Below are 288358 nucleotides of genomic sequence, written 5' to 3'. Positions count from 1 at the left end.
CCTTTCAGCCACAATCACATTTATAAATGTGTTTGTAAGACCTACTATAATGTGTTAGCATGAACTCTATTCATTTTCACACTTTTACAATAAACTTTATTAAAAATTCTACACACAATAAGCATCACCTCCCATTGTCAACCCACATTCTATCTCCTAGAAACCTATATGCTTGAGAGTTTAACTCCGTGAGTTTATTCATTGCATTTAGTTCATATTTGTGAGACCGTACAGTCTTTGTCCTTTTGTATTGGGCTTATTTAACTCAACATAATAACCTCTAGGTTCATCCGTGCTGTAATATGCATCCCAATTTCATTTCTTCTTACAGCTAAATAGTGTTCCATTGTTTGTACATACCATATTTTGTTTACCCATTCATCAGTCGATGGACACTTGGGCTGTTCCATATTTTAGCAATTGTGAATAATTCTGCTGTGATCATCAGTGTGCAAATGTCAGTCTGCATTCTTGCTTTCAGTTCTTAATATATTTCTAGTAACGACAGTTCTGTATTCAGCTTCTTGAGGTACTGCCCATCTGTCTTCTATAGAGGCCACACCATTCTACATTCCCACCAAGAGTGAAGGAGTGTTCCTATTTCTCCACATCCTCCCCAGCACTTGTAGCTTTCTGTTTTTCAAATAATGACCATTCGATAAGGTGTGAAGTGGTATCTTACTATAGTTTTGTTTTTTTAGAGGAAAGCTTCTAAATGTTTATTTGTTTGTCTTAAAGAATCTTTAGATTATATAAATGTTACATAAAAAATATGGGGGATTCCCATATGCCCCACCCCCTTCCCCTCCCACATTTTAACAATATCCTTCATTGGTGTGGTACATTTGTTACAATTGATGACCACGTATTGAAGAATTGCCACTAGCCATGGATTATACACATTCTGTCATTGTAGTTTTGATCTGCATTTCCCTAATAGCTAGTGATAATGATCTTTTTTCATGTGCTTTTTGGCCATTTCTATTTCCTCTTTGGAAAAATATCTATTCAAGTCTTTTGCCCATTTTTAAATTTGTTTACTTGCCTTTTTTGTCATTGAGTTGTGTGATATCTTTATATAACATGGATATCAAACCCTTATCAGATATGTATTTTCCAAATATTTTCTTCCATTGAGTAGGCTGCTTTTTTCCTTTTCAACAAAGTCATATGAAGAACAAATGTTTGATTTTGAGGAGGTTCCATTTATCTATTTTTTCTTTCATTGTTTGTGCTTTGGATGTAAGATTGAAGAAACTACCGCTAATCACAATACCTTGAAAATGTTTCCCTATATTTTCTTCTAGGAGTTTTATGGTTCCTGCTTTTATATCTATGTCCTTGATACATTTTTATTTAATTTTTGTATAAGGTGTGCGATAGGGATCCTCCTTTTTTTTGATATGGATATCCAGTTCTCCCAGTACCATCTTTTGAATAGACTGTTCTGGCCCACAGCTGGGTGGCTTGACAGCCTTGCCAAAAATCAGATAATTATAGATGTACCTATTTCTGAGTTCGCAATTCATTCCATTGGTCAGTATGCTTATCTTTATAATAGTACCATGCTGTTTTTACTACTGCATCTAAGTAACAGGATTTAAAGTCAAAAAGTAAGAGTCTCCAATTTTATTTTTCTTTTTAAAGTTATTTTTGGCTATTGGGGGCCCCTTACATTTCCAAATAAAGTTGATAATTGGCTTTTCCATTTCTGCAACAAAGACATCGGGATTTTTTTTTAAAGATTTGTTTATGTTTATTTATTTCTCTCGCCTTCCTCCCAGTTGTCTGCTTTCTGTGTCCATTTGCTGCGCGTTCTTCTGTGACCACTTCTGTCCTCACCGGCAATCTGTGTTTCTTTTTGTTGCATGTCAGCTCTCCATGTGTGTGGCGCCGTTCTTGGGCAGGCTGCAATTTCTTTCACGCTGGGCGGCTCTCCTTACGGGGCACACTCCTTGTGTGGGGGGCTCCCCTATACGGGGGACACCACTGTGTGGCACAGCACTCCTTGCATGCATCAGCACTGTGCACGGACCAGCTCCACTCAGGTCAAGGAGGCCTGGGGTTTGAACCGTGGACCTCCCATGTGGTAGGCGGTGGCCCTATCCATTGAACCAAGTCTGCTTCCTGACATTGGGATTTTTACTGGGATTTCCTTGAATCCATAAATCAGTTTGGGTAGAATTGACATCTTTAGGACATTTAGTCTTCCAATCCATGAATATGGAATATCCTTCAATTTATTTAGGTGTTCTTTGGTTTCTTTTAGCTATGTCTTGTAGTTTTCTGAATGCAGGTCCTTTATGTTTGGTGAAGTTTATTCATAAATGTTTCATTTTTTATAAATAGAATTTTTTTCTAATTTCCTCCTGAGATTGCCTATTAGTAGTGTATAGAAATGCTACTGATTTGAGTGTATTAATCTTGTATCTCATCACTTTGCTAAACATCTCTATTAGTTCTAGTAGCTTTGTTGTGGATTTTTCAGTATTTTCTAGATAGAGGGTCATTTCATCAGGAAATAATGAAATTTTACTTTTTCCTTTTCTACGTGGGCACTTTTTGTCTTTTTCTTACCTAATTGCTCTAGCTAGAACTTTTAGTACAATATTGAATAACAGTGGTGATAGTAGGAATCCTTGTCTTGTTCCTGATCTCGTGGGAAAGCTTTCAGTCTTTCACTGTTGAGTACAATGCTAGCTGTAAGTTTTTCTTTCATATACTTTACCATGTTGAGAAAGCTTCCATCTATTCTTATCTTTTGGAGTGTTTTTATCAAGAATGGATGCTGTATTTTGTCAAATACCTTTCTACATCAATCAAGACGATCATGTAATTTTTCTTCTTCAATTTATCAATGTGGCTTATTACACTAATTGATTTTCTCGTGTTAAACCACCCTTACATACTTGGGATAAAACCCACTTGATTATGGTGTATAATTCTTTTAATGTGTTTTTTGACTCAGTTTGTAAGTATTTTGTTAAGGATTTTTTCATCTGTATTAATTAGAGAAATTGATCTGTAATTTTCTTTTTTTGTAGTATCTTTATCTGGTTTTGTTATTAGAGTGATGTTGACTTCATGGAATGAGGTTAGTAGCATTTCTTCCTGTTCTATTTTTTGGAAGACCTTGAGTAAGATTGGTATTAGATCATCTTTGAATGATTGGTAGAATTCACCTGTGAAGACCATCTGGTCCTGGGGTTTTCATTTGGGGGGGGAGGTGTTGATGACTGTTTCAATCTCTTTATTTGTGATTGCTTTGTTTAGGTACTCTGTTTCTTCTAGGGCAGGGGTTCTTAACCAAGGGTCTGTGAAGTTGAATTGAAATTCAAAAAAACATTATTCTTGTGGGGACATGTTGGTGCGGATGTGACCTTTTATTAAATAATACACAGTGTAGTGTGGACTTAGTAAGGGGTCTGTGGTTTTACCTGACTGGCAAAGGGGTCCGTGGAACAAAAAAAGTTAAGAACCTCTGTTCTAGGGACAGTGTAGGTTGTTTATGTGTTTCTAGGAATTTGTCCATTTCATCTACATAGTCTAGTTCACTGGTGTACTGTTGTTCATAGTATCCTCTTATGATCTGTCTTATTTCTGCAGGGCCAGTAGTGATGACACCCCTTTCATTTATGATTTTATTTATTTGCATCTTTTCTCTTTTTTTCTTTTTCAGTCTAGTTAAGGGTTTGTTGATTTTGTTTTTCTTCTCGAAGAACCAGCTTTTGGTTTTGTTGATTCTCTCTTCTGTTTTTTTCTTCTTCTCAATTACATTTATTTCTGCTTTACTCTTCATTACTTCATTTGTTCTGTTTGCTTTGGTAATCATTCGCTTTTTTTTCTAGTTCCTCCATATGTCCAGTTAAGTCTTCTATTTGAGCTCTTTCTTCACTTTTAATGTAAGCATTGAGGGCTATAAATTTCCCTCTCAGCATGGCCTTTGCTGTATCCCATGGGTTTTATATGTTGTGTTCTCACTTTCATTCATTTCAAGGTATTTACAGATTTCTCATGCAATTTCTTCTTTAACCCACTGATTATTTGTGTTGTTTAATCTCCATATATTTGTGAATTTCCCTTTTTCTATTCATTATTGATTTCTAGCTTCATTCCATTATGACCAGAGAAGGTGCTGTGAATGTATAATTTCAATCTTTTAAAATTTATTGAGATCTGTCTTTGACCCAACATATGGTCTATCCTGGAGAAGGATCCATGAGCACTTGAAAAGAATACATATCCTGTTTTGGTGTGTAATGCTTTATAAATGTCTGTTAGGTCTAGTTCATTTATCATACTATTCAAACTCTCTGTTTCCTTTTTAATCCTTTGTCCAGATGTTCTATTCAGTGCTGAGAATGATGTATTGAAGTCTCTAAGTATTACTGTAGAGATGTCTATTTCTTCCTTCAGTTTTGCCAGTGTATGCCTCATGTATCTTGGGGCACCCAGGTTAGGTGAATAATTATTTATTATAGTTATTTCTTCCTGGTGAATTGCCCCTTTTATTAATATGTAATGACCTTCTTCGTCTCCCATAACATTTTGCTTTTGAATCTGAGCCTCCTCTTGACATAGAGGTGCAATGGACACAACCAATCCAATGTCCACATAGAAGAGGTGGCATTGGATTGGGAAAAGTGGACATGGTGGACGATGGGTATGGGGAAAGGCAGGAAGAGATGAGAGGTGGAGGCGTCTTTGGGACATGGAGCTGCCCTGGATGGTGCTTCAGAGGTAATCACCGGACATTGTAAATCCTCACAGGGCCCACTGGATGGAATGGAGGAGAGTATGGGCCATGATGTGAACCATTGTCTATGAGGTGCAGAGGTGACCAAAGATGTACTTACCAAATCCAATGGATGTGTCATGATGATGGGAACGAGTGTTGTTGGGGGGGGAGAGGGGGGGTGGGGGGGGTGGGGTTGAATGGGACCTCACATATATATTTTTAATGTAATATTATTACAAAGTCAATAAAAAAAAAAGAGTACATATAATTAAAAAAAAAACATTTTGCATTTAAAGTCTGTTTTGACTGATGTTAGTATCACTATTCCAGATGTTTTTTGTTTACTGTTTATGTGGAATATCTTTCTCCAATCTTTCACTTTTAACCTGGTTGTGTCCTTACATGAGGTGAGTCTCTTGTAGACCACATATAGATGGCTCATATTTTTAAAATCCATTCTGTCAGTCTGTGTCCTTTGATTGAGGTATTCAATCCATTAACATTCAATGTTATTGTTGTAATGGCATTACTTACTTCGTCCATTTTATTTTCTGGTTTTCCATTGTCATATTTTATATCGTCTGTCTTTTTACACTGTTATCCTTCCTAATAATTTTAATTTCTATACTCTTCTCTAAGCCTCTCATCCTTGTTTTTTCTTCCCTTTCTGTCTATAGCACTCTCTTTAGAATCTCCTGTAAATACGGTCTTTTGGTAACATACACTCTCAGTTTTTGTTTGTCTGTGAAGACTTTAAATTCACCCTCATTTTTGAAGGACAGTTTTGCTGGATAAAAAAATTCTTGGCTGGCAGTTTTTCTCTTTCGGTACCTTAAATACATCATACCAGTTTTTGTCACCTTCTTGGTTTTTGATGAGGGATCAGCAATTAGTAGTTTTGAGGTTCCCTTGTATGTGATGTTTTGCTTTTCTCTTGCTGCTTTCAGAATCTTCTCTTTATCTCTGGCATTTGTTATTCTGAATAGTAGGTGTCTCAGAGTAGATTTATTTGGATTTATTCTGTTTGGGTTGCATTATCCTTCTAGGTACTAATATTAAGTTTTTCATAAGTGTTGGGAAGTTTTCAATCATTACTTCCTCAAATATTCTGTTCTGTTATCCTTCTGCGACACCAATAATTCATATATATGCATTTTATGTTGTCATTCAATTCCCTGAGATCCTGTTCAATTTTTTTTCCATTCTTTTTTCTGTCCTCCTATCTTCGCAAATTCAGATTCTGTCTTTGTTTCACTTATTTGTTCTGCCATTTCAAATCTGCTGTTATATGACTTTAATGTATTTTTAATCATATCCATTGTGTCTTTCATTCCCATAAGTTCTGTTAATTTTCTTTGCAGGCCTTCAAACTGTTCTTTATGCTCACCCAGTATCGTCTTAATATCCTTTATCTCTTTCGTCATATTTTCCTTCAAACTCCTTGAATTGATCTAGATTTGTGTAGTTATCACTGATTGTCTTAAATCTTCTGTCTCTTCAGGATTTACAGTTTGCTCCTTTGGCTGCAGATCTGTTCCTGTTCCTTAATATGGCTTGTAATTTTTTACTGATGTCTAGTCACCTGAATATGTTGACGAATTTATTCTGACAGTTTCTCTCTCTCTTACCTTGTGGCTTTGTTTCTTCTTTGATTTTTTTGGTTCAGCTTCTAAGTCTTAAACATTCCCAGCTTAATTTATCAAAATAGGGACAGAGACTCACTAATGAAGCGCAGATTCCCTCTAAGGGTTCTGGAAAATGGAGACTCCTAAAAGCAGTTTCTCTCCTTGCAGTTTCCTGCTTAGCCAGCAGATGGTGCTAGTCAGCAAATCTTTCCATGGCGTTGTCTCTTTCACCCTCCACTTGCTGGTGATTCTGGTCTGGTGAGAGCTGACATCCAAAGTGGGCTCTGCTGGCCAAATTCACTGAACAGAAACTGCTCTGCCCTCTGCTGCATCCTCCCTCTTCTCAGGGATGAAGGCATCTGTTCCCATCTCAGCTGGCTGCAGTGAGCCACAGGTTTTATCTAGGCTGTTTACCTTGCCGCAAGGGATGGGAACCATTCTTGGCCGCAGGGTTAGTAGCTCACGGTTTTCATTTCAACTTCTTCATCTCTGTCCCTTGCCCTCCTGGAGGATGTGGAGCACTCTCCTGGTCTGCAGCTCCTCCAGGCAGCTCCCTCAGACAGCTTTTTGTCCGTCCATTGTTTTTGTGAGAGTTAAACCATGCCTACCTGCTCCAATGCAATCTTCCCAGAAGTCAATTTGGCATAATGTTGATACAGAATTGCATTTAAATGACCTGTTCTTGGGGTTGAGTCTTTCAACTCCTGTAGAATACCCCTCACATTCTCCCAGAGTGATATTCTCACTGCTCTGAGGCCTGCTTTTCTGAGCACTGAAGGAAATTCTCTGTACTCAATAGGAAGAGTGGGGCCGATGGAAACCTGAACCCAGTGAGGCAGAAATGCAGATGATGCGGTGACATTCTGGAGTTGCTTGAGTCATATCCTCAGAAGAGAGAAACCTGGACACTTCAAGAAATACAAGGAAAGTTTGTTTGAACATTTATCTTTGCTAGGTCCTGGCAGAGGTCTGCCCTCAAGTCACTGTCAGGGACAATTCCCTTTTCTTCTTTTTCTGCCTGCATGTTGGAGATGTCCATTACGTGGAGAAAGGGTTGGCTTGCACTGACTGTCAAATCTTGCTGAGTTTTGTCCCTTTGCCAAAACATTGAACCATCTCCTATGGATAGTTGAAATCCAAATAGAACCAACTACCCAATAGCTTTGTTTGCTTTTTATTAATTAGTTAAAACCGCTAAAATTTTACCTTGTCAAGCTTTCCACTGAAAGCAGTGGGAAATCTTAGGATAGTTTGTTACTGAGAAATAAGTAAGTAGTGATCCTAAAGCCAAATTCAATAATAACAACAATAATAAAAGTGATTGTGTCCCACAAGCCCAAAGAGTTTCCATTATAATGGTCCAGCTGCTTGGCAGCAGACCACATTAATACTTCTTAAGAGATCTTTCTGCTTGAATTTGCTGATTTCTTTTAATAAATAGAAAAATAGGTACTTCTTTTGTTTAACTTTATGTCAAATGATATTCAAATGTGGTTTCTTGTGACAAGTAAACATTTTTATTTTTCTTTTCAGAAATATCCAGAAAGGAAATATGATAGCGAAGAAGTCAGGGTAGTGGTTCGAACCATAGAAAATGTTTGGTTTTAGTCATTGCAAAAGAGAATGGTTTCTACCTAGAGTTTTTTTTTTTAATTTAATTTTTTGGCACTGAAAAGCCACAAAGACAAAAAAGTAATTAAAGATATTTTAACCAGACTCCTCAAAAAAGGAGGCCTCTGGTTGAAAGGAAAAATGTTTTGCAAGACAAGTGTTCACATCACTGCAAACATGTTTAATGTGAAATGTAATATATGATATGCATGTATAATCTGAAAATATCCAGTTTCTATCCATTTGTACATACATACAAAGACAATGAGCATCAATTTCCCAATCCCTCTGCTTGGTAGACTTTTCGTGCACAACTGTACAGCACGAGGCCCCAGCAAGGTTCTTGCCTAGGGGCGACCCACATCCTCCAGAGGGCACTGTGCCCTCTCACCCCTGGGCCACGTGCCTTGTCCTCTGGTCAACAGCCAGGTTGAGTAGACATCCCTCTCTCCTGCCTTGGCTTGTCATATCCTCATGGCATGTCCTCCTGGTTGTTGTCTTCTGAAATAGCCTAAAGCCTCACCACTTGCAAATACTAAAACACAAAACCTCAATGTATAAACCATTGCTGTGTTCCCTTTAATCCTTACTCACTCTGGGTCACACTGTGTCTTTATTGAAGTGGGATTGACTGTTATTTGAGTTTCACTTCCAGCCTAGACCCAAGCCCTGTTTCTTGTGCTCTGGAATCCACAAAATCTCTTGTGTAAACAGCCTTTTCATTTTTGCGTTGAGAATTGTTTCCTCTTAAAGACTCAAAAACTAGCCTGTATAGGACCAGATGTCCTCACATCCCCCATACACCCTCATCCTGTTTCCAAGTAATAAATCAACGCCTGCAATTAGACCCTAATGTGTCGCCCCAGTAACAATAAAATAGCTTCCTCCTACATATCTGAAAGGACTGCGCTTCCTTTAGTCCCAGCCAGGGCCACTCATCAATATAGAGGAAAACCATCTCTATCATAAAGACAGGACAACCTTTAAGCTCTGTAGAACTCACACACCCGAATTCATTTCCACGCAGGATGGAAGCTTTCAGTCCATTCCCCTTTCTTTACTCAGTCTAAACAATGTCTCCCTGGAATCCCAGAAAGTAAAAACAACAAGAAAACAAAAGAATCTATCACTCATCCAAATGAGCACATAATATAGTAATCTGAAATTTCTGAGTGACAAAGGACAAAGCTTGTGAAACTGTGGGAGAAATGCAATCAATATTGGAGGCTGGGAAAGTTAATTTATACTTCATCCATTTAATTTCTCTGATTTAAAGTAAGAGAGAAACTAATATTCTTAGTTCTCTTTAAATTGCTCCAGAGAAGTATAGAAGCCAGAGGACAATTGAAATCCAGTTATCCTCCTTAGAATTTAGGAGACTTCAGAAAAATGACTTCATTCACCAGGAGCCTATACTAACTAATAACAGGCTTCTAAGCTTGATGGAATTTCTCTTACTTATTGATTACTAAATCTGCCAGAAAATAAAGCCCAAAACATAGTGCACTTTCTTCCTTGCCTAAAGTGAAAAAAAATCATATCTGTCTGGTATATATCACTTAAGTGACAATATCATGTCACAACTAAAAGTTTACAGTATGGACAAAATCTTAACATTCTGACCATTATTCTAGAGGGAATTTAAGGAACTTTCTAGGGAATGTTAAAGTACAAGTCTTTTTTTAGTCATCTAATTTGGCTTACTGTAGTTTCTTTGCCAAACAAATGGGATGGATGAAGGTGTAAGAAGTCACAAATTAGTGGTTTGGGGAAGGACTAGCACTTTACTGTTGGGGAAGCGGTTCTCAGATTAACTTTGTAGGGCAAAGTTGCCCTTACAAAGGATGTAGGAATTGCAGATTTTGGAATATTTTTGCAGATGCACAGATAGGCTATTTCAGTGACCTCTTAATAAGGTCTTTTTAGAGATAGAACATACTCTTGTTATGGTAGGCTTTAAACATACCATTTTAATTACACACAAGCATCCAAAGAACCAAAGGTGTGTAGGTTTACTAAGGTACAAATTTGATTCAAAACTGCTTCAAGAATGAATGAAGCAAGGTATTTCTTAGTTATATGGGTAGTGTAGCAAGCACTCACCTAGAGGAAAAGAAGGGGCTCAAAGGAGAAACGCTCCTTCCCCCATAAGCTGGTGCTTGGGCCTCTGAGGAGAGCACATTACCTGAAGGTGCTTGGATCTTTGAGGGGAAGTATGTATCAGGAGATATGCAGTGTGACCGGTGCTGATACTTCGGGAGCCCATGCTGACTGGTGCTTGGATCATTGGGGTAGAGCAGCTGGCTGGTATCTGAAGGGGCTTAGTACAGCCAGTGCTGAGAGCATTGAGAGAAGCTGGTAGATGGAATTGGTGCTAGAGCTGTCACCTGCAACTGCTACAGGAGGGATGCTGAGAGAATCTGGAAAGTTTCATTCATCAGTCAGTGACTCCCTTTGACAAAATTTAAGTGGAATTCAGCTGGCAAGAGAATCTTGGAAATTTAGTTTCAAAAGTCCCAGACTCAGGATCTCAGAGTAGAATCCAGGAGAGAGGATTAGCCCTGAGAGACAACCTGCAATCCCTACTGTAACCCTAACCCATCATCAGAAAGGTTGGCTAACTTGCCCAAAGTCACAGCTGGGAAGTAGGAAGGTGGGATTCTTAACTGGCTATGTGAAGATGGAAAAAATCCATTTCCTTTTTGTGATACCAAAGCTGTTTCCAAACAAAGTGTTCCACTTTTAATTTATTCTTTAAAAGAAACATCAATCAACCACATTAAAAATGCATACTATCACCCATGTGGTGAGCTGGCCCATGGGCAATGCTGATGCGTGCAAGGAGTGCCGTGCCATGTAGGGGTGTCTCCCGCGTAGGAGAGCCCCAAGTACAAGGAGTGCACCCCGCAAGGAGAGCCACCCCACGCAAAAAAAGCGCACCTGCCCAGGAGTGGGACCACACACACGGAGACCTGACACAGGAAGATGATGCAACAAAAAGAGACACAGATTCTCAGTGCCGATGACAAGAAAGCAAGCAGACACAGGGGAACACACAGCGAATAGACATAGAAAGCAGACGGGGCGGGGAGGGGAAGGGGAGAGAAATTTAAAAAATGCATACTATCACAATGATGGCCCAAATTACTATTAATAGTGTACTTTATTGTTGGAATTGAGTGGGGAGGAATTTTTCAAGGAGGTTGTGTAACGTATCCTATTGAAAGAACCGTGATTCACTTCATGTTTCTTTCATATTTGAAATGGCATTTTATGATTGTAGGGATAATATTTGAAAAAAAAACCCAGAAAATAATAGAAGAGTTTAAAGAATATCAAAATCCCCTAATAGTCTAGCCCATCTACCAGGGGTTACCTCTATTAACAATTTTGTATCGATCACTTCAGTATAATATGCTGTAATATGAAAACATCGCTATATTTAGAACTCTTAAAGTGTGATCATTGCTAAGGAAATTCTTCATAAGGTCTTAGAATTGTAAATACAGATGTGAAAACCAAGAAACAGTAAGTGGCAGAGGCAGGATGAGAGCACTGGTATTGGGTTTCACAGTCATGGTGCTCTCAGCAGGTCCCCCTGCAACTCTGGTTTACATGTCATTGTTTTTTTGCTGAAAGAAATTTTTGTATTTCAAGAAAATAAAAATGTTATTCAAAAGTTTTAATTTTTATAATAAACTGAATTCCTTTATTCTTGTCTTTTTGAAGACAGCAAGAGAGTTGGCTGGTCACTTCAGACTCTAAATTAAAAATGCCAGATCCTCAATTTCTCCAACAGTTAAGCAGGTAGACTTCATGGTGCAGTACCACGATGTAGCCACTAGTAGGCACTCAAATATTTGTCAGACTCAATAAGACTTGCCTTAAGTACTTCACCGACTGAAATTACCATCTGTAAAATGTTTCCTCGTTATAGAACAGTATGAAGTTAAATTTATTCTTTAAAGTTGTGTCAACTAGTAATTAATGTAAGTAAAATAGGAAGTTTTTGTGGAATCAAAATTGCTTTTAGTTGGATTGTTGTTCAGGAAGAACAATTTCAAAACATCTGGATTCTGTTTTCTTGGCTTTCAGTTCTGGTTTATTACAGGGTTTTTTTTCCTCTTGGAGGTGGTAACACAGTGATTCAAAGAATAGGATAAAATATAAATGTGACTTCCCTTTTTTAGGTCCTTACTAATGGAAATGATGACTCTATTCTGGGCTGAATTATTTAAAAACTTTGTAAATATTTAGGATTCAGTACTACTTAATTTGGGTTTGGTTATATACTCGAATTTGTCATTTTTGACATTGCATTCTTTTTAAGGCTAATGTGATGGGGGTATGTTTGATTCATGAGCACTCAAAAATTAGCAAATAGATTAATAATTAGGACAGAATTTCAAGCATGAAGTGTTTCTATTAATAAGAATTTTGCCTTCATTAAATGAAATATGACTCGGGTTTACCCTATACAGAATCTGTTGAAGGCTCAGAATTTGAACAACATTTTGTTCATTCTTTCTTTTTCCCACATTCCTTTTGGGAAAAATCATTGAACTATAATTAAAAGAAAGTGAGGGACAGGCTGGTCTTCTTTGAAGATTTCAGTCCTGATTAGGTTTCCTTCCATTTAGTTGATTTTCAAAATCTTAACTGGAAATGAGGAAGAGCTACTCCTACCTAGTTAATGGCACTAAATGTGACATTGAGCAATAAGTGAGCCTGCTGTGCCTTCATTTTATGATCTATAAAATGGAAATATCTTCCTGATATGGTTTTTGAGGGGATTAAATGAAAAGGTATATGTAATTCACTAAGCAAACTGTGTGACTGAAGTAAAATCTCATGGAAACAACTATCCTGATTTGCCAGACGATACTGTGTTCTTCCTTCCCTTTATAAAACATATTAGCAAACTGAATACTCATGGCCAGAAATTACTCTAGAAGGTGTGGTTTGAGACCAGGAAACAGCATCACATCCCCTGGAAGCTTGTAAGAAATACAGATTTTTAGGACCCACCCCAGACCTGCTGATAGGAACCTACATTTTAACAATCCCCAGCCAATTCCTAAATGCACTGAAGTTTAAGAAGTACTATGACAATTATACATGCGTGCTTAACAAGTGTTCGTTTCCAAATCACTTGAATCAGTTGCTGTAGCTTCTGTATTTACAGAATTTAACTATTGCATAAAGCGAAACGAGTGTGAAAAGAGAGTTATTTGGTAGAAAACTTAGTTAAATGAATTAAGTGTGGGTGAGACAACTGTAAAGATTGAAAAAGTGGTAAAAATCTATAACTATTTTTCTGAGTACTTCAGTTGCATCTTTTAGCGTCTGAACTTGACTTTAAAGAAATGTAATACCTCTTAGCCATGGGTGGTGCTATGCTGGGAGGAGTGTATTCTCAGTGCAAAAGTGAGACCTTCTCCCACACTTCTCCCAGAATCCTGTAGTCAGTCATTTCTTAAAGCGGGATAAGAATGGCACATCTCCATGTGTGCCACACTCCCAGTCTGTTTTTTTAAGAAACTGTGAACCTATGGATAGATGAATAGTGAAATAAATAAGCTGAGGAGGTCAATGTCTTTTTTACCATGTGGGAGGAAGTCCTCATTGGGGTATTTGTCATTATACCCTCCATATTAGACCTCAACAAATGTGAAGACTTTGTATTATCCTGGGTGCAAAAATAATTTATAAATTTAAATGATAGTGTTTGTAACTTGACAAACACTCAATCATCAGTCGTGCTTTCTGTGCACCAGTCTCTATAAATATAGTCATCAGCAGCCATCCCCAGAACTGACTTTCAAATTATCATGAATTTGCTAACTAATCAAAATTCTGAACACAAATGGGCTCATTCAAGATACATGATGCATATCTAAACCACCAGCATCTGAGTGGGATTAATTATGCATCTTCTACCATCTCTACTAAATTTTATAAACTAGGAATAGCCAATGGAGAAGATCATGTTCACCTGAACCATCTATTCACGATCTTAAGCTTTTGCACATAAAGGCAAGCTGATATGTTAAAAAGATTGAGATGTGGGGGGAGAAGGCCCGCATTTGAGTCTGGCCCCTGCCACTTGGTTCCTGACTCAGTGTCATTAGGAAATGATCAACGACAGGCTCAATCTCACAGAAATTTAGGGAGGAATAAAGAAATCCCAACTTGTTGACTGCTTACAGTGTTGTTGTATTTACATATCATCTAAATTAATTCTCAAAACGCTATGATAATTTTTTACATTCGACAGATGAGAATCTGATACGAGTTTCTTTGTGACAGAGATAAAATTTAAACCAAATTCTAACACTAGAATGTATTTTTTTCTATTATACTGCCTCTAAGATGTTTGTAAAATTCAGATATGTTAATATTATAAACAGAATGTCAAAACAGTCCTCTTGATGCATCCATTTTGACTGAGAGTACAACAGCTAAGAACAATATGACAGGTGCCAAATATCACTAAAGAACATCCTAAGGTAAGCTGTTAGCCCATAGGGGGTCCCAAGTGATTGTAAATCAGGTTTTTCAACATGGTTCTGTCATGTCCTTTGAGGGTATAAAAGATTTGAGGCAAAAAGACCTGAAGAAAAAGGATTTCTTGGAGAGATGTAAATATTCAAGAATGCCTAGCTTCTCCCATTCCCACCTACGGCAGAAGGAATGTGTTTGCGTTCATCCAGTTATAAATCAAATTAGAAGAGTAAAAGGTGGACATTTCTGAAAAAAAAAAACACCTTCATATGCTAAATAAGCTTAAAAAAGAGAAGATGTCTGACTTCTACGAAGAAGCTTATAATTGGGAAGCTGGTGGAAGCTGCCCCTGTCTGGTGGCAAAGTGGAGAGTAGGGCAAAAGTTCATGTTCTCCAGTGAGCAGGTGTGGACCTATGGGAAGGGCGCCAGCCTGGAGTTAAGAGGCGGCCCTTCCAAAGGCGGTGCACTGTGGGAGTCCCAGGTTGCAAAGCAGCAAGGGCAGCCGCCTCCATGCGGCCATCGAGGGAGCTTCAGGCAGTGGGAAGGAGCTCTGGGGAAGGACCTATGAAGAACCTGAGCTAGATACAGCCAAAAAATGTTACGTCCTACACTTTCAGAGGGAATGAAGTCAGATCACCCTGTGGCCACCATGTAAGGTGCCATTTTTCCTCCTAATCCTTCTTTCCTCTGGGTACAACCATGGAGGGGTCAGAAACATCAGTTGGACTGTGGGGAGAGAGGAAAACTAGCCATCACCCTCCATCCTGCTGCTGCAGACTTCTTTGCCAGATACCAGGACTGAAGGACCTAGGGAGAGACGAGGTTTTAAATAAGAAGTTATGTGATTATTACACTGACATGGGCATTTCAATTCCTGAACTGAGATTGTTCTTGTGACTGAAAAGGACTAGAAAATCAACAGTACCTTCCCAAAACATCACCTAGCAGTGGGGCAGTTTACAGACTGAATTTGAAGGATATGGTGAGAAAGAATGAAAGTTCTTTGTGATTTTCCTTCGAGAGGGAAGTTCATTCACACACCGTTTCTATTTTTATTGTCTGAAGTGTGGGCCTAGCGCTAGTCTTCATTCCGTTCAGCAGGTTGTGAGGGATATAAAACGCCATACCCCAGGGGCTGGCATTTTGCAAACAGCATACATTCAATAAATATCTCTTGATTGTATGTGGTCTAAGATCCTCATTTTAGAGGTGCAGAAAGTGATGTCCAGAGAGGTAAAAATGTCTTGACCCAGGTCAGATAACTAGGTAGGAATACAATGGAGACTGTGTATCAGACATGGCCTTTTAAAGGGGTAAATTGCATAAAAAACCCAGTTATGAGTCCAGATAGGTTAGATTAGGTTGTTATAATAAATTAGGCTTCAAAATTTGGATTTCAGTGGGATTAACAGAATCAAGGTTTATTTCTTGCATGTCCTACATGGACAATGAGGATTAGGTGGAGTTTCTGCTATGGGTAATTTGTTGTCAGAGACTCCACTGGCCTATGTTGCTGATATCAACATGACACTTGTAGGGTCCCAGCAGCAGAGGAAGAGGACAAAGGGGAGGGCATACTTCCTTGATCTGGAGGGACATTCATTACATCCACTCTCAATCCATTTGCCAGAATTAGTACATGGTCCCATTTCCCTGAAATCTTTCCTTGTACTCCTATCAGGGGAGGAGAACTGCATATGATAATCCTAGTAACCTCTACCTCATCCAGAAATAGAAACTCAGTGTAAACTTTTGTTCTATCTATACCCAAAACTTAGAAATGGTCTCCATTGATTGCTAGGCCACACAGTAGAACTGTGGCTGGATGGTTAAGTAAAAATATCCCTAAGAAGCTGTCTGTATGCTGTGTGCAAACTCATACCTGTTTAAGAAATTGCTGCAAAAGAGACATTATAGCCACAAATCAGAGCAACCTATTAGAACAATTTGTAGGGCTGATTTCATAAAAGAAAGTCCTGTGAAGGCATGTTTTGTTGACAAGTGTTGTCTAATTTTGGCATGGAGACTTTCCAACAAAAAATAGACCCAGTATTCTTGATAGCTGAATTATCTCCCAGTAGGAAGATGACACTGATTTCACAAATATGCCCCAGAATGAATGGCTCATCATTTATCGCAACAATTTAAAAACGTGGATTTTATTTATTTTTCTAAGGAAGAAACTTTCCCTATAAAACAAAGTACTACTTACTTCAATTACAATGACTAAACACAATTGTTGCTAAGTCTGACAAGGCCAAAATTAATTTAGGTACTTGTCTGGAAGCCATACAGAGACATGAGATAATAAATTACAAGCTAAACAGAAACGTGATCTGGATAAAATGGGAATAAGTATGGGTTTGCCCTTGTAGTCGCTTTGAATTATAAACACAAATGATTATTTTTATCAGCAAACATCTGTTGGTGCTTATAAATATTTATGATAAAGTGAATTATAGAAACTTATCAAAAGCATTTTTATGATTTTATGAAAAGACACCTATCACTGCTGAAAAAGTGTATAGTTGTAGGTGATTCAGTCCTCCCTGTATCACACCACCTATTGATAGACTCCTCGCCAGGTACATTGTCTTTGGACCACTTAGTGGGCCAGCAGTGTTAGCATCACCTGAGAGATTTTAGAAATGTAGAATCTCTACTACTACTCCAGACCTATTGAATGAAAATCTGCATGTTAGCCAGAATTTGGAGTGGTTCACATGCACACTAGCCTTCAAGAAGCACTGCTTTAGATGATAATGCCTTGCTGAATTTCAGGGTGAAGAAAGGAAATTGTGTCCCAAGTTCTCACCTCCCAACTGGGTTGATTGTATTTGTATGGGCATTTTGGGGCCACAGCGTTTTTACGGAGGTTTCTGAGACTGGAGTCACTTGATATTTCTTAATATTGGGCTCTTAATTGTTTCAGGAGCAGACTTAGAGAGAAAGTGATACTGGATGTATTTTAGGGATGGGCTTTGTGCTTGGGAAAATTTTAACTTGGCATCTGCTCAGGGAGATTGTTGCCAAACTTGAATATTTAGTTCTTAGCTGTAAGAGTGGGTATGTATGTGCGTGGGCTTGTGTTTGTGTGTGTTTATCTTTAACGACTGAACTTGGAGATAGTTGGGATGAACTTCAAATAGACGACTGCCTTTTCTTGTCCACTTGGAAAAGGTGACTCAGCTACATCTTCATGATTTATATCTGGCATACCATTGTAAGGCCAATTTGTTTGACTACTGCAGTTTTCCCTCCTTTGTGTCCCCTAACCATGTGGCATTCAGTACCAAATGCTACCAGACACAATCCAATCCACAGTTACTGTTTTATAAATCAGGGACTATATAATTTATAGTCTAAACTAGAACAATTTTGAGAGAAGGCTCTCTTAATAATGTTGCCAGGGCAATAGGCATAAATGGCAATAGTTTTGGACAAACAGAAATGTGATCACACTATTCATAAAGGAGGAGTTGCTTTAGCCTCACTAATTGCCAAGTGGGACCACCATGCTCTTGGTGAAGTTCAAGTCTAGGGAAGAAAGTGGAGAGTGGTAGCATGTGTTGGTCACATTGTTTCTCAAACCAGTCCTTATAATCCAGGTTTTGTATGCCACTCCTAGATATTCTCATGTTAGAGACCTGGGATGGGCAACCAGAACCTGCATATTTAGCAAGCACATCAGCAACTGTGTTGCAACTGGTCCTCAGTGCACATCGAGAAATTCTGGAATAAAGAGCGTGGATTTTGTAGTCAGACTTTGAATTCAAGCTCTGCCACTTATTCCTTATGTGACCTCACTTTCCATATGTGTAAATGGAGGTTAAAGTATTTTTTTCATAGGCTGCTAGATGGAGTAAATGAGTAATATATGTACAATACTTGGCACATAATGAGTGGTCAGTAAATGCAAATTCTCTCAAACTTTGGAAAGTGAGAGTTATTAAATGACAAGTAAAACTGTGCCTGTGAAACTCTTGGCTTGGAAAATTTTATTAAACGTTCTTTCAAATTTCTACCACCAATTCTAAACAATGCTTCTTGATAGTCAACGTTTTTTACAAAATGGTTTTATATTTTTTTCAATCTCAGTAACTATGTGTGAGAATAGGTTCAAATGCAAATTACATTAGTAGAGAATTTGCCTTTTAGATCTAGTGATGGAGTATATCAGTGAACACAGTATTAAAAAGTCATTATATTTGAGGAAGTATCAGTCACTGTAATGATTACTTCTTATCTTGTAAGATAGTTTATTGCCAATTTATTGAAATAATAGGATAAATGTTGAATTGAATTTATTTTCATTGGAAAGGCAAGGTTGCTGTGATTAATTTAAATATATATATCAGCTCGTGTCTGAGAGAATGATTATGCTGTATCTGAACACTGTGAAAAATTCAGCCCTGTCTAAAAAACTGCATAGATCTTTTGTGACTGGGTTATGTTTTTCTACAAAAATCTTTGTGTGGAAACTACTAACTTCTATCTCTGCCAAATTTACTAGAAACTGGAAATAAATTCTTTTAAAATCAAAATATGTTTTATACTCCCTCAAAGTATAGGGTCAATTTCTAGCCAGCATGGATCACTTATTAATATTAACTTTGATTAGACTGTTTGCTCCACAAAAATATTGTATGGAAGGCTTTTGGTAATTTCAAGGGTCATTTTTTGGTATTGAAAATACTATTTGGAAGTTTATTTGATTTTTAAAACTAATAGTTCATTAAAGTTATAAATTTAAAAGTCCAGTTCTTCATTGTGCATTTAGGTTCAGCTTTAAAGTTTATTCTATTCTTAAGTTTAGCAAATTTTAAAATCCAATTTGGGGAGTGGATGTAGCTTAAATGGTTGAACACCTGCTTCCCATGTACAAGGTCCTGAGTTTAATCCCCAGTAACTCCTAAAAACAAACAAACAAATGAAAAATACAACATTCATTGGGGAGTGGATATAGCTCAGTGGTTGAACGCCTGCTTCCCATGTACGAGGTCCTGAGTTCAGTCCCTGGTACCTACTAAAAAAACAAAATGAAACAATTTTAAAGGGGCTTGAAATATTGTTTTGTCTTATTTACAAACTTAAATATCCTCAGCATCTTAGACTCTATTTATAAATTAAATATATTTCACTTTACCTCTTATCTGACTCATCTAATCAAATCTATTGAGTACTTAAATAGCTCTGATAAATCTCATAACTTAACTTGTAAATATAGTGACTTTAAATTTCTCCTAAATGTTTCCACACTATGTCAATCTAGTAAGTTTTTTACTTACAGTCTAAATCAATTGTTTTATTACATATCTTAAATTGAAATCACAAGGTTGACCTGTCATTCTGATAAGGCATACTTTCTTAGAAATTACGAATTCTTAAAATGCCAAGTATATATAGACTCACATATATATACATTTTAATACAAGTTTGATTCTCTTTAACATTTTTTTAAAGATTTCTAGATTTATTTCTGCCCTCCCCCCCCATTGTCTGCTCTCTATGTCCATTTGCTGTTTGTTCTTCTGTATCTGATTGTATTCTTATTAGGTGGCTCTGGGAACTGATCCTGGGACCTTCCAGAGTGGGAGAGAGGCAATCATTCTCTTTTGCCACCTCAGCTCCCTGGTCTGCTGCACTGCTTATTGTCTCTCCTCTGTGTCTCTTTTTGTTGCGTCTTCAGCTCTCTGTGTGGGCCAGCACTCCTGCGCGGGACAGCACTCCATGTGGACTGGCTCGCCACACAGGCCAGCTTGTGTTCGCCAGGAGGCTCTGGGTATTGAACCCTGGACCTCCTATATGGTATAGAGGAGCCCAACTGCTTGAGCCACATTCGCTTCCCATCACTTTAACATTTATAAACTTAATTCTAAATCTCCCTTCAAATTAAAGATTTAAGTAAATTGTTATTACATATTTTATATATTTACCCCACAGAAATTTTTTTTAAAAAGATGCATAGATCACACAAAATGTTACTTTAAAAAATATAAGAGGTTTCCATATAACCTTACTCCTCACCCCACCGCCCACTCCTCCCACCAAAACAACCTCTTTCATCAGTGTGGCACATTCATTGCATTTGATGAATACATTTTGGAGCACTGCTACACAGCATGGATTATAGTTTACACTGTAGTTTTCACACTCTTCCAGTCCATTCAGTGGGTTATGGCAGGATATATAATGTCCTGCATTTGTCCCTGTAATATCATTCAGGACAACTCCAAGTCCCAAAAATGCCCCCAAATCACACTCTTCTTCCCTCTCCCTGCCCTCAGCAACTCTGGTGACCACTGTCTCCACATCATGATAGTTTCTTCTATTGGTAGAGTCACAATAGTTTTATAGTAGAATACCAGTAAGTCCACTCTAATCCACATTTTATTCCTTCATCCTGCGAACCCTGGGATGGTGATGTCCACTCCACCTCTAAATCAAGATGGGGCTTAGATCCCACATGGCTGATGGATGGGATTCTCTGCTTACAGTTGTAGACTCTCTCGATTCCCTGGTGTGGTTGACCATCCTCACCTCTCTGTTAGCTGATCTAGGTAAGTCCAACGAATCAGAGAGTAGGTGTTACAACTCTGCTAAGGCTCAGGGCCCAGCTGGCACATGGACAGTCCAGAGATTCAAGTCTCCTGAGTATACACCAACCCCGGACCAGCCACTTCAGTAAAAGTGACCGAAGAGGCATGTGTAGAGAGGTCACATCTGAGTCCAACTCCATCACACTCAGGAGCACATATTCCAGACTAAGGCCCACTGGCGAGGCACTGAACTCCAGAACCATCTGTCACGACCGTAGAACCTGGGTGTCTCTGTAGCCCTCATGAGAACCACTACCTGGGGTAATATCTATTGTATTGTGATCACTGTGCATCCTCAAATAAGGTGAGAAGACAACTTAAAAAGTTGTGTGGGTTGTATCAGCCAAAGTAGATACAACCCACAGAACTTTTTAAGTTGTCTTCTCACCTTACTTGAGGATGCACAATGATCAGGATGCAGGCTAGTTTCTTCTTGGTGACTCTCACAAGACACACTAGAACCCCATTTATAGTTGCTATGTCACTGATGCCATAACTTCAAGTCCATGTTCCTGGACTCAATCTATACAAATTACCTAATTCTTTTATCTACTCCCACATACCCCCACTACTCCCAACAAGGAGGACTGCTTTGCTGGACTTCTCATTTTCTCATCTCTTAGACATGTAATTATATTTTCCTGCTAACACTAAAGACCCTGGATTTGAGGGCTTCCTTCATTCTTTCATATTCTTAGGGCTTCACAACTCTTATGGGTGTTAAAAAGATACCTGAAAAAAATTTAAAATGTATCATTTATGTAATTAAAAAAGAGGCAGGCTAGATTTTAAAAATGTCAACCTCACAGTCAACTTAAAGAATCTTCCCCTTTTTCTAGCATAGTCCTGAATTATGGCTTAAAGATTTCTGCAGTGGAGAAGGTGGAGCAGGGATTGCCCATCTCCTGTAGCACTTCTTTGTTTCCATCCTTTCTCAAGTGCTTTGGCAACCGTGAGGAGAAATGGAGAAAAAAAAATATCTCTTATATGATTGGTTCTGCAGTAAACTGGCATTCAAACACTGGCTGTCTTTCATGGGCCACAGGCGTGGCTGTCATGGAGGCTTCTATGGGGAAGTCCTTCCCTGCCTGTCAGGGCATTCATTGTCCAGGTGCCCTCTTTACCTGCTTTGGTTAGGAAAGGTGTTACTCCACAGCCCTCTACCACCTGCTTACTTGATTTCAGCCTGCAGCCCCTCTGGAAAGGGTGCTATTGAGTTTTCTGGATCCTGGCCACTTACCATGGAGTGTGCTAAACCCTTGGGGAAAATTCTGTACCTTTTCTTCACCAAAATAGTGTATAGCTCATCCAACTCTTGACTCCTTTTGTTTCCCCCTGCCTGGCAATCTTGATCAAATTAGAAGCAGGTGCCCATCCTATGTTAACATGTATCCTCAAACTACTGAGCAGACATACCCACTTCTCCCACGAGGAATTAGCTCCCTTCCATTGTCATCACTGAGATGAACCTATGATTGTCCATAGCTCCATATGCTGCTGTTCAAGGAAACAGATGCCAGCCTTCCTTCTCTCAGGTATTTCAGAGTTGATCTTTTACAAATTTCTTCACTTAGCTGTTGATTTGGCATGTTAATTTTTAGACTGCCCTTCTAAATATTGAACGGAAGTCCATTCTTGGGCCCTTGTTCTGCTCACTGAAGGATGATATGAAATGTTTTGTTCTCAATTTTGTTTTTTTCTTGCAGTGGTAGAAAAATCAGAAAGGGTAAAAGCTAGAGTGCTGTGCTCTCTGTATTTTTCCATTCCTCCTCTATTCCAAAAAAGCTCGAAGTCAGACTTTAGCTGGAAAACTGCAACATTCCTTGAGTGGTATTATTCTAGCTTTCCTAAGTGGTGTGGGAATAGTGGGAGAAATATTGAATGCCTTTAAAAGCTAAAGACAGAAGCAGTGGACAGAGAGAATGCTACCCCCTCCCCCCAACAAAAAACAAAACAAAACAAAACTTTGGTGGATATGGAGTTTGCCTACTCAAGATAGCAGACAATGCATCACTTCCTGGCTGTGCCCCAACTTGATCCTTCATTTCTTTTCCCAGGAAGGTACTTTGATCTGGGGCTAGTCAAGGGTGTTCCCAGCAAAAAAAAAAAAAAAAAAATCTCTGGCTCCAGTTGGAGCAAACTTCCATATTCTAGAGGTTCACATGGACTTGACAGAGGGCATCATGGAATATCAAATTTAGAGGAGGAATCAGAAAAGGTTTTTAAAAAATTTTTTTATTGTGATAATATGTACAATACAAAACTTCCCATTTTAATCACTATCATTTGTACAATTCAATATCAATTAAATTCACAATATTGTGCTAGCAATAACACCATCCATTACCAAAATATTTTCATCACCCCGAATGGAAACTCTATACCCATCAGACAATAACTCTCTGTTCCCAACCCCCTATTCTCAGCCCCTGGTTACCTGTAATTCACTCTATGTATCTGCTCACTCTAGGTATTTCATATAAGTGAAATCATGTAATATTTGTTTTCTTATGTCTGTTTTATTTCACTCAATATGATGTCTTCAAGTTTCATGTATATTGTAGTATGTATCAGATCTTCCTTTTTATGACTGAATAATATTCTATGTAGGAATATACCACATTTAAAAAATCTATTCATATGTTGATGGACACTTGGTTCCTTCCACTTGTCAGATATCGGGAACCAGGAAGGTTTTGCTCTGCATATAGCCTCAGACTTTTGCACAGCCCTAATGTGGAAGGGAGATTTATTTTCCTCCACTGTGAGGAGATGGAGCCTGACAATCAGATATAATTTAAGTGCAATACAAAAAGAAATGAGACATTTTTTGCTTACCTGAGTTAATGGTTTCCAATTCAAAATATGCTCCAGGAGTAAAGGAAAATCTCTTTTATGTGACAACTTCTAAGATATTTAAGGACAGCTGTTTTGCTCCTTTTCTCCACCCCATCCCCCCTTTTTGGGTACTATTCTTCCAGGAAATTCCTCATTTGGCTTGGTTTCCAGACCTCTCATCATCTTTGTTTCTGCACTGTTCATGCTCTACTTTGTCAATTTTCTTTCATTTTGTGGGAAGAAGACATGGGCTCTCAATACTTACTGTTGTGATACCAGTGTTAATTAAGCACAGTGGCTGTCAACTCTTTTGATCTGGACACGAATGCAGCCTGAGAATGCCTTAATTTTCTAAATCCTTTGCATCTCACAGAGCTTGTGGCTAGTGAAACCTGACAGATATTTTCCAAACAAACTGTAGGCAAGGTCTGTCACTTTAATTCTGCATGTGTTCTTTTGTTTGTTGTCAGATTGTCTGAACATTCACCATTGGATTACTAATTTGAAAAGCACAAAGGCTTTGGAATGGACAGTTTTAGTTTTGCATCCTACCTTGGCCGCTGACTTGCTATGTGACTTCACCCAAACTCGTCCAAAGCATTTGAGTCTTTTTTTCCTCCACTTGCATCATGCAGACATAAAGCCTACCTCAGATCATTTCTGTGAAGATTACATGAGATCCTTTAAGATATGTATATTTTTTGGTTGTTTGAGGTGTTAGCTTCATAATCATAAATTTAACTCTGCAATCCAGCTACACTTGGAAGGAAGGGAGGAGGATGTGGAACCCAAAGAACTGCAGCAACAGCACAAAGATAATAGGATCCTGAGAATAGACCAGAGGTGGCAGAGCCTCTTCTGAGCTCCAAAGGAAATGGTCTGGTGGTTAAGACAAAAGACAAATCAAATTTATTAGATCTGTCCACTGTTGGCAATGGTGATCTTGCTTGTCTTGCTGTTCCTGGACCCAAAGTGCTCCATGGCTTCCACAACATTCATGTGCTCTTTGACCTTGCCAAAGACCACGTGCTCGCCTTCCAACCACTCAGTCTTAGCAGTGCAGAAGGAAAACTAGGGACCATTTGTGTTGGTCCCAGCATTGGCTATGGACAAGAAGCCAGAACCCGTATGCTTCAGGATGAAGTTCACATAATCAAACTTCCCCCTGTATATGGACTTGCCACCAGTGCCATTGTGGAAGTCACCACCCTGGCACATAAACCTGGGAACAATTCTGTGAAAGCAGGAACCTTATAACCAAATCCTTTCTCCCAAGCGTCAGGGCAGGAAACTTTTCTGCTGTCTTTGGAACTTTGTCTGCAAACAGCTCAAGTAAGATGTGGCTCCCCACTGATGGCGAAGTGGAAGAACATGGTGGGATTGACCATGCCTGGGTGTGAGGAAATTCACTGGTGGATGGCAGCATCTGCAAGGCCTATTTTAAGATTTTAGCACAGTTTCTCAGAAGCAGGAAGCTGTAAGTTTGAGATCACTCATATTATCTCCACCATTTTGCTTTTTCCCTGGCAATCTACATTTCAAAGGAAACTACTCAGTAATCCTCTGTCTTGATTTCCTTCCTGATAATTTACCTAGTGATCTGCCTAAGAGTAACTCTGTGCTCAAACATAGGCATTCTAACTCTGAAATATTAAATTAAAAATTAATTAGAGAAGTTGTGGTTTATAGAAAAAACATCTAAAAAATACAGCATTCCCATATACCTCCAGTATTATTAACACTTTGCATTAGTGTGGTACCTTTGTTAGAATTGATGAAAGAATATTAAAATTGTACTATTAACTATAATACTTAGTTTACATTAGAGTGTATTTTTTTTCCATATACCACCTTATTACTAACACCTTGAATTAGTGTGGTACATTTGTTATAATTCATGAAACAACATTTTTATACGTGTACTATTAACTGTAGTTCTTTGTTTACAATGGGGTTCATGGTGTTGTAGAGTCCTGTTTTATCTCTTAATTTTTATGCAATATTGCATTTTTAATGTTTTTATGAGTGAAAAATTATACACACCAAAGAAGAGTTCACAAATATAAATTTACAGTTTAAGAAATTATTTATAAGTAAACACCTATATAAACACTGCCCAGGTCAAGAAATAGAATATTCATGAAACCCCAGATGCTCCTTACTTTCTCATTCCATATTATTCCCACTCCCAAACCCACGTGAGGGACTATGAACTAAATTTATGAGGTTATTGTTTTCTTACTTTTTTAAACAAGTAAACCTTTAACTATGCATCCCTGAAAAATGTAATTTAATTTTGTTTGTTTTTCAACTTTATGTAAATAGATACATTATATAGGTTCTCTTTTGTGCTTATTCTTTCTAAAGAACCAGTTTTTGGTTTCATTGATTTTTACTTGTTGTTTTATATTCTCAAATTCATTGATTTGTACTCTTATCTTTATTTTATTCTACCTGCTTGCTTTGGGCTCTAATTGCTTTTATTTTTCTATTTTCCTATTTTGGAAGATATGGGAGATGGGCACCTGTCGCCACTGAAAGGAGAGAGCAGTGTGGTGTTATTTACCATGATGTGTCAGCCTCTTCCTCCTGTTCTTCTCTGGATGCCATCTAGTGTTATTCTTGCCTCTGTAGTTTCAAAATAGCTGTTTCAGACAGTTGCTGCTTGTTTTAATAGTTATTCTAGTGGAAGGATGAAGTCCGGGAGCTTCCTATTCTACCATTTTCTCACAATCCTCCATTTAAAGTATTTTAAAACAATAGATCATTTAAGTTTACTTTTGTCAGGCACTTGGGCACAGAAATATTTCTGGAGAACCTGAATGAATTTCACAAATTGAAATTCTCTAGTTTACCCCAAGGAGTGAAATGGGCTAAAATTCTATAAGAGCTATTTCACTTCAACTCACCCTCATCCTGAAAATGTAGTCCTTTTGGGCCCATCTCATTAGAAAGAGGGAATTTTTGTGTGTGTTTGGTGTATATTCACCTTGTATGTCAAAATTAGATTGTAATTTTTCATATTGGCAAATACCTTCAGTGTGCAGTGGCTTCTAAGAACATTTATCTTTCTGGATTATTATTTTCCATTCTTTTTTTTGTATTTCTTTCCTTTCTTTTTTCAATTGTCTGCTTTTAGCTAGATAGTTTTAATATTTTATCAAGTTTTTAAGTTTTTTTCTGAGAAGGAATGAATCTGAACTACTTAATTAACCACTAACAGAAATAGGAATTCCAGCTGTGTATTTTTCTTTGTATATGTAGCATCTTGTTCAGAGAGCTCCAGGTTAGTCATGCTGACTTCTTTACATGTTCCGCTCCCTTCATCATTCATCATCAGGTTCACTTTTTATTGTACAGCCACCTCAAATGAGTTTCAATAAATTTGTAATATACTTTTCTGGTCTTCTATTCCATCAATAGTTGATTTTAAAAAATTAAAACACCATGGCTGTGGTGATTTGAAGCTGCGGGTACTCCAAAAAAACATGTTCTTAAATTTAATCCATTCCTGTGGGGGTGAACCCATTGTAAGTAGGGCCTTTTTTTGGTTACCTCAGTTAAGGTGTGAGTGGCCCAGTGCAGTCAGGATAGGTCTTAATCATATTACTGGAATCCTTTATAAATGGATTGAATTGAGAGAGAGAGAGAGAGAGAGAGACAGACAGACAGATAGAGAGACAGAGAGAGAGAGACAGAGCCTCAGATGGAGCAACCGGAAGCTGAAATCAATAGAACCAGAAGAGTAGGGAGAGACCTGGAGATGCTGCCATGTGTCTTGCCATGTGACTGAGGAAACAAGGATCCTCGGCAGCCAACCCCACAAGGTTAGTCTTTGGGAAGAAAGCATCACCTGGATGATGTCTTGATTTGGACATTTTACTGGCTTCAAAACCATGAGTGAATAAATTCCCATTGTTTAAGCTGAACCATTTCATAGTATTTGCTTCAGCAGCCTAGAAAACTAAAACAATGTCCTACTGTTGTTTCTTTCCAAGTCTTCAACATCCATGTGATGGAATTCCCCCATATGTGTTAAAATTTGTTGCTTCCACATTGTGTATTTTTATGTAATCTTTTTAGGATTTAATATTTCTGATGTTCTTCCTAGTTAACTTCCCATGTGCATGTATGTTCTTATCCTGTGGTTCTACTTTATCTGCCATGCTGGATTCCTCTACAGAAGAACATTTTAAGACTGTCCTGAGGCACTATAGTCCCTTTTCTCCTCATGTTTCAGTTCAGTTCCTTGATTTTACCAGTAGGTTTTTGATTTAATAGAATCTTCTCTGCTTTTAGTTCAAGCAGGCTAGCCCTCAGTAGGAACTCAATTTACAGTTGTTATAAGATTTAGAAAACCACATTTTGTTTTTAATTGATATGCTCCGATCAAACTCTTCTCATTCCATCTTTCTGTTACAAAGCTAGTACCTTCATTTGTAGTGAGGAAAACCATTTGTGCTCCCACAACCTTCAGCTTCGTATCTAAAACACTTTGTGGCAGGGAGTGTTTTTTCCTGATGTTGCCATTCATGGAAGTAAGAGGAGTCTATTGCATTTAATGATCCTTGGTAAACTTTTGTTCAGAGTGTAGATATATGCTCTAAGAAGCCAATTATCTTGGTTAGGACACATTTTGATGTTAAGATGGAAACCCACATAAACTATTTCAAAGAAAAGAGGAATTCAGTGTAAGACTACAGGGCAATCCTATGGAATCCAATTATTGAAAACACTGCCTGGCCACTTGAAAGATAGAAAGTAATCAGGCAATTTTTTTTTTCTTTTTTCATTTTTTTTTCACTGTCTTTCTCTTTCTAGAGAGAGTCATCATCTCATGTCTCTATTCTCTGGGTGTGTCTATTTTGTTCTCTATTTCATTTCTCGTTGTGCCCATGGCTGAGAATGGCTGCCACTGTTTGTGAACTTTATTTTTTCTTAGTACACTTTATTTTTAGAGAATTTTAAATGACAGAAAAGTTACATCAAAAGTGCTTCCCATATAACCAAACCCCTCCTTCTCCCACATTTCCTCCATTAATAACGTTTTACTTTAGTGTGTTACATTTGTTACAATTGATGAATCAATATTGAATCATTGCTACTAGCCAAGACCTATAGTTTATATTATGATTTCTATTTTGCACTATTCAGTTTAATAGGTTTTGACAAAATGTATAATGACCTGTATCCACCATTGCAATATCATGCAGAACAATTCTAATGCCCTAAACAATGGACTATTTTTCACCTATTCTTCCTTCCACCTTCCCTCAGAACCTCTGGTAACCACTATCTTTATATCAATATTATAAGTTCATCTGTTACTACAATAATAAAGAGTCTACTTTGGTCCATGGTTTTATTCCCCCATTATGTTTGTTCATTCCTCAGTTAAAGCTTTTGGGATGGTGATGCCTGCTCTGCTTCAGATTGGGAGGGAACCTAAATCTTATGGGGCAGATGGAAGTCACTGTTTTGCTTCCAGTTGTAGATACTCTGTTTTTTGGGGATGGGTCTTGGGTCCAAGATCATCATTTTGTTAGTTGTCCTGGGCAAGTCTAATTTACTGGAGAATAGGTATTGGTCATAGCTCTGCTGAGATTCATGGCTCAAACAGCATATGAACAGGTTGAAACTTCAGGTTTCCGGGACATATATTTAATGAGTATAGTGCTAACTATATGTTCAAGTAAAAGGGGCAGAAAAATCATGAGTAGGGAAATTATAAATGAGTCTAACTCTGTTATATTGGGGAAACAGATGATCTATATTCCATGATAAGGCCTACCAGCGGGGTGCTGATTTTATGAGGCTGTGTGCCTTGCCTATATATCTGGACATCTCTAGAGCCCTTGGGAGCACCCCTGTTTGAGGCTTCGTTTACTGCGGCAGTTAGTGAGATATGTGTATAAGCATAACCTGTGAAATTACCTCCTAATTTACTTTGAAATCTCTTAGCCATAAAAACTTTTTTGTATTTAATGTTTCCCCTTTTGGTCAAGGTCCTTTTCCAAATGTGTCATTAGTCAGCACTTGGTAGTAATCCCACGTTGCTAGAAAGGTTCATCCCCTGGACTCTTGTCCCATGTCAGGGGGAAGTATGGAGTTTATTTGCTGAGTTTGGCTTAGAGAGAGGCCACATTTGAGGAACAAGGAGGTTTTCATGAGGTAACTCATAGGCAATATATATTACTAGGCTAGGTTTCCTTTTATTAGATACTGGATATATACTCCAGAGATTTTTGCCACTCTAATTGAGAAAATTGCCAGACTCCCCAGGATGAGAGTTTAATATATTGTTATTTATTGTGTGGGTCTCCAACCCCTGAGAAAACACTCTATGACAACATGAACACATTCATTTTCCATGGAGGCAAGTCCCAGGTGCACCCCTCTCCATTCATACCCCTCCCCACTGACACCCTATCCCAGTGACTCTCCCCTGCCATAGATCCCAAGAGAATACTCCCACAATAGTATTGTCAGCCACAGTTTTTGGCCTCTCCAGAGTTCACCAAGCCACATTTTCACTTGTTCCTTTATCTAGCCCTCCCCCCAACTCTATGGATTTTCCAATCCACCCACCCTCACATTCTAAGATCATCTACCCCACTCACATCGCTGCCCAACTCTCACTCCTGACCACTCCCAAACTGCCACCTTCCACCTTACCCCAGATTATCCCAGATTGAGTATCGGCTCACTACTCTCTACTCCTTTTCTAACCCCTAGTATAAGGTCTTTGAGGTTCAACCATGTTGTCACATGTGTCAATACTTCATTCTTTCATGCAGCTGAGTAATATTACATTGTATATATATTCCACATTTGTCTTACCCACTCATCTGTTGAAGGTCACTTGGGTTGCTTCCAACTTTTGGAAATTGTGAATAATACCATGACCATATCAGTGTGCATATCTGTTCATGTCTCTGCTTTCAGTTCTTCTGGGCATATTTCTAGTAGTGGGATTGCCAGATGATACGGCAATTTCATACTTAGCCTTTTGAGGAACTGCCAAACCATCTTTCTCAGTGGCTTCACCATTCTACATTCCCACCAGCAGTGGATGAATGTTTCTATTTTTCCACATCTTCTCCAACACTGAGTTTTCTGTTTTTTAGCAGCAGACTAGTCAAGTAGATGTAAAATGACATCTCATTGTAGTTTTGATTTGCATTTCCTAATAGCTAGTGATGTTGAGCATCTTTTCATGTGTTCTTTTGGTCATTTGTTGTTTTCCTCTTTGAAAAAAGTGTCTGTTCAAATCTCTTGCTGATTTTTTTTGGCCTTACATTATTTTTATTTTTAAAGAAGCTTTAGATTACATAAATGTTACATCATAAGTATAGGGGATTCCCACATATCCTGCCCTCTGCCCCCTCACACTTTCCCCCATTAACAACAATTTTCATTAGTGTGGTACATTTGTTACAATTCTTTTTTTTTCCCCTCTCCCCTTTCCTCCCCAACCATCCCCCGCCAAGTTGTCTGTTCTCTGTGTCCACTCGCTGTGTGTTCTTCTGTGACTGCTTCTATCCTTATCAGCGGCACTGGGAATCTGTGTTTCTTTTTTGTTGGGTCATCTTGTTGTGTCAGCTCTCTGTGTATGAGGCGCCATTTTTCAGCAGGCTGCACTTTCCTTTGCGCTGGGCGGCTCTCCTTACAGGGTGCACTCCTTGCGTGTGGGACTCCCCTACATGGGAGGCACCCCTGCATGGCAGGGCACTCCTTGCATGTACCAGCACTGCGCATGGGCCAGCTCCACCCGGGTCGAGGAGGCCCGGGGTTTGAACCGTGGACCTCCCATGTGATAGGAGGATGCCCTATCCATTGGGCCAAGTCTGCTTCCTGTTACAATTCATGAATGTATATTGAATCATTGCTACTAGCTATGGTCTATAAATTACATTATAGTTTACACTTTGCACTGCACAAATTTATATTTTGACAAAATGGATTAATATAATGGCTGTATCTGTCCTTGCAGTGTCATGCAGGACAATTCCAATGTCCCAAAATGTCCTGTGTTACATCTATTCTTCATTCTGCCTCCGAACAGAGAGTAGCTACAATGGCAACCAAGACAGTTCTATCAATCTGTCCCATGGGATCTAAGCGTCCTCTCAATTTGAAACAGAATGGATATCACCATCACAAAATATTGAAGACTGAGGAATGAACAAACATAAGGCACAACTATGGACCAAAGTAGGCTTATTATTATTCTAGTAATGGAAGAACTTGTAACATTGATATAAAAATGATGGTCACCAGAGATTCTTGCCCAATTTTATATGGGTTGCTTGTTTTTTATTGTTGAGATGTAAGGTTTTCTTATATATGCTGCATATTATTAGAGCCTTTTTGGATAAGTGGTCCCCAAATATTTTCTCCTATTGAGTAGGCTGCCTTTTTACTTTCTTGACAAACTCCTTTAAAGCACTTTTTTTTTTTTTAATTTTGAGGAGGTTCCATTATCTATTTTTCCTTTCATTTCTGGTGCTTTGGATATAAAGTTTATGAAACCATTTCCTACTAAAAGGTCTCGTAGATGCTCCCTTACATTATCTTCTAGGAGCTTTGTGGTATTGGCTTTTATATTTAGGTCTTTGATCCATCTTGAACTAATTCTTGTATAGGGTATGAGATGGTAATCCTCTTTCATTCTTTTGGATATGGATATCTTGTTTGCCCAGCACCATTTGCTGAAGAGACTATTCTGCCCTAGGTAAGGGGGCTTGATGGCCTTGTCAAATAGTTGACCATCTATGCACATATGTATATCTGAACTCTCAATTCAGTTCCATTGTTCAGTATGTCTATCCTTGTGCCAATACCATGCAGTGTTGACCACTGTAATTTTGTAGCATGCTTTAAAGTCAGGTAGCACGATTCTTCCAATTTTGATTTTCTTTTTCAAGATGTTTTTGACTATTCAGGGCCCCTTCCAAATAAACTTAATAATTGGCTTTTCCAATAGTGTAAAAAATGCTGTTTGAACATTTAGTGGGATTGCGTTGAATCTGTAAATCAATTTGGGTAGGATAGACATCTTAATGATATTTAATCTTCTAATCCATGAATATAGAATAGCCTTTCATTTATTTATGTCTTCTTTGATTTCTTTTGGCAATGTTGTCTAGTTTTCTGTGTACAAGTCCTTTACATTCTTAGTTAAGTTTATTCCTAGACATTTGATTATTTTAGTTACTATTGTAAATAGAATGTTTTTCTTGATTTCCTCCTCAGATTGTTCATACTTAGTGTACAGAAATACTATTGACTTTTGTGTTTTGATCTTATATTCCACCAATATTTTGAACTCATTTTTCAGCTCTAGAAGCTTTGGTGTAGATTTTTTGAGAATTTCTAAATACAGGATCATGCCATCTGCAAATAGTGAAAGTTTTACTTCTTCTTTTCCAATTTGAATGTCTTTTATAACTTTTTCTTGCCTAAGTGCTCAAACAAGTACTTCTAATACAGTGTTAAATATGAGTGGTGACAGTGGGCAAGCTTTTCTTGTTCTAGATTAGAGGGGAAAGCATTTAGTCTTCCACTGATGAGCATGATGTTAACTGTGTTTTTTTCATACATACCCTTTACCATGTTGAGGAAATTTCCTTCTACTCTTTCAAAATGCTTTTATCAAAAAAGGATGCTGTATTACTGAATGCCTTTTCTGCATTGATAGAGAGGAGCATGTGTTTTTTTCCTCCTTTGATCTGTTAATGTGCTATATTACATTGATTGATAGTCTTATGTTGAACCATCCTTGCATATCAGGGATAAAACCCATTTGATCATGGTGTATAATTCATTTGATGTGTTTTTGGCTTCAATCAGCAAGTATTTTGTTGAGAATTTTTGCCTCTAAGTTAATTAAAAAGATTCATCTCTAGTTTTCTTTCCTTGCAGTGTCTTTATGTGGCTTTGGTATTAGGGTGATGTTGGCGTAATGGAATGAGTTAAGTAATGTTCCCTCCTATTTAATTTTTTGGAAGAGTTTGAGCAGGATTGGTACTAAGTCTTTCCAGAATGACTGGTAGAATTCACATGTGAAGCCATATGCTCCTCAGTTTTTCTTGGTTATAATGGTTTTTTTTGATAGGTTCATTTACATAATTATTTGTTTGGATGCCCTTACCACTGCATAATATTCTGTCATGTGTATATTTCACAATTTCTTTATCCATTCATCAGTTGATGGATACCTAGGTTGTTTATAACTTTTGGCTATTGTGAATAATGCTGCTATGAACATCGGTGTGCAGATGTCTCTTTGTTTCATTGTTGTCATTTCTTCTGGGTATATACCTAGCAATGGTATTGCCAGGTCCCATGACAAGTCTATATTCAACTTCCTTAGGAACCGGCAACAGTCCTCCACAGTGGATGTACCATTCTATATTCCCCCCAACAGTGAATAAGCATTTCTATCTCTCCACATCCTCTCTAACTTTGGTCAGCCTAAGGGGTGTGAAATGATATCTCATTGTAGTTTTGATATGCATTTCCATAATTGCTAGTGGTGTTGAACATTTTTTCATATGTTTCTTCACCATTCATATTTCTTCTCTGGACAGGTCTCTTTTCAAGTCTTTTGTCCATATTTTAATGAGATATTTTTTCTTTTTATTGTTGAGTTGTATAATCTCCTTATATATCATGGATATTAAATGCTTTATAAGATAGGTGATTGCCAAATATTTTCTCCCATTGAATTGGTTGTCTTTTCACCCTTTTGACAAAGTCCTTTGAAGTATAAAAGTGTTGAATTTTGAGGAGGTTGGTAGGGAGGTTTTTGATGACTGTTTCAATCTGGCTACTTGTTCTTGGTCTGTTTAGTTCTTCTATTTCTTCTTTTGTCAATGTAAGCCACTTCGTATTTCTAGAAATTCATCTATTTCATCTAAATTGTTCACCTTGTTGGCATATGATTTTTCAAAATATCCTCTTATGACACTCTATTTCTGTAGGGTCAGTGATGATATTCCCTCTCTCATTTCTGATTTTATTTATTTGAACCTTCTCTCTTTTATTGTTAGGCTAGCTAAGGGTTTGTCAATTTTATTAATCTTCTCAAAGAACCAGAGTCTGGTTTTGTTAATTCTTCCTAATGTTTTTTATTTTCAATTTCATTTAATTCTGCTCTAATCTTTGTTATTTCCTTCCTTCTGCTTGCTTTGGATTAGTTTGTTGTTCTATTTCTAATTCCTCCAGGTGTGCAATTAGGTCTTTGATTTTGTTCTTTCTTCTTCTTTTTTTTAATCCTCCCCTTGTGGCTTTTTTTTTTTTTTTTTTTGCATGCTGTCTGCTCTCTGTGTGCATTCACTGTGTGCTCTTCTGTATCTGTATTTATTTATTTAATTTCCCCTCCCCTGCTGTGGCTTGCTTGCAGTCTGCTCTCTGTGTCCATTTGCTGCATGCTCTTCTGTGTTGTTGCTTGTCTCCCTTTTTTTGTTGCATCACCTTGCTGAGTCAGCACTCCATGGCACTTGTGGGCCATGTGGCACTCTGCAGCATGCTGACAAGTCCACCTTCTAAAGGAGGCCCAGGATGTGAACCCAGGGCCTCTCATATGGTAGATGGGAGTACAAATGATTGAGCCACATCTGCTTCCCTCTTTCTTCTTTTTAAATGTAAACATAGAGGGCTATAAATTTCCCTCTCAGAACTGCTTTAGCTGCATCCCATAAGTTTTGGTATGTTGTGTTCTCATTTTCATTTCCTTTGAGGTAGTTACTAATTTCTCTGGCAGTTTTCTCCTTGACCCACTGATTGTCTAAGGGTGTGTTGTATATCTTTCATATATATGTGTTTATTCTGTTTCTCCACCCCTTATTAATTGGCAGCTTCACTCCATTGTGATTAGAGAAATTGCTTTGTGTAATTTCAATTTTTTAAAATTTATAGAAACTTATTCTCTGACCTATCTCCAAAATCAATCACCATGCAATAAATAGTTTCTACGTCTCTTAGTTAAAATTTCTGAGAACGAGAATGATGAACTCAGCTCAGCTTAGGTTAGGTGTCTTTGCATGGTCCAATGTGCCATGGTCAAAAAAAACATGGTATAAACAAGGATTAAAAAGCTTGTAAATAAAATAGAGTTTTTATGTCTAAGAGATTTCAAAGTGAGTTTGGAGGTCATCCTGGACTCATTTATGTGGTCTTGCCAGATTTCACAAATGGCCACAGAAAAGAAATCTCAAACAAAAGTGCTCTTGAGGGCCCTAGACACCATAGGCAAGCCACATGGTTTCATGAAAACACCCCCTTGGTAGGCCCTACCAGAGAACATATGAAAATCTATTTTCCCACTATAACATAGTTATACTCATTTATAATTCCCCTAATCATTATTCTTCAACTTCTTTTATTTGAACTTATAATTTTCAATTTACCTGCTGTGATGGTTTGGCTAATATGTCTTCTTGGCCAGGTAATTGTGCCCAGTTGTTTGGTCAAGGAAGCTCTGGGCTAATTGTAATAAAAGGACATTTATGGACTTTAGTCATCAGTGTGTTTACTGCATAGTGCCTGATTACATCTACAATCAACCAGAGAGATAGCTGTCAGCAATGAGTAACGTTTTATCCAATCAGTTGAATCCCTGAAAAGGGGAAGCCATTTCAGCATGCGGAGAGAATTTCCCAGCTCGTCTTTGGACAACCAACAACTCCTAGGAATGCATCAAGGATCTTCATTGGACTTTCGTTGGAGCCCCTGGTTTGCAGGCTGCCTACAGAATCTGGACTTGTGCATCCCCATGGTCACATGAGAGAATTTTATAAAATCTCATACTATTTACAGATATCTCCTGTTGATTCGATTTCCCTAGAGAACCCTGACTAAAAACCTGTGAACTATATTTCTCAGACACTTAAGTCTTTAGTTTGTTTATATGCCAGTTGAGCCTGAAGCCTAGTAAATATAGGACTCATTCCTCTTTCGTTCTTCAGGATTTCCCTAGACAACTAAGAAAATGATGATGATGGACCAGAGCCATTCAAAAAGCAAGGAGTATCTTCAACTGCAAGCAAAACATTTCCTTTCCTTTGCTCCATAATATCTACGTCCTGTCTCAGCCTTAAGCAGAGTGGACATCACCTCAAATCCCTCAAGATTGAGGAATGAACAAAAATAAGGGGAAAGTGTAGCCATTTGTATTAACTGTGTAAATTGTAACATTGGTATAAAAATAAAATTTTAAATTAAAGAAGTATGGTGGAAAACAAAGTCTCTTAGATGGTGATGGGCTTATCACTACCTGGACACAATTCCTGTTCTGGAATGGGGATACAATTTCTCCACTTTGTTAATTCATGAAATCCTGTCTTTTAAGTGTGAAGGAAGGCAAGTTATTTATTATTATTCACTAACTTATAAATTGCTGCTGTTTGTTGTTTAAATGCTTCATTATAATCCTCCATGATCACATAGCTGTTGCACAAATCAAATAGTTATCATTTTCTATTGCATGTTTTTCTGTTCATTAATTTCCATACTTTGACTTTGCCTCCTTTTTGATCTTTCAGAATTAATTTCTTCTTTCTATTTTCCCAAAAGACTGGAGGAGAGTTTCTTGCCCCAAATAGGGAAAGCCTGCTTGCTCCTAAAGCATATATCAACTATGATAACTTTTGAGTTCAGACAAACATGCCGTTTTGTGGCATATAATGTCCACAAGAGGAAGTATAGACCTTGGTGATTCTTCCTGGAAATAGTCCTATTCCTATGTGTAATAGGGACATTGTTGCTGTTGCTGTTGTTTTTATAATATTTGTTTAATTTATTTTAAAAAGATACTTAGATTACATAAAATGCTACATAAAAAAATATAAGAGATTCCTATATGCCCTACTCCCCACAACCCCACCCTTCCCCACATTAACACCTTCCTTCATTAGTGTGGTACATTCATTGCAATTGATGAACACATCCTGGAGCATTGCTACCAAGCATGGACTATAGTCTACCCAGTAGTTTACATTCTTTCCCACCCAAATCTGCAGGTTATGGCAGGATGTACAATGGCCTGTATCTGTAATTGCAATGTCACCCAGGTCAATTCCAAGTCCTGAAAATGCCCCCATAATATACCTCCTTTTCCCTCTCCCTGGCCCCAGCACCCTCAGTGGCCACTGTCTCCACATCAATGATACAATCTCTTCGATTGCTAGAATCACAATAAGTCTACAGTAGAATACCAGCAAGTCTACTTTACTCCACATTCCATTCCCCAGTCCTGAGGACCCTGGGAGGGCAATGCCCACTCCACCTCCAATTGAGAGGGGGCCTTCATCCCATATGGCCAATGGATGGGACTCCCTTTCTTGCATTCGTAGACTCTCTCGGTTCCTTGGTGTGGTGGTTGTCCATCCTCAACCCCTTGCTAGTTGTCCTGGATGAGTCCAACAAACTGGAGAGTAGGCATTGCAGCTCTGCTGAGGTCCAGGGCCCAGCTGGCACATGGACAGCCCAGAGATTCAAGTCTCCTGCATGTACACCCACCAACTCCAGCACCAAATATAGGTTCAAATAAAAGGGACAGAAGAGGCATGTGCAGAGAAGTCACATTTGAGTCCAACTCTGCCACACTCAGGTGCACAAACTCCAAAGTAGGGCCCACATTGTTGTTTTAATAAGCACTTCCCTGCTAAGTAATGATCCTGAGGAAATCCTCCCATGCTTGTTAATCTTTAAGATCATCTCTCCTGTAAACTGCCTGTTCATCTCTACTGTCCATACTTCTCTTGTTCATACACTAGAATTCCTTTTATGTTCTAGATATGAATTCCTTGTCAGTTTTATCTTTCATTCAATTTCATGCCCAGTAATTTTTAAAATAATGTCCCTTGTTGAACTATTTGGTTAGGAAATGTTTCCCCTGCCCTAAAGCTATTTCCTTATATATAATTGTTATAAATGCACATATTTTAAATTTACAATTAGATCTTAAATCCTCTGGAGTCTATTTTTTACATGGGATTAAAATGCCATTTTATTTTCCTTCATATTCTGAGCCAGTTTCTCCAGCACCTACTACATAACTGCTTCCCCCTCCCCCAATTTATGGTGCCACTTTCAAGATATTCTCTGGGTCATCTTGTGTAAAAAAAAAAAAATTTCAATGTAGAAGTTAACTATTTCTCAATAAATTTGGTAGAATTTATTTATAAAGCCATCTGAACCTGTGGTCTTTTACTACTAGTTTATTCAAGTTCATTTTTTGCATGAATTCTATATATGCATATATTTGCATATTAATTCTATATTCATAAATATATGAAATTTAGTTGTTTTATTTCAGTTTTCAAATTCATTAGTGTATTATTATGTATAATGATCTTATCATTTTCCAGAGGACTTTGTCTTTTAATAATGTTTTTCACAGAGTCAAATTTTGGTTTTGCTGGTATTTTTAATTTCTATTTTGTCGATTTCTGCCCATAATCTCATGTTCCTCTGCAATGTTTGTGGAGTTATTTGAGAACTTTTAATTCTGAGATAAAAATCCAGTGGAAGTATGGGCAATAAATGATCAGCAACTTGTGGGATACAGCAGACATAGAATAAATTAAGTAGAGCATGTTTGTGTTTAACATGGACTACACAATATGGAAGAGCCATGAGATACCACATATTCATGACATACTAAGGAGACCAAGGCATATGAAGCCCTTATATTCATGATGCTCTAAGCATACATGAGGCCTGTAGGATACTCAGTAGAAATGAGATCCTAAATCTGCTACCTGTGGTGCCTTCTCTTCTAATTCCTGTGTTCACTGCCCAAGAAATGTAGATAAAATCTCTGGTTGTTAATCAGGCTAGTTGGCAAGCTACAACCTTGGCTAGGAGAATGTGTCCCTGTGTCTCTCTGATAGAGCAAGTATGTCTTTTGGCTCAAGGCAACTCCCATCTGCTCTGCCTTATTACTCAAACTGCCAACTCTGGTCCTCAGAACCACATCTACAGCAGGGAAGGCTGATGTGGCCCTGAGGGAGAGAACATGTGAGGGCTGTTTATGGCAGGATTCAGGCAGTGTGATTAGTTCACTCTGCTTTCACTGTGCCATATGGGTGCTAACCTGCCCACATCTTTCCCCATGGTTCTAGGTGTGTGTAAAGATTGATTGAACACACCTCATGATTTGAGCATCTTAATTTGGTCTTGAGCCTTTCTGTGTCCTGACTCTAGGATAGCTTGTTGGCTTGGAGACTACCATTGCATTGAGGTTATTTCTCAGGTGAAATTATCCCTCTCGTGTTTTCACATTTAGTCTTTCCATAACTTATTATTTATTTTCGCCTTCTTGTTTAAAAATAAAGATGGTGCTTTTCAATCTTTCTTTTTTTTTTTTTGCTTTCATGTCTTTTATATTTGTTACTTATGAGAATTTAAATTTTAATACAATATGGAATTCTCTTTTAATTGGTGACTTTGATCACTTTATTGAAATTATTATTATATTAGAATATATTTCAATCTTATGACCTGTATGCATGGCTGTTTTTTTGTTTTTGTTTTGTTGTTGTTTTTAAATCCATCTTGCTTTCTTAATTATCTAAATCTTTATCATCCCACTGAAAGAGAAAAGCTTCAGCCATTCTCATGTCATATTTGATCTCTTCCTGCCCCAATCTTGTTGATTTAACAAGACTTTTAGCTTAAGGCAGTTATTTGGAGATTGTGGGGATTAGTTCCACCACCTTGGCAAGGGCATGGTTAAATGGCTTATTAAAGCTCATCTGTTCTTGTTTCAGAACAAAAATAGCTCTGTCCTTGCTATCTCTGCACAAGCTATCTCTTTTTGCTTCAAGTTTGAAGTGGCTTCTTCTTGCACTTTCTGATGCTATGTAGGATGTGAGCCTAGAGACAAGGTTTCTTGCTCCAAGACAAAACATCCTTGAGAAATTTAACTTTAACCACAGCCCTTGGCCCAATGTAAAAATACGTTATATATAAGAAAAAAAAATAAACCTGATGAAGCCTTCCCTGCAAATGAGTTTTGGTGTGTTAGTCTTTCATTCCCGTGGCAGGAAATCTTTGAATACTTTCTATCTGAGGTCTTTTACCTTTCTTCAATTCTGGAGGATTTTGTTCATTATTTCTTCAAATATTTTCCCTTCTCTTTTTTCATTTTTCGTATCCTACTAGACTCCTGTTATCCAGAGTGACACTGTTATCTCTGTATCTTTTAGTTTTATCTTTGCTTTTTATCTATCACTTTATCCTTTCCTGCTTCTTTTGGGAGAGCTTTCTAATCCCATCTTCCAACTCACTATTTTATTTTTTTAAAGGGAAATTTATTTATTTATTTAAGGAGATTCTGGAGATTGAACCCAGGACCTCATACACATGAAGCAGGCACTCAATCACTGAGCTACATTTACTCCCCTTATTTTTTTTTCATATCTAAGGATTTATTTAATTCACCTACATAACAGTTAAAGTCAATCTTACAGAAAAAGAAAAACATTTCCAATTTATCTGAGAGTTCAGATTACCCTGAACTCCTTAAGCTCCTTATTTATTTTTAACCTTTCTAATTAGCTGTCATTTGTTTCACCTAGTTCATATAGTGCTATTTATTTCAACGATTGCATTTTTCATAACCAGTGTTTCCACTTTTTATATTATTTCTTCTTCCTTTTCATATTGCTATAATATTTAAGCCCTTGAATATATGTTTTCAAGCTTATTTGGAATTCTTTATCAATGATACCCAATCACTCTGTGACAGTGTAGTTTGTTGGTTTTTCTTCTGGAGTAGTTGTGTCCTTCAGATGCTTAGTTCTTTTGGCCTTTGAGCTCCTGTTCCTGTAGTAACTGGTCTGATAACGTCTATTGAGGAATGGTCAAAAGCTAGTTCTTATTTTGTGGGTCTTGATGAATTTAAGGAGAATGGAGGGAGGGAGGTGTAAGGTAAAGACTCAGTCACCATAGAAACAGGCTTGTCTTTCCTTTCGCTGCTATTTTACCAGGAAAATTCAAATCTTGTCACTTTTAAAACTTGTGGAGGAAAAGCATTAGGGTGAGACAATCTACCCAGGTTATAATCCACCAGCCCTGTGGGTTTGGAAAGGAAGGAAGGGGAGGTGTGAATGCCCTAGATGGCTGCTAAGTACATGCTTCTTTGGTTTCATAAATTTTTTACTCCTTCAAGACTTCTGCGATGCCCTGTAAGTATCCTGTGGTTACTCATACCAGAAATCAAACTGGTTGCCACAAGCCATGTTCCCAGGCAACAGAAAAAGTCCAGAGCAGTGCCTAATATATGCTTTCCTCCATGTCTGTCTCTCCCTTTAGCTGCTCTACAGACAACTGTTGCCCCTCCATCTCTCCTTAACGTTTTCTCATTTTTGCTTGTTTTTTCTTTTTCCATTTTTTCATTACTAATTCTTTTTTTAAAAAGATTATTTATTTATTTACACTCCCCCACTACCACCACCATTGTCTGTGCTCCCTATCTGCTCTTTGTGTCCATTCACTGTTTGCTCTCTGTGTCTGCTCATCTTCTGTTTAAGAGTTCCTGGGAACTGAACCTGGGGCCTCACAAGGAAGAGTAAGGTGCCCAATTGCTTAAGCCACCTCAGTACCCTGCTTTGTTGTGCTTCTCATGGTCTTTCCCCTTTGTGTCTCCTTCTTGCATCATCTTGTTGTGTCAGCTTGCTGTGCCTGCCTGTCATGCCAGTTTGCTGTCTTGCTTGTCTTCTCCAGGAGGCACTTGGAACTGAACCCTGGACCTCCCATTTGGTAGGTGGAAGCTCAATCACTTGAGCCATATCCACTTTCCTAATCACTAATTCTTGAAATGTGTGTATCCCCCTGTTCTGCAGTTCCTTCAGGGTTGATATCAGGTTGCCATCTCGGCTGGCTTTGTGGTTCCTCAAGTCCTTATTCTTTCCTCCTCACTTCTCTTTACTTTAGATGCATAGTTGAATGGGTATTTGCCTATTCATGGCCCTGACCATCCTAACTATTCAGGTCCCAATTCTTGAAAACCACCACATGGAAGTCTTACTACAGGTGGTAGTAAGTACAGCCTTGCCTATTCTTACCCAGCTCTTTAGCAGACCTCAGAAGGCCTGGTGTTACCACCAAGAGTTCATGGAAAGTTGTCCAAAATGTGTTTTGTCTCCCAAGTATCTTCACAAAGACCACATTCCAAGTGGTGATGGTGGAAACCAGGACTGTGTGTGAAAACCCTCTGGTTAAAGAGAACGAAATCATCACTACAGAAAGAAACCCTTCTGACTACAGAAAGATGAATTTCACTGGAAGACCCATTATATTTAAAGGAATCTGTGGCCCACCAATTAAGTTCATTCTGGACCCAAAAGAATTCCTGTCCTTTTCAACCAGCAGGAGATAAGTAACTGGTATGCTTTAGAGTTAAGAGGGAAATAGCCATGCTTTGCATGTCAGGATAGTATGGTAGAGCCAGCCAACTTGGCAATTTAAAAAACAGGTGTTGGGTACTCTTGATTCAAATCCAATTACCTACTAACCATGTGATAGTGGACAAACGATTTAACTTCTCTTCCACTTAGATAACTTATCACTAAAATGCAGGGAGAGAGATGTTACAAAAAATAGATGAGTTAATATCTAAAGGTCTATATTGAGTATAGTGTTCGAATGATTGGTGTTTTTCTTTCTTTCTCTTTCTTAATCATTCCTATTTAAGGAACACTCTCCATAACTTTAGGTCCCACAGTATTCCTCTCCTGATGACAATGCACAAAAACATGGGTGTAGTGGGGAAGGCTTTACATCCAGCAAAATGTGCCCTAAGACTAACCACTCACCCCTGTTGTGCTAAGATTTCAGGACTTTGCAACTGAGTCTAAGTTTAGGTACAGGGCCTCTGCATGGAACAAGTGTGCTGGCTTTCATCAATCAGTCTAGCGGGGATGGATGGAGACAGATTTCCTGACCTATTCTGAAGGTTGTTTTTTCATTGAAGGCATCTCAACTGTTTTTTATTTTTAAATTTCTGTTCAATACTTCACCAGCAAAATTCTCAGATTTTATTTGGAAGCAGATTCCCCAAATTAAAATAAGATATTAGGTCTCAGGCAAAGGAGACTGCAGTGACCTGCTGTGGCATTGCTGGTCAATAGCCAAAGAGGGAGGGCACTGTTTTAGTTTCAGGGGAGGAGTTTCTAGGAAAGTTAGACAGAAGGCATTGGATTTCTGTTCATTTACATAGAAAATTGACATTGATCAGTGACCCAAGAAACTGACTGGCCAAAGCTTAAGATAATTGAAACTTTCTGAAAGATTTCAGAGATTGTTAATTCAGATGACGGGAGATAAGATATTAGAAAATCTTCTTGATCTGTATTAGCTGTATTTTAATGACTGTATTTTCTCCTCTTTAATACTTCGTGTTAGTCAGAGATACTAAACTGATGATAATTCCATATCCTGAAGAACAAATATCCTCAGGAATATAGTTAGTTATTAATTTTCAAATGTGGCTTTTCTACATTTGAAAATTACACTTTTTTAAGTTTCCAATTATTGCTTTCTCTCTTCTCTTTTGCCCTCCTCCCCTAGCCATCTATGGATTAGTTTTGTAAAATAAGTCTTAAATCAGCTAAAGTGAGGGGTAGATCCTCTGAACTCCTCTTTTTAAATAACAAATAGGGCTCTCTTCTGAGTTTCCTTGGTTGGCTATCTAAATATGGTTTCTGCTCTCCCTTTTCCATGAATAAACTTAGTTTAAACTCCAAACTGTTAATTCTAATGATAAACAATTGAATTGTAATCTACCCAGTGGAACAACTACTATTTTAGACCTTGTTATCCAGAAATTAGTCCTAAGTAAGACTTTGTCCAGAGATCTTCTTCCAAGAATGGTGTCTTATAACTTGAGCTCTCCTGCCCAGTGCAAATGAAGAAGAAAGTTGACACTCAGCTACCATTTCCAGACATTTGCATTACTTTCTTTTTCCATCTCAAAGATATCAGTTTTAGGGTAATAGTTCACTCAGCAGGTTTTGATTTTATCAATACTGACATAGGAAAGAAGCTGTCACCACTGCACAGAAACATTTACGTGGCTCTTACTATGAATACACATTTGTTGTACAGCTGAATGAGAGGTGTATGAAACATTTGTTGAACAAACGAGTGAATGAATGGAAAGGATGGAGCTGCATAATGATAGCACTTTTGTCCTATCTTTCCTATCATCCTGCCCTCCTTCAGGAACTGTGATATCCGTGTGCACAAGCCTATTTGGGGTCACTTAGTAGTAGGGATCAAAGCCGATGGACAGCTGATTTCCAGGTATGCTACTGGAGAATCTGAGCTTATGGTATGATGGGAAATTCTTCTTGTGTTTTCAAGATCGCAAGGATATTGACATCTACTGGTTCTGCCCTTCAGAACATGGAAGGATTTAATCCTCATATGTTCCATTTTAAGCTTTCAGATCTGAAAATTTTTCCAGCAATGGCCCTATGCATTCTAATGATATTTAATTAGCTGTCTTTTTAGCCAGTTTTAGTCTCACTCCCAAACTGTCTTAAAATCCGATGATTATAACAATTCTAATGATCTGATGTGATGTGGAAATGTTGGACAGTTCAAACCTTATCTCAGGATAATTTTTAAAAAGCACAAAACAATAAAAGCATGAAATATTCTCTTGCCTTAGATTTCTTTGCTGTGAAATCTAAGTTTTATCAAGGACATGGGAACTGTGACACTGAGTTTGTAGTCAAATTGAAGATTAAAGACTAATAAAGAAAATAAGCTTCATCTTTTTTACATACAGTTTCTAACTATACTTTGGGTTGTTTCTCCCTCTCTGGCAGTACTAGACAGGATGTCAGCAACCTGTAGCTGAAATGAACAAAAGAGCATGAAATGAGCAGGAGACAAGATGAATGAATGAAAAGGTGAAGATATATTTCTTTAGAAAAATATGCAAATATACATCTTTTTGCTTTTAACATACTCTGTATTAAATTTATACATATACATAACATAAGCATTTCACATAATTTTGGCATCATTTACAATTCTATGATAAGCTACTTAGTTTCCTTGAGCTCCTACTATAAAGCACAAAATACATCAACAATATTTCAGCAATATATTATTACATTTGTACGAGAGCTGCCTGGAATACTCTGTTTTCCATGTTTGTAAACAAAAATAGGAACAACAATACATAAACACTGTGAAAAATATATTCTTTTTGACTCCCTTATATTCAGTAAAGCAGACATAAGCTTCTATAGTATCCAAAATGCATTTTCATTGGAGGAATCTAATTTTCTTTGGGTGCATTAAATATGTAATCAGAACAAATCAGTTTATTGTCTCTCCATAGCTAAACCTTTTCTGGAAGGCAGTGGCATAAGATGACATAGATGAGACTTGAGATTTGGGGGGTTTCAATGTATCTTCTCATTTAGCATAATATTAAATAACAGTAACTGTCACTTGCAAATTTACTAATTAATTTCAGGTGTCAGTAATGATACTGGCTTATTTAGAGATTTTCAAAGATCTTATACTGCAGAGAGACATGGGAATATAATATTGGGTTTTAATGAGAAACCCTACTTTTATTTTAACATGAATTGTTATGTGGTTAAATTTGTTGCCATTACATTCTGCAACGCCCCCCCTCCCGTTTTTCTAATAGCAGCAAATAAGAGGTCAGATACAAAATCATTTCTAATTAGCCCTACTGAATCTTCCTAGAAAACACTGAGATCTTGTTAAGCTTTGCAGCTGCGTGGAAAGCAGTTAATGGACTTATATGGAGTCTTTTAATTACCAGTCTTAAACAAATTTATCTTTTACAGCTAGATAGCACCCAGGGGTAAGAGGTAATTTTCTTGATAAACCTTGGAGTAATTTGCTTTATAAATCCTGGAGCTTAGGAAAGTGGAAAACTGTCTTTAAAGAGCATATTCTCTTCCACTAGGAATTGTATTTTTGGCAGTTTTGTGAAAAATTTAGTAATGGATTCTTTGCAACCTCTGATTTATAAATGTCAGAGCCCAATATCAGTGCATATTCAACATTAAGGTCAATTCTGTACAGCGATGGGCAGGATTGCCCCAAACCAAGCTGGGTACACAATATTAATAAACCAATCAACAAATTGGTCCATGTAAAGTTTCAAGCTAATGGACTTTAAATTTCTCTTTCATTCCAAACATTCTATCTGCCTGCCAAATTCAGGTCTTCTCCCCCACATGCTTAGTCATCTTTCTTTTAGAAAGCCAGTCTGCCTTGCAGAGGTCCTGTTATTATCATTGGTGCAGCTGGCATTGTGTGGATGGTAAAACATCTGAGTAACATCAGCAGTGACTGAAATAAAAATAATTTAAAAGTCTGATCCATAGCCAAGTACAGAGATATTCTAATTCAAAGTCTAGAGTTAAAAAGAATATTGACAGTGATTTTAACTTTTCAAAGGTATAAATGGCTCAAGATTAACAAGGAGCACCCTGTATCTGAACTATGTTAATTTAATTGTGTTTTTCTTGGATACTCTGCTTGCACTCCTATGACATCCACATCTCAATCCTGGCTGAATGATGCAGTTCACAAATGTTGCAGTGGGAGACTCCATTCCTAGACTGTCTCCCAGAGCAATAGTACCAAATATAACTTTCCTCAGATTCACGATGGACAAATTCACTTAATTATTCTTCACAAATGATATGTTCTGCTCCTGGGAGGATGGGGTCACTTTAAATGCATGGTCTATCTTTCTCCCAGGAAGTGAAGGCTCAGTGATCACAATGCTGTTTTGCTTCACATTCAAGCAGATGATTCTTGTTCTATGATTTTCAAAGCGATGACTTCCATTCCCTCCTCACCCTTATCGCTGGCCGCTTCGTTTCTCAGCTCCTGGTGGCAGATGTAGACAGGAGGATCGTTGGCAGACATTGCGGCATTGAAAGTGGAGCGGTTGGAGCTGCGGCTTCTCCAGCGCTGGTTCCACTGGGTTTTAAACTGCGCCCACTGGCGCTTCACTGTCGTTTGGACCTGGAAGAGAACGGAGGAGGTTGGTGTGTTTGCATCTGATGGTCAGCAATGCCTCAAGCAAAGCGCATGAGCACAATTCAAGGATATCGGCACGTAAATCAGATCTGGAGCCTGTGGAATATACCAGCTCAGAAGAACAAATCCAAACTGACACCTGCTTTATTTGTCTAAGCAACCACTGCCATGGTTAATTGCAATTTTGAGCAAAGATTTCTTCTTTAGCTCTTTTAGCCAATGAGTGAAACTTTATTTGGTTTCACATACTATATGAAATATTAGGGAGAGGGTTTAGAAACTTTTCATGGGCTACCACCACTGAGAAGGCAGAAATTCTTATCTAAATTTACACATTATTGATTATGAAAATACATATGCTGATCACTGCATAGTTTGGGATTTTATGAAAATGACATGGCTGTAGATGGATGTTCCAGATAAAATTCTATGTTCTGGTTAATGGAGTGATAATCTTTTAAGAATAAAATTTCATTCTCTCTTTACTGAAGGACTTCTAACATGTTAACAAACTAACCAAATTTGTGAATAAATTTCAAACAAATTAGAATATGATAAACCGTATACTGAAGACAAGAAGTGGAGGAAATGCTAAAGTCAGGAATCTCTAAATATGAAAACTACAGTAATGATAACTGAAAACAACATTGCAGGCAATAAATTTGCTCATCTAGATCTGGTTTTTGCAGAACTGAATTTGGTTTAAGAGTTAAGTTCAACCCCCTTTTCTCTTCAGACTTCTTGCTTTGGTCTATAGGTGAGCTGATCAAAAGTAAGTGAAAAAATACCATCTCTGCTTTGTATTTTCAGGAGCTTCTACACTCAGTACATAAGATGAGCATACAAACATAATATTTGCATCAATTTTATTAATACATCCTTAGTTCATTCCACTGCCATTAGACATTATGGAGCACTTAGAGAGAATCACAAGGGAATAATATAACATGAGCTAAAGCATGTAACACATTGATCATTGAGAGCTTTTTAAAATCCGCTTTGCATTTGTAAGAATCTGAAACAAGATTGAAACAGCTGTACCTATTAATGTTATAAAACTATATACATAACATAAGGTGGAGTGTTTCTGAAGAAAATAGGCATTTTCTATATATAGGAGAAAAACAATTTTTTCCAGGTGATTTTTAATATTTGCCAAAAAATTTTAAAGATTTTTACCTAAGTCATGGAAGAGCAACCAAAGGATTTATTGAAAACCAATTCAAGGTGGTCTGAGATTGTAGCTTGAGAGGTTAATCTTCACACAGCAGAGCAATGAGAGGTTCAAGATGACAATGGCAATCAAGATAATTTGGTAATCTCATAATTTGTACTAGTCTTTCCTAATTACTGAGACAACAAATTCTTTTTTAATGTTATTTTTCTGGAGAGGTGATGAGTGCTTGGTTACAAAGCACTTTAGATTTATTTTTATTTGAAAGACACAAAGACAAAAACTTTAAAGTGCTAAGGAGTGAGGTGTGCTATGCAGCTGAACTTTGCATTGACTAAAGCCATAAAGGGGAAAAACGGCGGCATAAAAAGTTTTTAGCTAATATCCATGGAGTGCTTATCACATGCCATGCACTACTCTGAGCGCTTGATTTTTATTTACTTATTTAATCCTCATCACAGCCCTGTAAGAAGGGCCCTGCTGTTATCTTTACCTCACACATCAGGGGGCTGAGGTTATATAACAGGCCTGGACAGGTGGAATGTGGCAGAGCCACAATCCCAAACCAAGCCTATGCCTCCCAACTATGCCACTCAGTGGCAGCATATGCTATAGAGAGCAGACCGTAAAGTTTAAGTACTAATTCACATTCACACTAGACTTGGGTAGCTCAGGGAAATCTCTGACAACAATAAAGTATTCACAACTACCATTGTCACAGCTACCTTTTCTTTATGCTACACCCTGGGCAGATATTATCCCATGCATTTGTTAACACATTCTCCTGTATTCACCTCCATTGGGTCATCTCTCTGCCAAGCTGGCCGTGGCCGCTTGTTGCCTTGAACTTTTTCCTCCAAAAATAGCAAATGCAAGTGTCTCTCCACCAGTTATACTGTTTCTTCCCTTCCAGTCTCTGTTCCCTCTGTTTCCACTGTTCAAAATGCCCCAGGCCACCTGCCATAAATTCTGACACTCTTTTTAGGACTAAGCACAGCAGTCATTCCTCCTGAGACAAGGAGACTCTTTTCCATGCTCTTGCTGTAGTTGTCCATATATTTATTATTGCTCTTACTATATTATTAATTTATTAGACTTATTTATTTCCCTCTATCCTCCTGTATAGTGAATCTTTAGGAGCAGGAACCATGTCTTATTCATCTTTGTATTCCTAGAAACTTCCATGGCATTTGGATATAGCAGTTACTCAATAAATGCTTGTTGACTGGTTGTCAGCAAGCATTCTAGAACCAATTTGTAACTTGTTCAGTCAAGAAAGTGCTTGCCCATGAGTTTATTATAATTAGTGCATTGGCATCCAGTAATAGTAGGGTGCGGGGTGCTGAAAATGTCTAGGGAGAACGTGATGAAGAAACCGAAGTTTTCTGTCATACAAATCTGAAACCCTAGGTTTTGCTGTAAGAATTAGAATCACTTGTTTTGGAGAAGGTGAAGTCCACACTGAGCTGTGTTGTAAACTACAGGACTTCGGATAATATATGAACTCTGTTATTGGCTCTTCTCTCATGCCACAGTAGTTTTTGGGAGTTGCCCTTGAGTTCCAATGTATTTCTACTTTTGGAAATTATCAGAAGCAAACATTTGTTATCTTGTACCAGTGGTGTTGGAGAACTCACCTGGGAGAAAAGTAACACCACAGCATCGTTTGCTTCTCTTTCTATCAATAGTAATAATTTCCATTGATTCATCATCTCTTAAAAAACCAAGATCATATTCATAGCTGAAACTTACAAGTTGTTTAGAGGTATTTGAAGAGACAGAATTTTAGAGAGTATTTGCAAGGTGCCTGGCAGAAAAAAATCAGTCTTGGTTTTCATCTCACCTGTCCTTTTAAAGTAATCCCTATCATTGTATCTATTTACATTAATGAAATATCCAGCCAAGCATGAGGACAAAAAATTTTATATCTATTCTAATTTTTAAAAATTATTATTACAGAAAGGTTCATAGCCTTCCTTAATTGTATTCTAAAATTATAACCTATCCTGTGGTGTGGAGATGACAATCTGTTTCAGTTTGTAAACTTCACATATAAAGACAGGCCCTTAGCAGGATGGAAAAGACAGTTCAATAATTAAAATTTAATAATAAAATTTAAAAAAATCTTACAATACCGCAGGTTGAACCTAATGCTGATTTGATTACAAGAATAATAGCATTGGCTCTGTTTGAAAAAAGAAAAAACCAGGAAGATTTTTGTGTTGCCAAAAAACATCAGAAGTATTAGGAGTTTCCAAAGGGATACGTATTACATAAGAAGTTTTGAATTATTAAAATTCATCACTCATCCTAAAAGCAATGAATACAAATCGCTTTCCTTTTTTTCCTGATTATATACATTTATTTATTGCCAGCTTTAGAAAACAGAGCTCTGGTCTGAGTGTTTGAAGACCTAAGTAGGCCATCTGGTTCTATTATTAACCAGCTGTGTAAACTTGCGGTAATTGAGTCTCCATTTTCACATTTGTAAAAATGAAAACTGGGTTGGAACCTTCATGGTTGGACTTGAATGTTTTTATCTGTTGAATTTCTTTTCCTGTAAAGTTCATAATAAGCACCTGGAGTTATTCACTGCTGGATGGAAGGTGGATTTTACCTTAGGAGATTTGAACCAATGAATGCAAAAATTTTAAGGCCAGCTCCTTTACTAACTGCTTTCTGCCATCACAAGGGAAGAGGGGAGTACAGAGCCCTACTGGTCATGAGAAGGAGAGAGAGATAAACAGAGATAAAAATAACCTTGCATCTCCCTTTTCATGTTGGAAATTCCTGGAGAAAAGGATAGAAAAGGAAAGCAAGGAATTAAAGAAACACCCTCCCTATAGCAGGTCTTTCTCTTTGGTTCTCAGAGCACAGTCCAGGTGATTGAAACTCTGTAGAGAAGTCCCACATTTGACCTGGCACCATGTCCAACCTGGTATCAAAGCATTGGTATGGCAGTGGCTTTGGCAGGAACTGAAGATAGCTTTGCAGACCCTACATACTGAGCTGCAGTGTGAAGAAAGGAGCTGGATTTCCCTGGATCCTTTGGCTTGGAGGAGACAGCCGGTGAATCAAAATTGGGCTGAGTCTTGGTCAAGGAGGCTATATAGCAAAGAGGACCTTAGGATCCTCAGAAGTAAGGGATGACAACATAATACTTGGTAAAAACAGCTGCACCTTTGAATAGTCTTCAACTGATTGAATACTTTCCACAAAGACACTGTTGTAAACCAGGAGGGGCTGGTGGTGGAGGCTCTTGAGAGCAAGATGAAATAAGTTACAGCATATAAAGTTTTAGTTAGTGTTCTTGCACTCCAAGTTGTGACTGTTAAACTGAGATATGTCTGATCATGCTACTTTGATCTAAAAACTCTCTTATCCACAAGGCATGTGAAATAGCAAGAAACATGTAAAAGGGAGGAAATCCAGTGTGCTGCGCATACTCTCTCAATATCTAAGCTAATTCTTGGTAACAAATTGGGCATCTGTATAGTTACAATCATTATCTGAATTCTCTTAGATATTGAATAATCTACTGAAATATTTGGATAGTCTGTGTATACACACTTGTAGGAATTGTAGGAAGTGGGGGAATGGATGTGGGTCAAGTGGTTGAGCGCCTGTTTCCCACATAGGAGGTCCCAGGTTTGGTTCAAATGAGGGAACCAACTCAGGGAAACTGATGTGGCTTAGTGGTTGAGCACTGGCTTCCCACTTACAAGGTCCTGGCTTCAAGCTCCAGCCCAGGTAGCTCCAAAAAAAAGAATTGTAAGAAATGCTGAGTACACACAGGTATGTTCTCATGATCATCTTCTGGTACCAATAACTTTAATTCTTCCCCAAATTCCTTCCAACTGATAACATACTTATAATAAATCAAACTGGAAACACCCATCTATTCATTATCACAGCTCCTGAGTTCTCTGCTAAAACTTAATACTGAGACAGACCAAGACCCCATCACAACCCTATGTCAGCTGTAGCTGGAAGTAACTTTCTGCATGTATGAGATCCCTGCCTGTGTTTGCAAGGCAAGCACAGTTTGCTTTGAGGCCAAAGCAAGGCAACAGGTTTACAGAATGCTAAGGCAAGACCCAGATGCCTAAAATCCATGTGGCTATTATATTATATTGGACATAATACATAATTTCCATATTATTAGAGATGTTACACTCGTACCTTTCTGCAGTAACAGGATCTTAATTAAAATGGAAATGGTTTTTCTTTACATTAAAAAGCAAAAATAACATTCTCAAATGAACTAGAACCATTCTATTTCTAGGGATACCAGAAAAAAAGGGTTTGCTTTCTGTTTGATGCTTCCAATGATGGCATCATAGTTACTAAATATTGCAGTATGTTTACAAAGGCATGTGATTCTTTCATGCTTTTCAAGGGGGTGTCCCTTCTGAATCTGGTTTTTAAATTAGCCTTATTTTGGTATTGTTGTAGATAAAAAGGATTATTTTGTATGCCACCTGAAACAACTTGAAAGCATGGATGTCCAATCACAGCAATTGATATAAACCATGGAATTAGGTAAGCCCTACTTATTAGTTTTTACTATTCTTGAATAAAAAAGGAAGAGACAGTTTAACAGTTGGAAACAAAAGCCTGTCTTTTGACCTCTATCCTGGAACCTCAGTCTAGCACCTAGAATTAGTGAATGAACAAGGTATTCCTGCTGAATGAAGGAAAGTGTTGACGATAGATGGGTGAAAGAAAGAGTGAGTAAAATGTACCAAAGGAAAGGAAGAACTTACTAACAGGGAAAATATATCAATCTCTTAACAAAATGTGATTTGCCATGGTGTAGAATCACTCCTAAGGGAATTAAATTTAAACACTGCCAAAGTTATGTGGTCCTAGGAAAAATAAATTAATAAAACTTCAGGGAGGAATCACAGATGGAAAATAGCGAAGTAAAGAGCATTCAGCTAATTGGGAATCAGGAAATCTGGGTTCTGGTCCTTGTTATAGCCACAACTGGGATTATGACATTGAGCTGGTCACACATGATTTTCCTGAAATTCAGGTTTCTCATCTGAAAAATAAGTGTTCTCCCAAATTATATTCCCTGAAAGCTGAAGTTATTTGGGAGAACTTGCGGGGGCTATAGGAGCTCCACTTTTGTCTGCTTTACAAATTGGGCTCCCAGAAAAGGTTTCATTGGAAGAAAGGGTACCCTAGCTAAAAATTGCTAGAAACACTGGCCATGTGGAGCTCTAGAGTCTACAAGTCTACATATTCAAATAACGGAATTTTTGTTCTGACTTCTTGTGTCTGAACTCCAGGGTGATTTTCAAAATATTGGCTAAGTGATGTAACACTGGCACCAACCAACTGGAAAAGCAGTACATACTGGCAGGGTATCAGCTCTGCCCTAGGGAGGAATGCTACCTTTCAAAGGGAATGGGGGCATGATTTCTTTTTCTAGGAGCATCTGGAATAGCTTTCACCATTGCTGCTGGGGCATTGACCAGCTCAAGCAGCACCCTAAGGATATTAGAACTTAGCTGCCTGTCCTGATAACAATTGTACCACATATACACAGGAAAGATTCAGCTTGGATTAGTGGGGAAAAATGTACACTGTGGAAGTGCGATCAAATTAAATATATATGAAATCCTTTTGGAAACTGTAAAGTGCTGACTTTAAATAAATGGGTGATACAGTATTATAGGAAATGTATGCTTACCTCATTGTTGCGGAAGCAGTAGATAGTTGCAACAAAAAATCCCTAAAAATAGAGGAGGAAAAATCGAGTTGAAATTATTTCTGGGTGCATTACGGTATTTAGTAATCAATAGAAATAGCCTTCATGGGGAGGAATATTTCACTTCTGGGAGAGCAAGTCAAGGCTGGATAAAGAAGCATAAAGGCAAGAAAAAGAATTGCTTACTCATATTCAGTGCTGCAGTACAAGAATTTCAATAAGTATTCTCTTTTTGTTGATAGGATTCTATCATTTGGCTAAAAGGACAGCTCTATAAATCTGGTTAGTATATGGCTATCTTCCCTTTAATATGGGATTTATAGCAGAATACACTGATTTTACAGTGGATTCACAGAGGTTGTGTGCTGAACCAAATTTAATCCTGAGATCTTGTGGAAATTCGTAGAGAAATCTTTGGCAAGTGTCACAGCTCATCGCAGTGAGCTTGGTCTTGTGCAGTGTCATCGTGATGGCTCCAGGACTGAACTCATGGCAAAGTTCATCCTCCAATAAAGATGTGGACTAAGTGACCTCTAAGGTATCAGTCCCTCCTCAGAAGGTTCCATGTACCTGTGCTTTGTCTATAGAAATGGCCTGAGCAACAGCACAGATAATTTACAACAATCCCTGCACCTTCTGTTGAGCCTATTAATTTTTTTATGAATAAACGTTACCTTTTATGAGTTCCATCATACAATTTTACACAGTACCATTATTTTAAGCAGTAATTAAGCGAATTGAATTAACATTTTTGAGCTCTACTTTTCAGCATATAGATTTACCTAAAAAATACGAGCCTATTAATTTTGATCTCCTTCTCACATTAAGCTTCTGTGGTAGAAAATGAAACTAATCAAAAATTTATAATGGCCTAAGAGCCTGTGGCAGAACACTGCCTTGGGGCCCTGATTTCCCACCTTGCCCTCTGAATAACCAGCACTATGCTTTCAATGGGGCTTGGACTCTGGGGCCAAGTGAATAGGAATAGGCAGCCATCCCCTTTCCCAGGTGGCAGATGCCGAGCGGCAAGAGGACAGCCCCTGAGGGCTCACTCCATTGGCTTTATAGCCAAACTGCTACAGATTCCTGACATCTCTCAGACCAATGGAAGATAGAGCAGGAGGCACAGACAGCTCTTTGCAAATTCATTACCACTCATGGAAAATGTGTCAACGTTTATATGAAAGAAAGTTCTGACAGTGACTGTGTGTGAGACCATGGAGAACATGCTCAGGTGGGACCAGCTGAGGGTGCTGGGAGAAATGGAAAGCAAGCACTGAAAGCAGAAGCAGGATGGTGCCTCAAAGACCTCGAAGTCCTTAAAACTTTTGGCCAGACCCACTGAACTGGATGTTATAATGTTGAAAATCTTGGGCTTTAGAGTTAGATAGATCTTCTGATTTGGCTAATAACCAGAAATTTCCACTTTTTAAAACTGTAAAACGGAGTTAAAACTTACATCACACATCATGTGCTTAATAAAGAGTAGCTATAATTGTCTTTATTTTTTATTAGACAATGTAAGAGTATCAGTCACATCTGCTCTCTAGGGTATGCCTTACTATTGTAGGAGTGGCTGTCCTGCTAAGTATCACGAGATCCTGTCCTCTCTAAGCAGGCATTAAAACTGGGGCCCAGTTTAACAGGGATAGAGTTTCCAGTTTTGGGGTGCAAGAGGAGATATTTTATACTATGATACAAATATCTGCATTCTTCTCTTGCATTTCCATGCATTAGAGGTTGTATATATAGTAATTCAAATTAGGAAACTGATAATTGGCACTGGTTATGTTGGCCTTCAAAATTCCCCCTAATGAAGCAAAATCAAATGTGACACTCAAAATACTGGGCAGAAGAGGAAAGGTCTAAAAGATTATGGGATTAAAGGCTCTGTCCTTAGCACCATATGGGCATATATTTATCCTCATAAAGATGTATTCTCAAAGTACACACAGTCTTCGTTTTTCATCTCCATTTTTTTCCTTCTTTATTTTCTTTTAAATGGTACATTCAAAAAATATGAGGTCTCCATATACCCCCTACCCCACCCCACCCCCCCCACATCAACAAACTCTTCCATCATTGTGGCACATCCATTGCGTCCGGCAAATACATTCTGGAGAATCGCTGTAGCACATGGACAGTGGTCCACATTGTAGTCCACACTGTCCCCTAGTCCACCCAGTGGGCTACGACAGGACACACAAGGTCCAGCATCCATCCCTGCAGTACCACCTAGGACAATTCCAAATTCTGAAAATGCTCCCACACCATATCTCTTCTTCCCTCTCCCAACCATCAGCAGCCACTGTGGCCACCCTCTCCACATCACTACTACAATTTCTTCCCTTACTAATCACAATATTTCCCCAGCAGAACACCAGTAAGTCCATTCTAATCCATACTTTATTCCTCTGTCTTGTGGACCTGGGATGGCTATGTCCAGTCCCCCTCTACATTAAGAGGGGGTTTAGATTCCACATGGATGATGGATGCAATTCTCCTGCTTGCAGCTGTAGGCACTCTTGGCTCCCTGGTGTAGTGGTTGACCCTCTTCACCTCCTTGTCAGCTGACCAGGGTAAGTCCAAGAAACCAGAGGGTAGAAGCTACAAGTCTGCTGAGGCCCAGGGCCTGGTCGTCACATGGACAGTTCAGAGTTTCAGGTCTCCTGAGTATACACCAACCCAATCACCAACCACAGGTCCAGTAAAAGTAACAGAAGAGGCATGTGTAGAAAGGTTATATCTGTGCCCAACTCCATCACTCAGGAACACAAACTCCAAAGTAGGACCAACTGACATGGCCCTGAACTCCAGAGCCATCTACCTTGACCATAGAACCCATGGGTTGCTGCAGTCCTCAGGAGAACCAGCACCTAGGTTTCCATCTGCCCTGGCTGTCTCTGGTACCCTGCTGAGGCATGCATAAACATCACCCCCTGATGATCTCCTGACTCTTTTTTGGAGACTCTTAGCCATATAAACTCATTTGTCCTTTCCATTTCCCCCTTTTTATCCAAAGTCAAAAAGCAGTTTTAACATCTGATATTACATGTAGGCTGAGATATTCTGCTGGTCTGAGTTGACCTCTTTGTTCATGATCTTTTTGTAGTTATATCATCAGCTGGTGCTTGGTAGTAATCCCTCGGTGCCTGGGAGGCTCATTCCCAGGAGTCATGTTCCATGCTGGGGGGAAGGCAATGCATCTACATGCTGAGTTTGGCTTAGAGAGTAGCCACATTTGAGCAACATGGGAGCTCTCAGGAGGTAACTCTTAGGCACCCCACAGCTATAGGCCTAGTTCATATTTCAGACCATAGGCTCATAATCAGAGCCATCAGTATCAAGGGCTCATGGTTGGACCTTCCATCTTTATTGGTCTTTGCCATTGCACTTGGGGGATTGTTGTTGTTTCATTGGGGAATGTGATAGGGCTCCCCTGGCCAGGAATTCAGCACTCTCTCATCTGTCGTTTCCAACTGAAACCACTATGAAAATATCCAAAACTTTCTATGTACCCTGTATACATGCCCTGGAGAACTCCCTCCCAACCATGTGCCCCCCACTAATGACACCCCACACAAGTGCTCCTCCCCTGCCATAGTTGAACCTCTCTGTAGTCCAAAACTTCTTTAAAGAGCAAGCCCAATATATTGCCAGGTTCCATTAATAGAAAAATGGAATATAGTGATGGGTTTAAAGGTTAGATATAGAATACATAGAAATTTACATCTCCATTTTAAGATTCCAAGAATGGGAAAGCATTCAGGGAGAAGACAGGGAGGTGTTCTGCTGCTTCTAGGTCAACACACATTCTCAAGTGTCCCTGTAATCACAGAGCAAGCCCCAGAAAATTGCTCTCCCTGCATCGAGTAGCTGAACAAGTAGTTGTATGAATACCCCATGAGCTTTCTTACCTGGAAATGAATCAGGGAGTGCATGAGGTAATCATAGATTTTCCCAAGCAGCTTGTTGGATGGTCTCCAGGGGAAGACAACAAACTGGATTCCCAACAGGGGCACCAGGATCAGGGTGGCCCTCACAGCCTTCAGGTACATGTGCGATTCTGGATGGTGGTCTTCCCTCATCTTGGTCACAAGCACACGGACAATGTTGAGCAAAAAGAAGAAATTGACCTGCCAAAATACCATGTTATGAGTAAATCAACTGGTTAAGTAGTGCTTAAGGGCCCTGACTTTCCTCAATTCTTTTATATCCAGTGTGGGGAACAGATGTCACCTGAACAGGATGCCTGACAGGAGGTACAATTCAGCTAGCAATCCTGGGCCACCAAACATCAGTATAGACAAAGGCCTTTTCAGATCTGTGTTAATATATATATTTTTAATAAATGAGAAAATAGTTTTTCTGTATGTGTAAATATTTTAAGTTCAACTCTAATGAGGATTTTTTTTTTTTTACATTAAAGCAGTTGTAGGTTTACAGAAAATCATGCAGAAAGTATAATATTCCCAAATATTCCCCTTACACATACAGTATTCCCTGTTATGAACACTGCATTAGTGTGGTAACTTTGTTACAACTGATGAGACATTATTATAATTATACTACTAACTAGAGTTGACAGGTTATATTAGAGTTCACTTTTTGTGTTATACAATTCTATATTTTGTTTTGATTTTAATTCTGGTTACTTTTATACAACCTGAAACTTCCCATTTTATCCACTTTCAAATACAGAATACAGTGGTGTCAATTACATTCACAAAGTTGTGCCTCCATCACCAGCATCCATTGCCAAAACGTTTCAAAGTGTTTACAACTTTATTTTAATCTTTATAACTTTTAAAAGGAAAGTCATAAATGATACTTTTATCTTGCTTTTTTCATTTTCAAAATTTCCACTTAGCCAGGACTACACAACTGAAAGTGAAGATAAGGACTGAAAAATTTATCTGTAAAGTTTATATAGTAGAGACAACTAATCCAGTTTATGTGTGTATATGTGTGTATAAATATATGTATATATATGCATGTATTTTTTTAGAAAACAGCTTTATTGAGGTATAATTTACATTCAATTAAATGCACAAATTTTAAGTGTACATTTGTTACATTTAGACAATTGTATCTAAATGTATAACAACCTCTTAAAAAAAGATAAAACAAATTCTATCACCCCAGAAAGTTCTCTCTTGCTGCTTTGCAGCCACTGAATTTCTACTACCATAAAAATGGGATGTAATATTGCCTGTACATTTCTTTGCCTGGCTTCTTTTACTTAACATAATATCTGTGAGATTCATCCATGTTCTTGTGTATGTTAGCATTTCATTCATTTTTATTGCTGAGTAGTATTTTGCTCTACGAATAATGCACTATAATTTCTTTATTCATTCTCCTTTTGATAGATATTTGAATTGTTTTCACCCTTTGCACATTAGACATAAAGATGCTATGAATATTTGTGGACAAGTCTTTCTGTGAACATAAGATTTTATTTCTCTTGAATAAGTCCCTAGGAGTAGAATTGCCTGTTCATATGGTAAGTGTATATTTAACTTTGTAAGAAACTGTTGAACCATTTTCCAAAAGGGTGGTACCATTTTATATTCTCTCCAACAGAAAAATTTATTTATAGAATATTAAAAAATAAACTACATTGCTGTTACGGCATGTATAGAAATGAACTTATAGTGTACTCCCCCACAAAATTGTATCAAATAAAAGACATTTTTTAAAACCTAAAAACAAGTTGCTCTTCATATTATAGAATAACATTAAGTTAGTTTCATCTTGAAGTTACAATACATATGCTACCAAAACCATATTTGCAGAAATCTTAACAAAAGCAATAACACTGTTAATAATAGATTTAAAAAGCAATTCTCACCACCAACGCTGCCATGACAGGGCCATGGATAATGTAAAGCAAATGAGTTTCTACACTTAGCCAGCAGCTGTAAAAAAAGGGGGAGAGACACATCAACACAAGTGCATTCTATTTATGAACATGTTAACTTAAAAACCATCATAATACTTACTTGTCATTGAAGTATAGAGCTCTAGTAATAGCATGGATAGTGGTTGGCACCAACGGGAAACCTAAAAATGTGAAAATGTACAAATCACACCTGGTTTCTTGGCCATGAACTATCACTAGAGATACATGGAAAATGGTACTTTTCACTTGCAAAATCGGTGTCAAATGTCGCAATATTTCCTTAATGTTTTAGTGCAAATTATTTTTGTAAAAAAAACAGGTAGAAATGCTCTCAGAGAACTCAGTTAAGACCATATTCCCGAAGTACCCAGAAAATTAGGTACATTATTACGTTCACTACCACTAAACTTCCATTGTTATGCCTGGGATCGTGATAATGACGATGACGACGACGACTACTGAAGGAGACCAGGGAGCCCTTGACTGCGCGGGAACTCCATTCTCTCGTGGAGAGGAGCTGGTCACAGGGCAGGAAAGTGACCTAGGACAGAGTCTGCAAGAGAAAGCCTGATTGTTCCTGAGGACTTAGGTGGTCTTCACACTCTTTTTTCTAGGCTTTTTGTTTTTCTGACTGTTCATATCACGTACGTCCATCCTATTTATAATTATTTTTTCTTTAAAAAAAAAACACTTCAGAGAAGTCAGTGTGCTCCCGGCATCAGGCACTCACTGTAAAGGCTTTAGAATCTTTATGAAGGCAGCTTAGTATCTACTTTGCTGACTAATCATGAAGTGCTGGTTAAAAACAACTTTGAATTTATAAACAGAATAATGGAGATGGTTACTAGCAATGCATCTTACCAGGTTACATATTTTTTAAACTAGTTTTCTTTCTGTAAATGTAATCTAGAGTAAAGTTGTGATTATTATTAAAAATATTGTCTTTTTTTCCTAAGATGTACCTATGCACAGTAGAATATTGTTTGATTTGATTTAGACATTTATAGATTTTAAAGATTATCATCAGATTAAGAACTGTGTCTCAGGAGTGAATTAGATCTATACATTTTCCCCATGAATTATACGCAAAAAGAGAATGCCTCAAAATACCGAGTTTTCACCTAAGAACAACCTCAGCTTCTAAACCCATGAAGCATATAATTCAAAAGGACCATTGATTAAATGTTTTACCCTGAAATAATTTTGAGTTTGACTATTAATACAAAATATAATTGAGTTTTATTCATAGAAATTCTAACATATTTCCTTGCTTCAGTGCAGACCAGAAACTCATTGTCTGGGTTTATTCTGAAATGCGTGTTTTAGAATTAGAAAGCAAGAGAGGCATGTGGAGATCCCAATCCCACTGCATCATTTTGTAAAAAGGCATCTGTCTTCCCTGCTTAATACAGAAGGCAGTATGACTTCCATCCCCGTCCCCCATGTATTCTAACTCCTAAGGTTCTTTGCTTTCTTCTAGCTGTGATGCCTTTTTTTAATGCAGTTAGGTTTTTCTTTCCTCTTTTTCTTTTCCCTTTTCTCTAGGCTCCCAGAGTCATAACAATTCTTCTATCCCATCAAAGATGGTGAATATTTTTTGCCTTTATTTATTTTTTTAAATGTTATATTAAAAAAATATGAGGTTCCTATATACTCCCCCACCCCCCTCACCCCACTCACCCCACTCCTCCCATACCAACAACCTCCTCCATCATCATGGGACATTCATTGCACTTGGTGAATACATCTCTGAGCACTGCTGTACCACATGGACAATGGTCCACATTATAGTTTACACTCTCCCCCAGTCCACCCAGTGGGCCATAGGAGGACATACAATGTCCAGTAACTGTCCCTACAGTACCACCCAGGACAACTCTAAGTCCTGAAAGTGCCCCCACATCACATCTCTTCTTCCCTCTTCCTACCAAAGATGGTGAATTTAAGACTAATCCTCCCTTTTCTAGGATTTTTAGTTCTAGGAAGGCTAGATAAATTCTCTTTGTTCAATGTAAAAGACCAATGGGGAATTTCTTTTGATATATAACAAGGGGGAAACTAGCAAGGAGCCTGAAAGTCACAAATTAAATGATTTCTCCAAGAACTAAATTTCAGTATTTGGACTTGCTTCAGATTGAAATTGACCAGAAAGTGGTCTTGTCTTGGAAGGGAGTAACTACTGAAAGAAGCATTCTTCCATTTTCTTCTGGAGAGAATTTCACCACCAGGTATTTGTTCACCCAAAGGGTGATATTCATAATGACTCATATAAATTCTTTGAGATAAGTTCTAGATCCTATAACAAGTAATATTATTCAGAGCTGAAAATGAATGGATAGCTACACATTAACTGCAAATAAAGTTGAGTCTTAAGACATGGGTTTTTTGGAGGCCAAATTTTTTGTTGGCACATATTAAAGAATCTTCTCAAAGTGCTATGTCTCTTTTTCTTTTTCACAATGTAAAATCTAGAAGCTATCATACTCTCTAAGTATGAAAATAATTTCAAAACGACAAAAACTATTGTCAAGTTGAAATTCTTCTTCTATGTTCCATTAAATTCTTTTAAGATTCTGTGAAGCTATTTTTCTTAAATAATTTTGATTGTAATTTTACTTTTTCCCCTCCCATCAGAATATACTGCTTGCTTAAAGTTCCAAGAGAGGTCTATTGCTTTAAAATAAGTCATCATAACTGTCTCTTTAGTTTGTTATTTTAATTGAGATTTGGTACTCTGATTTTTATTTTTTTATTTTTTAAAGATTTATTTATTTTATTTATTTCTCTCTCCTCCCCCCCCCCAGTTGTCTGCTCTCTATGTCTTTTTTTTTTTTAAAAATATTTATTTATTTATTTAATTCCCTCCCCTCCCCTGGCTGTCTGTTCCCTGTGTCCATTCGCTGCATCTTGTTTCTTTGTCCGCTTCTGTTGTCGTCAGCGGCATGGGAATCTGTGTTTTTTTTTGTTGTGTCATCTTGTTGTGTCAGTTCTCCGTGTGTGTGGTGCCACTCCTGGGCAGGCTGCACTTTCTTTCACGCTGGGCGGCTCTCCTTACGGGGAGCACTCCTTGTGTGTGGGGCTCCCTTACACGGGGACACCCTGCATGGCAGGGCACTCCTTGCGTGTGTCAGCACAGCACGTGGGCCAGCTCCACATGGGTCAAGGAGGCCTGGGGTTTGAACCACGGACCTCCCATGTGGTAGACGGATGCCCTAACCACTGGGCCAAGCTGCTTCCCTATTTTTAAATGGTAAGTAATCTGGTGGAATTTTGGTGTGCACTGTGTATGCATGTAGGAGTGGAGAAAAATATGTTTAGTTTGGGCATGTTAAAAATAATTACATTTTAGAACTATGTCAATTGACTGCCTTTCCAAGCAACTATCTATCAAAGTGTAAATCCCTCTCATTCTTTTAAATTGATTAGTCTATGCTTACATTACTGAATGCAACATTCTTTAAGATTGTGCTTAAATCACTTTGATAAATGTTAAGTTTTAAATGTTTGTTGATTAAAGAGATTTAAGGTATCACATATTTTATTTATCAGTATTACCTTATTTTTTATATAGTTGAACAGTGTGTTCTTATTTCCTTTGAGTTGTTTATTTGTGTTAAGCACATGTCTTCATCAAGCTGTCTATGATGATGCCAAAAAGTTTTATAACTAATTCACAATGCTTCAGCATGTAAGAGCAGTATAAATTGTTCCTTCCAGGGTGCCCTCATCTCTGCTGAATGTCACAGGCAAGAATAAATTTACAGCCCTTTTCTTCCAAGGAAAATTTTCTGTGTGGCAGATGTTTTTTGAACAGTCAAAACTGGTACAACAAATAGGCCATAGATTTTATTGCAATGGAAATAAGTGAAATGGATCCCATGGAAACAGCATGAGTGTGTATGTTTGTGTGCCTGGGGTGGGGTCGTATCATCTGGTGTTCTTTTGGAAGGCATCTGACTGGCATCAGGCATTACCATTGTGAGGATCACAATTGTTATTACTATTTAGAGGGGATAAAATTGTATCCATTTCATTCCTGGCCTGATCAGCTTTGGAGTCTAGAATTGTTAGGAGGAAAGATCAGCCTGTCACAGAGAGCTGGAGCTAAAAGAAAAAGAAAAACACTAAAAGACCATTTTGATGGCCTTCTGGCCTATTTTGAGGACAAGATGTGAACTTGTGGTGCGACCAGAAGGATAGTTACCAGTCTGATTTCTAACTGTGGTGGATGTTTAGGGAAACAGGATGTTGGGGCTGCCACTGCTGCTGCCACCCCCTCAACCGGAAGCAGTGCAAGCTGGTGAGGTGGTTTGGTACATACTCTAGATGGCCTGTCCAGTTCACAAAGACTCAGGTCCCATATTTTTGGATGGTCACCCCTCCACCATGTTTATACGTGTGATAACATCCCTTCAGTTTTCTTGGCCATGGCTGATACATTGGACCAGGGCAGGCCACCTGACTTCAGTTGGACCATCAGATTCTCTAGCCTTGCTATTAAGAATTGGGACTTAATGATGGACAATCTTAGTCTCTGTGTGAGGCTGGAACAGAGAAACATGAACTTGGAAAATTTAGGGGTAGGTTGTATTTAGCCATGAGGAGTGGGGAAGCAGAGATCATGTGGTACATGGTGTGTAGAGAAAGTGGAGGGTTAAAGTAGACGCCCAGAGATAAACAGAGAAAAAGGAGGAGAGTCCTTGCAGTATCTGGTACCATAGAAAAGCCCTTTTAGTGGCCTGGCTGCAGTTTTGTCTGTGACGTCCATGAGATACCCCAGATTCTGATAACTTCTCTTTGCTACTTGCAACCAAAGAATTGCAGCATAATCAGTCCAATTTTGAGGCACTCCCAATACTGTCCCATAGACTCACCATTACAGGAATATTCCATTGGATTTGGCAATTCCATTCCATTGGGTTTAGGTTTAAATACTTGCTTTAAAGTCCAAGTATCCAGTTAGGGAAGGGTGTGGAAGCAAATATTCATGGGATCAACTCTGTCATACAGACTGTGGAAAAGACTTTGGGATGCTCATGTTACTTCCTAGACGTAGTTCTATGCAGTTGGGAACAATGCATTTTGACAGGGTTTTAAATACAAAGGTTGATGTTCTTAGAAAAGCTTGGACTATCTCCCTCATCATTAAATCTTTCCTCTCTTATCAAAAGGTTTAGGGATGCTCCAACTTGCTGTACTAAAGAGCATGCTTAGTTGAAGGCAATCTACAGCTTTTGCTTCAAGAGGCACAGTCATCTATCTAGTGAGCGAACTTGGTGAGGGCAGCCCTGGGCTCCATCAACAGTGTGGGTGGTCCACAGTTCCTGCTTTGGTGTAGACATTTCAAAAGAAATGACTTTTTTTTTTTGACAAGGCAGTATGTTTTTGTCCCAGAGCTTCTTTCCACTTACTGCCTTACTGCCTCTCTGCTCCCCTTCTACCAGTGGGGGCTGGACTTTTAGCAGCCCTGGGGGAAGAGGAACCATTTCAGGAGAGTCCTGATGGAGTTCAGGACCCTGCCATAGTTAGTCTGTACAGAGGCAGCTGCAGCTTACAACGTCCAAGACAGGCTTTCTAAGCCATCACTCTGGGTTAGGCTGGCAGACCTGGCACTTCTTAGAGGCCCATGGTGCTAATGTCGATCCCTCAGTGGGACTACTTCCTGATTCACTGGAGGAGTCTAGGTTCTGGTCTAGCGGGAGGAAAACTTCCTGAGGAATGGAAGTGGGCCCAGGACAGAATTCAAACTGTGCAATCCTCTTTGGCACTGGAAGCGTGTGATGGATAAAAAAGGAGCCCTATTTAGATCCTTTCTCAGTTGGTGCACGCTTTGCTTCCATCATTTAGTTGGGTTCATTTCCTGAATACACTCTTATAATCACACCCCTCCTTATCTGTACTGGACACCACACTCATCACAGTCCAAGGGAACTTTTCTTAAGGGGAGGTTACCATTCTGCCAAACCCTCCAGGAGATGGAACTCCTGCCATCAGTTATGTCCCGTCATCCCTTTGAGGACCTGGGCCCTTGACTCTGTTCTCCAAGTTCAAGACCAGAAGAAAACTCTAAACATAAAGACAGAGGTGAAGGTAGCTCAAAACTCAGCTGGAGAAAATACATACCCCAGCCCAAGAGATAATACCACCGCAAGTGTTGCTCCTCCGTGAACACAGCCATGACGATAAGTGTGTGAAGATAGATCCCTTCGCAGAGCATCCAGAAATAATTGCATGCCATCATGTACTGGTGGAAAAAGTGCAAAATCTTGCAGCTCACCTGTCAGAAAGAAATGGAGATACTGAGTGGAAGATCTGGCAAGCGGCTGGCAGTGAACAGAGGACAAATGTGGCAATAAGCAGGAGTATCTGCATTCAGCTTGCAAGGCAGTTTCCCCACGCATCTGTCAACACATGCCACCATCTACACCCACCAATTGGAGTGATGGAGTTTAGATGGTGCATGTCAAGAACCAAATAGTCCAACAGAAGCCTAGCCCACAAAATGTTCTTTTCCTTGCTTTCTAGTGACTCATCCAGACTAGACAGTGTCATTTTCTTGCCAAGTGTTGGAGACCCATCATCTTAGATAGCATCCAAGGATCTGTCACATGACTTTATGGTACCTTTTCTATGGCCAATGAGGCAAATAACTAAAAAATTTTTTATGCTGCTCCTGAAATTCGCTGATCTGTTGATGATGTCTCCCTACTAGTAAAGAGGAGAGAATCAGGTATAAATGTCTCATGTATGCAGCTGGAGCTATGCTAAGCTCAGCTGATATGAGTGTTTTTGCTTTCACGTGGAAGCCCCAGTTTCTATATTGGGAAGCAAGTGTTTGTCAGGCCCACTATGGGCACAGAGAATAGGATGGCACCTCGCTGAGTGCTCAGGGCAAATGTAAGAACCACACCCCTGGGAGAACAGATGAACTACATAGCTTTGTGTGGGAATAACCACTGCTTAAACTGTATAATAGGATACCTTATACCATTCCCTGGACATCCCTAGGTCAGGGTTTCTCCACCCAGCTCTACTGAGATGCTCTATTGGGGATTGGAATGGGGGCTGTCTTGTTCATTTTTGAATGTTTAGCAGCATCTTAGTCTATTAACTAGATGCCAGTAGCACACCCCCCACACTTCCAATCATGACAATAAAAAATGTCAACCAGGCATTGCTAGATGTCCTCTGGGGAGCAACATCAGCCCAGGTGAGAACCACTGCCCAGGATATTTGGCTGTGCTTAGTTTCAGGAACTCTCTCTGGTAATGACAAGGATCAGCAGAGCTGGGACTTGAAAATGCGAGTGTTGGTCAAGTGAGGAAAGAGGAGATGCATTAGATGTAGCTTATTTCCCCGAGATAGGAAAGTGATACATATATTTTGCAAATTCTAATAGTACCCAGGTCAGTGCTAGAAGACACTCAGTGAATTTTTATTGAAAAAATGCATCACTTAATGCAGGGATCCTCAAGAAATTAAGATTGACTGAGGTGCTGTCATATTATTTATTAGATCTTGATGGCATATTTGTAAATTCCATGGAGAATATCAGCTGAGTTTTTATTGTAGTGAGTATAACTAACACTGCTGAATTATAAATGTGATAGTGACTGAAAGGGGAAGTTTAAGGGTGTAAATGTCAACTGAAACAAAGCTAGACAATAACTTAGGTTCTGTATAATATAATGAACTAGGTGGTAGATGAGGATTGTGGTTAACTGTACAAATTAAAGAATGTTCTGTGAACCAAAACAAATGTATGTCACTATTACACACTGATGTATGTGGGGAAAATACAATTAATGTAACTTATGGGCTATAGTTAACAGCAATATTGTAATATTTTTGCATCAATGTCAAAGAAGGTACTATATCAATGATAAGGGTCAATAATAGGGGTGTATGGGATTTTTTTCTATTGGACTAAGGTAAATGTTCTGAAATTTACTGAGGAGATGACAGGATAAATCTGCGATGAAAGTGAGAGAGCCACTGACTGTACACTTTTGATGGACTGTACAAGGCATGGGCTTGTGTAACATGGCCGTGTGGTGGATGATGGACTGAGAGCATTGGCTCATGAACTTTATCAAATATACAATAATAACACCTGGCATTAACAATGGGGGGGGGTTATGGAAAAATACACCAAATGTAAGCTATGGACCATAGTTAGTAGTAGTATTTTCATGATTTTCTTTCACAATCTGTAACAAATGTTCCTCAAAAATGCAGTGAGTTGGTGGAGGGGTTATGTATGGGAATTCTGCAAGCTGTTTGCTTGTTTTGTAAGCTCACAACTTCTCTAATTTAAAAATAAGGCATTGGTCCCTGGGGTCAGAGGAGACAAATGCCTTTTTAATTCCGTCTTTCTACCTCTGATTTTGTTGCTGTAAAAATGAGTTCCTAGGATAAATTAATTCTGTTTTCATCATGACAGAAAATTTCTAGCAATCTCAAATGGAAGAAGTCACTACTCTGAGATAGTCTTTGACGTGTCAACTTGAGGCTTTAGCCCTCATTTATTCAAATGAACACTAACCTACGTGTTGCTGTGAAGGTAGTTTATAGATGGGATTCAAGGCCATAATCTGTAGGGAAGGGAGATTATCTTAAACAAATGGGCTGAGTCTGATTCAATCAGTGACAAGACTTTAAGGGCAGAGCTGAGGCTTCCTTGAAATAGAAGAAATCCCAACTATGGATAGCAGCTTCCCCTTGTGGTCAAGAGTTGCAGATGGTTTGACCTGCAGATGTCAGACCTAGCCAGCCACCACAGCCACAAAAGCCAATTCCTTGCACAATGTCTCTTAACATAGCTTTTAATTGTTCTGAATACATGGTTTGAACCCTAATACATGGTCAGGGAACCCTAATACATGGTCAGGGAATTTGGCCACAGAGACCTACCCGTATATCCATTTCTACCACCCAATTTTACTTCTGTCTGCTGGATTTGGCTAACTGCATATCAGCAAAAAAGGGTAATTCTACAGTTAGACTTCAGAAGAGGGAGTTTGTGAATATAATCCTTAATTTATTCCACAAACACTTATTGCATTTCTGTGCTTGGTCCTGGGCTAGGTTCTATGGTTACAAAAATAAAGTTCATTGGGAATAGAAATGGTGTTTGTAACTAGCTGTGCTAGTGTATGGGTATGATAGTGGTCGAAAGGGAAAGTCTAAGGTCATGTATATTACTAGAAGGAAAGCTAAAAACTGTAACATGGGACTGTATAAGATAGTAAAACCTCATATAAAACACGAATATGAGGAATATTGCATATGTAATACTGTTTTTACAAAATATAAAAACAAATATACTAGAGAGAAAGAAAAAGAATAGCAGTCATGTATGGCAGGGAAAGCATTGAGAGATTGAGAAGTAATGAGTTTTGTTTGTTTTTTGTTTTTTATTATTCTTGGAATAATGAAAGTGCTCAGGGAATGAGTGGGGTGACAAATGCACAAATATGTGATTACACTGAATACCATTGATTGTATTCTTTGGGTGGATTTATGCTTTATTAATATTTAACAATAAAATTGAATTGCTAAAAAAATGTTCATTGCTTGCAATAAAGAAAATCACCTTCTGGTGGGGACAGACCTAGAAAAAAGTAATTGTAATGTATGATGACTTCTAAAAAAGGTAATTTTTCTAGCCAACTTCAAAGAATTAAAAAGTTCCTTTCTCAGGTACGTAGCAGGGTATGGCACCTAAATTAGAGGAAACAAATGAACCAAACTATTGGGATTTGCATTATTAGCATGAAATAATCCCCTTAATTTGTGTGAGTGGATTAGTAAATTCTGCTGAAGTTGAACATGTCAATAAGCACTAAGTCAAACATTCTGCTCTTCCTCCAGCTTTTGAATTATTTGGAGGCTGCACTATAGACTAACTTACAGTAAAGGAAGGGACTGGCAGTAAATTTACTTGTCAAATTTCATGGATAATATTGAAGCAAATGAAGAGCAGACAAGGAGTATTTCTCCTTCTCTTTAGTTACTGGGGTCTACAATGAGTATTTCTGGAAACTCAATGGCAAGTTAAAACCACACTCCCACTATACAATGTATTAATAAATAACTCAAATTATTACAAAATTAGTTTGAAATTGTCTAAATAATACTAAATCCATAACACTCTGGGCAGAATCAAACCTGCCAAGTTTATTTCTGTAGTCTTGTCTTAAAGCAGAAATAAACTTCGCTGTGGGCTCAGTGTTATCTCCAGTGGTTAGGCATGATTGTTTTACATTTTCCTGCAGCTTCTAAAAATGTTTTATCACCAGTTCACTTTAGCACAGTAGGAAAGGAATGAAGTTATGTTTACTTGAGCAAGGGAAGAAGAATCTATATGTCGATTTTCATTTATTTCATACGAAGTTAAATACATTTAAAAATACCCTGAATAAAAATGATTATTTGTAGACTATGTTGGCCAAATTGACCAGGTTAATTTGTCAAAAATTCACTTAAAAGTCACCTTTGATTACCTAATGAATAAATATGCAATTCCTGTTAAACATGTGTCTGCCTGATTTAACTTTATATCCTCTGCCACTTCTCGCATCTCCACCCTCAGGACTAAGCCCAATAAGAAGGTGTGCAGTGGACACTTAATAAATTTAAACAAATACGGTTTTGAGTGGTGTTTACAATGTTGTTCACAGAAAGTGTTGTAAATCTTAACTCTTAATTCAATGATCATTTCAAGTGCCCAAATAAGTGCTGGTTCCCCAAGTTCTGACAAATAAATTCCAGGGTCTTTCTACCTAACAGCACTACTATTCTTTCCAATCCCCTATATCAGGGCACATATGAAGGAGTCAGGCTGCTGGTCTGGGATCCCTGTGACTCAGCTCCAGTCTTTGTCATGGTATTTTAAGTTTCAGGAAGTGTATTTACAGGAGGTAGCAGTCCCAAAATCTGGTCATCTCTGCCCCTTGCAAAACAGTTATTTCCCTTTGTACAGTCATCTTCAACTGGGCATGCATATGTACACCTGGGTATGTGCAAAGATTTTACAAGGTGGATATGTGACTACTAAATTGTATGCACAATTTCCTAGTGTCCTCTGGGTTCTCCTTTTCCATCCACCCTTTTCACTTTGCAACATAAAAATACACTCCTCACCTGTCCCAAATTTTACTATGGTGCATTACCCAGGTATAAAGCAAACTTCAAGTGCAAACAATGGAATAATCTGAAATATTATTTTGGGGGAAACATCATTTAATGATTAGTCAAGATACCCTAAACTCTCCTTAGGGTGTTCTATTTTTCTGTGTGTGATGCAAATGTCTGTTAAGGTAAATACATTCAAAATGGGATGTTTTAGCTTGTTGGAATGTTCTGAAATTAGAGTGTGGGTGGTGGAAATTACGGCAATTTTCATTTAATGACCTCACTTCTTTATGTCAGAGAGGTCTTTGCTCTTGAGTTAAAGTCTGATGAGAACATAGAAAAGCTGACCAAATATGGGGTGCTTTTGGCATTTATTTGTTCAAAAAATATTTTCAGGTTTATTCTCTCACCTGTGTTTATGGGATTCAAAGTACAGGTATTTTAGGTGTTTCGATATTGTTCCATAACTTCTTTAGGCTCTTTTCATTTTTCCCAATATTTTATCTTTCTGATCTTCAGATTGGATAATTTATACTGATCTATCTTTAAATTAACTGACTTTCCTCTATCATCTCCACTCTGCTGATGGACCCATGCAGTGTATTTTTTTTTTAAATTTCAGATGCTGTATTTTTGAATTCTAGAGTTCCCAATTCTTTTTAAATAATTTTAAATTTTTAGTTGAAATTTCATATCTTTTCATTCATTCACATCCTTGAACATTATAGTTGCCTTGACATTTTTGGCTGCTAATCTTAATGTCTGAGTCATCTCAGGGTCAGTCTCAACTGTGCTTTTTCTTGAGAATGAGTCTTTTTTTTTCTTTCTTTTAATTTTTGGATTGTATTATGGATATTTTAAGTTTTAAGTTGTAGATTCTTAATTCTGTTATATTTCTTTGAAATTTTCTGAGTGTTGTTTGTTTTAGTTGGTACTTAACTTGGCTAAATTGAAAGTGCAAATAATAGTACATCTACATCTCAGGACTTACCTTTATTTTTTCAGTTTATTTACTTATGATTCTTACTTTTGAAAATACTTCCTGTATTCATGATTTGCAGTTTATTTTAATTCATTCCAGCCCTGAGGTAGTGATTAAATAAAATATTTAAGAATATAGCTGTCTGTAAATTTGGTAGTTTAATTTTGATAAGATACTTACTTTTCACTCTGTAGCAATGGTTCATGTTTATCTGGAGAATGTTCCAGAATTTTTTAAGGACCTTGAACTTATTACATACATAATCTATAAAAATCACATTTTTTCTTATAAAGGAGTGATGTAGAATGTATTTGCCAGCTGAACTCAGTATTCACATGACACTGAGATGGATGTTCTCCATCAAAGTGTTATTTATATATGCAATTAAAACATCTTTCTATGATGGCTTATTTTTATGAGATCTATTTATAGGCATGTCTTTTTTGCTACTTCCTTTATCATTATAATTTTTAAAACACTAGTTTTGTCCAAATCAAAAATGCTGTGTCTCTTGTCCCCACCCCACCATCCCAAACTAAGATTCCTCAGAAAACAGGTATTCTGTATTTCTCAAATACAGAAAAGATTCCTGTTCATGGAGTCATCGTTTAAACTTTTCTCTTCACTGATTTGCCTCTTGAAAAGATTTTTGTTTCAGGATAATTTAAAAGTAATATTATTGGAGAAGAGTTTCAGAAATGGCTTTTAGTTTAATAAGAAAGAAGTCTACAAATGCTTCCATTTTTTCCTGAGATGGTTAGTAGTGTGGCTTATTTTCCATTTAATATCAATATTAGTGAACCAATTGTAGGGCCAAAGCTAAATGGAAGATACCAGATCTGATGACATGTGGGATGTTAAGAAGAGTTTTCTTTCCCTTCTCTAATTATTTGAAGTTGTAAATTGTGCCTTCAGACATGGCATGAGAGAATGAGATATCTAGTATTTTTGGTATGTATTCAGAAAAAGGCGAATTATTTTACACTTTGTAGAGTCAAAGACTCTTCTCTTTTTTTTCTTTCATCTTTTCTGTTGCTCTCCTTTCTTTCTAAAATCATCTGTTTTTGCAAAGTTCCTTTTAAAATTTAGCAAACAAATCAATAATTTTATTTATCATTTCCATCTCTTCTCTCTTCTAAATGGTCTCTTATCATTCTGGAAGCTATTTAAAGCAAGGAAATAAGTGTTCCTACCAGAGAAAGATGCCCAGAAACACAACCCACAGGGTTTTCAGATGTTAGTGTGAAAAAAATTATTGTACAAAGATGTACATTGTGTTCAATGAAAGATTTAAGGGATTTTGGAGGCTGGGGATTTTGTTTTATAGGCTGTCTTTAATATTCAATAACCCTAAAATGATGTCATTTCACTGAAACACTTTTCCCTTTAAACCTTTACCTTAAAGAAAAATATTTGTAAATTTTCAAACAAAAGTTTATATTCTTCAAATTAAGTTTTTCATTAGGTGTTTGATTATTTCATACTCTTTGGAAAGCTGTCTGTTCCACTGACTTATTAAACCACTGAACTACATTCCAAATATGGAGCGTTTACAGGGGAGAAACAAGAATGATTCTCTAGGATGTGATATATTTGTTTCAAAGCTAACAAATATCAAACCTGGTCCTACGTGTCCTAAACTCTTCTAGATTTCAGTGGTTTTTTTTTTTTGCCTTATTATTTTATTCTCAGTTTTTCCGGCCTACAGTGTGTCTGTTTTTCAGACTGTTTATCGTGCTCTAGTGACAATAGCTTAAATTTTTTTTGAAGCACTTTTATTTCGAAACGATATTTCTAACTACTCGAAGTCTCTTCCTCTTCCCTGCAGAAAAGCCCTTGATTAAGAAGCAGCAGCTTCTGTTTAGAACTGTTTGGGGAGCAATAATTGTTCTACTCCAGAGAAGTGTTTTGTGTCACCTGAGTGTGTCTCAGGGTAGGATGTGTATCAAGAAGTACTAGAAAAGCCCTTCCCCAGTTTCTTCAGGGAACCATGCCATGCAGGGCCCAGAGGCAGAAGAAGAGTAATTTTATACTCTCAGAGACAGTGGGGGTTTTCCTATGGAAAATGGAGTCAGGACCCTAGAAGACTGCAGACTCCTTCAAATGATTGCCTGGGTTAGGACACTGCCCATGTCTTATTCACCTCTCCACAGAGCACCATCATCAAGCAGAGGTGAGAAGTGGGGCACTGTCTTAGAGCAGGCTAGACCAAAGTCATCCAGAAGAACTGGGAGACTGGAAGGCATGGCTGGTGAACACAGAGGGAGGAAAATTCTTGTGGGAGAGGGGCAGATTAATAATGACTAAAAGCTAAAGCCAAAAACAATCTGATCATCTAGTCAATTTTGTTGGAGTCTGGTAAGTCCTGGGTCAATCAAATATCTGTTTACATGTGACTGTTTCAGGTAGAGGCAGCCAACAAGGAAGATATTTTAGCAACCCTTCTCAGATGCCCAGTCTCTGACAAGGATAACTTTTATTGTTACAATTTCTAAGGACGTAGGAATGAGGCTAGAAGCCAGAGTGAAGACCCTTCATGCACGAGCCCTTGCTTTTGCCAGCCAGCGTTGTGTCTAGAATTTGTTCTGTCTCTGCTCTCTTAGTAGTGGTTGTGTCATTTTGCCTTAGGAGGCCACACACTTTTGAAGAATGGGGGTTGCATCTCTGTTATCTTCTCTAAAGTGTTTGGGACTAGAAATGGGTGTTACTGTGGAGAGAAATGAGTGGGTTTTTGTTTTGTTTTGTTTTGTTTTGTTTTTTGTCTATAAGGGAGGATGGATCATACGAGATGGACAATCAATTGCATAATTTTCCCAGCCCTGCTTCCTAGAAATGAGAAGTACAGTTTGATCCACCAGGAAATACCTTTTCTTCTCTATTTTTCTCTGTTTACCTTTTCTTCTCTATCCCTTCACGCATCTCACAAATTAGAAATTGTGCTTTAATCTACTTCTTGAAGTTAAGTTCTAGTGGGGGTGGGCATGGGCTGTTTATAGGATTATGCACTCCTGAAGGTAGTGACATAGTGAATCCAGTTCAAGTGTAAAAAATATAAGAGCCTATAGTGGTCTTCTCAAATGTTAGTATTCATCAGAACCATCAGGGGAGCTTGTTAGAGCACAGATTCTGGCACCTGGTCATACAGATTCTGCTTCAGTAGGTCTGAAGTGGAGCCTGAAATTCTGCATTTTTAATAAGTACCTGCATGATACTGGATGCTCTTGGTCCTCAGACTTTACTTTGAATAGATTTGGGGTACAGAGAGGTTTCCTCAGTACACTGACCCATTTGGTTATTTTCTGGCCTTCAAGTGCTAATTATCATAACCACCAGAGCACAAGCTCCCTATTCTTATGGACTCACGGTGCAGTGAGAAACATCCTGACTTTCATTCACGCCTAAAATCAAATCTTAAGAAGAATAATTATGGACCTTTTTTGTCAAGATGCGAGTGTGGTTGATAAACTGATGGGCAAAAAGTAACCTCATATCAACTTGAAAACTGTCAACTTATACAGTCTTTAAAGCAAGCTGAATAAAAGAGAAAAATCTCCCATTAAATAACTTTGAAGAAAAGTACTACATATTTTCACCAGAGGATTTTAAGGATGTAACATTTTCAATTAAACGTGAGTCTGTCATGCAATCCTGAGATGATTCCTGATAAAGTCACATTGAAAATGAGCTTGAATCTCTGGAACCATGATCGTGACTAGGTTTGTTAAAAAAAGAAAGAAAGAAAGAAAGAAAGAAAAAACCCTGGAGAGACACAAATCTCATCCAAGCCAAACACATGGGGAGATGATATAGAAATTGACAAAGGCGAATTCTGGAAGTGCTCAGAAAACAAAACCAGGACAAACAGAAGAGAAAACACATCCAATTCCAACTGGTAGGAAAGAAGTGTAGCAGGAGATCAAAAGTAACAATTTTCTAAATTTGAGGGTCTTTGTCTATATGGTGTAGTGAAGGTATTCTATCACTCGTCATTGGAATTCTCAAGCCAGGGATGATTTAGTTTGATATTTTCAAATGGCAGCCCTTTAGGTTATCTGTAATCTACAAACCTCTGAGTGTGTGCATTCTGCTTTTACACTTATTCTCTTTTGGATTTAAGCAGGGTTTTACAAATGCTCTGAGTTTCCACATCTGTGTACTGTGTTACACAGAGATGAACTGGGTAGAAATTGACAGGTGCTAAAAGTCTAATGATAATGCTAACAACAATAATGTAAATACTGTATGATTGCACTACTATGAGCCAAATACATTGTGTAATATATTGTATGAATCAAAAAATAATTTATAGGTATCCAGTGCATTTAATTGAGAAATGTGTGTTTTTATTCAATTGTGTTTTCTTTTTAGTTTTTAATTGTTTATATTTTCAATTATTAAATGTACAAAATAAGGTTAAAAAAATAATAATGTAAATTACAATAGCTAACATTTGAGAGTTATGTGCCAAACCCTGTTTTTTTTGACTTGAGATGCCCTGGTTCATCTAATCTTCACCAACAACTATGTGAGGAAGGTACTATCATTATCTCTGTTCAACACATGATTATCTCCATTCAGGCACAGTGAGGTAAAGTAACCTGCCCAAGATCACCGAGTAATCTGAAAAGAATAGAAGAGCTAGGATTTAAGATCTGGCAGTCCAGCAGGAATAATGCTATACTATTGGGAGCAGTCCAGGAAAGCATAGCAGGTATGGAATTGACCACAGCAATGAACAAACATGCCTCTAGTGAATGTGCAAAGCCTCTAGCATCTCAACTGGAAGTTCTTGTAGAATAAAAATGTGTCTGTAAGGGAAGCGGCTATGGTTCAATCAGTTGGGCTCCCATCTACCATGTGGGAGGCCCTGGGTTTGTGTCCTGGGGCCTCCTTGTGGAGGCAGGCTCACTTGCATGCTGCAGAGTGCCACCCGGCCCACAGACGCTGTGGAAAGCCAACTCAGCAAGGTGACACAACAAAAAAAAAGAAGGGAGACAAGTGAGAACACAGAAGAGCCTACAGTGAACGGACACAGAGAGCAGAAAGCAAGCAAGCCAGAAGGGGGGAGAGGAAATAAAATAAAAAATAAATACAGACACAGAAGATCATACAGTGAATGGACACAGAGAGCAGACAGCATGCAAAAAAAAAAAAAAAAAAAAAAAAAAAAGCCACAAAAGTGTGTGTGTGTGTGGGGGATTAAAAAAAAGAATCTGTAAGAGGTTCTGCACTAAACTAACCACAGTGTTCTCAAAGCAGGGGAAACCTGTGGCAAATGTTGAGATGAAGATTCTTTTGTAAACCATACCACAAGATACTGTTGGTCAATCACTGCTTTCATGCAGAGAGGTGCCACCCAACTTGTCTAGACAAGAACAGGATATTGGGTTGATGTTTATAACCACAACAGGTCTTATTTCTCCTTCAAATCCAAATGGGAGCATGGTCAAGTATAATTAATAAATTTAGAAGGAAAGTAATAAATCTTCTATAATTTTCTGCCCCACATGATCTTGGTTGAAAGACCATTTACTGGTTTTGACATGTAAGTAAAATGAAGTAGCATAAACAACCAGGGTAAGCTACATCATTCCATTGTCACAAATGGCATTACTGTTTTTGCATTGTCTCCTAAATACATTGTACTTTTTCATTCCTAATCTCATTTTTTCCATCGGGTACTGAAATAGATAATCCCAATCTGGTTTTATTGCCACTGATCTGTACTGTCAAAAACTCTGCTGTACCTCTGCTTTCCTTCACATTTACATGCCCTCCCCTGCACCAGGCTTTCACAGTTTTCACTGGGCTGCTGCAGTAAGAGATCAGCTACCACGCTGTGTGTCATCTTTCTCTAATGCCTCGGTTCTAAGCATCCATTCTAAACTGATCTTCCTGGGGCCTACGATGAAGCTCTGGCATCGCCTAGTGGCTCAACTGTCCTGAATAAATGAGGTTAGAAAAAATTCATTTTGTTTTTCAGAACTTGAGAATCATTTGATTTTGCTTATTTAAATGGTGATAGAAAATGAGATTCAATCATTTAGGCTTTTGAGGTACAAAGTGCTCAGGTCCTAGTACAAACTAATCTCCTTGTATTGTCCCTTTCAGACCCAGTTAAAAATTCAGAGAGACATTCCTTTCTAGAAAGTGACAAGCATGCTGCCAGTTTCCTTTAGACGCAGCAAGAACAATCCTTTTAATTCTACCTCCTGACTCTACATGAAGATCATGGAATGAGCAAAAAGAACAAGAAAATGAAAATTTTAGATATTATGGAAATGAAATGCTCAAATGACACAAATGACAATGGGCAATTTTCACATCACTCAATAAAGTGAGGAACTATTTCAGCCCTTATTTATGTCATGAGTTATTTTGAGTTCAATTTTTTTAAAGAATGTGAATGTGAATGTGAATGTGGTTGCACAGAAAAGAATTTGCCTAACCATAAACTTTCAAGACAGGAAACCGGCTACCTCTATGGAGCACTGTGCTTTCTTTCATGCTTTCTTTCACTCTCAACAAAATAAAATAAACTCTTACAGAAGCAGTACGACAGCATTTGGCAGGGGGGGAAGATGCAGCCTCCTTTTTCAAGACATAACTTCTTTTTAATAATTCCTTTGGATATTGGGAAGGAGAATCACGTTGCTTCTTAACTGCTAATTTGGTGACTTGAGAATTAGGTCAAAGTGACAAAAAAAAAAAAAAAAGTAACCCACAACTCTACCTTTAGTTCGCTTAAGGCAGAAGGAGTCTTTAAAGATTATGTACTCTGTTTTTATTTTAAAAGGACATATGTGCTAGAATCACAGATTTAAAAATGCTGATTAATGCGCTTTTATTTAATTTGTAACTATTGTTTTTTTCCCATTAGTTTCAATTTAATTAAATATTTGTAAATTGACAATGTCCAATATAACTTTCCCTTTCCAAAATTTTCTTCTGTTATTTTTTTGTTATCTCTTATCTCTTGTTTTTTTCTTTCATGTCTCTACTTTTATTGGCTAGGGAGGACCTTATTCTAATGTTTTCTGGACTCTTCATTTTTTCATTTATCAGGAAAATTTCAATCTTTCAAATAATTAATTTTAAGTAACATTAGCTATTAATGTTAAATGATTCTGTGTATAGCTCAGTAATAAGTTAATGATGTAGTACTCAGCCTTTGGATAACCTTTTGTCTGTGTCTTTAGAAGCAGAGAAACTTTACTCCTAGAAGATGGGGCTTGGAATGAACAGTTAAGCCTTCTTTCCTAGTTTTTGTTTTTCCCCTGTGTATTTAAATTTATGGTATTTTCTTCTTTCTTGATGCCTGAATTTATAATTTCAATGGCAATCCACTTTAGTAATCATTTTGGTGGGAAGAGATTCTCAAGATATTGGGCAGCCATGTATGCATTTATGACAATGTACGTTTTCAAGATGGAGCACAGTGCACATTTCTCAGCTTCGGTCTCTCTTATAGTTAGTAAATAGGCAATTTCAGGAATGAATAGCATATATGTCTACTTAAAAGTTTTTCCTGTCCTTTCTTGAACTAATTTTGTTTGCTTAGACATAACAGTCCTGTGTTGTCTGTATATGGAAGGTTAGATAAGAGATGTAACAAAAGTTTCATTGGAAACAAGGGCTATATTCAAATAGAGAAATTACTAAAAAACAAATGAGCTTGTTTCTTCTCTCTGGGTGAAGTGTATGCTTCACAGTTTAAAATAATGAATGATTTTGTTGTTGTTATAGTCTCTTTTAAGCCTATACTACTTATATATATTCGGTGAGACATACATGCTTCCAAATGTTATCTTGTGGAAGAAATGGACATTGGGGAATGTGGAAAAGGGCACGGTTTACTACTGGAGGTGGCTAGCTGTTGGTGCCTTGTTCTCATTTTGTCCATCCTCAGAGAAGGGCCCTCTCTTTTAGGCATATGGAAAAGAATACCCACATTTCTTGCTCCTTTTTGAAGTAGATGAACCTGTGAGTCAATCCCACATGTATGACTATAAGACATGGGATGCCATTTCCATGAGGTGCTTGCATGTTCCTAGGGATTGTGAAGGAAATGTCATAAATAGACATTTTTTTTCCATAATGTAGGAATTAAGTTCATCCTGAAGACTGAAACTTGAGTTTGGAGTGTTCAAGAGACAAAATTGACTAAACAAAATTCTACCTTTCCAGGGTTTTATAGATTTCTCTGGGAAGTTTGCTCTTTTGTTGCTAAAAAGAACAAATCTGGTAGTTTAAAATATATTTATTGGGGGAGTCAGTTGCTAATCATGCTATGAAGATAAGTTTCTTCTCTGTTTTTCAAACTTAGGTTGCTTGGAGAAAGCCTAATATGTGTGGAAGAGCAGCCCTCTCTCCTTTATACCCAGAAATATGTTTCCCATTAATTTCTCTGCTTCCCCAGAGCTCACACTCAGATTCCCCCAGAGAATCAGCTGAGCCAGGTCCCTAGATACCTGCTTACAAGTTTTATTAAAGGTTCCTTGGTAGTTTAGAAGCTGCAAGCAGATCAGGGCAAGCTTGTAGGGAGCTGGGAAACAGCTGGTGTGCTGAGACTAGAGGGGTGCCTGGGCATATCCGCCTCTAAAGTCTCCTATGAAAGTGAAAACATCCAGCTGTGATAACTCATGAGACTTAAACACAAAGAATAGAGGAACTAACTTGTTAGGAAAGCCAAGGACAGACACCTAGGGAGTTGACCACAGGGCAAGGACTAACAAGAACCCTATGAGTGTTAGCATTCAATGTATGCCCTTGGGAATTTTTTAAATACTTATGTTTCTTTGAGACTCCAGGACAATCCCTTAGTGGTAAGCAGGGGAGTTCTTATTCTCATAAGTATAAATGGTTTCTATAATTTAATAAAGAACTCAGAAAAATCCTGCATTTAGATTATATGAGAAAGATACTAGGTTAGTATGACCTCATAATGGGTGTACACCCTCTTCACACTAACAGCCAAGGAGCAGGCTGGAGGAGTGAGGTATAGGATGCAGACACCCAAAGAGTGATGACAAAAATTTAGAATACTTCATAATTTGACTGAGAGCTGTTCCCAAGTCAGTGAGTTTGATTATTTAATGACTGAAGTGCCATATTCTGGCTTCCTTGTACAGATTGTAACTTTCTCAGGGTCTCCACACTTAATGGGAAATGGGAAGCCAACAATTTGAGTCTTCTCTGCTGAGAGATGCTTAGTTAATTGCATCTACATCTGTTTTAAACTCAGTGGGGGTCAGTTTCTTAATTAGCTGTGGTGTGCATGTCCAATCATGGACAGAGTCATCACTTTGGAATGGCAGGCTCCGTTTCTTAAGAACTCATCTTCCTACGGCCATAAATACAGATGGTCAAGAACATGGTGTGGTGCAGAAGAAAGAGGATGAGAATCTGTGTGAGACAGGTCTGGGTTTGAATGCCAACTCTAACTATGCACAGTATCAAGGACACTTGCCTTTACTGAGCTTCAGTTTCCTCAGCTTTAAAAATGGGGAGAATATCTACCCTTTCCTCCACTGCAGTCTTGCATGAATATTAGAAAACTCATAGAGGTAAATCCATTTGGCCATATAATTCTACAGGTAAGATAGGACTTCATCTCAGATAATGGATGCATGGTTTAAAAAGATAAATTATAATGCCTTTCTGGATATATTTACCCTGCAACAATTATAAACACTGCTCTTCTACTAGAAGCCAAATGAAGCTGCTTTCCCATGTCATGCCACTGTCATGCAGGATGCAAACTCCAGGCAGATTTCACGCATTTTTGTCATTGGGTTGGCAAAGCTGTCAAATGCCAGTTTTGAAAGATGAGGCCATCTACAGACATTTGCAAAATGTAGTTCCAAGCAAAGAAATAAAATGAAAATATCCCCTGGCCATTTCTTGTGTGTTACATAGCTTCTGTTTGTTCTTCCAGATGTACTCTGTGCCCTGCTCCCCCTGCTCTGGGCCCAGGCAGGGTGATCTGTCTCAGCACTCTGGCTTCTGGCTGGGCTCATTCCAAAGGGATATCAGCAGACACTGAGAAATGAGAGAAGAGTGAGCCCAGAGTGCCTCACCTACTCTCTGCAGGGTGGCCACGGGCAGCCTTTGTCCCCAGGCAGAAGGTCAGAGTTTCTGTACAGCAGCCCCACCACACAGCCTCTCTACCTTTAGGATCCTATATGCTCCCTCCACTGGTTCATTCGGGCCTGGGGGTGGGAGGTAAGTGCCCTCACTGCTAACTAACCCACTGTGTACCAACCTAACTGTGGACTAATACCCAGGATTGAGCCCACACATTTGAGTTAGGATGAAATATATGAATTTGCCAATTCTGTAGACCAAAGTCCATCAAAGACTGGCCATTGCACATTCAACCAGTCACATCATTAAACTGTTTCAAATATGTTTAAATCGCACTAAAACATAGGCCATTACCAGATTTATAAAGGGAAAAGGTGTTAAAACTAAGGAAGGCAGATTTGCAAGAGATGCTAAAGAGACATTTGTGGTTTTTAAAAATAGAAATACTTACTGAGGGTAAAGTGACTATTAAATAATAGAAACCATGATTATACATTACTTAAACACTGGGCAGATAAATGGAAAATTCTGTAGAGTAAGTGGTTGCTTGTAACCATAGTGCCAAAGAGTGATTGATTTTAAAAATCAATCTGATAGATTTGGAAATTTAATTAACCACTTTGCTGTAAAGCCCTACCTGACTTATAATTAGAGACACAGCATGGCTATGCAAAGGAAAGAACAAAATCTGAGAGTAGAGAGACTGAACTTGAGTTCTTGCTCTCCCATCAAACAATTATGTAATTTGGGGCAAATTACTTTGCCTTTTTCATCCTCAGTTTCCTGATCTGCAAAATGAGGACTCAGGATTAAATAAACTCTAAAATCTAGTTTAGTTGAGATTTTTATTGTTTTTCATATCAGGAACTGATAACGAACCAGCCAAACCTCAGGGATAGTTTCTCTGCCAATAAGGATACTTTTTTTCCCACAGTTTGTTTCAGCCAACATTGATATATGATTTTCTAAATTGGCAGCACAGTGGAAATACCTGGGTGTATACCCTGGCCCCACCTCAAACCTACTGAAAACCTAGCATCGTGTAGACAGCAGCTGTCTAATATTTACAAACATTCCCCAGCTGATTCTGAAGTGTGAACAGGTTTGGAAACCACTGTGAAAAACAGTATATTGGAGAGAAAGAGGGAAGATAGAAGACAAATATCAATTTTTTTTTTGTCAACACTTCTTAGGACAATTCTGGTAGAAGGAATCCAAAGCTGTTGCCAGGAATGGAGTTAAATGATCCAACTCCCCTCTTCTCCAAAGTACTCAGAGAGATGGAGAACATTAACCAAATTTGCTTGCTAACAATGGTGCCTGTGGGCATGAGTTTCCTGTTGTCCCAAATTCTTTTGTCTTTCTTTATGTCAGAGTCATCTTTTTAAGTAATGCAGACAAAGACCATGAAAGTACTTGTATGGATTACTAACACATGCACAGCTGCTGCTAATGTGGTGACAGGCTCAATCCCAGCCTGGCACCCAAAAAGCTTGATGGGATCCATAGCAAAGCACATCTATGACCCATGAGACACATCTTGGGGCCACTGGAAATCACAACTTGAGTGCATCTAGTATCATCTAAGGCCACAATTCATGCTCAGTCAACTTCCCATAGATGTTAATAGTTATTGATTAGTCATGAATACTCATGATTTGCTATATGGTTCTTACTTGGTTACAATTCAGTTTATGATGGTCTACAACAATTCCTTTCAAGAGCTACACAGAAATGATATGCATTGCTTAATACAAAACTCAACTGTAAAAGCAAATCTGGTTATATATGTAAACAATTGCTTACATGAAATAGTAACACCATGTTCACTATTTGTAGATACTATATTCTTGAAAATAAACTTAAAACTAGAATCATGCTGTGCTTACAGGATCCCTTCTCACAAGCTCTCCGTTGGGCACCACTTCAACCAGGTGGATGATGATGATCATGGAGTTCAGAATGTAAGTAAGAAACATGTTCTTGTGCAGTGTTATCCTTTGGCAGCTGAGGCTTCTGGAAGAAAATGTAGCACAGAACATTAGCCAGTGCCTGAAAGGGGAAATATCTGGAGAAAAGAACATTTTGGCAGTATTTAAAAATATTTCCTTTGGCAACAGATGAGAGAAGATAAAAGCAGGTGAGGATTGTCCCATCTTTGACGCTTATTACTACTTTCCTGCTGTTTTTTTTTTTTTAAGTACTGGGGCTGGAAATTGAACCTGGGACCTTGCATGTGGACAGTGGGTTCTCAATTGCTGAGTCATATCGGCTCCCTTGAGTTGGCTTTTTCATTTTTTTGCTTGTTGTTGTTGTTGTTGTTGTTTTCAGGAAGCACCAGGAGCGGAACCTGGGATCCCCACGTGGGAGGTGGGTGCTCAGCCACTTGGGCCATATCTGCTCCTTCAAACAGTTTTTAAAACAGTATTCCACTCATGGTGCTCAAAGTTTTCAGTCCTCAGAGTGACTTCTTACAAGAATAAGTGGTAAAATCACTTTTAATTATAACAAATGCCATGAAATTCATTGAGAAGGCCTCTTATATGAGAAACCATTAGGTTTCAAAGTGTCTTTCAAATCAAAAGTCTACTATTTATTGATGTCACTGGGGGGAAACCGTGTAGGGAGATGGGGCAACAGAGTGTGAGGGCGGACCGAGGCTGCCTGGGAGTTGTGTCCTTTACCCGGTCATATAAGGAGGCTTTTGCTCTCCTAACATCTGATAATTGGAATCAACTTTGTGGTTTCTCTTCTCCACACCCTTCTCATAGCAGAGCTCAGCTACAGGTAAAGAATTTTCAAATTTGATTTCATGAGGCATTATTGTGGTTTGGATCCTACTAGACCAATCCCAATATTGCTGCTTCTCAGTGCCATCCTTTCCAATTTTTTGGGCCCTAAGCAATTTGTTGGATTTTTCATTCCTTTTTCCCCCATTTCATAAGCTTGAAAGTATCATATTTGTGTGGATGTTCATATCAATAAACTTGATTTTGAATACCCTGTTTCACTTTGAGAGTCTGCAGCATGGAATGATTATGCTAGAGGAATAAAACTCTTGAATCTAGCTATGTGACTAAGGAAATGTTTCGTATAAAGTACTTCATCCTGTGAAAGCTGAAGACATGCAATCTATGATGCCAATAACTCATCATAAAAACTATTCCTAAAATATCTTCATGAAATGAAGTGAGAATCTCCAGAATTTTGAAAAGGAAATTCCTGGAAAGATGAAATATGTGAGTGGTCTGTGTTTACCATACTTTCCTATATTTCCAAATCAAAGGAAAGGGGGTTGTCAATTATCTGTATTAAAAAGTAACTTTAAATGCTAAGTAATGAGGGCATCTGTTAGAGCATATATTGATTATTCCAGGTACATTTTTCAAAGTTTCCAAGGAACACAAGTATTAGTAAAAAGTTAATAAATAATGTTTAAAAATTCTCAACTTGTTGAGCACAGTAGAATGCAGAACTTTATCTCTAGGAGGCAGGATATGGTAACGATGAGTTTTAAAGAAGCACTTTCACATCCATATACTACCATTTGCTATTTTATTTAGCAGTAGAGAACATATTAAATAACCTGAACCTAATTGTTTTTATAATGGCACTAAAGGTAACTTGCAACTTTAGGAGTTTAAGGAGAAAAAATTTGATAATACCAAGCTTCATACCCATTTATACTGCAAAACATGCATATTGCAACCGTACAGTTAACACTGTTGAATCTGTGATGTACCACCCTCTGTATAATCATAATAGAATTTAGAATTCTCACTGGGAGGCAAATAATAGCTTCATTATTGGATTCAATTTGGCTTAGCCTAATGAAAATTTACATTATCCAGAATTAAGGAGTATGATGTTATTAATGAATCTATAATACAGCACTGTTATTCTCATGCCTGTTCTGTTTTGTTTGTTTTTGTTTTTATAGGATAGAGTTCAATAATCAGCTGATGTACAACATTAGCTTGTGTACAGAGAACCAGTGGCTACGGTTCATTCTCCAGCGTAAACCAAACTACCACAAATAAAATTCCACTTCCTCTACCTCTAGCTTACTCTCTGGCCTGCTTACTTTATGGCCTGTTACTTTCTCCTCACCTCCCATTAGAATAGAAATGCTAAAATAATTTGTTTTGTGCACTAAGAATAGTGTCTGGCATGCAGTAGGGCTTACTTTTCATTTGTTGAATGAAAAATAATATATAAGACACATTTTCTTCTGGGAAATGTGACCGTTAATCAGTTTTCTAGTACATCAGAGGACTACATTAAATTCTATTTAATTTCAGACCTTATATGTAGTATTATACTGAACATTTGCAAAATTATTTCATCGGAAATTAGCTAACTAATATTGGATATTATCCTATCATTTGACATTAGTTGAAAGATGTATACAAAAACTGTAAGATGTACACAATGAGAAAATAATGGTGGAAAGTTTAGATAAACTGCTAGCCTATAAAATAATATAACTAATACATAACAGGAATTTCTGTTTCTTGAAGGTTCCAATATAACTTCTGCTCACTGAGTCTTAAAAATTGTATCTTACTTACTTTATGACATTTACACTCAGCTTTTTAAAGTGGGTTAAATGTACTTTAAACTGACCAAAATTCATTTAATAATCCAAAAAATATTATCATTATTCACAATAATGCAGGCCCCCAGGTAGACGCCAAGGATATATCAGTGGACAGAATAGACATTTTCTGCCTTAATGGGTCTTACATATTATGTAATTATTTATTTACTGCTATTATAATAATTTCTCTGAAGGAGAATGGATTAATTTGATATAAGAACTTATGTCTTTCATTGCTTCCACTTGAGTCTCTGTCACTTCAGTGGACATGAAAGAAATAATAACAGCTTCCTTTCAGATCTGAAATATCTTAAGTAGAAATAGCACAGGGAAGCTGACTTGGCCCAGTGGTTAGGGCGTCCGTCTACCACATGGGAGGTCTGTAGTTCAAACCCTGGGCCTCCTTGACCTGTGTGGAGCTGGCCTATGCACAGTGCTGATGTGCACAAGGAGTACTGTGCCATGCAGGGGTGTCCCCTGCGTAGGGGAGCCCCACATGCAAGGAGTGCACCCCAGAAGGAGAGCCGCCCAGCGCGAAAGAAAGTGCAGCCTGCCCAAGAATGGCACCGCACACAAGGAGAGCTGATGCAGCAAGATGACGCAACAAAAAGAAACACAGATTCCCGTGCCGCTGACAACAACAGAAGCTGACAAAGAAGAACACACAGCAGATAGACACAGAGAACAGACAACTGGGATGGGGGGAGGGGTGGAATAAATAAATAAATCTTAAAAAAAAAAAGAAATAGTACAAAACTAATGTTAACTATACTATTTCCTGCTAATAAAAAAATAAACATTTAGATGGACAGAACATTAATCTTTGAATGATTCCTATTAGATTCTCTGATAGTGTGAGGATAAAACAACATAACATACTTCTGCCTTAGTCTAACCAAAGGACCATTCATTTGTAAGGATGAGATAATTATTTACTTGAGTGTGAATCTCAGATTAAAGCCAAACATTTTCAAAGTTGCAGTTTTACCTGGTGTAATTCTTTCATATTAAAGAGTTTGTTTCAATTTATCAGTACCCTAGGTGTGTATGCATGTGTGCACATTTTTTGAACTTGTGGTTGTGCAAGACAGCATTTAATATTTGCAATGAGCTTTGTAGATTACATAAATAAGTTTGAAATCATAGCATGAGGAACAACAGTATTTGCTCCTTTACAAGGCAGAGTAATTTTAGTCCTATTCAGGATAAAAATGGATAGTAGCAAATAATGAAACAAGTGAAAGTTGCTATGAATTTGCTGGTGCATGGGAAACATATGCATTTGTAATCATTGCTGTGATTGGTACAAGCCTAAGTTATATCTTCCAGTGTCACTTTTTATTTTCCTTTACATAAATATCTTTGCCTTATTCATAATGGACATGGTGAGGGAGGGAAGGAGAGGAAATTATGTGGAATGGATTGCATTAAAGCTCATAGGAAAATGTTTAACACAATATATTTTCACCTTTCCTATGTGACAAGGCACTTTATGCCTTTGTGTTAAGCAGTAAAATCCTTATTGTCCAAGAATTCCCTTTCAATAATAATTCTTTTCCTGTTACTACTATTCTATTCCCTGAAACAGATGTCATCTCCAGGAATGACCAACAGTTATATTTTGTGCCCTGTCATGTCAGGGGCAGTTTGGGAGAAAGGAAGCTATCTTTGGTGCCATTGATTTCCCTGGGGGAATAGGAAAGCAGCTAGAGATGTAAAATGCAGATCATATAGAAGATAAGGAGAAAGAGTCATCCGCCCATCCAATCTGTAGATATGACATGGAATAATGGGGAATACTGAGTACGATGATAGAAGAATCAGTGTTCTTTCATTCTTCCTTTTTTTTTTCTTAAACTTACATGATTACCAATACTGTCTCCAAAAGGGATTTTATTAATATTTCAACTCTTGCTTGACTGTCTCTTACCTAATCCATCTAACAAACCCTAACCTTTAACCATCACTCTGCTATCTTCCACCTGATTTTCTTTTCTCCTATATTTTGAAATTTCTGAATTCATTAGTTCATGACCCAACGTCAAAACTTTTGGTACAGGGAAGCGGATTTGGCTCAAGTGATGGAGCATCTGCCTACCACATGGGAGGTCCAGGGTTCAAACCCAGGGTCTCCTGATCTGTGTGGTGAGCTGGCCCATGCACAGTGCTGATGTGTGCAAGGAGTGCCATGCCACGCAGGAGTGTCCCCTGTGTAGAGGATCCCCCACACAAGGAGTGTGCCCCGTAAGAAGATCCGCCCCATGTGAAAACAGTGCAGCCTGCCCAGGAGTGGCACCGCACACATGGAGAGCTGATGCAGCAAGATGACGCAACAAAAAGAGACACAAATTCCTGGTGCCAGTGACGAGAATGCAAGCGAACACAGAGGAACATGTAGCAAATGGACACAGAGAGTAGACAACTCGTGGGGGGGGGGGAAGAAATTTTAAAAAAGCAATAAATCTTTAAAAAATATCAAAACTTTTGGTACAGTCTTTTGCAAATGTGGCCATTGTGGCTTTTGATCTACTCCCTGTCTTCCAACATATATATCTACTTTTAGGAAAGAGTAATTAATATTCAAAATATTTAACAATCAGTAAGGCATGGGTACCCGTCAATCAAAATGGATGCTGGTGAGTGTTCTATTATTGTGCCTTTCTTGAGAGAATACAATAAGATGTTTAAGTATTTAGGATTATTCCATAGAAATGCAAATTGATAAACTCAAGTGAATTTATTGCGAACTTGCTTAACATATTCAGGAACCAAGCCCAAATGAATGTTCACCTATGTAACTTTCTCAAGCCAGCCTTGCCAAGAACATCTTCATCTCAATTTCTGTATTGATATTTGCTACAGGCATCTATATGAGAGGACCTGCTGGCTAATTTGATGTTTCTTTTCAACCTCTCTTTACATATTATTGCTCCTATTTTTTCCTGGAAATGTTCCAAATATTGTTCTAAAGCAATGTTAACCAGTGAACCAGAAGTAACTTGTATATCATCCTGAATGAAATTTTAATTCTGCCACTTTGGTATAATTAAAATCCTTAGTATTACCTTTGCTATGATTTAAATCACTGAAACTTTTTTCTCTAGGTTGAAGACGGCATATAAGATCAATGTTCCTTTAAAATAATGATGACTTTTTATATATTTCTACATTTGTTTTCCAATAGCAGAGGGAGGATGATTCTTGTTTCAGGGTTACATAGCCCTGCCTGCATACTAAAGATAAAATCATATTACAATTAAAAATCTGCTTTAATGATATCATTCTGAGTAAAATTCCAGGATTTTTTAGCAAAGGACTAACCATTCCACATCTCCTGTTATATTCCACAACTTTGAATTCCTTTGCAGGTCTCTTTAGCCTGTGAGTTTGAGGAAGACACCTGCAGAGCTATTCCTTTTTATTGACCCTATCAGGCACATTTTAGGAGTTCTGAGGTCTTTACAGTGAGATTTCAATGGGGTGACTATGAATAGAGCATCGGCTTTCAGCAGTAGAGTTGCATGTAACTTCATCTAACATTTCATTTTGGGTTCATGAAAGTTTTACAAATCAGCTGTTTGGATTTTGCCAAATTACTCAACTCTGGGAATACAGAATTAGCAAGGGAGTGTTTCTTTTTTTCTCAGGTTTCATTCATGCTGTCATTTAAGGGCATAAATCATAAAACCTTCAGTTGCCATAGGTAGTAAAGATTTTAAGGAGAAAGTGGAGTATGGAATGTGGGAAGATAGTGCTAATTAAAACAAAAATCCAGTGACATAACAGAATTTTTTTTTCACAATCACTTGAGTATTTAAAAAATACAAATTGAAAAAACCAGTTTGAGAATTCAGGAGCATACTTTAATTTGAAGGAAACAGATGTTCTTAATATTTTTAATTTGGGTAGATTTAGGACATGATTGAGAAGAAGTATAAAAATCAGACCTGCCGTCTTTTAGGTTTAAGTATTTAGCATGTGTATTTTCATACCCTGTCTTTGCTTGTTCTACTCTCCAGAACAGCTATTAGGGTTTATATATTCCCATAATTATATTCAGCTTATAAATCAATAAGACTTGCTTCTTTTCCTAGATTCAAGTTACTGCTTGGGGTTCTTGGAATTGAGAGACAGTAGGACAAAATCAGGTACTTCCTAGAGAAACCGTCCCTACGTTCTTTCAAGGGTTTGGCCAGAATCATTCAGCTTTGGGACTAACTGGAGTTGAGTAATATTTACTTTGTCTTGTGCTGCATTATAAACACTCATCATCAGTGACTTAATATAGAAATGAGCATTAAAAGGAATTCTTATTTTCTTTACTATTTGGCTTTCACACCTCATCACTTATTTAAGTGGCTGGAGAAGTAAAGAACTAAGTAGTTCCCCTTGAGATGTTTTACCTTTAAAATCATAAATGCAATTATTAATTGCATGATTACAAATTTGGGGACTTTTTTCTTTCAGGTTTCTTATAATTCTATTATAAAATTATAATGAATAGATTTTTAGTGACAGATTTTAAAAATCAAAGTTGTTCAAGAGTCACGATGATATATTTATTCACCACATTGAAGCACAGTTGAAAAATGAACTGGCATTCCAAGATTAATCATGATATGTGTTTACTTGGCTGTGTTCTTATCATTATAATTGAAAATATTCTTAATCTAATTCTAGTAATTAATCCGTCATGTCTTGTTGCTTTGTTTATCAGTTTTTCTCCTGGTAAACATTTATGGAAGTAGCTCATTGTTTCTGTCATAATTTGCTTTTCAGTTAGCAACAAATTGCTGTTCAGTTACATTGCTTGGTTGATATAAGAATCTTGACCATGATATGGACAAAGATTAAAGGGGTAGCAAGGAAAAATAATGAGTTGTGCTAGGGGTTGTTTACAGGTGATCCCTGTCGCCCTCCCCAGTTTAATTTTCTTTAGTATGGCCATGGTAATTGTAGCAATTTGATATTACTGATGAATTCCAACAAGAAATATTGGATTATGTTTGTAAACTGATCTTTTCCTCTGGGCATATTACATTATATTGGATTTAGAGGTTTACTTGATTAAGTAATTATGTAAACCTCTTGTGCCAGTAGGGCATTGAGTCCCCACCCACCAAAGGGTGGGACTCACAAATAAAAGGCATGGCAAAGGACAGAGTTAGGGCTTTTCTGATGTTGGAGTTTTGATGTTGGGGTATGATGTTGAAGCCTTAAGCTGGGCCCCAGGAAGTAAGCACACAGAGGAAGGGGAAGTAAACCCCAGGAAGGGAGGAATCCAGGAAGCCTGAACCCTTGCAGATGTTGGCAGCCGTCTTGCGCCAACATGTGAAAATAGACTTTGGTGAGGGAAGTAACTTAGGATTTATAGCCTGGTATCTGTAGGTTCCTACCCCAAATAAATACCCTTTATAAAAACCAACCAATTTTTGGTATTTTGTATCAACACCTCTTTGGCTGACTAACAGAGAATTTGGTACCGAGGAGTGGTGAAGTGCTTTTGCAATTACCAAAATGCTGGAATGGTTTTATAAATAGGTAAGGGATATTTTTTAGAGGAATTGTGAGATGCTTGATGGAAAAGGCCCAGATTGCTTTGAAGAGACTGTTGATAGCAATATGGATGCTAAAGAGACTTTCTATGATGCCTTAGAAGTAAATGATGAAACTATTATTGGAAACTGAAGGAAAAGCAGTTCATGTTTTAAAGTTTCAGAGAACTTAGCAAGATGAACTCCTGGTGTTTTATGGAAGACAAAATTTGAAAATGGTGAGCCTGGGAAGTTAGCTGAAGAAATTTCCAAAGTAAACCCGGAGAATGTGGCTTGGCTTCTGCTTGTAGTTTATAGCAAAATGCTAGACAAGAGAGATATGCTGAAGACTGAATTGTCAGGCACAAAGAAAACAGAAACTGAGTCTGGAAATTCCAATCCTCTGAAAATCAAGCTCCCAGATGAAAGAGCCCCATTGGAGGAATTAACTAAACTTGGAACTTGTAAGATTGAAGATGCAGTTATCTAGGAAAGACTTGTGGAAAGTCTTACTGTCTGATGGCTTGGACCCCAGCTTCCTGCATGCTAAACCAACAAGGTTTTTGAGAGAGCTGTATGAACAAAACCACTGTTAGCCTGGAATAAAAAGAACATGAAAAGGAGAGATTGAAGGAGAAAGAGCTTTAAGAGGAAAATCATGGAAGCTGAGATCTGGAATTAAGACATCACCTTGGGCCAAGAGAGGAACCCACCCATGTGTACAGAGAGGATGAGTTTGCCCCAGCAGTAGAAAAGGCTGGATGTTTCTGTCTGATGTTCCAGGAGAGTTTTACTACCCCAGGGTACAGAGAGGATGGAGCATATTCCCCAAGGATTACAGTGGTTAACATCAGCACCCCACAGGTCTGAGAGGGGTGGACCTGTCCCCCAAAGGTTAGGAAAGGCTAGGTGGTCAACTTTTTGCTCTGAGAGGGTTGAGCCTGTATGCCAAAGGTTAGGGGAATGTTGTCTTCACATCACTGTACTAAGGGGGTTAAGACTCTAACCCAAAGATTGGGTAAGGTGTGGCAAACACCCCAACACTTTTGGAGGGAGAGGTCTGGAGCTTGGTTGACATCCAGATGCTTGATGAGGATGGAATCAAGATGGGTGTTGGGCAAGCCAGTGGAGAGGATGGGTCCCTATGGTCCCAAGGAGAAGAAACCATCTTCTTAAGAATGACTCCCAGACTTTGAAATCTAAGAGAGGATTCCCTGCAGGTCTACTGAACTGTAGAGAAACCATGACTCATGTTTCCCTCCCAATTTCTCCTTATTGTCATGAAAATGTTTATCCTTTGTCTATTTGTGTATTGGAAGTAGATGAATTGTTTTTTAAGTTTCAGAGGTCTATAGCAGACAAGACTTTGCCCCAAGACAAACTGTATTTCTTTAAATTGATTGTGATATGATTTAGTACTTGCATTGTAACTGATGTAAGTTTTTTAAAAAAATATTGTAATGTCTTTTTGGAATTCAGAGGGTGGAATGTAGCAGTTTAATATTATTGATGAATACCAAAGAGAAATATTATATTATGTTTGTAAACTGATCTTTTCCTCTGGGCATACTATATTATATTGAATTCATAGGTTTACTTGATTAAGTAATTATGTAAACCTCTTGTGCCAATAGGGCGTTTAGTCCCCATCCTTTGGTGGGTGGGGACTCACAGATAAAAGGCATGGCAAAGGACAGAGTTAGGGTTTTTTGATATTGGAGTTTTGATGTTGGAGTTTGATGCTGAAGCCTTAAGCTAGAGCCCTAGGAAGTAAGCATATAGAGGAAAGAGAAACAAGCTCCAGGAAGGGAGGAACCCAGGAAGCCTGAACCCTTGCAGACGTCGGCAGCCATCTTACTCCAACACATGAAAACAGATTTTGGAGAGGGAAGTAACTTAGGCTTTATAGCCTGGTATCTGTAAGCTCCTACCCCAAAAAAATACCCTTTATAAAAACCAACCAATTTCTGGTATTTTGCATCAGCACCCCTTTGGCTGACTAATACAGTAATATTTTGACAAAAAGTCAAATCAAGATTCTATTATTCAATATATTAATTGCTATATATTTGCCTACCTATCAAATATTTTAAGTATGGAAGATTATTTGTTGTTTGGAGCTTTGAAGGAGATTTTCTTTATCACTTATATAAAACCAACATTATTACTATAACTACTAATAATAATGATTATGATAATAACAGTATTAATGATATTAAACACCTACATGTCACTTATTATGTGTTAGATACAAATCCAGGAAATTTGCATTTATTATCTCATTTCTATCTCATTTTACTTCAGCTTTTAACACATTTACTGAACTGCTGTGGATCTATAATGTCTCCCCATGCAGATTACTTTGAATCTATGTTTGTGAATACACTTCAGAAAACCAGTTTAGTGCTATGTTATCACTACCTTATTTATTTATTTATTTATTTAATTTACTAACCACCCCCCCCCCCGCCTTTTGCAGCTTGTTTGCTGTCTGCTCTCTGTGTCCATTCACTGAACACTCTTCTGCGTTTCTTTTGCTTGTCTCCCTTTTTGTTGTGTCACCTTGCTAAGTCAGCTCTCCATGGCACTTGCAGGCCGGGTGGCACTCTGCGGTGCCCAGGCCAGTGGCTCTATGCAGCATTCAGGTGAGCCTGCCTTCACAGGGAGGCCTGGAACACAATCCCAGGGCCTCCCATATGGTAAACGGGAGCCCAACAGATTGAGCCACAGCTGCTTCCTTCAGTACCTCATTTTCACTGTTTGCTATGATGCAAATTCATGGTTATATGAAAAACTCATATACAAATTCATGATTATATGAAAAACTCCTATGTCACATTCATCTAAAGATGGCAAGTTCTTTAAAATATCCAACTTTCTCCTTGTGTACTTACTCATATTTTGCTTTCTGGCATAATTTGTGTACTTACAAAGCTTAAAGGGAAAATGCCATTTGAACTAGGTTTCACAGAAACTCATGCACTGATGTACTTTTTAATTCCTTTTTATATATTTTTTGCCAACAAGTCTCCAAAATCTCACCATTCTGAAATTTTAGTTAAGGAATCCAACCAGATGGTAACTGTCAGATCATTTCCATAGATTATTGCATCTACATTGGCTCTAGAACATGTTGACTATTACTTAAATTTAGTGTAATGACTTTAGGAAGCTTTGATAAAGAGGTCTTCTGTGTGAACAAAATAAAAGCCCTCTGCTGATGGAAGTATATCATGGGAGTTTCCGCATTGTGTATGGCATCCATACTTAGCTCCTGACCCATCCACACAATGGAGAACAGAGTACGAAGATTTTTCCTAGCCAACCCAAGTCTCCAAAACAAAATATAGAATATACCACTTATAGGGGAACAACAGTAGAAAAGTGTAAATCAAGAGATTCCATGCTAGTGTGGAAGTTAGGATTCTCATGAAAGGGTAATGTAGTGCTTTATATCTTTGATATAAAGATATAAAGGTTTAAGACATCTTAATACAATCATATATTATGTTTCCACATAGATTTTCAAGTCATTTTTGAAAAATATCGAATCAATATTTCTAATTCTATTATTGTGGAATCGGCTAGCTATACCAAGTTAATCATTTTGTCATAGTTAATGAAATCAAGTGAAGAGACACAGCCTCACAACAGAAACCCTAATTGGAATTTTGCTCCTCATAGTGTCTTAGAAGATCATCATAGTTAACAGTGCTCTGTTTGCTGGAGCAAAGCATTGATACTTGACAATAGGCCATATTCTTTCAGATATTCCCTTTAATCCTGGTTGACTGAGCCAAGGCAAGAAGGAAGATTCAGTCAAGACTTTTCTTCCTTACCTTGGGAGCCAGGAGATTAACCATTGACATGGCCTCACCAGCAATAACTTTCCTCTGGCCAAATCCACTTATAATACAGGTCATAATTAGTCCAGGGGCATTTGAACTTATGGTCATGCATATCCATATATCAAAGTAGACTTAAAGGAAAGAGGAGGATCTTCAATATTTAATGGAATATTAGCCATTTACACCGTACTGTCTCATTTTGGGAAGAAAGCATTATAACCTTTGCAAATGTTATGTCTCTATCCTGTTCTCAAATATAAAGTTGAAAAGCATATTTGAGCTCATTTCATTTTTCTTGCTACTTCATGACATCCTAATATCTCTTGCATGTCTCTTGTGATCTGAAAAACACTCACCCTATTACATGCCTGAAGAATTTACCATTTATTCCAGTAGCTTAAAGAAGAAAATAAAAAAGCAGATACTGTAAGTGTACTTACCTGAAAAATAAGAAAATCCCCAGGGAAATCACTAAGGTAAAAATCGACAAAGAATGGCCCACAATCGCCAAATAGTACAGAACATATGCATTCTGGAAGAAAAAAAAGTTACAAAAACAAATAGATAAATAAGTAATTACAGCAAGGGAAAATATTTCTATTCTTAAAAATCATGTATATCAACAAATGGTTTCCTTTGTTGAAAATTCTACTAAAATAACCCAAAGAATCCAGAGAATTAAATTATTTTTTATCTTTCCTAATATGAATTTATGGGAATAAATGGACCCATTTTCAAAGAATAAAGTGCTGAATTAAATCTCATTCAAAAATATTTATATCAGAAGGAGGTTTAAAGGCATTACAAATTATAATCCCTAGCCCTGTATGTGATATGGGCAGGTTTTAACTTACGGGGTATTATTATAGACAGTGGATATGTCTAGCCCACAGAATTGGCAGAACAATAATCTATTTTCCAAAGGCTCCCAACTCCAAGCAGTATGAATGTAAATAAGTAGCAAGGACTACGGTGGGAAGGTTTCTGTACTTTTGTTAGCTTAGGTTTAAAGTGGTATCAATAGCATTCAGCAGCCCAAAGAAGCTGAAATCTTCCTCTTTGACAGTCATTTGTTAAGTCTTTCCCCACAAACATGATTATCCTTTACTTCTCTTTTAGTATTATGTGAGTTGACTTAGAAGTATGTTTTTCTTTATAAAAAGCATAATATCACAGCACTGTTTCTTTATTCATCACATTCCTTTTTTCACATGATATTAATATGATTTACTACGCAGAAAAGAGAGATATCGATTCCACCTCTCTCTCTTTCTCACAATTTTGACAATAGCTCTTGCAATTAATATTATATAGTTAATTTCATTAGTGGTAATTGAAATACACTTGAATCTGTTGGAACTGGGAATTTTGTTTTCACTTGCTGATCTTCTTTCCTAGCATAATTTGCATATTGTATTGTAGTTCTAATTTCAGAAGGAAGAAATCTCATTGCATTTGTACAATTCTTAAAATGTAATTAATTGAAGAAATAAAATGAAAAATAGTGATGGCATTTTTGCTTTATTTGAAGAGCATTCTTAATCACTTGGATTTCCTGAATAACTGTTAAATATTGTAGGATTATTAGTTGGCAATAGAAAATGCTTTATGTGGTGGAAGGAACTTAAGACTGGAATCAGCAGATCTAGTTTTTACTTGGAGTTTACCATTACTATTCTGTATGACCTTTGTAAGTCTGTCATTTCACTTCTCTAGACTTCAGTTACCTTAACAGTAAAATAATTTGGTTGAGCTGGAAGATCTTTAAAGCAGTTATATGCTGCTTGTGAGACACACCATTAAATTCAAGGATACAGAGGGATTAACTGTAAAAGGATGAAAAAAGATGGACTAGGTAAACATTAAGCAAGGTAAATCTAATTCATATGTAAAATACTAGACAGGCCCAGACATTGAGGCAGGAAGATACAATTCTAAATTTTTGTGCTCCTAATAACAGAGGCTCAAATTTTATAAATTGTCACCTACCAGTAGTTGATAGAACACACAGAAAGAAAAGAATCAACAAAGCTATAGAAAATTAAATACGATAAAAATTTTTATGTAATTCATATATAATAAATGTTGTACCTAAATTTGAATAATGTTTTTTCAATTGCACAAAGAATAAACTAATCATATGCTGGTCAATAATGCAAATTTTGAAACATTTCAATTAATTGAAATCTTACAGAGTATCTTCACTGACCACAAAAATTTAGAAATCATTAAAACAAGATAACAGTAATAAAAGTCTTGCATATTGGGGGATAAAGCAATACATTTCTAAATGGCCTTTGGATCAAAGAACTCATAATGACATAGCAAAACTTTTTGGATACAGATGAAGCTGAAAATAGTGGGAGGTTTGAAGTTTAAAATGTATATGAGACCATTGAAAATCAGTAATCTAAACTTTCATCTAAAGAAGCTAGGGAAAAAACCCAGAAAATTAAATGTGAAGAACATAAAAAGAAGGAAATAGTAATGACAAAGAGAAATTAAACATACAATAAAGAGGAACAACAAATCCAAAACCTAATTCTTCAAAAAAGTTAATATTAATCCCACCTAACAAGGCCGCTCGAGAAAAAAAAAGACCCAAGAGGAATGAAAACATGTCAACATAAAAACTTATGCATATGTGTTTAAAGAGCCGATTAGTCATTATAGCCAAAAAAAAAAAAAAAACAACCAAAATGTCCATCAAGTGATGGATAAGTAAAATATGATATGCCATAAAAAGTATTGATACATGCAACAGCATGGATGGACGAAACTTGAAAAAATTATGCTAAGTGAAAGAAGCCAGTACCAAAAGACCACCTATTTTTAAAATCTGATTTAGATGAAATTTCCAAAATGGACAATTTATAGAGACAAGAAAGTAGATTAGTAATTGGTGAGATGTGGAGGGATGGGAAAGTGGGGTGGAGGAAATGGGAAGTTAGTGGGTATAATGTTTCTTTTTGGGATGATGAATATGTTCTGAAATTGGATTATGCTGATGGTTGTACAACTCTACAATATACTAAAAATATTTAAATGTACACTTTAGATGGGTGACTTTATGGTATGTAAATGATATTTCAATAGAGCTGTTTAAAAAATAGAAAAAAGAGAAAAGACACAAATTTTAAAATGGGGTATTACTACACATCTTACAAATACTAAAATATTAACAAGAATATGCTATAAATCACATCATTGCAATATTTGAAAGTTTAGATGAAATGGACAAATTACTAGAAAAATATAATTCACCAAAACTGACATAAAAGGAAATAGAAAATCTGGAATTTTCTTAAAAACATAAATCCCATCATGGGTTCAGTGAATACTATTTACCTTGTCGTAAATTACCTGATTCCAAATGCTCGTGGAACTCCCATTTACACTGAGTGCTGACCAAGAGGTAAATCTGGTAATTTTCTCTAATGCCACTTCATAACATTCCTAGACCTCATAGGTTATCATCTGATCTCCTTCTATAAAATCTGTTAACTTCTTAGTAGTAGATATTTTACAGATATGAATTCATTTCCATGTACATATAATGGCATTATCATCCCAAACTGAAAGTCAAAATAGAACTTACCTTCAGTTTCTCAGGAGTGAAAGCATTACACATCGTATAGTTGGACCAGGTTCGATTGTTCTCAGGATGTTTAAACCAAACTCCCTTTTCATCACAGTATTTTGTAACCTTTTCTGTGAATGAAAGGTAACAATTATTACATTAATATTTCAAAATCATAAGAAGGAAAAATAACAAATTAAAGCTTGAAAGCCATTCCAGAGTGTGAATCACTTTTACAGAACTTGAATATAAGTCAATAGAGACCACCATGAATCATGCATTATACAAGGTGTTTTAACACATATTGTCTTATTTTATCCTCAGCAGAGTCATGTGAAGCAGGCATTACTATCTGCGTTTTACAAACAAAGAAACAGACAGTGAGCGAGGTTATGGAGTTTGAAAAGGAACTACATAGTGGGTGAGCCAGGATTTAAACCCAGGTCTGTCAGACTCCAAAGTGCTACCTACACTGTATCTCATATTTTTAAATAGACATTAAAACTTCTGATTATAGATGGGAACTTTGTGAGAAAATCAAGGCTTATATCTTCATTCATTAATACAGAATGCTTTTGATTAGGTTGACTATGTGAAACTTTAGATTTTGTGGGCCAAAATGGTCAAATATTGGCAATATCACATGGCTAAATCCAATAGAACAAAAAAGTTGGAAGCTAAGAGATGTATCAAGAAGTTGTATTTCTGCTTTCTCAGAAAGACTTCATTGAATGATCTCTCTTCATCCCACAGATAATATATTGGGGATTGATAGCTTTAGCCTTCCCTGTTTACTTCTTTAAACATCTCTTAGGTATTCATCTTTTTGGAGACCGCTAGTGTAATTTGCTGACTCAGCTGGATCAGCATATTAAAGATCTCCACCTCCGCTGCAGGGCAGGCATTGTGTTAAACACTGTGCAGAATTATCTTCTTTAAAATTCATAATGACACTTTGAGATGGGTATTGGTTTTCCCATTATACATATGAGGAAACTGAGGCTCAGAGAAATAAAGGAAATTTCCCTTCCACAGCTATTGAGTACTAAGGCCAGGGATCAAATCCAGGTCCACTTGAATCCAAAGTTGTCACAGAGCTATTAAGCTCTGTATCAAGCCTCACGGTCTCGTGGATTGGAGACTGTAGTCAGAGGAAAATGCAACGGCCGAGCCCTTAGTGTTAAGGCGCAGGTGCAGGTGAGAAGATAAGATGATAGAAATGGCACCTGGGAGTTGGATTTGGCATAGGAATCCAAGAAGTGCTGGTTTGGCTAATGGGGAAGGGGAATAAGCAAAAAGTGGTCAGAAAGGTGAGATCAGATTTGTCAAGAGATTAGCACCAGCATTGACCTTGTTTTTATCTCCATTCATCCTCCCCCACATTGAATATGCTACACGTTTCAAAACCAATATATCTTTAGCAAACAACAAAGATAGTATTTGAATAGAATTAAACTTTAGCTGGATGATCTAAAAACACCAAAACCCAACCCAAACCAAAACACCTCATTTTACTATTACAATACTTGCACAAAATATTTTAATTAGGTACTGGGACTTCAGAAAGTGAAGTTCCATACATACTCAAGATTATCTATACTCTATTCCAATGACCTAAAGAATAATAAATTTTTTTTTTTTGGCTACAAGGTAATATTAGAATCTAACCTCCTAACTAGCTTAGCAATTGGAAGACAAACTTATATTCTATTAAATAAATTATAAGTAATGAGCAAGTAAATATTAAAATGACTGCACTTGCCAAATTTAATCGACTATTCAGGTTTTCTCTAGTTCTCTAAATGTACACCTATAAATGAGTTTATTGCCTCAGAGATCATACAGCAACTCTGGATTAATAGAATGTATTAAGAGATTTTACCCAAGTACTTTGGAATCTTCACAACGTTTTGATCTTTGATAATTTCTTAGGGAAAATATTTTTGAAGCATTTTCTTTTTGCATAGGCAAAGGTCTGTCATTCCTATGGATAACCTTTCCATATTGGCTATTTTTTAGCAAAAGAATATGAAAGCCTTAGGATCACATATTAATATTAGGAGGACAATGCCATTGTTTTAAGGGCTAAGCAAAAAACTAATGTTTAAAAAAAAATACCTCACTTGGCTGAAATATTATTGAGAGCTGATATTTTAAAAAATTGCCCATCACTAATTTTGGTTAGTCAATATGCTAAAAGCTACCATGAAAATGCTGTTACCTTTGACAGTTTTGGTGAAATTCATTTTTCATTGTATGAATGATACATAGAAACTATTAAACTAAACACAAGGTTTAAACCACTAGTTGTAGACTTGCTTGTATATCTGCTCCAAAAATTATTTTAAATGGATGAAAAACCACACTTTTTTAAAAAAGCAAAGGATAGTTTCAAGCACTCTACCAGAATCATTACTGCTTTGGGTAAATCTGTTAAAAAGTTAAATAGAAAAATTTAGAACTGTGAATTTGCTGAGACAGTCATTGGGTAATACCCATTTAAGAATCACCATTGGACTTTAACTATGTTTCAAGAAGAGTTAGCACTAATCAGGATAGAAAAATTGAGGATGAAAATTTATCAATGATTTTGCTAATGCTATTTGACAATGATGATCTTTCCAAACTTACTTGCAATTTTAAAAAAAGTGGTTTGTAATGGCAGCATTCTGTCTTTATTATATTGTCGGAAAGTAGTTTTTTTGTTTTATCAAAATGAATAAGCAACAATAATAAATCAGTAATTTGGTTTTAACAAGGTTATGTAGCTATGGATGGCAAAACATGTTGCATGCAGAAGGAGGGGTGTTCCTTGTGATGAAGTACATTCTGCTATTGGGATGGAACTTTGGTCTCAGAGACAAATGGGCACATGAGCTCTTACCCTTGAAGGAAGCACAAAAAGCATCTTCCAAATATTGTTTATGGATAGACTCTTTTCTCTGCTCTAACCTGGGTCCTAAAGACTTTCTTGCCTACATTTTTCTATAGGACTGCTGCTCCCACATTAACTGAAGTTTCACTTTCAGTCTATGGGCTGAAACCTCTTGCTTCATTCATAGCGAGTGAGGGTAATCAAGTGGGCTGGTTGGCCCTGAAAGAACTACTCTCTCCCAGGAGAAAGAAGCCTTTACATTTCCTAATTTTCTGGCATGTGGCAGAAACTGATCCAATAGGTCCTGGAAAAATCTCAGTCAAGTTTCATTTGCTATGTTCCCTTAAGCATAAAGCAGATATTACTTCCTCTCTTTACATGCCATTTCTAGTCTAATCCAGCTAACTCAGAGAAGACCCTCCTTGTTGGCACCTTGGTGTTCCCCTCTACTGATTTGAAGTTCTAATTCTCTGCCTGGATCTACTCCTTTTAGGACACTGAAGGAAGAAGGAGGAAGATGAGCACTGTAAAGTATGAAGGGATTCCTGAGTTTTGGTTATACCACGTCTTGACAGAAGAAATGTGGAGCTTGAGGTGGAATGGCTTTGTTGCCTGATCCCTGTTCCTACAGCCAGCCAGTTCCTACATCCAGAGTTACCTAAGCACCTTCTGCAGCCTCAGGCTGGCTCTACTCTCAGGAACAAATTATCAGTCATCAGCAATGTCCTGCATGTTGGGTCCATAGCTGGTCCCACTTAGTTTTAGCATCTGAGCCTCCTTTTGAACTAAGACTTAAACCTTTTTATCTTAATCTCAGATTTATTTTAATGGGACAGATTTTCTGTCTAGTTTCTTAGCACAGAGCTTTTCTGTTCCCAAGGTCACTGGAGCTGAACTGCTACTGCCTTTCACCCATTTGGGACTTACCCTGGTCCACTGCTTTTATCAGACTCATCTGATACTGTGCTCTGCCTCCTCTGGCTGCCTGTGCTACTTAGTGTACTGGATTGAGCTCCCTGGTAGCAGTCACCTTCTTATCTGGCCTTTCTTATTGCTTACTACAGTTTCCCCAACTCGGCTGATTATTTAACCACAAAAATAACTTTTAAAAACCCTGATGTCCAGGCTGCAATCCAGACCAATTTAATCAGAATCTCTGGGATGAGGTTAAGCAGAGGACTTTTAGAAGTCCCACATCTTCTCAGATAAATTGAGAATTACTCACTTAACTCTAGGCCAGACCCAATCCCAATCCCCATGCCAGTGTGTCTGTCTGGTCTCCAGACTGAGCCTGTTGCATAAACTTATACATGCCTCTCCTAAGCCATATCTGCATTGCTACCATTCACCTACCCCTCAACTTGGATTCCAGATCTCTATCCTTTGTGGATACCTATAAATCCTAAGATATATAACTCTAGCTCCTTAGCTTCCCACTCTACTTGATACCTGGTACTATTAAGATCTTTATCCTATCTGAGCATTCCAGGCCAATTTTTAACCTCACCACTGTGACAGGCCTGAGGTCTGAAGGAAAAACATACCCTCCTTTGGATGTTCTAAAAATATTTCAGCCTACACTTGTTGGTATGGAGATCGTCATGCCTAATAAAATACAATTTCTCAAGTGTTCTTCTAAGACTATTGTACTTATATAGAAAGGACTAGCGAGGCCTCAGGAGATGTAGTTTCACTTGTGTTTTGTATCAAGAATTGTGTGAGCATAAAATGAGATAATCCATATGAAAATGTTTTGAAAAATAAAAACTCATATTCAGTAGAAAGCACTCCTATGTTACTTTCATAACTAAAATGAATTTAGTGTCATTGATATACTTAACACAGGTTTACTGGCTGTCCATGGTGTGTAGGCACAATGCTGACTGTTATTATCATCCATTATGACAGTATTAGTCTTATTTACTGAACATTTCTAATATTTTGTAATTGGAACAGAAATTTGGTATCTAGAATTACCACCTTCTGATTTATTTTCCTAAAACCTGACAGTTTTATATAATTTTCAAGGTTATACAAAACTTCCATTGTGCATGTTATACAAGCCCAGTATATGCAAATTCTGGATCAAACATTTGCATAAGTCATCAAATCCAAGACAATAGAATTGAAAAAAAGATTAAAACTATTCATAGAGTTTTAGAAAAATTAATTTTACAAGCTAGAATTTAAACCAATGTGCATAACTGACCAGCAGTGTGACTTAAAAAATAAGGACAGTTTGCAATATTTGTACATCTGGGTAATATTTTAATTAAGAAAAACCTTTGAAACATGCTCAAAGCTGGAGAGTATGGTTAGGTTTTTATGCTTTTTATTTTCAGAAATGTGGACACTCTAAAAGCTTCATAGTAAAATGTACAATGGAAAGAACGACCCTTACCTGATGGATCAAAGTCGGGAAAGTAGTCAGGGCAGTACTGATAGGTCATCACCCCAGCTGGTGTGTCATCCCAGCACATCCATCCATCCCAGGTGCGGTTGCAATACGGACCTGGCCATTTAGAAAGAAGTTAATAGGAAGCCATGTGGACTTACAGTAAAAGAAGATTGCGATCAGGACAATCTTATGTGTGGCTGAACTCTTTAGTCCAGCCATGATGACTCACATTTCAAATTAACAAAAATCATTTATATTGAAAATAAAGGGTCAAATAGCCTTGGCATACCTGTGACCAAATTAACTTATTGGCAAGTAGGGTTCTAGTTCCTACTTTGTAAGTTGAGTTTGTTAAAAAAAGTAGTTCCAAAGATTGGTCAGCAGAGGCACATTTTTCTCTTATCTCCATTAATTTGATTTTAAGTGAGAACATGAATCTGAGGTATATGTTAGATATTAATTAAATGGGTTTTGAGCTATGTTGACCAGGTTTTACTTCCTGAAACTTTATCCTTTCAAGTATCCAACCAGATAACTGGATTTAGATTGGGAGGTCTTGCAGTTCCTGTAAGATATGTTAAGGTTTTCTACCATTATTAACATAAGGAGCAACACTGTAAGAGAGTATTACTTTAAAAAATTCATCACACAGATTAATTCTTCAAAATCTTGAAATACATTTTAAAAATGGGAACATTTTCAAAGAATAGATTTTTCAAAGTTTATCAGCATGTCACATCTTACCAATCCTTTCTTTAAATTCTTTTTTTTTTTTTTTTTTTTAACAATAAGGTCCAGGAATTGAAAAGAAGTAATTGCATTTTCTGCAGGGAATTTGTCCTTGGAAGTTTGGTTCTCACAACTAAATGTTTTATTTGGGAGTCCATGTTAGTTTAGACAATTAGGATAAAATCGAAAGTTGTCAAAAATTGTAGAATCCCCAACAGGATTTAACAGGTGCCTAAACAGTTGGCCATATTTTATTTTGGTCTTTTCATTTGGAAATGGAAATATTAAGGTCACAGCAGCAGCTGCAGCAACAGAAACAAAATAAAGGCATTTACTTTCCCTGCTACTAATGGAATTGACATTTTTATAGGGTCTTCTCCACTTTTTTCTCAAAAAATACCCATGTCATATGTATGGAATCTTTCCACCAAAAAGGTTTCCTTAAAATATTTTCAGGAACTCTTGTCAAAGTGTACATGATACCATCTCTGGATAAAAGGAGTGTTATAATTTATGTATTTTTTTAAAAAGATGATAAAAAGAAAAGAAAAAAAATAGTATATGGCTTTGGAGCATATGGATCCTGCTATCTTTTAACCTTCAAAGACGTTACTTTTGATAGTTATGTCTTAATCCAAGGCAGATGCAATTGTTTAAAACTCCTATTGTAGACACATTTACAGTCAGTTAATGAATCACATACGAAAGCAGTCTTATTACCCTAGAATCACATTTTTTTTCCTACTATAAAAATACTCAATTTGATCATTTTCTGTATTCATTCACATTGGCTCCAAGTGGTTTCTCACTGTTTTAGAAAGGTATTCAAAAGAATGAAGTTCAGGTTTTGAAGGCAGTTCTTGAAAGAGAAAAAAAAAAAGTTTTGAGCAATGTTGAGAGCACAAACATTCAACCTCCCAATTATACACTTATGTTTATGTATGTTTATGTGTGGGTGATATACTTCAGTAAAATAAAATAAAATCCAAAAAAATAAAATAAAGTGAAGGGAACAACACTAACTTGGTCTTTAAAAATATCAGTACCATCAAAGTTCATCAGCTCCTTCCCTCCACCCTCAGCCCCAGTCCCATGGATAGTCCAACCCAACCCTCTCACCCTACTACCCTTCACAGACCAGCACTGCCAAACCCAAATCTTCTTTAAAAAAAATTAATTATTAAAAAAAACAGCACTATGCTTCAATTTCCCCATTAGCTTTAGAAACTTGGTTTTTTTTCCCCTTTAGGCAGAGTCGCATCTAATGCCTTTTCAGGTTCTTAGCAAACACTGGGAATACTCTTGGCTAAGGGAAGACTTAAGAATCTGTCTTCCAATTGACTTGATTTTTTATTTAAAGCAAATGCTAAAATAGGAACTATAAATTAAGACTGACTATTTGAAGGCAAATCAAGTGTAGAGATAGAGTATATTTAGACTCTTTTCCCCTTACCAAGCAGGGAAAAATGGGTTGTCCTGAGGATTTATAAGGGTGTGCAAGATCCTATTGGGTCTTTTCAAATATCTCAGGGGACAGGGAAGAGAATTTAAATGGTTATAGCCATGTTTTGTCCTAACATAACCCCTTTTATTTTCCTCTGGGTCTTTTATAAGTAATTGAATATGCTTATCCCTAAGACTATTTGAACAGACACATATTCCCTGCTAGGGAGGGCCATAAGTAAATAATGTCTACCTAGGAGCTATCTTTTTCTAATTCCTCTGGAAAGGGAGAGGGAATAGCATGAAGTTCCCAACCAATGAGAGTGAAGGGAAGATGGCTGCTGGATGATGCCAAACAACACAGGGTTTTGACAGGTTCCAATTCAGGCAAATGTTTTGCCCTCTGTTTTCCAATTTCCCTCCCTGTCATTTTCCAATTCCCCTCCCTCACTTAGGCCTGTATCTGTCCTTCCTGCCACGAGGTGTATATACCGAGTTACTGCAGCAACTCTGTCATGAGAGCAGGTGTTAGCCAAAGAGCAGTGAGATGAACTTGAGTAAAGAAACTAGGCATGGCTGTTGCATGAAATACCCAAACACACAACAGTATCAAAACTGCTGTGAAAATTGCTGGCATGCTAAATTAAAATTAGTCAACACATTTGCCTGCTGAAGAAGGTAAGTCTTTAATGATATTTGAAACATATTCACATCATTCTTCTCTTTACCTTCTCCTTGGTATGGTGGTAACTGTTCCATTCGGTCATAGCATTTGTACTGTGCATCTATCATCTTCTTGCGTCCTAGAACGTACAGAAATGGCTCGGGCTCTATTGTTGAAGGATAGGTGTGATTTCGAGGGGCAGGAAGAATTGGGGTTGGGTGCTGTATAAAAAAGTAAATTGGTTACTTATAGAGAGAAGGAATGAGTGAGCATGTTCTCAACAAAAATTTGAGAACAATTTGATTATCCTTCTGTAAGCAGCAATTATTCATGGTCTGAATGTAGAATATTTTTGCTTTACATATTACATTAAAAGTTTATTTGCATTTCATCTATAAACTCTGTCTACAAATTTTATATTTGCAGTAGCTTCCATCACAATTGAATATGAATGGCACACACACATACCCACACACCTCTTTATGATCTAAGACTGTTTTAATTTCATTATAATTGTAAAGTTTTTCTTTTTAATATTTATCTTATTATTGAAACATTTTATATATTTTTTATAATTTTATTTTAAAAAATACTTATAATTGTGAAGTTAAGAAACAAACATAGCAAATAATTTGATTCCTCGAAATTACTAATACTACATCAATTTTGCCTTCTTTGGAAATCTTAACAATTATGAATCATGTCATTAGAAATAAACATATTAACACAATAAATAAGCTTTTTATTGTTTTTTTTTAAGGAAAGTTTTATTGTGCACTCTGCAACAAAGTTAGCCCAGCTATTCCATAGAACAAACAAAATGTTTGTTCTTCTGAGATATTCTGCCTCACGTAATTGGTCTTAATGTCTTTAATTTGGTTTCATCAGAAATGACCTATACAGCAGAATCCATTTTCATTGCTGAAAATCAATGTAAATCCTAAATACTTCTCTCAGTCCATTTGCATTTAGTACAGATTGGCATTAGCTTTTACAGTCTTTGTTAATCTCAGTCACCTTCCCAGGTCTCTTCATCCAATTGAGGTATGCGTGTGTGTCTGCAAAAATCACCATAAGTCATAAGATCCTTTATCACTTATGTTCATATAGATTTCAGTTTCTTTTGTGACCGTAACTGCTATTCTTAGGGATGCTTGAATCTGTGGCATTTTATATCCATGTTCTGCTTTGAGATTTTCTTTGAGAAGACCTGTAACTTCAGCCTGCAATGACTTTTGTTCTTCTGCAGTTGATAATACTGTTTGCTGTCTCTATCAAACTTTTTGAAGCATACTCTTATTTGGCCTTATTCCATCTAAATTGTTTCATGAAGGAAGTTTTCACAAATGTGTTGATGGCAGAGGTAATGTGTGCTTGGCTATATCCCCCCCAGGCTCTAAAGAGAACTCATCCTTACTAAGTTACCCTTCTACCCCAGGCTATCCATCAGTGGAGGCTTACTATTTTCTAGTGTGTGTCATTGTGCAGAGTGGGCCTCCTGAACGTAGGAGATAGCATATAACTGAATGACAAACTTTATACCACATAATAAAATAAAAATTCAGATTGGAGAGAGAGAACAGGATATGAATAGTCTGGGATGGCTATGGATACAAGGATGAATTTGAATTGCACCTTGAGTACATGTAGTATCTGAATAGGCAGAAAGGAGAGAGAAGGCTATCTGGATGGAGAAAAGGGAATGCATAAAAGTGTAGAGGTAGGAAATATGTGTGCAAGACACAGTAAGGAAAGCATCCTGCCTGAAGGAAAGCATACTTGAGGACTAGTAAGAAATGGGGTCAAGAGAGTCAGATAATGCAGGACCCTGAAAGTCAAGAAAAAGAGTTTAAACTTTTTTTTTTTTTTGTCACTTGGAACAAGTTAAAACCTCTATAGGCCTAAGTTTCCTCATTTGCAAAATGGGAAGAGTAACAATATTTATCCCAATGGGTATTAGTAGGATAAACAAACAAACAAAAAAATACAAAGTGCCAGTGACATGAAAGGCTCAATACATTTTAGCTAATATTATTAAAATAGGGCAGTAAAAGAGAGATGCTTTGCAGCTTTTTGATCAGAGAAGGTTATGAAAGGAGGGTTTCCGTAAAATTAATCTGATAGGCATTGGGCATTTGCAGGTTAGAAATGGGATACCAGCTAGGAAGTTTAAGTCCTGAACTAGATGATCATGTGATGGGAAAAGAAAACAGCTCTTAACACCTTCTCAAATAATAAACATGTGAAGGCATACATAGATATTAGGACTGGAGAACAGGAATGATTTTTAAAAGCCCATATATTTTAGCTATATAACTGAAAAAAAAGGTAGTGTACTTGTAGCAGTTTGATATGGTTATGAATTCCAACAATAGATACTGGATTATGTTTGTAATCTGGTCTGTACCTGGACAAGATTGAGTTATGATTAGGGCTTTGATTGGGCCATGTCATTAGGGTGTGGTGGGTGGGGACTCACAGATAAAAGGCATGGCAAAGGACAGAGTTGAGGGCTTTTAATGTTGGAGTTTTGATGTTGGAGTTGGATGCTGAAGCTGGAGTTCCAAGGAGAGAGAGAGACAGACAGAGCCGTTTGCCTGATAAGTTTACAGCTGACCTTGTGGAGAGAGACAAAACCTAGAGAGCCTCCTAGTCTACAGCTGATCCTGTGGAGAAAACAGAGGAGCTGAGTGCAGAGGAACACAGGAAGCCTGAACCCTTACAGACATGAAAATAGACTTTGGTGAGGGAAGTAACTTAGGCTTTATGGCCTGGTTTCTGTAAGCTCTTACCCCAAATAAATACCCTTTATAAAAACCAACCAATTTCTGGTATTTTGCATCAGCACCCCTTTGGCTGACTAATACAGTACTGAAAAATGGGAGATGTTGTAAAATGAAAGTCTTACTGAGGAAAGAAAATAAATTCTATTTTGAACTTGTGTTGGAGGTGACAGCAAGCCACCTGCATATGTAGAGAATAGGGCAAATATTTAAAACTTTTATAACATTGCTGTTATAACTCCTCTTGTGAATAAAGTTGATGCTACTCTTAGATATATTTATATTCCTTCTAGTTTTAGTGCCTTTTGTATTTATGACAATTAAGAGAAAATCTGAATTCATAAAAATGACTGAAAATGTAAAAATCTTTGTCAGTGTAGCTGAACACCATTCTGTTGCCACATGATCTCTTTCCCACTGGTTTTCAAATCAATCAATCAGCAATTATTCATTGAGCTTGATGAGCTGGACATTGTGCTCTTGTGCTAGATGCTTGAACAATAGTGCTGAATATAACAGGTATACATCTTGCTCTCATGGAGCTTACAGTCTAGCAAGAAAGATCAATACTCTACATTTTTTCGCAATACCAGATACTGTTAAGTGTAAAGAATCACTAGTCATAAAATGGTCATATACTCTATTAGGAATTAGAAAGTGATTTGTGAGATTTATAAAGTCAATTATTTGGAAGAAATTCTATGTTAAGGCTTTTGTTTGTATTTTCTTAGCATACATTTGTGTGTGTGTGTGTGTAAAAATTTGACAAAATATCATGTAACCATCAAAGCAGGATTATGATGTCCTCATAATAGAGATATTAGTGATTGGTTCATGTTTGGTTCCATTTCAGATTCTTCTTATTGTGGCCCATTATCATTTAATATATTTTATTTTATTTTTAATTGCTGGATCATTTTTTCCATCTTCCAATTGAATTAGAAAATGAAATATGATGCCATATATAAATCATTTATGTTAAATGTCTTAGATACTATGGACTATTTTGCTTAGATTTGGCTGGAACCTTTTCCAAAAATGACATTCAGAATTCTGTTCTTAAATGGGCTAGAGAGCGAATTAAGAAATGTTCTTGCACTGGAAGCCTTGAGCAGATAGTGTGGGTAAGGACATTAAGTGGAAGACTCTTACACTTGCATTTTCAATTACAGCATTATGTGGCTCAAGGCAGTTTTAACATCAGTAATAGTCGAGATACAATCATATAATAGGAGTAGATATAGTTCACGTAGATGACACTTGCATAAATTTAATCATTCATACAGTGTTGAAACAAACTCCAGTGAACATGACTTGGGACTTAGCTCACCAGAGATTGTTTCAACACTGAAGAAATGAGAAATTGGAGCTTCTGTTGTTAGCTTAGCCATAATAATCAGAGTCTGATCTTAGTCTGGTTCATGTTTAAGCATTGAAGATGAAATTTTCCAAGTGGTAGCCGAATGATTCAAGAACACTTGTCCTAAAATAACATAACATACACACTGAAATGACTACTACTTAATAAAGCACACACAAATTTCATAAAACACAGTAAATTTTTGACTGATGATTATATACAAGTAAAAATTGCTAGTGTGGCAGTATTATTTTCAACAATAAGGAGGAAAAATAAAATCGGTAGCATTTAGATAAGCTACCAATCAATAGGGAAGACTAAAAGTATTCTACTTCTAGTAATATTTTTATGCAATGTAGTTTGGAGATTTATATAAATACATGATTCTATGCTGACATGCAGATAGAAATGTAACATTAATGGCATTAGACATTGCTTTATTGAATAAAGATCAGTGTTCAAATTTTCACATATAAGCTGTCTAACATGATTCTTCAAAAGAAAACGTTTTCATTGTTGTCCCATGTAGCAGTTTAGCCACCGTATATGTGATGTCACTTCTAAAGGTTAAATAAATGGCACCACACATACGACCACCAAGCTGCCACCAACAGCTGGAGTTAGCATCTGAAACATCACTTGTTCTTTAGGTCAACAGGTACTTTGAATGTCTCCTATGTTCCAGGCACTGTTGTAGTTCTGGAGATGCATTAGTAAACAATATTGGCGAACAAGGTCCCTGCTCTCATGGAGCTTACATTCTAGAGGATTTATCCACATGAATCATGGAGGCTGGGAGGAAGCAATGTGATATGAATGGCCATGACCTCAGGAATCCCTACCTCAGTGTAAGGCATCCAGCCTGCCTTTGGGTTACATGTAATTTCTAGAAGAAACAACAGCACAGCAACGAAACAGCTACAAGGCTATTCTGTCTGGAACTTTGAGAAATGTCCTGTGTCTGGAATTGTTCAAGCCTGTTGAATGTGTGGACACTTGCTACTTTGCTGAAGGGAAACAATTTTACTGATTGCACAGGCAGAACTGCTCTACCAAAAATATGAATCCAGAACCTGCAAATTGATATAACCAACAGGATTTCCATGTCACTGTCCTGAATGTGGAAAATGTCTATGTGAAAATTATTTATGATTTTCAGTTACTTGTATTTTTCAAATTAAGAAAGTAAAAATATAAAATTTCTAAAGTATCAGTCTTGGTTCTTCCAGGTAAGATCAGTTGCCTGGTTAGGGTCCTAAGTACCTTCCACTTAAGCATCATATAAACAACAAAATTTCTGCATAAATCATAAATTCAGAGCAAATAGGAAACACAGCCACAAAACCAACAATAACGAAAAAAATTGTTTCTAGAAGAGCCCTGTTTTCCTCTGTCTTCATTGCTATTGTTGATTTCATTGTTATCATCATCATCATCACCATCACTAGTACTTTTTGAGTGTTCATTATATGCTAAGCGCTGTTCTAAGTCCCTTATATTACCTCAGAGAGTGGAGAGGACATGAGTAGGTGGTTTTGATTAATGTAGATGAGGCTAATGGAATGTGGTGATCAAATGGACACTTTAAAGATCATTTGGAAATCAATTATATAGGTAGAACTAAATTATACAGGTAGAACTAAACATACTGGTAAGGCTTTTTCACAATAATATAATACCTAAGAAGTGATGTTTTGGAGTAGTTCAGAATATTTAAATTTTTGTTTTTAATTTTACTTTTTCTTGGAGGAGTATAAATGTGGAACACATTGAATGCTTTAGAAGCAAATTGATGCATTGGATTTTGTCTGATGGACATATCCTCCAAACCAAATACATAATCCAAATACAGAGAAGCAAATTTCTGTCACAGCAAAGAGAGCACAAAGCTATGTAAGTGTCCAGGTCAGTTACATTTGTTAGTAACGTGGATGCCCACAAACCATAAAATATTTCTGTCCATGGCTCATGTAAATACACGAAATTTTTTCAATCTGTAAATTGTAAAACAAATCAAGTAAAAGTGTTGAATATAAACGACCTGCTTTAGTTTTTTAAAACACCAAAAATTATCTGTAGTCTATGGAGTAAAGAAGGTAATTATATAATCTTCAAACTCTTCGTTAGTATTTACTAATCACTTTAGTTTTTCCTCTATCAATGTCCAATATAAACATATGCCTTATGAAACAGAATTGTACAGAAATATTTGCATATATCTGATTACACGAGATTTCAAACAATATAAGTTTATGAATAAAATATACCAATATTTCTACCTCCTTAGAATACCACATAAGGCCCTAGGTATTTACAGACAAATTAAATATTCTATTAACTTAAACATTCTTATTTAAATGTTTTTATTACTTCCCAAATGGCATGAAGTTAACTGTATTTCCAAATACTAGATTAATTTTAGCAATTTATACTGTAACTTATCAAAAGAAATATTTAATAGGTTAAAATAATGTGACAATCTTGCATAATAAAATAAACATACTCATTATCCAAACAGGTACAAAAGGGCTGAATTAACAATCATTCCCATAAACCATCTGCTGGATTTATACACTACAAAATAAAAATCCCTTAAAAATAGTACTCATGAACTATTAGTAATATATTTTTTAAAAATGTGTGAGAAGCAGTTTAGGCAGTCTTGTAAGCTACAACTGCACATTAATGAGCAATGGAAATTCTGGTATCCCGGGCAAGATTTGCTTGGGTCAATATAACATTAGCAAAGGTTAAATAATCTTTACTGCCAACTGGAATTCATTGCCAAATGTTATTCTACTGCAGTAGAAAGGGTAAGGATTGAGATAACTCCAGACTAATTAAGGTAAAATTTACTCATCTCCCTTTCATATGGTATTGAAACTCATGTGATGGTGGGTTAACAATGCTGACAGAAATAAATAGACACAGATAGTGTTTCCAAGACAATGATGCTACTATTTGCTACCTCTTTTAGGAAAATAAACTGCGTAAAATTAAATAAACTGGACACAATTTAAAAGGCTAGAGAGGGAAGCAGACTTGACCCAGAGGAATGAACATTTACTTAATGGGTATGGGGTGAAAAACATTATAAAATAGATTGAAGTGATAACTGCCCAATCCCATGAATATATTAAAAAATAAAATGTACATTTTAAATGGGTTAGTTGCATTGTATATGAAATATATCTCAAGGTGGCAGACTTGGCCCAATGGTTAGGGCGTCTGTCTACCACATGGGAGGTCCGCGGTTCAAACCCCGGGCCTCCTTGACCCATGTGGAGCTGGCCCACATGCAGTGCTGATGAGCTCAAGAAGTGCCGTGCTACGTGCTATGCAGGGGTGTACCTGCGTAGGGGAGCCCCACGCGCAAGGAGTGCGCCCCGTGAGGAGAGCCGCCCAGCGTGAAGGAAAGTTCAGCCTGCCCAGGAATGGTGACGCACACACGGAGAGCTGACACAACAAAAGAAACACAGACTCCCCGTGCCGCTGACAACAACAGAAGCGGACAAAGAAGATGCAGCAAATAGACACAGAAAACAGACAACTGGGGTTGGGGGGAAGGGGAGAGAAATAAATAAATAATCTTTAAAAAAAAAGGCTAAAGAAAGAGCTATGGAATGACAGTGGCATGGACATGTGAAAATTCTTAGTTTTTTATTTTATTTTTTCAGTTAGTATTTGATGAGATATATATTTGAAATTAATAATCAGAATAAAAGAGTTCAGATGTTTTAATAGGACAGCAGCCCCAAAACTGTGATTATTCAAATCCACATGTCTAATATTAGTCTTTTCCTCCAAGAACACTATTAGCCTTTGATGTTAATATGATAATATGGAAATGTTTCCAATTCATGTCAATTTTTGTAAAGCAAGCAAAGTTAAAAATTCTGGGTAAGCTAAAACACTAGTTTAAGTTAATGAAATTTCAGGTTGATTTGTTAACAAATATTAAGAACATGATGATTTTGAGGAATTTAGTTCTGGCCTCTGGAGAACATTGTCAATCATTGCAAATTCCAGTTCAATCCTACTCAAACACTCATCCCTATTCTAGCATTCTTGGTTAACATAGCTTTGAATCATTTTTTTCTACTTACATTTAGAAAGATGAACAGGAAGAAGCACCGGCTTGTAATTGTTAACTTCATTTTGGTTTTTGAAGATGGTCTTCTGTTTTGGCCCTGTAAAAAATTAAATTATCAAACAGTTAAATTAATATATCTTTAATATCAACTATAACCCCTCTCTTTTCTTTTCTTTCTTTTAGACTTAAAGTGATGAAAGAGAAAAATGAAATATACTTTAGAGGACTCTGGATCATATACTATTTGAGCATCTTATCTATGCATGAAAGTCTCTAGGGGGCTGCAACAAAATCATGAGTTACTCATCACAGAAAGATGCGACTCAGAGAGCAAATATCATCAGCAAACACAAGGTCTGACCCTCTCTGTCACTTTTAATATAAACTTTCCCAGGTACCATTACCACGGGACATAAAAACAATATATTACTCAGGCCAGAGACTGAGTCAGAATTCTTGGGTTGGAATTATACTTAATGGCTTTGTGATTATGGGCAAATTGTTTATTACTTCTGAGCTTCAGTTTCTACACCCTAAGATGGAGATGAAAAGAGTATGGCAGTGGTTTATCAATCCCCTTTTCCTCTCTTTCTGGAAACACTGCCTCCTTAGCAATTATGTGAGGCCACGTGACTGTCTGATAGAATTACAGCAGAATTTATGTATACCAGCTTCAGGCCTGATCCTTAAAAACCTCCTATTCTCCATTCTCTGCCTTCTGGATATCAGGGTCCAGGACAACCTTGGAACACACACATTGAAGACAACAGACATATCCATCAGTCTGGATCCCTGAATGAGTATACAGAAGAGAACTCCACCTCCAAATGGACTCTATTGGAGGGAAAAATAAAGTTCTTTTGCATTAAACTATAGAAATTTGTGTATTTTCTGTGCTATAGTGGCTAACACAAATAATTGACATTTATAAAGGGCTTCATTTCATTGTTTTATGAAAGAATCTTATATTTGACATATTTTCAACCAGGATGTAGGTTTTTATCTTGTGTGCTGCCAGAATCATATTGTTCATCATTGGTTCAGGGGTGCGGTGAGGATGGGAAATAGTCTACAAAAGCAAAGCCTGTAGCACAGAAGATAAACTTGTCCACCTTAGGTCTCGTCCTATCTGTGTGTCTTTGTGGTCTTGCCTGTTGCATGGCTATCTTTGTATTTTTTACTTTCACATACAGTTATACATGGTTACTTTGAATTAATGGTCCATTGATCTAGATCTACTTTGCTCACCAGAATACGTTGAGGTATAGGGCAGATACTGCCTTTGGCTTGTATTTTGTGTTCTCTTGAAATAGGAATTCTCAGCTCTAGTGATAATGTACTGTAGTTCCAAGACCTAGAATACTTTTTTTTAATGAAGTATGGGAGCTGGAGATTGAACCCCGTATGTAGAAAGCTGGCGTTTAACCACTTGAGCTACACTTGCTCCCTGACCTAGAATACATTTTGACAACGAACCCACTAGCTACATGTTTCAACTCCAATAACAGAAACATTTTTCAGACAAATGCTCTTGTCAGAGCCCCTTACATAAACCAGATCAACATGATGCCTAAACCTTATTTTGGGGCTTGATTTAGAATATGGAAATGAAGAAACTGTGGTCAGGAAGGGCAACAGAATCTGCGTTGCTCTGAATCTTCTAAGGGGCACTGGAAGTTAACCTCCTCTTCAGAAAATTGCATTCTTTGGCTGCAGGGGTGTGTTGATCAGTGGGGACCATTCCTCCTACGAAATAATAGAGTCTAAATTACTAATCCAGTGATAATGATGATTGAGTAAAATAATTTTCATTTACTGAGAACAAATTTCCTTGAAAAGTAAAATTATATTTTTAAATTTTTTGTGGAAATATTATGAAAGGTCAGTGTCTGAAAATAATATGTCTATTCTTATAGATCAGCATTTCCCAAAGTGTGTTCCATAGAATAGCAGTAATCCCATGAGAAGCTGCATAAAATGAAGTTTCCATGGCCAAATAAATTTGGAAAATTAGGCATTTCCTATACTCCATTTAGAGATGCACCAGAGACACTAGCACTTTAAAGACTAATTTTCCTTTACTAAAGATGCTAGTTTGTCTTTGTTTACTTCATCATTCTCCCATCTACTTGACCATGAAACATTATTTTGTGTGTGTGGATAAAAATGATTAACCTATCCATATAACACACTTTGGAAAATGCTTTTTAGCTTACCCATTCTAGTCAATTAAGCTTCCAAGTCATGAGAAAGAGCTGCCCTTTTACTTAAACATTTTCTTTCTTCTCCATGTGGCAAGGATGAAATTTGTGAGGTCTTCAATGTTCTCCAGTTTTGGTACCGTCTAAAGCTATAAAAGGTGTCTGAGAGGCAATTGCTCCTTTGGAGCATTATTTGTGAAGGACCTCTCCACTAACAACCTGGCAAGGAGAGCAAATGGGTTTGGGTAAAGAACAGGAAATGAGAAGAAGTAGGCATTGCTATCCTAAAGCAGTTGTGGGCTTTTGTCACCCAAGGCCTAGAATCTGTTTAAAATTTGAAACTTTGAAGGTAACACTATTTAATTTTATATTTCTGAAGACAGAGTTGAAGAGAGCAGGTAAGTAAATTTTGTGAAAGCACAGGGTATGCTGGTTTGTTGCCTTAGCAATGCCTCTGTTTGGGAAAATCCTTGATTATATAACCTATTAGAAAATCATTCTCCATTACTATAGGAACCAACTTGCCAGGGCATAATGTGGTCATAAGCCCAATTTATGTTGCCAAATGAAGCAAAACAGAATACCTTCCTGCTCCTCAGTATGATACCCATTTAAATCCAGGCTCCAAGACCAGCTGTTAAAAACCTTGGCACTCTTTGTATTCTAGACAAATATGGCATTGAGGAGTTGTCTTTGGCACACAATGTGGCACACAGTGTAAAAAGAGGAATCCAGATGAGAGGTGAAACTGAATTTCCAGCTATTAAGGAAGGTTCTAAAGTACTCTCTTTTCTTCTCCAATATGCTAGACTAACCCTGGAAGGAACAATATAAAATATTTGACAAGTTTTGAAAAGTTGCTGGGCTCATTTCTTTAAATGTGTCAGCATTTCTAGTCTGAAACCTATTTCCTTGAGTACCTATGCCTTTAGTCATACATGCTACTGGGAAATTAAGGTAATATACAAAATGTAAAATTACGCAATGGTTTATACTAGTGTGATGAAAGTTTTAAAAAATGGGGTTTTCTTTGACTCTGGATACAACAGCTCATTTAAGTGAATAGTTAATGCAAGGTTCAACACAGAGCTTTGCACAAGTGTTCAATAAACAGGTATTGAGTGAAACTGATACAGAGTCTAAACGGTTGGCTAGGCAACATTAATAAACAAGGAGATCTTGGAGAAATGGCTCTGAATCTTGTGCAGCTCAAAAATGTTCACTTACTCAAATGGATATTATTAAGGGATAATTAAATTAAATTTGGCCAATTAAAACTATTTTGAGGAATCAGCTTTTCGACCTTGTGGATATTTTCTAGTACTGACTTTCCCAAAGCAGCAATTATTGGCAGAGGTGAAATAAAAACCTTTATTTTCAAATCAGTTTAATTAAAAATATATTGTGCACATATGACATGTATTTCAGTGCTATTGCAAGGTAAAGCTGAACTTCAATATGTGAGAGGCCGTGAGGAAAAATAGTGTAGTCTAAACAGTAAGCATGAACAAAGATGACTCGGGAATCACTGAGCATATTGAAGAAACTCTGAGTGGGTGGGTGTGGATCAGGTGAGGAAAAGTAGCTAGGGACTGAGCTGGAAAGACAGCTTTGAGGAGTTCTGATTGGACATGATGCATGATGGAGAAGAGGGCAAAGAATCAAGGATGAATCCAAAACCTTTATTTTGAAAGAAGCGTGATAACTAATTAAACTACTCAACATTAGATAAGGAAGAAGAATATATTAATACCTTTCATTTACTATTATATGAGGATCACATCATGTCAAGTATTTTAATTTGATTATATCACGGAATCCTTGAAATTGGTGCCAATAGAAATATAAGACACAAATGTGATATCCTAAATTTTCTAAAGAGCACATGAAAAATTTAACTGAACAGGTGATATTAATTTTAACAATATATTTTATTTAAATCAGTATACTCAAAATAGCATTTCAACATGCAGTCAATCTAAGAAATTATCATTAAAATTTTTACATTTTGTTTTTCAGACTGTCTTCAAAATTCTATGTGTACTTTACACTTTTAGCAGGTCTCAGTTTGGACTAGCCACATATCACATGCTCAATAGACACATCTGACTTGTGGCTATCTTACTGGATATCACAAATAACCCTACATTTCCATTTTAGAGGAAAAGATATTGCAACACAGAGAAGCTAGGTTACATGACTAATAAATGGCAAAGCTGAAACTTATATCAAAGGGACCTGATTCCAAATGCGATGTTCTTAGTCACAACATACATATGCCATGCTAAGGAGAAGGAAATGAACACAGTTTTGGGCAAATGAAATTTGAGTTGTCAATTGGATCTTCTGTGTGGAGAATCTACAATGCACGTGATTGAAATTATCATGTTCAAAGTTTCTTTATCAGTACTTCTATTGAGATCAGCTATGGTAAATATGGGAAGGGGAATGAGGATGATGCAAAGGAAAAAAGTACTGGACTAAGACAGAAAGGATCCATATTTGAATCCAGAAGAACCTCAAACTCACTATATGACTATTAAAGATGTTATGCACAGTTTTGACAGGCACAGCGAGGGAAGCAATTAAATATTGATTCTACTTGACTCTTCAATGGAAAAATAATTTAAAACAGCATTTTCCACATTGTGTGCTCCAAAATATGATTCCTGTGAAACACCCACTTAATATCAGAAAAGGGAGGGGGTAGTTTATTGGGGCAAAGTTGAAAAATGTGAAATATTATTCTCTTTTCTGGAAATTTCTAAGTACATTAACATATCAAAGTTCCTGAGAAATCCTGTGCAAAAGGATCCTCTAATTCCATTTAAATTAGCTGTTGCTATCAATTATAGCAACCAACATTAAATGTGCAATCAATATTCAAGGGGGTAGGCATGCAAACCCGGCAAACAGTTGACTTCTTTTGATTTCGTTGAATGAAAGAAGTGATGTTCACTTGATTAGCAGAAAAAGCAGTAGTAAAGGGCAAAAGCTGCAGACCTATCATTTCTTTATTATGATGGAATAGAAGTTGCAGGACTTTGCCACATCTTGTCTGGCTTATTGAAACTCTAATTATGAGATAATTGGGTCAAATATGTTGTGTTTTATTTTGAAAGTCCATGTTCATAAATACCAATGCATGAGAAGTATTCTGTCTTACACAGGAGACTTTCTGAGTGGCACTAAATTGAATGTTCCAAATTATAAACTCTTCAAAGCCAAACTTTGAAAGATTTAGGTAAAAGTTAATGCCAAGTACATATTAAGCCATCCAAAAATACCAACCAAAATTTTATATGGTGGGTTTAAGATGTAGCTTTTATATATACATAACATTATTCTGTTACCCATCCTATCTGCACCCTGTTGAAAGAACCGTCTTTCAGAAAAAGTCTCCATAGTCTAATGCCTGCGGCGGCTTGCTCGGTCGGTAGAGGTGGGGTCTGGCTGCGGACGTGGGGTTGGTCCAGCTTTGGATGAGGGGTCGGTCCCGCTTGGGACGAGGGGTCGGTCCCACTTGGGACGAGGGGTCGGTCCCACTTGGGACGAGGGGTCGGTCCGGCAGCAGACGAGGGGTCGGTCTCACAGGGGTTGCGCGGTTCTGCTGACGGGGTCGCCCGGCAAAGCCGGCGACAAAGGGGTCGCCCGGAGAAGCAGGCGACGAACTGGGGACAAGGGAGGCCAGGCCCTTGTCGGGGGCTCTCAGGACTGGAGGGCGTACGGCAGAAGAACTACCGCGGAGATAAGGTAAACACACAAGTCCAACTTTATTGAGGGAGAGGCAACAGTTTTATAGGGGCTGGGGAAGGCTGATTGGTCGAAGCCACACCCTGCTCTGATTGGTTGCCGGCGAAAGGTCAGTGGGCGGTACTGGACGGGGGAGGGGTGGTGGTTAGGGATTGGCTGTTGCTGTTGCTGGGGGAAGTGGCAGGGCTTAGGGATTGGTGGCTGCTGTTGCTGGGGTGGAGGGCAGACTTGAGTTTCCCGCCCACGCCTGGCTGTTGCTGCTGTCGGGGGAGGGGAAAAGGGCAAACTGGAATTTTCCGCCCTGCGCCTGCGCAGGGAGAAAGAAGAAGAAGGGTGCCGCCCCACAGGCATCGTGTGGCGCCATCCGGGAGGAGGGGCGGCCGCGGAAGCATGGCTGCCGAGAAGGGGAGACCCGAGGGCACTCTGCGCCCATGCCGAGCTCCCTTCAGGGGTGGCGGTGAGTCCGACCAGCCACCCTATTATGGGGGCAGCGGCTTGGCCTGCCGCGGCTGCTCCCCCCCCAGGCCAGCAAATCACACTTCAGCCCGAGGGGTGACCGCAAATGCCTGATTTCATTAGACTATGGAGCTGGAAGGGGTTCTAGAATCCAAATAACCTGAACTTCTCACCATACAGATGAGCTAATTAAAACCTACTGATATGATTTCCTTCAAATGGATGAGAGAGAGGCAGAACTCTGGTTAAACCTTGATCACAGATTCCCAATCCAGTGAACATTCTAATTTGCCACTCTGGCTCTCAGACATTTTTCCTAGATTGACTCAATTTTCTGCCAATGAAGCCTCTAAGGTCTGGTCTAGTTGGGATAGAAGCAACCCATGACTGCAACTCATCCTCTGATAAGGTTTTTTCCCCCTTAACCACCTTTGGGAACCCTATTTGGTTCTGAATTCAAGGTTATCTTAGAGTATAAGAAGCCTAGGCCTGAATAAAGTGGAGGTAAAATAAAGGAGCATCCTGGTATGTTGTACAAAATATTTAACAGTCAGTGCTATTTAAAACTGTCACCAATTGTAACAATTTCCTCCTGGTAACCATGGGCACTGCTGTACCAGTCCTGAAAAGCTGCAAACTTGCTCTGGTTTTCCCCACTCACCCTTCTCTGCCCCGAAGCCTTGCTTTGCACTGTTCATGTATTTCTGTATGTTTGTGTTTTCAGAAATGGAGATGGGGCGGAATGAGGCAGGGAGCACTTGTTATATTTATAAATTCATTCATCAAATATTTACTGAGAACCACTCTGAGAGATGTGGTCTTTGCTCTCAGGGGGTCTTTATGTACAACCGCGAATGCCCGAGAGGGTGCCACCTTATTTCTACATTCCTCCCCAATCCTCTCACTATTTCTCAGATTTCCCACAAATGTATTTCACCTGGAACTTTACAAGAGACAAGCAGTTTGCCCCTGAATTTACAATTCCAGTAGTATATATTTACTAATAGAGAAAAGCACTGCTAAATGTAATTTAATCATTACAAAGCTTTTTTTTTCTTATTATTAAATTATTGAGGGATTCATTTCCCTGAAATTCGAGTGCCTTAAAAATTACCCTTTTTGCATGGCTGTGCAAGTAGTTCAAAATTTTCTGTAAAATTATCTGGGCTCCCTTGAAAACCACTGAGATTAAGTGGAATTAATGACATTAGGGATGGCCTAGCTGATCCCTAAATGTCAGTCATGATGATGCAGTGGTTTTCTTCATAGCAGTTGTTACACATCATAACTCTCACAGCTAATATACAAAGCTCTGATATAAGGGACTTTAATCCAAAATAATGGTGTCAAGTCTATTTCAGTGTGGCAATTTAATAATTCAGTTAAAGTGAACATCTTGCAACTTGTTTTATTAAATAAAGCTTCTCCTGTGTGAGGAGCTTGCATATGACTCATTTTGCCATTGCACTTTGAAAAAATTAAGTCTTTAATGAAGTTATGGCACATAGAATAAGACTTAGCCAACCACAAATGTGATGATTAGGCACACCAAAGAAGTAATTGAATTAATGTGATTTAGTTTTGGATGTAGACGGGATAAAAACCGAGAAGCACATACTGCCCAAGTTCAGTTATTTAAGGTTGTGTGTGTGTGTGTGGGGGGGGGGAGGACGACACATCTGAATTATCCTCGGGTAATCCCCATCCATGTTGTCCTTCTATCTGACATCTCCTTGTATCTCCCTTATCTGACTTGTTCCTTTATCTTTGGCATCTCCTTGTAGCTCCCCTGTTGTCCTCTGGTGGTGCTGTGGTATGCCGTCTGTGGAAAGGGGAACATAAGGAAGCAGAGGAGAAGAGCTAGATTTTATGCAAAGCCAATAAGCGGATCTGGAATAACAGAAATGACCAAGAGTTAACTCTAACAGGATCTGTGTTTTATCTTTAAAGGGCTCCTGACTACTATTAGCTTTTCCATTTGCAAGTTGACTGCAACAGAAGTTCACCACTTCTCTGCTGTTGCTAAAGGGCAGAGTGGCTAATGGGCATGGCTGCTAATGGATGGGCCTTCTTGGGCCCTGAATCAATATCTGGCAGGTAGATGGCAGCAAAAGAGTTCTTTCTTCAGCCTCTGTTCTCAGCTGCAGGAGTTAGAGACAATCTTCAGCAGCAGTGCAGGCTTTAGGTCCCAGAAAATTCTGATTCTTTTGAAAGATATAGGTGGATCCTAATGTTTATCAAACAAATCTACTTATGTTGGTTAATTGACACACAATTATAGACAATAATCAATAGCCAAACTGAAATATGTATTAAAAGGACCTCTTGTTCTTTCAAGAGAAAACTGGTGGAATAGAAGGATGGAAACTAAAATGAACTGAATGCATAGAGACAGCCAGGTAATTAATTTACAGTACATTATCATCACATCAAATACAGATAGGCATAGTTTTCTCCACTTTATACAGAAGTACACAAAGATTCATAGAGGTTAAGGAATGACTAAATTCTCACAGTCAGTAAGGGGCAGAATCAGAATTTGGAAACAGTTCATACTTCAAAATCTAGGCTCTTTCCATATTTCATACTGATTCTAGAAATATGCACATTTAAAATAAATATGAGGAGGTGACACTTTAAAAATAAGTCGTCAGTGATTTTTCTCTTTAACTGGTCTTCTCCTTAAAGATTATGTCAAAATTTGCAAATGGTTTATTGTCTCTTAGATTGAAAACATTGTTTTAAGATTATTATGTGTTAAAAAGCATTTCATACTTTCTCTAGGCTAATACTTTATCTTGATATTTTTATACAATTCTATTTTTACAAGTAGATATTTTTGCAGTTAATTCCAAATAATGACAATATACTTGCCTCTGGAATACTGTCATGAATATTCCTTGTTGATGGGTTATGGACCAATGAGTATTCTCAGCTGTCATTAACAACCCATTATATCCAGGAGAAAAAAAAATTCCAATAAGGACAAAATCTAAAAGGTATTAAGAGATTTATAGCTATTCATTTAGAAAACATTGTACAAATGTTATTTTCCAAGATCAACTGCATTGATTGTTGACTTTTCCCTGAATCATATGTGCAAACTAATAATCATACTTTTGGAATGATTATTGCTTAAAGACAAATGTAAATTATAGATTTTTTTTCCCTGACTTTATTGAAGCAATTATTCATAAATGTTTCAATGTCACTTTTGAAGGTGCTCTCCATGGACATGTGCCAATTCTAGAGTTGGCCACCAAAGTGAATATTAGGCTGGATGACAACTAATATTCCTTGATCTAACTGCCTCAATACTTCTACAATATGTAGTTGTAAAGTTCAGTGCTATCTTATTCTCCTTTCATCAGAATCAAATGCACAGTTTATACAACCAAAGGCAAATATGATGAAAATCGAACTATTCAATTCACCAAGGATCTTCTTAACCCAGTGGGAGTGATGAGGCTAATGCTCACAAGCTCTGGTCCCAGGGCTCTTTTCAAACAAAGAGCTGTGGGAAAGAGAGCCAGCCAAATGCTTGCCTCTGGTCCATATCAACTGCTCTTATAGAGACAGCTTTATTAATGAGTGAGAGGAGAAATGTTGAAATAATATAGATTAAGAAAAGTGTAAAGAGAAAAACCCATTAAAATAAATACATAACTTAAAGTAATTTTCAAATATAAAAAAAGACAACACTCTTAAGAGTAGTTTCCTTACATTGTCATCAGTTAATAATTTGTTACAATGCCATGAAAGTTCACGGTTAATGTCACTGGGTTAATTTTGGTCAATTAGAAGTTGTTTCCCTGGAAGAGAGAGATGGTCTTTACGGAGATCTATGCGTATAATAAATCCAGTACTTAGAAGGGGCATCAAACCTCACTATAAAATACATTACCCCATCCACCATCACCTGTGCCATTCCCTCCTGGCCAACATACACACATGCATGCAATTTGCAGAAAAATTGACAGAAAGGTAAAACACATGACCCATGGTCTGATGATCCTTACTGAAGCAGGAAGCACAGTCAATGGCACAACTGGAAACACAACCTAGAAACTGTTTCCTTCTGAGAAGTTAACTTTTAATTAAAAACTGAAAGTTTTTTAAAAAAAATTAAGTTAAAGACAGTATAGAAAAGATTGATTATATAATATAAAAGTCCTATTGCAAAATGTGACCTGCTGTTTTATACTGTATTATAAAAGTGACACGGTTTTACAGTACCCCATTTAAGAAGAAGAATGATGCTGGTATTGGACTATGTGTTTTTTTTTCTTGTATGAACATAAATGTCAGGTTTCTGGAGATCAAGTCAGAATATGTATTGTGTATGTATGTGTATGTGTGTATGTCTAAAACCATTTAGGGAAGGCATGAAAAAATACTTCAGCATAAAGTATTATGCATTTTTATATAATTTCTTGATGGAGGTTTTGCCATAGGAAGTTTTCAATAATGCATTATAGTACTGGATATATTATATAACTATCCTCTGGCTAACTAAGTTTTGTTTTATAAAATTGCAGTTTTTCTAACTTTCACTTTTGTAAACTGTAAACAATTTTGCAATGTGTCAAAATCCTTAAAACATCCAAACCCTTTATTCCAGTTCCACCTGTAGAGACCTTTCTCAGAATATACTCAGAAATGTGGCCCAGACTTAATTAAAGAAATACTCATTATAATGTTGCCTACTGTAGAGGAATTTGGAAGCAATCTAAGTGCCCCAAATAATGGATTTGTTAAATAAACATTGATACCTGTACATATGGAATACTGTAGCCATTAAAATTGCTTAAATATTTAACCACCTAGCTAATGTTTGTGGTATGTTATTACTTTAAGAAGGACCACAAGCTAGATGCAGAATATTATCCCATTTTTGTAAATAAATACTTTGTGCATGGGGAAAAATGCTTGAATAACTTCATAAATTTAACTTTTTGCATATTGGTTTTACGGCAGGCACTACTATAAGGTATTGCCTCTCAGTCCTATTAGTAGGCTTTAATATATTTTTTATGGTAACATATATATATAATACAGTAACATTTTAACCATTTTTAAATGTACAATCCAGTGGCATTAATTACATTTACAATGTTATTCTACTGTCAACACCATCCATTGTCAAAACTTTTTCACCACTCCAAATAGAAACTCTGAACCCATTAAGCAATAACTCCCCATTCCCCACTTCCCCTGACCCCGGGTAACTTCCAACCTACTTTCTGTTTCTATTAATTTGCTAATTTTATATATTTCATATAAGTGGGCCAATAGTCTTTTGAGGTAGGTGTTATTGTTATTGTAATTTTCAAATTTTGGAAATGGAGGTTAGGTAACCTATCAGTTAGACTTGCAGTGTAACAACCCCAAGAATTTCATCACATCCTATTCATGTGCTTATTCATTCACTCAGGTTACATGGGAGCTATAGGGCAGCTGTAGCTTCTTTTGTGGACGTGGGACCAAGGCTAAAGAAGCAGCACCTGAAGCATACTGGTGGTTTTACAAGAGGTGGAATCAAATCACAAAATAGCATTTAAAGTTTTGCTCAGTCAGGGTAAGGCATAACCACTCATATTCCATTGCCTAAGCAAGTTACAAGGTCCAAGTTTAAAGTTAATATATCAGGGATATATTAATATAATCCTTTTCTGAGAAAGGAGAAAGTGGATGATTAGAAATACTCTCACACCCATACAAACATGCAAAATAAAAAGGAAAACTGCACAAGTTTCCACATCAGGTAAGTGACAGAACTGGTACTAGAACCTCTTCAGATGGTGGAATTTTAAAAAAAAAATAATATTTAAGAGCTTTTGAAACAAAGAAAAGAAAACAGAAAAGAAAAGAAACACAATGAAGCACACCTTTCTTTTGTTCTGTATTGTATTCCCTGTTTCTGATAGGAATATTCCTTATGGCGTAGCTTTGGAGTGCAGAACAAAAACTGTAGAATATAGGAGGCAAGTTATACTCTTTCACCTTAACCTTTTGGATCTATTTTCAATCTGTCTTCAGGAAACTAGAAGTATCGTTTAAAAATGTTTCACAATAATCCCCAATAAGAAATACCGCACAAATTAAATGAAGGCACTTAAACCAATGAGAATGTGGTTTTAGAGGCCATTCTCTATAATTAAAGCTTCACTCAAGATGCCAACAGCAAGTTTCAGTAAAAACTGAGTTAATACTAAATTAACAATACTTTTAAGAGAGAATATCTGATGGGCTTTTTAACTACATCTCTTAAGAATGCCATGATGGTGATTAGGTGTTAAAAATATCTCTCATAAAAGCAATTATACAACTATAAAGGGAAATGAATCTCAGTGGCAAATGAAGAATAGTCATAATACACATATAAAAACAACTCCCCAAAAAACAGGAACAAAGGCAGAGCATGTTCAGGAATATTATGTATAGAAAACTGCCCATTTTTCCCATTTTACTTCTTATTTTTTTGTTTCTTCAGAAATTCCCACCAACAGGAAAAAAAACCCAAAATTCTATTTTACATTTCACATTTGCCTTCCCCAATAACCACTACCGTTGTAACAGTATTTAAGAGTAGCTAAAAATAGTTAAATTTTGCAACATCTACACTTGAAATAAAGACAATCCCTGACTGCAAAATAACAGACCTTTAGATAACTACAATATCTACCTCAGCAATATCTGGTACACAAAGGATACCAGCAGGGATTCTTTAACTACATATTAGTTCCTTGGTTCAGCAATTTGGTTTTCTTTCTCCCAGTGCATATAAAATCTGTCATCTGTCTTCTTGGACAGACACTCAAAAGAAATAGAACAGGTCTCTATGTCTATCACAACCCCTAAGGTTTTAAGCCCTAAAAGAGATAAATGTTCAAAATGTTCAATATCCTCAACTCTCAAACTGTCATTCTCTTTTTTGTTTTCTGTGCAAAACTGTATTGTTTTCCATTTTAGAACAATAAAGAATCTTAAGTTCCTTAAGATAAATAACTCCAGATCATAGGAATGAAGCAAAATCTTTCCAGCTACTCCTCCCTGGTATTCTCGTGGGAAGACTGAGTTTATATTATCTGTCTATATCATCCACTCTAGTGATAATTTTGATCAACATCTCAAAGTTCCTTCTAAAGTTAAGAAGGCCATATAGCACTTTCAGTTAGAGTCTTAATAGTGCAGCAATATTACCATGTGGTTTTTCACCCCTTCACTGAAGATGTTGCTGCAAAAGAGCAATTACAGTATCAACAATGGAGTCCCTGTGTCACCCTTGATGTATTCCCACCCTACGCTCTACTTAGTAAAGGGAAGAATTGGAGAAGGAACCAGTTCTGAGTAATTTCAAGGGCATCTGGTAAAGGCCTATAATTTTGAACATCTTTTCAATGATGACTAGATTAAGATGGTATATCCAAGTGAAAAATAAAGTCACCATAATGCTGTCTGCATACCCCTCTTGCCCTCATCATGGTTTGATTTCCCTTTTCAGTGAATTGTTTGAAATATCCATTTTTCTGTTTTAGTCCAAGTGGGAGGAGTGTGATGACATCACTTGTGGAAACAGGTACACTTTCATAGATACCTGGGATACTTCAAAGAATATGGGTTAGATATAAACATCAGAAAGTTCAGATGTGGAAGAAAGTTTAGACATGATCTAATCTAAAACTCTGATTTGAAGATGAAGAAACCAAGGCTCAGAGAGGAAAAGGCACTGTTCAAAATTACAGTGTCAATAGGAATCAGATTTTTGCTCTGGAAAAACCTCTCTGAATATTTCATTTATTCCTTCTCCTCTCCTGTTTCCTCCCATGTCTCTTTCTTTGCAGGGAACTTTGCCAAACTTCTTAGCTCTGCTATGAGCAATTCCAAAAATGAAATAGAGAAGTAGATAAACCATGTCTGTAGAATGTGATAACTATAAGATCTACTTCCCCAACAGAGGGGGTAGAACCACTTGCCCACACAGTTTTCTGCATCTTTCCATCCTACATATAAAACAATTTAATATTCTAAAGTAGCTTTTGGCTCAACTTTGAGTGGGGGACAAGTTGAATCAAGTACACTGTTCACATGTTAATTTCTGTTGAACCTTGCAACGCCTAAGCAAAACAAAGAAGAAATTTAACACTGAAAAAAGGTAACAACCAGCCAGACTCCTGCCATCTATCTTAGTGTTGAATTGTCCACAATTCATTTTTCTCCAAGAGCACAGCTGATAACACTAATTTTTTTAAGATCGCTAATAGCCAATATTTATTTATTTTTTATAATGTTTATTTTTATTTTTTAAAAGATACTTAGATTACATAAATGTTACACCAAAAATATAGGGATTCCCATATGCCCCACTCCTCACACCTCCTACATCCTTTCACATAAACAACATCCTTCATTAGTGTAGCACATTCATTGCAATTGATAAATGCATCTTGGGGCACTGCTGCTGAGTTTACGCTCTCTCCCATACAATTCTGCATGTTATGGGAAAATAAAAAGTGTGATAGCACAAATATTAGGACAGACTAAACGAAAAGATACATGAACCAATAATTCATCAGCATTTTACTAATAAGTAGCCCTCAATTTCTCAATCTGTTGATCTGACTTTTTCAATATCAATAGATTGCATGGGTAATCCCTGACCTCTAAAAATTCTATATATGGATCACCACTGTTGAATATTGAATATCTTTCATTCAAAACTCATCTCAGTATTTTTCAACCTAATGGTTGAGTTGTATTTCCTCTGTGTCCAAACTAATTAATTCCTGTTTTTAGTATAAGATATTTTTAAATGTCTATATTAAAATTTAAAGTTTATTTTCAAAAATACAATTGAGTGCCAAAGCTGTGGTTTTCTCAGACCCAAATATTAAGCAAATTAGAGTTCTTTGCCTAATTAGCTTCCAGTGGAAAATGATCTAAATGATATTGAGTTGAAGTAAATATCTTTTAAAATATTCAAAAGATTGTCTGAAGGATATTGACACAAATAATACTTACTTTATGAAAACCAAATAAGAACAGGATTTTGTTGTACAAAATAAATTAGAACTATATTCCCAGATAGTCTTTTCACTGCTTAAGGGAACCAGTGTCCCTTCAGCAAGTATAATAAACCTGAATTGCAGATTTAGTGGGTCAATTTAAATAAATATGCCTGCAGGTAGACAATCCCCATGCTATAAACAGTCAACAGTTTCACATTAATTTCAGGTACAATTCATTTAGATTCAAGATTTCTTTCAAAAGTTTATACTAAAGTCCTAATAATGCCAGGTAAATTCTTTCAAAAATGAATAGTTCTTTTTCAATTGGTCCTAAGTCTTTTTGTGGGTTGCTTGTAGCTCTAGAAACAAGCTGAAGCTAGAGTGTTAAAAATGGATTCAATGACCATTTCAAAGGCATCTACTATGGGTCAGGGCAGAGTTAGGCTTGTGATATCTTTGACAAAAGTTAACAAACTGGCCACTCTACATGAACTGCATCCATATTTTACTTTGAATTTGTATTTTTAACACGACATTTCTCGAGAAGGGATGGTCTTATATAAGTTATCGAATAATTTATAATATAATCACAAACAGGCCCCAGTTAATCAACCATTTCTAAGTTGTCTGTCTTTTGAGCAAATTACTTAACCTTTCTCTGTCTTGTTTTTTCAACTGTAATATAACATCTTCCTCATTGGGTTATTGTGAGGATTAGATGAAAAGCATTTAGAACAGTGACAGGATGTGCTCAATAGAAATTAGCTGTTATTATTAAATGTTATTCCCTGACAAATAATATTAGCCCAAATTTATGCTTAGCTCAGACATAATGCTCCCTTGCATTTATGTAACACTGTTACTTTCCAAAGCATTACTGATTTTGACCTTACATCTTTGTTATGTGAAACATGTATGATACTACTGTACTCATTACAAACAATGGGACTTAAATCTAGATGTATCTCTATACCTATTAAATATAGCAGCTTATTTTCAATGCATAATGAGGAGGATAGATTGAGGGCTATCTTTTTAGAGACTATTTCATAACAAGGCTCTTCTGAAACTATAGGAACTAAATCTCTTGGCAAGGGTTTAAAATGGACAGATTTCATGACTAAGTTAAACTAATATTGACTCTTTGGTGTGTGAATGTACGAATAGGTTTCAGGCTTTATAGACCATTGTTTTTCCTTCATTGGTCTCAAATTAAGCTAGTGAAAAGTCAAATACATGATATAGGCAATAAGTGCCAAAACTCTTGAGTAAGGGGAGAGCAGTGGTGCTTCATTTACTGGGAATATTTCCAATATGCAGAGATGACAAAACTTTAGATGTATGTTTTAAAGGATTGCTTAGGAAGAGAAGATAAATGGGGAGGAAAAGAAGGACAAACATTTATTCTCATACAGGAAGATCCTCAAATTTTATATGGATTTCAGTTTGAATGAAATCCATTAAGATAAAATATCAAAAGTTGATCAAGATTGCCAGGTGTGACTAAAGACCAAAAAAAGCAATTTTAGAGTGAAAGTACTAGAGGGAGAGGGATAAATTATTCTTTAAAAGAATCACAAAAATCTCCACTCCTGGATAGCACTAAAGTGAAGCCAGGAATTAGAAATCACAGAATCAGGGCTTTTAGTCATTACGCTGTTAGTTCTCTTTTTCTTTCAGACGTTGTCTACACAATTCCTTGTGAAAGAGCAATAATAACTGCCTTGAGCTACCATCAAAAAAGAGTGCTATGCCATCAAAATACTTCATCACAGTGGTTTTGCTCAATTAAATAAGTATATCAGTGGTGAGTGTTAAAATCACCATAAAAAGCATAAAGAAAAAGGATAAAACAAAATTGAATCACAAAGACAAACATAAAAATAATAAGATTTGCAATGGAAATGAGATAAATGGCCAGAGGTCATTAATGAACTATTAAGCATTATTACCAATGTATCTCCTGCATGGGAACCAAATCATGGTAAAAAGTATATTACTATGGGGCAGATATTAGGTTTTGGTCATAGCTACAGATTCCTGTATTAAATCTTTGATCTCTTACTGTGGTAGAAACTGCAAAATGTAAACCATTGCCTTATGCTACTTTCATTTGCTTTGTAATATTTGTTAGTGAACTTTTGCAGTAATCCCATTTATACAAACAAAAACATTTGTTGAGCTTCTATTTTATGTTAGACTATGGAAATATAATAGGAAAAAAAGAAAAAGCACGTGAGATCTCTGCTAACCTGTGACTTAAAGTGAAGATGAGGAGACAGAAATTACTAAACGAATAAGGAAAATAAATGTAAAATCACAACTAGGATAATAGGAAATTTACCCGGTAAGGGCAGGCAGGGAAGGCTTCCTTGAAACAGTATGGATAGAATTATCCGTAAGAGAAGAGTTGGAGCTTATCAAAGAGAAGAGAGAAAGAGTTTCAAGTAGTAGAAACAACAGGTAAAGTCTTGTGGGTGTGAGTGAATATTGTGAGTTTACGGTCCCTGTGGGGCACGATGAGACAGGGGGCAGGAAAGGCAGGCAGTGGCGAGGCTAAACACAACCCATGTAAGCCCTGCTAAGGTTTTGATTCCGTAACCTAAGAACGATGGAAAGTCTTTAAAATGATTTAACACAGAAGGGAGAGGGATAATATGACACGATAGATATATAACTTGAAGGAGAATTTGGAAAGGGTTGAATGCAAGCAAAGAGCTCAGTTAAGAGCAGTTGCAATTGTCTAGGGGAGGTACACTGGCAGCTTGGAAGTGATTTAAGAGGTAAAACGGATGAGACTTAATGCTGGATTTGATATGTGTGAGAAAGATATGGAGGATAGCTTCTAGGTTTCTGGCTTTTATAACATGACTGAAGGAGGTGGAATTCACTGATACTGGATACACTGGAGGAGGATTAGATTTTGCCAGGAGGCTAAGTTGGGTTAGGACATGAAGTAATTTTTATTAAAGTTCAATTTCACAGTTTCTCATTCATATTCTCTTTAGGCACGTGTATCTTTGGTGCACACATGTGGTTACATCACCAACCCACTGTAACTTTAAGAGCAGTCACAAAAGTAGGGCTTAATATTTCTTAGTGTGTTTCCTTGATGTTCTTAAAAAGCAATAACAAAACAACAACAATGATCTCTACACTAGAGAAGAAATTGCTAAATGGCCCATAGAAAAGAAACAGGACTCTGTTGTTGTTACTACCTGCTACCAAATATCCAGATGGCTCAGTTGTTTGTTGAATCATTTGGCTGAACAGTTGTCTACAGTGATTGATTTTTTCCACTTCAGCTGATGATCTGAAGAGTCTCCGCCTCCTCGCTTACTTTCCTAAGCAAGGAATTTTCCAGGAAGCAGCAAATAATTGGGAAAGGATAACATCCCAAAAGGCCTAAATTAAGGTTAGTTTAGTGTCAATGAAGAGTCAACACCCTCATTGTAATTAGAGAGGTACCAGAACACTTTCTTGTTGAGCACACATACATATATATATACATACACAGGGCAAACAAACTAATAGGGGAAGAAGTGGTAAAAAGGGGATACCTTAAGCTGTTATAAATCAGTTACCACCCCAGTGAGGAAGCATTAGATTAAGAGCAGTATTCAAAGGCAATGAAGAGCAAGAAGACTAGGGAGCCAGGATTGAAAGTAGCAGGCATTGATATTGGGGTTCTTGAAACAAGCCTGGAATTTGAATTAGATACCAAGGAAGGAGAAGAATGACTGAAAAGAAAACCAGAAGAAACCATAGAAATCTTCTCCAATACCATTATTTGTGCAGAAATTGATGTAGGCTGATGATGTCTACATTTCCTTGTATAATTGTCCACATAGGCCAACATCAGCTGCAATAGGCAACATGGTTTCTGTGTGTGTCTCTCTCTTTCTTGAGACACTTGCCTGGAAATCCAGCCACCATATTTTAAGGAAATCCAGGTCATGGCACACAAAGGCCAAATATATGTGTTCTGGTCAAGAACCCAATGGCCACACATATGATGAAAGAGCCTTCTCTTTCATCACAAAGTCCCTTCCCTAAAATTCTTTCAGCTGAAGCCCCAGACATCATAGAACAGAAAAAAGTTATTTCTGTTGAGTCCTGTCTAACTTCTGACCCATAGAAACTGTGAGAGATTAATAAATGATCATTGTTTTAAGCTACTAAATTTTGAGGTAACTTGTCATGCCGCAATAGATAACCAAAATATATGGCTCAAATGCTTCAGGTAAGAGATTAAGGAAGAGTATTTGGCTCTATTTCAGTGTCATAAATTAGATGTAGAACTTTAAATAAGTCACAAGACCCTCTAGATCGGGGTTTTTCCAATATCAAATTGGGAAAATTAAACTAGGTCTCTTCAAGTTCTAGAATCAATGATTCTGTGGTGAAGCATTCTAAATAAAGGCATCCAGGAGATGGTAAAGAAAGCAACAGGGCTAAAGGGTGGCAATCATATTAGGCAGAATGGGAATATGAGACCGATTAAGAGTTAGCATGAAGTTGCTAATTGGTTTTGAATTAATTTTATGTACAGTGGTTGCTGCAAGTTCTTGGTCTAGATTATAAATTTTTAAAATGCTCTTCCCAGATTTGAAGTGCATTGAATAAGTTGATATGCAACAGCCCTAAGGTCTGGAGGATCGGGGATAATTTCTTAAGGTAAATACAGAAGGCCTATCTTCATGTTACCACATTCCCAATGTGGTTTCTATGCTTTATGTTGAATAGACAGTCTACATAGATGTCACCTATCTATATTCAAAGGTACTCTAACAAGACCATATGTGTATGTTGTATTTCTTTCTCATCTACTTTTAGCCTTAGTATAAATGTGGGCTCTCTGCATTTCATTAGTTGTATGTACATGAAGGACACTTGATGAATGAATGAATGCAATAATTAAACATAAATTCCTATAGTAGCCATTAAATAAATACCTGGAGAACTTTAATTCTGATACAGTAAATGGAGTGGATCATTGTTCATCCTGATCACACTGATGCACATTTAGAGCCTCAATCAGAATGAATTGCTATATGGAATATAAAACTTTTGCTTATGATTTTCATTACAAAAAAAAAAGTAAAGCAGTGTCACCACTCATCACATCCAATTTACATAGGAAAGCAGTATAGAAAATATTGAAAGTCACACAGATAATAAGCAGTACCAAGTGCAAGTGCTCAGAGATACTCACTATTGTTTCATGATTAGAAACTCTAGGGCCATTTAACCCAGGATGCATAGTAAAATCACCCTGGGAATTTGAAAAGCATGCTGGTTTCCTGGCCAGACTCTTAAGATCCTGATTGAGTAGAAGTGGCACAAGTGTTCATAAGGAAGCATTAAGTTTCTGGTGTATAGTTTGGGTAGATTTAAAAATCAACTTTTAGCTCTTCATTATACTCTCACCCTTCACTCTCCTAAAGATCTCTGTCTGAGGAGAAACTGAAGAGGGAGGAAAAAGGAAAAGTTTCTGTCAGGAGGCATTTGGCATGGCTTTCTATTTTCAGGGAAAAAATGTTTCTCAACTGAAATTAAGGAAATAGTTTTTTGGAGGGGACCAAAATCTATGAATCCTACTTTCTTGATTATAGAAAATTCAACTTCTTTGTGAAATATTCTGCATGACAGAAAAGAACTACAGTATAAAGGAAAATACCAAGCTGTAAAGCTGGGACTCACCTGAACCGTAATGAAGCTCTAGGCTGTGTGACATGTTGAATGGGTCTCAGTTTGTCCCTATGGACAGTCTCAGAACTATTTGTGCAGAAAACAGGAAGATGACTCTTGGCAAATTAGACTGAAAGATTCCATTTGAAAGATGACTTTGTTTTAGTGAGAGAGAAGAGATTTTGTTTCTAAGGTTTGTGCTTTGCCTTTGAGAATCTGTGACTGAGCTGAAAGCAGAACAGGGGGCAGTGGTGCCATGTTGTTTCAAATAAACGTACTGTAGAGGGGGATCTATAAGGTTCCCAGGCAAAACTCTTTTCCCTAAATGTTTTAAACAGCCTCTCAAATATTGTTTTACCAACAGGAAATGATGAAGTCTTACTTTATACAGTACTGAAAATCTAATTTAGGGAGTCATTCTCTGGTGGAGTTGCTGGCAACTCAGACTCCAATACTAAAAATAGGATATTGTATCTGGGAAGGAGAAGATTCTAATAAGCTATTTAAGAAATAACAGGCTTCCTATATAAACAGATACCTTAGTCCCTTTTGGACCTTTTAGTATATATGACAAAAACAAAACAAAATAAATAAGTTTTAAAACAACTCAGCAAAATTTCCAATTTAGTATCAATCTAAAACTTTGGGGTCAAGTGCTTTCAGAGCAGAAGCTAATTTTATTTTCTTTCTAGAGGCTTTGACTAAAGTAGTATTTTGAATACTTTCCACCAAATACAGAAATCCCCAGTTTATTTTCTCATTTGAATCAATGCTGCATTTGTATGCTGCATCCCTGACTAAGGACTCTACATCGGATAAATTACACATATGAAATTACTATATTATAAAGATCTTCATACAGAACTGAAAAATCTGTATGATAAAATTAGTAATAATTTATTGTAATTCCAAAGTGTGGATATTTATAGACTGAGTATATAAAAATATACTTTGCACATTTATTCGTTTGACCTGAAACTCCCTATAATCATATTAGTTTGGCATTACAGTTATAATAATTTTATTAACCTTTTTAATTTAGAGGGGGTTTTCAGATTATTTTGAATTGCCTATGTATATCTTTATATAAAATCTTTCTAAAGATGTTTAAATTGTTTCTCCCTGTAAATTTTGCTATAGTGAGCAAAGGCATTTTTATTATTTCACTGAACAGAGTGGAACTCAGAGTAACATAGTAGGTGCTTAATACTAGTTTGCATTGGTGACTTAAAAATGTACCTTTCCATAAAAATTATTTTTGGAAGTCAGATTAAGCCAGCTATCTCTTCTCTACATTTTTCTGGTTCAAGGAACATGAGGAGCTACTTAGGACCAGCCCAATGGCCATGGGGGTCAGGTCCCTGGTAAATATTAAGGTGGGACTCATCCTTCAGTGCCAGAAGGTCTCCAAGACCTACTCACAACAGCTCTGACCTGCCTGGTAGACCCAGAGGCATCGTCAACGAGTAGAAAGTCTTTCCCAAAGGAGCTTCAACTAGTCCCTTGAGAAACATTTAAAGAAAGGAAGAGCATTCCAGCTTGCATATGTGTATATCAATTTCCTCATCTCTAGCCCTGTCCCAAGAGAACTGTGAAGCATCTAAACACTTTAAATTGGGGAGTTAGCAGGAACCTGTTTGGAGAATGGGTTGGGGATGAGCAAGCCTGGAGGCAAGGTCAGTTAAAAGGTTAGGGGTTGGGGTATTTGTGACCTTGAGAAGGTGATCTTGAGCTGAGGACTAAAAGAGGAAAATAAAAACATACTAGGTGAAAAACATATATATGTAAATTGTTTAGAAACACAAACATGTAATTTTAAAAAGCACAGTGATAATAATTATAAAATTCAGAATAACTATTGTTTCTGAGCAGGGAGTGAATGGGCTGAGATTGGGGAGAGATTCTCAGGGTAATAGAAAAATATTCTTAAACTGTAAAATGCATATAGATCTTCATTATACAATTATTTTCATATTTATGTACATTTTGATAAATGTTTTATATCCTTCCAATATTTAACATAAACACTTTTAAACAATTAATATGTAATATTTAATATGGTAAATTAACATTTTGGTAGTTTAAGTCCAATATCTCATTTTTGGAAATAGAAATCTTCTAAAACTAGGCTTACATGGATTTTCATAATAATGAATTCATCAAGAATTTATTGAGCATATAGTTAAATGTTCTGGCCTGAGGTCACCCCCAATTGAAAACTATTAGACATGGAGGAAGCATAAAAATGAGTTTCATAATTGAAGGGAAAAAGCACAAGATATAGAAGCAGACGCCTAGATAACACAGTAGTTACATTTAGGCAAGGGTTTTAAAATAACTATTATACCTACATTAAACAATTACAGAAAAATGATATAATATAGTGGATAAAGCTGTGGTGAATGATGGCTATAGTGAATGAGGCAGTAGGGAATTTCAGGAGAAAGAACCAAATAGAATTTGTAGGAATGAAAAATCCTCTATATGAAAGGAAATTCATTGGTTGGGCTTAATAGCAGATTGGACAGAGCAAAAGAAAGAATCTTCTTTTTTGGGTGGGCATTCATTATTGCAATAAAAGTAACTGCAGGTATGGAATCACTATTAGATCCCCTTAATTAAGTCCAGCCATAAATGTGTCCAGTTTTAATTTCTTCCAATTGGAACATATCTTTCTCTTGGAGTCAGTCAAGCTTAGTGCTTCTCTTTAAATCCAGTCCACCAGACTAAGACCCAAACCAAATGCAGTTCCCATAAATTAGAGGCCCTGCATTGGTGACTGAGATGTAGTCTGAAGAATGCTCATTCCTTCTCCTGTGTAATAAGCCAGACAAAAAGGACAAATATTTGCATGATTTCACCATTATGAAATAATGAAACTAAGCAATCATGAAGTTAGAATCTAGAATATAGTTTATCAGGAGACATACTGGAGTTACAGAATGGGTAATTGGTGCTTAACTTCTACAGAAACTCTATTTAAGTTAATGGTAAAAGTTTGGAAATGGATGGTGGTGATGGTAACTCATTAGTGTGAGTGTAATCAACAGCAGTGAACTGAATAGATGAATATGATTGCTAGAGGAAACCTTAGGATGTCTATATTACTAGAATAAAATTAAAAGGTAAAACATAAACTATACAACACAGTGACCCCAACTGTAGATGATGGACTATGGTTAAGAGTACAAGTATACAATTTCTTACAATGTAAACCACTACCCATGTGGTGCAGCAGTGTTCCAAAATGTATTCACCAAATGCAATGAATGTGCCACAATGATGAAAGAAGTTGTTGATTTAGGAGGAGTGGGGTAAGTAAGGGGGGTGGGGGGGTATATAGGGACCTCATATTTTTTAAATGTAACATTAAAAAAAAAGAAGGAAAAAAAAGAGTACAAGTATGAAGATGTTCTTTCATGAATTATAACAAATGTACAACACTAATAAAAAGTGGTAGTAACAGGGTGGTGTATGGGAAAAAATACACCTAATGTAAATAATGGCCAATAGATAGAACTATTTTAATAACCTTTCACAAATTGTAAAAAAGGTAACTATTTTTAAAAAATAGTTTAATTATTTTTAAAAACGCTGCAATCAATAGTAACTAATGTTCAACGCCAATGCAAGGTGTTGATGGTAGGATGGTGTGTGGGAATCCTGTATTTTATGCATGATTGTTTTTGTAAACTCACAAATTCTCTAGTAAAAATTATTTTGTTCTTAATCTCAAATATTATATTGGGGTTAATTGGCCAGATTTTTTCATGCACCCTGTGATATCCTTATATGCCTGAAAACTGGAATCTCACTGACACTGGCTGAGGAAACAGTTTAGAAAACAATAATAGCAATGACAACAATTGCTAATATTATGAGTATTTACTATGTACAGAAGTGTTCAAAGTGTTTTATATATGTTGTCTCTTCTAATTTTAACAATAGCTGATGGGATAGCTACTATTACTAACCCATTTTAGAGATGAACAAAACGAGGCACAGAGAAATTAAGAGAAAAGAAAGAGTGATTGACGTAGCATGTCCTGAAGAATCAATATTAAGGCATGATGCCTAGAGCATCCTGCATAAAAATGAGGAAAGAGCTTTCAAATTAAAGAAAATAGGAGGATAATATTGAGGAAAAAAATAGAATCACAGCATTTCTGTTTCTCTTCTCTGTCCTTTCTATGGAAAGATTCCTTTGAGTATATTGCCAGTTCTGTGTCTTACAAAAATGGAGGAAACACTTTTGGGGGTGCTCTAAGCACATATGAAACAATATTTATAAAAATTAGAAGGACACTTAAAGAGTATAAGCAATTATTGGAGTTACAGATAATAATATTAAAGGGATATTATTGGCCCACACTCTTGTTCTGGTTTTACCACTTTACTGTACCCACATCATCTTAGATTAATCAATACACTGCTCTCATTTCCCGTCTATAAAATGAAAGGGTTTTATTAGCTGATGACTAAGGCCCTTTGCAACTTGACACTTCCTAGTTCTTATAACCGTTCAAGAAACTTCAACCTAATCTTTTATATGATGTTCTGATCTTTAAACTCTTTTGAGATCAAGGTCTTTATCAAATTCCACTTGGTCTCTATCCACAAATCTAAATTCTTGTCTTGTCATTGAAACTGAGGCATGAAACAAAATTTTTTTTGAAAACATAGAAAATGATTTTGAAATCCTAAAAATCTAATCTGCTTCATTCTGTTTGCTGACTGGATAATTTGTTTATACTGTTCTAGTGGCCCAATAAAAAATCTAGTGTGGTGGTTTGAAGTTGTATGTATCCCAGAAAAAACACATTCTTAAATCTAATACATTCCTGTGGGTATAAACCCATTGTGATGAAGTGACTTCAGTTAAGATGTGGCACGCCTCATTCAGGATGGGACTTAATCCCATTACTGGAGTTCTTTATAAACAGAATGGAGAGAGAGAGAGAGAGACAGACAGACAGAGAGAGAGAGAGACAGAGACAGAGAGACAGAGACACAGAGAGAGACAGAGAGAGAGAGAGTGCCACTGAAGCAAGAAGCTGAAAGCAATGAAAACTGAAAGAGAAGGAAGAGATCAGCAGATGCTGCTTTGTGCCTTGCCATGTGGCAGAGGAGCCAAAGATCACTGGTAGCTGATTTTCAGGAAAAAATCATTGCCTTGATGATGACTTGATCTGGACATTTTCCTGGCCTCAAACAGTAAATGAATAAATATCCATAGTTAAAAAGCCAACACATTTCATGGTATCTACTTTAAGCAGTCTAGGAAAATAAAACACCCAGTATGTTCCAGTCATGGCCAAAATGAAGAGAATCTATTTTTTGAGTTCTTTAATATAGTGAAAATAAACTGAAACGTTTGTGCAAGGGATGAAATGAAAATCATATTTATTATATGTTACAATGGAATTTTTAACAGCCTGATACTTCTGCAGAATAATTACCATATTTGTTTGTATCTATCTCAATTAATTTCTTTATATGCAAAGAGCTGATCTCTCAAACCAACAAAAACCAGAGAAGTATAAGCAGGGTTCATATAAAGATTAGCATCCCTAAGAATGTATTGTCTAAATCTTTTGAATTTTATACTATGTTTTGCAACTGATCTCCACAAACATGATCTCAACGTACCTCAAAACTACTCTTAATTAAAGGAGACAGCAAATGAAAATATATTCATTGTGTAGATAAGGAAAATGAAGTTCAGATAAGTGGAACTTGTCCCTGGTTTCCCATATGCACAATGTCTAGCTATAGGCCTAGGAACCAAGTGATTTGCCCATTATTACCCAGTTTTATATGTGCTAAATAAAGGACTACACCCATGTCTTTCCACTTGAAAGCCCATTTTCTTTTGCTCTAATATACCTTCTCTATGATTTATTTGAAGTACTTTTCAAGGCATTAGATCTAGTCATATGCCCTTTGATATGTTCTGTATTTAATAACAAAAGAAAGAAACATAGAAAATAATTCTGTGATATGCTTTTCCTTACATGTAGAAATCTTAGTTTAGACCCAAATTTAAGCCTAGTAGAATCAATAGTGGGTTCCTCCTTTTCTTGTAATTATCTGGACTACCTCTTTCTTGAAAGCTTGTGACTACAGTTTTCTTCTGCAAATTTTGCCAGAAATAGACCTACGCATATGTTATGAGGGCAAACAGAAACTAGAACATTTTTTCTCTTTTCCTTTTCTTTTTCGACACAGAGCTCAGAGTGGGGGAACACAAAAGGAAATTAGCCTCAAGCACTCACAGCAGAGGGCACAATGAAATATTTTCACCCACACAGAACTGTGTTTCATTCTCATTGTACCATATTCCTAAAGCCTTTCATTTCATGATTACCACATTGAACAGCCCTGCAGAAGACTTAAAATCTTCTGCAACTCAGTGTGTTTTGGATATTTGATCTTGAGAAAAACTCAAGGAGCAGTATTTTCCCTCAAATGATCAATATTCTAAGTCTGGAGGTAGTATTCAGAACTGTTTATCATGGGATTTCACTTACCCTTGGAGAACTTATTCTATGCACAACGTAAGTGGCAAGGTTAGCTAAATGGTGAAATTTCAGTGTAAATGTTGATATTAAGTTGAATCTAAATTCCGTGCTCAATTTAATATGTAAGCTTACCATCAAAGACATAAAAAGTAATTTGTTTTTGCATGTTCAACTTTTTCTACTATATGCCAGGGTGGAGAAGAAATGTGCTACCTCAGCTTCCAATTAAACGTATTTTATTTTCACTTTCTGGGGGGAACAGAGCCAATCAACCAATAGATAATACTAAAATAATTATTCAGGGACAATAGTTTGTCTCTACATAATGACACTACTTAAGAATGGTAAAAGAACAAATAAGCAGTAAATCTAAGTTATTTAGTCATACTTTCAAAAATTCTTGGGGAAATGCTATCTAATGCTTTCTTTTACTTAAAGTTGTGTCACTCATTTTGGGTGGAATCCACCAAAGTCATGTGGATTCCGGCAACATCTATTTCCTCTCTAAAAACATGAACACATTTTTCTGCAAGATTCAAATACAATTCAAAGTGTCTCTAGTCTCAAAAAGCAACACTTTTGTTCTTCATATCTTCTAGATAAATATATTTTGGCAAATGAATTACACTGATAATTTCATGATCCTCATAAATGTAAATCATTTCCTTTCAAGCTGTTCCCAGGATAGGCTGTTAAGAAGACAGTTTCTCTATCACATAAAATGTCTGACATATGAATTACTTTGTGTGGAAAAAATATTGATAAGCAGAGAAGGGCATAAGTATTCTTAGGTAAATAGGGTGAAGTTACTACCCTGTGGGAGATGAACTCCCAGGTACAATCAGGTACTGCATACCCACTCAGTATGTTTGTACAAAGGTAGTGTGTCAAGCCATGGACTTACCATATTATTTTGATCAGAAATGCATGCTTGGGAAGCGGACTTGGCCCAGTGGTTAGGGTATCCGTCTACCACATGGGAGGTCCGCGGTTCAAACTCTGGGCCTCCTTGACCCATGTGGAGCTGGCCCATGAGCAGTGCTGATGCACGCAAGGAGTGCCGTGCCACGCAGGGGTGCTCCTGCATAGGGGAGCCCCACGTGCAAGGTGTGCCCAGTAAGGAGAGTTGCCCAGAGTGAAAGAAAGTTCAGCCTGCCCAGGAATGGCGCTGCACACACGGAGAGCTGACACAACAAGATGACGCAACAAAAAGGAACACAGATTCCTGTGCCGCTGACAACAACAGAAGCAGACAAAAGAAGAACATGCAGCAAATAGACACAGAGAACAGACAATGGGGGAAAAGGGGAGAGAAACAAAAAATTTTTTTAAAAATTTAAAAAAAGAATAAAAAAGAAATGCATGCTTGAAAATTTATTGGAATATTACAAAATCTCATTTGATTTTAAAAGATGAATGCCACTTGAAATATATAATTGAGATTACTATGAGTAGTAATACTTTAGCTGTTTTTATGTTGGTATTTATGTTTCTCAAATATGTCTGCTTATGTATGATTCCTCTGCATACACTATTGTCACACATACATGTTTCATTGACTGTGATGAAAAATACACATGTTCCATATTTCATCGATTCTGATGTGCACATTATTTATCAATGAATAGCTCTGAAGTAGGGGTTCATCTATAATAGCCTCACTAAGAAAGAGTCACAAGAAGCAGATATGGGGAAATGGACTTGGCCCAGTGGTTAGGGCGTCTGTCTACCACATGGGAGGTCCGCGGTTCAAACCCCGGGCCTCCTTGACCCGTGTGGAGCTGGCCCATGTGCAGTGCTGATGTGTGCAATGAGTGCCGCGCCACGCGGGGGTGTCCCCTGCGTACGGGAGCCCCACGCGCCAAGGAGTGCACCCCGTAAGGAGAACCGCCCAGCATGAAAGAAAGTACAGCCTGCCCAGGAATGGCGCCGCCCACACTTCCCATGCCAATGACGACAACAGAAGCGGACAAAGAAACAAGACGCAGCAAATAGACACAGAGAACAGACAACGGGGGTGGGGTGGGGGGGGGGTGGATTAAATAAATAAATAAATCTTTTAAAAAAAAAAGCAGATGTGGATCAAGTGATAAGGCCTCCACCCATCATATGGGAGGTCCCAGGTTCAATCTCTGGGAACTCCTGGTGAAAAAAAGAAGAGAAAGCATGCCTAGGGGCAGACCAGTGCCTGTGTAGTGAGCCAAGTGCCTGCAGGGTGAGCCAAGTGCACATACATGCAGTGAGTTGAGTACCTGTACGGTGAGACAAGTGCCCACACGGTGGGCTGAGTGCCCGCACGGTGAGACAAGTGCCACTGTGGGTGCTCATGCAGCGAGCCAAGTGCCCATGTGGTGAGCTGAGTGCCCACGTGAGTGCCCACATGGTGAGCCAGTGCCTGCGTGGCGAGCCAGTGCCTGCAGAGTGGCTGTGGTGAGCCAGTGCCCATGCAAATGAGTCACACAGCAAGATAATGACACAACAGAAGAGAGACAAAAGGAGAGTCAAAGTGAAGCACAGCAGAGACCAGGAACTGAGGTGGCACAATTGACAGGGAAACTCTCTCCACATCAGAGGTCCCTAGGATTGAATCCTGGTGAATCCTAGAAGAGAAAGATGAGAAAAGAAGACAAAAAGAGACATAGAGACAGAAAAGCCCATGTCAAATGGACCCAGACAGCAAAAACAGCTGAGTGGGGGAGGGGGAGAGAGTCACAACAGAGCTGTCATTACCTCTGCCCATGCACACTGAAATATGCAGAATGGGCATCAAAGTTCAAAGTTGATGCATATAAACAATTCTGAGTCTAAAAGTGATATAAGAAATGTTAAAATCTGAATGTGAAGAAGTTTTGCAAAGTCATTAAAAATTTGCTTATATATTTCTTGCAGCATGACCACAAGATTGATATATTATAAAAATTTATGTCTAAATGAATGTAAGGAATTCCTTCAAAATCACAAAATAAAATTTTTAAAAAATAAGGAAGTGTTGAGGCATAGTATAATAAAATTTTTTTCCTTCTTAGTGGTACATAAAATAATGGTGAATATATACACGATTTCCATTATTGTTCATAATTTGTATGATAGTATTTCTAGATTCCCATTCTTTGTTTTATCAGACCCAAAGATCTTCTTCAAAGGAATATAAAGAGTTGAACATTGCCCTTTATCAAACATGAAACTGGTTTTGTTTTGAAAAATCATTCACAAAATCTTGAGAATGCCATGGTTAAAAGAACAATATTTTTACAAGTGGATGGAGCATTTGGTGAACATGATATGATCCAAGGAACTCTATTTCACCTGTTGGGATAACGTAAATGTACCCTAGTAGGAAGTTGTTTAAGCTAAATCCATTTACAAAGTTTCAAAATTTTGAACATATTTTGACTAAAGAATTCACTTCTCAGAAGTTATTTAAGTAAATTATGTTTGGATAAAGATAAATGGAGGAATTCCTAAGGCCCCAAGCAAGCACAATCCCAGGACAAAAGGCAATCTCAGAAAAGATGGAAAGGACCCTATACTTCGCATTCACCTCAGGCTGATCTTCTTGATAGGAGGAAAGCACCAGCTAATGCAGAGCAAATTTGCAGACTGTGAAAGGTGTTTCTTGAGTTGGTTTATTTTTAGCTCCTGGCACTCAAGGAAATGTCTGTCATATCACTAACTAGATACAAACTTAAAGCATATCAGGGACTAAGTCACAGGGTAAGACTTTAAAATATTAAAATGTACGGTGTGCAAGAAAAGATTACAAGAACAAAACAAAACAAAATAGGAGATAATGGTCCATCTAAAAGAACAAGATAAAAAGTCTGTAATATCAAGAAAGAAGACCAGATTTTAGAAATATCAGACAAAGATATTTTTTAAAAAAAGGATCATAGGTATGATCAAGGAGATAAAAGAAAATACAGAAAAAGAACTAAAGGATATCACGAAATAAAATGAATGAACAATATGAGAATCTCAATAAGAAGAAAGAATTTTTAAAAGGCGCCAAATAGAATTACTGGAGTTGAGGACCACAACAACTGAAATTATAAATTCCTTAAAGGTTTTCAAGAGCAGATTGGAACTGGCAGAAGAAAGAATCTGTGAACTCTAAGACAAAACAATTGAAATGATTCAAGCTGAGGAGCAGAAAGAAAAAAGAATGAGAAAAGAGAACAAAGCCTAAGAGATCAATGGAACACCATCAAGTATACCAATATATACATTATGGGAATTCAAGAAAGAGAAGAAAGAGAGAAATGGGCAGAAGGCTATTCAAAGAAATAGTGGCAGAAAATTTTCTAAATGTAAACAAAAGCATGAATATGAACATTCAAGAAGGCTGTTGAACTCTAAAGAGGATAAACTAGAAGAGGACCATGCCCATAATAGCAAAACTGTCAAATGCAAATGTAAAGGAGAAAGTTCTGAAAGCTGCAAGAGAAAACATAGTGTTATGTACAAGGGTGCCACAGTAAAATTAAATGCCAATTTATCATCAGAAAAACATGGATACTTTAATATGAAAGACAAAGAAGTTTATTGATAAAGGAACTAATCCAATAAGAAGGCACTACAGCTAAAAATACATGCACTTACTGGCAGAGCCCCCAGATTATATGAAGCAAATATTGACAGATTTAAAGGGAGAAATAAAGTCTTACATTAATAGTAGGAAACGTCAAGATGCCACTTTCATAATGGAGAGAACATCTACACAAAAAATCAAAATGCAATAGAGTACTTGAACGATACTATAAACTAATGGACCTAACAGACATACAAAACACTTCACATAATAGTAGTAGAATAAACATTCTTCCATAGCACACTTGGATCATTCTTTTGAATAAATTCAAAAGTAAGCCTGAATAAACACAGTGATCCCTATTGTAAACAATGGACTATAATTAATAGTACAATTAAAAAGATGTTCTTTCATGCACTTAACAAATATACCACAATAATGCAAGGTGTTAATTATGTAATTAACATAACATAGTGTAAATTATGGACTACATATTTAATAGTACTACTGTAATATTTTATCCATCATAACAAAGGTACCACACTATTGCAAAGTGTTAATAATGGGAGGATGTGAAAAAGCTATACATTTTACATGATTTTTCTGTCAAACTACAAGTCCTTAATCTAGAAAAAAATTTAAAAAGTAAAGTCTGAACAAATTAAAAAGTATTGAAATTATACAATATATCTTCTATGACCACAATGGAAATCAATAACAGAGGGAGAACTGGAAAATTTATAAATATGTAGAAATTAATAATGCACTCAATCAAACATTGGATAAAGAACAAAGAGAAACTAGGAAATATCTTGAGAGGAATGAAAGAAAAAGCACAAAATACCAAAACTTGCAAAGGCAGGACTGAAAGGCAAAGTTATATCCATAGTTTTAAATGCTTGTATTATTGAAGAAGAAAGCTCTCAATCAGAAACCACATACAAGTAGAGGATCCAGAAAATAAGAGCAAACTAAATCCAAAGCTAAAAGAAGGAAGGAAATAGCAAAAGTTACAGCAGAAATAAATAGAGAATAAAAAACAAGAGAGGATCAACAAAACCATAAGTCAGTTCTTCGAAAAGATCAATAAAATTGACAAACTTTTAGCTAGTATGACAAAGGATAAAAAAAGAGAGGATGCATAAAACTAAAATCAGAAATAAAAGGGGGCTTACTGCTGACCCCACAGAAATAAAAAGATTTATTATAACTGGATACTATGAACAACTGTATGGTAACAAATTAGATAACCTCAATGAAATGGACAAATTTCTAGAAACACACATACTACCTACCCTGACTCTAGAAGAAATGGGTCTCAATAGACCAATATCAAATAAAGATAATGTATCAGTAATTAGAAACCTCCCAACAAAGAAAAGCCCAGGATCAGATGGCATGACTGGTGTACTTTACCAAACATTCCAAGAAGAATTAACACCAATCTTGCTCAAACTCTTCCAAAAAATTGAAGAGGAGGGAATACTTCCTAACTCACTCTATGAAGCCAGTATTGCCATAGTACCAAAGCAAGATACAGATTCCACAAGAAAAGAAAATTACAGACCAATATTCCATATGAATACAGCTGCAAAAATCCTCAACAAAATATTAGCGAACTCAATTCTAAAGCACATTAAAAGAATTATAAACCATGATCAAAGAAGATTTATCACAATATGCAAGGGTGGTTTCAACTTAAGAAAATCAATTACTGTAATAACACATTAATCGAACAAAGGATAAAAGGCATATTATTATATCAGTTGATGCAGAAAAGGCTTCTGACAAAATAAAAAACTTCATCTTGATAAAAACAGTTAGAAAACTGAGAACAGAAGGACCTTCAACCTGATAAAGGGTATATATGAAAATCCCATGGCTAACATCATACTTAATGGTGAAAGACTGAAAGCTTTCCTTCTGAGATCAGGAACAAGACAAGGATGTCCACTGTCACCACTGTTAGTCTATATTCCTGGGATTTCAGCCAGAAGAATTAGGCAAGAAAAATAAATAAAATGCTTCTAAACTGCAAAAGGAGAAGTAGAACATTCCTTATTTGTATATGACATAATCCTGTGTAAGAAAATCCTGAAAAGTCCACAACAAAGCTACTAGAGCTGATAAAAGAATTCAGCAAGGTGGTGGGGTTCAAGATCAACGTGCAAAAATCAGTAGTACTTCTATGCACTAGTAATGAAGAACCTGAAGAGGAAATCAAGAAAAAAATTCCATGTTCAATAGCAGCCAAAAGAATATCTAGGAATAAATTTATAACCAAAGATGTAAAGGACCCATACATGGAAAACTACAAAAATTGCTAAAAAGAAGATCTAAGTAAATAGAAGAATGTTATATATTTATGGGCTGGAAAACTAAACATTGTTAATATGTTAATTCTACCCAAAGATGTTTGCAAACTCAACACATTCTCAATCAAAATTCCAACAGCCTTCTTTGTAGCAATGGGAAAGTCTATCACATACATGTATATGGCAGGGCAATGGGGTCTTGAATAGTCAAAATCATCTTGAAAAAGATAATGAATTGGGAGGGCTCATACTTACCAATTTTAAAACTTATTAGAAAGACACAGTAATCAAAAGAGCATGATATGGGCACAAGGACAGGCATATAGACTAATAGAATCAAAATGAGAGTTCAGAATAAACCCTCACATTTATGGCCACATGATTTTTCACAAAGCTGTTAAATCTACTCAATGTAGAAGGACTAGTCTCTTTAACAAATGGTTCTGGGAAAAATGGATATCCACATGCAAAAGAATGAAGGTGGAGCTCTGTGTGTATGGTATACATCATATACCAAAAAAAAAAAAAAAACTCAAAATGGGCAAAGACCTAAATATAAGAACAAAAATAGTAAAACCCCTAGAAGAATACATAAGGTGGAGCTCTACTTCACATAATACACCAAAAGAAAAAAACAAAAAAACAAAAACCAAAAACTCAAAATGGACCAAAGACCTAAATATAATAACAAAAACAGTAAAATCCCTAGAAGAATACACAAGGAAACGTGTTAGGCAAAGTTTCTTAGACTTTACACCAAATGCACAAACAACAAAGAAAAAATGGGACTTCATCAAAATAAAAAATTTTTGTGCATCACAGGTCTTCATGATGGAAATAAAAAGACAAAATACAGAATGAGAGGAAATATTTGGGAACCACATCTCTGATAGGAGTTTAATTTCCAGAATATATAAAGAAATCTCATAAGACAACAACAAAAAGCCAAACATCCTAAGTAAAAATGGGCAAAATACAGGAATAGACGGTTCTCCAAAGATAAACAAAAGGCCAAAGGACATAAGAAAATATGTTAAACATCATTAGCCATTAGGAAAATGCAAATCAAAATCAGGCGATAGCCCAGTAGAATGGCTAATATATATATTTTAAATAGTAAAATAAGTGTTGGAGACGATGTGGAGAAGTAGGAACACTCATTCACCATCTATGGAAATGTAAAATGGTGCAGCTACTTTGAAAAGCAGTTTAGTGGTTCCTCAGAAAGTTTAATATAGAGTTACCATATGACCCAGCAATTCCATTTCAAGGTATATATTTAAAAGAATTGAAGCACAGATTTGAATAGAAATTGTCTAATAATGTCCACAGTGGCATTATTCACAATAACCAAAAGATGGAAGCAAACCAAGTGTCTATCAAATGATGAATGGATAAAATGTGGTATATACATATATGGAATATTATTTGGCCATAAAAAGCAACTAAGTTCTGATATATGTGACACCATGGATGAGCCTTGAAGACATCATGTTGAGTGAAATAAGACACAGAAGAACAAATACTCTACAATCTCACTTATGTGAAATCATTAGAATAAGCAAATTCATAAGGGGCAGAAACTAGAATACAGATAACCAGCATCCAGGAGCGGATACAGGGAATGAAGAGTTAACACTTAATTGGTACAGAGTTTCTCTTGGGGGTGATGAAAACTTTTTGTAATGGGTGGTGGTGGCATAATTGTGAATGTAAATATGATTGTGAATGTAATTAATACTACTTATATATTTTAATGTGGTAAAAGGAGAAATTTTAGATTGTATATATGTTACTAGAATTTAAAAAAACAAACAAAACAGGACCATAGAACACAACAGTGAACCCTAATGTAAACTATGGATTATATTCAAGGGTATAATATAATAATATTGTCTCATAACTTTCATGTAACAAAGGTATCACACTAAGGCACTTTGTTAATAGGAAAAACTGTTGGGGATGGGGGTAGCATATGAAATCTCTGTATTTTCTGCATGAATTTTTTTGTAAACTTATAACTCTAATAAAAATATTCAGCATGGATTATTTAGGAGACTACTTTGGAATGCAGTGCTATAAGTTCACAGAACTGAAAGTGAAAAAGAATTGTGATTCGAAGGATGAGTGTAAATCCAATAGGTTTGGGTAGGATATTGGAATGTTTCTGACCAAATAAAGTCACGAGAACATGTAATGGCTGGTATTTGAAAAGAAGGTTTGAGAAAATGGCTGAGAGGATGCCAAGATAAACTACTGACCTCACAGTTTTATTCCTACCCAGAGTATGGGAGGGACATTAGAGATAATTTAGTCCCAGATATTTAGGATGAAAGAACTGAAGACTTTTTCTGCCAAGCAATGCCTATCATAGTGCCAGGCCAATTTACAAACTTTGAAAATTCTTCTACAATTGGGAAATTTGAAGTAATAGAAAGAGCTTTGGATTATTACCAAAAGATAGGAGTTTGATTTGAGATTCTTTCTTGTTACTTGCTAGCCAATTGGTCTTGACCTAATAACATATTATTGAGATAGATTCCCATCCTTTAATCCTTAGGTGATAATTAGAATGCCCCTTCACATAGCTGGAGACCATGGATAATTAGTGTACATAAATTTTTACCCTTACTATTTCTGCAAAAGTCCTTCTCAAAATAGCATATAATAATTCATAGCAGTGCTGCAAATTTTTAAAATTCTTCAAGATTACACGACTGAGAACTAAGTACAGAAGAAAGTATATAGGGTGCAGTGAATGTGCCACGATGATGGAAGAGGTTGTTGATGTGGGAGGAGTGGGGTAGGGGGCTGGGGAGTATATGGGGACCTCATATTTTTTGAATGTAACATTTAAAAGAAAACAAGGAAGAAAAATAAATAAGTAATTTTAAAAAAGAAAGTATATAGGAAGACAAAGAAAACCTTATAAATTATTCTCATATCCAAAGTACTAAGACTTTAAGAATTTGAACTATTAAAAAAAAAATCCAACTAGACTCTTTGTTTACAGTTAGTTTGAAGGCAGCTTGACTCATCATTCCCTTAGTATTTCTTTCTATCATAGAGCTATAATGAAGCTACATTTTCTATCCAAGTTATGGAAACCTTTTTGGGTAAAATATTGACCCAAGAAAAAATTTTAAAAGACTAGTTAAATCTAAATAAATAAAAAATTCAGAAATAAGCCCAACTACCCATGGAAGTTTATTATAGGGTAAAGGTAGTATTTTATATAGGTAAAGATAAGATGGATTATTTAATAAATGGTGCTGGTACGACTGCAAAGCCACTTGGGCAAAAATTGGATTTCTCTTTTATTCTCTATATTTAAATACATTTCAAATGGAAAAAATAAGTAAACATAACAATAAGATAAAAATGATTTTTAAATAATCATGGAGTAGAAATAGGCCTTTCAAGGATGGCATCAAATTTAGAAGCCATAAACGAGATTGATAATTCTGACAAGATAGGAATTAAAACTTTCTTTATATACTCACATGCATACATGAATAAAAGCTAAAAGACAAACCAACAACTGTGAAAAGTATTCACAACATATATGACAGATAATAGGCTAAATTCCTTACAAATCAGTCAATAAAAGATGGACAAAAGAAAATAAAATACAAATAGCCAACTCAAATATGGGAAAACTCCACTCAGTTATAAAAATACTTAAACTCATTCATTAATAATTAACTCCATTCATAATTAAATACATTCAAATTAGCACCAAAACCTTTCTTACCTGTTAGTTGAGCAAAGGCTAAAAATACTTTTATTATGTAGCATTGATATTTATAGGAAGAAAAATGCAATTTTACATTGTTGGTGGGAGGGTGGGCGTATAATCTTTTGGAAGGGCAATATCCATAAAATAATTAACCAACCACTCCTAAGAATTTATTCTAAAAATACAGTACCATGTGTAGAAAATACAAGGATTTTTTGCAGCATTTTTTGAAATAGCAAATATTTGAAACAATCTCAATGTCTGTCAAGATAAAAATAGTTATATTTCATTAATGGCATTAAGTACTATGCAACTATTTAAAGGAATGAGAAAAATCTCTATGGGATGATTTGGAAAGATCTTCAAGATATACTGTTAGTGAAAAAACAAAAATCAAAACCAAAAAAACCTATATGATAGTATTGATTATTTGATCCTATTTGTGTATCTAATAAACATGTATTTGCATTTAATAAAAATGTTTAGTATTCCAAATACAAAAAAAAATCTGGAAAGATACAAAATCAACTGTTATAAGTGGGCTCCTCCAGGGACCTGAGTTTTTGATTAAGAGAAAAAATAGTTTTATTTTTACATAATCTTTTGTATTACATAATTTTAATATAATGAGCATATATTAATTTAATGATAAAACATTTAAACCATACTGTTAGGTAAATGGTGAGTTATGCTCATTAACTACTGTATAAAATCTCTAGTTTTTTTAAGTTGTAAATGAAAGCCTTTTTAAACTTAAAGGTTTAAAAGATTTTCAGTCTTTGTACATGCCTACCATCTTTTCCTGTTTTATCCATTCTGTGACTTTAAATTCTATGAATTTATTTTTTGTATATCTGAAATTCTACATATTTCCATATAATCTAATTTTGTTAACATAAATTAACTTAAATAAAAACTAATACCTATCATGAATATAATAATTTTAAGTAAAATGATTTTATAAGGTAGTGATTTTAGAATAGGACCTGGGTTCAAATCCAAGCTGTTTCATTCATTATCAGTATGAACTAGGAAAGATATGCAAACTCCTCTGCCTCAGTTTCCTCTCTTGTACAATGAGGTGATTGATAGGGCAGTTATGGGGATTATATGGAATATAACAAATACAAATGTAATGGTTAACCGTGCCTGACATATCGCAAGCCTTCAATAAATGTGTTGGATGTTGTCATAATTTACATTATTATTAAAATACCTTTGAAAGATATTTTCAAAGTCAGTTCTGTTGAAATATTAGCCTGATCTTCAGATATGATTAACTTTCAAAATGTGACCTAAACGTAGGTGGAATTATTACGTGACCCATGGCTAAAAGAGAAAACAGTTAAGTCAACAAAAGTTCATTTATTTATCTCTGAGAACACTTACGATGGTTACAAATATTCTGAAAAGAAACCCATGGTTTCTTCTGTAAGAGTGCCTTATTTTTATTTATTTAAAAAATGGTACATGTTGCACTTTTTATTTTACAGCGTGGGCAATTTTGCTTGAGCCCCTTTACTCTAAGGTCTGTTGAATTTAGAGCAGCAAAGGCCAAATTTTAATGGGCGTTTTAATGTGACCTTTTTTATGTGACCATTATTCCCCCAGTACTTTAAAATATGTAAGAGTCCATTATCAGTGAGCACATGCAATTTGAGAAAGATCACTGAGGCTTCTAGCAAAATAGGAGTTTACTGAGATGCTACAGCTATAAAATTTTGATGTTCCTGGCTTGGCTCCCTTGTAACTTTCCCTTGTTTTACAGTCAGGGAAAGACTTGAATCCTTGACCTGGTAGAAATATTTATTCAAAAAGCCCAATAATTTGCAATATTTAACTCTAGCTTTGGGGCCTATAACCTCAAATGCTTCAATGCACCAACAGGTTGCCCGAGTTACTGCCAGTAATACTAAAGTTAGGTTGCACCTGGGTGGGCCAGGTGGCTTTATGCATGTTCCATGAAGCGCTAACTGTCCAGCCTCCTGGCCCACACAGGCCACTGGGCACAAGACCACCAGTGAGGAGCTCTGACTGGCAGAGCAGCAGCCTACCACCTCTTCTGCACATGAGACAGTACCGTCCAGATCCTAGGAAAGTAGGAGAAAGTTCATTTTCAGAGATGAAAAAGAATAGACCACTTATCAAATATGTACAGTCACATTTCTCAAATATTTTCACTTAACCACAAAAGCCAAGGCACCAAGAAAGTAAATCCCCTAATCAGAAAGCAAAGGAGAGAATTTGCTGCTGACAACAATTATAGGACCATTTTATTTTTCATCCTAGATTTTATATATATATATAACCAACACTTTTTTTTTATATCCATATAAATTCACAGCTAGGGACACTTTTGCATTTATAACTTTGCAGAGTCACTACTAAGAAAAATAGATGTCTCCATAAGTGGGACTCATTTCAAACATGCATTATTACCCTTTTCCTTTCATCAAAATTCTGAAGCATGCAATATTCTGATTGCTAAATTTCTGTTATGCGACTGGCTTTATATTAGTATCATTTTGAGGAAATCAGAAAGCTACAAATACATCTTGGAGATGGCTGTTCATAGTGAATTTTGTCTATCTTTTCCCCAATAATCCTGCTTTTACTTTTTTAAGCGGTAGTTCAGAAAGAACATATAAAAGATAAGTGTTAGTGAAACACTGTGTGTGTTGAGAGTCTGAATTGGGATTTTTTTCTTAAAGGAGAGCTTATCACTCATGTCATGGTGAACGCCAGATGTCTCAACAACTTAAATATCGACTATGTATTTTCTAGGTGGTAAACGTAGCAAAGCAAAATGAAAATATCTTTAAATCTCTCAATGTTGCTGTTTATTGGTTTGTAAAATACTTGAAACTATTTCTCTTTTCCATACCAGATTTATAGCGTTTCACCAATTTGGATATTATGTGATTGTTTGCTTTAGGTAATGGGTGTAAACGAATAATTTCTCTGTCTCCTTTCAGATTTCAGCTCTTTGGGTCTTCAATGACTCTTAGAAGATCTGGAAATTGTGAGATTGTGTACACCCACTCCCCCCCAACACACACACAGGACAAGGGTATTCCCAGAGCTAGAAAAACCACCTGCTGTGCTTTTAATTTTGAGACCGCAACATTAATAAAATATTAATGCTTTTTCAAAGATAACATTTCACAGTCTATCCATGCAAACAAGAGTACAGTTTTCTGAGATGACATGCTGTTAGTCATTCTTGTAATCCATCAGAAACTTCAAACTGTGCTTCTAATAATTCAGATGGCTCATCAAACCCAGAATCAGTAAAAATAGTCAAAACAGATCATTAAATTGGCATCTATAAGCCCTGTGTCCTTGAGGAAATAGTATACCTAGGTATTTGTACTCAGGAGGATTATCAAAACTTTGGAGATGTTAACTTAAGATAAAAGAGGTACATTAACCATATTAATTACTGAAAATATTTAAAAATTGGCACCAGGGGTGAAAGTGTAGCTTACATTTTCTTTGAAGAGATATTTCAAGCATTACAAGAAATAAGAAAATAACATGTGTCTAAGAAATAATAATGAAATGCCCATTTATGGCTTTATTTTGATGCATAACTATTTATACATATATAGGTATAAATGTGTATGTGTACATCTATAATACATACAAGCGTATGTGAGATTGAGAGAGAAAAAAACATTTTCCTTTTCATGTGCATTTTTAGGAGTCAAGGGTTAACCATATAAAAGTGAAATATTTTAGAGCTAAAGGATAACTGTCTCCCGTTTCCTTCAAACTTTCCCTTTCTGAAGCTGGATAATTTGATACACAAAGAAATGGAGTAGTTTGCACAAATCACAAAGTTAATTTAAGTTATAATGAGGAAAAGCCCTGCACTTCATCTGTAATCCAGATTTCTTTCAATTCCATCAGCTTGTCTTGTTTTATACAGTTCCCCTTATGCTAGTATGAAGATGTACATGAATTTTAAAAAGACTAGTATTTAGCTAAATATCAAAATTTAAAAAAAAATCCTGTTCTCTTATGCCACTGGCAAATCTTTCCGGAAGCAAAAACCAAGGGTGGACAGACAATCCATCCAAAATATATAATCAATGGTATTTGGCATAATCACATAGTTGTGACTTCATCACTTCAATCATTATTAGAGTATTTCATTATTTAAATAATGATAATAAACAAAAAGCAGACAAAAAATTCAAACTTTTTTATTTTGTTTTGAGGTACTTGGTCCAGGGAATGAACCCAGAACCTTATATGTGGGAAGCTGATGCTCAACACTGAGCCACATCAACTCCCCTGAGGTGGTTTTTTCATTTTTGCTTGTTGTTTTGTTTTTTTAGGAGGCACTGGGAACTGAACCTGGGGCCTCCCACGTGGGAAGCAGACACTCAACTTGTTCAAAGGTACTCAAATTTATAATGAGCTTATTATTTCCTGGATTTTTTTTTTCAGTTTGGGTAAAACAAGTTAAGAAAATAAGGATGGCTCTGCTACTATATTATTAATGTTTTAAATTAGCATTACTGAAAAACTTAGTAGAACACAATAACTTAAAATTCATTTGCAAAAATGAATTCTCAAGAACACTAAATTTGTTTTTGGCATAATGAGGTTGCTAATTTATTTCCTTTCTTACCCTCTAAAACCTAGAATAATTGCTTTGAATTTTCTCTCCAATAGTTGCAAATGCAAGCAGTTGTCATCTCCGATCTAGATAATAAATTCCTTCTAAGGAAGAATTGATATTGACATGTTTCTGTTCCCTTCAAATTGTTTTTATTTGTTGGTTGGTTGGTTTTTGGTAGATAAATAGAGGGTGCCAATAAAAGCCTTAAAATTGAACTTGAAATAAATGGATGGGTAAATGAATTCATTTGTCTGATAAGCACTGGCTTTCTCATCAATAGGATTGTTGGCATACCATGCCCTTTATTGCTTTTTTTAAGCCTAGAAATTGTTCCTATATTGTGTAAGTCTAAACTACAATAGTGAAATAAGATTTAGGTCAATATAAGGAAGAATTTTTCAATAATTACATATTAACATTCTAATTTCTAATTCCAATATCTAATATTTGTTATTGGGTTAGGTTTCATTTTGAAGAAGTGAGTTACTAAGATCCCAAATCTAGCAAATGTGCGTATTACTGCCTGGACATTTCTATAATGGATGCCCATATTGGGTAGAAATTTATTCTAGATAATATATTTATGATTTTAAGAGTGTGATTATAACACTAACTATAAAATTACAATTCATTTCCTTGCTTACATATTTTTTCATCACAGCGGTAACAAACCCTCATTAAATAAAATGAAAAATATATGGCGATGAAGGAAACTGGCTATATTTCCACTGCCCAGACACAACCACCTTCAATATATTGGTTTGCTTCTTTTCAATTTGTTTTTATGTACATACATTTGTAATTTTTCTCTTCAAAGTTATAATCAAATTGTAAATGTATTTGTATACTTCATAGATTTCATTTACTAATTTTATTTCATCTTGAGGAGAAGAAATTTTTTTAGTACTAAGTAAGCAAACATAATTTCAAGTTGTGATGCTCTGCCTACATATTAATTGTGCTCCCCTCCCACAAGGAACTCACATATGTAATTTATCTAAAAAAATTATCAAAATATCAGACCGGGGCACAAAATGAATACAAATGAAAATAATATATATACATACATATAAATACATATATACATATATATGCCATTTGTATGAATATCTTTATCAATTTCTTGCCACTAAGTTGACAATGAGACTCCACCTTTTTCAGAAAATAATTTCACAAAACTCTCATAATAAAGTATGCTCTAAAGTGAATTTTGTGTTCCTACTGATTTTTAATATAAAAATGAAGTCCCGTAGGGCAAGTGTTTCACCTCTGCTCAGTCTCTTGATCTGTTATTATAAAAAAGAAAAGGCTAATGTAAATATTTACTATACAAAGTTGTTTGGAGGACTAAAGGTATTAATCATGAAACACACTTAGAGAAGTATGTGGTGCATAGTCAGTGCTTCATAAAGGTCAACTATAATTATCATTCCTGAGAAAACTTCTTGTCAGATGGGAATACCATATCTTGAGGCTTAAAGTACTTTTCTTTCTTAGCCTCAGTGAAATGTAAAATATAATCTTTATTTTTTTTTGTCATCATAATCTTTTATATAACACTTAAACTCCCTCCTGTTCTATACCTTGGTGTCTTCTGACTTGACCAATGTAAAAAATATGGGAAAACATGGCCATTTAACACTGGCTCCCTGCTGTACTTTTCTCCAGTTATTTAAATTTCTTACGTTGTCTGGATTTTGTGTAGCAGAAGTTGCTAGTCTACTAGGTACTTGCAGACTTATCTCAGAAACTACCTAGTTGGAGTTTTCTCAGATCTATGTTCATGAAATAACTGTCTCGTCAAAGGCAGAGAGCCTTTCAGATTAAGGGAGAGAACAAGAGGATATACAGTAGGTCACAGTGTGTATGCTAGAGGAGCCAGGAACTTCATTTGGGTTGGTTTTGGTAGAGGGCAATTTCTCCCTTTCAGCTACCAGTATTGCAATTCATATATCCACTGAGACAAGGTTGGAGATTTTACTCTAGGCATTTAAATCAGTATGCTTGTCAATTTGAAATTTTAACAGCATGTTAGGAACTGGATTGACAATGGGTGATCAGCTTTAATCCTTATATTATTTCTTTGAATATGGAAGATTTTAGTAATGGCTTTAATTACTTTTCTTTGGTTATTGTTCTTTATGTGATTTAGAGCTTCCTTTCAAATTAAACTAAAAAGTGGCTGCATACTCTGGGAAGACGTTTGTGGGAAAAGTAAAACTATATAATGTTATTCATCATTTTTACTTCAGTCATCACTTCTAGACATTTAATTTTTCTGAAACCATGAAATACAAAACAGGAAACAGACACAGATGAGAGGTAGTCAGAGTCAATGAATGTTGTAAAATTTCCCAATGAGCTATTTTAATGTGGAGTTAACATAAAGATTAGAAACCACTATTCCAAAAGGACTTATTAGCCATAAAATCTGGAAAGGGCCATTAGTATCTATGTATCTATATGAATTGGGTCATTTGTTTTTGTTTAGGTGAGAAAACTTAGACCCTGAGAGATGAAGTGATTTTTCCAAGATGACCGTGTTAAATAGTAGTGGAGTAAGGAAGAGACACCATCTCCCTTGTCACTCATTCTTTTGTTTTTACCAATTCATTGCACTATTACTTGTCCACTGAAACCAATGGCCGATATCCTCTGTAGAACAGAGCAAAGCAGGGAGGGGAAGCAAAATATTATTAATATTAACCCGGAGAAAAGGAAAAGAAAAATAAAAATTTTAGATTGCAATGTATAATGTATATTTTGTATCACTTATATTTTCAATGGGTTATTTATTTAATTGTGATTATAAAGAATATCAATAAGAATTTAATATATTCTAGAGCATATGAAATAATGTAAAGTGATAATTTATGCATTTTTATTCCATTTAGGTAGATTGTACAGTTTAAAAGGCAAAATATTGTAAGAAACAAAATATTACGTATTTATTTAAATAAAGAGATAATGCAGTATAACTATTATAACAATGTGAGTTTTAGGAATTTATTCAATAGAGTCCCATACCACTTGGACAAAATTGTTTTTTCAAAAAGAAAGAGAGATTCTATAAGGACAGTGTCATAAGTTTATGGTGAAGTAAAGATACTAATATACTGCCTTTGAGTCACTTACTCCCTGACATGTGGCATCAGTCTAGTCATCTCTTTCTTTAACTCTTTATTTTGAAATACTTTCAGACTTAGAGGGCTGTTACAAGAAAAACACAAACCCCACACAGAGAACTCCAACATATTCCTAACCCCCCTCCAAGATACACAGATCAATCGATTTGAACATTTTGCCACATTATTCTATTTATCCATCAACTTATCATCCCATCTCTCTCTCTCTCTTTCTTCATCCATCTATTTGTCTTTCTGTTTTTCTATTTATCTATCCATTTTCTGAACACTTGAGAGTAGGTTGTACACATAATGCTCCCTGAACTCTTATTACTGTCGTGTACATTCTGTAAGGCCAAGGATATTCACTTATGTAACCAACTTAAGTGCAGTTATCAAGTTGAAGAAATTTAACAATGACATAAAGTTTATGGTTCTGTACTCTGATATTTTCTTCTGTCCCAATAACGTCCTTCTGAGCCTTTACTCCTCCTTTGTTAGATCCCATTCAGGAACATGTATTGCTTTTAATTGTCATTGTCCCTTCAGTTGCTTTTTTTTTTTAAATGGGAACATATATATAATATAAACTTTTCCATCTCAACCACTCCCAAGTGTAGCATTCAGTGGATTAATCACTTTCACAGTGTTGTGGTACCCTCACCACCTTCCATTAGTAAAACTTCCCCATCTCCCAAAGCAGAACACTATACCCATTATGCATTAACTCCCCATTCCCTCCGTGCCCCATCTCTGATAACCTGTACTCTAATTTCTGTTTCTATGGGCTTGCATATTCTCTGATATTTTCTTTGAAGTTATCATGGGGCTTAAATTTAACATCCTAACTCTATAATAATCTTGCTTTGAAACCAACTTAACTTCAATAGTACACATAAATTCTGTTCTTATACCCCTCTGTTCCCCCACCTTTACGTAGTTCTTGTTATAAATTACATGTCTATATATTATGAATCCCAAACCACTGATTTATCACGACATTTTATGCATTCGTCTTTTAGATCCTACAGGAAGTAAAAAGTGGAGATACAAACCCAAAGTACAAAAGTACTGTCATTTATATTTACCCATGTCATTATCCTTACTGGGGACTTCATTTCTTCATGAAGATTCTATTGTACATTGTCCTTTCCTTTCAGCCTGTAGAACTCCCTCCTGTAGGGCCAAGTCTAGTGGTAATCAAGTCCTTCAGCTTGTGTTTATCTGGAAATGTCTTAATCTCTTCCCCATTTTTGAAATTCAATTTTTCCAGACATAGAATTCTTGGTTGGCAATTTTTTGTTTTAGTCACCGTAAATAATGTCCTTATAAGGACTTATAAGGACTCATATAATGTCCTTATAAGGACTCATTATATACAAAATTAACTCTAATGTTTTTAGTAGAATTTCAAATTCACTCAATGTATCTTCTTGCATCTCTGTCAAATAGGTGGCTTGGCGAATGGGTGAATTTCAGGGGATTACACACACACATTCATCTATCTAAATATCATATTTATATAATATTTCCATAAGTATGTATCTTTATATACATATAAAGATATAAAGTTATATATCAAAGCAAATATTCATATAACATTTATATGAAATTGTATTTATATAAATGTATATGTATGACATAACTTTTCATGGGTTAATATGTATTATACACTATTCATTAAAAAGTATGAATTCATATTTAAATTGTAAACATTTATATTTAAATAGTATATCTCTCTATTTACAGGATGTCCCCAAATTTGCAGTTCAGTTTTAATTTTTAATAATTTCTGAACTATAAATTCTATATGCACAAAATATTGTTTGAAAATTTAATTACATAAATTTATTTTAAACTTATTTAGTTTTGTGATTTTTGACTAATTATTTAAATATGTTTAGATCCTCTGATTAAAGACATCAAATGACTGAAGTAGGCAGACATCCTCAGAAAAATGGCCTCACGGTGCCAGAAAAGAAGCATCTAAAACGAACTTTGCCCACTTCAAACTACCATCTAGGGATGACCCAAAGCTATTTTAAGAGTTGAACATAAACAATTGAAGCACTTCACTAAATAGAGGCCCATTTCGTCAAGGCAGAAATCTGTGCTACTCCATGTAGGTTTGCTCTAGTGGGAAAGGAAATGTAATCTTCAGGATTAGGATGATTAAAGCTGAGGCATCTTTGGAGAAAAACAGACCTGCTCAGTTTTAGTTGTATAGGGATGAAGTTTTTGTTTTTCATTGCCTCAAGCATCGAAATTTTAAGTTTAATTTAGTAAATTTAGTAATGAAACATCATCTAATGGCTTACTTGAGGCTACAGCATATAAAATATCATTGTTTACTGCTCTGAAATATTAGACTTTTTTCCCCCAAAGAATCTAAAATTGCTCTGTAAATACTCTAAGACTCAGCCCAAAAGTTGTCTAGGTTTAAGTCCGTTGTTTACACTACTAGAAAAGATTAACAGTAGTTTGAGTACTTTCAGGTCCATCACTGTTCTATGCTAATTTCTGAATTACCAAAGTACAGCACAGCTCTGCATGCTGGTCCAAAGTACACCCTCAATAAGTGACAAACCTCCATGAAATTTTCAATTTTATCATACAATATAAATAAGATCTAAAACATTATTCCCCATTTAAATATATCAAAATCAATTGTTATGCCTGAAAAAAACAAAATACTGTTAAAAGGCTTTAATGGGAAATATGGTAAAAATTGGTCTTACTTACATTTTCCTTTAAACTCGAAGGAAAAGCAATGATGACATTTCTTAAAGTCATAGTTTCATTGCAAATCTTCTATAGAGTTCCATGATTTTAGACATCCTGTCTTACCCACAAAACACTTGGCCTGATTAAGGCTTCTCATTTACCCCACTCAAATTGTTAACTGAACCATATATATATAAGTATTTAACCAACTTTATTGAAAATTTTGATCCAATAATCCAGAATTCTAAGTATCTGTGAAAGAGAAATGTGTGTCTGTATTTCTATAGGAAACCTTGGTCTCCAATTTCTCTTGTAATAATGTGATGTTCTATAGCTGTAGGCAGTAGGCACTGGCATGAAGTATGATTATAGGATATTTCATTTATTTTAATGCCTGTTGTATGCATGCATGCATGAATGAATGACTGAAATTTAACAAGTGGACATATGTCAAAGATATAATTATGTGTTTCATAGAGTTGCAGAATAACACAATGATTTGAAGAATCACAAAACCACATATTTGTTATTATGATTCTTCATTTATTTTTAAACTCCCTTATAAATGCGAAGATCCTTTTCATTTTTCTTCTTTATTCTAATTTCACATTTGAGACTTATTTAACTACTTGGGACTTATTTAACTAATTAAAATGTAGGGTCAAAGCACAGTTCCAACTACAATTCAAGTCACAACACTAGATATTAGTGTTTGTTCAGTGAATGAGTGAATGAATTCATGAATAGATGACCGAGGTTTGGATGAAGTCAGTGATCACCACTGTAAAATACTTAGAACAGTCATTGGAAAGATAACGCAATAAAATCAATGCAAGTATATGTGAAGGCAAAGTTTTCTTCTGTGTTTAGAATAAGAGTTCAATTTATACTCCCCTTATAAAATTGATAGTCTCACTAGTGATATTTCTACATTTCACTGTGTCTACATTTGTATATGTAAAACACAATTTCGTCTTCACTGTTTTCTATCAGTACTCATCTTTCTCAGCATGAACTGTCTAGTACGTTGGTTAAGCAAATGGGACAAAGATATTCTAATAGGCACTTTGATCATTGTGATATTTTATAAAGTTAACTTCTGGAAAGAACTCTGAGCTCTTTTCTCTTATGTAATGCTGGGACAAGTCAACAGAGTTGTCCCTGAAAAAAACACAGTGTCTGAGAGCTTACATGATCCTCATGGGAGCTCAGTGGCTGACAAAGGCTGTGAATTTAGAAATCAAAATATTCACTTTTCTTTCAATGAAGAGATGACCAATTCTACCATTTATATAGGAACATTAGATATGTGCTTTCCTGACAGAAGAGGCCACTCTCAAGTCCTTTCCTGACTGCTAGACCTTTCCAGGGGCTCAACAGATGGACCAGCTTGTTTTCATTTTAAAAGCTGTATAGATCACGTCACTACAGATCCAGATTCTATCCCCACATTTTAATTTAACTTAATGCTATATCATACAGAAGAGTTGGCTTGATTTCTTCTATTTGGATTAGTGTAATATACTAGAAAGGAGGCTTATAATTTTCTTTTCATAAAAATGTGCCTAAGATCAAAATGTAAAATGGTGCATTTTAAAATTCGTTAAAGATCCTTGACATGTTCTCCTGTTAGCAAGGCTCTGGAGAGCACAGATGGCAATTAGTCACACAGGTGTTGATGGTTATCCATCCTGGAAAAGGACCTCTGAAGCTCATGAAACGAACAGTAACATAAAATGTAATCTATGCATCTCTTATCAGTATTACAACATTCTTGGATCCTTATAAGAATTTTTGCTTTCACAATGACTGATTGATAGAAAATCCAATGCTAGTAGGATGGATGACCCTTTACACGAGTGGTTCTCCAAGTGTGGTCCCTGGATCAGCAACGTCAGCATCACCTGAGAACTTATTAGAACTGCAAATTCTCAGGCCCTAGCCCAGACCTACTGACCCTGAAACTCCAACCATGGGACCTAGCAATCCACATTTTTACAAGCCCTCAGTATTATTCTCATTTGGAGATGCCTGAAAAAGAGGCTCTCCAGACAACACAGTGGACTACAAAAGTTAAATTATCATGAAAACATTTTTTGGTCATGGACAAGATGTTTAATTCTTATCATCGATTTCTTCATTTTGGCTTCATTAGAATTAATATAAATACAGTTAAAAATTCACTGATATAGCACTATGTGGAAGGTCAAATGTGAGTTCACCCTGAGAAGAATCTTCTTTTAGCAGTGGAGGAATGGAAGTTGGGAACCTAGGCTGAGGTGCTGTTAAAGTTTTTACATAATAGCAGGGACCTGAGAAGCTAAATTATTTACTCCCTTTATTGGTCCATATGGCCATCTTCTATGTCCTATGATTTCAGGGCTATTTCCTTCTATAACATATTACCTTTATATATCACAAAATAGGGCTCAAAACCACAAACCATCTTAGAGGATGAAGATAAGCAAATTGTCAATAATGGGAGCCTAATATGAAACATACTCCCCTTTTTAATTTGTTTTTTATATGCTCTTTGAAACAATTCAAAAATTCCTTGGAAATATGATTATATGTTAGCTCACAATTATATTTACATTATTTTAACCCTATTTCTTTCATTGTGTTCATTCTTTAAACTAGTTTCCATGTCAACAATGTCAGTTGTGAATATCACTGATCATGGAAAGTTAAAAAGCAAGCAAACAAACAAAAGTTAAGAAAAAAAACAATTCTGGCTTTAGGAGACTGAAACAACTCAAAGATCCACTGACCAAAACCTTAATCAAAATTCAGTGTACAACTAAAATTTTAATATTATAAACTCATCATCAATGAATTTTCACAGTTGTTTATAAATAATCAGATTTAAAAATAAACTATTTTTATTGAAAAAATGAATCAACAAAGCTCACAATATAATTAACATATGCTCCAAGTAAAAAATCTTATTCTGCCAATTAAAAAAAAAACTTTTACAAAGTACAAGAAAAGTATGAGTTTTGTTAGTGTGAACATTGTTGAGTACTCTAAAATACCAGTGATGCTATCAACTACCAACTGATGATGCAACTGGAAAATGACCGTATACGGAAGGTTCAATGTGGATCAGCAGAATATCCCTGTCTACATAAAATAACATGACTTTAAAATGCTGTTTGACCTAAAGTAAGGGGGAAATGGAAAAGAGAAATGAGTTTATATGGCTACGAGTTTCTAAAAAAGAGTCTGGAGGCTGGCAGAAGGATTGCCCTCATGCACAACTGAGCAGAGTCAGAGAGACAGATAAAGCAGATACAACCCCCAGATATCGGTTCCTTCGAGGGCTAAAGAGACCCATGGGAGTTATGGTCATGGCCGATGGGGTTAACTACCAGGTCAGATGGCCCCTTTTTGGAACTGGTGTTTATGTGTGATGAATCTGGACTCAGATGGGATCTTCCTTCATAAGACTTTCATGCTAAGGTGATGGAGGTGCAGTTAATGTTGGGGTTTAAGATATATTTAGCGGATTTGAATCTCTGGACTGACAATGTGATAGCCAGGTCCTGAGCCTCAACAGACTCCAGCACCTACAATATGATTTATTGGACTTATCACACTCAGCTAAGATGGAGTTGAACAAGGACAACCACCACACCATGGAGCCTAGAGTGATTACAACTGAAAGTGGGAGGATTGCATCCAACATCCATGTGGAATCTGAGCCTCCTCTTGTCATAGAGGTGCAATGGACACAACCAATCCAATGTCCACATAGAAGAGATGGCATTGGATTGGGAAAAGTGGACATGGTGGATGATGGGTATGGGGAAAGGCAGGAAGAGATGAGAGGTGGAGGAGTCTTTGGGACATGGAGCTGCCCTGGATGGTGCTTCAGAGGCAATCACCGGACATTGTAAATCCTCACAGGGCCCACTGGATGGAATGGAGGAGAGTATGGGCCATGATGTGGACCATTGACTATGAGGTGCAGAGGTGACCAAAGATGCACTTACCAAATCCAATGGATGTGTCATGATGATGGGAACGAGTGTTGCTGGGGAGGGGGGGGAGAGGTGGGGTGGGGGGGTGGGGTTGAATGGGACCTCACATATATATTTTTAATGTAATATTATTACAAAATCAATAAAAAAAAATAAAATAAAATAAAATAAAATACCAGTGATGGGCAGTCAAGCAGAAACAATTGCCAAAACTGTTTGACTTGAATAAAAAAATATAGTGATGAAATAATAGAAGTTTTCACTATTTTAAAACTTTCCTTCTAGTCATTTTTTGGGAAAAAGTGTTGCCTGCTAAAGCCTATCTAAAGGCAGGCGAGGGCTCTATAAGGAAAAGCTATGCCCACAAGAGCCAAAGGGTTGAAAAGGCTGAGCTTCAAGAATGCGTTTCATAGTCAAACCCACTGACATCACTGCACCACTGTGACACTCATCCATTGCACAACCATACCCTTCCACTTTATTGTAGATTTTGCCCATGTGGGCATTGGCTTACCACCCTCTACTCCCTTTCTATCTCCTATAAACCTACCTTTCAGACTCTGCAGTTTTGGGACACTGGAGTTGTCCTGCATGACATTGCAGTGACAGATACAGGCCAATGTATATTTTGTCATAACCTACAAAATTGTGCAGGATAGAGTGTAGACTATAATGTAAACTGTATTCCATGGTTAGTAGCAATGCTTCAATATGTGTTCATCAATTATAACAAATGGACCACACTAATGAAGGATGATGTTGATGTGGGAAAGTGTGGGAGGGGGAGGCAGTTGTATATATAAGAATCCCTCATATCTTTTATGTAACACTTATGTAATCTAAAGCTTCTTTGAATATAAAAAAAATTAATTAATAAAAAAAGAATGTATTTCAGACAGGCAGGGGACTTTTGGTAGTCCCCTCTTTCAGAGTCCTCTTCACTCTCCAATAAACACTAATCTATCTTTATAAGACCTTCAGTTTTATAGGGTGATGTTTGCTGTACCTCCTTTGGCCTTTAGGCAGAGTAGAATAATGTTCAGGAGATTAGGCTGAAAAAGATCCCTATCAGCAGGCAGTTTATTGACAGGATGCTTTACAGATGGAAAATGATAGTAATAAGGAAGCTACATAAATGCTTTTCATGGTGGGCCAAAACCTCAGTCAATGGCTCATACATGGAACAAAATTATTAAAGCACTTTGTTTCAGACACTGGAATGGTTCCCTCAATTAAAACAGACCCTCTAACAGTCCATCTGGCTAGGCTTTGGAAGGGTGGACAGATTGAGGCCTTTAGATACAATTTTCCAGAATACAAACAGCAGGGTCGTCTTTTGCCAACAGACCCAGAGGACTTCTGCAGGAATTCAATACAAATTTACATCAATGAGCCCTGGTAGCTCATGTCCAAAACAAAAAAAATCTTTCAAAAAAATAGACCTGAGTTATTCATGTCCTTGGTGTGAAAGACAATTTCCCATTTACTGGTCAATGTAGAAATGCTTGGCCACTATATGTGGGATCCAAATATCTGGCTGATGTGCTTTATATAAGACCAGTGTCCTACCAAAGGGACCCATTCTGCTGGCTTCCTTACAAATGGCTGTGCGATGCACAGAGGCCACAGAGAACAATGACTTCTTTGCATGTTGGTCGAAATAGAGGCTGGTTTTAGGAAGAAAGGGATCACCTGTTCTGGTTTGTTGGCTAGCAACTCCTATAGTTAGTCTTGACATTTACACATATTGCTTTTCTGCTCAAAGAAAGATTATGGAATAAAAGCCACCAAATAAATCTAATTATCTTTTTTTTTTTCCAAAGATTTATTTTTATTTATTTAATTCCCCTCCCCTCCCCCGGTTGTCTGTTTTCTGTGTCTTTTGCTGCATCTTGTTTCTTTGTCCGCTTCTGTTGTCGTCAGCGGCACGGGAAGTGTGGGCGGCACCATTCCTCGGCAGGCTGCTCCCTCCTTCGCGCTGGGCGGCTCTCCTTACGGGTGCACTCCTTGCGCGTGGGGCTCCCCTACGCGGGGGACACCCCTGTGTAGCACGGCACTCCTTGCGCGCATCAGCACTGCGCTTGGGCCAGCTCCACACCGGTCAAGGAGACTCGGGGCTTGAACCGCGGACCTCCCATGTGGTAGACGGACGCCCTAACCACTGGGCCAAAGTCCGTTTCCCTAATTATCTTTTAAAAATAAATAAAAATACTTTTAAAAAAGCCTCCAAATGATTTACAGTTTTAGATCAAAGAGAAGAAGTTTGCTTTCCCTTTCCTCCTCTCAGGAACATGCAATTTATCCAGGGGAACCCCTGCAGGGGGACTATGCTCAGCATGGCTGAGGCTTCCAAGTCCAGTGTCCAGGGTAGGTAAGAGAAGCCAAAGGGCCCAGGTCAGCCATGGCATGAGTGCAGTGGGTGCAAGGTGGCATGGCAACCACACCAAGGCCAAGCAGGGAGGGGCTCTCCAGTAAAAGGAGGAATGCCCCCTGAACTGGCCGGGGGGCTCACAACTGGCACTCAGAAAAGAGCTGACTGACTGGAATGTACTAATTCTAGCCTCATTTCTGTTAACTCCCTGTTTACCCTTAACCATTTTATTTTTCTGAGCCTTAGTTTCCCCCTCATAAAACAAGGATGTTAACAGTACTTGCCTCCCAGGACAGTGACAAAAATGAAGTGGGGCAATACCTAGAAACGCACTTTGTGAAATCTAAAGTAAAGCTGTTGTCTCTTGGACATTCACATAGGAACTAACATTTTAAAGGATTAAAGTAGTGCCGATTTTTTCATTTTTATTCTTGTTTTATTTAATAAAATAGGTAATATGAATGGAAAGAATGTGCTATTTTCCATGGGACTCAGTTGTTTGATTTTAATTTTGAGTAAACAAAGATGTGTCTGAGAGACATTTTCATTTTTCTGTATCTACTAAAATGCCCAAGAATTTGCTTAGCATTTTGACAGGAAGTTCTAATTATCTTCTTAATCTTGCACCCCTTCCTTCCTCCTGACATTTTTACAAATTATGCTTCATGCATAAGTATTGCCTTTGACCTCTGTTGAAATACAAAGACTGCCAGTGGACTTGGCCCAGTGGTTAGGGCTTCCATCTACCACATGGGAGGTCCGCAGTTCAAACCCCCGGGCCTCCTTGACCCGTGTGGAGCTGGCCCATGCGCAGTGCTGATGTGCGCAAGGAGTGCCCTGCCACGCAGGGGTGTCCCCCACATAGGGGTGTCCCACGCGCAAGGAGTGCACCCTGTAAGGAGAGCTGCCCAGCGCAAAACAAAGTGCAGCCTGCCCAGGAATGGCGCTGCCCACACGGAGAACTGATGCAGCAAGATGACACAACTAGAAGGGACACAGATTCCTGTGCTGCTGACAACAGAAGCGGACAAAGAAGACACAGCAAATAGACACAGAGAACAGACAACTGGGGCGGGGCGGGGGGAAGGGGAGAAAAATAAATAAATCTTAAAAAAAAAAAAAAGAAATACAAAGACCAATGGGGGAGGTAAAGTATTAAGTTGCGATTGGTTTTTAAGTGTTTATGTTAATGAAACATCAGAGGTGAGGTTTCAGTGGCGGAAGATATTAAAAGAAAGATCAAAAAGGCTTGGCATTGTTGATGTTTAGATATGAACTGAGAAGTTAGGACTGCGGAGTGCACTGGAATTAAGACGGCTGGTTTCCTCATTTCACTTGGAGTTCACCCTGATTAAAGGGGAATGTAGAGGTGTGGTCTTTTGCTCATGAGATTTATTAGTTTAGAAGCTCTAAAACTTAAAGATACAGGCTATCAGCATTTTAGAGACTCCCCCCAACCCTTGTCCAGTCAATTCAGAAAATACTCCATTTTCTTCCATCTGAATGTTGTTTTTCAGGGAAATAAATCTGGGTACCACTGCTCATGAGTTTGGTAGCAGTCTGCTTTTACCTTCTGATGTTTAGGAGTTGGTATAGATAACTTTATTGCCCTAGAGACTAGCTCACTCTGCGACATTTCAAATCAGAAAACAAATTGAGCAGAACTGATTAACAAAAGATCCCTTTATCTAACAGAAGGATTATTTTGAAGATGCCCTTAAAAAAGGATGATCTAAAGGAGAAGGCTGATGACAAAAATATTTTGTCAATGTTCTAATGTTCTGTATCAAAACAACTAAAGATAAAATTAAGAAACATAAATTAGCACATAACTATTAAATACTAGGCAAATTTTCTAAAACTTATGACAACTCTAAAAAGTAAATATTATTATCTCCTGTTTGAAGTATAGAAAGTAAAACTGAGTGTGATTAATAACACCCCAAATCTCACTGAAAGTAAATGTATGAATTGCACTTGGTAACCTAGGAGAGTCTGCCTTCAAAGCCCATTCTTTCCCGCTATACTATAATGCCTCTGAAGTTGTAGAATCTCTGGTGATAGGTGCATAGCTCCTTGCTCAAAGATTGCAGTCTGAGTCATTCAATTGCCATTCTTCTGAATAAAAATTTAAATGTAAGTAGTCCCTAGTTCTAGCTCCTTCCAAAAAATTCCATAGTTTACCTTATTATGCTCTAAAAGTACCTACTGTTATCTTAATGCAGAGTTTGTGTTTTTATAGAGATTCTGAGGAACTGCTGAGCTTGCTTGCATCAGTGTTTGCAGAACGCAAGACCATAATATTCTAGTGAAACAACAGTGTCATTGCATTTTCTTTCCCTCCTTAATTTTTTAGCAAAATCATTGCATTAGAAGGCTTTATGAAAGGGGGCACAGACTCTACAAAAATATTTACTCATATACAAGTTGAGAGAGCCTACTGTTTAGAAAAATTATAGATAATTCCATATAGAGATGTTCAGATAATCATACAGACGAAAGAGATAACATTTATTGAGTTAGACTAGATATTTTACTTGCAGCATCTCAATCTATATAAAAACCAAGACATTGGTTAATTACTGCCTTCATCCTACAGATGAGAAAACAGGCTCAGAAAATTAAAAACTTGAATTAGTCAGTGATGGAGAAGCAATGTTCATCTTCCTAACTCAGAAAACCATACTGCCTCTTAGTGTTCTTTATACAGTGTTCTATGGCTACTAATAATCTTCCCATAATTATTCAAATGAACATACAGAGGACTGAGTGTAAATCTCACTGTCTTGCTGGTCTATGATCTTTTAATTCTATACTTACGTTCTATTTCTCCAAGTACAATCAGTGCTTCTACTAATGTTAACACATGGCTGATATGAGACTCAAGTAATTACGCCAGTGACATCTTTTGGATGATTTATACCAACCAAGCTGAAATACAAATTTTATTCTTCATATTAAAAATTCCAGCCAGCTGGGTACTTTTCCAAATTTCCTTAATTTCTTTAAGTGCATGGGCCTGTCTTAACTTTATATTTTCCATAGCACTTAAGCACAGTTTCTTGTAAAATAGAGATCTTGAAAACTCCTACTTTACCGAAGTATGGGAATTGTACGACATTATGCCTGCTGAAGTTGTTTGTAAACTGAAAACTAATATATAGATTATTACTGTGTGGTTATTTCTATCAATAAACTCAAGTTCACAGTTTTTGAATTAGTAAATTAATAAATTAATGTTCTCAAAGAGACCAATGTGGGTTGAGAAGGGGGAGATGATGTTGTATGTATGTAAATGTTTAATAAGGTCAATTGTAAATATGTGGTAATGGATGGTTTTGATGGTAACACGTAATGAGTATAACAAACTGTTGATGTATGGATGTGATTATGGCTGAAAGAGTAGTGTAAAGAGATTAATGTTAGTTGGAGGACAACTGGAGGAAAATTTAGGGAATGTATAACAGTGATTTTGGTGGTAGATGAAGATTGTAGTTAATAATATAAACATAGGAATATTATTCTCCTCTAAGGTATTAGGAATGTGGTGACACATGCACAAAGTAACACTAATGTAATTTATAGACTATAATTAACAACAATAATGCAGTGTTTTTGCAGCAAATGCAAAGGAGAAACTATATTAATACTAAAGGTCAAAAAAAGAATATGGGACTTGATTTTGTGAGATATGAATATGATTAAGCTTTTTTTCTCTTCATCATTTTTTTTTCATGAATAAGGAAACCTTGACTATGTCATTTAATCTGTGTTCATTTGTGTGTCTTTCTGAACACTGGGGGAGCAACTGAGTTTGTTGTTGAAATTAGATGAAATAAAAGTGCCTGGACAGAACTTTTCAGGAGTAATACTTCTATAATTTGTCAAGCTGCCTTTTGTCTATTATTTTATTTTTTGAGTTTGAAACAAAGTTTGAATTTAAAAAAAAGAAGTAAACAACCTGGTTCATCTACCCAGGGCTGTGTATGATCTTTAAAAACTGTCCTTGTCCTAAGAGGCAGCTTGATGACTTCTCTGACTTGATTATGAAGATGAAGACAAGTCACAGTGGGGGATTTCTGTAGCTGTCAGTGGAAACTGAACTCTGCCCATTAATGCCATGATATTAAAGTTTTATGGTTAGAATAAGGATTTATTATTATTTTTGAAAACTTTGACAGCTTTTTATTTGTTTGATTTTTTGTTTTGTCTCCCCTCAAATCTCAGCCTTCTTAAAACTGCATTGTGTTGAAGTATATAAACAGTATTTACTTAATACAGTTAGGTGTTTATGTGAGGGTATCAAGGTAGAGAAAGCATGCAGGTTAGTATTTTGCAGTTCTGTTTTAGAAGAAGGATTAAGTTATCTGGTGAGGCTGTCCAGAAGTTGTTTGTTCCTGTAGTCAATGATATGAAACTGTGAATGCATTCAGGAAGTATGAGAGTATTTTTAAGTGCAAAACAAATCCTGATAGGTGTTTTCCATGCTGAAAGCTTTTGCCCCCAGACATACACATGCCATTTCATAGAACTGAGCACACACTTTGTTACGAGGTCTGGGCATTAATTTTGTTCTGCTTTACTGATCAGCTTAGGCAAATTTGTTTTATATTGTCATGCACTTCTGTTTAAGAAACATTAATGTTTCCTATTAACTGATTTTGGAGAGAAAAACCTTCTCCAAAAATTATGAGTTCCACTGACATTAAGTGAAAAATAATATCTCTAGGAATTATAGAAAATAGTAGAGAGATCACCTTTTATTTATTTTTTCCTAAGAGGAAAGCTTTTTGTTTCTTTTTTGTGTTTACCAACTTTTAAAATTTTCTTGTATTCTCTTATGAAGTTTCTTTTGGGTTATTCTTGATTTAAAAATTAGTGGTGAAATTTAAATATAGACTGTGGATTAGATAATAGTGTTCTATCATTATTAAATTTCCTGATTTTGAAACTCAGCTGTGGTTGTATAAGAGGATGTCCTTAGGAAACATACCTTGAAGAACCTCACAGTGAAGGGGTAAATGTCTCTAACTTAACTTTAAAACAGTTCAGAAAATTATAAATATTCAAAAATGCTAAAGCAAATGGGGAAAATGTAAATAGCTGGTAAATCTGGATAAAGGATATACAGATATTCTTGTAATATTCTTGTGGTTTTTCTACGTTTGAACTTTTGTGAAACTAAAAAGTAAAAGAAACTAACAAAAATTAAAAAAAGAGTTGTAGAACAATTTTCTTCACTTTAAAAGAGCATTCATAAAATATTAATTGAATCAGTTAGAAGTAGTGGAATTTTTTTTTCTCTTAAGCAGTGTTCCAGGTTTCAGGTTAACTTGAAATTCTCTCATTGACATCACCATTTTCTAATATGAGATTAATGCTTTACGATGAGAAGAAAATAATTTAGCACTTCAGGTGAGAAAAGCATCATTTGTTAGGTCACTCCATAGATTACAGGGAGTCATAACAGATTAAGAGAAAAGCTCCTGGATGAAGTGGGAAGTGAATACACATCTCTTAGCACCTTATTTCCCCTTTCCTATACTGCTTGGTTAAAATTCTGTATGCTTGTAAATATAATCTCTGTATAAGGTTTTATTAGTATAGTGCTACATTATATATGTTCCACTTTTTAACTTCCCTCCTTTATTATTAATAAAATCTAATGATTTTCAAATTTAATACATAAATGAGAACTTACAGGTATAACTATACCTCTTTTATACCTTTCTTAAACTTACTGTATACCATTTTTTAATTATTTAGTTTAACCTTATCCCTTAGCAGTTAGCTTCTTACTTGAATATTTTGCAATTTTATTTGAAAAATCAACAACAATAATTCTCTTATCAATCATGCAACCAGTTTGTCACAATTCTCCTTGAGTCACATTTCCGTAAGTTGTATGTTTATAAACTTCCTATCCTTGTGCATAATCACGTGCTATGTTTTAATCCTCTTTTGATTGTATATAGATATATTTAAAATATCTATATGAAAAGTCAATATTTTTATTTTCTTACATGTCAAACATGTCTGATAGATTTTTTTTTTCCTAACCAAATTAATTAAATTGACTCGTTACTATGGGGCTATTTTACCCAGGGTCCCAGACAATTTTATAGTGTTCCATTGATAAACTCAGATTTATTTACAATAGGTATAATTAAATATAAAATTTCCACATATTTTCCAGTAAGAAATTAGCCAATTAAAATGTGCTAAATATTTAAAAAATCACTAACTGATCCATTGCATTGTAACAGTGAGCATTTTGATAGGATAATGAATAACTGATGAAGGACATAGAAAAGATACAGGGAGCGGACTTTGGCCCAGTGGTTGGGGCGTCCGTCTGCCACATGGGAGGTCCGCGGTTCGGGCCCCGGGCCTCCTTGACCTGTGTGGAGCTGGCCCATTCGCGGTGCTGATGCGCGCAGGGAGTGCCCTGCTACGCAGGGGTGTCCCCCGCGTGGGGGAGCCCCACGTGCCAGGAGTGCGCCCATAGGGAGAGCGGCCCAGCTCGAGGGAGGGAGCAGACTGCTGAGGAGTGGCGCTGCCCGCACTACCCGTGGAAAAAAAAAAAAAATGAAAAGATACAATAGAAGATTAACTTAAAATTATAATTTCAATAACCTAAATATTCAAAATACTTTGTGTCATAAAGGCTCTTTCTTTATTAGGACAATTGTACTTATTTCCATAACAATAATAATCAAGCATGCATAATGATATTTTCTGCTAAAAAAGCAGACAGACCTGGGTAATTTATTCTTTGGTGAGTTTGACTCTCTGAATAGGTGATTATCTATTTTATTCTCACCCTTGGGGATATTTAGAGCACTTTTTGTGTGAGGAAGTGTTTATTTGCTTTCTCACTTTCTTCTGCTATAGTTTTATGTTGATTATTCTTCTTCCACTTATAGTAGAGATGGAGAACCCTTGGTTATCACCCATTTAACATCTACACAAGCTCAGATCCACTCCAGGTTAGTGCTTCTATCTTGGGCTAGATAGTTCTGACTCTCTTAACATTGAACACAATTCTGTTCAACCTTTAAAATACTTTAACATTCTTTCTGTATCCTAGTGATTTTGAACCTTCTTTTGAATCGCAGACCCTTTCGAGAATCTGATGGAAGCCATAGAGCCTCTCTCAGAGCATATAGGCGCACAAATCAAGACTGTGTGTCCCCTTTTAGGGTGTGTTCTACCTCCTAAAGCTTGGAATGCACCTCTTGAGATAATTATTGTCAAAATAAGAATCTCCTAGGTGGTTGTTTACATTGTGGATTCCTGAGACACATCCCCTGAGACTTAGTTGAATAGAACTGAAATGGAAATTGGAATTTGCATTCTAGGTGACACGTGGGATGGATATGGGCTACATTACACTCTGAGAAAGACAGTTCTAGAGTCTATAAGCCTCAGATAACGAATCTCTGTCCTAGATCTTCTCCAGGTTTTATGTTTTTTTAGGTCTTGGAAATATCTGACCTCAGAGGCCTTATGAGCTTTACTTGCACAAATAACACGTTGATGTGTTACTCTACTCCCCAAATAATTAAATAATTATCTCCTATCTATAAAATTCATTCAGATTCCCTGTTTAGGGTTTTATAATAAAATCCCCACCATTTTAAATGGCCAGAGTACTTTTTGAAGCATTCTGTGGTTTTTCTAGTCCATACTGTACTTGTTGGCTGTTGTCTGACAAATGCTTCATGTTTCATGTATTCAGGATCTTGTTTGCAACTTAAGGTAGGTATATGATAATCTTTTTTTTTATTTAAAGATTTATTTTATTTCTCTCCCCTTCCCCTGTTATCTGCTGTGTCCATTTGCTGTGCGTTCTTCTGTGTCTGCTTGCATTATCCAGCAGCACTGGGAAACTGTGTTTCTTCTTTGTTGTGTCATCTGGCTGCGTCAGCTCTCTGTGTGAGTGGTGCTACTCTTGGGCGGGCTGCACTTTTTTCACTTGGGGTGGTTCTCCTTATGGGGTACACTCTTTGTGCATGGGGCACCCCTACGTAGGGGCACCCCTGCGTGGCATGACACTCCTTGCGTGCAGCAGCACTGTGCGCGGGCCAGCTCCACACGGGTCAAGGAAGCCCTGGGGATCCCTGGACCCTCCATATGGTAGACAAACACTCTTATCAGTTGAGCCACTTCTGATTCCCCATATGATTAAATTAATTTTCCCATTTTGATCATGAGGATCTAGTATTATATCTTTGTAACCACTGATTGCTCAGCTCAGTTTTTCAGGCAAAGCAAGGGTATTCAGTAAATCTTTGTGGGTTGATAAATGCATGATTAAAAGAAGAAAATGCTCCCCTGAAATCAATGATTCTCTTTAAGAGTCTATGGCAATGCACACTTTGACTATGACCCCCAAGGAGTCATTTCCACATATTCATGGGTTTCTGACTCAGACACACATGATCTAGGATTACATCCCTGCTCTCACTCCTGCTTGTTGTGTGATCTTGGGGAAGTTAGCAAATGCCTCTAAGACTTGATTTGCCATATGTAAAACAGGGATAATAAGATAATTTCTCTCATGGGATTGTTGTGGGGATCAAAATGAAGCAATAGTTGCAATTGAGCACTTATCATAGGCCAGCAGGTTGCTAGGCACTTTGCAACTATTACTTCATTTTGATCCTCACAACAATGTGCAAAGCAAAGTTCTAAGATGGCCTACAAGAGTCCCACCCTGGGATGTACTCTCCTTGTGTAATCCTGTTCTCAGGAAGATGGGCAGGGCTGTGAATATGATCAAATCCACCCCTGTGATTATGTTATGCTGTAAGACAAAAGTGAAGAGTTTTCGGAAATGGAATTAAGGTCTCAGATCTGTTGACTTTGAGTTAATCAAAGGTAGATTTTTCTGAAGGGGGCCTGACCTAATCCTGTAAGTCTTACCAGGACTGGGCCCTTCCAGGAGACAGGATTCGAAACACGAGAGGATCTATGGAGGGGGCCAGAAGGCAAGGGACTGCAGGACGCTTCTAGGAGCTGAGATTCATTCCTGGCCCATAGCTAGCAAGAAAGTGGCCACTTTGTCTACAAGTAGTGAGAAAACAGGAATCTCTGTCCTACAACTGCAAAAAACTGAATTCTGCCAACAACCCTATGAGCTTGGAAGAGGACCCCAACTCCAATGAGATCAGAGCAGGGTGATACCAAAATTTCAACTCTGGGGGCATGGAGGAGAGACTCCATAGCAGCTACACCATACTTGGATTTCTGATCTAGAGAAACTGTGAGATAATACATGGGTGCTGTTTTAAAACTAAGTCTGTGGTAATTTATTTCATAGCAATGGAAAATTAATATGCTATATAACAAGCTTTTATATGCTGCTTGAAGTGGGACAATGCACAAGTTATACCTAAGTTTTCAATTTTGAAAAATAAAGTTATAAATAAGAGAGATAGGGAAATGGACGACTTTCTGCTTCTATGTACTTCCTTTATGATTTCTATTGAGATTTGGCATTATAAGCTGTCTTTCCTAATACCATAATAAAATATATGTTAATCATTTACTGTACCTTGCACCATCATAGTGTTCCATGATGAAATAATTTTTTTATGGTCTTTTCTCTGTGGCACATAATAAATAATTTTTGAAGCTTGAATATTAACTATTTTTAAATTTTTAATATGTTTTCACAACTTTCATAATGAAGCATATTTCTGAAAGCCACCCTAAAATGGAATAATGACAACTTACCGGCCTGTACAAGAACAGGCTCTCCTTTAAGGGTCTATTCTTGTTCAACACAATGCAATTAATAAAATTTCTAAGTATAGATCAGTTACACCACATTATTAACTACCAAAATCAAACTCAGAGTTAAATTCTTGCTTCGCTGTCTCAGTGATTTGTACCTCTAAATTAAAAGGGGAAGGATCATCAGTCAAACACAGTCAGCTAGGGTTTGTCATCCATATTAAACTGAAATAGATTGAAGTTGGGAAGCGCCAATTAAGCATGCATCAAACCTTCTGAATTTCTCTGAGAAATCATCATTTTTTAGAAGGGGGCGAGGAAGCAAGGGAAATGTTTGAAAGTAAACCAGAATACCTATACTTGAAGGAAAAGTCTCTGGGTCCTTGCACATGTAAATTAAGATATGCACCACCCCAAAAGAATAGATTCAACACTAACCAAACTTGATGAAAGATAGTCTATAGATACAGTTTAGAGCTGTGAATACATTTCACCACCACTAACTTAAAAATTCCTTTCAGTGCTGCACTTTAAGGAAAGATAGTTAGGGACTTCCTAGAGAACCCAATGTGTTTGAGTTGGACTCTCATTTCATTTTTCTTCTGTCTTATCATATATTGATCATACACCAAGGCAAATTAGAATGCAAAGGACACCAGTAAAAAACAAAACAAAACAAAACAAAAAAACAACTAACGAAGTCCTAAAGAATTTCACTATATACCTTGTTCCTAATTGCTGAAGAAAAAAACCATGAGGGTAACCATGTCACTTGTAGAGAGGAATTAAGCTAGAACTAGTTTTGCACAACTCAGTCTGAGTTTCCAATTTAGCTGAGTTTTGGTTTTGACAGTTTTAAAGTGTCTGTGTGGGTGTCATTGGTTCTTCTTTATTCCTCTCTGGAACTGAAAACTCTCACTTCAGGATATTTCTCAACTACTTTTTTCTAATATTTAATTATTAAATATGTCAAACCCATGTGGGGTGCTTTTCTTTTTTATCATTAAGCAATTTAAAAAAATATATATGCCACTGATAGAAAATTATCTTAAACAACCCAATGTACCATAAAAATCTCTTGGAATAACAACTAAAAAAAAGAGATGGACCTTCCTTTGACAAACAAAAATATTACAGAGTATACATACACACATAGCTGTAAATACTATATTTTAAAAGGAAAAGCCTAATTAGAGATAACCCTAAAAGCAATATTGTTATTTATATTTAAGGGTTTTATAAGACGATGTCTCACTTAACCTGAGATGAGTTAGACTTAGATTTAAAAAATCAGGGGACATTGATTGAGATAGCTTTCTAAATATATTATTTGTCTAGATCAGATGCATGGACTGCACATTGAATTAGAATTATACTGAAAGAAGAGAAGGCAGCAGATGTGACAATGGTCGCAATACAGAAATTTGGTATAAAAAGGACAAAATTAGCAATCAATCCTGATAACGTTTGCATGAGATTGAAAGAGACAAAAGTTTTAGGAGCATTTCCTTTGTTATCCAGAGAAATAAAATGGCCAAACTGCTATAAAGAGCTGTTCTGATTACCATCTTGGGCTGGATTCTACTGTGGCTCCATGATTTCACTCAGTTCATTCCATAGATTAGCAACCTAAAAATGTTAAGCATTGCATTAGGTGTTTCTGCTTGTTCACAGAAACAAAGTGTGCCACAGCCATTCAGCTGACTGCAGAATCTTCCAAATGGAATCCTGGGGCCTGGCAAGCAGTGTAAATGTCTGAACCTGGCCTGTTATAAGAGCCAGAGGGAGAGACAGAGAGATAGAGAGAGAGAGAGACAGAGACAGAGAGAGAATAGAATGAGCGATGGGGCTATGGATCTAAAAAGTGCTGCCTTGCCTAATGATATTAAACATTGAAAAAAAAAATTAAAACGCTCTATCGGTCAAATGAAGTGTGCCTGCAGCCAAATCTGGCCTGTCCTGCCCTACCATCTTCTTTGGCTGGTCTCATGCTTTGTCATGGCCACTCTCCAGTTCTTGCCCCTACAACTCAGGAGCACTGGCTTTCCTTCAGGTCTTCAAAGGCACAGGAGAACCTCGGCATATTCTGATTCCTTTCCTTAGAGCGGTTGAAATGTCACCTCCTCAGGGATGCCTTCTCTGGCAACCCTGAGTTCCCCTATTATTCTTTGTCTTATTGTTTTCTTTCACTGTATTTATCATAACTTGTGCTTATATATTCCTCGTACTTACTGATTTTGTTTCCCTTATAGACTAAGGTAGGATCCAGAGTTCATCCAGTTCCCAGCACTGCATTTGACACACAGTCCAGGCTCTATAAAGATTTGTGGAGTGAATGAATGAGTTAGCTAGGCAAAAGGAGGAGGTGGGTAGTAAAAGAGGCACACTCCTTTGTGAAGCAGAATTGTGAAAGAAGCCTCCCTCTGACAAGATCCTAGAGTACAAGACCATAGAGGTGGTCTCTGTGTGGCTTGAACTGGAGGATGAATGTCAAAGTCAGGAATTGTGGGGCAGTTGCCCAAAGCCATCAGCATAGAGAGCAGAATGAAGCAAGCAAGCAGAGAATGGCGGAGATGCGAGCTAGAAAAGTTTCCTGCGGCTTTCGATGCCTCGTTCTAGCCCCTTGGGAGAAATATAGTTGCCTTAGGGTTCTGTGAGCTGCCCTAAGATCCTTTTAACAAAGCAGTGGTTGCTAAGATGCCTTCAAATTAGCTTCTGCTGTGTGCAGCTAAAAAAAAAAAAAATTTGATTAATTCAGCAGGGTTCAAGGAGCAGGTAGTTCAGTTTTGGACTTGGTGAGTTTTAAGTACCTATGAAACTGTTGCGGGACTATGTTAAGTAGGAGGACAGTAGCCAATTGCTAAGATGTGGTCCTTCTGCTGGGAAGGCGGGCAAATCCATTGCCCGTTTGAATGCAGTTACTCATCTTTGCTATAACATAGTTGGAAATATTTTGTTAGGCTTCTAATGTATATAATGAAAGGAAACGTGATAACATTTTGTTTGTATTTCAACCCAGTGAAAAGCTTTTCTTTGCTGATTCATTTTTTCAACCATTTTTATCTTTAATTATGGGACTTGTGTATCTTTATATGCATATATCTACAGGAAAATTGGAGACAAATTTATTATGCAATCATAGTCAATTTATTTTAAATGCCTAGTAACCTCTATTATTTTTGCTCCTTTTAAACAATTTGTATTTTTCTGTTTTTAGAATATGTCTAAATTTTTAAGTCAGCTCTGAAGAAACCATATGCATCTTCATGATATTAAAATGGTGTAACGGAGAACAGGACTATATAAGCATTGGCATTCATTCCTCTATAAATCAATTTAATTCAACTCCCTCTTTCCCCATTTATAATTGAGCAGAAAGTATTCCATAGGAAATAAGTTAATATTGGTAGCAAAAAAGTAAAACTAAATTTCATTTTAAAAATGGCAAATAAGTGATCTGGCATTTAAAAATCCAGCTTTGGCCTTACAAAGACTGTGTAAAAATTCAGAAGTATTTTGAGGTTATAATTTATAACCCATGATTGCCATGCAAATTCACTTCACTGGGCTGAACTATAGATACAAATTGGATTTAAAACTCTGAAGTACCAAAATCAAATTACAGTTTTTTAAATGAAACACCAAAGTGAACACTGAATTCTTTTAAGGTAAAGGAACAACAGAATTGAAATTAAGTGATAGAAACTGAGGGAATATACTTTCCCACCTGCATTTGCATTAAATGTTGATTTTAGAACAATAAATTGATTGCTTGCTGGCACTCCAATTAGCTGCTGAAGTGTTTTTTGTTTTATGTTCTCCTGGTATATGTTAGATGACCTATAGTCTAGAGGGCATCTCAAGATTGTGACTTTTTAAATTAATATTTGAAAACAGTTTTCCAGAGTGCACATCAATTTCCATACCATCTATCTGTTCATCCAAAAATATCAAGAGCTTATAATGTGGCTGGCACTAGCCAGCTTTCTTAAAGAGCTAGACCTGTATCTAGCTCACTGGAAGCTGGGACCCTAGACTGCTAAATCATACCTATGTTCTGCTACAGGGCATTAGAAGAGTTTCTTCAAAAACATATATATTTTTTTCCTGATGTGTTTTGCTCATTGAGAAGCACATGTTAAAATTCACTTTTGTGGCTAATTTTGGGTTACAAAAAGAGTATTCATTCATTACATAAAATTTAGAAGATTTGAAAAAAATGCAATCAAGAAAAAGTCACCCATAACCAATATACAGGACAAAATTACTCAGCATTTTCATATATCTCCCAGATTTTTTCTATGAATACAAATATAAATATAATTGGTATCGCACTGCAACTAGTTTTTTTTTTCATATTTGTATTATGCTAGAAATTAAAAAAAATTAAAGTTTTAAAACTACACAATATTCTGTTAAAGGGATAAACCAACTCTAATGCTTTTTGTTGTTGGTTATTTGTATTTTTTTTTCCTGCTACTGATCTCTCTATGATTACAATGCTTACTTGTGGTATCTGTAAATATGGAATTGTTATAGGTCGTTTACCTTTTATATTTCAGTAGAAATTAAAAGTAAGCAAAACATAGGCTGTACAACAAACAAACAAATAAATAGAAATCACTGAATGAATGGAACCTGGAAACTTTATAGCAAAACTTAGGACCAATTATTCCAGTTATGGCAATAAACATAATTGGAATGTATTCTCCCATGAAAAGAAAATAACTTTTATTTTGGTTAAAAAATCCTATTATATGCTGCTTATGTTGATAAGAACCTAAAACAAATAATGCACAAGTGAATAAATAAAACAGGTAACTATATAAGTTTGGGCAGTTATCAGATAAAATGGAAAGAGGGTTGAAAAATTGAAATCATATGGTGTCGAATGTCCCCTTTCTAAACCCTAAGATAAAGCTGGGTATTACAATAGCTTTTAAAAATTCTTCCACTTGATAGCCAAATAGGGTAATTTTATTACATTAATTACATATTTGTCATTGTTAGTAAAATTGTGTGCTTTTTCATGTTTTGTTAAGATTTTTCTTGATGATTTGTTTCCACTTTTTTCCATACTTTCATATTAGGGTAAGTCATTTTTTGGAAAGAATTTTAAAACACCTTATGTAATTATTTTGCTAATCAATTATCATATACACTACAATTTTGCCCTTAATTTGTCTGTCCTTATAAATTTTTTTTCATAGAGATCTCTGTTAACACATAGATTTTTTAGTGTTTGTGTTCAAGCATACCAGTTTTGCCCAATGTTTTTTCTTCTTTTCTCCATAAAATAGCCTGAGATAAGTATTCACCTACATTTTTCTCGAATTCATCTTCATGGGTATTTTAACGGGAAGTTGGGATGAGACTCAAGGTCATTACTAAGTGGTCTAAATGACCATTTCCTTCTAAAGGCAGACTTGGCCAGGAAGAGCTTGTGACAAATCTTCCCACAGCCGTCCTCCAACTGCTTAACAGCAGAGATATTTATGTCAATGCGAGTCTCTACACCTGTGGTCAGTGATTTCATGCTGCTCACGGCTCATTTCATGCCGAGTAGCAGGAAAGTCTGCTGTGCCGCTTTCCCAGGCTGAACATGAACTCATCTTTGTGAGGGCTGCCCCACACTCTCCTTGAATTGCAGGAGGAGGGCAGAGTACATGCAGCAGAGTCCTGCAAGGAGTTTTCCTTTAGGCTGTTTTTTGGATGCCCTTTGACTTGCTGCATGTTAAAGTGGTAGAGTTGGAAGAATAAAATCCCCATGAGATAATGCTTCTTGACCCACTTTGTAAACTGGAAGGCCCTATATAAAAGTGATTCCTGTTGATATTACTGTCCGAAATAAAGGGATCTATTAGATTCTTTGATGAAATATGGTCATATATGTCACTGCTTTTCATGTCACATAGATTAAAAGTCCTGTCCTTTTGCTAATAAGTGCAGAGTACTGGTCTTGTTAAATTTAGATGTAGAAGGACAAGGTGATTTTGCCTATGCATATTAAAAGAACTTGAACTATGTAATGTGAATTCTGCTTCTAGATGCACAGGCTCAAACAGAGCAAATTTTGGTTAAGAAGTTGAATTTCATGGAAGCTTAATGTCATATCTCTTAATACTATGATTATGTTAAATAGAGAAATCCAGGTTAAAAGAATTGTCTGCCGGACTTTGATGATGGTTTTGAAAAAATGATGGTAGCCCCACTTTGGGGCAGTTGATGTGAGGCTGGCCAGGACCCTGAGAACATGTTTTAAAAAGACCCTATACTGGCAAGAGACAAAGAGATGACTTCATGGGACTTCTCAGTCTGGAATGTCTTTGCTTCTATTTCCAATTACTTTTGCTGGATTTTTGACAGTGTTTTTTATTTTTTAAAATCTAAACAAAAATAATTGTCAACTTCTGGAAGTTACATTTTAATCTTGCTGCTCCCAGGGAACCATCTTGCATCAATCCTCTTTCAGCATCTGATGCTCTTCTTGAGACTTTCCTAAACCAAGGGTCTAAAGCTGGGTGTACACCTATCCTTGGGTATGCAAACATTTTCTAAGGTGATGAGGATACAATGAGTAAAGGAGTATCCACGTCCAAAATTCTCAATCTTTATATGTACTTTTTTCAGACTTGATCTGCCTCAAAACTTGTCCTTTTCTAACCCCTTTTTATAATCACCCTTCTCCTACCATACAAAAAGGAAAAACAAACAATGAGACAAAACACAAAAGCCCACCTCACACCCATCTTTAGTTTTATTGCATCCTCCAGGGTGTGAAGAACCTTCCTGGTTCCAAATATTAGTGTTGTACTGGCAAAGTGAATGGCTTTACTGACTGGCTAATCAATCTTTTTGCAAGTTAGGTGGTTTCTAATTCTTTGCTTTCAACAAAACTGAAGGAGGAGGTAAAAAATTACTAGAAATAGTTCTTAATTTAAATGATCATCATGTGATTGTTTTTGACTTAAAATCAAGGAGGAATTCAAAGCACTGAGGGACATAACTGTAATAAAACCCCTTCCATTCATTTACCTTTTAATGTAAACATGTTTCCTCAGCAGTAAAGACAGAAAAAAAAGGAATAAAATTGGTACTGAATCCTGTGTACTTCCAGTGCTAGAGTGTCTTTGCCCATGTATGTGACCTAACTGTAACAAGAAAAAAAGAAAACCTCATCATCCCATTAAGAGAAATATTTAACTTTACTTTATACAAAGTGCATTATCTATTTATGTTGTCTTTGCCAAATGTGAATTGATAATAATTATAATGATAATCCAATCCATAAGAAATTATTTTCATGTGTGTGTGAATTCAAATATTTATTCTCTGGGACTCTTATTATTATGATTTAAATTGTACTGTTTGTTTTGGCAAAAAAAAAATCATAACAGTGTGATTACCAAATTATTTTCAAGTAAAATAAGTATAACACTGTGTTTAATTTATTTTATTTTGGGGAAGGGAAATGGAAAGGTGAGTTTGAGTAGGAAAATAAATAATGTAGAATTTCCAAATTGTTAAATTTCTATAGATTATGCAAAGGAGGGTGTTTGGCTGGTCATTTAGCCTTTTTGTGCTTTCATTTTTTTCATCTTTACTATGAAGGATTTGGGTGGAATCATTTATTATTTTGGCTGCTAAACTTTTTTTTTTTTCCCCCAGATGGAATCTAGGGTGGAAATCAAAGCCATCTATGGCCCTGTCCTGGCCCATTCCCTCAGGGCCATGCTAGGAAGGACCCTCAAGGAATTAAACTGAAAACTAACTTGGAGACTAGTGTCTCAACAAGGTCTTTTGGACTCAACAATCAGACAATATTTCTGAAATTAAGACGTATAATCAAGAAGAAACAAACATTTCTAGCCTTCAACCTCATGTGTTGATATATGCTTAAATCAGAACTTTGTTTACATATTAATCCATAGTGTGACTGGTTCTTTTGCTTCATAAACAAGGAAAAGAAAGGGGTATGAGTCATAAAATGTGAGGTAGACAGTTTTCTTTAAGTACAAGCACATGTGCTGCATTTTGGCCATACTCGAGTTTTCTGTGTGAGTCCAGGAACATCATTAAGTCTTATTGGATTTTCCAGTGATTACTTTCATTCTGGGAAATAGACAATTTGATGGAACTGATTTTGTATGTTTAAAACATTTACAATGATATGGACTACTCCAAAAGTTACTTTTAATAATTTTAACTTTAAAACAACGGGTTCTTAACCAAGGGTCTGTGAGTTTAAATCGAAATTCAAGAAAACATTATTCTTGTGGGGATGTGTTGGTGTGGGTGTGATATATTTATTAAATAATACACAGTATAGTGTGGACTTAGAAAGAGGTCTGTGCCTTTTCCCTGACTGGAAAAGTGGTCTGTGGGACAAAAAAGGTTAAGAACCCCTGCCTTAAACGGATTGCTGTTCTGTCTCTGGCACACATCTGGACAAGACCACACACCATATGGACAATATTTTTAACTGGAGATTTATGTTTTAGAGCCTGAATGACAATTAAGTACTCTAGACCTCCTGTTAGTTTTTAATGTTTAAAGGCAATAGCACCTGTTTCAAGGGATTTGCATAATTCCCAATTCTATGCTGCTTTCACAACCAGGAACGTTGGAGAGAGAGAAGGGGAAATCTGATAGGAAAGGCAAAACAAGATTGTCTTAATTACTGAATTTCCTGGTTTGTTTCTTGAGCATTCTCAATTTGGGCACCATTTAAAATACCAGCCTCAGAAGCTGACATTAGATACAACATGAAGATAATTATTCCAGAGGCTGAGAAATGAAGTTATTAATCATTTTCCACAGAAAGCTTCGCAGGAGAATATTTTTAGGTTAAGACTTGTGGTTAGGGTATCAAGATGAAATGAAAAAAAAAGAAAAGATGAAAATGATCAAAGTAAAAAATTAGGAGGTTGATCTTAGAGTTCATTCAGATCACCTGATTAGATAAACACTCTGCAGTTTGAAGCTTGATGAAAAAATGCAAAGCTAACATGATAGTTCTGTAATTTTGTAACTCAGTTGAAGTGTAAAGCCCATGACCAGTGTGTGAATTATCGCTACCCTGAAGAGTACATTCAGGAGGGGCTATTCAGGAGCTAACCTTTCCAAAAGTACATATGTCGATCATGGAGAGTGCTTAAACAGTGCAACTAGGCAGTTCAATTTCCATCACTAAAAATCTTATCTTCTGGAGAGATCAGACTGGCAACATAGTTAAATGCAATGACTTGCTTAGTCAGAACACAATGATGGAGCACATTTGTTGCACTTTAGTGAAATACAAAATGTCAAAATGTGCCATGAAATCTTCTCAGTTTTTTCCAGAACAGATCATTATATTGCTTTGTTTCTCAAAACAATGACTTGGTTAGACAACATTTACTATATAATCTAACAATATAGCTATATTTTGCCTTTAAAGACAAGTTAGTGGAGAAATTTGCCACTTTGATTAATGTTGGCAGGTTTTAAAACCTCTAAAATATACATCTATTGTAATCAACAATTTCTATTTAGGCTACACACACACACCAGAGAGAATGCAATGTGGAAACTGGAACAATTGGAAAAGGTATTAGACAGTATAGTATCTGGATGAACTGAGGATGGCAGAACACCTTCTTGTTATCTTCAAGTACCCAGGGTGCACTGATGTTTTCTTTCATGCATTGTTTGTATGGTTTGTAGAGATAGGTTGTCTATTGTTTGCAAAGCTACTACTACAGTTCAGTTACAAAGTACACAACAGTGATACTAACTTCTAGCATTTTAGACACCAGTAATTCAATAAGTTTGCTAAAAAATTACTGTATAATATTGAAGGATCCATTTTTAGTCTTCCTCTGATTATACTTATTTCTAAGGAAGAAAAAAACATTAGAAGTGTATAAAATAAACCCTTGAAAGAAAAATGCATACGTCTAAAGTTAAGAACAAATCCAAAAACAAAAAGCTAAAAAAATGATCTAATCCCAAAATATAGTTCCAAAAATGAAATACATATGGTGAGTGTGTGTTTCAGCACCATACATATAAAGAAAGTCCATCCTAAGATTGTTTTTCGATCAAGTTTAAAGAAATTCCTTTTAACATAAAAAAGTCATTAGCAGAGTGTTAACACTCTGCCACCTACTGGACAACTGGTCAACTTCTAAGAAATGCATGTGGAAACTTAAAGTGTGTGTCACAACAATGAGACTTCTAAGAGCCTGTCACAGGGACAAAGCTCTGAACATATGCAGGGAAACTTTTTCAGTTTTTGACAACAAACTATTTCACATTTATTAGTGAAAGCTTTTTCCAACCATGATTCACAAGCTCAGAATCAATCTTTTGTTATTCAAACAATAACAACAATAATGACAACAAAAGATTTGTTTCTAGGGCTGTTTTAGTGTCTTCTGCTTTAGAGTCCATTCCCACATATGCATTAACAACTTTACTTCTAGGCACCAGGCCAAAAATGAAGAGGAGTCTGGAGAAAGGTTCTAGGAGCTTCTTGTCCACCTACCCCTCCCCCGCCCCCCCATCTAGTAAAACAAATATGAGACCTTCCTTTTGGGGAGATAGCTCTTGAATGGATGGGACAGAGGACACCTGCACCTCTACTATCAACAAAGGGTAGCTTTAGCTTTGGAGAGCAAGAGTCAACTTCTTAAGATTTTACTTTATTTTACAAATACAACAAAATAATATTAAACCATAATAATATGGTATGTTAAGCCAACCGAAGAAGAAATTTCATAATTCAGTAATTCTGACTGACATAAATCTGTAATAAAAATAATTTGGATTAAGAAAAGGGTCTGCCAGCAGTCGGTGAAAAAAATAAAAAAATAAAAATATGGGACATTACATTTAAATAATACACTGAAATCAGGGGAACTTCAAAGTTGGTAGGGATGTGGAGAGCACATAAACCTCTCTTCTACAAAGAATCAAATTAAAACCCAAGAGGTAAGTGATTGAGAATAGTTTGGAACAGAGAAATGCTTCAGTCAAATCCTAGCTTCACCATTTACCAGCTCCAAGGTCTTGGCCATTGTTAAGTAACCTCTTAGAGTTTTGATTTCCTCACCTGTGCAAGGTAAATTCATTATCTAACTTATAAAACAGCCATGAAGATGAAATAAGATAAAATATTCACCTCAATGTTAAGGCATAACAGGTGCTCAATAAATATTATAATCTTACACAAAGTCACAAATGCAGAGCTGTACTGGAAGCCAGGGACCCTGACTGCTGGTGAGATTCCCTTTCCCTGACAGCACTATTTTAGGGCTTTCCATTTAAGTCATTTTAAAACTGAGGCTGGGCTCCAATGGTTGGCATATGAATGAGCTTGATCTCACCTAGACCAGGGACAAGGGCGGATCTTTGTTAATCAATTGATTGGTTCTATTTCATTCAGCCCTATCTTTAGAAAACCACTCCCATGATGCCTAGGAGTATGGAAATACACATAGAAATAGATCAAAGGTGATAAAAGACAACACAAGTGACCCAAGTTATTAAAGATGACCCTATCATTCATTTCCAGTAACGGACTGATATTGATCAACTGTCTTTTCTGGCTGTGAGAATGAGAGCTAACCCAGAGGAAGGAGGGACATAAGAGATCTATTGGGATACAGAGTCCAGCAATAATACATTTGGAAGGGCAGAGGTTAAGACCAACTAGTAGGCTTATGTTTATTCTACCTAAAGAATGCATCCCAAAGGGAAGTCACATCGGCAGGGACAGGGCAAATGCAGAATTCTCAGGGCAGAGGTGGTGGAAGTTCCAGTTGCCAGGCCTTATATAGTATGATGCATATATCTGCTATTTTATCGAGTATGTAATATCACTAATATTTGAACACATTCTTTATTAGGCACTGTACTACAGAGTTTTTCTCATTCAATTCTCACAATAATTCTAAGAGGTAGGAACTAATATCCCCATTGCACAGATGAAAACTGAGGCAGAGGGAGGTTAAATTGCTTGCCCTAGGCCATGTTGCCGGTAAGTGGCAAGGTCAGGACTTGATCTTATAATCACTGACTCCCTCGCATCTGAACTCAACTGCCACAGGATGGGTCCTTGTAGTGCTGGCTATGGGAAAATTGACAGGCCCCAATGCTCTGAGGTTCTAGGGCTGGTGGGAACCTGTGTATAGCAGGTTCCAGACAGATGATAGAGGGTGTGAAACAGAATTGCTACTCAGGTGCTAGCCCACTGCAGGGGACTGGAAACCCCCAGATCCTTCAGGAGCTTGATATTTAAGGGTAGTTTGATCTGATCACCTGCCAGCAAGGCCTGGCCCTCTGTGCTCCACAGTAGAGGAGGCACAGTTAACCCAGAGTCCCTTAAGGACTGTGGATGGGCAAGAGAAAGGTTGGCTCATTACCCTCGAACAGGCTGTGAGGAAGAAATGACCGGCCTGTACACTTCTAGAGCCATTTGGAATAGCTGGGATGGGACTGGGGCTGGCAGCCCAAACTAAATTTTATGATGGTTTAAACAGCAAATAGTCACTTTTGGAGCAGAATAAATGTGAGTATTTTGAATGATATCCCCCTTCTAGTTGTTTTGAAAGAATATGCATTTATCAAAGGAGAGGGACATTGAATTCCAAACTTGGTAAATCATTTATGGGCATATCAAAGGGACACAGATAAAGCACAGCACTGAACATATCATAGGTATATTTTTAAAAAACCAAACAAATCAGGTAATGTTTCCAGCTAACACCTAATTCAAAGTCATATCTTAAAAAAATAGGTCTTGATAAACAAGAACTTGGCAGCAAGGAGACAATATTGTTTGACTTGAAATTTGTCCTCTCAGATATACTTTACTTTTTAATTAAAAGTTTGTTTTAAAAATATTTTCCATTACATAGTTTTTCTTATTGGCTTTAATAAAGTCATATCTTTAATTATAAAGTCTGAATTGTAGAGAATGTATATTAAAAAAACAGTTAATGTTTTCCTCATTGCACACTTCTCCAACATCACTCCTCAGAAGTAGAAACATTTAACAATTTGGCACATATCATTCTAGATATTTTTTCTATGCTCATAGACCTGTGTGTAGAATGTATAATTAAAAAACAAAACGAAAATGAAACCTATCTATTTATCTGACTAGATAAATATTCTTGTGCAACTTTCTTTTTCACTTAATATATGATGAACATTTCCTATGTCATTTTTTGAAAAATAGCTGTATGGTATTGCAGAATATGGATGTGCTATAAAACGTTTAACTATTCCATTATTGATTGGCATTTAAGGAAATCCACCTTTGAAGTATTACAAATAATACTGCAAAAAACACTCTGGACCCACATAAGTTATATACAGAGAAACCTGCATTTTTGTAGGGTAGATAAGTGGAAATGCTGAGCCAAAGCATACAAGCATTTCTAATTTTGACAAGTAATACTAAATTGCTTCTTTTCCTTAATTATTAGTGAGGCCATTTGTTTCATCTTCTGTGTCTTTCTGCTTAAAACTTTTCTAAATTTTAAAAACTGGGTTATTTTTTCCTTTTGGGGGTACTGATTTATAGGACCTATGTATATTTCAGTGTTTAATAACTGAAACTCTGAAGTGAGGGAGATGTGAGTTTAAAATCTCAGCTTCACCTCTTTCTTGCAAGATGACTTTGGGCAAATTATTTAAAGTCTCCAATCCTGACTCTATATGTAACCTGAGGATAATAAGAGTACAGACCTGATGGGTTTTCCTTGAGTCTTAAAAATGGTACAATGGCTATAAACTTTTAGAATGATATGAAGTTCATAGTATGTGCTTATAAATGTTATCTGTTCTATAGTTGCAAATACTTTTTTCATGCTGTTAGCTGATATAATTTTATTTTCAGAAATTGTCAAATTACAGAAATTGTACATTTGGGTATAGTCAAATTAGTGAAATCTTTCACTCTTTAATGGGGGAGGCTTTTGTATTATATTTAGAATTTCAGCACCTATATTATAACATATTCTCTTCTATTGCCTTCTTATGGTTTTAATTTTTACACTTTGAATTTACATACATCAGTATTTGTTTCTAAGTTTGGTACAAGGTAGGCATCTGTTTTGAAGTTTCAGTTATCTCTCCGCAGATTTAAAATGTCAATGTTATCATATACTAAATTCTAGTATATACACTGGTTTGTTTCTATTTCCAGACATTTTATTTTATTCCATTGATCTATTTATCATGGTCTGCATTGGTACCATGATATTTTAGTTACTTCAGCTTCATGGCATGTTTTGAAACTGAGAAGGGAAGACCTTAACTCCTTTTAATCTCTTGGTTATATTTATTTGTTTACTTGTTTATGCCTTTCTTCTGTATTAGCATGCTTCCATGAAGAGAGGAACTTACCTGTCTTTTTAATGGCTATATATCTCAATTACCTAAAACAATGCCTAGCCCAGAAAAGGCACTCAATAGATGGGATTTAAGTAAATAAATTTAAATCTCAGTCTTTTTTACATCTATTTTTTTGTTCCCCAAAACTTTTTAATTGTTAAAAGAACACAAATACAGAAAAAAAACATAAAACTGATATATACATAAACACCCTTGTAACCATCACCCTGAATCAAATTTTTGGAAAAATTAAAGCAATTTTGCTTTCCATATAATCATTTCACCAGCAACAGTAGTTTTAACGGCAATCATAGTGATAGGATCTTTATTTCTTTGCATACCAAGGGTTGGCAAGTTTTAGCTATTTCTACCAGTACTATTTATTTAAAAAGCACTTTTAAAAAAAACTCTATATTAATTTTAGGGAGGAAAAATAGCAACTTCATGGAACTTCCACCTTTAGTTAGAGAATGCCATTTGAAGTAAATAGAGCTTTTCTTATTTTTTTTTCTTTCTGTATGTCTCACTCAGTGAAGAAATTGAAAGGGCAGGGGCACGTTTCATGTCTTCCAGTTCTTGATATATATAGTTTTAATTAAAATCATTCTTCTTTTATTATATTAATTAACATTAATTGGAATGAAGAAAAATGAGGAAGAAAAACAACCCTTTCTTCCTATTCACTCAACTATTTCTGATATGAATTTGGAAATACTAGGAAGTACTGGAAATACTGGAAGGAAAGGCAACAAACATGGTCAGGAAGAAGTAAAGCCTCTGAAATGCTTCACTCACAATTCACCGACATTATCAGTTGTGCTTTGCTGAAATTCTGATTGGCCAGGGAAATGCTGGGACTGATATGACACCAGCTGGGAGGGTGCTGGAGAAGTGGAACTGAAAACCCTTTCATGATGGAAGGGAAGGGCTGGGTTGGAGCGTACCTTGGAAGGGTTAGCTGTGAGATAGAAGAGCTTGACTAACAACCTTGGAAGCACCCGAAACTTACTAGAAATGCAAATTCTCAGGTTTTATCTCAATCTGAATCAGAAACTGTGGAGGGGTAGCCCAGCAATCTGCGCAGAACAAGGCCTGCCTGTGGTTCTGTTGTGGACTAAAGTTTGAGAACCACTGCAGTACTGCAAGAAGGAGGGGTGTGTCAGGTGGGATGGGAGGTTAAAAAAATCTGACAAGTAATAAAATCCTTGTCACTATCATATTCCATGTCATGGGAATAAAAGGGAAGTTGAGAAAATCATTTGAGAAAATATGTGAGACTTTTTTGTAACTGTTAGGTAAGCTAGGCAAATTTCCACACTCTCTCTTTCCTACCAAGGTTCGCATGCACAATCCAGATCATCCACAGGACACAGCTCCTTCACTGGGTACTAAGAGCCAAAATTTTCTGCCCTCCTCCCCCCAGCCCCTGGGACACAATCAATCATTTCCTATGATTGCTATCCAGCAAAATGAGGCCAATCTGGTTTTTCACAGTTTGCTTATTAAGAAGTGGCTTTCACACTCTCATGTGTTATGTACCAAGGCTTTTGCCCTCTTGTGGCTTTGTGGAATGCTTTATTTGTATTATATTTCAAATCCCTTATTTCACCTAAAATATTTCCACTACCTGAAATAAACCCGCAGGCCCAAAGATAAATGCTATGGCTCTCTCTCTCCCTTTCTTTCCTTGGTGGTGGTGGTGGTTTGCTGGCAAGGCATCCATGTACCTCGAAAAAACATTAGTAATATTTCTACTTAGTACTTATAGTGAAGCAGAGCAAATCTTTGAAAAAATATTTGGTTGTTGAATATAAATATTTTCAAGCCATTTGAATCAATTGGCACAGCAGATAAGATTCTCAATCATTGTCTCCTCCCTCCCCCATACTTCTCCGTGGTGCCCAGTCTCTTGTATAACTTTTAACTTCTCTTTGGAGTTCCAGCCCTGTTACCATCTCTCTCTGGTGGCTGACACAACATGTGACAATCTCTGTGCTGCAAATTTGCACCCTAAATCACAGGAATATCTGAAATTTAATTAATGACTGTTAAATCCTTTAAGTTGAAGATATTCATTCTTACAACAGAGTGTATATTCAGTTTACGCTTGTCTCTGAATATATTATAAGCAGTTATTTAAGATTCAATTTCTGATGAATTTAAAAAATAAGAGATATAAGTGTAAAGAGTATGTCTATACTAAGAGAAAAATAAAACCCCTCTGAAAGAAAGGAAAAGGAATTGATTTTTCTTTCTTGTTTGCTCCCTGTGAGGGCTAAAATTATGTTATTTCCTTTCTCTTCAAAAAAGAAACTTTTTGTTCTCTAGAATTATGGTGAAAATAAAGCTTTTGACTAAAGCATCAGTGTGTTGCCCACTTTTTCAAATAGTCCAATGAAAAAGCCACACTCTACACTAGAGAGATGAAGTCCTCTCCGGGTAATTTAAATAAAAAATACACAGACAGTGCACTGACAATAAGTATCTGCAATTTAGGAAAACACATATGCTGTTTATACACCTGTCACATGATGAGGCTGCTTTCATAAATGTGAAAATTATGGGCCCATCTTCAAATCTTATCTTCCCATTAAACTGATGACCTTCAGCCATTTCCTCCTTTATGCACTCCTTTATCTTGCTTTTCATATGATCTGGTCATCTTTACAATTTTCATTCCTACTTATGCTTGTTTGAATGTAACTACTATTGGCTTGAAATTCAATAAATCATTTAAAATTTCATTTGATTTCAGTTTATGTGCTGTGCCATAAGGGAAATGTCACCTGAAAAGTACATCTACAACATGATTGAGGCACATTTCAGTCAATGACATTTCTCAGGTTCTTGACATTCCCAGAGTTGTGCTATGGGATAGTGAATGGAAGTCTTGGGATTCACATAGGATTGTGGTGAGGGATAAGCAGAAGAAGTTTTAGGATTCAAATCGATTTCAATCAAACCCCAAATCCTTTACTTAACTAGATAAGTGACTTTAATTCATGTTTAACTTTCCGAATTGTATTTTGTCTTTAAAAGGAGGATTATAATAATTGTAATAGTATATGCCAGTATTGACTGTCTACTATACGCTTTGTACCATGCTAGGTACTTTTCCTACGTTTTTTATAATCCCTGAAATAATCCTTTGGGATAGAAGAAACAATTCCTTCATTATATGCAATTGAGGCTAAGAGAGACTAATTAAGACTAGTTAGTAGTATAACCTGTTGGATAATGAAGACAGCACCCTTCCTGCTACAGCAGCATTGCCTCCTGGTGTATTGGGTGCAGATCAGATGAGATATTAAATGTGAAAGCACTTCCCAAAGTTTAGGTGTGATATTAAATGAAGTATGCTATTCTGCAAAAACCATTTATATACTGATACTTCCATTTTGTTTCAGGTGTAGCCTGCTTCCTTGAAAATTCTTTAAAAACTATAAGGTGAGGTAGATACACGGATAGATAGATGAATAGATAGAATGATACGACAAATGTGGCACCATGTTAAAAGTTGGTAGATCTGAGTATCTGAGTAGGGGGTATATTGGAGTTCTCTGTGTGGGTTTTCTGATATTTTTCCGGTATGAAATTATTTCAAAATAAAAGAAATAACAATAAGGTGGTACTCATCTGTAGAGTTGGCTTTGTGTACCACCTCTCATTCCCTATCAGTCTTCTTTTTGTTTTTCAAAAGAGCCCAGATTTTTGAATTTTATAAATAATTCTAATCCATTCACCCCCGCTGTCCCTAATGTACAGGGAGCATAGGGTTGACAACTTGATAATTTTTAAATGAAGAATTAGAAAAACAAACATCATCAAACATCACCCATCATTTGATAAAAAGCAGGGATATTTTTGATGTGGAAAAGTAATTCCCTCAACAAATTGTCTTGGGAACTTTTTTTGTAATCCAACAAAATATATTTCATTGTTTTTATTTGTATTTTTTTTAAACGTTTTGAATGTAATTTAAACAAGCATGCTGAGAAATCCTAAAGGCAAAATACATACATGATTATCACTTAAAAACTCAGCAATATCCACTCTGGAGGTCTACTTAAAAGTACTGTGAAGAAGGAAGATAATAAGATGAGAACTACAATACAAAATCTCTAGCTTGAATACAATGATGGTAAGACCAGATAAGTTTGCTTTCTATCCTGCCTAAGTCTATATAGTAAGTTGTTCTTCAGCCTGGAAAACTCAAAGAGTCACCCAAGTTCTCATTCATCCCCCACATTTATTGCCCATTTGTCACCAGGGTCCTTATGTCTGGAATCCTAGACCTTTCTTTTACCTAATCTGGCCAACTGGGAGACTGGAGAGTAAAGAAGCAAAAAGGAGGAGGAAACTCAGCTTACACAATTTTAGTCTTGGCCCCTCAATGAGGAATTCTTTCTAATTTACACCCCACCATCCAAATCCAAAATTGTCACCCCACCACGGGATAGGACTGGAATAGCCACTTTCCCCACGAAAAGAGAAAGGGAAAGTATCTGTGTGATAGTGGAAAAGTCATATCCCTTTTATTTCCTCAACTGTAAGGTGAAGGAATTAGTTTAGGACCTCTAAGAGCTGCTCTGGTCATCTATAAGAGTGTTTGTACTGGAGAGGGGAGAGAAGCTTACTTTTAGAATACTGATAAACAACTGAGAGAGAATGGGGAAAATGGTAGGGGAGGTGTTTTGTTCTTTGGAAAATGCCTCAAATGTACAAGTAGACCATGGCTAAAATAGACTAATATATTTAGAACTTTTCAGTCTAGATGAAGGCTGGAAAGGAACATGTTATGTAAAGTTGGTGCTGGAAAATACTCTTATTGACAAAATTTGATGTATCTGAACCAGGAATTTCATCCTGCATCATTTAGGAGGGAATTTACAAAATATATGCGTAAGAGTTTGAAAGTATTGTCTTTGTTACACTAAGAGGTGGCAAAGATTGGAAATATGAAACAAAAAGGGGCTTAAAAAATCTATGACAGGAGTATCAAAGAAATAGGGTCTATCCCTCATCTCTCAAGGTTCAGCATGCTATATTACCAGAGTCAGTCCACTTCTGAATCATGACCTTCCTATGTTTATACACTAGATTGCTCTTTGTCTTTCTGGCAAGGAAAAATTTAGGCATGGTTTAAATGAATTACATAATGCAATGTTTACGAAACTTTAGGTTTCTGCTAAAGTGATTTAACTAATTTACTTATTTAGGGGTTGTGGCAGTTTGATATTATTCATGAATTCCAAAAAGAGATATTGATTATGTTTGCAAACTGGTGTGTTTCTCTGGGTGTGATACCTTTCGATTGTGTTAAGTTAAAAGGCTTTACATTTACTTGAATAGCTCAAGATTAGGGCTTTGATTCGACCACGTCATTAGGGTGTGGAGAGTTGGGTCCCCACTCCCTTGGTGGGTGTAGCAGTTTGATATTATTGATGAATTCCAAAAAGAAATATTAGATTATGTTTGTAAATTGGTCTTTGCCTCTGGGCATATTAGTTTATATTGGATTCACCCTCTTGTGCCAGTAGGGCATTCAGTCCCTGCCCCTTGGTGGGTGGGGACTCACAAATAAAAGACATGGCAAAGGACAGAGTTGAGGGGTTTTTGATATTGGAGTTTTGATGTTGGATTTTGATGCTGAAGCCTTAAGCAGGCATCCTGGGAAGTAAGTTCACACAGAAAACAGAAATGGGCCCCAGGAAGAGAAAAACCCTGAGCCCAGGAAAAAGAAGCCTGAGGAAGGGAGGAACCCAGGAAACCTGACTCCTTGCAGACATCGGTAGCCATCTTGTTCCAACACATGAAAATAGACTTTGGTGAGAGAAGTAACTTATGCTTTATGGTCTGATATTGTAAGCTCCTACACCAAATAAATACCCTTTATAAAAACCAACCGATTTCTGGTATTTCGCCTCAGCACCCCTTTTGCTGACTAATACAGTGGGCTATATAAATGGATGCACAATCAAGAACACAGAAGTAGATACACAGAGAAGAACACAGAGTTAGAGAGACAGCTCCATAGAAATGGCAGAGTCCCTGAGAAGAGAGATGAGCCTGATAGTCTGCAGTTAAAGAGAATAGAGCAGCTGAGAAGTCCTGAGAGACATGGTTATGCCAAACTACCACTGAGAGTGGAAGAAGCTGGGGCCAAGGAACCTTAAGAGGAAGAAAGAAGGCTACCCTTGCAGACATCACCTGCCATCTTGCTTCCAACATGTGGCAACAGACTTTGGGTGAGAAAGTACCTCTTATGGTCCCTTGAGTTGTACTCTTTAGGGCCTTGTGACTGTAAGCTTCTACCCCAAATAAACACCCTTTAAAAAAGCCAATGGATTTCTGGCACTTTGCATCAGAACCCCTTTGGCTGACTAATACAGGGGTTCTCTAAATTGAGTAGAATGATAGCTGCAGTTCCTCTTTAACAAGAGACACAGATCAATCTTCAAAAGGTTTAAGGACTAGTTTCTGTGTTAAAGATCAAGGAGAGCTAAAGTCTAAAAAAGGAAAACTCCTGTTAGGTGCTTCCTCTTTCTGTCCCAAAGAGGATGTTTTGCATTAATGAGAGTGATACAAATATTATATTTGTAATATTTTGAGATTCCTAAATGGAAAAGAAGGTCCTGAGCTATTTTTTTCCTTGGGTGAGTAGAATATAACTTCATATAAAAAAGCAGAAGGAATACTAGAATGAATTTTTTCCCAACTGGGTTGAAATTAAACATTTTTTTTTCCTTCCACCGTATAACCATTTTCTTCTCCCTGAATTTGATTACTTTCATACAACTATGAAGGATAAACATTTTCTCACTTTCTGGTACATTCTATCTATTGCCTCTTAAATGATAGAGCTGCTGGAAAAATGACCCAGTTCAGAAGGAAGTTAGATAATCCATTGTAAAACACTTTGATTCTAGATCAATATTCTGTGTTATAACTTGAAACACATGTTTTTCATTATTTCTTTCATGATGGCTAAAATGAACCATAAAGGGGAGAAAAGACTTTAGACTAAAACATATTGTATAATAGAATGCATGAAAATTTTAAAGCAGTAAATAAAAGAGCTAATATTAATATTAGAAAAGAAAATAAATGACCTCAGAGATGGTTAATAAACTTAAAAAATTATCAGAGATGGTAAATAAAAATCACTCACAAAAGTCTGAGCAGCATGCACGTGGACATACACACAGATTTTCCTTTGGGCATCAGAACAGATCCCTCAAGTACACAGGGTGCTAAAGTAGTCATCTCATAGGGAAATGAGACCAAATAGAACACATGGAAAAGAGCTGCCATCATCTAAGATAGATCTTGGAAAGTTTATCATCTCCAAGTGAGTGATAGGAAACTTGGCCATTTTTAGAATTAGAATTCAATGTATTTTTACTTGCCTTTTTTAAACCATTTTTTGTTACCTTCAAATTATTAAAACCATACACATCTAGCGTTTATGACTAATTTTCATGTACATAATCAATACATAATTTTTAAATTATATTTGAAAATCATGTTTTAAAGCTGTATTTTGCACTTTAAAATATACTACACTTTAAAAATAATAAAACATCAAGTTTCTGCAATTGACCCTGCTTTTTATGAATGAGTCGACTTAACAAAGCCCAATATCCCCTCATTTTTAAACCACAGGGCAGAGTGAAATACTATAAGCATGGGTATGTCACATGACAGCTAAAGAGATGAATAATTAAAGCAAATATGGGAAACCACCATTCAATTCCCCTGATTCTCTAAGAAAAAGAGAGAATTCCATGGAACTCCTGTTAAAGACATACAAAATGAAAAATGGAAAAACACTCTATATCATAATAAAAAAACGTGGCTCTTGAACTTTTAACATACATTTATAATAAGCACATTTCCCTTTTCTGATTTACTTACTCTCTGGAGCCAGACCTTCTGGGTTTCATTTCCAGATCTGTCACCCATCAGCTGTGTGTTCTTCCATAGGTTACTTACCTCTCTGTTCTTGGTTTCCACAAGTGTGAAAAGGGTTAATAATAGTACCTACCTCTGAGAGCTGCTGTGAGGATTAAATGCATTAATATTTATAAGAGGTTGAGAACATTACTGGCTCATCATAAGTACTACGTAAGTGTTAGCTACTATTATCACTAGGACTATTACCATTATTGCAATATTTCAATAAATCTATTTTATATCCATGTTTCCTTAAAAGTTTTGAAAACATTATCTTAAAAAAAGGAAAACCAGTAAGTATAGTTTGTTGACACTCAGATATTGATCAATTCTTCACATTTGGCTCTGTTTAGATTATGGTCTGGTCAGGCCCAGCGCTCTCATGTAGCCTCTGAGAACCTATCACGTACAAATTGGTATTGCTGACAGCGGGTACTTCCCTCTCCTTCCAGCTGGTTTTGCATATCACAACTTAAAACTTTTTAAAAGTATTTTTAAAAAAATAATCCCATTTGAATCCAATGATCTATGGAAAGTTCTTCAGCATTTTCTTAGAAATTGTGACCTCTATATGTAAGTAGTAAGACATCTAGTGACTGCCGTGGTTGGTGAAAACAGCAGATTCAACAGATGCCACGGCACTGTAGACAGAATGTCCAAGGGTGACCACAGACTAAAATTAGCTCACATAATCTTGGGTACAATTTTACCTTAGCCGACACTCAAATCATTTAGATGCATGGATTTGACACCAGTCAATCCCACCACAAACATTCACATCTAACCACATCTAATTTGAAAATTATCTAAAAATCCCCACGCTCCAAGCTACGTGTGCATCCATACTTAATATTCTTGTCATTATTTTAACTTTCTTTCAGGAAAGGCAGATTTCCCTAAGTCTTCCAACAGGATATTAATGGTTGGTGTGGTGCAAAAGGATCTCACAGACATCTAAGTTTGGGTAATTCTGAGTAGACCAACTTTAAATGGATACATTCTTTCCTTCTTTAAAAAGATATTTAAATGCTGGAGATTAAAGGGATAAACTGGACAGACCTTACAGAATTTACTTTTTAACGAAGGTTATAAAAACAAAAGAAACAGAGAGAACAAACAAACAAACAAAAACACAAAACCCACATCTATAAATCATTTTAAATATCTTGAAGGAAATAAACAAGTGGCTGAAATAGAGATAAACAGCACATATTTTAGGAAATGTGATTGTAGCAGACCTCTAACATAGTGACATTTCACTAATACCTGACGTAAAAGAAGCAATGGATCTGGAAAAATGAGGGGTGAAAGAGACAGCATGTGGGAAGGGCTTGAGGAGGAAAGAACTGGTGGAAGTGGTCAGCAAGACAAGGTTGGCGCAATGGAAAAATCACAGAGGAACGTGAGGCGAAAGGGGAGTGGTGTGAATCCTGTTTCAAGTGTGGTTGGAGGCCATTAAATGACTGTAAGCAGGGGATTTATACTGGTCTGATTTACAGGAGTTCATCTTGGGAGCTGCGTAGAGAATGTGTAGGGGAAGGGTGTGAGTAGGCCAGGCCGGAGGCTATTGGTCCCGTTGAGATGACAGTGGTTGAGCTACGTTACAGGTGGTGAGAATGCAGAGAAGCAAGACTTCTCACAAACTTTAATAAGCTGAAGTGTAGTGTAAAGCTTCAAGTCTGGAAATAAAGACCAAAACGGATTTTATCCAAGAGCCCCCATCAGGAAACACCACTTCTTGAATCATGGATAATGCAAATATTTTTTTCTTGAAAAGAGTAAAGGATTATTCTACTACCTCATCAGCTACAGAAAGCAAGATTTGTAGGAAGAGGGTAAAAGGAAAGGAATTGATTTGGGATGGTGGCGAGGGAATTTAAAGGGAGGATATGGAAAGGCTCACGCAATGGAGTTTTTTCTTAGGAAGGCAGAATAGATGGGAGTACTGTGGGTGGTGGGTGCTAGACAAACTAGGAGAAAGGACAGGACATCAGAAACAGGTGTTGCTACTTATCCAGTGTAGTCCAGGGCCACCTTCCTGTGGTCATCTGTAAATATATTGATTCAAATATTTTTCTGCAAGTGCTCATGGCTCCCTGCAACTTTGCAGATTCTTCAGGGAGAGCACTGGACTTGGAGTCAGAAGTCTGGAATTTTTAGGATAGCACCGTAACCTACTGGTGGGGAAATAGGTCATCTCTGCCTCTGCTTCTTAAATGGAAAGCCTGGACTCAAACAATAATACGAGTAAATCATTAGTTATCAAGATAATGTAGGACATCACTTCAAATGCCAGAAATGCTTCTTTAACAAATTAAAATGAGTCAAATGAGACCATAAAATATTTGCCAACTCCAAAGTGCTGCTCCTCAAAATGGCCAGATATTAATATTTTAGTAGCTAAGAAGAAATGCCAAATTTCTCATTGACCTTGTATTCACCAAAATAATATACCTAATTTGCAAGAATATACATTTTCCCCATGGGATGCAATAAAAGTATTTTCATTTTGAATGGGAAAAAAAGGAACCTACTAAATTCATGTTTTTCCTGAATTGGCCCTCGAGCCACAACAATTGTTTACTACTTTGCTGGGGTTTTGCCTTAATGCCATCTTAGCACTCTATGTGATGCTAAGAATGAAAAAGTATTACTAATATTATCCTGACCTTTTAGCCCTATAGTAGGCCCAGGTAATGATGTGCAATGTGCTAAATCAATTTGCATTATTGTGAGCTCTCTGCCACTTCTTTGAATCTTGGGCTAAAGAGATCTCATTCCAGTGTCGGTAAACATCCACATTTTCTACAATACACCCTCATGTTTGCAGGAATTCTGTCAGATGTGAGATTAGAAACAAGTAATTAGGTTGAAATTTGGGTTAATTAATGTAGGAGTCAAGTCAATTTGTAATTTAAATTTGGCAGCAATGCAATTTGCCTTTCCTTGATCCCTTGTTACCAGAGTTGACTTTATGAATGAACACTCAGCTAGAGAGGAATTCTCAAATGGCAAAGCCTCTTTTCCATTATTATTACCAGAGAGACATTCCCCACTCCACCCTCCATTATAGTTCTGGGATAAGTGTTGTTACTTTTGGGCTCCAGGAAAGGATAAAGGTAGTTTTCCATATTTGACTGACACCAAACTCCTATCTGTTCACTTAATTGTGAACAATATTTTTAGGGTCTATTTAAAAGAAATATATTTAACTCAGGGTGAAGACCTAAAATCCTAGAAGAACTATATCATATTTCATACATTTTTTTCTCTATTAGCTGTGCAGGCATCACCTGGAAAGTCCACTTGATATATAAGGCTAATCCAGACTCTTCCAGGCTTTTCCAAAAGGCTGGGATTTTGTTAACAGCCACAAATCCTGCAGCCCCCATGGGGCTGGAGAGTCCAGTTTAAAGCGTCCAAAGAGATTGATAATAATATCCACGGAGAAGGGCTTCTGATTTCACCTGTTATTTTAAGGCTCTGATCATTCAAGACAATTAATAGTCCAAGTATAATAAAAAGACAGGTCACCATCAAAACATCATTTCATTACAGTAATGGAGTGAGCATTGTCTTTTGGCATGAATTTTAGGTTTGAATTCTAGCACTACCCCTGGGGAAATGTGAGAACATTGGTGAGTCAGGTGAGTCTGTTTGTTCACTTCTAGAATGGGCTTGATAATATCCCACAGGATTTTCACAAGAACCAACTCGGTATTGCTACATTCAGCACACAGGAGTCCAGTGAAATGTAGCTCTTTCTGTTATTGTTTTTAGCCAACCCCTGTACAGTCTTGGAGGTATTAACTTCCTGAAGATCAGTTATTGAAATAATTTAGGATTAATTGCTTACAGGGCTCTGGTTGGTATTTGGAAAACAAGAAAGTCCTCTTTTTCACCCTCCAGAGATATAAACACCATCTAGTAGCTTCAGCCTTAACACAAGAGGCAGGAGAGAATAGAGATACGTATTGAGTGATTAAGAAAGGCTGAAGGGGCCACTGGAAAACAGTTCAGCATGCTAAACTGAACAAAATATTCTGAATATGTAATCTATGTTTCAAATGCTCACTAAAGAAAACAGGGTCCGTTCTGCAAGTCCACATTGACTCAAGCCCAAGATAGAAGCATGGGTGTAAGAAAGTTCAAAATGTATATGCATTATTGATATGGAGGAATAATCAGAGAGAAGAAGCTGAAAGCTCTGGGACAAGTTAATTGCTACCTTAAGAAAAGGAAAATTTTAAAGCCTCAGTGTAGCAAGAAACATTTTAGGGGAAAAAAAGGACCAGACCATATTATGGCCATATTTAAAATAAGTTGTAATTCATTTCACCAAGAGAAGAGGTCTCCTGAATGTGCTAGGGAGGAAGGATAAATAGAGAACTCAGTTTTTCATAATCTAGTAGGTGAATAAGAAAAATTAGCAGATTCCTATAACACACAAGGGAGAATCAAATGTCATAAGATAGTTAAAATTTGTAATCTAAAAATTGGTATATTTGTCCTGACAAAATTCACCTAAGCAAATTTTAAGCACAGAAACATTCTGGGAAATATTAGGATGCTGAAATACTGGAATTCTTAGAATGTGATGCTTGAGGGCAAGGGTTTTATAAAACCCATATTTTCATAATAGTGTATACTAGTACATTGAATTAGTAATATGCTATTATAATAAAGAACTTAAAGTTTATTTCAATAAGTGAATGACAAAAGGGATGACTATTATAGTATATTGTATTATGATAACATATACAATAATATAATAACTTATACATACATGTATACATGAATTCACACACACACAGACGTGGGCACATGAATGTGCATGGTACCTTTGGAAGTGCTAAGGAAAGAGATATCAAGAAACGGTATTACATCTTGCTTGGGGGTTATTGGCTGTGCAGGTAATGCTTAAAGGAGGAAGCAGCACTTAGGTTAACCTTAGGGAATTACACAATTTCAAAAAGGGGAGATAGTGTAAGGAGTGCATCTCAAACATATTGAAATTATTGTCTACATTCAGGATCTTTATTTCCTCACTTCTCATTTTATTCTTCAACCCAAACCCACCCATTTATTGCAATTGACCTTAGTTAAATCCAATTGAGATCACCCAGTTCTTATCACCTATCCACAGCATAGGTGATGCATGTTCTCCTCTCTGGCTTCCATAGAACCACTTTACCTTGTTGTTTCTCTATCTAGTCTTTCATTTCATTTCATTTTATTTTATTTTTGTATGCTCTTTTTCCACTTGTACCTTAAAATTGGTGTTCCCAGGGTTCTGTTGTAGATATTTTTCTTTTTTCTTTTTAAAATTTCAATTTCTAGTTTTCCTTTTTGTTTTTTGTCATCTTCTTTTTTTCTTTTTACTATTCCATCGGTGATCTCCTCCATACCTATATCATGACCTGGACCTCCCCCAATTATTCTTTGCCTGGTCTTGGTGAATGACAGTGCATCTCTCCTATTGTCTGTGAAAGAGACCTGGAATTCATCATACACTCCTCTATTTCCTTCTTTAATCCATACCTTCAATTTCTATCATTCACGCAGTTCTACAAAAGCTACCCCTAAAATGTCTCCTGACTGTCATCTTTTCTTTTCTATCTCCAACAAGGTGGCCCTAATGGCTTCTCCCCTCTGTTACTGCAATAAGGCTCTGGGGTTCCAATTAATTTGTATCGAGGTCCCTTTCCACCTAATACTCCTCCTATCTTCCACTAGGCTGAGCTACCAAGTTGGTTAATCTGATTACTTCAGTGTCCTACACTGTTCACTCCTTTAACCACCCCCACTGTCTTCATGATAAAATGTCAGTCCTTTAGCATGAGAGGGCTGCAAACCTCTTCTTTGCCGTCTGTTCCCTACAGACCATGCTATGGCCAACCAAAATACCTGCAGCTTCCCCAAATCATCATGTTGTTTCAAACTTCCAGGGATTTGTATTCTCTAGTGACCTGCCTGTAATGCACTTCACCTCTTCCCCTTCTTTATCCGGCTCATTCTGTCTCGTCATGCAAATGTTGAATTACATCCCTTTTAGAGTCACCACTTTTGGAAAGCGAGTCCGGTTCTTCCCTCCCTGCTACCAGAGTGCTCGTCCTTTCTCTACCAGAGTACTGACCACACCACTCTGTCTGTTGCTTTTTCTGTCTCTTCTGGTTCCCATGAAGCCTGGCTTTGTGATTTGTCACAAATTACATTTAATAAATATTTATTGAGTTTTCAAAAATGAGCAAAGCAATGCAGATGGAAATTTGTTGGCTATGTTACAGGGGAAGTTTTAGTAAATTTAGAAAAATGGAGCAAGGTAAGATTTTAAATGTCCAATTCTGAATCACCAGATAGATAAAAGCCTGGGACTAGGACTACAGTTTGGGAAGACACCTGAACCACAGCTATAAAGGGCTTCATGTACTCACACAAACGTACCCCCCCCACACTAATTTTGAGGCAATAAAATAGAAACTGGGGACAGCAGCTAAGGGCTCGAGGGTTGAAAGTGAAGAATGGAAGCAAAATTGGGGGAACTATGTAATGGGCTTCAGAAGTGTAATGAGGGAGATGTTGAGGTTTTCTACTGACTTACATAGGACAGGTAAAATGGGATTATATCTTGAAATATCTTAAATGTCAGGCTGAGGGCTGGCTTTAACTCTTGCAGTCCCTGGACAATCAATGAGTAATTCTGAATAGAGGGTAACAATATCAGAGCTTAGAAAACAAGTTTGCTTTTGTTCTGTAACACCGGTTGCAGCACAGTGAGACTGAAAAATTAGAGATACTTAAGTATTGTATAAAAGGTAGTAAAAGCTTAAATTAGAAAGGTGGCAGTAAAACTGTGAGGACAAAAAATTTAGTATCCATGAGAAAATTGCTAGTAGCCTTGGGCCTCGATTAAGAGGGAAGAAAGACATGCATTTGCAAACAGAAATTTTAGCTAAATGGGATGGTTAAATATTGATTACAAGAGAGAGAAAATATTTCACTGAACCAGGAATCGTCTTTCAAAAATAGCTTCTTAGGTTTAGAGCTTCTGTGTAATTCTTACTTTGTATACACCATGTTAATGTATATGCTGTTATTTATTTATTTAATAAAGAGGGACATTTCTTTTAACAGAGTCAGAATTTTATACCTCAGGTATCCACAGGTACCATGGGGGCACCGGGTGATGTTTCTGGCACATGGCCTGAGCTGCAGGCACAGTCACCATGCACAGCCAGTTCTAAGGAGATGAATCTTGCCGAGCCAACTGAATTTTAGTGACCTTATGCTGTACCCCTTGATCTACTCTTCCTTCCCTAAAAATTATTTTTCTTTAAAAAAAAGCAAATAGGAAAACACATTTCAATCCAATCAGACAATATTGTTTTCGGAAAACCAATTCAAGAAAACTGCACCTAGAAGTATTCAGGAAGAGATTCCTGAAAGGCATTTTCTACTGATTCCTTCCCAATTTCTCATTCCCATGACCCACTTTTAAAATATCATTTTAAAGACCTGAAACCTTTCAATCTTACTGATATCCTAAACTCTTAAACATGTTAATGTGATTATCCTGTTTTGACAGGCATGAAAGCAAGTGAACACCATTGTGACAACACAAAATATAATTGCTTGCTTTTCTAATTTTCATTATATGGATCTCTGAAAGATTATATTAACATGGAAAAGCACACAATTATCACAGACAAAATGATGTTTTAAATTATAATTAAGAGGGAGGAAAATCTCATACCTGAGTGTAATGATTACTTCTTTATAGGTCATTCTCTTCTAAACACAACATCCTTGAGGATAAGGATGTGTCTTAGTTGTCTACGTATCTTGGGGCTTAGTGAGATGTGTGTCATGTAATAAACAATCAAAAATTATTTTAGAATAAAGGCCATTTTAAAAAGTATAACACTTACATAGACCCTACTGTGCACCAGGCACCTACCCATGTGTTTTTACAAATATTAACTCATTTACTCCTCATAAAAATCTCATTTACAAATGATTTTATGAATAATGCATGGGAAGGTTAAATTACTTCCCCAAAATCATACAGAGAGTGAAGAAGCTGGGAGTAAAATCTAAGCAGAGATGATTATATAAATTGAAAGAGATTTATATAAATTTAAATTTAAGGCAAATCCAATGACATTTGCAATGACATTTTCCAGAGACATATATAAGTATATGTGTATATATTGTATATGTATGTAGGCACATACCTAAAAATATAGCATTGAATTTAGTACAAGAAGACCTGGGTTCAATACATACTTAATTTACTTGGTCTGTGGCTTTGAGCAAGTCCATTAACCTAATGCGTCCTCAATTCCCTCATAGTGATATCAGAATAATAGCTCGGTACCTTACAGGGCAGTTGTGAGCTTTAAATAAAATAAATTTAGTCTAAGTACTAGAACAACCTTAGCACCCAGGATGTGTTACTTGGCGCTAAGAAGAATGGAAATATTTTCCTCCATCTCTCCTTTCAAAAGGAAACATAGTTGCATATTATACATCATTCAGGTCTTAGTAAAATGAGATCAAACTCTGTTTCATAAACATTATTTTTAACTTTTCTTAAAGTTAGAGTTCATATACTAAAGCATTTTCTAAAGGGTCAGATGAGCTTCCAACTCAACATCATTTCTGGAAAGAAAAAAGACCCAACCAACAGTAATTTATTTCCTAGAAGCTGTTATGGCTTAAACATCTAACAAACACAAAAAACCTCTCTTCTAACTCAGAAATAAAGTTATGTATATACATTTTCTTTAAACAGACAAAAGATTAGATCAGCATAACAAATGGCATTATTTTTACCAAGATCTTTCGACTTTAATGGGCTCTACAAAATCCTTTGGAAGACCATCTCCTTCAGTGGTTTTCAAGCCTGGCTGGATGTTACAATCACCTAAAAGTATATTAAAAATGAAGACCCTTCCTGGTTCAGGGTAGGGCCCAGGCATCCAAATACATTTTTCCAACTCTTCCATTGATTCTAATTTATAGCCCAAATTGAGAACACTGGTTTAGGTTATCATTGAAAACATCACTGTTCTATTTCCATTTCACTTTTACTCTAATAAAAACCAACAGTTAATAATATCTTCTTCATGTCAACATTGAAAGAGTCAGAAGTTCACAAGAACAGAGATTGAAGCAAATGCTATCTTTACTCTCCATCATCATTCATCAAGAAATGGGAAACAGAAGCCATATTTATATGAGCTAATTTTTCTTCAACTCTGAGCATCCTGAAACAAATACAAGTCAAAGATTATTTCTGTGTTCTTGTAATAAGGTGAGTATGAGGATTTCATGTTTACTATATTCAGTTGTTGCTGTGGTCAATAAATAATCTTAGAGCTTTTTATAATGTGACTGAAGAGTATTCTTGTGACTATAGTGCCTAAAGTGAACTGTCTTAGGATCTAGCTATTGGAACCATAACAAATCCTGGTTGACAGATGTTTTAAACTATGTTAAAATACTGAGCAGATATGAGAGCCCACTGAAAACACTGATTTAAATTGTAAAGACATTGTGCAAGTCTAATGCTCTTAGTTCCTTTCATAATGCCAGTATGAAAACCAGGAATTTCAATCTTTGAAAACTGAGTTCTTAAGCTGAGTTCTCTAACTGAACGCATAGTAGGCTAGCAACATGTTATTACAAATTATACTTTGTAAATACCATAGCACTAAAAATATCCTTTTTTTGTTTTGAACTGTAAGCAAAGGTGACCAACTTGGATGCATCTGTTATTTAAACATTAGTTTAAATCTTTGGTTTATTTTGTAGATTTCCCTTTGAATCACCCAATGAAGTCAACAAACAGCCTTGAACAGATCACTTGGTTCAGGTTAACTATAGCCATGAAATCGTCTGGGTCTCCTGAAGATTGGCAAACAGAACCGTACCTTCTAGTCTTGCATATACCACATACTATTGTAGGTTAAAGCTTTCAGATGGAACTTTGGGGGTATGTTTATAAAATAAAGCCTAAATAGTGAGTTTTAAAAAATCAAATCAGATAGTTGATTTTTTACTTTGATTGAATTTCCTTGGATCTCAAGGAAAATGAACGTTTTGGGAAGAATTAATTTGTTAGAGCTTTTCTTGATGTCTCTCATCCAGGCTTGGAAAGAGCATCATGAAAAAGAGCACCCTTTTGGAAACTATGCACACAACATATTTTTCCTAATAGGTGTGAAGAATGGTTGCTATGCATAAATGATTCTTGGAAAATAATTCATTGTAAAACATGACTTAACAAGCAAGTCCATTCACCACTGTACCCACTTCCAATATCCTGAACACATCTTATCCACACATCTTAGAGATGCCGATATTATGTTTTTTTAAATTAATAACCACATTTGGAAAAAAAATTGAGAAATTTCAGTCCCGCAATTTTCATACCCAGTAAGTTGGAGAATAAAACTTGTGGGGGAAATTGCCATTAACAACACAAGAAATCACAGTCACAAGACATCTACAGAACGCTTCAATACAAAACCTTAAGTTGTAGTGTCTTCGACAACAATCTTTCCTTTTTTAGTCGAGGGTAAAGTGAAGCCACAGAGACCAAGCTGATCCTATCCATCAGAACTTCGAAAACCACAATCAAATTGCAGTTTTGCAATAATTAAAAACAAGGTACCTCGTGCGCCTCCACGATTTACTACCCCCCGACGCCCCAAAGCTTTAGGTCCCGCTCACTGTCATACTCTCCTTACCTGGACTAGCTCTCACTTGGAGGCTGGGCACAGCTCAGTAGAATCGAAGGTCATTTACAAATGGTGGTTCCAGAGACTCTGGATCTCAAGCTACAGTGCCCATCTTCCGGGCAGGAGATGCCAGCCGCGGGGTGAGGTGTCGACGGTGCGCATCTCTCCAACCCCGGAAGGTCTGCCAGGCGCGCAGTGCTGCCCCCCAACCGTGTGGGGGGCTGGCTTTCCTAGTTTGACGTGAGAACAGACTGCGTTAGTCTGGAGTCCTCCTCCTCCTATCCCTCATTTGATTACCTGACACTTTAATTCTGCCTTAATTGATGGTTTCTACCCAGCCCCACGTTGGATTAGAAGCCAAAAGACAATTGCTCTTCCCCTTTGCTTTACTTCCACCTTCCCAGGAGTCCAAGAGGCTCACCTTCCCCGCGCCTTCCCGCCCTCGCCCAGCTGTGAGCTGAGCGCAAACTTCTGCTGACTTAAAGAGTCTTAATTGTCGCTCACGCTCACGCCCCACCTCCTCCCTCCTCCCCTCAGGCAGCCGAGGAGGTGGCAACGGAATTGATGAGCGTCAGACCCCTCCGGACCAGCCGCCCCCGTCAGTCCCCTCCGGTCCCTGGAGAGGGAGTGGCGCGCACACCAGCGCCGTGCGCCTCCGCGCCAGCCCCGGCGCCCCGGCCCGCCGGCCAGTGGGGCTGCGCTGGGGCAGCTCCTGCTTCAGTTCCGGCCGGGGCTCGCCCCGCCATCCCAGAGTCTAAAGAGCGGCGTAAACACGTGGAGGGACCCGAGTTAAACCTTGGGTAGGGAGATGCGGGGGCGTGGAAGGGGGGTGCGTGGATAGTCGGGGCTGGGAGATTGGTAGCCCGTCCTCAGAGACAGCTCTCTGGGAGTCCGGTCCCCTCTCTGGAGAATGCAAATTCCTGGGGGAGGTAGTTTCCAAAAGAATCCTCCCCCGCCTTCCTCACTCAGGATGCAGTGCCATCCTGGCTCCTTCAGTCGCCACTCGGGGGGGCAGCACTGGAAGCCTGTGGAGAGAGGGTCGGTAGTGGGCGACGTAGGAAAGTGGGATGGGGGGAGACCGCTGGCTAAGGGCTGGGGGGCTGAGAAGGGAAAGGGAAAGGAGCTTGCAGGCCGGAGGTAAGAAGAGTCCGTGGGGGTCCGGCAAGCCCTGGGAGGGCGTCCGGAGTCGGGAGGCTGCAGGCTGAGGGGCGCCGGCTGGATTGCGCGGAAGAGCGCCCTGCACCGACGGGGCTGACGGTGGGCCGTGACCTAGGGTGAGTGAGCCCGGTGAAGACGGCGAGGGACGACGGGAGTCCGGGGTGCCAGACTTGGAGTTAGGGACTGCGAGCATTCTCCCACCCCACCACAGGACCTCGAGGACAGCGGAAGCCCGGGACAATCCGATTCCAGGCAGGGGCTGCCGGGGCTGGCGGGCACGCCCTGGGCGGCGGGCAAGTTAGTTCCAAGGACTGGCCGCCCTCACCCTCCCTTAGTCCAGGGCTGGGAGTGCGAGGCAGCAGCCAGGACTCTTTTGCTAACTCTGCTCTGGCCGGCTTTGGGCTAAGGGAGCAGCATCCCGCGTCCCGGGGCCGCAAGGTGGCCGTGCACCGTCCAGGTTTTTGACTGACTGCTCGGCAAAATAAACACTGACAACAACACAATAGAACGGGAAGAAAGCCAGACAGCAACGCAGCACACTTTCCCGGGCAGACCGAGTTTCTCCCAAACACAAGGGGCAGCGCCAGGCGACGGGGTGTCGTGTGAATGGGGCTGCAGCCCGCGTCCACCCATCCCCGGGTTCCTTCCCTGGAAAGCTGAAAGGCTCTAGGCAAAAGGTACGCTTGTTCCTGTTCTCCTTTGAATTCCCACTCCCCACCTCAGAGGGCCACAGGGGCCCCTAATTCCTGACTTAATAGGGACCCAGAGTCCAGGCACAGACTCGCTCTCCCACCCGACATTCCAGGGTTTTTTTTTTTTTTTTCCCCAGGGTCCTCTCTCCATATATCAACCTTCCCTCCCTGCCACTTCCAGTCTGGTGACCCAGAGGGCTGCGTGTGTCTCAGCACACTGAAACCCCATGGCACCCGCCCACTGAAGGGAAGAGCCTACCGACACTTCATTCTGGAGATCTAAGTGGGCATGAGGTTGTTAGCAGTACATAATGTGAATAGGAAAGGAGGCTAGGCAATTGTGAGAGGAGGCTGAAAAAGGACACACATGCACGCATACACACACACTCACGTAGTAACACAAACAAAACCGGTACGTCCGAATTCAGAGTTTCGGTATGAAGAGTCACTCAGTGCCTTGTCTTAAGTCCTGGGTCCAAGAGCTGCCTGCATCCCAGCTGCTGCTGCCCAGCGCCCAGCCAACAGCTGACCATGCCCTCCTTTAAGAATCCTCTTCTGGAACGTTAATTACCCTCGCTCTGTGCAAACTAGCAGAGAATTATTAAAGAGATGATGGTGCTTAATTCACTCTCACAGGAAAAAGTTATTTGAGTACCTCCTATGGTTGATTGCTGGAGGTCTAACTGAGAACTTCCTTCTGCCTTAGCCCAAATCACTGAAATAGCACTGAATTTGGGAGATATTTGTTGGGTGGAGGGTGCTGCTGCACTTGGCATTGTTGAAATGGAGCAAACACAGGAAATTTTTTCTGCTGGAGGGTAATCCCAGGGCATCCTACATCACTGACTGTGACAACTGATACTCTGAGAGCAGGACCGGCTTGGTTCTGTAAAGCTACCAAGAACGTATGGGACATAGCCTTTAACCGTGACTTAAGAGAGACAAAACAATTCTAAACATTAGTGAGAAAAATAGCATGGGTGTATTCTGTAGCCTTAAACTATGTATGTATAAGCAAAAAGAGACACACAACTGAATTAAGCGCTAATTGTGATCGAGACAATATTGGAGGGAAAATGAAATGTCTGCAGGCAGAAGATGTCAGGGAAGGTGACCCAGGAGAAGTGGGATCAGGGATGGGGCTCTCTGGTCTCTCAACAGTAATAAACTAACTTTTCCAGCAATGGACATTTATTAAACACCAAAGAGTTCGTGCAACAGTTGGAAGCACTAGGAATTTATAGAAATTTAACTCTGCTGTTGTCTTTAAACTAGAAAATATTTCCTATGGTCCTACACGAGTAGGTTCTAACCTGGTAATGGCCTGGTAAGAAGAACTGGCAGTGCTGGTCATGAAATCAATTTACTGGGCAATGTTTCAAAAATGAAGTAGAATAGTATAGAAAACAAGTATTGAAACTTGTGTCTCTTTTCTGTATGCATATGTGTGTACTGGGCTACAAAGCAAAATATATATCTTTTGGAGGCTCACAGTAAAAAAATCTGAAGATACTTGGTTAAAAAAGACACTCTTCAAATAGAATGCTTTCTATTTGCCAATAAGCCCTCAAATGAAATCATTTCCTCAAAGGGACATTCAGGGAATAAGCATCTTAAAATGTGGTAATCACACATTTTTGGGGGTTTCATTGATTACTTATGACTTTAAAATCCCAGTCTTTATGAGACATTGCCCTTATCCTTCTGCCTTTCCTGCTCTTTTAAATAATTTCCCTTTGGGCAGTTTCTAAGTCAGGGAGAAGGATTCTGTGGTAGGTCTTCTTGTCTCCTGTGTTTGGATATGAGAAAAACAGCCTTTTGATGCAAACTCCTCTTCAGTCCTCAAACCCTCCATTTTCGTTGCTGAGAAAGTCAAGTCCTGACACTAACTATTGAAAGGTTACAGTCCATCAACGCCATCTCTCTTTATTCATATGCCAAATCAGGGTGTGGACCATATGACTTTAACACCCTTTAGCGTTCTAGAATCCAGTGACTTTTTCATAAAAGCACCAAAGGCTATGAATGAAAGACTAACTCTACTAAACTTGTTCTTGTTAAATATGGTAATGTAAGGGAAGTTCACACATTGGAGGGACTGAAAAAATTCATTTATTTCTATTGGGAGAAAAAAAATAGTGGTTTCAGGCAAAATGAACTGGCTTTTGTTCTCTTTTTAAAAGAAATTTAGAGAAAAAAAAATTCTGGCCTTTTTCAGGAAACCAATCTGTGGCTTTAATAACACCCAAACAGCAATGTTTTCCTTACATCAAAATGCAATGCAATCCCTCATACTTAAATGAAATTTGATGCATGTTTAATACTACCTTATGTCACAACACACTGCACTAGCTAACCATGGGGGATCCACAAATTATAATATGCAGTCCCTACCCTCAAGGAGTCCACAGTCTATGTGAGCACATTTGTTTCCTCTTGTATCCTCCCTCCAAATAAGCAGCTTGTAATTATCCTTTATATAATTACCCTTCACAGCTTTACAGACCTCACTATGTCAGGGAGCATAATAATTCTTGTGAGTAAAAGTAAATGTTTCTCTTTTGAAACAGTACGATAGATGATATTTTCTTGAGGGAAGTCTGCTTTGATTTTCAGCCTCATTTCTAGAAATAGGGGCTAGTACACTTTTAAGTCTCTTTTTTCTCTTTACTTTTCAGAGGGTGTAAAACAGTTGTGTTCCTTTAGTGAATATATTTCCTGGGAGGAAAAAAACAAATTCCATTTACACTAGGAAGTGTCTTTCCAGATTGTACATACATAAACTTCTCTTAGGTTAACTATTAATTTGATGAATAAATAACTCAGGTTAAGTGCAGGTGGCTAGGGCATTAAGTAGCATGGAAACTAATTTCTCCATCTCTGATGAAGTTGGGAAATATCCTGATATTTCCTAGCCTCTAGGGAGAATTCTAGAGGGAAGCCCAAGAACCAGGAAAAAAACCACAGGAGCAGATGCATACATGCACTCATTTATTAATTCATTCAATAAATAATGAAAATTTACTGGACTCAAAAAGCTTACATGCTAGTAGTGGAAAGTAGACAATAAATAAAATAAGAAATAAATTGCTGGGGGTAGATGTGGCTCAGTCATTTGGATACTTCCCTCTCATGTGTGAGGTCCCGGGTTCGGTTCCCGGTGCCTCCTGGAGAAGGTAAATAATGAGCCTCTGGGGGAAGGGGAGGATAAAGAAAAAATAAATAAAATAAATCTTTGAAGACATACATTGCTAATTTCAGATGATAAATGCCATGACCATCACTGACAAGGACTGAAAGGCTGGGGGGAGGTAGTGCTTTCCCTAGGATGATCAGGAGAGGCCCCCCTTGAGCATAAAATTTAATGAGAGGGAGGTTACACGTGGTCTCTAGTCAAATTCTCAAAGTTCCCCTTTTCCCTCCATTAAACGAAAATAAATACAATTGGGGTCTGAAATTTACTCCTTTTTGTGATTGTGTATGTGTGTAAATGTGTGTGTTTTTAAAAGGCTCTCTATAATTCAGTTGTATTTTATTCTGTCATCAGAAATTTGGGAGATGGGAGGCTTTTTATCTTGTACGTAGCAGGAGAGGTAGTTGTATAATAGTTTTCCCTATTTCTGAGACTGTCCATCTGAAGTTAAATTAGGAGACAGGCCTCACACAGTATGAGCATTTTGGCTTAGATTATCTTGGGATATGTTGACAGAATATTTAAATGCAAGGGAATACATTTTCTCCCAGAACTAAAGCAAAGTTTGACCCGTCTTTAACAGTTAAAATTCTCAATTTTCTGTTTTCTGATTAAAAATCAATAGCTTCGTGGATTTTGCTTTACTGTTGACCTAAGAGGCATTGTATTAGCACTTTAACGTATTTTCTCATTTTAACTCTATGAGCTAGGTATGACTTTTATTTCCATTGTACAGATGCAGAAACTGATGCTTAATGAAATTAAATGATTTTGCAAAGGAGCCAAGATGCTAACACAGGTAAACTAACATATATACTGTATATATTCTACTGGCTCTATTTCAGGAATTACTCAGCATAGATATATGCCAATATAAATTAAAAATAGTGGAGGCATTAGGAGTTTAATGGGCAATTCTATCCATATTAGCATGTTTTTAAACAACAGTCAAACAAACATTGTTGAAAAAAAAAAGTTTCAACCAACCATAAACTGAACACATAGCCATCAGAGTAACAGGGCTTTTGCCTTCCAGGCAGAGAGTGTGTAATCTAAAAGAGGGGTCAAAGTATTTAAACAATTAATAATAATTCCTCAATCTGTAATAGAAGTATATTCCAGTGCTCTGAGAGCTCTGAAGAGGGGAGATTCATTCTACCTGGGAAAAGATTTGTTTTAACTAGATTTAATCTCTCTGAAATCTAATTCTCTGGCACTAACAGACTCTGATATGGATGGGAAAGTATTAGAAATTCAAAGCTTTACATGCCACAGAAATAAAATTTTCCTTTTTTATTTAAAATAAGAGATGAAATTAAAATTGCCAGCTTTATATACATAAATGAAATTATGTAACCATAGAATATGCGGTCCACACAAATTTTCTGTGGATATTGTGTTTAAACAAAAAAAATGTTAACTTTTTGATGATAATTTGCATAACTGAGTCATTTAAATGGTGGGGGAAAAAATGGAAGATATTGCAGGGACGGTTGCTGGATGCTGTGTGTCCTGCCATGGCCCACTGGGCGGACTGGGGGAGAGTGTGGACTACAATGTGGACTACTGTCCATGTGCTGCAGCGGTGCTCCAGAATGTATTCACCAGGTGCAGAGGATGTGCTGCGATGATGGAAAAGGTTATTGATATGGCAGGGGTGGGGTGTGTGGGGTGGGGGGTATATAGGGACCTCATGTTTTTTTAATGTAATATTTAAAAGGAAATAAAGAAGAAAAAAAAAAAACTGGGAGAGAAACAACTCCATTACTAAAATGGAGGCCTATACTGTATAAAATAGTTTTAATAGGTTGTGGAGTCTGCTACCCTGCCAGCACTAATCCTGGGTCGACTGCTGGAGGAGACAGGGAGAGAAGAGACGCACCAGTGTGTAAGGCATGCAGAAATCAGACAGACTTTTTTATTTCTCACAGCTTTTTGAATTTTCTAAAACTCTGTATTCTAAACGATAGTAGAATGAATGGATCTGGGTTAAGCATATATAAATAGTTCATAAATTGATTTTAATTATATATGTTTCTCAGAGAGGAAGATGATAAGGATGTACAAAGGTAGAAGCTGAAAAGAGAAAGGAGTAAAATGTTTTAGTTTAAAAATGAAGAGCATGCCTAGAAGCAAGGGAAGGACTTTAGATTTCATCCCTGGGGTGTTTTGTAAGCTACCCCAGTCACAGAGGAGTCTTTTCTTAAAAACTGATTACAGATGATTAAATTGATTAGGATTGTTATATATATATTGGGGTGTGTGTGTGAAAAAATATGACTTCAAAAACTCGTTAACATCCTTAGCCACTTTAGTGACAGCATTTACCAGCTTTCCCTTCTCTACTTCAAAGGGGGGCAGCATTTTCCCATGTCCTCTTTGTTTCTGTTCTATTTAAAGAATATTTTCTGTTATTGATCCTTTCAAATATCTCTTGATATTTTACTTTTTATTAACCCTTTCTGATATTCTTTTTCCATATATTCATAATTTCTCTTCCTACTTGATGCAGCCTGTCTTTCCCGTTCTAAAGAATACCCGTTTTCTTTTTTATCACTCAGTGAAGAGCTGACTAGATTTTCAGCTCTTTGAAAACAACTCTATACACAAATGTTACTTAAAAGGAAATATTTTTATGTTTCATATGAGTCTGAGTTAAGCTCATCATGAAGATGACCAAATGAAAATTGCCCACTGTTATATTGAGAATGATAGACGTGGCTAAGTGATTTAGGGCAATACTTCTCAAGCTTTAATATGCTGTGAATCACCTGGGTATTCTGTTAAATTGTAGATTCTAATTTATAATGTCAAGGGTGGGGCCTGAGATTCTGCATTTCTAACCAACTCTCAGGTGATGCCGACGATGCTGGTCTATGTATCACATTTTAAGTAGAAAGGCTTTAGAATCACTCCCCTCAAATAAGCTCATCTTTTTGTAATCAATATTCTTTTAAAATTTGAAACATTCTTGGTTCTATAAAGTTCGTTACTGCATGACCATGGAAAATAGTTGAGCACAGGACTAATTCTAGATAGCTTGGTCTCCAAGCTGTCTTAGCCACCATGTGCACTAGATATGTTGAGGGCGGTTGTCCTGGGAGTGGGGTGTTGTTGTTGAGGACGTGACCCTCATGGAGGGGGAAGTTGGGAAAGAAGTTGATTTGGGGAGATTTTTATGGATGCAAATTATTTTTCATGGATATGCATTTGGTCTTAAAGAAACTAGTTTCCCTGAGAGGTGGAAGAGGGTATTGGTGGTGGAGATTGTTGGTGTCAGGGGTGATATTGACAGTAATGGTGGTGGTAAGAGTGTCGGTGCTGGTGATTGTGCTGGTCATAATAGCGGCGGTGCATGTGCTGGTGGGAGTGGTGTGCTGTGACGGTGGCAGGGGAGTTGGGGTGTGGGGAAAGGTGGTACTGATGATGATGCTACAGGTTTGCTTGACGGAATGGAGCAGCAAAGACTGGTTTTCAATCCTGGTTCAAGCCATTTACTAGCTCTGTGTACGCTGGCACTTAATGACTCTGAGCCTTGGTTTCCTCATATGAAAAATGGTAATAATAATACTCATTTATGATTACATGGTGGGGATTAAACCAAGTAAAGGATGTGGAGACCTTAACAAAGTGTCAGGCATATGGTGCATATTCAATAAATGTTGTTGATTATTTATTGGTGAAACTGCCTGACTCCAAGTTCATTTTTACCTTGTAAGTGTCCATCTAGGTTGAATTATTCAGGCTTTTTATTTTTCCTTACTTCATATTGTCTTTCCTTCTCTCTTTCTCTCTCTCTCTCTCTCTAATCTGGGCATATCCTCATTTGTTCAGAATGAGATGTCATAGATTTGACATTGACCTTTGGATGATAAATGAATAAAGGCAGTTCAATCATTTCCTATTTGAAAATTCCTTTTATAATTTCTACTTTTTATGAATTGACACTTCTAGGGTTTAATGATATTTTTATTGAAAAACTTAAAAAAGTCCCATAACTGGAAGGTCTCAATTAGTTCTTCTGAATAATGGGAATGATTTTCACTTTTTAGCCCAGCATCCCCGCCCCCCCCCCCCCCCCCCCCCGCCCAGTGCCCTATTCTTCCTGCCCATCAAGTGGGTGCTCAGGAAATCCAAACAAATTTAACATTGGTTATAGCCATGCCAGATTCCTTCCTTAAAAACTTTCATTGGCTCCATACAAAGTTCAAACTTCCTGCCAGGCATTCAAGACCTTCCCAAATCATATCCTAACTACCTCTGTAGCCCATTATATCTAGTTTTCAGGTAATTCTGATTATGTTTTGGCAAACTAGTGATTCTCCCATTCCTCGTGACGGCTTTATTAAAACACTCACTGTGTGCCAGATACTGTGTTTAACATTTTACATGCATTATTTTATTTGATCTTCTCTTTGACCCTGCAAGGAACACGTTAATATCCTTACTTTACAGATAATTAAAGCTTAGAGAGCCTAAGTAATTTTCTAACTGTCACAAAATGAATAAAAATTCCCACTCAGGTATTTAGATCCCAAAGCCTACTCTTTCCAGAATCATGGCTGCCTCCTTATAGCTCTCTTGCTCACCTATTTCTGTGCCTTTGGTCATGCTGAGCTTCCACTCTGGAAAGTACTTCTTTCATTGTTTCTTGTAACATCTGCAAAGCCTTTCAAGGCTTGAATCATGGTACTGACTGGGAGTTCCTAGGCTTGAATCCTAGTTGTGTGACTTTAGGCAATTTGCTTGATCTCTCTATGTCTCAATTTCTCACCTGAAAATTAGGAATTAAAGTAATTATTTGTAACATAGGATTTATCAGGATTATATATGGCCCTGTACTATATGCCATATGTATATTTATATATATATATGCATACATACATATACATGCTCACAGATACACACACATATACATATATATAATAGAATATTTATATGTACATAAAGCACTTAGATCAGTTCTTGTGAAGTTACCTTAGAAATTATCTTGCAAAAGTTATCTTAGAGATCATCTGGAGAATGATTTGATTGGAAAAATGATGAATCTGAAACTCAGATTACATTTTAATATCAGCATTTAGAGCAATAAATTTCCCGGTCAGCACTGCCCTTGCTGCATCCCATAAGATTTGGTGCATTCTGATTTCATGTTGATTCCTCTCAAGATATTTCCTAATTTCCCTTGTGATTCCTTTTTGGCCCATTGTTTAAAAGTGCATTGTTAATTTCCACATATTTGTGAATTTTTCAGTTCTCCCTCTGCTGTTGATTCCTAGCTTCATTCTATTGTGGTAAAAAATATATATATATATATATATTTCATTATTTGAATATTTTTTAATTTATTGAGACTTGTTTTGTGATCTAGCATATGGTCTTTCCTGGAGAATTATCCATGTGCACTAGAAAATAATGTGGATTCTGCTGCTGTTGGGTGAGGTATTCTATATAAGTCTGTTAGGTCTAGTTGGTTTATAGTATCATTCAGGTCATCTGTTTCTTATAATCTTCTTTCTAGATATTCTATCCATTGTTAAAAGGGCTTTATTAACATCTCCTGCTATTAATGTAGAACTGCTTATGTCTCACTTCAAATCTATCAGTACATGCTTCATAAATTTTGGGACTCTGTCTTTAGGTCCATATATCTGTATAAATGCTATGTCTTCTTATTGAATTGATTATCAGTATATGGTGAACTTCTTTGTCCCTCATAAAAATTTGTGACTTAAAGCCTATTTTTATCTTATTAATATTATAGTATAGCTACCCCAGCTCTCTTTTGTTAACTATGTGCATGATATGTTTTTCCATCCTTTCATTTTCAATCTACATGTGTTTTTGAATTCAAGGTAAGTCTTTTATAAACGGCATAAAATTGAGTCATGTTTTTTTAATCTATTCTGACAATCTCTGGCTTTTGACAGGGACTTTTAAGACATTTATATTTAAAGTCACTACTGATAATTATGACTTTCTTCTGTCATTTTGCTATTTGGTCTTTGTAAGACTTAAACCTTTTGTCCGTCAATTCTTCCACTAATCCTACTTTCATTTTTATTTAATTTTTAGTATTGTACCATTTGAGTCCCTTCTCATTTCTTTCTCTATATGTTTTTCATATAATTTCATTGTGGTTACCATAGTGTTAAAATTTAATGTCCTGAATCTATAGCAATCATGTTTGATTTTATACTGCCTTAATTTCAATTGCATATACAGTCCTATACCCTTCCATTGCTCACTTTTTTTTGTGCTTGCGACAAATTGTATCTTCATACATTGAATGTCCTAAATCATAGATTCATCATTAATTTTTTATGTATTTGCATTTTAGCACCTATTAGAAAAAAGAAGTAGAGTTACATACAAAAAATTCAATAAAATAGTACAGGCATTTATAATTACCCTTTGTTTACCTTTACCAGAGGTCTTTATTTGTTTATGCCATTTCAGTCCACTGCCAAGTGTAATTTTCTTTCTGTATGAAGAAATCCCTTTACATTACTTATAGGGCAGATGTAGTGATGAACTCTCAGCTTTTGTTTCTCTAGGAATGTCTTAATCTCTACCTCATTTTTGAGAGACTGTATTGCTGGATGTAAAATTCTTGGCTGGCAATTGTTTTCTTTTAGCATTTTAAATATTTCATCCAATGCCTTCTTGCTTTCTTATGAGAAATCAGTATTCAATCTTATTGGGTATCACTTGTACATAACACAGTTTTTCTCTTGCAGCTTTCGGATCACTTTCCTTTTCCTTGGCATTCAATAGTTTTACTACTATGTGTCTGGGCATGTTTCTTTTTGCATTTATTCAGTTTGGGGCTCATTGGTATTCTTGAGTGTGCATATTGATGTCTTTCAATAAATTTGGAAAGTTTTCTGCCATAATGATTTCCAATATTCTTTTTGCCTATTTCTTTTTCTCCTTCATTCCATAATGTGTACATTGGTATTCAAATAATGCAATATACTTTTTTCTAGCCACAAGAGGATGAAACAAGGAATCAATAGCAATGGGAATACTGGGAAATTCAAAAGTATGTGGAAAATAACACGTCTCTTAGGGTCTATTACCATTTTAATGTTACCTTTTCGTCTGATCCACAGCCTAAATCAAATCAATTGTCTTGTCTTCCAGGTCACTGATTCTTTCTTCTGCCAGTTCAAATCTACTGTTGAAATCATCTAGGGAATTTTTAATTTCAGTTATTGTGTTTTTAACTCTAGTGATTCTGTTTGGTTCCTTTTAAAAATTCCTTTCTTTGAGATTGATTTTTTTAAATAAATTTTTATTACTATATATTTTTAAAGATACATAGATGACACAAAATGTTACATTAAAAGATATGAGGTTCCCATATACCCTACTCCCCACACCTCCCCACTCCTCCAACATCAACAACTTCTTTCATTAGTGTGGTACATTCATTGCATTTGATGAGTACATTTTGGAGCACTGCTACATGGCATGGATTATAGTTTACGTTGTAATTTACACTGTCTCCCAGTCCATTCAATGGGTTATAGAAGGATATATAATGTCTTGCATCTGTCCCTGCACTATCATTCAGGACAACTCCAAGTCCCAAAAATGCCCCCATATCACACCTCTTTTTCCCTCTCCTTGCGTTCAGGAACTCCAGTGGCCACAGTCTCCACATCAATGATATAATTTCTTCCATTGCTAGAGCCACAATAATTCTATAGTAGAATACCAGTAAGTCCACTCTAATCCATATTTTATTCCTCCATCCTGAGGATCCTAGGATGACGATGCCCACTTCAACTCTGAACTGAGAGAAGGCTTAGATCCCACATGGCTGATGGATGGGATTTCCCTGCTTGCAGTTGTAGACTCTCTCAGTTACTTGGTGCGGTGGTTGACCATCTTCACCTCCTTGTTAGTTGATCTGGGTAAGTCCAATGAACTGGAGAGTAGGTCCTGCAACTCTGCTGAGGCTCAGGGCCCAGCTGGCACATGGACAGTCCAGAGATTGAAGTCTCCTGAGCACACACTGATCCCAGTGCCAACTACAGGTTCAGTAAAAGTGACAGAAGAGGCCTGTATAGAGAAGTCACATTTGAGTCCAACTCCATCACACTCAGGAGTATAAATTCAAAAGTAGGGCCCACTGGCAAGGCACTGAACTCTGGAACCATCTGACTTGACTCTAAGACCTGGCATCTCTGTAGTCCTTAGGAGCACCACTACCTGGGATTGTATCTACTTTGGCTGTCTTTGAGATCCTGCTGAGATGTGCATAAGCACAACCCCTCTGGTGACCTCCCAACTCATTTTGAAGTCTCTTAGCCATATATAATCATTTGTCTTTACCATTTTCCCCTTTTATTCAAGGCTTTCTTCTAGTTGCATCACCAGCTAGTGATTGGTAGTAATCCCTTGGTACTAGGGAGGCTTACCCTGGGAGTCATGTCCCATGCTGGGGGTTAGGTAATGCATTTATATGCTGAGTTTGGTTTACAGCAACATGGAAGCTTTCAGGAGGTAACTCTTAGGTACCCTGCAGCTCTACCCATCATTGAACCACCCTTCTTCACTGGTCTTTGCCCTTGCACTTGGGGTATTGTTGCTGTTCCACTGGGGAATGTGACAGAACTCCCCAGGATGGGAATTCAGCACTCCCTCAGTTGTCATGTGAAACTCTACTCACTATGTCAATACCCAATGAACATATGAACATATCTGTATACACTATATGCATGCTGTGGACAACTCCCTCCCTCCCATGCATCAATGACACCCACACCAATGTTCCTCCCCTGCCAAAATTGAACCCCTCAGTGATCCAAAACATCTTCCAAAGTGAAGCCTAAAATATTGCCAAGTTTAATTAATAGGAAAATGAAATAGTAATGATAGGTTTAAAGATTAGAAATAAAATACACAATAATTTAGAAAAACTAAAATAAAGAATAAATTGCAGTATTAAAAAAAGAAATATCATAAAAACTTTTTTTTTGACATTTTGCCTTTCATCACTGTAATAGTTATTTCCCTGTATGTGCAGTGGCAAGGCAATCTCTTCTATTTCTTCTTCAGTGTCTACATCCTTTTTTAAAAAAAAAATTATGTCTTCAAAAAAGTTTTAGGTCACAGTAAAGTCACATATAGAATATAGGGGACTCCCATATACCCACCATCAAACCCTTTTCCCCCTTCCCCAGCAATGATCTTTTTATATGTGGATGTTACTATTTTTTTACAACTGATGTACAGATATTGAAACATAGCTACCAACCGTGGTTCCATTAAGGTTTGCATTATGATTTACATTTTAGACTGTATACTTTATAAATTTTTGGTTACATTATGGTTTACATTTTAGACTATACACTTTTATAAATTTTTGGTGAAATTTAACATGGCCTATAACTGCTACACGATCATGCAGGACACTTCCGTTGCCCTCCAGTTACCCCCTCTTCCACCTATTCTGGTCCTCTCTCCCTCTCCCCTCAGGGCCCACAGTGACAACCAAGCTTCAATGCTTGAAGGACAAGATTCATAGATAGTTGCAACAATGCTGAGGGCTGACATACTAGTCCATCCTTCCCCATTGGGAGCCACCCATGCTCTTGAGAGACACCTTCCCCTCTGTTTCAGATTCTTATTTTGCTCATTCATTGTTTTCCTGATATCCTTTAATTCTTTCTCTGTGTTTTCCTTTGTCTCCTTAAAGATTTTAAGGATCATTTTTTTTAAAGCCTTTTTCCAGTATGTCCAAAGTCTGAAGTCTGGTCTTCTTCATTGATGGTTTCTGGATATTTATCTTGTTCCTTTGAATAGGCCATCATTTCCTATTTCCTTGTTTACCTTGTAATCTTTTGTTGTACACTGTGCATTTTAATATTTAAGTGTTAACTCTGGGATTTAGTCCCAGAACTGTTTCTTTCTAAAATTTTCCAACTGGTGATATGACAGAGATTTCCTTGAGTGGCAGGTGCTAACATAAACAAACAACAAATGGAAAAAAAAAAAAGTGAGAGTCTTTGCAAATTGGTTCTGTGTTGGCTAGCCCTCACCTTCAGAGTTTAGCCCTCCTATCAAGAAGATCAGCCTAAGATGAATGTGGAATGCAGGGTCCTCTCAATCTTAATTGAGACTGTATTTTGTCTACTGTGTGTGCTTTCTTGTGGCCTTAGGAATTCTCTCATTTATGTGAATGAATGCTCCTTCCACTCCCTATGAAATAGACTTTCTCCCCCTCCTGGGTGCTCAATTATATATGGTAAACCAAGTAATCCTTTGCCCCAAGCTGCTTCAACTTATTGTTTCTTACACTGCTTTAGTTTTCTGCAGGCTGCCTCTGTCTGCAGGGAAAGTTCTTAGAGTGTGAGCCCAAGATGAATGTTCTGGTTCAGTCTTCGGGCTGCCAACTGCTAGAATTGCACTGAAATAAGGCACTTCACTATGTGCATAGGGATTATGCTGTTTCCACCAGAACAGAGTCAGCATTCACAATGGCAGTGCAGGCTAGCTCCACATTGCACTGGGGAGCAGTTGGGAGAAGGCCCTCCAAGGGTTCCATAAGCTTCTCCTACCTTTTTTAAAAACATGTTTTTATTAAAGTTGTGAACTTACAAAACAATCATGCACATGTGCAGAATTCCCATATAGCACCCCTCCACCAACACACTATATTGCTGTGGAACATTTATTACAAATTATGAAATAGTATTCTCAGATTATTATCATTAACTATGGTCTATAGTGTACATTTGGTATATTTTTCCCATAACCCCCATTTATTAACACAGTACATCTTTGGCATTGATGTAAGAATATTACAGAGATTGTTGGCTATAGTCCATAGGCTATACTACTTGTATTTTTCCCATGCTTCTCTACATTCTTACTACCTCGCAATAGTGATGTACATTTGTTCTAGTTCATAGAAGGACATTCTTTTATTTGTACTATCAACCAGAATTCTCATCCATGTCTGGATTCATTGTCATTCAGTCCCTAGATTATTCCTAAATTATTTTCTAGCTTTGATATTTATAATTCTAGATTACCCTTTTCAGTCACAATCCCATTTATACATCAGCTGTGTTAGTTCTACTCACTATAATGTGTTACCATTCACTCTATCCCTTTTCATACTTTTACAGTCAAGTTAATTAAAATTTGTATATGCATTAAACATCATTACCCCTTCTCAGATCTCCTCTTAACTCCTAATAACCTATACTCTAGGTTTTAACTCCATACATTTATTCTTCATATTTAATTTATATTAGTGACACCAGGCAATATTTGTCCTTTTGAGTCTGGCTTATTTCACTTAGCATAATGTCTTCAAGATTCCTCCATGTTATCATTATATGTCCCAATTTCATTTCTTCTTACAGCAGTACAGTATTCCATCATATACATATACCACATTTTCTTTATCCATTCATCAGTTGATGGACACTTGGGTTGTTTCCATATTTTGGCAATTGTGAATGCTGCTATTGAGAATATTGGTGTGAAAATGTTTGTTTATGTCACAATTATCAGTTCTTCTGAATACATTCTTAGTAGAGGAATTGCTGGATCATATGAGAGTTATATATTTTACTGTTATATATTTTATATGACAGTTATATATTTTATCTGAGGAAGCACCAAACTGTCTTCTACAGAGGCTGCATCATTTTATATTCCCACCAGCAGAGGAGTGTTCCTATTTCTCCACATCCTTTCCAGCACTCATTGTTTTCTGTTTTTTTAAATAATGACAATTCTATGTGGTGTGAGATGATATCCCATTGCCATTTTGATTTGCATTTTTCCTAATAGCTAATAATATGGAACATTTGTTACATGTTTTTTGGCCATTTGTATTTCCTCTTTGTAGACATGTCTATTTAAATCTTTTGCTCATTTTAAAATTGTATTGCTACTTCTTTTATTAAGTTGTATGATCTCTTTATATAGAGTGGAAATCAAGCCCTTATTGGATAGGTGATTTCCAAATATTTTCTCCATTGAGGGGGCTGCCTTTTCACCTTCTTGACAAAGTCCTTTAACTCACAAAAGTGTTTAAGTTTGAGGAGGTCCCATTTACCCATGTTATTTTTCATTGTTTCTGCTTTTGGTGTAAGGTTTAAGAATACACCACCTATCATCAGGTCTTAAAGATATTTTCCTACATTTTCTTCTAGGAGCTTTAAGGTTCCAACTTTTATTGTTAGGCCTTTGGTTCATTGGTTCATTTTGAGTTAGTTTTTGTGTAAGGTGTGAGATAGGGCCCTCATTCTTTCTTTTGGATATACATATCCAGTTCTCCCAGCACCATTTGTTGAAAAGACTATTCTGACCCAGCTGTGTGGGTTTGACAACCTTGTCAAAATTCACTTGGCCAGAGATATGAGGGCCTGTTTCTGAATCATCAGTTCAGTTCCATTGGTCTGTGTGCCTATCTTTATGCCAGTACCATGCTATTTTTACCACAGTAACTCAGTAATATGATTTAAAGTCAGGAAGTGAAAGTCCTCCAACTTTGCTCTTCCTTTTTAAGACATTTCTGACTTTTCAGAGCCCCTTACCCTTTCAAATAAATTTGATAATTCTGCTTTCCATGTCTTTAAAAAATGCTGGTGGAATTTTTATCAGGATTGCATTGAATCTGTATATCAGTTCAGACAGAATTAACATCTTTAGTCTTCCAATCAGTGAGCATGAATGTATTTCATTTATTTAGGTTTTTGTTAATTTTTTTTAGCAATGCATTATAGTTTTCTGAATACAAGTGCTTTACATCCTAAATTTTACTCCCAAATATTTGATTCTTTTTCTTGTCTCTAGGTAGAATCTTTAGCACTATATTGAACAACAGTGGTGACAGTGGGCAACCTTGTCTTGTTCCTGGTCTTAACACAGGAAAGCTTTTAGTCTTTTACCAGTACAATGATAGCTGTGGGCTTTTCACATATGGCCTTTATCATACTGAGAAAGCGTCCCTCAATTCCAATCTTTTGTAGTATTTTTATCCAGAAAGGATGCTTTATTTTGCTGCACTAAGTCAGCAATTGGTTGCCTCAAAGGGAAGGTTATGCAAAACTTTATGAAATAAAGGGCAGAGAGAGACACACAAGAGAGGAGATACGGATGGGACCAGGGGACTCACAGCTTCTGGAACTGAGAACTTCAACCCTAGTTTCCACATGATATTTATTTAGAAGCTAACAATCAGCTGTTTGATAGCAGAACTGCAACATCATCTACAATAACAGGAAGCAACGGCAACATCTACAATAACAGGAAGCAACAAATAGGGAACAGGTATGCCAGTTTCCCACAACATTATTTTGTCAAATGCCTTTTCTGCATCAATTGATAGGATCATGTGATTTTTCCTCTATGATATATTAATGTGGTGTATTACACTGATTTTCTTGTATTGAACCACCCTTGCATGCTTGGTAAAAAACCCACTTGATCATGATGAATAATTCTTTTAATATGTTGGTTTTGACTAGCAAGTATTTTGTTTTTCTGTATATTTATTAAGCAAGTGGGTCTGTAATTTTCTTTTTTCATAAGATCTTTATCTGGCCTTGGAATTAGGGTGATATTGGCTTCACAGAATGAGTTTAGTCATCTTCCTTCTGGTCCAATTTTTTAAAAGAGTTTGAGTAAGATTGGTATTAAATCTTTGAATGCTTGGTAAAACTCACCGGTGAAACCATCTGGTTTTGGGATTTTCATTTTGGGGAGTTGTTTGATGACTGTTTCAATCTCTTTATTTGTGATTGGTTTATTGAGGTCTCCCATTTCTTCTAGAATCAGTGTAGATTGTTTGTACATTCTTCCAGCTGTGTAGTCAGGTCATTGACTTTAGTTCCTTTTTTTTTTTTAAACATTAAAAAAAATGTATCTCTCCCCTCTCCCCCTCCCAGATAGTTCTCTAATCTGTCTGTTCATTGTTCACTCACCTCCAGGAGGCTCCAGGAACTAAAACTGGGACATCCAACATAGGAAACTAGTGCCCAACAGCTTGAGCCACATCCACTTCCCATGGGCTAGTGCCTGCTGGCTTGTGGCATCTGCTCATTAGGCATCTGATCATTGCAGCTGGTGCAGTGTCTAGCTCATTACAGTGGGGTTGGCATCTGCTTGTTTTCTTTAGAAGACACTGGGTTCTGAACCTGGGACCTCCTATGTGGTAGGCAGGTGCCCAACTAGTTGAGCCACATTCACTTCCCTTCTTTTTTTAACATAAGCTTTGAGGGCTATAAATTTCTTTTTCAGCACTGTCTTACCTGCATCCCATAGGTTCTGATATATTGTGTTCTCATTTTCATTCATGTCAAGATACGTATTGATTTCTCTTACAATTTCTTCTTCAACCCACTGATTATTTAAGAGTGTGTTGTTTAATCTCCATATATATGTGAATTTTCCCATTCTCCATCTCTTGTTGATTCATTACTTTATTCCATTATGATCAAAAAGTACTTTGTATAATTTTGATATTGTTGAATTTATTGAGATCTGCTTTGTGATCCAACATATGGTCTATCCTGGAGAAAGATCTATAAGCACTTGAGAAGAATGTATTTCCTGCTTTTTTGGGGTATAATGCTCTGTATAGGTCTATTAGGTGTAGTTGATTCATCATATTATTCAAGCTCTCTGTTTCTTGATTAATCCTCTTCCCAAATGTTCTGTCCTATGATGAGAGTGGTATATTGAAGTCTCCAACTATTGTTGTGGAGATACCTATTTCTCCCTTTAGTTTGGCCAGTGTTTGCCTTATATAATTTGGGGCATCCTGGTTAAATGCATATACATTTATGATTCCTATTTTTCCCTTGTGAATTTCCCCTTTTTCTTAATATATAATGGCTTTCCTTGTCTCTAATAACAGTTAATATTTTAAAGTTTATTTCATCTGATATAGGTATAGCTACTCCAGTTTTTTTTTTTTCTCCCTTGTTACTGCATGCATGGAATATCTTTTTCCAGCCTTTCACTTTCAATCTATTGGTATCCTTGGGCCTAAGGTGAGTTTTTTGTAGACAGCATATAGGTAGCTCATATTTTCTTATCCATTCTACCAGTCTGTGTCTTTTGATTGAAGAGTTTCATCTATTAGCATTCAGTGTTATTATTGTAAAGGCAGTTTTTACCTCACTCTTTTTGATCTTTGGATTTTATCTGTCATATTTTGTTTTCACCACTATTTTTACACTTGTAGTTACTTTTACTGATATAATCTTCATTTCTAGATTCTTTTGCAAGCAACTCTCTCCTGTCTTTTCTTTTCAGGCTGTCACACTCCCTTTAGTATTTTCTGCAAGGCTGGTCTCTTGGTTACAAACTCTCTCAGTTTCTGATATCTGTGAATATTTGAAACTTGCCCTCATTTTTGAAAGACAATATTCCCTGATGTAAGGGTTCTTGGCTGGCAGTCTTTCTCTTAAATATATCATGCCACTGCCTTCCTGCCTCCATGGTTTCTGATGAGAAATCAGCACTTAATTTTATTGGGTTTCCCTGTATGTGATGCCTCACTTTTCTCTTGCTCCTCTCATAATTCTCTCTCTATTCTTGGCATTTGATATTCTGATTACTATTTGTCTCAGAGTATGTTTATTTGGGTTTATTCAGATGGGAGTATGTTGTGCTTCTTGGACATGGATATCTATGTCCTTCAATAGGGTTGGGAAATTTTCTACTATTATTTCTTCAAACATTCCTTCTGCTGCTTTTCCTTTCTCTTCTCTTTCTGGGACACCCATTACATGTATGTTTGCATGTCTCTTACAGTGTTAGGTCCCCATCACCCTGTTCAATTTTTCCATTCTTTTTTTTTTCATCTATTCTTATGTATGTTCATTTTTGGAAGCCATGACTTTAAGTTTACCCATCCTTTTTTCTGCCTCCTCAAATCTGCTGTTGTATGCCTCCAGTGTACTTTTAAAATTTCATTTATTGTGCCTTTCATTCCCATAAGATATGCTATTTTCCTATGTATGCTTTCAAATTCTTTGTGCTCACCCAGTGTCTTCTTAATATCCTTAATCTCTTTAGCCATCTCATTGAATTTATTAAGGAGATTTTTTTTAACATCTATGATTAGTTGTCTCAACTCCTTTATGTCATCTGGAAACTTATCTTGTTCTTTTGACTAGGCCATATCTTCCTGTTTCTTGATATGGATTTTAATTTTTTGTTGGTGTCTTGGCATCTGGCTTACTAGATGTATTTATTCTGTGTGAAATTTCTCCCTTTAGTTTAGAGCTTTCTTTCCCTTTCTCCCTTGCTGTTTGTGTAGTAGAGGCCAAGTATATGGTTGGTACTGTAAGCTATGGAGGCAGAAACTGCCTGTATTGTTCCAGGAACTAATGAAGCTTCTCCCACCTTTCTTCTCTGCCAGGGGTAGGCATGGAACTGCAGCTATGCTTAGTCATCAAGCTGTACACTCCAAGCCTGTGTTTGCCTGGAGAGACTGAAGAAACTTCATGCCCCTTCCTCTCCAGCCTGGGTACAGGTAGAGCCACAGGTGTAGGCAGCAAACTAAGCCATGTGAGTCAAAACTGACTGTAGTTGTCCAGGTAGAGTAATATAGCTCCAGCCCCCCTCCAGGGGTGGCGATGGGCCCTTCAGAGTGCCCAGCATTTGAACCAATTTGGGTCAAAAGTGCCTACAGTTGTCCTGAGGGATTACTGTTCTTTCTGCCTTTTAAGGAGTGAGGATGGAACCACAGGCACCTAGCAAACTAACCTGTGCAGGCCAAAGGCCCCTGCAATTGTCCAGAAAGGCTGAGGAAATACCAGAGTACTCCTATTCTATGTAGAGATGGCAGAGATAGAATCAAAAGTGCTCAAAAACCAGGCTGGGAAAACACCTCCCCTATCTGTCCTTTCAGAGGTGGAGGTGGAGCTATAGGTGCCCAACAGTCCAATTTGTGCAGGCCAAAAGTGACTACAGTTGCCCAGAGAGGTTGATGCAGGTCCTGCCAGCTTCTTCATTGCCAGAAATGGGGCTGGGGCCTAAGTTAGGGCTGCAATCTGATCTGGGTAGAAAGAAGCCAATCCTTATCATCACTGTAATTTTCAATCAGCCCTGCTTCTCCTCAAGCTTGGGGAAGAGTTAAAATGGCAGCTACCAGCCTTTTTCTGACTTGGACAGGTTCAAACTTTAGCTGTTCTTAGGATTTTACTTTAGCCAGCAAATTTACTGATCAGTAGCAAAAGTTGGTTCTTGACCGTCTCTTCCTTCCCTGTTTTTGGGAAAAGAAGCTTCCAACTCCAGCCATGGACTAATTCCCAAGGTGGCTTTCACTGCCAGTGGATGATGGTCACTGGCCTCTGCAACATGAGGTGCTCTACTCATCAATCTTCTCTGCAGATGGGCAGTCTCCTCCTTCCATTCTTTCAAGGATGTTACAGGATGCTTTTCTGATATCCTGTTCCCCCAAACAGGTGCTTTAAATAGCTCTGGTGATTACTAACTGCCCTCTGAGCTGACTCTTGGAGCTCCATTCTCTGCTGCCATTTTGGTTGCTTCCCTCGCCTACATATTTTAAAGCTTTTTTGTTTTTTGTTTTTGGCACTCCCTCAATTACTGTAACACTTAAAATGTTTTCAGAGTTTTGAGTAACATGGCTATACCAGTTTTTGCTAGTTGTTCAAAGATTCTGTAGGAGATGGCACTCTGGAACGTCTTATGCTACCATTTGGTCAGTCAGAATCCACATCAGTTTTTAGTCCTTTCAACAGCTCTTAACTATGAGTACTCATTCACTGAGGAGAAAACTGAGGTTCAGATGCTTAGAGAGGAAATGGCTGGGAGGTTAATTGCACAGGTATTCCACAGCCAGACAACATAAAATTAGTCATTGGCTAATTTGCTTTTTGAGGTAGTATTTTTTTGCTGCCTTCCTTAACTGAAGATAAATAAGAACTGATATCCTCTTATTTACTACTAATTTCTATGCCATGTTGATTTTGCTAATATTTTTCATTCTCATCTGAGTGTTTCAGGAAACTTGAATTATATAGCTTTTCTAATTTCAAAGTAATGAATTCTTGTTTAGAACATTGAGAAAATATAAACTAAGAAATAAATCACCTATAACTTCACAATCAGAGATAAGCAAAATTAGCAGTCTGGTTCATTTTTCCTTAGTAGTTTTTTCATGTTGGAAATATTAATTATAACTGCTTATCCTTCACTTATTTTAAACTGTTTAAATTGAGATTTACTTCTCTTGCAACTTACCTCTTCTAGTCATTATCTGGAATATGATGAGTAAAGATACTTTAAATAAAAGGTTGATATGTATAAGAGAGCATATGAAAAAACCTTCAAACAAGTATGGAATAGATAGTTTCCATGTATCAGGGTAAGTCCTTTCATTCTTTGCCCAGTCTAGAACGTGTTTTCTTTCAGTCATAACTATAACAACACAAATATCTCCTTATGCTTCCATTGCAGCAGTTCCTGTGTAAAGACAACAATTGGCAGTACAGCTAAAGATTTCCATTATCCAGTGTAACAGGAGCAAACATTCAGAAAAAGGCAAACTGATATGTTTAATACTTGCATGAATCTGCTGTAGGTATTACTATTAATCAGAATTAGAGAAATATAATGATTAAAGATTATATAAGCTTTTAGGTCTATGTTTTGAACAGTTTAAGACAGAAGATTGATACACCTTTACATTTGGTATAAACTTTTTAATGAGAATAAATTATGATTAATCTGGTAGCAGTTTCCCATGATGAAGAGATGTGAGCAATGCAGAGTCTGGATTTGGAGGGGGAGAATCTATTAGACAAGGACATTAATGTTTGCTGGGCCTCAGGATTTTATCTGCTATTGAATGAGTAAAGCCTGAAAGTTAAATCAGTAGAAAGTAGATATAGTTTTAAGTGCCAAAAAATCTACAACAACCATGTATTAATGATATTAAAGTTTATTTTTCTCATCAAATGTATACAGAGGTGAACAATTGGAGGACAATATGACTGCTAGGGTCTGCTCTTACCAAATCCCCTAAACCTGGACTCCTTCCAGCTCACTACTCAGCCATTCCAGGGGTGAGACCCATATTATCACAAGCAAGACAGAATTTCAGCGAATACAACCACATTTGAAGCAGCAGGATGAAGAAGAAAAGCATCAAAGGATATGTGCCAGGTCTCTTTTAAGGAAGGTTCTCCAAACTTGCCACCAGACTCGTGTACCTACATCACATCTGGCAGAACTTAGTCATATGGCCATACTTAACTGCAAAGATTTATGGTAAAGTTAGACTTTATTCTGGGCCACCATATGCAGAGTTTCTGGGACTGCTAATATGAATATGGAGATTCAATCACAAGAAAATTATATCATTATAGAAAATGGGAACATTGGGTATTGTGAACAATTGATGTCTTCTAGAGAATTTATTACAATAACCATAGTGAAAGTTATTTATACTTTTTTCTCTATATAACTGTGTTTTAGTTAACTAAGCCTCAGTGAAAATTATCTGTAGTTTGTTGTATACATAACTGCGTTTCAAATAACTATTTAACAAAAATAATTCAATCTAGACTGTATAGCACAAGGGGTTAACAAACTACAGTCTGTAGTTCACATCCAGCCTGCCACCTGTTTTTGTAAATAAACTTATATTGGAACACTGTCTGTGCATTCATTTGTGTATTGTTTATGTCTTTTGTACTACGAAGATTTGAATATTTACAGGACACCTGAAATATTTTCTATCTTGCCTTTTGCATAATAAATTTGCTTACTCCTGCTCTAAAGTATGGTTTCACAAATTTTGAATTTCTTTTTTTCAATTGTCAAGTCCTTAGATAAAATAAACCCTTTATATTTTTATTACACTTGGATATATCCATAAATAATATATAATATTATTTTATGCATAATCTCTTACATGAGAGAGAAAGAGACAGGTTGGGGAGTGGAACTTAAAATATATCAATATAGTTTTATTTCTTTTAAAAAGTCTGAAGTATATATGGCAAAATATTAGTGTTAGGGATTGAATAATGCCCCCTACAAAAGGCATGTTCAGGTCTCAACCACTGGTCTTGTGGGTGTGAACCCATTTGTAAACAGACCCTTTGAAGATGTTATTACTTAAGATGTGCCCAGACTGAATGAGGGTGAGCCTTAATCCAATAAGGCTGACTTCTCATATGCAAAGGAAATTGGACATGGAAAAAGAGAAGCCATGGGGATCATCCAGAAGCTGAAAGAGAAAGGAGAAGGCACCACCATGTGCATTGCCACATGACGGAAAAGCAAGGAAAAGATAAGCTTCAGACCCCAGAAGGAAGCAAGCATTCTAGCCTCTGAAATAGTGAGCCAATAATTTCCTGTTGTTAAGCCAACTCTGTGCATGGTATTTTTTTTCCCCCAGCAGCCAGGAAACTAAAAACAATTAGCATCTGTTAAATCTAAGTGGTAGACATACAGGACTCTTATTTTCTGTTTCTTTGGTATGTTTAAAATACTCTATAATTAATAATGACAATTTTTTTTTAAATTACCATCAGCTCCTTTAAAAAAAAAAGATGTGTAGTCAAGTTTGGGTGTCATTTCAATTTGGAAGTCCAGAGGAAGCCCCTTACAGAATGACGCATTGAGCAGATTGGCTCCTTTTGGAGTATGGCAAACTTGTGATTGAAGTTCCATACTCATATCAGCAGTTCCATCTGTAAAATGTGCCTACCTCTGCTTGCGTATTCCAAAAATAATATCTGCACTCCAAAACAGAGAGGAAGGCAAATGTCTCCTAGAAAAGAAACATAACTGTTCAGGAATTGGTACATTCTGTGATGAGAAATTATGAGGTAATAAAAGAATGAAATTTTTTGTTGGCACAAAACACAAATCACTTACTCATAGTAGGATAAATTATTTAGGGAGACCAAAATCCATGCTCTAGACTCTTTTAATATTTATGTTTTTTAAAAGGGTACGTTTAATCTATAAGAATGCGGGTATAATAAGGAAAAAATAACAACTCTAAATTATTTAAGATTTATCCCTTTAGGGACAACAGATAAACCTCGTTTCTGTGGGGGAGCCTTCTTATATTAAAAAAAAGTGATGTTGCTATGTATGTAAGTAGTGAGAGTTTTGAAAATCTCTACTGCTGTTAAAATTGTATCCAGTCAGCCAATAACACAAACATATGCATAAAAAGCTGCTTATCTGCCAAAACTGGATAGCTTTACCAAATGAAGCTTAATTAACTGGAAAAAAAAGAGTTAAATTTTAATAAATAAGATTATTACTAAGTACTATGGTAAAGTTAAAATGTCCTGGGCAATGAGTACAGAATATCTCCCAGGTTTGATTCCCTGCTCAGTGCAAATCATTACCTTTTGAGAATACAACTAAAGTAAAGGCTAATATTTATTTTTAGGGAGAAAACAAAGTGTATAAATTTTTAAAAACACAGAAAACCTTTATTTGTGTGACATGACAGTAAACTTATATCAAAAGGAGTGCACCCCTCAAGGAGAGCCACCCAGCGTGAAAGAAAGTGCAACCTGCCCAGGAGTGGCACCGCACACACAGAGAACTGACTCAGCAAGATGACACAACAAAAAGAAACACAGATTCCTGGTGCCGCTGGATAAGGATAGAAGCAGTCACAGAAGAATATACAGCAAATGGACACAGAAAGCACACAACTGGGGGGAGGGGGAGAAATTTAAAAAAATCTTTAAAAAAGAAATTTATTAAGCACCTAGTATATACAAGGCAGGGTACTAAGAATATAAAAACAGATAAAAATACAGACTAGTGGTGAAAAGAGATGTAATAAATTAGTACCATATAAGAGAAAAGCAGGAGAGGTGGGTACTAAATTCTTCAAAAGCACAAAAGAGAGGACAATTCACTCTGACGGACATTTACATACAGGCAATGGGATTAGGCATAGTAGGGGAAGTATATGCACAGGAAAGAACAAAAGGGAAATTCATAGGTCCATGTGCATACCTTATTTGAAGAAAGGTGAATTGCTTAGTGTGCCTGCAGTGTAGGGTCATGGGAAATAAATCACGGAAGTGACAATGTAAAGGTAGCTAGGGAAAGATGGTCACTGATGGTTTTTTTGTTTGTTTGTTTTTAGGATGTACTAGGGATTGAGCCCAGGACGTGGTATATGGGAAGCAGGTATTGCACTCAACCATTTGAGCTCCATCTGCTCCCCTCACTGATGTCTTTTAAGCCGAGGTTAAGTATGGTCAGACTTGGCTTTTAGAAAATAAATCAGCTTCAGTCGAAGAGGAGAGGGACAGAAAAGATAGAGGCCAGTAATAGGGATGTCCAACGGTTCAGGTGAGAGTTGAGGCGGGGGGCGGGGAGGAAGGGAGGGGGTTAGTGATAGTGAATTTAGATCATTAAGAGAGGCAATGAAAGGAGGAACTAAATAAAAGGAACTTGACAGAAGTAAGTCTACTTGGAGATCAGAGAAAGTAGTTAGAGATGGGCAGAAGGGGTCACGGGATTAGCCAAGGAAGAGAACATGCGAGCTGGGGCCAGAGGCAGTGGGAGATAATTTTGTTGTTGTTGTTTTAATTAGGATATCTGTTAATTTAATTTTATTGCAATAACTTTTTTGTTAATGGAGAAGTTGTAGGTTTACAGAAAAATCATGCAGAAAGTATAGAATTCCCACAGAGCCCCCCCACATTTATTTTACTCAGAGATAGTTGTTTTAATTTTGAATGTATTTGATTACTGAAGTCAATTTGACATTCACATGACATTCAGGTCTAGAATTCAGGGCAGAAGTATGGTTTGGAAATGGAGATTTGGGATTTATCTGTAAATAAGTGATGATTAAGGTTGTGGAGTTAGATAAATTTCTCAATATTAAAGCATAAAGCATTATAAAATAAGGATGCAAGTGAAACTTTCTGATTAATATGACACTCTAAATGAATCCTTTTTAAAGACTACTAAGTTGTTGTTTGGAGTTCTCTTCTCCATTCCCTGACAGAGACTGGACTTGATAATCTACATTCTTATTTCTCATTATTGTTATTATTTTCTTCATTACCCTAATTTACAAGAAGACTTTAAAAGGATGCATTATGTTCTACTCAGCACTGTTCCATGGTGCTATCTTACCTCCACTCCTTTCTTCTGGATGCATTCCACCCGGATCACAGTGATCAATATTTCACAATGTCTTCTATCAGCTTGCAGTTACCCAGTCAAGTAAGGAACCCCATAAATGTGATGAAACAGAAAATTCATAGCCAAATTAGAGCAAGATTTTGGGAAGAGGTTTTAGCAAGCATATTCACAACTGTAGAAGAACCTGCTATTTCAATTATTATTAATTTTATGTATAGCAGTTTATCATAAGATTTATATTTAAGAATTATACTACTTTTCAGAAATAGCAAATTTTGTTTAACAATATAATTTCATAGAAAAAATGTTTGCACATAAATTTGAATATATATATATATATACCTCAGTGAATATAGATTAAAGTGAATTTCTGAATTTCTTTAGCATTTGATCATTTCCCTTTTATCGTAGAACATTAATTATGTATGGATATAGTCCAAAACACTTTGCTGCCTTTGTTGCTTGTCCTCTGTGGGTGAGACATGAAATACTGGAGATATGGAAGAAAATTCAAAGCAATGTTTATCTATTGTTTCCTAACTCTGACTCACTCCTCCTAGATCATTTTTCAAATAATTATTAAATTTGATAATCATGACCAGACTTAGCTACAAATTTCAGGTATAAAATTTAAATCACTTGAATCATATTTTTATGATGATTTCAATTTAAATGAACATTAAATCTAGCATTTGATACCATCTTAAGGCAATTATAATTCAAAGGAATTAGTTATTATATTGGTTTGGAACAGATTTGACCTTTTAAAATGGGAAAACCCACAGTGACAGGGGCTTAACACCCAAGGTTTATTTTTTACCATACGTGGAAAACCCTAACCCCTGATGTTGTGATGGTTACCAGATTATCAGGGATCCAGGCTCCGTTTATCTTGCTTCTCTGCCATCCTTAGAAGCATCCTCAGATGCAACCCACCTTTCTCAGATGTCTCACACAACACTTCTGCTTATATCTCATTGGCTGGAACTATATCTTTCACAAGCAAAGCTGAAAAAATGTGGTTGTTTAAGAAGAAACCTTGTTACCCCATTAAAATTTGTGTTCTGTTACTAATGTTGAATGCAGATAATGGATTTGGGGGAAGGCAACTAACAACCTGCTTCAGTCAGTGTATCACCACACTATTATTTTAACACATTAATATTATTGTAATATATGAAAATGTACTGTGAAATTCCAAATTAGTGATGGGGAATTTACAGTATCCTCTTCTCCTACCTAGTGATTTTAGATTTCAAATGATAAGGTAATATGGATTCTGCTCTCAGAATATAATCTACGAGGCCATTTAACTCAGAAAAAAAGGCATCAATTAAATGTGAGAGACTGAAAACCAACCAAACAAGAAAAACCCTAACTCATAAGAAAGTTACTACCCTACTGTATTAGTTTGCTACCGGGGTGCCAATGCAAAGTACCAGAAAGTTGTTGGCTTTTATATTTATTGGAGGAAAAAATTTACCGTACAGTTCCAAGACTGAAAAGTCCAACTCAAGGCACCATAAAAACTTCTTTCTCACCTATGTCAGCTGCCACATGTTGAAGCAAGATGGCAGACGATCTCTGCCTTCCCCATTGGGCTATACCATCTTCAGGAGCTCAGCTGATGGCAACCAGAGATGGCTTGTCTCCTTCCCGGACTCCTCTCTCAGGCTTAGCTGCTCCGCTTTCTTCCCCATTTCAGCGGCAAGCATTCAGGCATACAGCTCATCTCTCCCTGAGTCCTTAGTGCTCTGAGCCTCTTCTTTATCTTATATAGCAGGATCAAAATGGCAGAGCTCTCTTTTCCTGTGCGTGTCTGTTTTTTATCAGACCCAGCAAGAGGAAGAGATGCAACCTGAGTCATGCCTCTTTGAGGTAGTCCAGTTGAAAAAGGTCTCACGCCCACAGGGGTGAGCCAGCCCATAATTATAATCTTTTTCTTTTTAGGATTCATAAAATAATTTCAAACTGCCACATCTACCATCAAAAATAATTCCAAACTGCCATATCTACCATCAAAAATCATAATTCCTTTTTCCAAAGGCCACTATCCACTTATGAAACCCTCTGCCATACCTCTCTGCCTTTACCTATTGATTCATTCCTAGTGCAAACCCAGCTCCTCTTGCACACAGTCCGGGTCATGTACTCTTAATAACTTCAACACCTGACCTACCTCAGGCAACTCCCATGACAACTCTGCCTTTATTCTCTGGATCTTCCTCATCTGCTTTTTGGTCTTCTAATTTCATCACAGTTTCTGATTTCTCCAATTCTAAAGTTCTCCATCTCCATCCACATTGGTTCCATATTTATCTGAATGCATCTTTAGAATTTGTGGTATCCTGAAAACAGCACATCTCTGAGATTTCAAACTATGAAAAAGGATAGTGTTTGAAATTAGGCAGATATGGATCCAAATCTCAACTTTATCATTGCTTCCTGTGTGACTGTGGGTAAGTAGATTAATTTCTCTCAGTTTAAATTTCCTCATTTATAAGATGAAGAGCCAGCCTATATCACTAGGTTGCTGAGAAATTTAAATAAGATACCACAAGAAAGTGTAGAAGTCGAATATCGTCTTCATGCCCACTGTCACTGTGATAGTTTTGAGAACTGGTACAGAATCTTATGCAATGACCTTCTAGGAGATTTTCTACTAGAAAATAGAATAGGCTCTTCATAAATGACTTTTAAATGAAGGAAATTTCCTATCTTCACATCTGCTAGTGCACATGTGCATACTTGTATTTGGGGCTGAATGGATCAAGACATGACATTGGCATCAAGAGATAATTCAAATTCTGGCACTGCCATTTGTTGCTTGTGTGACCTTAGACAAGTCATTAAATCTGCATGAATCTCAATTTCCACGAGAGTGAAAAGGAAATAATAACACTTGATTTCAAGTGTTGTTTTTTTGGGGGGGAGAGGAAATAAATAAAATAATAACTTTATGTTTGCTATAGTGATGAATGCCATTAAATGCATGCTCAAAAATATTTTAGTACCTTCTTGAACAAATACAAATATTAACTTTATCTTTGACTATTTTTAAACTTTCTATGCACAATGTTAATGATGATGATAATCATATTCACAGTATTATTTGCCAAGCACTCTGTCATGAACTCTACATTATTTCAATTAATACTCACTACACCTACCAGGCAGTTATTATTAATATTTCCAGATTATCTCTGAGAAAACCAGGACCATGTTTAAGGTCCTGCTCTAAGCAATGCCAGAGGTAGTGATACAAATAGGATTGAAATCCAGGCACTCTGTCTCCAGAATCTGCACTGTTATCTACCACATTATACCCCCTTTCAGTTGATTCCACCTCTTAAGTATCTCTCAAATATTTACCCTCCTTTCCATCACAATTCCCACTAGCCTAATTCAAGTCCTCATTAACTTCTACCTGGGATACTACAATAGTTTTTTAATTTGCTTCTATTTCCTCAATTTTATCTGTCGGTTGGTGCTCCTGAAATGCATGTTTGAATATGTCATTTTTCTGCTCAAAAACCTTTCCTTAGTCATTATGACTTAAAAAAATAAAAGGAGCTCACATTCAAATCATTCTACAATTTGGGTTTTCCTAACCCGATTTCTCAAGGAACTTTCCTATCCATCACACTTTTCATCATTGCATTGCCCTTACTACCTCTGCTAAAGCAATGCAGTCTACTTAGATGCTTTCAGAAGCACCCTCTACTCTTCCACTTTTGTGCACTTGCTCAATCTTTTACCTGGAATCCATTTATTCTACTGCTGCTCCTCAGATTCCTTGTTTGAATTTGATTTCTTCAAAAGTAAAGGTTGAGACAAGGTCTTGGGTACAGGTAATTCATTTGGGAAGTGACTCCAAGAAGCTAAAACAGCTGGGACAATAAGACAGGAAAGTAGAAAAGCCAATAGAAGGGCATGTCATCAACTTAAGGACACATGTTGAATTAATCCTATTATATATTGGATTAATAACTCATGTTTCTAAATGCTCTAGATTTCTGAAAATCCACTAAATGTTTCTTATACTACTTTACCCTATATTTGTCCAAGAACCCCATGATTTATTCAGCTTTAATAGAGTGAAATTTCAATCCTATTTTCAAATGCCAGAATGAGAGAGACCTGGAAGTTCATGAGTCCACCCTTGCTGTTGCCTCTTGAAGGACCTAGTGGCACTGTTGAAGAGGGGTCACACATGGGACTACAAATGCTATTTCTACTCTGTAGAAATGCCCTTGCTGGCTCCATGATGACCACAGTAGCAAGAGTTTCTGGCTTAGAATAACCTCTATGCTCAACTATTAGTTCCCAAAGCAAGTTAGCTGGGTCCCAAAGGGCTTCCAGTCCCTGCCTTATTGTGCTATAACCAGCCCTGGACTGTTGCCTGTGAACTATGAATCAACAACCCAAACTGCCCTTTCCCTCTTGGGACCCTTAGAGTCCATTTCTGCCAGGGGACTTTGAAGAGGGAAATATAGATTGTTCTGCTGGGTTTCCTTCGTTCAGAGTCTTAAAAGCAGAAATTGGTATTTCAAGTACTTCTTTCCCGAAAGGTGTTTGGTTTTTTATGCTTTTTTTGTCTATCGTGCCCACTGAACAGCTTTGCATACGAGATGTCAGAAGACACAGGTTCTTTTACACTCATCCCACATAAACTTGCCCTGTAAAGATATGCCTAATCACCTTGTATTTGCATAACAAAAAAGGTTCATTCAAATGGCTTCCTTCTGAATCAAGATCTTATAGAGCTAACCTGCTATACCTATTAGACATGCCTCAACTAGCATGATATTTACGTCTTAACTGACACACAAATGCATTGATAATAGTATACTTTTCTAAATATTTTCATAGTATAATAAAATTGCAAGTTTCATAAATACAAGAATTGTAATTTATACAGAATTGTTGAGTTTATAGTTTTAATCATAAATAAAGTAGTCAACAATACTGCCACAAAATTATTTAATCCCAAGATAGAGCTGTATATTTTAAAAATTATTTGAATAGGCAATAGCATACAGGCCACCTTAAGGCTGACAGATGATAGGTTTCTGACAAATGTATCTAGAATGTAAGAAACAATATCCAAACTCTGTATCATGCAGATTCAGATTCATCCAGACATTTTCTCAGGATTGGCCAGTTGACTTCCTAGGAGCTATTTTCATGAGGAACCTAGGATCTGAGAGAGAGAAACTAGTGTGTGCTCTCAGGGCTGATAGCCAACCTGCTCAAACTCCCCTGATTACTATGAAGCCTGGGGAAGAAATGCCTTCAGGACATCCATTAGGAGGAGAGAGAGCACTTTGTTTTCCTCCTGGTGAAGTGACACTCAGACTGTCTAGCCCAACTCTCTTAGGTTCAATGACAGAGTTCTAAAGTAAGGGGTAGATAATACAGATTGAGTCAAACCGCAGATGTCACTAGATTCCTGTACAAAGTGAGGGCTCAAAACAGGGCTATCTTAGTGGACTCAGTCCCAGGACAACTGAAGTATACTGGCAAACCATCTGTTTAATGACAGAGGTAAAAGCAGTATGTTTTATAATGGCTTTCCTGTATGATACTGGAGTGTATAGCATGTGGATTCTCTCCAAAATGCTGAGAGCAGTTGGTAAAGGGCAGTAATAACAGTGACCTGGATTGATTGGCCTGTCCTTTTAATCTTTTAATCTGGAGGAAGATAGATATTTTGAGATACACAAGGAATATCTCCTAAATATTAAGTCAGAGAGAGAGAGATTTGGAAATTGCCGTAGTATCTGTGGTAAGATTAGTCACATTAGAGAGAGAGATACAGGTAGAGAGAGAGAAAGAGATTATATTACCAAGCTGATAGCCAACAAGACATGGTGAATATTCTTCATTTCTCCTCTTGGAATCACCAGCGTTTAAGTATTTCTATGAGACAAGCTTAGAATCCATTAGCAGAATATGATGGTAGTATTTAAGTACTTGAGTATTTTCAGGGTTCATTCTTGTTGGAGGCACTATAGGGAGGTTATTACAAATGGACATTCTGGGGTCAGCTTACCTAGGTTTATTTCCTGACTCTGTGTAACCATGACCAACAAATTTAAAATTTTTAAGCCTCAGTTTCCTTATCTACAACAGAGGGATGATAATTGTATTGCCCTCACAGATATTTTTAATGAGATTAAATGAGATAATCCTATAATGAATTTGGAACATGCTGGATACTCAGGAAAGGTTTTTAATATAGATTGACTAGAGTTTTGCTTTTTAAAGTTCTTTTCACACCAAACAGAAGACTTTGTTAAGCTGTCATCACAGTGATAACTGTTGGGCCTTTTTTTCATTCCTCTTTTTCCAAGTAGTTAAATTATTTCACAGCTTATCAGCTGTGATCCAATTCCACAGTTCATATTCAAGCAAAACTGCCTTCTCTAATAATGGTAGATGGGTACAGAAACTACAAAATCAGGACAAAAGATGTTAAATTGCTATTTCCAATCTACCTTACTTTGAATCCAACACTACAGAATTTTGCCTACTATTACAATGCCCAATTCCTGCTTGGAATAATTCTATATTTCCTCACATTTTACAGAGCATTAGCCTGAATGAAAATTTGACAGATAGTCTAGACTGATGACATTGTATCCATTTCTTAACTTGATCCTCTAATAAATGCAAGTTACAATCCTCATTGGATTTATTAAGTAAAATGTGGAAAAAATATATATACATTTATATATTTCTTTATGTATGTATGCATGTGCATAATACCTCTGGTAAGATGATAAATAGGTCCATGATATAAAATATAACATCTAGAACTCATCTTGTCAGAAGTGCAAATAATTTGTTTCTGGAAACCCATTAAGGGTGGGATATCAGCACCGTGAAATAAAAAACATAAAACAGCAAAAAAATGGGTCCTACTTGGAGCTAACTAGCATCTGTGCCTTGGTTCGATTCAGTCCCTCCCATCCCCCCCAAAAAAATTCCAAGGACATACATATATACAAAGAAGGCAAAAAAGAAGTAAATTGATATTTCATTCTTGCTGGACTCTTTTTCCATATATATGGTAGCCCACTTCCCTCAAGACTGACATCAGAATCTAGGATATTATTAAAGACGGCAACATTTGTGCTGGTGTTTGAGAAAAAGCAATCAGATAGAAGAATGTAAGATATAAGATACATGAAAGAGAGAGAAAGATTCACTTGCATTATCTAGAATAGAACTGGACTAAGTTGTTTATTCCAGGTATTCTCCTGGTGGGACGGAATTTGAGGTCTAGCTCCCTGGGAGAAGAAGAGAGGGAGGAGAGGTAAAGAGATAGCTAGTGTCTAACTCTGGGCTCCTGTCAGATTTGTGGATAAAGGAGGAAAAGAATAAGGGCTGTGTGGGCTTCGCTAGCTAAGTGTCATGGGAATTCTTTAAAGGGCCTCAGACCTCTGTGTGCCAGACCTGTTCCAGTGGATCTCCCCACCCAGGGCAGAAATTCAGTGTAGTAGCATGTTCTTCTTTCAGGCAGAGTGTCTGCCACATGAATGTGATTCTAATAGAGGCATGGTAAGGGTAGAAGAGGGGTTAAGGAAGAAGAGCTTTGGGTTCCTTTCTCCACAAACTCTCACTCTTTGTATTCTTTCTTCTGTTAATTTCCCGGAGTTAAAGGTCAAGTCTATGATCAGCTAAACATGAGCCTGTCCCTCTTGGGAAAGGATACCATCAAATGTCAGTAAACTCTACAGGTACCCCTGGAGTGATTTTCTTGAAGACTTTCACTGCTCTTTTTCTGTGCATTGGGAACAATGATATACAAATAAGCAATTTAACTCCTCTGTATTTGCTATATTGCTGCATAACAAATTACCCACAAATTTATCACCATAAAACAACAAATATTTATTATCTCACTCAGTTTCTGAGAGACAAGAACTTGGGAATAGCTAAACTGGGTGGTCTGGTTTAGTGTTCCTCAGGGAGGTCGCAGTTAAGATTCTGCGGAGTCTACAGTCATTTGGTGACTTGACTGGGTTGAAGAATATGCTTCCAAGACGGCTCACTCACATGGCTATTGACTGAAGCCCTCGGTGCCTCGCCACACAGACCTCTTGATCTATAGAGCGCCACAAGTGTCCTTATGACACGTCAACTAGCTTCCTGCAGTGAGTGACTGGAGAGAGAGCAAGAGCAAGGGGAATGGCAAATGCCTTGTTTGTCCTAATCTCATCCCTTGCAAACCATCACTTCTGCCATACACTGTTCATAAGTACAACTCACACTCAAAGGGAGGGAAGTGAAGTTCTTTTCCTTTAAGGGAGGGTTATCAAAGAATTTGTGCACATATTTTGAAACCATCATATCCTCAAACCTGTTGTTATTTCTTCAGAAACTTCTATAATCAGTCAAGATAAAGCACTAAATCAAGAATTTCCCACATTCAGTAATTCTTTTTATTGTCCAGTCACACTCACCAAACAGTATTATGGATGATACATTTCACCAGACTGTGACGTGGAATGATATATTGACAAAATAATGCAATCAAATCCATTTAATTAACAATAAAATTCCTTTTATCCTCCCAAAATGGGCAAATTAACTTTCTTACTTTTTTCTGCTAAAAGGAAATTATGTGCTAACATATGGATCATTGTTTTCTCCTTATAACATAATTAAAATTCAAAGGTTTGTCCTTGAACCTTTCTTTTTATTCTACTTGGCCCTACCTAAGAGTCTCATTCAAGTGTGTGGGTGGATTGGGTGGGTAGCCATTTCATTTTGCACTGAACTAAAAACATGGATTCTTCAGTATCAGTAAAGAGGGCTTATTCTCAGTACAGCTCTGGTGGATTGTTCCATTAATGGCCCCAATGTGTCATGTCTCTAACCATCCATGCCCTTGTATGTTCTTTTCCTCATTGACTCGGGTTGTCTCTGTGACTTATTTTTGTCGCAGAAAGCATCAGCATATGTGATGAAAGCAGAGGCTTGATGAGCATTTGTGAATTGGGCTGAGCCATCTTAAAATCTAGTAATTCTGTGAGGAAGCCTGAGTTAACCACTAGAAGAGGCCATGTGGAGAAAAACTGAGGAGCCTCTGCTAACAGTCTCAGCCAACTGCTGTACATCTGAGAGAGGCCACCCAGGACCAGGCAGATCCTGGTACCTGCCAACTGACCACAAACACATGTATAAATCCAGTTGCCACTACATGTAACAAAAACAAGCTGTTCCAGCTAGCTAACCCCGGCTAAATTCCAAACAGCAGAGGCATGAGCATGAGTTGTTTGGGGGTAGTTTACTGTGCAGTGATAGTTAACTAATGTGACCAGTCTCTCATTTTTGAGGTTCTAGAGTGTTGACACAATTCAAGACTATAGCATTAGAAAAACACCCATGGGATTTAACTATAAATAGCCCAGAATTCAGTGAAACCCCAGAATCAAAAAATAGTAATTTATAATCTGAATGCTGATTTTCTTGTATATTTTATATATACAAGAAATATATAATATATATAATTACTTTGCTTGGGAACTATTATTATATAATAGCAAAGTAATTTCCCCAAATCAGTACATATTAAAAATCTAGGTCTAGACTGAAGTCACTTGCTACAGGGTATTAGTATTATTTGAGGAAATAAAGTAGACAAGATAAACACAAGGAAAAGTAAGAGAAAGCCTCTTGGTTTCAGCTTTTCCAGGCTGTCACTCAATTTTCCAGATGTTAAGAGTCATTTGAAAGAAATCTCACAATAAGAGGTTTCCTACAATCTTTTGGAAGCCTGAGGAGCTTCTCAATTCTCTGCTGTCAAATACTGTGTTCCCAGAAGGTGGCTGCCCAAGAGGCTGATTCTTCAGGGCCAAATATTCTCTACCCAGTCTTTATTTATTTTTTTTCTGAGGTACTGGGGCCAGGGATTGAACCTGGGACCTTGTATGTAGGAAGCCAGCACTCAACCACTGAGCCACATCAGCAACCCTGAGTTGGTTTTTCATTTGATTGCTTGTTGTTTGTTTTTTTTTTCTTTTTAGGAGGCACCAAGACTGAACCTGGGACCTCCTATGTGCAAAGCAGGCACTCAACTTTTTGAGCTACATCAGCTTCCATCTTCCCTGTCTTCTTGCCATAATTCTCCTTCTTCTCATCTTGTGAACTCTCAGGCTATGAATGAACTTCATTGCTATGCCATATATTAAGAGCTCAATAAATATTTGTTGAATAAACAAAAAAATATTTTGACTAAAACACAATATTCTGTTTACACTACTATTTTTTTCTAATGAAACAGAACCTGACTTCCCATGCAGAAAGTTCTCAGTACTGATTTGAAAAAAAAAATTAATAAGCAGGATAAACCAAACAAATAAGTTAGGATAACAAAATCACTAGCACCAAGCAATGCCTATGTCCCTGGTTTGGGTTGAGTCTCCCTTGACCCTAGAAACAAATACTAGCCTCCAATACCTACTGATGATATAACATGCAAGAACTTTGTTGACTTCTTGTGGGATTCAGGTGACAAGAACAGTAATGGCCCCTTTGGTATGAGGCTTAAGAATAAGTTCCCCATATTCCCATAAAAAAATCTTAATTCTGGCCATGACCAGATTTCTTTCCCTTCCATGTGACTCTCATTCAACAGGTTTTTAAATGGATCAGAATTTTCTGGATCCCCAGTCCCATTACTATCAGAAAACGACATTTAAAATTTTGAAGTCTGAAACACAATGTCACTTCCAGTTCAGAATTTCTGTCCACATTGTAACTTGAGCTCCAAATATTCATCCCTAGATATGTACTTGCTGGTCTACTTGTACCCATATCAGATATATACATAATGTTTGGACTGAAAGCTATTGTAGTACTGAGCCCAAACACTCCTGGTTTCTACGCAGGCCCTAAGAGGAATCCTAGCACAAAGAGGACAAAATATAACAGATGATACAACATCTTTTATTAACTGGGATTTTTGTCCTTAAATCTCAGCATTTTTGGCTGTTCCCGATGAAGGTGTCCTTTTATCTAACTGGGTTGGGTCAAAGAGTTTCAAGGCAGGCAATGAGTTCTAATTTGGTCATTTCCCTCACCATCTCAAATACACCTTCTCAGAGGCCACATGGAAGTACCTGAACAGTGCTCCTCAACCATAGGTAATAAGGGCAAATACCAAACATGTTTCCCATCCATGCAAAGGATGCATTTTCATGTTCATGGTACTAATAAACAAAATGGTTCATGTAGTCTAAGAAAATGAGCAAAATTTCTATATTCAAAAATCTGTTTCAACAACAAGGAGCAAATTAAGGTTTTCTATCAAGCTTAAATCATAAATATTTGCTAATGATTATAGATAAAGATTTGCAGTTGACAGGTTTTTAGTTCTTATTTTTGATCTGGCATTCAAAGATTAATAATATAGACCTGTAGATTTGGAAATCAAGTCACACATGACTTGAAATGTCTTTGTAAGAAATGATGTATAGTTTATATTAAGACTAAAGTAATTACATTTCTTTTCAATATCCAGCTAACTCTAAGTCTCTCTATATTGCTACTTAAAGCATTAACTTCAGCAATATCATAACTGCTAATGCTATTTTTAACTAAAGATAGCTTATTTTATGCTAAAAAGAAAAGCAATCGCATACCCAGATATTACAATAGAATATATACTTTAAGTATTAATTCCTATCAAATACATATTTTTCCTATCCAGGATAATTGTACTTAAGTCTTTATTGCTATAAGTTGTGCTTATAAACCAAAAACATCCTCAACATTTTATAATGTTCAGTAGCTTTCATTCAAATGTATATTAAAATTTTGGATGTTAAGAAATTATAAGATAAATATCCAATTTAATAGTTGAATAAACATTTTTTGAAATGTACTTTGGGCAGTTTTTACCTAATCATTAATTACATATATATATATATATATATATATATATATATATATATATATATAAGCATTTGAACAGTGCTGTTAAGTAAAAGAAAAGGTCTGCTTATATTGGGCATTGCAGGGAGAAGACCCCTTTCTGAGAAAAATTTTCCAGAGGACAAAAACAATAGACCTGCAGGGATTTTCTAAGAAAATGGAACACACCCTATGTGGTTGCTGATTAGTAATACCTGGTGGTAAAACTAGTTCCATCCACTAGGGAGAGCTTATCAGAATGGACAAGCATACCATACTCATTGTTCGAGGTTTGCAATAATTAACAAGCTGTAGCTCAGTTTCCCCTGACATGCATTGGGAAAAAGCTAACCCCATCCTCCATAAGCCGACATGTCCAAGGGTATGGCACTTCCCCACAGGTTAAATAAAGAAACCACATAGAAAGAGGAGTAAAGGGAAATGGAAACCTTCCCTATCTACACATCAGAGGGAGATAAAATTTCTACAAAAAGAAACATCTGCTCCTGTAGCATTCCAAGAAATCATAACTCCCTAGCCTACTACCTTCTAGTCACTGTCAGGGAAAATTTTCATCTGTAGGGCTTCCTATTGGTCCCTGCACTTCACTCGGACACTCAATCCCCTCCCACCAACTATCATTTCCCCATTTTGGAAAGTTCTGTATAAATCCAAATCCCCCCCTTCCAGGGGCAGGCTGAAGTCTCTCTTCAGACCCCCTCCATTGGGAGAGCCTCTCAATAAATCTTTCTTTATCTATAGTCAATAAGTTTCTGTGTCCCAGTAAGCACCATATTTTCTCCAACACTCATCAATGTATATCTACTCCCCACTTTATAAGGCCCCCTATGTAAAATGGAAACTTAATAACAACCAATCAGATCATTTCCTCACTTACTTCTGCATTTGCCCTATATGCCCTTTCAACTTCTTGGTGCCTCTCCCTTTAACTTTCTGAATGGGATGCTGCCAGATTTATGAATTGCTCAATAAATTTGTGGGATCCTAAATTGCATGAAAAGTTTTTCTTTTACCAGGTTAAATGTTTTGTTTTTATAAACTAAAATGTAGTATAAACAAAACTTTTGTATAAACTGGAAAACCAAAAAATTCGTGTGAATCGTTTTGTTGTGATGTTCACTTTATTGCAATGGTTTGGAATCAAGCCCACAATATCTCCAAGCTATGTCTATATTTGATCTTTACCCAAAGGGAATGAAAGCATATGTCCATATAAACACTTGTATAAAATGTTCACAGTAGGTTTATTTGTAATAGTCAAAAATGGAAAGCAATCTCAGAGCCCACCAAGATGTGTATGAATAAACAAATAGTGGTACATCCATACAATGTTCTAGTTCTCAGCAATTGAAAGGACTGAACTAGACTTAACAAGATGGTCGTGTAGGACACTCCAAGGTGATGAAAAGTGTATTTTTTAATGTGTCATGGTGAAAAGAGGTAATTCATAACAGTATGATTGTATAAATGTTACGCTTTATAAAAAGTTCAATGACTCATCTAAAGAAAATTGTCATCTTACCTGGATAGACACACACCTATGTGGGAAGAGAGTTGAAAATACTGATTTCCTGTTCATAAAAAGTTTGACATGCCACAGTGTGCTACCAAGGGTAACAAGAAGGGTAACAAGGGTAACAAGAAATATGAAATTATCCAAGAATAGAGAATTCCTCAGTCTTCTACAGATCCATTAAGGATAATATAGTTTGTTCAGTGCATCACAAAGAGAGATTCTCTTTTAGGCAACACATTTGCCATTCTTGTGGGTGCCTGGAGCATGATCAGAAGTAATGGAAGTCAAATGAGAAATTGTGGCTACTTTCCCAAACAAGAATTTTAATTTCTGAGGGTTCACTGAATGAATATTTTCTCTTTTTTTGTCCATTTTTCTTTTGTGATCTCCTGACCTGTTTTTACCCAATGTAAAATTAAAATACTCTTCTTTCAGTATACAAAAGAAATATTAGGGCATTTATTCTTCTGAAATAAAGTATATTCTCTTCTTCCATAATCACCCTAATTTCTTCCATTTCGAGCTTTGGAGAGTTTCTTGGAATTACTAAGTATCCCGTGTGCTGTTTGGGAGGCAATAATGAGTCCTTTTTCTCATGGGGTCTCCTTTGCATAGTTGGAGACTTTGCCAAGTTATCTATTGCTAGCAATAAACCCAAATCAGTTTTCACATGAATCTCATCTCTATGTAAATCCTGTTATCTAATAGAGAAATGATTACCGATGTGGGACATGAATTCATTTGATGCATACATTACCTACAAAAAACCTAATTTCAGGAGAAATAGAAATTTTTCATATTACTTCATTTTAGTAATTTTAAAACATTTTCTGTATTTCAGTAGTCACATATCTTAAATTTCTTTCACATTTTGGGGGGATGGGCTAAGAAAATGAACATTGCAATACCTGTAACCATACTTCATCTTCATTATATCAGTTTTCTAAGATGTTAAGAAAAGTTACACGCACCCCTTTAATCTTATTCCCACATCCTAACAATTTATCCTTTTAATCCCCATCTTCGGGTTGCATAGTCATGCTGTAGGCACAGATATAGATACAGTAATTGTTTGGAGGCAGTGTTCTGTCTGGTTGTGATACTCATTCTTATTAGTTAAGGCCGAGGCTAAGGGCCTTAACATGTATTTTCAGTATCTGAAATTCCGATGCATTTATGCTCACTAAAAACTTTTTGAAAAATAAGAAGACCCACGCAAGAAATATTTACATCATTTTTAATTGGGGTTTTTAGCCAATTTTAGAAACATCACTAAATCATATTTTTAAAAACTTATGTTCTCCAGGTGCAGGACATTGTTTATCCTGCCATAACCCACTGGATGAACTGGGGGACAGTGTGAACTACAATGTAACTATGGCCTGTGGGGTGTGGCAGTGCTCCACGGTGTATTCACCAAATGCAATGAATGTGCTTCACTGATGAAAGGGGATGTTGATGTGGGAGGATCTGGCGTGGGGGTGGGGTGGGGAGCAGGATATATGGGAATCTCTTATATTTTTGATGTAATGTTTTATGTGATCTATTTATCTTTTTTTAAAAAGACAATAAAAAAAGAAAAAAGAAAAAAAAGTTATGCTCTCTGGCAGGTTTGCAAGGAACAGAGAAGAGTTGTCCTTTCAAAATATAAATAAAAGATGAATTTAATGACATATGAGAACAAAATCTATATTTAATATTTAATCTTCAAACTTTCCTCATCTCCTCTTTCTCCATCATATATTAAAGATTATGATACCGAATTATCATTCCAAAATATAATGAATAATATTGAAAAGTGGAATAATAGTGAGGATAACTTAGAGAGAAAGAATTGGGGCAGATATAAACTTAGAAAGAAGTTTCTTCTCAGTAGGAAACCTCTGTTTAATCAAAACCTAAAAACTCTGAGGTAAGTCATAAGTAAGATAAGTTGAAAATTATCTGTTTTCTGCCTGACCCCATTACTCTGTTTCAAAGATCAAATTTTGTTTTGATTAGAGTACAGTATACCATGGATCTTCCAGGTCTTTGACTAATATTCTCATTTTCCTGAATAAACTATATTTTCTGTATTTTTATGTCTATTTCTGTGGAGGCTGGTAGTATCCATCTCTTCACAGAAAAGCCAAATACTGAATATGTTGATGTGATTTGGTCATACTGCTAAATAGGATGTTTTTTAAGAAGAAATTGTCCCTACCTTTCCATCCCCACCCACCTTATAAAGAACTCAGAAACTTACACTTGAAATTTGATCTGATTGACAACTTAGAAACTCTCTGAAAATGCACAGAATCATAACCCAGTGAGTGGAAAAAATAATTTTCCTTTTGAGATTATGGATTTAAAAAGGTGATTGATACAGAACATAATTACTTTCACTTGAACAAGGGACTGGGGTTAGCAATGTCAATCTCATGGGAAGTGTAATGAAATACACTTTCATCCCTTCACATTTCTTCTAAAAGATACCCTACCAGTAGAAAGGAAAAGGAATGGGGTTATTAGAAGCCTAGCACATTTATTTCCTCAATTTAATACATTTTCCAGATATCTAGCATGATGAGAGAAATGGGCATTTGCATTAACCAGATATATTGGTTAGCAGAAAGGTAGCAAATAACAGGCATGGTTTTCATCACTCCCTGGTTATTCCCACGTAAAAGGATTGGGGATACCTCCATCCCTTACTGTCACTGCCTCAATGGGTATCAAGGATGCAATCTCTGTTTAAATTATTCTGGACTACAGAAAGTGAGTATGCTCATGAGGTATTCAAAAGGGACTTTGCAGAGTTTTAGGGCATGATCAACCACTTCTTCCTCTGGACAGTCTGTAGGCAAATTGCAGGAAACTATGGATGAAGTACCCTATAAATCAGTGATATTAATAGATAATGTAGCTACACATGGGAAACATGTAAGTGCATGCTAGGATGGTGATAGCTAATCTATGGTGTTGGATCAGGCATTATCAGACTCACTGATAAAGGTGACAGAGGAATAGGGCAACCCCCGGTCTGAGTGACCTCTCAGGGCCTGTGACCTCTAGGTTTACTCCTTATCACACCTCTCCTGCTGGACCAGCCCCACAGAAAACTAATTTGTTCTTATTATCTCTCCAATCTATCATTATGACAAAAAACCTAGAACTTTCATCCTTCAGGGCTAGCTTTTGCTTCTTAAGAGCTTGTGGTCATCATTAGTTGTGCTCACCAATACATAGTTATTTTCTGCTTCTGGAAAAGGTTTTTCTTCTCTTTGAAAATGACAGAATTGTACTTTATGGTCACCTGGTTCCCTTAAATTTGGTCAAGGAGAATAGCTAGTTTTGGATGACTTGTGAGCATATGTTATATGTGCCGAGAAATGACTGATGGGAGTTGTGTAAATATTCTGCTCTCTCACCCTTTGGATAAGAGAATTCTGAGGTGTGTTTCCCAAAAATTCCCAGTGGTATTAAGGTCCAGTTTTCTGCAAGGTACTTGTTGATAACATACCCTTTTTTGGGATCTTTTTCATTTTTGCCTCTGCTTCACTCTCCTTTCCTTTACTGCTGTTTCCTTGAATAGTCTTCCAAATCAACTATTTCCACTCAAATCCTTTTGTGGTGGTTGTAAAATATGTCCACACACCCTTCAACATTTCTTTCTCCAAAAGGGGGAGCCAACATTCCCTTCCTTAATTTATCTTAATTTCTGATTCTAGCCAATAGGATGTGATGGGAAAGATGATTTGTGTATAAGCATAAAAGGACCCATGGATTTCTTGTATCAGTTGCTCTGGAGGAAGCTACGTACCATGTCATGTGAACACTCAAGCAGTTCTTTTGAGAGGTCCATGTGACAAGGTATTGAGGTCTCTTGCTTACAGCCATGTAAGTGAGCCATTATGGAGGCAGTTCAACCAGCCACAGCCAAGTCTTCAGATGACCACAGCCTAGTCACCACTTAAACTGTAACCTCATGAGATGTGCAATCCAGAACCATACAGATAAGTTGCTACTATAGCCCTGTCTGTCAGAAACTATGTTAGTTAAAAATTTTTATTGTTTAAGCTGCTAAATGTTGGAATAATTTACTATACTTCAAAAGGTAACTAATTCACCTTTACTAACTTACTACACTTCAATAGGTAACTAATTCAGTCTTTGGGACTGCCTCTGGAACACCTCAATGCTATGATGACAACCCTGTAAGAGTGACAGCGTAGTGAAGCCAGGTGCAAAATAGGGCCATTATCTAGCTCTGTCTGACATTGGGATCAGCAGGCTAACAGATCAACCTGTGGTTATTTCCCTAATACCTATGTGCTTAAAAGGATGGAAATATTTGGCACCTAATGGAAGTTTTGCATTGGTTTCTTGAAATTTGGAAAAATAGTTATTATGTTGGAAAAGGCCAAGTTAAAACCCCTGAAACTACACCATTTAAGATAGAAAATCAGAAACATCCTAGATAGAATGGTAAAGATTAGTGCCATTTTTCAAAACTTAAGGAGTCATCACCATGGTGGGTGATGGTGAACTTCTGAAAACTTAAGGAAAGATATTTCCAATCATAGCTGCTGTGATGACAGATGTGGTATCTTTGCAAGGACAGATCAAAATAGCTTCTGGCACATAGTAGGAGACTGTTGATTTGACAAATGTATTTATTTCAATCCCATAAAAAAAGAATAATAGAAACAGTTCACATTTACTTGGGGTGAACAACAGAAGAAATTCATAGCCTTGGACCAGGGCTATATTATCACGACATAGTCCAAAGGGACATTAACTTCATAGACATTTCACAAAACATCAGGCTGTTCCACCATATTGATGATATCATGTAAATTGGACTTTGTGAACATGGAGTGACAAGAATTACGGATGCCCTGGTAAGATATACGCGTACCATGACGTAGGAGATAATACCTAGAATGATTCAGGGACTTGCTGCATTCAAGTTTGTGGAAATAAAAAGGTCAAGTTCACATCAGAATATTTCCTCCAATGAAGACTAAATCATAACACCTTGCACCTTCTGTCACTAAGAAAGAGACTTAGAGCTTGGTGGAATTTTTGGGGTATCAGGGATAGTACATAACACATTTGAGAACATATTTTGGTGACACCAAATGTTTCTCTTAGACCCAGAGCAAGAGAGTACTTGGTAGCAGATTCAGGTTACTGTGAAAGTAGTCCCGTTGTTTTGGTCCTAAGACCTGGCATAGCCCAGAGGTGTCTGTGGTAGATAAGAAGATTGCATGGAGTCTCTAGCAAGCTCCAATAAAATAATCACAGTGCAACTCTTATTGATAAGACTGTTGAGTAAAGTCATGTTATTTGCAGGAGGCAGTGGTTTATCATTCAAAAGATAGCTCCTGATGTAGAGCATTGAACCACCATTCCTATGCCTAACAACAAAAAGACATGTAATCTATAAAGTCATAGTCTTTCAAAAACTCATCAGAAATCCTAGAATGCAAAGGAATCCAAATGAGCTAAATTCTAGAAGGGAATTAGTCCTTAAGAGAGAAGATGTTCATGCCTACTCTGTGGTGGAGAAGGAGGAAACCTGCCATGGATGGGGGTAAAGAGAAACAGTCCAATTTGCTATGTTCATTATTATACTAGCAGGGGTAATTGATTCTGCTTATCATGAGGAGATAGAGTTGCTCTATATAATGAGAGCAGGGAGGAGTATGCCTGGAATTTAGAGGATTCACTGAGTTATCTCTTATTGCATCCATGCCTAGTGATAATCATAAATAGGGAGTTGTATCCACAATAGCCTGATAAGGGCACACAATCAAGGGGGCCCCTGACATGCATATCTGCTTACCCCATTGAGTAAGCTGGACAAGCAGAATTTCTAGCTGAGGGTGAAGGGAATGGAGAGTGAGTGATCAATGAGGGAGATGATGAAGATGAAAATCAGTTGTAGTCTTAAGAACAAATGAAGAAACCAACTATGTATCTTATCACTCTAATTCATTATTGAATTTTTTAAAAAAGAAACTGTAATAGTCAGTGACAAGATAAAATACATTTAATGTGGGTACATCTGAGAAAAGCAAGTGGTGGACTATAGCAATACATTCAGTGCATTACTCATATTCCACCTCCATTACCATTTCAGCACATACAAGCTTAACTTCCAACTAACTGCTCCTTCATTTCTTTGCCTGATTATTTTCCCTGATAGCTTGATTCTACAGGTTAGGAATGCCAGGGAATTAATGCCTATCAGAAGCAGCCTCAACCAATGACTGATGAGAGTTGGTATATAAATACTCTAGCTCCCTTGATTTTGAATGGGATAAACTGAGATATATGGTCTATTCCATTTGTCTCAGTTTGCCAGGGCTGCTATAACAAAGCCCACACACTAATTGGCTTAAACAACAGGGATTTATTATCTCACAATTTTGGAGGCTAGAAGTACCAAATTAAGATATCAACAGACCAAGCTTTCTCTGAAGTATGTAGCATTCTGCTGATGGCTTCCTGACAATCAATCTCTACCTCTCCCACTGGGCAAAATGTTTCCTTTGATTTCCTCCTGTGGCTTCTACTCCTCCTGCTCAGTCATCTGTGTTTGTCTATATTCCCTTTCCTTACAGGAATCCAATCTTATTGGATTAAGGTCCACCCTGATTCAATTTGGCCTTATCTAAATAGGATCTTTAAAGATTCTATTTACAAATGAGCTCACACTCACAAGACTGGTGTTGGAACTTGTAGGGGGCATGATTCAATCTATCACATCATTCCTCAGAGATCCCCAGCAGTATGAGTCCCAGTTACCCACAGAGGTAAATTGCCTGACATGTCACCTTTTCATGCCTCCTTTCTTTCCCTGTCTGGCTTCCTTATCTCCCATTAAACAACTTGGAACTTGAATTCTTGTCTCAGGACCTGTATTCTGGGGAAATTCAAACTAGAGAATGGTGTTATTTAAGATGCAAAAATTCCTGGGAAGTCAGTTCTATTATTAAACCTTGTTATAATTTTTATAGCTGAGGAAATGGAAAAATATTGAGGTTAAAGAATTTTGCCAAGGTCATATAGCTAGGAAGTATGAAAAAAACAATAGTCTGCACTTAACCATGTTCTATAATAACTTTCACTGTGCAACACTGGAATACTGTCCAATTTACAGAGTGTTTCCGATGTACTATCTCATTTGCTTTTAGAATAAGTGAGGTAGGCAAAACATATAACTTTGTTCAGAATTTTTCTTTTTTCACTCAGATGAGGAAACTATTATGAAAGGAATATTATGAAACTATTATGAAAGTGATTTATCTAAACTAATACAAATACCTAGTGGCAGTGCCAAGACGAGAGTCAAGTCTTCTAAATTCTAGTTTAACCCTAGTCTACTGAACCATGTTAAAGTGCTATAATTCAATAAAAAATAAACACTATTCTTGTGAGAGTTTGAAGTTTTCTGTGGCTCCAAGATAAGATCTTGAAGCTTATCCATTCCTGTGGGTGTGGGACACTTTGATTGGATAGATTCATCTGGGTGCCTTTGATTGGGTTACTTCAGTGAAGTGTGACCCAGGGTGAATCTTGGTCCTCTTTCTGGAATACTTTATAAATGAGAGAGAGAAAATGCCGCAGACATAGAGACACATAGAGAAAAAGTGACCGAGACGGAAACCCTGACAGGCTGAGAGAACAGTCCCGGAGGTCAGAGGCTGGAATTGGCAGAGCATGGAAGCCTGGAAAGAGGCCCCTGAGAGGCTGAAAGAGAGAAGGCCAGAGGAGAGGGGAGAGTTGAGTCATATGCCTGATTGCCTACAGCTGAGCCTGGGGAGAAGGTGGGCCTGGTGAAGGCAGAGACTGGCAGAGCCACCATTGTTTCTTGCCACATGGCAGGAATCCAGGATCACCAGCAACCAACCTTTCATGAGTCAGCATCTCTGAAGATGCCTTTATATGGACGTTTCACAGTCTCAGAACTGTTAGCTTTTAACCTAATTCCCATCACAAAAAACACCTCATTTCTGGTACATTGCTCCCAATAACTCTTAGCAAACTAAAACAATTCTATACTCCAATAATAAACTTAAACTTCTCTCCAATACTTCTGAAGTTGAATTAAAATTGCCTGAAACTCTTTGTAAAATGTAGAATATTAGAAATTTCAATCTTTGATTTTTTTAGCTCAAGCTAGCAAGGTTTATATATATTTAGCATATTTAATTACTCTCAAATGTGACTAAGTCCTATGGATATATATGTTAGAAAGTGAAGACAAAGTAGGCAATGCTTATCAGTGAGAGAGGCAATATATGCGGTGATTAAAGCCATAGACTCTGTAGCCAAATTGCTTGAATCGGGAAAGTTGTCTACGCTCTCTGTTTTGTCACCTTATCAGTAAAATGGAATTAATAATAGCATCTGAAGATAGATGTTAATTAATACTGATAGCCTATTCTGGGCAAGCTTCATTCATGGGAATAGCTTGCTTTAAATAAAACCAACTTCAGAACAAATGAGGTAATTAAAATATCTACTAATGGGCTTTGGGGAAGAAAAATTGAATAAGGATGCAAAAAAGTTTGTTTTATCAAAGATAACTTCCTTATAGTCCTGCATGGAGCCTGAAATAACCACAATTCTATGACAACTATGTAAATTGAATGTGGACAAGGACTGGAGGGTGGCATAAATGAGAAAGTCAAGGATTTCTGGTGACATTGTTAAGTTTTTAAAAAAAATTTTTTATTTAGAATTTTCTAATGTGGTTGTGTAATTTAGATACTCAACACCACAAAGTGCATGTGAAATGAAACAGGATTTGATGATAAAGTTAATTAATTTGCTTTAAAGAAAGATATACATTAGCTAGTTTACACTTTAGAATGAACCTGATGTAAATGAGCAATCATAGAACCCTCACCCTGCATCCAAATAAAAAATATTAAATGTTCACGAAGTGATATTAGCTTCTACTGACTTAAAATATCTTTGAAAATTATCCTTTTTAATGTTACCCCAAAACTATAATCACTAAGCCTTATGGTAATGGAAGAATGATGGCATGCATTTATACAATTATTAATATAAAATTCATTCACCATATAATTTTTAGGTCAGTTTTTAAAAAAATTACTTTCAAGGATGTCCAATATATTTGTATTTTTCAAAAGCACTTAAAATTATAATGCTAAACTTATTTTAAAAGTGGGTGAATTTTTTTGAATTAATTATTGTAGAGATTTATTAATCCTATATTTGGCAAAGTCAGAGAAGGAACATTAAGAGATTAAAAAGGATCTTTTAAAAATTCCCCAAATGGAATTTTGAAGTTCGAGATTGGTTTCTTTAATAAAATGACAAGTTAATTAAGAATTTGGTCTTAATAATATATCATGGGAACTATTGACTATACCTGTGAAGTTTAATAAGCAAGAATTGAAGGAATGAATATAAAATATTTATTTTGACAAGCAGATTAGCAAAATCAGTCCATGAAAAATTGCAAGAAAGCACAACAAACATAGGGTGACTTGTGGTATTTGTAACATAATTCAGGTTAGACATGCTATATGCATAGCTCTTTAAGTTTTTTTGAAAAAGGAAATATGGTATTTTTAAATTACCACACCAGAAGGTAAAAGTCAATACAGACTCTGAAAAATAAAATCGTTAACAAGATTAAGAGATTGCATTATTTTTCTAAGTGCTATCATTATATTCCATTTCACTTTTCATCCATGCAACTGCTAAATTAAACAGAATCTCAGAAATGTGTTTCCTATACAAGTTATTTACATAGGACTGTGCTTTGACCACCTCCTTATATTAAAATTTACCCTTCTGAAGACACAGATCATTTGGTCTGCTTGCCTTTTCCCTTGGAGACTAAAAGTATCTAGAAGAACACCATGGAAATGTTGACTATTTAATAAGTAATGGCAATGGATAAGCCAAATCAGTTAAAGGTATTTTTTGTGACCTGATCCATTGGTAACTGGAAACAAAAGTTGGTGCAGTTTCATTTCTAGTTATCTAGTACAAGCATTTGAAAAAGGAAAAGATGTGTCTTAGTTTAAAAAAGTGTTTCCAGACATTTCTTTTAAGTATAACTTCTTCATAATTTTGCACATGACTTTAATTCAAAAGCATACATATATGGATCTGATAATGGTAAAAGAAAAATAAAGCACTGGCAATTGCCACTCTTTCTAAGTTGGCTATTTCACATAATAATATAACTAAGGACTTTAAGTGACTTCTAAGAGATGAAACTCTACTGTCATTTCGAAGAGTCCACTCAAGCCACTCTTGAGAAGGTTTTTCTATAAAGAACATCCTAATTGTTATTTGCACATTTCTTTAAAAAGAAAATATTTCTTTTCATCCATAACTTGATAAAGAACATACCCCTACTGAATAAACAATTGCATTCAATTAGGGAGATTTCTCTATCAAAATTGCTTTCCTCCATATCCTAAAGGACAAGAAGATTTATAATTTTTTATGTCTAGGTTAAACCTGTAATGTACAACTTTACAGGTTGTTCACTGTATTAGTCCATGTACATCATTCAAATACACTGCAATGTGAATAGCTCTTTTGGAGTGATCAGTATAGCTTTTGGCACGTGGTAGAAGACTGTTGATTTGACAAATGTATTTATTTCAGTTCCACAACTGGCACAGCCATACACAATGGCCCTACTCTTTAAGATCCCCTGAGATCTTACCATCATTAAAGAATGGAGAATTATAGCTATTGGGATTTTCAAGGGTTAATCCATAAGCAGTTACACTGATTTGATTAAAAACGAAACGCAAACCAAACAAAATCCAAGTTGTTCTCATGTGATATGGAAACCCGTGTCTATAAAACACTTTAAGGGTGCACTTAAGAACCTAAGCAGTCACAATTCTCAAATTTCTCATTTGCTCATTAAATTAATTATATATATTAATATATTTTGAGAGAGGCCTTAAAATATTACAAATATAAAATGGACTATGTGGATGTTAGCAAAGGAGAACAAACAAATCTAATGAGGAAAATAAAATATTCCCTAGAACTAAATGAAATAAAAATAAGGAAAAAACTACAACTCTATGGACAATGCAAGATACTATGTAAAGCTAACAGTTCCTTATGAAGTGGCAGGTGTTATTTCTAATATTCTATATGTATTATCTTATTTTATATTCACAATCATTTTCATAGAAGACAAAATTATTATGCACACTCTACAGATCAAGAAACTGAGGGGAAGTCATCAAGTAATTCGCCTGATGACACACAGTTAGCAAGTGGAAAAGTTAGATTTAAACCTACAAGGAGCAAATCCAGAATATTTTTTCTTAACAGCTATGGTATAACACCTCTGAAAACGCTGTTTAATTAAGAAATACAAGATGCTGAAGGTTTTGAAGCACTGACTTTTGAAAGCAGACTTGAGGCTAGCTGGTATCACTCTGCAGGAATATGATGCATCCCTACAATGAAATAGCAGGTGACAGAGAGATTTTACCTGAAATAAAACTTTAGACCTAAAATCCCCTCAGTCTTGGCTACTATAGCTACCTCAAACCCTCTATTTTCTATTGAGGGGAATGGAATTCTTTAAGCAAATAAGACTTGAAAATCAATAGGCAGTATAAATCTTTTAATTGGCGTTGATCTCTACCTGAAACTTGAACATACTTTGATGAAAATTATAATTTTTATCTTTGTTTCTTGTTAATCAAGAAGGGATTTTGAGAGTTATAAAGAAAAAGGAGTAGAGAAATGTTGTGATCATTCGTGAAGAGAGGCTCACCATATTATGGTTCCCATGTTCTACCTTTTCTTTTAACCAAGGTTTGCAATAAAGCAATTGTGTTATTCAAGAAGTCCATCACACCAACCTGTGGATATTTTTTCAGAGATATAAATTTCATAAGTGAACTCAATAAGCTAATGAAAGTGTGGCTATATGCATAACATTTTCACATTTGTCCAAGGCTTACATCTGTGGAGATTATTGATCTATTGTTGTCATACTTGAACCTCTAACATGAAGAGTAAAGCAAGTGAAGGCCAGAATCTGCATGAGGAGGAACCACATTCAGAGAGCATGCCCTTCAATACCTGTCATGGTGATGCCTGGCATCTGTCAGTGGTTCTCATCCCTTGGCTTTAAGGAATCTTGACTACAAGAACCAGAGTGAAAGCCAGGCATTGTGGTGTATTTAGAGCCTGAAAGCAAAACACCTTGGAATTATGCATCATCTATCACAATTTTCCTTAAAAAGATTGCCATATGAGGTGAAAGTGAATTCTGTAAACTAGAATTTGGTAAAAACACATTTGATGTCTCCTGACTAAAGGCCTCCTAGTAAATTTGCTTCAATAGAACCTTGTGTCCTCCAAGATTATAAGATAGTTGACTTTTTAAATGGAAATTATGCTTTGACTTTGCAGAATGGCTTATTATCAAGATCATATAATGCTAAAACCTCTAGGGAAGGAGCTAGTTTAAACCAGTGGGATCAATGTCCAGTACAGCTATGCATGACATGAATTTCTACAGCATATTCAGAAAATTCATAGCACGTGGGGGAAGAGAAGATGCGGAGCATCATGGAGTAAATTCATCCAAATTTAGTCATTGCATCAATTCCCCTGGAGACCTAAACATGATTTTTCTTTGCTCTAAAACTGAGCTTCTCAAATGAGTATGTTTCCTTGGCGACATATGGCAGAGTTTCAGTAGTACCCAAAGCTGTTTGATAAATAGCATATCTTTTGTAGCATCTATTTTACTAAAATGTAAACATTTAAATAATAACACAAATACAAGGATATGGATATAATAACCTGGAATATAAAATTTTCATGTTTAAGGAGAGTCCTTTGGATGGGGTTATTGGAACCAACCAAGAGCACATATATATTCTCCACTATTTGTATTATTTCCATGAAATGCTTTAGAAGTTATGTCCTAAGGAAAATAGAAATTTGATGAAGAATTTGAGAAGTTCACCCCTGTGACCATCAGGGCTAATATTTTTAAATTATTAGCATCTTAGATACACAGTATCAAGAAGAATCCAAAAGAAAAGGTAATTATCACTCTTTAGTCATAATAAACGCTTAGTTCTTTTCTTCACATATTTATTCCTCCTACATCTGGTACCATCTTCATCTCCAGGCTCTAAGTCCTGCCCCATCTTATCAGGGAAGAAATTTCAGGGAAATACACATCAATGGCTCAGTCAACAAGAATCAAATCAATTTTTTTTGACAGTCCTGTTGTGTAGTTAGTACTTTGCCTTAGTTGTAGTACTTTGCCGTCTGCTTTGCTCTTAGATTTTTTATGCCTGACTGCTTTTTAAAAAGTTCTTATTTTATTTCAATTGCTTGAGACCTTGTATTTAAACCCTTCTGGCTACCACAACTCCTGATAGGACCCATGAATTTTACTTCCCAATTGCATTTTTCCCGTCCTCCAGGTTCTGTAACTTAGACCCTCCTCTCTTCTTCAGTTTGTACAAAATTTTGTTCATTCCACTGTTCCAAAACCTCTTACTATCTTTTCTAAGAGGATATATTGTATTGGCTGCATATTCCTGGTGCTGACACAGAGCTTAGCATAGAGCAGATTTTCAATAAACTTTCATCACGTGAGTTTGTCACGCTAAATCCAAGTCCCCTTATTATGGAAGACAGGGATGGTAGAATCCATAGCAAAACAATCTTACTCTTTGCTAAGCACATACAAATGATTCTGAGGAAGGGACAGTCTTTTACTTCAGGTTCACATATCGTATTCCAACCCATACAGAGTTCAATGAGTGATGTATGCCAAACTAGTTTTTCTTACTCATTTGACATGTCCCCAAGCTTTTGTCCTCTGGCTTGAATTCTCCTTTCTATACACTCTGATTTTACCACGTGAACACCCCCATGATAGTCTTACTGTCCACTATTTCTGCCAGATTTTAGAGTTAATCTGTGCTCATTAACTTTTTGACTCTTCTTTAAAAATTCTAGCTTCTGGTCTGAGTTAGCTGTTCTCAGTCACTCCTAATTCTGTTATTGAATTGTCATTGGGTGTGTGTGTGTGTTTTCAGAGATTGAAATTGGAGGGGTAGTGGCAGAAAGCCTCATGATGGCATTGCTTCAGAGTGGAGAATCTGAAAGACCAGCATTTCTTCACTATTGCAAATATGAATTCCATCATGCATTCAACACATGTTTATTGAACTACATTGCTGAATAAAAGGGATGGTGATACAGAATGAAAAAATTCAAGTTTTCTTCAAGGAGCTACACTTTTGTGTCTTTTTATGTTAAAAGAATATCTTCTAACCTGCCCAGGGTTATTTTATGAAAGGTCCCCTTTATAACTTCTTTTAATAATCTTGCCCTCTGTACTACAGGTCTCTATTACTCTAGTCTTTGTAGATGCTGGGCTATAGGAAAGAGACAGGGAAGGGTGGAATAGGTATTTAGACTTGTTTGGTCTTACTACTGATGCCTGCCCACATATTTTAGTTTTCCTGACTTTGTCTTGTTGGGCTTCTGCGGTCACCCCTCGGGCTGAAGTGTGGTTTGCTGGCCTGGCAGGGGAGCAGCCGCGGCAGGCCAAGCCGCTGCCCCCATAATAGGGTGGCTGGTCAGACTCACCGCCACCCCTGAAGGGAGCTCGGCATGGGCGCAGAGTGCCCTCGGGTCTCCCCTTCTCGGCAGCCATGCTTCCGCGGCTGCCCCTCCTCCGCCACACGATGCCTGTGGGGCGGCACCCTTCTTCTTCTTTCTCCCTGTGCAGGCGCAGGGCGGAAAATTCCAGTCTGCCCTTTTCCCCTCCCCCGACAGCAGCAACAGCCAGGTGTGGGCGGAAAAATCCAGTCTGCCCTTTTCCCTCCCCCCGACAGCAGCAACAGCCAGGCGTGGGCGGGAAACTCAAGTCTGCCCTCCACCCCAGCAACAGCAGCCACCAATCCCTAAACCCTGCCCCTTCCCCCAGCAACAGCGACAGCCAATCCCTAACCATCACCCCTCCCCCGTCCAGTACCGCCCACTGACCTTTCGCCGGCAACCAATCAGAACAGGGCGTGGCTTCGACCAATCAGCCTTCCCCAGCCCCTATAAAACTGTTGCCTCTCCCTCAATAAAGTGGACTTGCGTGTTTACCTTGTCTCTGCGGTAGTTCTTCTGCCGTGCGCCCTCCAGTCCTGAGAGCCCCCGTCAAGGGCCTGGCCTCCCTTGTCCCCAGTTCGTCGCCTGCTTCTCCAGGCGACCCCTTCGTCGCCGGCTTTGCCGGGCGACCCCGTCAGCCGAACCGCGCTTGTGAGACCGATCCCTCGTCTGCTGCCGGACCGACCCCTCGTCCCAAGTGGGACCGACCCCTCGTCCAGAGCTGGACCGACCCCTCGTCCGCAGCCAGACCCCACCTCTACCGACTGAGCAAGCCGCCGCAGGCTTCTCAGATGGCAATCACTTATCTGAGTACTTCTTCCTGTCACCGTATTTTCTGAATCTTGTCCTATGCCTGGTCTTCCAGGCCAGTCTACCTGCAAATGGCTTCCCATCTATTCCTTTCCCTGCCATGGGATCTAGTACGATTCTAGTGGTTGACTATTTTTCCCCTTGGTTTTATTATTTTCATACTCTTATAACAAATTATCATGAATTCAGTGCCTTAAGACAACTCAAATTAATTTTCTTACAGTTCTGTAGATTAGAGTTCTGATACAACTGTCACTGGGCTAAAATCAAGATGTCAACAAGACTTCATTCCTCTCTGGAGGTTCTATGTGAAAATCTATTTCCTTGCCTCTCTCATTTTCTACAGCTGCCTGCATTCCTTGGCTGTGGCCGCTTCTTTCACCTTCAAAGCCACCAACTATGGGTTGACTTGTTCTTATATCACATAAACTCCTTCTATGACTCGACCACTTCTGCCTCTCTCTTCCACTTATAAGGATCCTTGTTATTACATGGGGTCCACCCAGATAATCCAGGATAATTTCCCTATTTTAAGATCAGCTAATCAACATCCTTAATACTCCTTTGCTATTTAATTTAATTATTTACGGATTCCAGGGGTTAGGATATGGGCATCTTTTGGAGGGGACATTATTTTGCCTATCATACATGGTAATGGCTCTTTGGATTCTTCTACTACAGTTCTTTGGATTCAGATAATTTCTCATGATAAATGAATGAGTACATTATAAATAGCCTTCATTTGGGAATTTTGTGCATGCAAACATAGAACTAAGACTTGTTTCCTACAAACAAGCTTGACTCTTTGGTGACTATCATGGATAACATATATCTGCAATCATTTCTGGCAATGCAGCTTTGTTTTACTGTTGGAAATTCTTTTAGCATGTTTCCACAGGGCTATTACTACCCTTCTGGCCATGGAAGGTCAGGGAACATGGTATAGGCCAGAAAAGTTAGAGTAACTCATCCCCCTGTCCACTTTGATTGTTCATTGTTGGACATTTAATCCATTCAGGCTCAGCAGATCATTGCAGGAATTTTTCAGCCAAAGAAGACAGGAAAAGCTGTTTTTAAAAAAGCCATTAGCTTATAAGATTGGGATGTGTGGGGTAATTGTTGATCATTTGTCCACAATGAAACTGTTGGAGACAGAATATTCTAAGAGATGTCCAGAGAGGCAGTGCTCTCTGTTTAACTAGGCTTGAAACCCAAGAAACAAGCCAAGCTTTATTTCCAAACTTCCTGGTGGTGTCTCCTTCTCTGCCGAGGCTGGCTTGAGTTGGTTGTCTATTACTGGGAATCTAAGGAGTCACATTTGACATTGTAAACACAAAGCATTTGCAAGGTTATATTCTCCCTGATACCAGAGAGTTGCCATGCTTCAGAAAAAGGAATAATAGAGGAGACATGAATTTATATATGAACTGGCAAAGAAAAAGGAATCAACATAGCAACAAGATAAATAAATATTTTATCAGGACACTTTTGAACCACTACCATAAAAAGAAGTTTTTCTATATACCTTGACATAATACCTGAGCATGTTACATAGAAAGGAAAATAGCAGAATTAAGTGCATTTAGTGTGGCAGTCTAGGAGGGGCCAGGATATTTATAGAACTAGGTAGGCAGACTTGGCCGGGTTGAGAGGTAGAGGAGTACAAGGAAGGAGGACTGTGGAATCAGTGGATTAGTAAGAAATTCTAGTCCACTAAATAGAATAGTAATAATGAAAATAGCTACCACTTTTAATGCCTTCTCTGTGCTGTGCACACCACATACCTTATTGCTATTCTTTGCAATAAGTTTGCAATAAATTTGCAAATATTATTATCTCTACTTTAAAAGAAGGAACACCTAAGGCTAAGAAAGTTGGTGAAAGCCACAGAATTAAAGAATAGATATAGACTTTTAACCCAGATTTTTTGAATTCTAAAACCCAGAGTTTTTCCCTACTATACCAACATAACCCCTTGAAACAGGAAGAACAAAGCATATAGAAGCTGACAATATTTTGATTTTCTCAAATTCTAGCAGTCCCCAAAGTGGGTGGAAAAATCATTGAAATGGCAATCCTACTTTTGGACAGCTCCTTAAATTAAAATAACATGGGTGATGAGTATAGTTTCATAGTTTAGGTAATGAATTCTGGAGCTAGGCTCCCTGAACTCAAATTATCACCACTCCATGTGCTAGTTGTGACATCCTGGGGAAACTACTTAACCTCTTTGTAGTTCTGTTTCTCCATCTGTAAAATAGAGAATATATATCTCATGGAGTTCTTATGAAAATCAAATATGTTTTAAAAGAGTACTGGACATATATTAAACACCACATTTGTGTTTGTTAAATAAAGAAATGCCAGAAGGTGTAAGTCCAATAATTTAAAATTCAATATTATTTATGCTTATCTTTGAGTTTGTTCCTCTAGGTCAGGGTTTCTCAACTTTGACACTATTATCATTTTGGGTTGGATAATTCTTTGTCATGGGGGACTGTCCAGTGAGTTGTAGGATATCTAGCAGCATTCCTGGCTTCTACCCACTAGATGTCAGCAGCACCCATCCCCCAGGTGTGACAACCAAAAATGTGTCCAAATATTGCCAAATTTTCCCATAGGAGGTAAAATCGCCCCTTTTGAGAACCACTGTCCTATAATTAATAGCTTAGAAAGCATGGCATTGTGTGCAATCATTATTGATGACAACATTATAAACTGGAACCAGTTGCCACGTCGCTATTATTACAGACATTTCGAAGTCAAAACTCAGAAATTTGTTAGAAAGGTTCTGAGGAAATGAGATGCTGTCATCAATTTACTTAATGTCGCTCATCCTTTTCTGAGTATCATATTCCTCTATTGCGTGTACTCTGAGCTTTCCGTTCTCTATTTCCCCTCTGTGCCCTTCTCAGTGTAGCAACTCTGCATATCTACCAGCAGGTGGTATCCATGAATAATGTGAGCTGCGTCTTTTCCCTCGCAGGCACATCAGATTACTTTCCCTCACCGCTGTGTGGTGGCCGAGATGCTGAGACTTCCGGAGGGATATTCTACATTTTCCCCCTACCTTGGGAAAAAAATGTTTTAAAATAGGTTTTTCCCTTCCTTATTCTGAAGGCTGCTTGCTACACTATATCTAGCAGCAGATAGTATGTGTAACTCTGCTGTGTGAATCTCTGACATTACTTTTAAACAGGATAGTGGAGATATTTGCTTTGCTTGGTATTCAAAATTCTGCTACATTGAGTAGTGAGATTAAGCTTTTTCACTCTCCTTAGTTGATTTAACAATTACTGCCTCCCTTAATTTCGTGTGGCAATGCGGGAATTGGCTTACAAAGGTAATAAAAGAAACCTAAATAATATTTTTACCTCTAGCATTTTTTAATGCCCACCAAAGCACACTGTCTCCTATATTTTTTTATATCATAGTCATACCATTTATAAACTCCAATTCTAGCTATGAATCATAATCATATGGATATAAAGTGACATATAAAGGCATATACTCATGAAAGCTTTCAAATTTCAGGAAGATACATATTAGATAATATCATGTAAGTTTTAAAAATTTCAAAATATTATAACTTGCCCTTTCTCATGAAACAGTATGACTCCATGAGATTTTCCTTCTGTGAATTTTACATTCAGCTCATGGGGAACTATATCCCCATTATGTATTGTCAAAATTGTATTGTCGGGAAACGGACTTTGGCCCAGTGGTTAGGACGTCCGTCTACCACATGGGAGGTCCTCGGTTCAAACCCCGGGCCTCCTTGACCCATGTGGAGCTGGCCCATGCGCAGTGCTGATGCGCGCAAGGAGTGCCACGCCACACAGGGGTGTCCCCCGCGTAGGGGAGCCCCATGCGCAAGGAGTGCACCCGTAAGGAGAGCCACCCAGCGCGAAAGAAAGTGCAGCCTGCCCAGGAATGGCGCCGCCCACACTCCCCGTGCTGCTGATGACAACAGAAGCGGACAAAGAAACAAGACGCAGCAAAAAGACACAGAAAACAGACAACCGGGAGAGGGGAGGGGAATTAAATAAATAAAAATGAATCTTTAAAAAAAAAAAATTGTATTGTCAAAATAGATCAGACTTACTCTTTGGAAAATGGGTATAGAAAACCTTCAGAAACAATGTAATCATTTCTGAGCCCATAAAGGTAGATTTTAAAGCGAAACCTCTTCTAGGGAGTAAAACTGAGTATTAATACCAAATCAAAGCTGAAGGGTAGGAATCTAAATTAACTTAATTCATCTGGCATATTGGAAAGGTTTTTTTGTTTTACTTCCCATGGCTATAGAATTAGGGTGAGCCAATCATTTTCTCTGGTTTCACAATCCATATGGGCTTGGTAGTCTAATCCATAATGTAGTGATCAGTAATGATATTGAAGAGAGTCAAAATAACTGGTTCAACTGTGCCTTGGTCTGATCAGTTCTTAAACATAGATCCAGCCTTAGAATTCTGCTCTTTCTGAAATTATGAGATTATGATCAGATTACTCCTAACAGAACTTTGAAAGGATAGTAATAATAGAGTATCTTCAATCAGTAAATTAATTAAAACTTATCAACCACTATGTATCAGGTAATTTTCTACCTATTTCTGTTTTAAAATTTATTAGCAGAAGTTTGGAAAATACATTTTCATAATATTTCAAGGTTTTTAAAATCATGACAAATTTGAGCTAATTTGACATATATTGTGATATATCTCTTTCTGTCTCTCACTATTATCTGTCCTTCCCTTGGATTTGCCAAATCATAATGTTTGTCATACTCGCTTTTGCTCTTTTTGTTTTCTTAAAAAGAAAACATTGCTGGAAACCTCTCCATGTACCATTGTGATCACATTCCTATATGTCCTTCCCAAGTTGATGTTTGTCTCCCTTTGTAAATTTTTAAACTTTTACTACATATGTATAAGTCCATAAATATTAAGATTTTTGTATTTCCTGTTTTAGAATAGTCTAATACTTAGTGTTTCTTCCAACAATTTGTTTTTCATGCAACCTAAAATCTTGTGAGATTCATCCATGTTGATACAAATCTTATATGAATGAGTATAAATGACTTATTTATCCATCCTTCAGTAGAAGGGCATTTAGATTGTTTGTAGTTTCTTTCTCCTACAGAGCTGCAAGGAATGCTCATGTATGTCTCCTTGGGTACTTGTGAGAAGGTTTCCACTAGTGGAATTGCTAGACCATAAGGAATGGATCTCCAAATTCATGAGATATCCTCAAATTCTTCAATTTATACTCTCCAGCCATATATAAAAGAGTTTCTGAATTTTTTTATCAGTCTAGGAGCATAATATAGTATCTTATTGTGATATAAGTCTACATTTCTCTGATTACCAGCATGTTTCCCTATATTTACTTGCTATTAGGTTTTGTTTTTCTGGGAATTTTTATTCATATCCTTTGCTAATTTCTTTCTTTTTGGTTATTTGACTTTATTTTTATTGTTTTATAGGATCTTTGCCCCCATACCTTACTACCACCACTAAGAACCTTCTGAAATCTTATTGTTTTTGTGATATCACAGTTACTTTGTGTGTGCTTTATTGCAAGTTATTTTTATGCAAATGTTTCTTTATTTTATCCACAGTAAAGCAGGCATATTTTTCAGTATTAAACAAATAATGCATAACTAAAATATTAAGTGATACATAAAAATATAGGGAAGTTAAGGTCTCCTGAAATCTCACCATCCAACAACCACCATTGATAGTGCATCTTTTAAAATTTTTAATATATTTTCTATTTATTTTTAAAAGCTATATAGATCACACAATATATTACATAAAAAATATAGGACGTTCCCATATGCCCCACTCCCCATACCCCCCACTTTTCCCACATCAACAACTTCTTTCATTAGTATGGTACATTCATTGCTACGCAGCATGGATTATAATTTATGTTATAGTTTACACTTTCCCTCAGTCCATTCAGTGGGTAATGGAGGATATATATTGTCCTGTGTCTGTCCTCGCAATATCATTCAGGACAACTCCAAATCCCAAAAATGCCTGCATATCATACCTCCTTTTCCCTCTCCCTGCCTTCAGTAACTCCAGTGGCCACTGTCTCCACATCAATGATACAATTTCTTCCACTGCTAGAGTCACAATAATTCTATAGTAGAATACCAGTAAACCTGCTATAATCCATATTTTATTCCCCAATCCTGAGGACCCTGGGATGGCAATGCCCACTCTACCTCTCAATTAAGAGTGGACTTCCGCAGGTTATAAGATCAATGCGCAAAAATCAGTAGCATTTCTGTACACCAATAATGAGCAAGATCAGGAGGAAATCAAGAAACAAATACCATTCACAATAGCAAATAAAAAAATCAAATACTTAGGAATAAATTTAACTAAAGAGGTAAAAAACTTATACACCGAGAACTATACAAGACTGTTCAAGGAAATCAAAGAAGACCTAAATAAATGGAAGAATATTCCTTGTTCATGGATAGGAAGACTGAATATTATTAAGATGTCTATCCTACCAAAACTGATCTACACATTCAATGCAATCCCAATAAAAATCAACACAGCCTTCTTTAAGGAACTAGAAAAACTAACTATGAAATTTATTTGGAAAGGAAAGAGGCCCCAAATAGCCAAAGACATATTGAAAAAGAAAAACGAAATAGGAGGAATCACACTTCCTGACTTCAAAACATACTACAAAGCTACAGTAGTGAAAACAGCATGGTATTGGCATAAGGAGAGACACACAGACCAATGGAATCGAATTGAAAGTTCAGATATAGAACCTCAAGTATATAGCCATATAATATTCGATAAAGCCACCAAACCCTCTCAACTGGGAGAGAATGGCCTATTCAACAAATGGTGCCTGGAGAACTGGATAGCCATATGTAGAAGAATGAAAGAGGATTACCATCTCACACCTTATTCAAAGATCAACTCAAGATGGATCAAAGACCTAAATATAAGAGCCAAGACCATAAAGATCTTGGAAAGCAGTGTAGGGAAACATCTACAGGACCTTGTAATAGGAAATGGCTTCATGACTATCACACCAAAAGCACGAGCAGCAAAAGAACAAATAGATAAATGGGACTTCCTCAAAATTAAAGCCTTCTGCACCTCAAAGGAGTTTGTCAAGAAAGTAAAAAGGGAATCCACACAATGGGAGAAAATATTTGGCAACCATATATCTGATAAGAGACTTATAACTTGCATATATAAAGAACTTATATATCTTGAAAACAAAAAGATAAACAACCCATTTAAAAAATGGGAAAAAGATTTAAACAGACACTTCTCCAAAGAAGAAATACAAATGGCTAAAAAGCACATGAAAAAATGCTCCAAATCTCTAGCTATAAGGGAAATGCAAATCAAAACTACAATGAGATACCATCTTACTCCCATAAGATTGGCAGCTATGAAAAAAAACAGAAGAATACAAATGCTGGAGAGGATGTGAAGAAAGGGGAACACTCATCCATTGCTGGTGGGAATGCAGAAGGATCCAACCATTCTGGAGGACAGTTTGGCGGTTTCTCAAAAAACTAACCATAGATTTGCCATATGACCCAGCAATACCACTGCTGGGTATATACCCATCAGAACTGAAAATAAGGACACAAACTGATATATGTACACCAATGTTCATAGCAGCATTGTTCACTATCACCAAAAGTTGGAATCAATCCAAATGTCCATCAACAGATGAGTGGATAAATAAAATGTGGTATATACACACAATGGAATACTACTCAGCTGTAAGAACAAATACACTACAATCACACGTGATAACATGGATGAACCTTGAGAATCTTATGTTGAGTGAAGCAACCCAGGCATTGAAGGACAAATACTACATGACCTCAATGATATGAAATAAGCAAACTACCTCAGAGAGCTAGAGTGTGGAAAAGAGGCTTACAGGAAATCGGGGAGTGGAGGAAGGATGTGAGTTAACGTCCGCAGGGGGGGAGTCTGTGATGAGCTGGCGGTAAGTATGAGCACAAAGAAAGGACAAAATGGGGGCAAGGGGTTGCCTTCGGGTAGGGCTTTGTGGGTTGGAGGGGGGCTGGGGATGGGCAGAGGGGTAATATTATCCAAAAAATGGGGGGAGGGAGGGGCAACATACGAACATGGGAGAGTGTCAGGTGTTTGTTGAGAACAAAATGTTGAGAAACTCGTATCAAAGTATAAATAGGAGGGTTACCTGTTTAGGATGCTCAGGGGGTATGGTCTGATGGGGGAAGGACTCCAGGGGAATAGCTGAAGGCTCATTATGCCAAGGTGGGTAGTACCATTGGGAAGAAACCCAAGAAGTGAGAGTTGGGGTGGACCCACATCCTGGAGTAGACTAATGCCGTCAAATAGAGAGAACTTTATCTCTCATGAGAAAGGATGGCTCCCAGGGCAACAGGGCAGTTGAGAAAGTCAGGCCCTGAATACTGCTGCAAGTATCTCTGGACATGGCTTCTTGGGAAATGGGGATTGGCTGGTGTTGTGGGCCCCAAGGGAAGGGGAAAATGGATGTGGAATGGATGGAACCAAGGTAAATATGGGGGTAAGAGAGGAGTTTTGTGAGAGTACACGAGGATGAATATAAAACATGTAATATTACACCAAAAACATATAGGGGACGACAGACTAATAATGTAAACCATAAGGCAAAACATAGGATAACTAAAAAATTTAGAAAACTGTACAACCTAAAGTATGGACCTCATAGTAAGTACAGCTGTCACCTTGTTTGAAAGCTATTGTCTCGGAATCTCTACATCAGTTTCAGGAAATATGATATGACTAAGTTAAAAGATTATCGCTGCGGAAGGGAAAAGGTTTTATGGTCGATCTGGGGAAGTTCTGTATATTGTATATATGAGTTTCGGTGATCTAAGACTCTTGTGAAGCTGACAATTTGTTGGGATTCATTTTACGGGAAGTTTTGGATCACAGAGTGGTTCAACAATGGCAGCGGAGGAATACTGGTATAGGATGTTATTGACAGGATATATAGGGTTGACAGGGAGTTATACAGGGCATGTGCCCAGGGTATATAGTAATGTCTAGATATACTCATAGTGGAAACAATTAAAAACAACAGCTGGGAGGGTACCGGGCCCCTGGCCGGGGGGTCACTGTCGTGGACCCTGGAGGAGCAGCGGCAGTCCCCCAGGTGCAACGGCAAGAACCAGGAAGGAAGGAGGGCCCAACAGTGGGCTCCTGATACTAATGGCTATGCTTTTGAGCCTGTACACCTGCAATAAGAACAAGGCCTAGAGTAGCACTGTGCCTGGGAGTTTCCTCCTGATAGCCTTCATGTTACTCAAATGTGGCCACTCTCACAGCCAAATTCATCATGTAGATGCAGTGCATTCCCCCCAGCGAGGGACATGACACCCGGGGATGAGCCTCCCTGGCACCAAGGGACCACTACTACATACCAGCTGAAGATACAACCAGAAAATGACCTTGAATTAAAGGTTCAATACAGAACAGCAGAATATTCCTGTCTACATACAATAACATGACTTCAAAATGCTGATTGACCTAATGTAAGGGGGAAATGGAAAGGAGAAATGAGATTATAAGGCTATGAGTCTCTAAAAAAGAGTCTGGAGGTTGTCAGAAGGAATGCCCTTATGCATAACTGAGCAGAGTCTGAGAGACAGACAAAATAGATACAACCCCAGGTATTGGTTCTTTTGAGGGATAAAGAGACCCACGGGTTCTATGGTCATGGCAGATGGGGTTCACTGCCATGGCAGATGGCCGTTCTTTGGAGCCTGTGTTTCTGCATGATGGAATTGGACTCAGAGGGGACCTCTTTTCATAAGACTTCCATGCTACTTTATAGGAATTGTAATAGGTGCTGGGGTTTAAGATATATTTAGGGGATTTGAATCTCTGGACTGATAATATGACACCCAGGCCCAGAGCCTCAACAGACTTCAGCTCCTACACTTTGATTTATTGTACTTACCCCACTCAGCTAACATGGAGTTGAAGAAGGTCAACCACCACACCATGGAGCCTAGAGTGTCTACAACTGAAAGCAGGAGGAGTGCATCCAGTATCCATATGGAATCTAAGCCCCCACTTGACATAGATGTGCAATGGACACAACTAATCCAATGTCCACAGAGAAAATGTGGAATGGGTGTGGGAAGGGTAGCCATGGTGGCTGCTGGGTTTGGGGAATGGGAGGAAGAAATGAGATGTGGAGCCGGTTTTGGGACGTTGAGTTGTCCTGGGTGGTGTTTCACGGACAATTACGGGACATTGTAGATCCCCCCAGGGCCCACTGGATGGAACGTGGGAGAGTGTGGGCTATGATGTGGATCATTGACTATGGGGTGCAGTGATGCTCAGAGATGTTCTTACCAGGTGCAATGGATGTGTCACGATGATGGGAGCAAGTGTTGCTGTGGGAGGAGTGGGGGGTGGGGGCGGTGGGGTTAAATGGGACCTCATATTTTTTGAATGTAATTTTTAAAAATAAATAATTAAAAAAAATTTATGGCATGCAGAAAAAAAAAAAAAAAAGAGTGGACTTCAATCCTGCATGGCTGATGGATGGGACTTTCCTGCCCGCAGCTGTAGACTCTCTCAGTTCCTTGCTGTGGTGGTTGTCCATCCTCACTTCCCTGTCAGGTGACCTGGATAAGTTCAACCAACTGGAGAGTAGGTGTTGCAATACCAGTGAGGCTCAGGGCCCAGCTGGCATATGGACAGCCCAGAGATTTAAGTCTCCTGAGCATACACCAACCCCAGCACCAACCACAGGTTCAATAAAAGTGACAGAAGAGGCATGTGTAGAGAAGTCACATCTGAGTCCAATTCCGTCACACTCAGGAAATACCACATATTTTAATGCATCTCTTGTACATTCACCCCTAAACCCCCAAACCATAGTTTTACACATTATTGGATCATATCATATACAATTTTCCTTCTTCCCCTTTCTTCTTCAACACCCCAAATTCTATATTCTACCATCCCAGAGAAGTCATGTTAATAACTAAATATATGCTTCAGTATTTTTCTCCACATTAAAATAATCCTTTTTTCTCTACAGGTAGGGTTTGAGAACCTTGAAAAATATTAATATCTGTGTAGCAATCACTAAAATCACAATAATTTCCTCCCCCCCCCAAAAAAAATATTGCCTTGTTCCCCTTTTCAGCCATTTCACTGGGTAAGTCAAAGTTTCTCATTGCATTTTCTTGATGAATACTGCAGTTGAGCACCTTTTCATCTAACTTTATCCATTTGTATGTTTTCCTTTGCAAACCATCTGTCCAAATATTTTGTCCACTTTTAAATTGTGTTGTTTGCCTTCTTCTTCTTAAGTTTTTATAGTTCTTCATATATTCTGGATACAAGTTCATTGTCCAATATATTTATTAAGAATATTTTCTTCTAGTCTGTGGATTGCATTTTCATTTTTAAAATGTCCTACTGGAGTAGCCATTTCTAATTTTGATGCAATCCAGTTCAGTTCATCTTTTTTTTTTCTTATGGTTTATGTTTTACGTAGCCTAAAATTTTTTATCTACCCCATGATCGTGGGGATTTTTTCCTATGTTTTCTTTAATAGAATTTACTCCTAGTCTTTACATTTAGGTTAATGAACCATTTTGATTTAATCTCTTGAGTATAGTGTCACTTAAAAGGTGAGGTTTTAAGTTTTCTATGCAGTTATACATCACAATTTATTGAATATATTTTACTTTTCTCATTGAATTGCCTTGGCACTTTCATAAGAAATTAATTAATTTAAGAGTGAGTGTAGCTCAGTGGTTGAAAACCTATTTCCCGTGTATGAGGTCCCAGGTTTAATCCCTGGTGCCTCCTAAAAAAATTATATCTATTTCTATACCCATACCTATACCTATACCTATACCTATACCTATACCTATACCTATACCTATACCTATACCTATACCTATACCTACACCTATACCTATACCTATACCTATACCTATACCTATACCTATACCTATACCTATATATCTATAACATAAATTTTACAAAATAATAATTAACATATCTGTGTGTCTTTTTCTGGACTTTCTCTTCAAATCCATTGATTTATATCCTTATCCTTATGCCAATACCATACCTAATTACTAATCTTTATGTCTTAGAACTGTTTTCCTTTTCAATTTGTGTGTATGTATGTGTAGGAGGGGTTCTGTAAAAATTTTAGATTCACCTTGCCAATTTAGAAAAAATGAAGTGGGAATTTCAATTGGAATTGTGTTGGGTATGGCAATTTGGGGCAGAATTGTCATCTTAAAAATGTTGAGTCTTTCAGCCCATAAACATGGCTTAGTTTTCCATTTATTTAGGTTTTCTTTCATTTCTCTTAGCAACATTTTGCAGTTTGTAGTGCACAGTTCTTACACATATTTTATTAAATATTTCCCTAAGTATTTGATATTTTTAATCCTGCATTATTGAATTGTTTACTTAGATCTTCCTAATTGTTCATTGCTAATGTGTATAAAAGCAATTTATTTTTATATATCAACCTTGCTAAACCCATTTTTTACCTCTAGTAAATTTTTGTAGATATTCTTTATAAACAATCATGTTATTGGTATAAAGGTAGATATACTTCCATTTCTTATCTGTATTCCTTTCATTTCTTTTACTTGCTGCATTGTACTGCCTAGGACCTTTTCATTAATGTTGCATGATGTTGATAAGACCTAAACCCTTTCATTTTTCCTGTTCTTAGGGGAAAGACAATAATTGATAATAATGTTTTTACCATTATGTATGTCATTGGCTAAGGATTTTGTCTTATAGATTTTCTTTATCAGTATTGGTAAATTTCCTTCTATTTCTGGTTTGCTGAGATTTTTTTCTCTCTCATAAATGGATGTTAAATTTTTTCAACAATTTTTTACATCAGCTGAGATGTTTGTGTGTATTTTTTCCCCCTTTAATTTGTTAATATTGTAAATTGTTGATTGATTTGCTTTCAAATGTTAAGCCAATCTTTCACAACCAGGGTAAAGCCCACTTTGTCCTGACATAATATTCTTAATATTACTTAGCCATGGTGCGTTATCTTTTTTATATATTGCTTAAATTAATTTGCTAAAGATTTTTAGGGACTGGTGTTAGTTTTATATTCTACAAACTTACTGACTTAGCTGACTTTTATGTGGGTCAGAAATCTGACATGACATGCTGCAGTGTTTTGCTCAGGGTATCATAAGGCTAAAATCAAGGTGTTAGCCAAGCTGATCCTTGCAGTCATGGGATTGAGATCCTCATTTCCTTGCTGCCTATTAAGTCAGTGCTTCTCTTGGCTCCTAGAAGTCACTTGCTTACCTTTCCATCTACTTCCCTCAATCTTCAAGATAGTTACATCATGCTAATCTTCCTTGTGCTTTGGAAATCTGAACTTCTCTTCTGCTGGAGAAAATTCTGTTTTAAAGGGCTCATGTGATTAGGTCAGAAACTTGGAGAGATAATCTTCCAGGTTTTATAAACTCAATTCTGCCATATTATGTAACCTTATCACAGGTGTAAAATCCATCATATTCATAGTCCCAGGGTTTACGCAGGGCTGGATGTGGTAAATGTATGCGACTTTTAGAATACTGCCCACCACAGCCTCCCATCTGCCTCCCCAAAGATTCAAGTCCATGTCCAATGCCTAACACACTTGCACTCTCCCAAGGTGTGCAATGGTCTCATTTCGATATGGTCTGTGCTCAAGTTCATAATCCCATCTAAATTTTATGAGCTCAAAAGTCCAAAATCTCATCATTTAAATCAAGCATATGTGGCTCCCTATATATAATCCATTAAGTACAACTCCTGGGGCACAACTCATCTAAGGAAACTAAAGAGACAAGTTATATGGACCCCCAACTCCCTACATACACTGTAGACAAGCACAGGATAATAGTTACAGGTATTCCAATTCAAAAAGGTCTATAAATGGAAGGTAAAGGAATGACTTGTCCAACGCAGTTTTGAAATCTTTCCAGGCAAGTGTCCAGTCCAGAGCTACTTGATTAGGTTTAAAGCCTAGGAATAATCTGTCATCATGCTCTGCTGTGTCCTCTGGGGTCTCAGTTGTGTCCTAGGGGTTCTTGCTATTCTCTCTGCACTCTTGACTTCATCTTCTTAGTCATATTTCCTTTTTCATGGCAGGTAGCATGTGTGTGCCACTGAATAATGTTATTTGCTTGCTTCTTGCCAGAAGAATTTTTGGTGCCCAACAACCTCCATTCATTTTGTGTTTTCTCTGTTTCTCTCCATCCACACTGGCAGTGTTTCTTCTTAAATATTTTCTTGAGTATCTTTATATCTTATTTATTTTTGCAACTATATTTTTGAGGGATATTGGTCTGTAATTTTCTTTTCTTGTGATGTATTTTATTATTGATATCACAATAAAGCTGGACCCATAAAATAAATTGGGAAGTGTTTTCTTTTCTATTTCCTAGAAAATAACGTAAATTTAGTCTTTTGTAGAATTTACCCAGTAGAGACATTTGGACTTCAGGTTTCTTTGTGAGAAGGGTTTCAAGACTGGTTTCGATATCTTTATGCAGTATAGTCTCATTCAGATTATTTATTTCTTCTTGAATCTCCTTTGGTAATTTGTGTCTTTCAAGGAATTTGCCATTTATTCTATGCTGCCTAACTTAATGGCATAAAGTTGTTCATAATATTTCTTTTATTATTTTTATAATGTCTCTAAGACTGTAGTGATGCCCCTTCTATGGTGTTAACAATCTGTTTTATGTCTTTTTTTCCTCACCACCTTTAGTACAGTTTTTCAAATTTTTTGATATTTTCAAAGAGCAATCTTTTGTTTCCTTGATTTGTTTTCTGTTTTCAGTTTTATCGATTCTGTCTTTACATTTATTATTTACTTTCTTCTTATCTGAGTACAAATTGGCTGTTTTTTCCTAGTTTCTAATGGAGAGTATTAAATCATTGATTTGAGACATTCTTTTCTTATATAAGCATTTAATTGTCTTCTAAGTGTTGCTCTAGCTGCATCCCAGAAATGCTGATGTATTGTGCTTTTATTATCATTGACTCAAAATATTTTCTAATTTTCTTTGTGAGTTGATCTTTGATCTGTGGGTTGTTTATACATAAGGTGTTTATTTTATTTTATTTTATTTTTTTAATTTATTTATTTTATTTCTCTCCCCTTTCCCCCCGCCCCCCCACCCCAGTAGTCTGTTCTCTGTGTCTATCTGCTGTGTGTTCTTCTTTGTCTGCTTCTGTTGTTGTGAGCGGCACGGGAATCTGTGTTTCTTTTTGTTACATCATTTTGTTGTGTCAGCTCTCTGTGTGTGTGGCACCATTCCTGGGCGGGCTGCACTTCTTTTGCACTGGGCGGCTCTCCTTATGGGGCACACTCCTTGCATGTGGGCTCCCCTACATGGGGGCACCCCTGCCTGGCACAGCACTCCTTGCACACATCAGCACTGCATGTGGGCCAGCTGCACATAGGTCAAGGAGGCCCCGGGTTTGAACCACGGACCTCCCATGTGGTAGATGGGTGCCCTAACCACTGGGCCAAGTCTGCTTCCCATAAGATGTTTAAATTCCAGACATCTGGGACTTTTTTAGGTGTTTTATTTGGTTGGTTTATAATTTAATTCCATTTTGTTCAGGGAACTTACTGCATCAAATTTCAAATCTTTTAAAGATTTACTTTATGATCCATTATGCAGTCTGTTTCTGTGTGTTTTATGAGAACTTGAAAATAGTGTACATCTGCAGTTTTTGATTGTAGTGCTGTGTAATCACCAGTTAGGTTAATGTGGTTGTTAGTGTCATTCAGATCTCCTAAATTCCTTCAGAGTTTTTGTCCAGATAATTAGAGAGGTTCACGAAAATCTCTAATAGTGCATTTATCCATCTCTACCTTTAATTCTGTCAGTTTTGCTTTATATATTTTGAATCTATTATTAGGAGCATCTATATTTATAATTGTTGTATCTTCTATTTCATTAAAATTTTTTTTCATTATCTTTTTTTTTTAAAGCTACATAGATCACACAAAATGTTACATTAAAAAATATAGGAGGTTCCTATATGCCCCACTCCCCACCACACCTCCCTCTTTTCCCACATCAGCAACTTCTTTCATTAGTGTAGTATATTCATTGCATTTGGTGAATGTATTTTGGAGCACTGCTACACAGTTTGGTTTATAATTTATATTGTAATTTACTCTCTTTCCCAGGCCATTCAGTGGATTATGGCAAGATATATAATGTCCTGCATCTGTCCCTTCAGTATCATTCAGGACAACTCCAAGTCCTGAAAATGCCCCCATATCACACCCTCTATTTCCCTCTCCCTGCCCTCAGCAACTCCTATGGCCACTGTCTCCACATCAATGATATAATATCTTCCATTGCTAGAGTCACAATAATTCTATAGTAGAATACCAGTAAGTCCACTCTAATCCATAT

At 37.0% G+C, this 288358-nt stretch overlaps 1 protein-coding gene across 2 annotated transcripts; it reads right to left on the bottom strand.

The window, feature by feature from the left end:
- Positions 1–45886: 45886 nt before the first annotated feature.
- CALCR (calcitonin receptor) lies at positions 45887–215209 on the bottom strand. 2 transcript variants are annotated; one of them, XM_058296970.1, is made up of 15 exons: positions 215176–215208; positions 214764–214984; positions 116896–116979; positions 108711–108867; positions 105814–105924; positions 101764–101808; positions 100556–100668; positions 97398–97489; positions 84865–84991; positions 66895–67048; positions 60872–60932; positions 60721–60787; positions 58784–59002; positions 54849–54890; positions 45887–47958 (listed from the first exon to the last, which is right to left on the bottom strand). In XM_058296970.1, the coding sequence occupies exons 3-15, from the start codon at positions 116944–116946 to the stop codon at positions 47731–47733; spliced, it is 1467 nt and encodes a 488-aa protein (XP_058152953.1). In that variant the 5' UTR covers positions 116947–116979; positions 214764–214984; positions 215176–215208; the 3' UTR covers positions 45887–47730. The 2 variants fall into 2 exon arrangements, with proteins under 2 accessions (XP_058152953.1, XP_004475752.1); XM_004475695.2 differs by lacking the exon at positions 101764–101808 and having other exon boundaries at positions 215176–215209.
- Positions 215210–288358: the final 73149 nt, after the last annotated feature.

This window comes from Dasypus novemcinctus, chromosome 5 (assembly GCF_030445035.2).
Source record: "Dasypus novemcinctus isolate mDasNov1 chromosome 5, mDasNov1.1.hap2, whole genome shotgun sequence".
Lineage (NCBI taxonomy): Eukaryota > Metazoa > Chordata > Mammalia > Cingulata > Dasypodidae > Dasypus > Dasypus novemcinctus.
Note: the sequence above shows the minus strand (reverse complement) of the source record. Positions and strands in the feature narration are given on the sequence as shown.

Coding starts and splice junctions, on each gene's coding strand:
- CALCR (XM_058296970.1), bottom strand. CDS start 116,946: ATGAAGTTAACAATTACAAGCCGGTGCTTCTTCCTGTTCATCTTTCTA. Junction 105,925..108,710: donor ACCACCATACCAAGGAGAAG/GTAAAGAGAAGA, acceptor CTAAATGGCCAG/GTCCGTATTGCAACCGCACC. Junction 97,490..100,555: donor TCACTCCTGAGAAACTGAAG/GTAAGTTCTATT, acceptor TTTTTCTTCCAG/AATGCATATGTTCTGTACTA.